Source organism: Phocoena phocoena, chromosome 2, assembly GCF_963924675.1.
Source record: "Phocoena phocoena chromosome 2, mPhoPho1.1, whole genome shotgun sequence".
Taxonomy (NCBI): Eukaryota; Metazoa; Chordata; class Mammalia; order Artiodactyla; family Phocoenidae; genus Phocoena; species Phocoena phocoena.
Window position 1 is genome coordinate 146,581,609 of NC_089220.1, and position 286,968 is coordinate 146,868,576.

The 286,968-nt window shown below is 47.5% G+C and overlaps 2 protein-coding genes and 1 pseudogene across 4 annotated transcripts; all 3 read left to right on the plus strand.

The window, feature by feature from the left end:
- Positions 1-6,449: 6,449 nt before the first annotated feature.
- PCSK6 (proprotein convertase subtilisin/kexin type 6) lies at positions 6,450-194,680 on the plus strand. Of its 3 annotated transcripts, XM_065901446.1 has the most exons (22): positions 6,450-6,752; positions 52,319-52,423; positions 67,103-67,213; positions 67,724-67,867; positions 69,465-69,541; positions 71,789-71,877; positions 114,432-114,604; positions 118,614-118,826; positions 122,146-122,246; positions 126,219-126,322; positions 128,088-128,205; positions 139,442-139,630; positions 143,350-143,486; positions 174,699-174,878; positions 175,024-175,062; positions 178,477-178,579; positions 179,516-179,712; positions 181,518-181,605; positions 184,566-184,669; positions 188,928-189,057; positions 193,081-193,193; positions 194,583-194,680. In XM_065901446.1, exons 1-22 carry the CDS (start codon positions 6,450-6,452, stop codon positions 194,678-194,680), a joined length of 2,916 nt encoding a protein of 971 aa, XP_065757518.1. The 3 variants fall into 3 exon arrangements, with proteins under 3 accessions (XP_065757518.1, XP_065757519.1, XP_065757520.1); XM_065901447.1 differs by lacking the exon at positions 175,024-175,062; XM_065901448.1 differs by lacking the exons at positions 126,219-126,322; positions 128,088-128,205.
- LOC136119572 (U2 spliceosomal RNA) lies at positions 141,868-142,026 on the plus strand (annotated as a pseudogene).
- An 8,926-nt stretch (positions 194,681-203,606) lies between the features above and the next one.
- Positions 203,607-216,677, plus strand: SNRPA1 (small nuclear ribonucleoprotein polypeptide A'). The gene is made up of 9 exons (XM_065871355.1): positions 203,607-203,739; positions 205,336-205,483; positions 206,490-206,568; positions 210,788-210,834; positions 211,123-211,225; positions 211,811-211,890; positions 212,300-212,375; positions 213,028-213,121; positions 216,260-216,677. Exons 1-9 carry the CDS (start codon positions 203,658-203,660, stop codon positions 216,316-216,318), a joined length of 768 nt encoding a protein of 255 aa, XP_065727427.1. The 5' UTR covers positions 203,607-203,657; the 3' UTR covers positions 216,319-216,677.
- Positions 216,678-286,968: the final 70,291 nt, after the last annotated feature.

The window sequence follows — 286,968 nt, forward strand, 5'->3', positions numbered from 1 at the left end:
AGAGAGAACTCAGCAGCTGGTGCAGGGACACCCTTGAAGAACCACGTGGCGGGGCAGGGTGGGGGGGTGGTGGGCGCAGGGGGGCGCCCAGGAAGGGAGTGGGTTCCTTGGCAGGAGCGGGGCCCCCTCGGGCAGCAGGGTTGGGAGACAGAGCCCACGGGTGCAGTGGGAGAGGACGGTTTCCCCTGAGAAGAAAGACGCGGGGCCTCGGGAGAGTGAGGGTGGGGACAGGGTGGGAGGTGGAGAAAGGAGCATGGGGATTTGCACGACTGTGGAGGTGTGGATGGCGCCTGTCAGGGAGACGGGTGGCTGGTTCTCCATCCGCCGTCGGCTGCGGTCGCAGGTGCCGACTCAACGGAGAGCCAGGCGCAGAGTGACCCTTAGGTGAAGAGCCAGGTGACCTTCTCCAGGGCCTGGGGTGGGGGGTGAGGGAGCCTGTTTAGGGTGGGGGGCGGGGCGCTGGGAAACCTGCAGATGAGGGGAAGGATCTGGGGGAGGAAGAGATGAGTGTGCGCAGTTGCCAGAGCCGGAGCCCACGGGGTGGGGGTGGGGGTGGGAGGGTTCCCTGAGGAACCAGGGAGGGGCAGCTTGGAGGGGGCCGGGGGACAGAGGAGTGACCGACCACGTTGCTGCCTCCGGCTGCAGCAGCCAGTTCCTCTGCTGCAGCCAGCCCGGCCCCTGAGATGCACGTTCCCCATTATCTCTTTATACACTCGGGTTCCCGAGACAATGGTTGTCTAGAAAGGACTGGATTTCGAGCTCTTCTCTCCAGCTTGTGCCTCGCTCAATTTGCAGAGAGTGTGGGGGGCGGAGCCCAAGTTCCTAATTTATTCTCACTTGGAAAGAGTACTCAGGCAACGAAGCCAAAACTCATCCTGGCATCAAAGGAATGATGTCCTTACCCAGGAATAAGATGCAGATCCCGCTGCCCGTCTGCTGGGCTCGGGTAAAATGCAGTGCGATCCTGGGGGTCTGCTTGGCATGGGGGGGGGGCTCTTCCTTCCCTCCCTTCTCCTTTCTGTTCTTCCTTTCAATAAATTTGCATTTGCAGTCTGAATCTATATGAAGGTGATGGAATAGAAAGGGAGGGGAGGAGATGGTAGGCCCAGCCAGCAGCCTTCCTGGACTGGCATCTTGCTAGCAGATCTCTGATTTTGCTCAGTCTGGGGTGGTGATGTTTCCCCAGGAGGAAAACCAAGACTGATGCAAACCAACGTGGGTGACCCCGCTTACTCTGTCAATGACTACCTGGGAGGGGGAGGGTTTGTGATCCAGTTCGGGTCAGTGGGGCCTGAGGTGAAATGGACTGGACATTGGGTGTGTTCCCCTAAGGAGATGAGACAGTCAGGAGAGGGAAGGTTGCTCCTGCCATTCCTTCCTTGGAGGCCATCTTGAGATGCCCCAGTGTGGGGCAGTTGTCTCTGTCCGTGAGGAGTAGGCCAGGCAAAGGACAGGAAGGCTATCTTGAGCCCTGCTATCACTGAGCTGCTGAATTAACAACCCTGGATTCAGCTCTCACCAAATTCCTGTTCATGGGATAGTGAGTCCTCTTTATTGTCCACGTGCCTTTTACTTGGATATTCCAGTACTTGTAATCAGAGGCATCCTAACTGCTGCGGCAAGGAGAAAGTAAACCATTGTGGTTTTCTATCACATGGGGCGCGGAGCCTCCTGGGAGCCAAGGCAAGAAGGGAAAACAGAGAAACGGCAAAGCTTTCATTCTTAGTTGGGAAGAGCTTCTGAGGGAGTTTCAGGTGTTTTGCTCCTAAATTCCTTGTTTGACACTAAATTTTTGCCTGGGAGTTTATGAAAGGAACACTGAGATACATAATTGCTAGATTCAGGATAATTGTTTTGCCAGAGAAGCAGTTTCCACAAGACTCTTAAGACAATGAAGATCTAGGTATAAAGGGAGAGTCTAACCAGAGAGGCAAAGAGTGGGTGGGAGTGGGGTGGGCAGAGAGCTGTTCCATGCACCCCCCAAGATGGTCAACCCCCCCCCTCGAAAGGAGTAAAGCCCAATATGAATCAGAGCCCACACTGAGGAGATGATGAGATAAACTGGCAATAACACAGAGTGGAAGGTGGAGCAAGACGGAAAGGGAAGACCCCTGACCCACCAGAGCGAGAAGGATTTGGGGTGAAAAGACTTGGAGTCATTTGGGGGACCCCTGGTTTGTAGAAGCCCTGGGCCTGGATGCTTTCTCGGGACCGGGGGTGGGGGGGTGAGGAGACGGGGTGTGTGTGGAAGGGGTGGAAGGAGGCAGTGGTCTACTCTTTTGCGGGCCCACTCTCATCACAGGCCCACTCACTATGTGGCGTCTGTGTCAGCATCTCCTGTCCCCCCAGGCTAGGGACCATGTGTGTTATCCAGGCTTGGTGGCAGGGCTGTCAGCTCTACAGAATGCGTCCCATCGGGCATCACACCTCTGAATGCTGTGTAGTCTAAACCATCCAGGTGTTCTCCTGAGAGAAGGGTAGAATTTGAAAATTCACACTAACCAGGCAATGGGAGACCTTTGCTTTGCCAAAGGAGTCAAAACAGATTTTCATTAAAAACACGGCACTTTCTGTACCTCTGCTGTAGAATGTTAATAGATGCTACAAAAAGAAACATCAAATACATTTGAGAGAGTCAAATAGGCGTCTTTACTGCAATATGTCTTAGAGGCATTAATGCCATATTCATCAAATCCAAGAGACACCCTTAAGTGGAAGATGCATCAGGATTTGACATATTACTGAGAAAGGAAAAGTGTCCAAGTTGGGAAGTGTCATGGGGACTCTTCCATGAAGCCGTGCCAGTGAAAGGCTGCACCGTTGGTGCAGGAGAAGATGAGAAATAAACCCACCACCAGAGAGGGACAGCAGGGAGCCCCCTAGCCTCTCCCCTGGCCATGGTGGAGGCAGGGAGAAACGCTTGTACTGATCATTTGAACCATAAGCTGGTTCTCAGCGGGGGGTCACACCACCCATGTGGTCCCCAAGGGGTCTCAGGAGCTGTGTCCCAGACCACTGGCGGGAGCAAACACAAATCCTCTCAGGAAGAAGTCAGTTTCGGTCCAGGCCAGTGGTGATCACAAGACACGGACTGTGAGATTTTCCCCGATTTCAGGGATGTTAAGATGTGAGGAAATGTGCAACTAGGCCTGGTGGAAGGACAGGACATTTATGTGCCCGTGAACCCCACAGAGGGACAGAGTGTGCAGCCTTGCCCATCTTACCCCACTGGAAGCTCCTGGTGCCCGGCGGCAGCAGTGGTCACCAGTGTCACCATTTGCTCAGCGTGTACTTGGTGCCAGGCTGGGCAAGGGGCTTGGCCCCTGTCAGCTTTGACTGGCTCCGCAGATCCCCTGCATCGGTACAGCATCGTTACTGCCATTTTGTTAGAGGATACTGGAATAACTTTGCCCGGGGTTGCACACAAATAGCAGGGAAGCTCTGCTGAGTGCGTGCTCTTCTCCCACATCCTGAAGGTGGTGCCCATCAGACATCCTTTGAGGGATGCCACCCCAACCTAAACCTACCGAACCTAGCACACTTCCGAAGTTTTAGAAAACTTCCCTTCAGAAGTTTAAGAAAATGCCAATACAAAGATGTGATATTTATGCTAGTGTCTTCCCAAATCAGACGAGGAGGTGGCATCACTGGGAAGATGTTACTGAATTACGTGTTCTCGTGCCCACCATTGATCCCTTCACAGCAAGTACAGGATTACACAGCTGGGGCCAAGGGGTGCCCAGTACTGCCTGGACCACTTGATAGCAGAAGACTTCACATAGCCACTTGGGGTGTGTTGAAACAGAATTTGATCCAGAAATTGCCTCCTTCCGAAGTGGTTAAGATTCCGCGCTTCCAGTGCAGGGTGTGTGGGTTCTATCCCTGGTCAGGGAACTAAGATCCCACATGCCGTGTAGTGTGACCAAAAAATAATTTTAAAAAATAATAAAATTTTTTTAAAAAGCCGAAAAATTTCCTGGCTCCAGTCACCTTTGTGGTCTATGTCCTGTCCATCTGCAGGCCTGCTGACCTCAGACTAGGGAAGCAGCAGGCCCCACCCCCCCCGTCCCTACAGAGCTGTGTGGCCCTCAAGGGCCATCTGGAGAGCTGGAGCTGGAGTGAGTGGTAAACCCTCTCCCTACAGGAGGACGAGGCAGGTCTTATTGCAGATCCAGTCACAGTGCAAAGGGCTGGTCCTTCTGGGATCAAGCTGTCCTGTCACCTTGTAAATCAATGCGCAACCCACAGCAGGTGCTTTAAGATGTTCATTTTGGGAAGCTGGGCTCCCGACAAAATTGAAGCCAAGATACTGTCTGGGCACATCCACAATAAATGGAAAGTTTAGCCCCAAATGAGCAGATTTATTAATAAAATAAATTCGGATCCCTCCAAATAAAAATTCAGGTGCATTTTAGTCTCCTCTCAATTCAGTGGGCTGAATCCCTTAATCTACTAAATTATTATGGAAAAGCCCTTATCTCTGTCAAAATCACTGCTGCTTTGGCAGTATCCTCTGGGGACACATGAGCCGCTTCATAATAACTTAGATTATGTGCAGTGTAGCCTTAGCTTGAAGAGGGTCACGTACTTGAAGGAGTACAACACAAGGTCCAGGACAGGGTCGAGGGACAGTCTGGCCAACAGGGGCCAGAAAGGTGACAAGTGTATTGCTGGTAAGTGACAGAGGGAGGCCTTTAATCCAGTGTCCCTCCTCTGTGGGCAGCCAGGGTGGCATTGGGAAGAGACAGGCTGTGGGTTCTGGGTACTGTTTCTGCCCTGCCAGGGCAGTGCGATTTCCCGCAGGGCAGCCCAGCCTGTGCTAGGGCCTCTGTCTCTCACGTGGGCAGGGTGAGGCCATCTGCAGGAGGGAAACTCAGGGCCTGCATTCTGCATGGTGGGCTGAGCCCACTTGGCCAGGGGAGGAAAGGGAGGACAAACTGCTTTAGTGCAGAAAAGGGAAGAAAGTGTGGGAATTCAGTCCCCAAGTTCCAGAGGGGCCCCTGGCAGGAGCACTTGTGAACAAGAATTTGGCTGGTCCCTGTTCTCCCACCTCCACTGGGGTGACTCATGCCAGCAGAAAGGATGAATCATGTGGGTTACGAAACCGAAGGGCTCCTGAGAGTGAGGCTGGAAAGGACCCGGGGAAGCCATCGGCATGGGTCCTGCTCTGTCCCCACCTGCTCCTGCCCCTCGTCACCGACCTTTCCACCTGCCACGCCACAGTCTCGCACAGTGAGCTCTCTACAGCAGCCCGAAGGCAAGGGGCTGCTCCTAGAGACAGACCATCAGGACGCGATTCCCTTCCCACCTCAAGGCCTTGCTGGCCTAGTTTTTGTTTCTTCACCAGCCGGTAGTAATTAGGGTAATAAAGGCTTGCTTTCCACATGTGGCCAGTTGGGACCAACACCCCTTGGGAGGAATGGGAGAAGAGATCCTGCCATTCACCTGTTGCAGGTGTGAACATTTCTACAGCTCTCCAGGTGCACCAAATAAGTCTCTGTTGGATTCTAGGCTGCTCCAGGCAGCAGGGGCCAAGATGATTCCACTTACTTTCCCACTGACTGGTCCCAGGTCAGCGGGAGCTTTTAAGAGTCTACACAGCTAGTGATCACCTACCATGCGGCAGGCCCTGCGCTCATATAAACATTTATCAACATCCGATTGCAAGGCCAGCGCTCATGTCATGCCCTAAACAGCCCCACGGGGTAGATAACTACTGTCACCCGCAATCACAGGTGGAGCCCTGTGCTCAGAAAGGACAGCAACTTGCCCAGGATCACACAGCTAGGAACTGGACAGCTCGGGAGCCACAGCACCGTCTACCCCCCAGTGGGCTGCAACCTGGGGGCTGTCCCCCGAGGTTCCTCCCGAAGCCAGCTAATCTGCCAAACGTCTTTGCCCCCCTCACCAAGCCCCTTGCATCAGGCCTAGCTCTGAACGGGCCCTGACCTGTCTTTCCTCGTGGCTTCTTCCCCCAGAATCCAGGACCTAGGGCGAGCCGCTTGTCTCACGCAGGGACGAGCAAGAGCAAGGCCTCGCACGCAGGTCAAAACACCATCAGGCAAATGAAGCCCCCAGGCTGCCAGGCTGCCCTACCGGAGGGGGGCGCCGGCCCCCAGCCCGCCAGGCTGGGAACGGGACTCACCTGAGACGACCCGGGCCCTCCCGGACGCCAGTGGAACGCGTGTCCCGAGGGCCCTTGAAGTCTGCGGGAAGTTCCAGGCGGGAGCTTCGCCCCGGGCTCGCGAAGGTGGGGTGCGGGCCGCTGAGCGCGGGCCAGGGCGCCGCCGGGCCGCGCGGGCGGGAACGCGCGGCGGCCGTCCCCTCCTCCCTCGCTCCCGCCCGCAGCGGCGGCGGCGGCGCTTCTCCGGCGCGGAGCGGCTTTAAAAGGCGGCACCCCACCCCCTGGCGCACTCGCCGCTCGGGCGCCGAGCGAGCCTGCCGTTGCCATGCCTCCGCGCGCGCCGCCCGCGCCAGGGCCCCGGCCGCCGCCCCGGGCCCCCGCCGCCGCCGCCGCCGCCGCCTGGGACGCGGACACCGACACGGACACGGCGGGCGCCGGCGGGCCCGGGCTCCGGCCGCTCGCGCCGCGCCCCTGGCGCTGGCTGCTGCTGCTCGCGCTGCCCGCCGCCTGCTCCGCGCCGCCGCCGCCGCGCCCCGTCTACACCAACCACTGGGCGGTGCAAGTGCTGGGCGGCCCGGGCGCCGCGGACCGCGTGGCCGCGGCGCACGGCTACCTCAACTTGGGCCAGGTGAGTGCGACCGGCCCGCGCGCCCGAAACTTTCCCGGCCTCCGGCGGGCGCGGCGCGAGGGGCCGCCCTGCAGGGAGTCGCCTGGGAGCGCGGCGCGCGGGGTCCTCGGCGGGGACGCCGGGTATGGGGTCAGCGCCCTGGGCGCGGGCACCTGCCCAGCCGCGCGGGAGGGGAGCCCGTGGCGGGAGCCGTCCTCCGTGTCCCCCGAGCTTGTCCCGCCTCCGACCCCGGCCTCTCCGCGCCGGGCCCTCTGACCTCGACGGGCCGCGCGGGGCTCAGGAACCTGTGCGCGGGGCTCAGGAACTTGTGCGCGCGCCGGAGGGGCAGGCGGCTGCGGGGGTGACGTGCGCTCCCTAGGTGTCCGCGACTCCCGGAGGGAGGGCGGCCGGTGCCTGCGCCCGGGAGGCGCGGGACCGGGCAGTCGCGCCGAGGGTCGGAGGCTGCGGTCCCGCGTTTGAAACCTCTCCAGGCTTCTGGCGGCGACGGCGGGGGTGGAGGGAGTTGGCTTTGTTTCTGGGCCTCCGCGCGGGGTTCTGATGGTAGTTTTTTGCGGACCAGATGTATGACCTTAGGCAAGTCACTTCCTGTCTTCTCCATCTGTCCGGACAGTGACAGTGCGTACGTACGCAGTGGTTGCGACGATCCTGTGTTTTCTGGCCGCAGGGCACCTGCCGGGCCTGACCCTGGCCGGGGAGCCAGGCGTCCTCCCGTGGCCTCGCCCTCAGGACTGCTGTCAGTTAGCAAGAGGGGACAAACTCCGGGCATAGAGGCTGCATAACTCCAAAGGACCTCGGTGGCAGGTCCCTTTTTCCAGCTCCAACCCTGCAGGGTGGCAGTGGGGCAGGTTGATCCTGATTTATGGCGGGGGGAGGGGCCGCAGCAGTCTCAAATGTGCGGTCCTACCAGTGGACCTCTCTGTTCAGTGAACAAGTTTCCTACAAACTCCACACTTAGAGGATCAAATGGAGTGACAGGGACGCGCGCGCTCATAACTCAGGCCCTACTGCCAAGTGGCGTTAAATTTAGTTTCATCGATATCCGTGACAGAAGCCAGCAAAGTGTGGTGCGGCCCTAATGTAAATGACATCTCTTTGCATCCTGAGTCTAGTCCAGATGCTGCTAATGTGAGATGTGCCACCTTTGGGAAAAGTGGATTCTACCTGTTTCAGCTGTACTTCACACCGCAGGTTAGAGTGTGTCTGAAAGAACCCATCACATCCTTTGTATATCTTTTTTTGTTGTATTTTGACCACTCAAGTCTGTCCAAACATCCTGTGATTTAAGATTTGCCTTTGGGTAGCACTGGCTTCAATTCTCCTTGTGGTTCCTAAGTCTCCCTGGTTCATGGTCCAGACTGAAGAAGGGGCTCCTCAGGGTCCATCCGGCGCCTTGCTTGCCCTGTTGGCTTAGGGCCCCAGCTCCTGCTAAACTTGGCTGCTCTGCCCAGATGGTCCAGCAATTTGTCTTCCGCTAAAAGTGACTCTTAAATGGCGTGGTAAATTACAAATTACAAAGTGCCTGGGTTTCTGGCTCTTATAATTAAATGAGCAGAGGGGAACTGAAGTTGAGTGGAGAGCTCCTGGACATTGCAGGAGAGAGGCATGGTGACTCCCCCTCATGACTCCTGTCCTTGGGGATCAGAAATGCCAGTCCCCTGGCCACACCCGATCTTTGAAACAACTTCTGTCTGACTCACTGAGTTGCTTGTGCATGAAGTCCGCTGTCCTCACTTTGCCTGTGGGAGAGAAGTTTGCTCAAGGTGTGCACCCCTCCACCCGGGACCTTCTGGGGGAGCATTTCAGGGTCTCCCCACTTGGTCCAGGGCAGCCAGGGTGGACTGAAGACAACGTGGTCGCTCAGCCTGGTGGGCGTGCTTCTGGGGCTGCTGCTGGAGGCACTCTCAAACGGAGGGGCTGGTTGGTTTGGGATACGAGCTGTGTCAGGCGAGTGTGTGTGTGTGTGTGTGTGTGTGTGTGTGTGTGTGCGTGCGCGCACGCGCGCTTGCAGTTACTCAAGGAGGGCCTGTTATTCTTTATTCCCAAACCCGCTTTCCTGCCCACCTCCCCCAAGTGCATTGCTAATGTGGAAAAGGCCTGGAGCACTCCACCTTCTACCTATTCACTAAGAACTCTTTAAAAACCTTATTCCCCTTTTTCAGCCAGGAGAATTTGTGACTCATAAATAAGATGTAGATATTATTAGCTTTGATTTATGGGTGAGTGAACTGCGGTGAAGCGCGGGCTGGAAGCTGTGTTCACACGATAAGAGTGTGTCACCTCCAACAGTTGTGATTCGTCCACTTCGTCTCCTGCTACGTTCTCTGGTCCCAGGTCTCCTTTGGGTGACTCTTTCCCCAAACCCTTCATGGGCAGTTAGTGTTATGCCCGGTACCTGTCCTGACTCTTTCTCTCCTGAGTCTTTGCTGCGCTCAAGTTCTGGCTTCATTGCTTTACTTTCTTTCTTTCATACAATTGATAACCCGATTCTGTTTATTTTATGTGGTGCAAAGGTAAATTAGACCAGTGGTTTTTCACCTTTCTTGAATCGTGGGTCCTTTTCAGAGTCTGATAAAGGCTTTGGATCGCTCCATTTAAAAATATGCATCATCAGGAACAGGACAAATGAGCCTCTTTTGGCCCTGGGGACCCCAGATAATGCAACACAATTTACAAAAAAAGGAATAAAAATTGGGAAGATTCAAATGTCACTCTTGACAGATGACAAAATTAGCCACAAGGATAATCCGAGAGAACCTGGAGACCAACTAATGAGAGAGTTGAGTGGGTGCTTGATCAGCAGGAGCTGCCCGACAGTGGCCACAGCTGCAGAGATGAGAGGAATTATAATTCCCTGCAGCATAGGCACTGTTCGAGACTTAGGAATAAATCTTAGAGTAGCGCGAGACTTTCGTGGAGAAGATTACAAAACATTTAAAGAAGGATTGGGAGAAAGAAGGCCTGAATGATGGAGAGACAGATTATGTTCTTGATGGGAGGGCTGACTGTCACAGGTCCCCTGAATTAACATGTAAATTCAGTGTCGTCTAGTTGTGGTACCGATAGGTTTTTTTTTTTTTTTTTTAAGCCAGGTATGAGCTATTTATTTATTTTTGATTTTGACAGTTGGGGAATTTTTATCTTTTAATAGTGGAATTTGACATATTGGCATTTACTGTTCAAACCATGTGGTACTACTTCATTTTTTTTAACAAAGTATTTTTTTAATTAAAAAAATTATTTTAACATCTTTATTGGAGTATAATTGCTTTACAATGGTGTGTTAGTTTCTGCTTTGTAACAGAGTGAATCAGCTATACATATACATATATCCCCATATCTTCCCCCTCTTGTGTCTCCCTGCCATCCTCCCTATCCCACCCCTCTAGGTGGTCACAAAGCACCGAACTGATCTCCCTGTGCTATGCGGCTGCTTCCCACTAGCTATCTGTTTTACATTTGGTAGTGTATATATGTCCATGCCACTCTCTCACTTCGTCCCAGCTTACCCTTCCTCCTCCCCGTGTCCTCAAGTCCATTTTCTATGTCTGCATCTTTGTTCCTGTCCTGTCCCTAGGTTCTTCAGAACCATCTTCTGTTTTAGATTCCACATATATGTGTTAGCATCCGGTATTTGTTTTTCTCTTTCTGACTTATTTCACTATGTATGACAGATTCTAGGTCCATCCACCTCACTACAAATAACTCAATTTCATTTCTTTTTATGGCTGAGTAATATTCCATTGTATATATGTGCCACATGTTCTTTATCCATTCATCTGAAGATATATAGATTGCCAACAAACACATGAAAGGATGCTCAACATCACTAATCATTAGAGAAATGCAAATCAAAACTGCAATGAGGTATCACCTCACACCAGTCAGAAGGCCATCATCAAAAAATCTGCAAACAATAAATACTGGAGAGGATGTGGAGGAAAGGGAACCCTCTTGCACTGTTGCTGGGAATGTAAATTGATACAGCCACTATGGAGAACAGTATGGAGGCTCCTTAAAAAACTAAAAATAGAACTACCGTATGACCCAGCAATCCCACTACTGGGCATATACCCTGAGAAAACCATAATTCAAAAAGAGTCATGTACCACAATGTTCACTGCAGCTCTGTTTCCAATAGCCAGGACATGGAAGCAACCTAAGTGCTGATAGGTTTTGATATGGAGTATGAAATCACACAAAGGAAGAGTAGGGTCTTGGAATACCAGAGACGACTCTGAGAAGGGAGATGGGCAGCGTCTCTGCCACCATAAGCCTTGGTGATCACAGCAGCTCCACCTTGGCCCAGTGATGGTCTGGTCCATCGGTGGGTGGAGTTGACTCCAACCCAGGCATATGTGGGAGCTTGTATGTAAGCAGAAGAGGCTCACGTGGATGGGAAGTCTGGGCAGTTCAGTAAACGGCGCTGAGAGGGCCGACTCTCTGCAGGGAAGGGCAGCCAGACCCTCACCTCACACTCCATAACAACAAACTCCAGATGGAATGAGAGCCTGAATGTGTAACTGCCATGGAAGGCCTTTATGACATAGGAAAGGAAAGGATTCCTTTTTTTAAAAAAATGTATTTTACTGAATTATAGTTGATTTTCAGTGTTGTGTTAATTTCTGCTCTACAGCAGAGTGATTCACTTATATATACATTCCTTTTCATATTCTTTTTCCTTATGGTTTATCCCAGGAGATTGGTTATAGTTCACTGTGCTATACAGCAAGACCTTGTCGTTTATCCATCCTATGTATAATAGTTTGCATCTGCTAACCCCAAACTCCCAATCCATCCCTCCCCCACCTCCCGCCTCCTTGGCAACTACCAGTCTGTTTTCTATGTCTGTGAGTCTGTTTCTGTTTCGTAGATAAGTTCATTTGTGTCATATTTTAGATTCTACATATAAGTGATATTGTATGGTATTTGTCTTTCTCTTTCTGACTTACTTAGTATGATAATCTCTAGGTCCATCCCTGTTGCTGCAAATGGCATTACTTCATTCTTGTTTTATGGCTGAGTAATATTCTATTGTATATATGTACCACATCTTCTTTATCCATTCTTTTGTTGATGGACATTTAGGTTGTTTCTGTGTCTTGGCTATTGTGAATAGTGCTGCTACGAATATAGGGGTGCATGTATCTTTTTGAATTAGAGTTTTGTCCAGATGAATGCCCAGGAGTGGGATTGCTGGATCATATGGTAGTTCTATTTTTAGTTTTTTGAGGAACCTTCATACTGTTCTCCATACTGACTGTACCAATTTACATTCCCACCAACAGTGTAGGAGGGTTGAGAAAGGAAAAGATTTCTTAAACAAGATGCAAAAAGATCAAATAAAAAAGGGAAGAGATTGATCCATTAAAAGTTCTGTATAATAAAGGCTTCATAACAGTTGAAAAGCAAATAAGAGAGTAGGAAAAGTATTTATAACATATAACAGATTAATGCGTAGATTATTTAAAAAGTTATAAATCAATAAGAAAAAGGATAAATGCCAGGTAGAAAAATGGAGAGGCATATGAATAGGGAATTGAATGAAAAAGAAACCCGGATGAGAAAAGATGCCTAGCCTCCCCGGGAGCTGTTGGGGCAATGCAGCTTCAGGCAATAATCCCATTTCACACCTATCTGATTGGCAGACTAGGAACGTGTTAGTATGAAGTGTTGCCAAGGCTGTAGAGGAGCTGGAACTTTCAGATGCTGCTGACAGAGTGGAAATGGGGACAACTACTTGGAGAGTAATCTGGGGTCAGGTCACATCAGCAAGTCCACATCTCAGCTTTGTCATAAGAAACTCTTGCACAGGTGCACCGGGAGACTTGTACCAGAATGAACACAGGGGCATTTTTAAACGAAGGGAAACATAACCTCAATATCCATCAGCAGAAGAATGGAGAGACATATCGAAATAGCCACACCATGGGGTACTCAGCAATACTTAGAAATGAGTGAGCTAGGCATGTATCTACACAGATAAATGTCAGAAATAATGTTGAGTGAAAGAGGCAAGTTGCCGATGTACAATGTAATAGTATTTATGTAAACTTAAAAAAACACTGAGCCATTCTGTAATATTTATGAATGTTTACACATGTAGTAAAAGTATAGAAGCTTGGGCTGGAAGGATCCACAGCAAATTCTAGTTAGTAGTAGAATTTCAAACTTCATCTGCAGTGTTCTAATTCTTAATGCACTTTGTAGACATATATGTGATATATGCACTTGTAGGGACTTCCCTGGTGGCACAGTGGTTAAAAATCTGTCTGCCAACGTGAGGGACAAGGGTTGGAGCCCTGGTCTGGGGGGAATCCCACGTGCCGCGGAGCAGCTGGGCCTGAGGGTCATAGCTGCTGAGCCTGTGCTCTGGAGCCCGCAAGCCACAACTACTGAGCCCATGTTCCACAACTGCTGGGGCCCGCGTGCCTGGAGCCTGGGCTCCGTAACAGGAGAGACCACTGTGGAGAGAGGTCCACACACTGCAGCAAGGAGTGGACCCCGCTCGCTGCAACTGGGGAGGGCCCGCACATAGCAAAGAAGACCCAGCGCAGCCATAATAAATAAATAAATAAATATAGACACACACTTGTATACAGACGTCCATATGTACATGCATATACACATGTGCATATTTATACGGGTATACACGTACACCTACACATGTGCACATACACAGAGATACACATGAAATGTTAAAGGGGGGAAAAAGAAAAGAAAAATGCACATCATACACACATACCACTGTGTTCCTGGGCCACCTGTGGGCATACGGGTAGCTGTGGGCCCAGTATGAGAAGCCCGTGCTTTACACTCCCCAGGCTGGGCTATCCACTTGTCAAGGAAATGGTGACCTAGGGAAACAATGCCTGGCTGCAGCTCATGGGGCTGTTGGGAAAGAGCTGGACCCAGAGCCCAGGAACCCTGCTGCTGGCCACTGCCTTCTCCCTCTGCCAGGCTTCTTTCTCCCTCAGGTCAGTTTGTGGCAGAGGTGGCCTCACTCCAACCTACATTGTTACCTTTGACATTAATGACTGAGAAGAGACAAGTTGTTTATTCACGTGAAGAGAAAGGCAACAAGCCATTTGCACAAACCACATCACAGCAGCTCAACGTCTGCAGCTCTTAGAAGTGATGTTTACCTTTAAGGTGGCACTGAGGCACCATGCTTGCCCTTACGTTTCTGCTTTGCCTAGGGAATTGAGCTAATTTGTTGGTTCTGAGTCTGAACATAAAACGGTAGGCTGGCTGTCAGGGCCCTAAAAGATCTAAGAGCCTTCAATGATGTTGAACTTGCCTTAAATAGTTTTACTTAAAATAGCTGCTGAGTGGAGCATACCTGGCTCAGAATTTCAGGTGGGCCTTTGTTATTCACTTGTCAACAGGGGAAAATTGTCATGCTGCGGACTGCTTGTTCCTACAACTGAAAACAAGCTGAAGCTTTAGCCGGGTGTTAAAATAATGAGCCAGAACTTGTTCCAGGGAGTGTTGGGGGCTTGGAAGGGGCAAGGGGAAGTCCTGCAGCTTCCCCAGTCACCTGCAGCATAGTTCTCTGGTATTGATTTTCGGCTGGAGGCTGTCTTTTATGCTCTGAACCAGGAGCCATGCTGGTGGCTGGCCTGCAAATGGCAAGGGAGAGGTTCTGGTGTGAGCTGGGGCCGGGGGTACAAACAAAATTGGGATTGTGAAGCTTGTGTAGTATCACACCTTCCCATTTGCTATCTTTATTCGGATGGTAATGGATCAAAGTGGACAGGGTTTTATTTGATGGGGGCGGCGGTGGAGAGATGTGTGCCAGGCTGAGTTGCAGCACATGGAGCCGGGAGAGCTCCCAAGGGCAGCGTCCGAGGGGGACTCAGAACCAGGCCGGGGTGGCTGGCTTGGCTGTCTGGTCCCTTGGGAGGGTTTGAGCTTCTCTAGGCAGAAACCAAGGGTGCAAATGAGAAACACAGCTGCTGATGGGGTGAGGGAGCCTGAGGACTGTCTGGGGCCCCCTCCCTGGTCTTGGGCTTTGCAGGACTGTCCACATCCTGGGGAATACTCCGGGATCCTCCGGGTCTCTGAGTCTCTGCACAGATCTTGCCTCTAAAACGTAGTTTCTCCGGTCTAACCCAGCCCAGCCAGGCGCTGACACCCTCCCCCTGCTCCTCCCATCACCCTGCCCAGGGAGGCCTTCTGACTGCGCTTGTGGGCACCATCTCCTTTCCAGCTTGGACTGTGGCATGGCCTCGCACTGACTGGAGGCCCTGGCGTGTGCTTGCGCCTGGCGGGCAATTCCCTGGGAGTGCTGTCGCCCACGGAGCCTCATACCAACCTGCAGGCAGGTGTCACAGGGCCTGTTTTACTGTGAAGAGTAAAATTACCTCAGGTCCGGTTAAGTGTGACTTGCTGCAGGTTATTAACCGGTGACTCACAGGCCAGGGCCCAAAGCCCTCCCGTTCGGCTCGCCTGCCCCGTCCTCCCCTCTGGCAGAGGAACCTCACCTCTCTCTGTGTCTCAAACAAGGGTGAGCAGCGGACAGACCCGCCAGCCGCTGTCCCTCCTTCCTGCCACCTGCTTATGTGCACACAGGGTGCTGGAGGTGACGTGTTCCATCCTGAGTAGCCTGCGCTGGCTCCTTCTCATCAGCACTGAGACTCACAGTTCTCCACATGGAGGGAAAAAAACCAACCCCTCCCTAGGATACCACACGCAGTCCCTCAAAGTCTGCACATTCTCCACGGGACTGATCCTCCTTTGCTGCGAACCTCCTCCTCTCTGTGTGTCCCCGTCCACAGGGGGGACCACCGTCCACCGGAAGCTCAAGGCCTGGAAGTCACCACTGCTCCCCTGCTCCCACGCCTCCTGTCCTGTCCATAACCAAGCTTGTCTCTTTGGCCTCCTGGATGGCTCTTAGGTCCCCCCTGGCTTCTCCCCACCACTGCCCGGCACAGGCCTGGGCCTCTCACCCGTCCATGCCATGCAGGCCCAGTCCACTGCCTTCTGCTTCGGCCCCGCTGATCCCCTCACTTTGTGCACTTGCTTCCCTTTCAGCTTCCTTGTGCTGTTCTTTCTGCCTAGGATGGCTTTCCCCTGCCCACCTGGTCAGCGCCTCATCCTTCCTGGCTGTCTGTGGCCGGACCTGACTTCCCCAGCTCTGCAGATGTGCCCTCTGGGCTCCCAAGCCTCCATCATCCTGACCCTGTCTGCTGGCTTGTGTGTTTCTGCCACTGGGCTCTGGACTTTGTGGTGCCTCAGTCCACATCGGCTCTCTGGTTGCCCTCTGAGATGAGGTCCGATTCTGCCGCTTCTCTGATGGCAGAGCCATCTTCCCACGGCAGCCTGGGCCCAGCAGACACGCCCTCATTTATTCAGCCAGTGTTTGTTATGTGCGCGTGTGCGGGTGCTGGGCCCTCAGAGATAAGGAAAACGTGGCCCCTGCCCTGTGAGAGCCTTTCAGTGGAGGGCAGGATGTGAGCATTGTGACCAAGCAAGGTCAGGCTCCTCTCGGTGTCTGGACCGAACCATCTCCACCCACACCTTTTATCTTAATCCCTTGCTTCTCAGAGTCACGCTCAGCAGGCAGCTCCCGGCTCTGCACGGATGCGTGGGGAGGAGCCGGCCCGTGATGCTCTAGTTTGCTCCTAGGTCTGGTCGGCTACACACTGTGGCCCAGCCGTGCCCTGGTGCCCACCGTAGATTCTTCAGATGTCCTGGGTCTTCCTGAGGTCCGGTGCCTCTGCTCTAGGAGATTTTGAAGACCCGGCAGCAGGCACAAGGCCCTGGGTCCAGTGCTGCGCAGAACGGGGATGAATAGCCGTCAGCTGTCGGGAGGGAGCCTCACGCTCCACAGGATGGGATGGGATCAGCAGCTCGAGTTCCCATGGTAACCAGCCCATCAATGCCCTCAGTGTCAAGTCGGTGGCACCGTAGAGAGGAAGAAACAGTCTCATTGTCTCCCCCTTGGCTGCTTGGGCACAAACCAGCCGCGCTCCACAGGGCTGGACAGCCATGGGCCACCGTGGGGCACGATCCAGCCAGAAAGGGGCCGTGGGCTTCAGCTTCCTAACCCTTCCTGGGGCCTCATAAATTCCTACCACTGGCCAGCATCTGTCACTTACAGAGTCCTTGTTGGGTGACTGTCTTCTCAGTGGGAAGAAACGGCCCATCCACCATGGGGGTGGATAAACTGTGTCCAGTGTCTCGGTCGGGTGCTCGAAAGGGACCTCGATGTCCAGACCTCCCCTTTTTGTTTGTGCAACGGTTCTCAGAGATGACCTCCTGTGTTTACTTGACCAGAACCTCGTTGCCCCCTAAAGGCCCCAGCCCAACCCGGGGTCTTTGTCAGACTCCCCGGGGTGGACAGTCTGGGCAGGAGGGGGCGAGGGGGAGGGCAGGCTGGCCCGCTCATCAGATAAGGGCCTGGAGTCCCCTGGCCTGGAGGAGGCGAGGCTGTTCCTCTCCTCACCCACCCTCACCCTGTCCTCCAAGCCAGAAACCAGGGCATCGCTGAGTTTCCCTCCTCCGCTGGTGCCCGTCTGCTGGCTGCAACTCCTTCTCTCTGCCTCCTGGTCTCGCCTGCAGCCCTTTTCCTGTCTCTGACAGTGCCTGGGTTACTGCCTCACTGCTCTCTAGGCCATTCCCCACCTCGTGCTGTTGTTTCCCTGCTTTGAAACCCACAGAGGCTCCTCCACAGCAAAGCCTGACCGGCTCAGCCCTTGGGGAGCGAGCTGTCCCCCTGTCCCTGCCTCTCCATCCTCCACCCAGAACCCCTCACAGTTGCCAGATGCTCCAGCCGGTCCAGACCTCTGCTAATGCTGGAAATGTTCCGTATGCCTTTTCTTTCTTTTGCACCTGCTATTTGGGGGCAGCTTTTTTAACCAGGGTGCCCGTTCCCATGTGGTCCACCTGGAGAACCTGCTCTTCTTCAGGATTAGCTGAAGTGCTGTTTCCTGACCTGTCTGCTGCCCAGCAGGGCTGAGCTCTGGCTCCCAGGCTCCAGGGCCATAGCCTGTGAGGGTGTCTGTCTCCCCACCAGACCGCAGCCTCTTGTGGTCAGCGTCTTTGTTCTTTTTGTTTGCTCAGGCCCCGGCCCCGCCCTCAGCTCCCACACCACCTCCCAGAAGCACCTGGTGACTGTGTTTTCATTAGAAGGGGGTCACTTGGCCACTGGGTTCCAGGACCCCCATCACCACTGCCGCCGGCCAGCCCCTGCGCTGTTCTTACTGTTCACCAGGCACTGCTCTGATCATCACCCCAGAGCCCTATTAACCCCGTTACACAGAGGAGCAGACTGAGGCACCGAGCAGCTGAGTAACTCGCTAAGGCTCAGTCCAGGTCAGAGCAAGGCTTTCCACAGGGGCGCCTTCGATTACAGTGTCCACGTCAGGAAAGGCTGCAGAGAGCAGGTGGCAGCGGGGCTGGCCGGGAGCTGGAGTCGGGGTCTTGTAACTGGTAAGGCAGAGGGTGCAGTCCAGGCAGAGGGAAGGCTGAGACACAGGGGTGCCCTGGGAAGGTACCTGCACTCTCCCAGCAAGGCAGAGGGCTCGGCTGTACCTTTGGACCCTCCCTTCTTATCAGGCCTCTGGCCCGGGGCTTCACTTCAAAGGCTTATCTATGCAGCAATGAAGGCAGCCAGAAGCTTTGGAGTCTAAGAGCCTCAGGAGTGGGGAGCTTTCCTTGGACGCCTCACGCAGCCTACCGGAGACGGAGGAGAGTAGAAAACTGTCAAGCAGACACCCAGGGAAAAAACCAGAACTGGAGAGAAGGGGCTTCATGACCCAGGGTTGCACAGAGAGTGGCACAGCCTGGAGGTGAAATGGTCATTACTTGATTTTTCTTTGTATAGTACAGAAAGAATACACTATATAGAAAGTTTGGAAAATATGGAAAAGAACAAAGAAAACTTAAAATATCATTTATAGTTCTTCCACCCAAAGATAATCACCGTTAACGTTTTGGACCGTGTCTTTTCATTTTTTTTTTTTTTGTAAACTGTGTGAGTGTGTGTTTGTGTGCGCGCATATATCTGTATATATATATCTGTATATATGGATGCACACACTCACAAATGTCTTAGGCAAATAGGGCTGTACAGTTTTGCAGCTGTACTTCCCAGGTCTATAACTGTTCTGTGGTGCAATTTTTAAAAAATATTTATTTATTTATTTAGGCTGCGCCAGGTCTTGGTTGTGGCGTGCAGGATCTTTAGTTGTGGCCATGTGAACTCTTAGTCACAGCATGCATGCGGGATCTAGTTCCCTGACCAGGGGTCGAACCCGGGCCCCCTGCATTGGGAGTGCAGAGTCTTACCCACTGGACCACCAGGAAAGTCCCTGTGGTGCAATTTTTAATGACTGCTCAGTGCATCATTTAGTGGCTGGCCCGTAACTTACCTAATCTTTCCCCTGACATTTAGGTCAGTGGATTCTTTGTGAGTCCTCAGGAAGGTGGATATTGCTGCTGGTCTGGAATGCCAGCACCGGGTAAGGAGGTGGATGGGTTCCGTCCCTGCCCGGCTGCCTGCTGCCAGGCCTCACAGCCCTGGTTCCCACGCCCGTCACTTTCCCCGTCTCCCCACCCTGATAACCTGTGCTTAGTTCAACTCATAAGGATTGTATGCAGTACTTTTTCCTTATTTTAGAAAGTTACACATGTATTATAAATATTCACCCGTCATAAAGATTCAAATGGTGCAGATGTATAAAGAGGAAAAACCCCAAATCTCCTTCCTCCCCTCATCCCATCCTCAACTTAACCTTCCCCCCAGACGCCACCACTGTCCACACGTTAGTATCCGTGTGTCCTGTTTCACAAACACATCGGCACACTTACATGGAGAGTTTAGGGGGTTATTTTTCACGTAAATGGGATTGTGCCAAACATGTTTTTCTGCACCTAGCTTTTCTTAGCCTAACAATACATCTGGGAAAGCTTTCTACGCAAGTACACAGAGATCTACCTCATTCTTTTGAAACAGTTTAAAGCTATTGTATTGAAGCAACATATTTGGTTTACAGCATTGACTTAATGTTATTTGATTTGCCTCCAGGTTTTTGGGGATTTTCTGGGGGATATTATAAACAACATTGCAGTGATCATCTTTATTCGTCCTCTCTGTGCACATGAGAATTTCTGTAGGATACATAATAGCAAAAACAAGTAGTAGTTATAGTAGTGAATAATGATTACAGACACCTACTGGCCCTTATGTGCTTTCCTGGAATTGACTCATTTAATCTTCTTAGAAACCCTGTGAAGTAAGTACTGTCATTATCCCCATTTTGCAGATGAGGAAACCAAGGCACAGAAAGGTTAAGTAACTTGCCCATGGTTGCAGAGCTTGTAAGTGCCAGAGCCACGATTTGAACTGATATGGTCTGGCTCCAGAGACTGGGGAACTGCTGAGGCAAAGCTGTTTTCAGCATGGGGGCGGGGCGTCGGTCCAGGCAGGTGGCTCCAAGTGGCACTGCCCCCGGAAGTGTGTGGAGGCCAGGCCCTCAGCGGTCCTGTGGGGAGGTCATCAATGCTCGAATTTCTAGTTCTTACAGGTGAAAATGAGCTCTCGTGGTTGTTTTGCCTTTTTCTGATTACTGTTAAATACCTCTTCATAAAGTTATTAATCACTTTAATTCTTCTCTGAGTGTCTTATCTTCTTTGCCCATTTTTCAGTTGGGTTATTTCCCTTTTCTCCTGATGATCCGTTGGTGCCGTCGCTATATTGTGGATATGAATCTCCTGTTTGTAAATAGACTCTCCCGTCTGTCACTTTTCTTTGAACGTGTTCAGAGGGTGTTTGCTGCTTGTTTTCGGAAGTAAAATCCGCAGTTCCCTTTGTTTGCAGGGCTTTGGGCTGGTCACTTGATGTAACTCAGAGTGAACAAGACAGGGTCCCTACCCACAGCAGAAAAGAACTTAAGTAACCGTTGCAAGAGGAATACTGGAAATAATACAGGGGTGAAGTCCACATGCCTTAGGATGATAGGAGAGCGGGGCTGATTTTCACCTGGGAGGTTCAAGGGAGGCTTTGTGACCAGTGGCCTTTGAACCAGACCTGGAAGGGTCCACGGGTTGTCATAGGCAAAGGAGAAGCGGGGAGCAGGTGGGCCATGCGCTGGAGCATTAATCTGTGTCCCGTTGGGAAGCAACCCAGCTCAACGGCTCAGGCAGAGGCACATTTACAGCGGGGCTGCTTCTAGACGTGTGAGCGGGGTGACAGAAACCAACCAAGGCTGTTGGCCAGCACGGAGGGGGAGCTGCTCCCCACCTCGGGCTGAGGGGACAAAGGGAGGAAACAGGGCCAGCAGAGCCTGTGAAACCTGGGGTGGTGAGGATGCAGCCTCCTGGTACCTCCCACTGGCTCAGCCCTCAGGGGGTGTGTTGTCAGGAGGGGTGCAGGGCAGGGCGGAGAGGAGAATACCAAGAGAGGGAGAAAAGCCCTGGGTACGATGTCATCAGAGGGCAGAGGAATTCACTTGCTGCTGCTTTTATTCAGCAGGCATTTTATCGGGTGCTGGCGCGAAGCCTGGCACCATGCAAAGGACTGAGTGGATAAAGGTGTATCCGGCTGGCGTTGCCCCTGGGGACGGGGCCTCGAGTGTCCTCTTGGCGGGTACGGCAGAGGTATGTGGTCGCAGCCCTGCTAGACCCCACGTACCTGGATCTATGCCTCCTTGTTCCAGTCGGGGTTTATTTAGGTATGTCTGGCTGAAGACAGATTTTAACACGGAAAAATAAGTCCATTTGTGGCCACTAGGCACTCGGTCTAACACACGTCTTGACCTTCTGCTGTTTTCCTAAACGTAAACAAACAAAAATATCCCTATTTGGGCTCCTCTTGATAAAGCCCAATTTCTGTGAAAAGAAAAGAAACCTTATTTCTGTTCTGCTATCAAAGTAGCCGTTCATGGACTTCCTTGGCGGTGCAGTGGTTAAGAATCCACCTGCCTATGCAGGGGACACGGGTTTGAGTCCTGGTCCGGGAAGATCCCACATGGCGCGGAGCAACTAAGCCCCTGTGCACAACTACTGAGCCCACGTGCCACAACGGCTGAAGCCCGGGCACTTAGAGCCTATGCTCTTCAACAAGAGAAGCCACTGCAGTGAGAAGCCTGTGTGCCGCAATGAAGAGTAGCCCCCGCGCGCCACAACTAGAGAAAGCCTGCTCGCAGCAACGAAGACCCAACGCAGCCATAAATAAATAGATAGATAGTAGTCGTTCGTGCCTGAGATCTTAGGCACGTCTCAATTTCTCTTTTGCAGGGATATGAAATTATTAGCTGCAGACAAGCAGCGGGATTTGTTTCAGTAGCTTAAACAAATTTATATACCACAACTTTGTCAATTCTATGCCCTCACACCCCTCCATTCAAGTTCAAGATGCAAAAACCCATTTGTAGGAAAGGAAGCTTTCTGTTCCCAGAGTTTTGTGTCCTTGTATAAAATGAACTTTCTGGTACTTTCTAGGTCTTTTTTTTTTTTTTTGGTTTGCTTTCTCAAGGAATATGGTTTTCTACCTTCCTGTGATATATGGCCACAGCAGGAACATCCTAAAACCAAATTGTTACTTCTCACACCGAGTAGCCTTGAGATCCAAACAGACCCCAGAGGTAGAGGTGGGTTCGCAAAGTCAGGAAGACCATCTCTGAGGCTCGTGGCCAGGGGCCAGGACTGACCACCCCATGTAATGATAAGCTGTGTCATCCTTACTCCAGCTGAGGAAGTGCATTTCCAAAACCTAACCAGGAGCATCTTTCCACTTTCCAACTTGACTTTTACTTGCAAAGAGCCCTGGATATGTTTCTGTTTTCTTCTTGTGTCAGAAGTTCGATTGCTACATAGAACCATTAGAAAAGCCTCTCTTCAAGCCAGTTGGTTTGTCTCACTAAAAGTTGGTTTTACTTTGCAGCAGTTGGTTCCTTTCCTGAAGTTTGTCACTTGCGGTGCATTGAGCTGTGCCGACGGCTGTGCCAGCCTGGCCTTGTCTTGGGGCCAGGCAGCCACTCAGCCTCCTCCCCGGGGTCTCCCCAGCACACTCACCTCCTCGGGGGAGTCCTGAAATGACTCAGCACCTCCACTGGGACCCCTTTTCTCCCAGCAAAGCCAAGGAAACTTGTTTGCGTGCTCACCACTGCTTTTCTCCCCTTGGTATTTGTGTTTCATTTGAATCGTGTGGTCAGGCTGCATGGATTAGACTCCAAGTCTCCAGGCAGGGCTGTGTTCCTGCATGCACCCTGGGCGCGGAAGAGATGCTCAAAGATTGTTATAGACAATGGATGCAGCCAGGAGGGAATAGCCATCTTGCCAGAACTGCCCAGTTTGTTCTAAATGACCGCCTTTGTCCTGAGGTCTTTTGGGGGAGTTTTGTTAGCATTGAGCCCAGTTTGATTTCTGCATCAGCCTTTCATAGCAGAAGATGACATGTTGGCCGCTGTGACTAGCTTTCCTGTGGCCAGCAGGAGCGGGTGCCATGGTTTCCCCAGCAGGTCGTGGTGCTTTGCTGAGAGAATCAGACGGACACATGTTTCCATCCGTCAGAGCAAGACACCAGCCTGCCTGTCCCCCTGCTGGTTTCTCAGCAATCTGGGGGCAAACTCTGTTTGACTTTTTTCCCCCAGAGGCTTATGGAGTTTCCTCGGTTGTTGAGCTTGTTTATCACAATTCCTTAAGTTTCTGAGGTCCACCAACAGGAGAATGGATAAACCAATGTGATGTATTCCTTCGATGGGCATCTTTATTCAGCAATAAAGAGGAATAGGCAACTGCTTTGTAACAGCGTGGATGAATCTCAGGCTTTGTACAGAGTGAAAGAAGCCTCACACAAGAGAGCCATCTGATTCCATTTCTAGAACAGGCAAAACCAATCTGTGGTGGAATAAAAAGTAATCTATGGGGTGGGGATTGACTGGGAAGGTGCATAGGGAGACTTTCTGGGGGTGATGGCTATGCTCTCTATCTTGATAGGGGCTTGGGGCTATACAGGTACACACGGTTATGAAAACTTAACAGATGTATAACTAACAGTTACTCATTTCCCCGTGTGTAAATTTTACTTCAAAAGAAAAACTCTGTAAGCAAGTATTGAACCCCCCGTTATGATGTGTATATTGAAGTATTTAGGGGATGTGTACCGATACTGCAGTCTACTTCGGAATGCACTGGAAATAAGATGGATTGACAGATGGATAGAGGCATGGATAGATGGAGAGGAATGTGATAGAGTCACTGTAGCGAATGTCAGTGGTGGAGTCAGGGCAGTGGGTATTTGGGTGTTGGCTGTACAGTTCTTTCAACTTTGCTGTTTGTTGAAAATTTTCACAATAAAATGTTGGGAGAAAAAGATCTTTAGGGTTGTGGTGGGGATAGGACAGATTTGGAAGACATCCCCTGCTGTCCTTGGAGACATATCATAAATCTGTGTGTAGAGATAAGGATGAGAAGCCTAGGGATTTCCTGGGGCCAGTGAGGTCATCAGAGAAAGCCCCATGGAATCTGGGTTTGGGGGACGTTTGCTTTGGTAAGGTGTGTTCTGGGGTCACGCCTGCATCTGGAAGGATTACTGTGGCTCCCTGAGCCCTTAACTTGCTTGTTTCCCAGGAACAGAGCTTCAGCCTGGGGAGAAGCACCCAGTCCACGTAAAGGAGCAGAGTCCTGCTGTTGAAGGACCTTCCTGCAGGTAGATAAGCCTGCAACAGACACCCCTGGCACGGTGGTGCTGGTCTGGGTTGCTGGCCTGCTACTTACCTCCTTGGGCCTGTTCTGCAGTGCTTTTCTAGTTCCAGGATTTGAATTATTGACTTTGTACAGAACTTTCAGCCCCTCTTGAGTCATCGGATTGGAGAGCTGGACTAGCAGCCATCCTGCACGGAGTCCTAACGGAGGGCTGTCCGAAGCTGGGATCCTGCCCCTGCCTTGCTCCAGGCTGCCCCAGGCCAGACGCACCAGAGATCCTGCCCTCAGGCTCCTTGTCAGAGAATCTCTGCCTGAGAGAGGAAGCTCCCTGTCTGCTGGTAAATTTAGGGCATGTGTGAGAAGGCGGGGTAGGGAGAGTGGAGAAGAATGAAAGCATTATTCTAGGAAGCTTCTTTTATTTATAGATTCTCCTAATTCTATTAAAATGAATGCCGGAGGGTTGTAAAACTTGGAACACGTAACATAATAGCCATGAAAGGACATTAAGTGAAAATAGGGAACAATGATAAAGTAAGAAGAGTCTTAGTACTGAGAGGAAGATGTGACATTTTTCGGAAGTAAAATTGTCTTAGAGCACACTGTACAGGGAAAGTGAATTAAAATAAGGACTTGGGGGCTTCCCACTTGGTGCAGTGGTTAAGAATCCGCCTGCCAATGCAGGGGACACGGGTTCGAGCCCTGGTCCGGAAAGATCCCACATGCCGCAGAACAACAAAGGCCATGCACCACAACTACTGAGCCTGTGCTCTAGAGCCCGCGAGACACAACTACTGAAGCCCGTGCACCTAGAGCCCATGCTCCAAAACAAAGAGAAGCCACCACAATGAGAAGCCCGTGCACCACAACTAGAGAAAGCCCACACGCAGCAACGAAGACCCAATGCAGCCAAAAATAAAATAAATAAATTTATTTTTTAAAAAAAGAAAAGAAAAGAAGGACTTGGTTAGGATAGAACTTGGAAGGAAACAGAAAATATTTCATAATGAAAAAGAGACAGTGTTAACTGACATTACACTAATAACATTATAGCGACAAATAAAATGTCATCGTTCTAAAAGGAAATAAAACTAATTAAATACTTAATGTGTTTTAAGAGGAGTTGGCAAAATAAAATGTGTTAAATATGAAAAATATGTAAACAGCCATAAGTTGCCCGCTTTGTTCTGGCGGCCGGGACAGTGCCTTATCTCCCACATGTAAAACAAGGGATCTTTGATTCCTGACATAACCTATTAATGGGACAAAAAACTAAGTAGCCCCTTGTATTAGAAAAGCTGGAATCAAACAAATGCTTTTAAATGGTTGAATTGATGAATGCATAAAGAGTTTAAAAATACACACTCAAAAGGGAAAACGACAGAACTACCTTCTAAGATAAAAACCTAATGAATGAAGGCATGAAAGAAGGCGCTTCTCTTTACCGCCAGTAACTTAACCTCTTTGTGCTTTTTCTACTGGAGAACGGAAGTTATTGGTGCCCCTGACAGGTGCTTGGAAAAAGCCAGGCCCAAAGTGGACACTTATGCATGTTAATACTAATAATATTATCATCACGGTGATGACTGTTAATACCAAAAGAGGGGAATGGCATGTCCTTTCAATGTCAGGCATTGGAGTCAGACTAGGAAGGCACCGTCTGTTTTTAAAGTTGGACTTCAGAGCTAGCAAAAGGTGTCATGGAGAAGATTTCAGACACACTGCTTCTTTTACCTTTCATCTTCTCTTTGGGAAAAGATGAGCTGATGTGAAAAGTTTAGGGTGGGAAAGATAGAAGTTAAGCCAGACGAAGAAAGAGCCAGTGAGCCATGGTTTGGGAAGCCAGGACACCCCAGCCGCAGAGCCTGCCCACCGGCTCCCAGGGAGGCACCTGGCCAGTGGCCGTTCCAGCCAGCCCCACGTGGGATGCGCCCTCCTCAGCCGTCCCCCTGCCTGGCAAGCTCAGCCAGACTCACGTCCACCGCCACGGATGCAAAAGAGGACACTCCTGCTTGGAATTAATTGGTTAATGATCCTCTCTGGAGGATGAGAGAAAATTTTAGATTAAGTAAAACTTATTATCAGTTAGCCTGTGTGGGTACCTGGGAGCCAACGCAGAAGCTCAGGAAGGAATAGTTTGTTACCTGGACCCGGCAACCTGGGGCCTGGAGCAGCTCTGTACAACGTGCGTTTGCCTGTTGATTACAACCGACAGGTCTACTTTTACTCCTGACGGAGAAGAGTGTGCCTGGGGATGCTGGATTTTATCCTTTTCCCAAACTGTTTTTAGTCTTGACATCACTCAGGAGGGATTGCACAGAGCACTGACTCTCCTAATTCAATGAGCAAGAGTAGTAATCGGACTTCAGGAACAGGAGGGCAAGAGGTGGGTTGTTTTCTCTTCTGCTGCCCTTCTTGTAAGAGCCAAATCTCCCCACAATGGCTGTTTTTCATTTTATCAGGCAATTTTGATCTGGTAGCTCTTGCAGTCAGAGCCAGTGGCCAAAACACAGACTGTAGGATCAGAAGAGCCGGGTTCTAATCCCAGCACTTTGTCTGCAAATTGGTCAGCAGTTGACGAGCCTGTTGACGTCTCTGGGTGTCAAGTCATGCATTGATCTATAACGTATGATTGTAATAATCACTTTCTAAATAGCGTTCTCATCTGGCTGTTGTGAGTATCACGGTGTGGACCTCAACATCAGCATGACTGAAAAGGGATGGTGGTTATTAGTGCAGCCGTGAGTGAGCCCACTGGACCAACAGATGCTCTGTGCAGGCCTCCCGCATGGACACTGTGACCACCAGCCCAGGGCCCACTCCCATTTACCAGCGCCTGCTGTAGCTTCTCCCCCACATCTTGCCTGGGTTGGTTCCATATTGATTTTGAAGGAGCTGTGGAATGCCGGGTGTTTGTGGCATCCTGGGGTCACAGTCCATCTTGGGGTGTGAGAGCTGAAATATGAAATGAGCAGATTGCTACAATTTAAGCGGTAATCTAAAAGCTCCCCTGCTGAGAGCGGAGAGTGTTCATTTCTGCTGAGGGATAAGGCAACGTGCCGCCAATTTCAGAGCATCGTGGGACAGTAGCTCGGGATGTGTTCAGCTGCTAAACAAGAAGGTGGTGCCTGAAACAAAGGCTCACACAGCAGGTCCGGAGATGGGCCCTCCAGAGTTGGCGCGGGACCTGTCGGTGTCTCCCTCCCCTTCAGGCCTCACGTCCAAGTTCCAGGCAGGAGACAGGGCTGGGGGCAAAAGGTGGAAGGGTGAAGTCTTTCCCTTTTTATTCAGGAAAGTTCACCTTCCCCAGGGACTTGTGCTGACAGCTCATGGGATAGAACTATGTCCTTGGCTGGCTATGCTGGCTACAAGGGAGTCTGAGAAATCAGGATTTTAGATTCTACAACCTCTACAGAAGAGGCGGGTAGAAGAGAAAGTGTTGGAAATTGAGGTAGTGTCTGCCAGCCATGCATCACAGTGGCTGTAGTACGCTTCTAGTGTCTTATGGACAATCAGGAAGGAGGGGGTCTTGTAACAAGAGAGAAACCACCTCTTAAAGTTGCTCAAAGTGAGCAGCAGTTCAGGAAGGGGCAGGCTCTGACTTAGCTGCTGTGGGAACACAGAGAGCACCAAGGAGGCACGCTGGTCTCGGACTTGCTCTCCAGCCAGGGAGACACCTGCACCAATAACCAACCAGTAGAATATGGTAAGTTGGCTGGGAGGAGTGGAAGTGATACGGGAGGACCGGGCAGTGGGGGATCACTTGTACGTTCCAAAGGAAAATACTGAGGAAGACGATGATGATGATGATAAGGGTAATGATGGTGAGGATGACGATGGTGATAAGGATGATGACGGTGACAATGACAAGGACGGTAAACGCTTATTGGGCCAGAAACCGCTCTACATGCTTGATCTCATTTACTCCTTACAGCCACCTCCTTACCACTGTTAAAAGATAAACCAAGGCATATTGAAAATTTTAAGAATTTATTTGAGCAAAAATCGATTTGAATCAGGCAGTGCCAACAGGAAGTGGTTATTAACGCTGTACAGACAGGAGCAGGACTTTTATAGGGGAGACACAGAAGCAAAGCAAGGGAGTGATTTGATAGGCTGTAGCTGCAGCAGTTGCCTTATTTGGGAAAGCCTAGTTAGCTCTTCCTGATTGGCTCTCCTTAGGTTTTGATTTCTTAACCTTGAGGCATTTACAAGCTTGGGTTTGGCTGCTTGTAAATGCAGGCTGCTAAGGCCTTAGAGCCACCTCAGCCTAATGGCCTCCTCGCGTGATTAATTTAACCCCACCCTGTCCCCACCTCTCCAGCCCCACAGGGTAACCGCTGTCCAAACAGTGCATGTACCACAGGTGAAGAAGACATGCTTAGACAGTACCTTGCTTAGTTTTGCTTTTGAGCTCTCTAAAAATGATATACTGTGTGGTGTTCTGGGACCTCCCCCCACCCCCGGCCCCTTTTACATGTTTCTAAGGCACAGCCACATTGTAGCCACAGCCCCAGCTTAGCTGTGGTTCATTTATTTTCACTGCTATACAGTATTCATTGGCCAACAAATCATGATGTATCTGTCCTTCTCCTGGCAATGCATGTTTGTGATTTTTACTAAGAACATTGTTGCTAAGAACAGCCTTGTGTGTGACCTGTGGTGACCTGTGGTGCGCATATGCCAGAGTTTTTCTTGGGCACATGCCTAGAATTGGGATGACGGGGTTTATGTGTACTGGATACCAGTGCTTTATCAGTTAAAAGTGAGGGAAATAGTATTTCCCAGTTTGTGAATTTTTTAAAAACTTGTGTACGTGTCTTCTGATTAAATAGGAGAATTAACTTTTACGTAATTGTATGTATCAATCTTTCCTCTTTTTTTATAGCCGTTTTATTAAGATATAATTCATGTGCCGTGTGATTTACCTATTTAAAGTATACAATTCAGTGTTTTTAGTATATTCACAGGGTGTGCTACCATCAGTGCAGTCAGGTCTAGAGCATTTCATCACCCCAGGAAGAAACCCCACACCCACTGGCTGCTGCTCCTCATCCCGTCCCCACTCCCCCAGCCCTAAGCCACAACTCATCTGCTTTCTGTCTATAGCTTTGCCTGCTCTGGACATTTCATATAATGGAATCATACAGTATGTGGTCTTCTTTGTGTCTGGCTTCTTTCCCTTAGCGTGTTTTCAAGATGATTTTGTAATATGTACCAGTACTTTATTCTTTTTATTTCCAAGTATTCCACTGTATGGATATACCAATATATGGATATTTTATTTGTCTATCAATTGATGGACATTGAGGCTGTTTCTACTTTTTTGGCTCTTATGAGTAACGCTGCTGTGAGCATTTGCATGGAGGAAGTTTTTGTGTGGGTGTGTGCTTTCACTCCTCTAGGATAATATTGAGAAGTGGAGTTGCTGGGTCACTTGGTAACCCTATGTTTGACCTATTGAGAAACTAGCAGATTGCTTTCTAAAGTGGCTCCACCATTTTACAATCTCTCCAGCAGTGTATGAGTATTCTAGTTCCTCCACATTGTCACCAACACTCGTTATTATCTGTCTTTTGGACCCATCCTAGTGCTGTTCTGGTTTTGGTTTGTGTTTCCCTGATGGCTGATGATGTTGAGCATCTTTTCATGTGTTTCTTGGCCTTTTGCATGTCTTCTGTAGAGACATGTCTGTTCCAATCTTTTGCCCATGTATTGTTTTGTCTTTTATTATTACATACTTTAGATGCAAGTCCATACCAGATAGGTGATTTCCAAATACTTTCTCCCATTTTGTGGGTTCTCTTTGCACTTTCTTGGTGGTGCCCTTTGCAGCACAAAAGTTTTTTTTTTTTTTTCATCCATTCTTTCTCTGGCTTTTAGTTGGTATGTTTAGGCCATTCACATTTAAAGTGATTGCTGGTATCATTGGCTTAATATCTACCATGTTTTTAATTGTTTTCGGTTATATTTGTTCTCCTTCCTGCTTTTTCTACATTCTCTGATTATAATGGAGCCTCTTAGATAATTCTGTCTCCTCACTTAGCATATCAATTATAGTTCTTTAAAAATTTTTTAAGAGATTTCCTTGGAGTTCACAGTATGCACCATTAACTAATTTAAGTCCACCTTCAGATAGCCCTGTGCCACTTCATGGGTAGCGCAGGTGCCTTGTAACAGAGTATTCCCAATTTTCCCACCCCTTGCCCCTGGTGATGCCAGTCTCTTCCTCTGTGGATAGCGCTTCCTCTGCTCTCGTTGAAGAAGCCCTTCCTTACCTGAGGTCAGAAGGCTCGCCCGGGGTATCACTCAGCATCGCAGAAGGAACAGACAGCACCACGGCCCTTTCTTTATAATAGCCCCAGCCCCCCACCCCAGAGCCATAGTGGGGCCATGGCCATTCCCTGGCGTGCCTGCCAGGCTCTGTGTTCTGGAGCTGGGAAATGACCCAGCAGGGGCCCTCGGGGGCACTGGACACAGCGTCAGGCAGACCTGGTCCATGAACAAAATAAAACAATGCAAGGAGCGTTTACATCAGTCAGAGAGAGGACCCGTGGGCCACGGTGGCATTTCAGGGATGTGGGATCAGTGCAAGTTCAGAGCTCAAGTCTCATAGCTGCCAGGAGGTCTGGATGCCCCTCCCCCAGTGCACCGCCACCGGGAGGGGGCTGCGGGAGCCTGGGGAGGTGTGAGGAAGGGCTCTCCCCTAAAGGCACCCAGTCTTTCTGTGCTTGTTGCGGAGCTCTGGGTCTGGGCACTGAGATACTGGGAATCCCCACTGCAGGGCTCTGCAGCAGCTGAGTAGGCTTCGGCTTCTCCGTGTCACGAGGCTGCCCCTCTTTTCCTGCGTCTCACTCCATCTCTTTGCTCAGGGTCATCATCGCACCTACCTCCTGGCCTCCATCGGCTGTGCCCACCGCTGGCGTCTGCCTCTCAGAATCCCGTGGTTCCCACTGAGAGGCGCTGGAGCGACCCTTGGTCACCTGCCTGACAGAGAGGATGGCCACCTGGAACCCTTGAAGGGTGCTGCCCTGCCTCCCCCAGGCACCTTCTTAACTCCTAGGTGAGGGGTGGCTGAGCAGGTTTCAGAGAACAGATCCCTCCAACATTCCTGTTTCCTGGGGTCCCCACTGACCACCCACAGCAGCATGTTGGACCCTGCAAGAGATACAGTTGCTTGGACCCCACTATGGCCCTGCTGGATGAAAACCTCTGTGGGTAGGCCCAGCCATCGGGTGTGACGAGCCCCTGAGGACCCAGCGCCCTCGAGTCTGGAGAGCCACTGCCTCCCGGGCGTCGGTAGTTCCAGCATCCTGACCTCACCAGCCATCAGATCTGGTTCACTCTCTATGTTGATCGGCCAATCTTACCAACTGTAAACACACCCTGCGTATCTGAGTTACACATTACACACCCCGTTTGTGGGGAAAGCACCCGTATCTGCGAGTCTGGCTCTGTCTGGACCATTTACATCCCATCCGCCTGCTCTCGCGTGGTCCAGGCTCCTGCTGGTACATACTGGCTCTCTCCTCCCAGGGTAGCTCCTGGATCCCCGGGACGCAACTCATTCTGTGGGTGTAGGCGGCGAGGGGTGTGGACTGGGTCCCGAGGAGAGAGGCCCCCCCCGCCTGCCGTGAGGCAGTAGCTTTTCTTGCAGAGGTGAGCCTTTCCCCTCATAGCTGGTGGGAGGGTTGTTTCTGTAGGTCGGGCAGGTCAGTTCTCTGTTGCAGCCAGTGTCTGCCTGGCTCTGATGGGCCCTCTTCTTCCCACCTTTCCCAACTGTTACTTACCTAGGAGTGTTGTGCATTTCAATTTTTTTTTTTTTTTGGACTCTGGAACCTTAAAATCACACTCTGGGGCTGCCATGGGGGCCTTCTGGTTCTCCACATGTGTTCTTAGTTACTGATTCTTAGCTTTTAATTTCTCTTTTCCCCCATGTGTGCTCTGTAGGGTCATAAGCAGAATCGACCCAATTTTACAAGCTTTGCAATCACATTTGCCACGGCCCCTGTTCTCCCAAGGCCCCACCTCCTCCTGCACTTCATCCCAGTATTATTATGCATAATCACGGATGCTCTGGATTTGCGTGTAATCCAGTGCTGTGGATTACCCTGAGTCACACATGCACACACACGTCCCCAGCAAGGTGATTATCTCAGTGCTCTGGAAATGTATGCACAACCCAACCCCAGTATCCCATTTTGAGGGTCTATTTTAGGATCACTTCCAGTAACAATTACTTTATCAGTCAGGATCTCAGCAGGAAAGATTAGGCTACTGTGAGGAGGGTAAATAGATAGACTCACCTTTTCCAGAGATGTGGGTGGACTGTTAACAGCAGAGTTGCCTTTATCCCATGGCCCTGAAGGAATAGGGAGGGAAAAGTGGTGGAGCCTGGGAGGAGAGATGTCTTCGACCAGGTGCCTTGAGAAGAGCAGTGACTTTCAGGGAGACACGGCAGCCTGAAGAGACCCCACAGGGAGCGTCAGGGGAGTAAATAGGACAACTTCACTCTCTCCGTCCTCCCTCTGCTACCTTCCCAAGGTTTTCCAGGGCCAAACCCATCCTCAGCCAGAGAGCTCGCTGGTGCAGTCCTTGTTATTGGGGCTGAGAGCCAGGGGGAGGAAAGTATTCAATAGATTTAGGGAGTTAATTAGAAGCTATCTGGCCCATTCCCGTGTAAGTTCTAAAAGCTTTAGTTAGACTTCTCACACTTAAGTACTTAATCTGACTCCAGTTTGTTTTTGTATTTGATGTGAAGAAGGGATTTAACTCCCCCCTACCCCATGAATTTCCCAGCATCATCATTTGATAAGTCCCTCATTTTAATTGATGTTTCCTGATAAATCAAGTTCTGTGTTTGCATGAGTTTTTCTCTTTTCTGTTCTGTGAGTTTATCAGTCCTTGACCCAGTGCATCACAAACTTTCATACTGTAGCCTTATAATAAGGCTTGATATTTTGTAGGACAAGTCTTATTCTTTTTCAGGAATATCTAGGCTATTCTTGGCCCTTTGTTCTAACATGTTAACTTTGAATCAATTTGACAAGTTTCACAAAACAAACAAACAAAAACCCTGTTTGAAATTTGACTGAAATTTTATTTAATATATAAACCTGTTTGATGTATTTGTTATATCTTTATGATATGGGGTCTTCCTGTCCATGAACATGGTATGTCTATTTATTTACGTCTCCCTTAATGTCTATTAGCAAAGTTTTATAACTCTCTCTATATAGGACTTACACATCTTTTGTTAAGTATATAGGTACCTTAAGCTTTCTAACATTTGTTGCTAGTATGTAGAAATGCAATTTATTTTTAAAAAATACTGTTCTTATATCCAGCCACCTTGCTACAAACTCCCTTATTCTTTCTAATAATTTGTCTATAAATTTGTTATGGTTTCCTAAGTACATAGTCATATCACCAGTGAATGATGGTAGTTTTGTTTCTTCCTGATCAATATTTAAGCTATTTACTTACATATTGTTGGGGATGCTGGACCTTCAGTGTAATGATAAATAAAACATTGGTTATTTGGACATTCTTACCTTGCTCTTGATTTTAAAGGGAATACTTTCAGTATTTTCCTGTTAAGATTGATATTTGCTAGTTTTTATAGATAACTTTTTAACAGGTTAAGAAAGTTCCCTTTTCTTTCTAACTTGCTAAGAGCTTTTTATCATGGGTTTTGCATTTTAGCAAAAGTTCTCCTGCATCTCCTTTAATCTATTCATGTAATGAATTACATTTATTGATTTTCTAATGTTAAAATACCCTTGCATTTCTGGGATAAACCAAACTTGGTCCTGGTGGACTACCCGTAAAACTTACAGGCCTGTTTGTGTGATAGAAAAGATGTTTAACTACTGCTTAAGTTTCTTTAATGGAAAGCCTGATGTCTTGTATTTCTTTCTTTGTTAGTTTTTATAATTTTCCAGGGACTTGTTCGTGTTGTCTAAGTTTTCAAATTTGTTAGCTTACCATCGTTGATAGTGTTTCCTTATTATTTTTAAATTCTCTGCTTTATCTGTGGTTATATCTCTCCTTTCATTCTCTTCTTCCTAGGTTTTGGCCTTGTTTATTCTCTTTATTATAAATTTATTTTCTATTTTTGCAGAATTCTCCTAAATTTATCTCCTTTCTTCACTGGTTTATCTATTTTTTAAAATTTTTAGTAAGACACTTAATCTCGTGAATTTTCAGTGTGTTCACTTCTAATTGGAGCACCTAAGGTTATACATTTTTCCCTTCCACTGTCATGTTCACTGATGCTCATAAGTTGTTGTATGTAGTATTTTCATTCATTCCGTTCTACGTATTTTAAAATTCCCATTATGGTGTTTTCTTTGACCTATGAGTCATATAAACATGTTTGTTAATTTCCAAGTGTGTGGGATTTTTGAATCCCTCTTTACGTTACTGACATCCAGCTTAATTACACCGCCATCAGAGACAGTGTTGTCTGGGAGATCAGTTCTTTGATGCTATAGCAGACTTGCTTTTAGCCCTGGTCGTGGGTCAGTTTTTGAAAATGTCCTGTGTGTCTGGAAAAGAGTGCTGTCCTCTGTGGTTGGGTGCAGAGTTCTGAGCCCTCTTGAACACGCCTCTGGATAGAGCTGCTCAGACCCTCTGCATCTCCGTTGACCTTTTGTCCACACGCCTCTCTGCTCTCCGGGGATATCTCTGTGCCTTACGGCTTCTGGAGTTGGGGCTCATTAAGGAGAAACAGGTTTGGGCTGACAGTGGAGGATGAGGAGGATTCTGTCTGATGGGGGCGCGGCTGGACGAGAGCAGCATGAATACTGGTGGGAGGAGGGCCAGAGAGAAGGGACAGTTTGGGGCAAGGACGAGAGGCCCTGGGAAAAGCCTGTTTTAAGAAGAGAGGCAGGAGAGAGTTGTCGGAGGGCTAAAAGAAGGGGACCCACAGGAGGGAGAAAGCCGAGGGGCTTTGAGCTGAGTGGGCCTGTGCTGTGGTGGAGGGTGTCCTCTGGTCACTGAGAAGCCCGGCAGTGCTGAGGGTCTAATGTCATGACAGCTTGACCGGGTGGGAAGAATGCCCTTAGCCGTGCTGGAGACTGGAAAAGCAGGATGGCTGAAGGTGGGAGAGACAGGCAGTGTAGGGTTCTAAGGACAACGTGGTTGAAACAGTGGCCCCAAAGGACCAGGCTGGGTTAGATGGATGGGGCAGGATGGACCAGTGATCGGGAGCATCCAGGTCATGATGGACAGGAGGGGAGAGTCGTGGCGAGCGAGGGGTTTGGGTGTGGGGGCCTGGCTGGGAACGTGCTCACAGTTGCTGGAATGGGCGGGGGTGGTCTGGAAGAGAATGAGGGGAGTGTTGAGGCCAGGGTGTCAGGAGGGTTGTTTACCAGGTTGTCAGAGTCATGTGTCAGTGGCAAAATGGTGATGAGAGGAGGGTGAGCCCCTTGACGGTGGCATGTGGGGTGTAGCCAGGAACACGTGGTGGTGGGTGGTATGGACTCAGGGAGAGGAAACTAGGGTCGGCCTGCAGGCGTTCTTTCCTGGGAGAGGCCCACGATCACGTTTCTGAGAGTGAGGAAAGCCGTGAATAATCAGGTCAGACACCAGGACTGAGAAAACCAGGACACACACGGTATACTGGGGCGTCCCAGGCAACTGGGGTCTTTCAGCTAAGACGAGGCTGTGTACGGAAATACCAGACTGGTAGAGGGATGTTTGTTTGAGGCTTTTTTTTATAAGTTTGTTTTGTTTTATAAATTTATTTATTTGTTTTTGGCTGCGTTGGGTCTTCATTGCTGCGTGCCGGCTTTCTCTAGTTGCGGCGAGCAGGGGCTACTCTTTGTTGCGGTGTGCCGGCTTCTCATTGCGGTGGCTTCTCTTGTTGCGGAGCACGGGCTCTAGGCCTGCGGGCTTCAGTAGTTGTGGCTCACGGGCTTAGTTGCTCTGCAGCATGTGGGATCTTCCCTGACCAGGGCTCGAACCCCTGTCCCCTGCATTGGCAGGCGGATTCTTAACCACTGCGCCACCAGGAAAGTCCCTGAGGCTTTTTTAAAAAGTGGTCAACTGTGGTAAAATATGTGTAACATAAAATGTACTATTTTCACCATTTTTTCAGTGGACATTTCAATGGCATTGGGTACATTGACATTGCAGTTGCAGCCGTCACTACTGTCCATCTCCAGAGCTCCTTGTCTTGCAAAACTGAAAATTTCTATCTAGTAAACACTAACTTCCCACTCCCCTCCCCCTTCACCCCTGGCAACCACCATTTTATTTTCTGTCTCTATGAATTTGGTGACTCCCAAGTGCTTCATAGGAGTGGAATCTTACAATATTTATCTTTTTGTGACTGGCTTATTTCACACAGCATAATGTCCTCAAGATTCATCTGTATTGTAGCAGGTCTCAGGATTTCCTTCCTTTTCAAGGTTGAATAATATTCCGTTGTGTGGATAGAGCACATTTTGGTTATCCATTCATCTCTCAGTGAGCACCTTTGGCTACTGTGACTAGTGCTCCTATGAACACTGGCTTACAAAGATCTCTTTGAGATCCTCTGTTTCTAATTCTTTTGGGGCATATACTCAGAAGTGGAGTTGCCAGATCATATGGTAATTTTATATTTACCTTTTAGAGGAACCACAATGCTGTACCATTTTACATTCTCACCAGCAGTGTACAGGGGTTCAAATTCCTGCACATCCTTGACAACACTTGTTATTTTCTGCTTCTTGGGTTGTTTTTTTTTTTATAGTAGCCATCCTAACTGGTGTGAAATAGTATTCCATTATGCTTTTGGTTTGCATTTCCCTAATGATTAGTGATGCTGAGCATCTTTTGACGTGCTTATTGGCCATTTGAATATCTTCTTTGGGGAAATGTCTATTCAAGTCCTTTGCTCATTTTTAATCTGGGTTTTATTATTGTTGAGTTGTAGGAGTTCTTTATACATTCTGGATATTAGCCCCTTTTCAGATATATGACTTGCAAATATTTTTTCCTATTCCATTTTTTGTTTTATTTTTAAAATTTAAAAAAAAAATTTTTTTTTGACTGCATCACGAGGCTTGTGGGATCTTAGTTCCCCGACCAGGGATTGAACCTGGGCCCTCGGCAATGGGAGCACAGAGTGCTAACCACTGGACTGCCAGGGAATTCCCCTATTTTTTAAAAATAATAGGGATTCCCAAGGGTTCAGTGAGAGGAGTTAGGAGCAGGGCTGGGTGAGGACATTCAGGGGGTAGGGGTGGGGAGAGGGGACCTGGAGGGGGCTTGGGGGTGTGGAGTGCGTGAGCAGTTGGTGTCTGAAGCTGGGGCGATTCACCCATGTGGGTGCCCAGAATGAGGGACGTTGGGCTGTCACATTACATGGCAGTGGATACGGCTGGCGGTGGATCAGGGGGTCCACACGCGCGGCATCCCCCGGCACACAGGTGTGATTCACAAGCCCTTCCAAACTCTGGGATCTCCAGGTGCCCGGAGCAAGGTGGTGAAGGCTTCTTTGACTTGGGGGCAGGATAGCCTGTCAAAACAAGTTGCGTTTTAGTTTCTTTTTCTGATCTTTTCTTCTTTCCCAAAGCCTCTCTCCCTTGGCTGAGAAAAGCCACACGTACAGCCATTCTGGTTGATGAGGCCTGCAGAACCACAGCAGAACTGCTGGCAGTAAATAACTAGGCGCAGAAAAGAATTCTCGAGGAAAGTTCCATGGCAGGTAGGGGTCATCAAATGAAGCTGCTTCAGCTTCTCTTGAAAAACGGAAGAGCAGGTCCCTTCCTCACAGGGAGACAATGAGGGAAAGTGACCCCAGAGCACCTGTGTCCTGTTGGGTCTCAGGACAGATACTCCCTTTGCCACAACTTGGCTCTCCCTTCCCCTTTGCCTATCATCCTCTGGGAGGGGGGCAGGTCCTCACTGCTGACCCAGCTCTGGAAGAGAAACCGCTGGGCCCTGGGAGCGCAGGTGTGTGGCCGCGACATTGTGGGTCACCCGGAAAACCCTGGACCCCGTTCCCCTCGGAGGAGACGTGTCATCTGTGTCTGCTGATGCGGGTGTGGAAGTGCCAGTTCTAGGCTCCAGTGAGTGGTGATCATAAATCAGACAGAACTTCACAGAACCCAGTGAGCGAGTCACTCGGAGTTTGTCTTTACAGACTTGTGAACGTGAATGATGACAGAAGCATGAATTCATTTGACAGAACTGAAAAAAATGGCTCAGCCTGGGATTGATCGTCTATTGCAACCTCATTTTATACGAGTGGATGAAAATGAGAGGGACAAGAAGTTAAGTCGTAAGTCCATCTCAGGGACATGAAACATCCCGAGGATGCCCGGACAGGGTGGGCAGCGTGGCGCATGCATGGAGGCCCCCAACCCTGCGGGTTCCCATGTGCCCCCCGCGCGGACCTGGCCAGTCGCGGATGGGGAGTGTTCACACTGGCCTTTTTGGCTCTGTCTAGGTGGGATTATTTTCCCTACAGGGACCACTAATAAAGAGGTGTATGTTTATGGTTTTTTAAAAAATATTTATTTATTTGGCTGCACTGGGTCTTAGTTGCGGCCTGCAGGATCTTTTAGTTGCAGCATGCATGTGGGATCTAGTTCCCTGACCCGGGATCGAACCGGGCCCCCTGCATTGGGAGCGCGGAGTCTTAACCACTGGACCACCAGGGAATGTATATATATGTTTTTAATTGAAATCAAAGGGCAAATGGGATTTGTTACCTAACTAACTTTGCAACTGGCTTTGTTGCAAACCATTTTTTCCCTCCCAAAGTGGGATGTATATTATTTCTTACAGAAATAATATGAAAAAAGCTACTTGAATAACAGCCTGCCATGCGTCAGGCCAGGCCCCATTTACATGCGTCGTGCCTCATCCTCCCAGCAGCCATGGGGGGGTGGGGTGGAGGTGTACTGTTATCCCATTGCCTGGAAAGGGAAATGGAGGCAAAGAAAAATTAAGGAACTTGACTGGAGTCTCTTTTCAGTTAAATGGAGGAGCTGGAATTTAGATCCGGGCGGCCTGGCTCCAAGGCCACAGTCTCAACTTGGAGTCCCCCTGCTTCCCCCGTCCCAAGTCCATGTAAGGTGGTGATCAGGGTCCCTTTGCTGTCACCTCCCTGCCCTGGCCCCATCTTTCCTTGAAAGCCCGGTAGAGAAGAGGTTCTCTCCACTAGTAGGACGCCAGCCTCTCCAAATGTGGGTCCCCGTTTCTGTCTTAGGGAGCATTTGGGTAGCTTGTTGCTCAGATATGAGATCTGAGTGCCAGCCGGGCAGGAGGGCTTCCTTTGGGGCCCTCCTCGCCCTGCTCTGCGGCGCTCACTTCTGGGGGCCTATCCCCAGAGGCAGGTCCTGAGTCGCGTGAGCCCTGCAGGACCCCAGAGCCTGGAATAGCGCCCAGCTTGAGAGCTGCTCAGAGCCTTGTGGGGAGAGTGGAGGCGTGAGCGGGCAGTCGTGTGGGTGTGTCCGGGGCAGTAAACACAGGAAGGTGGCTGAAGGGCAGCGCCCCGTGGGGGAGGCCTTCATCCAGCCGTCAGTCAGTCAGTCGTGTGCATCGTCTTAGTGAATCGTGGGCAGAGGTGAGAGGGCAGACAGAGAACAGGGTAATCTGTTTTGTCCTGCTTTCCTTTCACACAGTGACTTCTCACCTACAAATTAGTGCTTTTGAAGTTTTACTTTGAATATGAAAGTTCTGTTGAAATTTTTTATGGCCAAATATTCCATAAACCATAATGTTAACATGAAAGGGACAGAGAGAGAAGCTGATCCCGTTCCTCCCGAGACAGAGCAGAAATGGAGGCTGGCAGCCACCGCGGTCCCCTGAGCCCTTAATGCAGCAGCTGCGTGAAAAGTCCCAAATGCCACAGTAAAAGGGCCCAGATGGAAATAGTTGCACGAAGCTGTTTTAGTTTATAAACCAAGATGTGCTTTGCAACCAGGTAAGGGTGTCCCGCGAGTTGGGTGTGGGTGAAATCATGACAGCTGACTCCGCAGCAGCTTCTTCACTTGGAACTACTGGCGGGGGGTTGAGTCACAGAAGCCAAAGGACAGTGCGTGCTTCTCTTTCCATCTGTTCTTAATGGGCATTATTGAGTTTGGGCACTGATGTGCTTGGACTGAAGGTTTCCGTGAAATCTAAACCTCCTGTCTCAGCAGGGCCAGCCCCTAAGAGGCCAGCTTCCAGGGTGGGTCATGGGGCCCCTGGTCAGCAGACCTTCAAGGCTGTCACTTGGGATGGGTGTCAGGATATAAGGAAGCTGGGGTGATGGGCTCAGGTCCCTCCCTGGTGTCTCTTTTCCCTTTAGGGGAAACCACATAACTCAGAGGGACATAGGATGGGGCTGAGCTGACTGGAGCCCAGAGTAGTTAGTAATCACAGCCGAGCAGCGTCACTGGGCTCTGTTTCTGTCCTGGGCTCTTTGGGGCTGATGGCACCTCCCCATCTCAGGCCTCCACATGCCACTGTCATGGGAGCTGAGGTCCCCAACACCCAGAGTGACACCAGAGAGGAGTCAGTTTTAGGAAAGGGGGGCAAGAATGTAGAGGAGATATATTTTTTTAATTGTGGTAGAATATACGTAATAAAGTTTACCATCTTCACCATTTTTAAGTGTCCAGTTCAGTGACACAAGCACATTGCTGTGCAGCCATCACCACCGTCTCCAGAGCGTCCGCATCTTCCAAGAGTGAAACTCCGTCCCTCTCAGACACTAACCACCGCCCCCAAGTCCTCACCATCTGCTTTCTGTCTCTGTGAATGTGACTGGTGCCTCAGATAAATGGAATCAAACAGGATTTGTCCTTCTGTGTCTGGCTTATCTCACGTCCTCAAGGTTCATCCGTGTCGTAGCAGGTGTCAGACTGTCCTTCCTTTTTTAAGGCTGAATGATAGTCCCTTGTATGCAAAGAAGACACTTTGTTTATCCATTCATCCATCGATGGGCCCTGGGGTTGCTCCAGCTATTGTGAATCATGCTGCTGTGAACATGGGTGTACAAATATCTGTCCGAGTCTCTGCTTTCAATTTTTTTTTTTTTTTTTTTTGCGGTACACGGGCCTCTCACTGCTGTGGCCTCTCCCGTTGCAGAGCACAGGCTCCGGACGCGCAGGCTCAGCGGCCATGGCTCACGGGCCCAGCTGCTCCGCGGCATGTGGGATCCTCCCGGACCGGGGCACGAACCCGTGTCCCCTGCATCGGCAGGCGGACTCTCAACCACTGCGCCACCAGGGAAGCCCCTCTGCTTTCACTTTTTTTGGGTATGAGAGCTATTTATTTTTAAAGAGAAAAATTTTGAAGATTAATTTCTCTAAAACACTTTTTAATTTCCCTTAGCATAACTCCTCTCAAATGAGAGTTTTTGATATTAAAGTTTGAATTTTAAACATTTTTTTTCATAAGGACAAAAATCTTTTTTTTAGCCGTGCCATGCAGCATGTGGGATCTTAGTTCCCCAACCAGGGATTGAACCTGTGCCCCCTGCAGTGAAAATGTGGAGCCCTAACCACTGGACCACCAGGGGAGTCCCTAAAAATCTTTTTTTTTTTTCTTTTTCCTTACCTTGTAGCCTCCTGACCTGCCTTAGTCAAGTTGCCCCAAATTGCAGTCCAGCACTGGCCCTTCTTTCTGGGGAGCCTGGGAGGGGGCTGGTAGGACCCAGATGGGCCCTCCCCAGTTTCCTTGGGTGCTCAGGGGATCCCCAGCATTGCTGGCCCCCCAGAGTGTGCTATGCATGGCCATTGTGCTGAAGGTCATGGACATCTTTTACTCCACTCACAAGCTGAGATGCTCTTCGCTAAGAGCAAATCTGGGCACGTCTGTCCCAGACTGTCTCTTCCCTGGCTAATTTTCCAGATGAGAGTTTCTGAAGATAAGGCTCTCCCCCTATGTCTTCCATACTCAGCAAGAAAAAAGTCAGCAGCAGGCCTCCTAGAGTGGGGAAAGTCCAGACCAAATGTCTAGATCCCCTGTCACAAGGACCACGGGCTGCTTGCAGCCCACAGGTTTGTTTTAGGCGGGCCGCACAGGGGTGTTAACATTTTAGAATTAGTGCCAATGTAATATTAACAACTTGCAAGAGCTCATGTAGGATCTGAATGTTGGCTTCTCTGGAAGATTTCCAGAGATCCAGCAGTACTGAGTTCCTGACTCTTTATCCACCCATCACCTCCCGGTTGTGGGGTCCCTGCCTGGGCCCTGTGGGTGTCGAGGGTACCTCTCCCCACTGGAGACCAAACATTGCAGAGCGGTTAGCAGGCAGTGGGGACACACGGGGTGAACCCACCCTCACCATCAAATCAGCCACGTGGGTGATGGCTTAGAAATCTGGCAAAACGACTAATTCCGGACAGCCATAAAGAAACCTTTAACCAGTAAATGGCTTGAAATGAAGAGCTTCAAAAAGGTTGTAGAGTTTTTCAGATGTCTGTTTGTGAATATTAAAGGTATAGGTTGAGGCCAGATGTATACGTTAACTGTCCTCACTGAAGCTAGACAATTTGGCTTGGTGACTTCAGGGAAGAGAAAATGCAGTCCGCTAAGTAAAAATTAATGATTTTTCAGGAATTGGTAGGAAGTTGGGCAGCTTAATTGCACTCTTTGGGTGGATACATGTTGAAGAAAGCAGTCTGAGGAGACTAGGAAATTGTGTAATAGCCTTAACTTGGGTCAGAATTGTAATTACTGTAGTAACAGAATGTTGCTGTGTGTATCTGTGACCGAAATGGGAAGCAGGATTTTTTTAAAATGCTTTTGAAAGTAACAACAAAATGTCCATTCTCCTTCTCTGGACTTCCTTAATTATAAATACCATAAATACCAAGTAACTCACTGCTGACTAAATATAGGTTCAGTGGCCATCTATATTTATAACTTTCTAAAGGTGGAAGTCACCAGCGCCAGGCTGAATTAATTTGGTGTGTAGGTTTTTATAGGCTCTAATTAGTTATGTTTTTCTTAAGCAGACCCACTGGGATGAATAACATTATATAACTGAACTCTGTTTGAAAGTGACGCCTGTCACTTTCAAACATAGACTCTCCTCCAAGAGCCAGAGCCCTTTAAGACACAGGCCCTGCAGACCAGGAGCTCCGGAAGCTGGCCCACTGCAGCTGTGAGCAGCGGGGCTCAGGACATCTGTCTCCACCCAGGGGCAGGCTATGGGAGTGATAAAGTGAATGCTTTCCTGCAAAGTCAGAAGCCTCGTCTGCAGCCCACTGGCTTCTGAGGCCTTGAATTGGGACACTTTGTGACTTACCAGCTGTTTCCCTGAGGCAGATGCCACTGTGCTGGCCTGGGGAGGTGGGTGGCATCCCCATGGACTGACCAAAGTATGTGCTTGGCCATCCCCCCCCACCACCACCAAAAGCCAGCTTGCTGACTCGAGGGCTTACAGCATTGCACCTGCATCTGAGGCCACGTCCATTGGAGGCCTGAGTGGGCGGGTGGACCTTTGGAACCATCAGATGTCATTTGGGGTGGATCCGGCATGCTCATCGGTGACTTTGCTGCAAAGCAAACGTGATAAATTAGATGAGGTTCTGCTCCTCTGTTCCCGAGGCTCTGCAAAAAACACCAAGTCATCTTCTTTTCCTCCAGGAAGGCAGGGTGCGCCCCAGCTGGCAGCACCCACGGATCCCTCCTACCTCTCACCTGCCCTGTGTAAGCAGGGAGGTGATCTGAAGCTGGCTGTACTCACATTGACAGGAAAAAACAGGACAAGAGAGGCTCTTTCTGTAAACACCCCCAGCCCAGGCCTCTCCCCCATCACACTTGGCTTTTGCCCCTTCCTTGCTGGGCTCTGCAAGCTGTTTACGCTCCTCCCCACCTGTGGTCGCTGAGATGCTTCCTCTCCACAGCCGGCCACTTGGAGGGAGTGCAGAGCCCTGCACCGCCGGCCTCGCTCAGCCCCGTGTCCCCGTGACTGGATGTCAGAGGGGCCGGCTCGGGTTCCGCCCGGGCCACACAGCTGATGGGTGGTCGGCCTGCCTCCACAGCCTCAGGACTGTCCTGGGAGGGGGCTAGAGAGAGCCCAAAGGCAAAACAGCTGGGAGGCCTGGGGTCTTGGTCACAGCCGAACTGGACAACCCTATGTAGGTGGACAGGGGAAGACATGTGTCCTTCCAGTGTCACTCAAGTTCTGTTCATTTCACCAAACATTTCTTGAGCTCCTGCTGTGCCCTAGACGCTGCCAGGGCCTGAGGATTATACAGATGACAGTTTCTGCCTTTGAGGAGCTTAGTGTGGAGGGAGGGAGGGAGGATAGGCTGTGATGGGTACATGTAGGCAGACCTGGGCCTGGGAGATCCACGAGGGCTTCCTGGAGGCAGTGACAGCTGAGGTGATGGTTCACATCAGAGTCGGAGGTGGACTTGTTGGTGTGAGGTGTCCAGCATGCCCAGGCTCAGGGGTGTGAAAGAGCGTGCGAGGGTCCCTCAAACACCGCAGCGTCTCTGGAGAACAGAAGGTGAGGCAGGTGAGGCCAGGCCTATGCTGGAGAGCTGGCCTGGCCTGGTTGTGGAGCATTCCTGTGCCCCGTGAAGGGCTCGGGCTTCATGCCCCTAGAGGGGGCAGAGCTGGCATGGCAATGGCAGTGTGATGGAGTCTAGGAGGCCAGCAGTGCCCTGCCCTGGTCCAGGCAGGGCGGTGGTGCTGCCTGCCCTGGAGCGGGGTCAGTGGGGAGCAGCCAGGCTTGAGAACCATTCAGGAGGTCGCTTTCAGAGGGTTTGATGGCTGGATGCGCGCGGAGGATGGTGGTGTCTTCACCAAGATGAGGGATTCCTCGGGAGGAGGAACGGATCTGTGTGGAGGTGAGGGCAGCGAGATGGTGTTGATCTAAGGATGGATGCTCTGGTTGTGGCTGGGGTCGTCTCACCCCAGGTGGTCTGCTGAGAACAGGGAGGACTCAGCCCTTCCAGCACACCGTGCTCAGGGCCCCAGGCAGGACCAGTGGGGAAGTGCCAGGCAGGAAGGGGAGGAGGGTAGGGGCCTTCTCCTGGAAAGGGCTGTCCTCGGGATTTGACACGATCCGTGGCTGCAGCTCAGCGTCTCCTGGGGATGGGTTTCAGAATCCACATGCCCAGTTGTGTTCCAGTCCTCTAGAACCAGAACCTCCATCTGGGGGCAGGTCTGGCCCACAACAGGTTTGCTCCAAGCCTCAGATGCAGAGGTTCTGAATTAGGGTGACCTGCAGTGGCCCTGGAGGCCCACTTGGATGTGAGGGCTGTGGGAAAACCAAAGACTTGCCTGGTTGCATCTCAGGGCCATTTATGTATGAATCTTGCATAAACACACACAACTATATACACACAAACATAAATATACACACAAATGTGAATACACAACTTATGTGTATATATACACACACACATCTGTGTACACACACATGCAGTCATACATCTATATACATACATACATACATAAATACACAGACACACGCATTTCCATGCCCATCCATCCACACACACACTCACACACAGACACAGTGCAACAGATGTGTGCGTGGACCGTAATAGTGTCTGTCCTGATTCCTGCACTGGAAGGAAGGAACGTGAGCCCCGTGAGGCACTGGGCTGTGTGTGACCAAACTGCTGCTGGGGACCAGACTGAGACGAGTGGGATCCCCATGGCAGTGACGCTGCACGTGTGTCTAGAGGCAGAGGGGCGATGGCTAAGGGTGTGAACTCTGATTCACCTCCTGACTGTGCTGCGTGGTGGTGGGGGGGGGCCTTGAGCGAGTCACTTAACCACTCTGTTAAGTGGTGCCTCTGTTTCCCTGTCTGCAAGATGAGGGCGCTCCTGGCACCTACCTCATAGGGTTGTTGCAAGAATCAAGTTAATGCATCTAGACTCTCAGCTTGTGGCCTGGGTGCTGTTCTTGTTATGAACCAGGAGTCCCCAGCAAAAGTCGGGGTCCTTAGTGGCTGTGAAAAGGAGGAGGGGGACTTGCTGTTCCCTATAACTCTATACCCTGTTTACCGTCCAGATTTTATACCGAGTGCATATATGACTAGGGTTTTTTTTTATTCTTTTCATTTATTTATTTATAATATTTATTTATTTATTTGGTTGCAATGGGTCTTAGTTGTGACAGGTGGGCTCCTTAGTTGTGGCATGCATGTGGTATCTGGTTCCCTGACCAGGGATTGAACCTGGGCCCCCTGCATTGGGAGCTTGGAGTCCTATCCACTGCGCCAGCAGGGAAGTCCCGGTTTTTTTAAAAGTGTCTAAAAGAGCAGAGATCCCCAACCTTTCTGGCACCGGGGACCTGTTTCATGGAAGACAACTTTTCCACGGACGGGGGCGGGGGTTGATTCAGGCGGTAGTGCGAGCGATGGGGAGCGGCAGAGGAAGCTTCGATCACTCTCCTGCCGCTCACCTCCTGCTGTGCGGCCCGGCTCCTAACAGGCCTGGGGGTTGGGGACCCCTGTAACAGAGGAATCTGTTAGAGAGAAACCACATCCAGCTCTCCTCACTGTGGGTTCTTTGATCTCATTTCTTCCAATGTCCTGGCTGAGAACTCTTAGCAAGGTTTTTAATGATGTTCTAATGATGTTACCAGTTTTATCAACTAATGTGTATAATTACATATCGGTATCGAGTGAAGAGATGGGAGCATCACAGACTCAGCGGATTGTTCATTTTCTGTGGTGGCAGGCTGAGAGAATGACTCTAATTAACGCATTGTGAAAATATGAAGGATACGAAAGAGAAAAGGCATTTATGGAAATTTTATGTTGTGACCGACACTCCCCTCCCACCCACCCCCGAAAAACACAACAAAAAACACCTCGCAGACCGGAGACCAGATTCATTGAGGAAGAACAGATTGAGGTTCTGGGGGTTCAGGACTGGTAGGCAGCCTGGGAGGACGGAGAAGAGCTACTATTCTGTGCTCCGGAGGAGGAAGAGGAGGCTGCCAGGGCCCTCGGGCAGCAGGGCTCTGTTGCAACCGCCGCCCCCGTGTTGACGGAGCAGGTTGCTTAGGCGCTGGCTGTGGAAGTGGTGCCCAGAGCATGGGCATGGTGGCCAGGGGAGCACAGCAAGGCCAGGCCAAGGGACAGCATCCAGGATGGCCAGGGCTGCCGAGCCAGGACGAGCGCCTACTTTAATGTCAATACAGATGCCAAGTAAAAATAAGAATGTTTTCTTTTTTAAACATCTTTCTTGGAATATAATTGCTTTACAATGGTGTGTTAGTTTAGAATGTTTTCTTTCTTTAGGGGATTACCCTGAATTTAAGACGTCTTTGTGCCAACCCCACCTTTTTGTCTGTTCTTCTGCTTCCAACTCTTGTCAGTTTGACCCTCAAGCAGCACCAAAAGTGCAGCAGTAGTCCTAAGCCCTAACTTGTGTAGCTGTTTGTCATTCTGTGTAAGATGTCATCACCTGTTTGTCTGTGGGCACAATGGGGAGAGTTGGCTCAGGAATTGGGAGACCCTGAGGGTAACGTTGGGCTTAACCCCCCTGGGCCTCAGTCTTCCCATCTTTAAAATGGGGTCATCTCCGTGGTTCCTCCCCCCACCCCTGTCTGTGAGGCCAGAGGACAGTCAGCTGTCCCTCGTGTTTAACCAGGCCAGTGTCCACGTCCCCAGAGTGATCTGCCCTCCTGTCCTCTTATCTTACGAAGGTACCCGGAGAGCTCAAGGGGCAGTTCCCAAGTGGGAAGGGCATAACTGGGGTTGACACGCCTGTGGTGGGGGAGGTGACAGGGTGGGCAAGGGGGACGGGGCAGGAAATGGCTATGTCGTAAATGCCACGTCATCCAAGCTGGGCTGTGTCCCACTTGCAGTCAGGGCACCCGCCTCCTGCTGTGCCATCCCTTGATCCTTTCCAACCTTCTGCCCGTCTCGGAAACCTCATATTCCTGACCCAGGCCTGATGCCAGGGGACGAGCTGGGCAGAGGGCAGTGCAGCGTGAGTCAGACAGACAGGAGTGACCTGGGGGGCATCAGACAAGGATGGTGCTTGGAGAAAGGGCAGCTCAGTGACTAGGTAAGATGCCGAAGGCGCTGGCCTTGCAGCTGCACTTGTGTTTTTAAACAGAGCCCCTCGGTGTGTGGACTGGTGGTCCCCAGCCCTTAGAGAAACCATGTCCAACCTCAGAGACTTTGGTGGACTCCCTAGACACACTCAGCAGCAAATGCTATAAGTCGCAGGTTGGCAGACATTTTCTGTAAAGTCCACACGTGACACGTCCTAGGCGTGGGGGCCGGAGGGTCTCTGTAGCCACCACTCAACTCTGGCGTCGCAGTATGAGAGCAGTTGTGGGCAGAAGGTAAGTGAACGCTGGTGGCTGTGCCCCAGTAAAGCTTTATTGATAAACACAGGAGTTGTGTGTATGTCCAAAAGAATGGAATGCAGGGTCATAGACTGATACTTGCCTACGTGCTCAGAGCAGCGTGATTCACAGTAGTCAGAAGGTAGAGGCAACCGAAGTGCCCATCAGTGGATGAACAGATGAACGACCTGTGACTTGTACACACAATGGAATATGATTCAGCCTGAGAAAGGAAGGAAATTCTGACACCTGCTACAGCATGGGTGAACCTCGAGGACATCATGTTAAGGGAAACAAGCCAGTCACAAAAGGGCAAATGATCCTGCTGAGACAACTAGAGTTGTCAGATTCCCAGAAACAAGAAGCAGATGGTGGGCGCCCGGGGCTGGGAGAGGGGGGAGGGGAGCTCGTGTTTAACGGGGACAGAGTTTCAGTTTGGGAAGATGAAAAGATTCCGGAGGTGAAGGTGGTGACGGTTACATGACAGAGCGAACGTGCCCAGTGCCCCTGAACTATACGCTTAAACATTGTTACAATCATCAGTGTTATGTCTATTTTACCACAATTTTAAAACTTAGTAAAAAACCAGAACGTAGACCAGATTTGGCCCATAGGCCATCGTCTGCCCGCCACTGCTCTGAATGAGTTAGTACTTGTTAACCACACAGTGTAGCCACAGGCTTCGGGCTATTATGTTCATCCAAGCTGCAGAGGGTGCCCAGGCCTCTCACAGTATCTGGATTCCCTCCTGAGCACCTGGGCCCTGTCTTCCTCCTTCCTTCCTTTTCCTACCCTTGCAGTCATTCCAGCGTCAGGCAGCCCTTTCGGTCCCGTGCCCTGTCAGGCCTATGTTTGCCTGACATTCAAATCTTTGGTTTCAGGGAAGGAAGGTGTCTCTCCCCATGCTCTCACACTGGCTTCTGGAGGGGCAGAGGGTGGATGGAGGTGCACAAAATCTCAGGGGGATCTGGATGGCCGCTTCCAGATTCCTGAATAACCAGTGACCCAACTCCCTCCCCTTTTTTCCTGAGTCAGATTCCAGCTTTTCCTGCAGCTGGGCAGGAGGGGGGCCTTGGCTGGCGTCCCCTTCTGCCCTGCACCTAACCCTAACCCAGACCCTTACCCTCCCCAGATCCTAACCCTAACCCAGACCCTCAGCCTCCATGCTGGGCTGGATATAAACTTCCAAACAGTTGTGGCATTGGCCGTTGCTGCCCTCAGGGGCAGTTGGCTGGGTCAGGACTGTGAGAACCATCTGTTCTTCCCTTGAATTATTCAAAGAGAGTGACTCCCGTCAGCTCAGACCCTCTGAGCCATTGCTCGGGATGTGGCTGGATAGGGGCAGAGGCAGGGGCCTGAATGGCCTTGGGACTGGCCTTTGAAGAGAAGCTTGGCTGCTCTGAGGCTAGGTGTTGCCCTGAATGGCTTCCAGGGCTACCCTGACATGGGTCTGCTTAGGGTAAGCAGCTCTTCAATTAATCCATCCCCTTGCCAGCAAATTTGATTCAACTCTTAGTTTCTCCATGTCCCTCAGTGGAAATTGACTTGAATACCTGGAGTTAAAAGACCAAAAGTTGTGAAACATCTCCCAGGGAAGGTAGCAGCTTATAAGCAAACATGCTGATTAAACATTGCTGTAAGTTAAGACTCCATTATTGCTAAATAACAGCTCTGGCTTGTTCTAGGAGGAGCCCTTTGACATACATAACAATTAACTTTGTTGAAGAAGTGAGCAGTTAACTGTAGGAGGAGGGAAAAAAGTGCTTTTGTGCAAAATAGGGCAGAAATAATGAGGTTTATGATGGTAGAGCAGTGTCTTGAGGTAGAAGATGAACTGAGAATCATAATTGCAGAAAACTGTGTATAGAGCACTTACTGCCTGCTGGGCACTCAGCTGGCTCTTTATATATGAAGAGCTGTACCTGACTCTGTACATATATATAGAGAGAGAGTCTTGAAGCAGCCCTTAAAAGTAGTAGTTTTCTCACAAGGAAACTAAGACTCATGGAGGGTCTGAAGCTCAGGTCACCCAGCAGGAATGGTTGAGTTGAGGTCTGTCCTAGACCCAGTGAAGGATTGAAGGAGCCTTGGAGAAGAGCCAGAGAGAGAATCCCAGCTCTCGATACAGCCAGGATTTCTCGAACACCCACTAGGTTCAAGGCACTAAACTAGGCACTGTACAGATGATACCTGCTTACCCTCATGACCATCACGGTATTCACTGTTCTGTGCTTGTAAGCGACAGAAACACCCTGGAGCAAGCTTAAGTGAACAAGGACGTTCTTTATTTCAAGGACAAGTGGGTGTCTCTAGAAGCTCAAGAACAGGATGCATCCAGACTGCCAGGCTTTCTGGCACTGAGCGCTGAAGGCTATAGTAAAGTGAGCTCTCTCTGTAGATACTTGCTTGATCTTCTTGTGGAAAGATGTGGAAATGGCCACTCAGAATCTCCACGTCCCTCCAGGTCTCTGCCTGGGCCGGTCCACTCTGCTGGGGATATCTTGTAGCAGATGCAATGTCTGTGAGTAGAAGGTCTTGGTGAATTGGGTGGACGTTAGTCCTACTTAAACAACTGCATGGGGTAAGTAGTTTTATCCTCATTTTACACGTGAGGAGTTGAGATTTGCAGGAGGTGAATCTTGCCTGAGATCACACGATCATTGGCGGTGAAGGGAGTGGGCAGGGCTTGGATTAGGTCTATCTGACTGGAAACCTAGGCTCATCATCACATCTAACTGCTCTAGAGGACAATTCACCCTAAATTCACTCTTTAATCAGACGCTGGAAAAGAAACTAGGATGGTTTAGCCTGAGAAGGGCAGCGTGAGAGTCTATATAGTATTCGGTCAGAAAGCTCTCCTCTTCAGTTAGAAAGCTCTGCTGTCAAGGATGGTGACCAACCAGCTTTTTTCAACAACCAGTGGAAGTTAGAACGAGAAGCAGGTCTTCTGAGAACAGTGTCCTTATGCTCCAGGGTCGTGAGATACAAGAGCAAGTCGGTGCTGCGGGGAGTGGCCAGCGGGAGCAGCCCATCAGAGGGCCACATTCACCGCCCCTCCACGTCCCCTCCAGGCCTCAGGCTGAAATCTGTCCTGACAAACCACTGCTGGCAGAAAACTGGGACACCCTGGGGGCTTGGATGTTCTCAGCTGACCTTTCCGCAATCCCCAAGCAGATGAGGCCGAGTGTTTGCCTTGGCTCCCTTGTCGCACTTGAGAGTGAATGTTCATTCTTAGATATTTTAGTTTACCCATGGGGTGGAAAGGATGGAGTTTGTTTATAAATGAATATTTTGGTATAGACCTGACTTGACACTAACTTAGCTACTTCAGGCATGCTTGACCCTAAATGAACATTAATTCATGTCTAAAAAACTTGGCCAAGATAATACAAACTTTAAATGATATGACCTCATCGCAAGATTTGGGGAGTGTGTGCTTCATTGGAAAATACTACCTAGTGTTGTTTATCCAAAAGGAGTCTCTGAATCGGCCTTCGTGTTCACAGACGCTGAGTCTGCCAGAGACTTGAGTGGGGAAGTGTAACGAAGGGTATGTTTCCTTTGGGAGCAGGACGAGCCTCTCAGAGGAAGATGTTTGTGGGATGCAGAATTTTGAAAGACTGTATTGACTGGTGATATCCTGCTTCTTGTTTTGCAGATCGGAAACCTGGAAGATTACTACCACTTTTATCATAGCAAAACCTTTAAAAGATCAACCTTGAGTAGCAGAGGCCCTCACACCTTCCTCAGGATGGACCCCCAGGTACAAATCTCTGCTCCCTGTGCAGGATGCTTTTTGAGGGCCTAGAGTATTGTTTGCTTATTGTTTGGGTCTGTGGTTCTGAAAATGCCTGAGTCTGGATTTTAATGGGATTCTAGATAGCCTTTAGTTTTCCATATCCACTTGGAATAAAACAAGAAAGATGTGCAGCTACATATCAGACCATCTAAAGGCTCCAAATATTCGGGTTCCTTGGGAGACTTGGGAATTTAAATTCTTGACTTCAGTTTGAAGTAACAATCAAATGACTATAGATCTAATATTTTAAATCTTTAAAAATCAACAAAATACACAGAAGTCAGAGGAGATAAATATGTGAATCTTACCCATAAAGGCTATGCATTTCAAGCTAGCGTTTTAATAATGAAATTAGAATTTGGACAAGTGGATGTTTTTGTGATTGTCATACACATATCTTAATGGTTACCGTGAACTTAAAAACCTGGGAAGTAAATACAACTCTTTTTTCCTTAAAAATTCCTGTGATCTCTGAGATGAAAACAAATGTAATTTGAAAAGAGGCTGACATTTTCAGTATAGTTCATATTTATTGGGTGGTTAATTATACTTTCTTTCTGCATAGATTTTAGATTAATATTTGACAAATATCAATCAACACTTGGTAAGATGAAAAATGTCAGATGGTCAAGTGAGCCTTTGATGACTTCATTCATTCACCAGGTGACTTTGGAATACCTGCGATGTGTCACGCTGTGTCCACAGCAGGGCTGTCAGAGTGGATGGTGGGGCTGACAGTCTATAGAAGAACATGTGATATGTCACAGGGCATTGAGCACTGTGAGGGACAGTGAAGTTCAAGTGAGAAGCAGTAGCAGCCCCAACAAAGAAATGAGGCCATTGGTAAATCGTAGTTTTAGAACATGGAAATCACCTTCTCTTAAAAGCAATGTGTGAAATGTTCACTTGGGCTCCAAAGCTGGCACGTGTCACTCCTTCAGTGATCCCCAGAGAACGTGGATAATAAAGTTTCCTTGGGAAAATTGGCCTTGGTGTTGTCCTAAGCCACCCCACTGATAATCGTGGATACTTTTGTGTTGGCGGAGCTGGGGGTAGTGGGAGCGATGGTGTATCCCTGAGAACTGTACCTAAAACATTTCTCCAGGACATGACCTTGTGGTGGTCTGGTTTTCAGAACATGAGGAAGTGGTCCCTGTGAAACTAATTCGTGCAGTTGGACTCTGACAAGGTAGACATGTAGTGTATGGTTCTGAATTCATTTTATAGGTGGGTAGAAGGATGGATGGATGGAAGTGTGGGTGGGTAGACAGACTGAGGGAGATAGATAGCAAATATTGTGCTAATCCCATTCTTCCTTCATAGCAGGGAAAGGAATTTAATGTTTTTGTTTTGTTTGTTTGTTTGTTTATTTATGCATGCATGCATGCTGCGTCAGGTCTTAGTTGTGGCATGCTGGATCTTTTAGTTGCAGCACGTGGACTTCTTATTTGCAGCATGCGACTCTTACTTGCGGCATGCAAACTCTTAGTTTAGGCACGCATGCAGGATCTAGTTCCCTGACCAGGGATCGAACCCGGGCCCCCTGCATTGGGAGCACGGAGTCTTACCCACTGGACCACCAGGGAAGTCCCAGGAATTTAATGTTTATGAAGGGATTAGTATGTGCTCAGGCAGCTTACATGCATCCTCCCACCTGACCGTTTGGGGCTGTGTTTATACCCGTGTGTGTTCATGCCATGGAGCTTGAGGGAATGCTTTTCAAAGGGGCTGGTGTATTTTTTTTTCCTCTCAGAAGCAAAGCCAGGTGGTAGTAGCTCATTCCCACAGGATGGGGTCACTGGAGAAGGGCCAGCAGACCCGAATCACCGTAGAGCTGAGTGCAGAGTGCCTAGCCCGTCACCAAAGACATGTGGGTTCTATGCGGCTGCGGGGTCGGGGGAGGCGGGGTGGGGGGCTGAGGTTCGCAGTGACCAGTCACCTGTCAGAGTGCAGAGACGTTTCTAAGCTAGGAAGGGAGTTGCTGCAGTGCCCTGCACAATTTCTCTTAAGCAAGCAGTGGTCTGTCTTGTGAGGACGGCATACTTGTTCTCTGTCCAAAGTCTTCGGAGTTATCATTCCCACAGAGGGAGTCACAGTGAGGTGCGCTCTGTTTGCATGGGGGAGCCCCTGCCCGCCCCCAGCCCTGTAGAGATGTGCAATGAGAAGAGGATGGGACAGTGGGTTTCTTGGTCCCCTTTCTGTCACTGACGAGGGTTCTTAGCCTCCTAATCAAAAGAAATTGATAAAAGGCCAGACAAGAAGTTCAGGCAAGGCTTTATTGGGGCCCCCGCTGCAGCAGAGGGGAGTGGGAACGAACAACAGGTGCCCTTGCTAGCTCCCTGATGGGGGCTGAGCCTGTTCCTTATATGGGGCAAGGGTAGGGGGTGTGTCCAGAATTCGGGCCAGAGGGGTGGCTTAGGTGGTGGTGAGTGCAGGGGGCACGCATAGTACCCTGCGTTTGCTCCTGATCCCTGCTTTTGCTCCCCGCTCTTCAGAAGTGGCAGTTGGGTTTTCGGTCTTTTTGTATCTTGCTGTCCCTAAATTGCCCCAACTGTGCACGCATGCAGTTACTTTTTTAGTCCCTCATAGTTTCTTTGTATTTTGTTGCTTGAGGAGATGTCTGTCCAGGTGCAAGCACTGCGGCAAAGGGTCCCAGGTCCCAGGTCCCAGCCTGTCTCATTTCCTGAGGGATTTTGGAGAATGAAGCAGCTTCTCAATTGTTAGAACTATTTCTGTTAGTTAGAAGTAATCTGTGTTTTAGGGCCCCCCCACTCTTTTTTTAGTGACTAAATTTTAAAACCCTTAAAGGTATTCAGCTCAACTCCTCCATCCTTCCTTCCAAAAATATTAATTATACACCTGCTGGGTGTGAGGCCCTGTGCCCCAGGGGATGCAGAGATGCCCGCCCAGCGGGTCTCCGCTCTGTCAGCACCAGCGGAGCAGGACACTGCAGCCCGAGCGTCCGGCTGAGGAGAATTCCGGGCGGGCCCCAGCCAGCCTCCTCCAAGGCATCTGAGATGATGGGCTTGGGCATTGTGGGTGGGTTCAAAGTATGGCATTCAGTCTGGGTCTGAGGGCAGGGTATTCCGGTCATCAGCTGTGTCCTTGAAGGAAAGAGCAGGAAGGAAAGACTTCCAAAGGCTATGGCAGTTAAGTTTTTCAAATAAGAATCCCTTTTGTACAGCGCTTCTTAATAAGCTCCTGGCAGGGCCGCTATCAGACCATCCTGCCAATAAAGAGGAAGGAGAGAAAAGGTAAACAGCCCTCAGATTCCAGCAACGCCTGCAACTCCCACGTGATTGGCTGATTGTTTCCTACAGTTCTAATTAAATGCTTAGCCTCAGGGAACGCACATAGACATCGGAACCCAATTCCGAATACAAATTCAGAATTGTAACTGAAATGCCTCTGTTTAAATCGGTCTGGTTTTAATGCAAACCAAATCAATTAGCTGTCACTCTAATATTTACTCTACCTGGTCGTTCCAGTGAAATATTGGGTAAAATTAGCTATTTTACAAAAGTGTTTAGTGTTACCTTGTCCTGCAGCACCAGGACATTTTCCCACATGAGCAAATCATTTTTGTGTCACCCTCTCGATTGGAGAGTTGTGTAATTAATATTATTGAGAAAGGGAAAGATGATTTAATATTATTCAGAGTCATCGGAATGCAGTTGCCGTCGTGTTTGAATGACCAAACTGGAGATGAATGTTATAGGGTTTAGGATAAAGCTCAATCGAATGCAGATGGTATTTTATTTTAATTAGCTCCAGTCCCTATTGTATAAAATTGCTTTGATAAGTGATGGAATTTACAATCCACCCCTACTTCGTGTGAAAGCTGATAGAGTGTACACTTGTGGAACGAAATGGAAACAACACACGATCGGGAGGGAAGATTTAAGACTTCAGCCACACGTGCACACACATTTATTAAGCATCTCTTTGCTCCGATCTCGTACCAGCATCGTGCGGTTGTTTTCCTTCCATTCTTAATCACCTTTACTTGATGTTTTTCACCACCTTTGGAAAGGGCCATTTTGCTCGAAGAGGTTTGTGGACCAGCCCTCTCCTTCGGAGAACAGCCCAACTGTTCTCAGGGTGCAGTATCAGTCACTGGGTTTTTCCAAGGGCTGTCATTTAAGCCAACTGAGGGCATTTGTTTTTAACTTGTTCTTTTGCCAAAAGTCGGGAGAAGGGTGGATGTTACTGAAGCACCAGCCAATAGCTGTAAGGGCTCCCAAATTTTTTAAAAATTACTTGTTCTGATTACGTTCCAAGCTGGCTTATAGTTCGACATTGCTGCTGCATCTTCCAGCCCTTACATTTTAGAATGGTGACTCTGGTTCAGCCCTTCCCTTGCGTGCTCAGCCAGACAGATGACGGAAATGGGAGGATAAAGATGTTATTAGGGGGGCCCTCGGTGGCTCCTTCCGGGCTGGTGGGAGGCTTCGGGTTGACGCTTTGTTTCAGTCCTTCAATGCTCAGGAGCTGGAAACTGATTTCCAGGGCTGGAGTGGGCATTCTGTTTTGTAGGATGGGACTTTGCCCCAGAGTGTAATCAGAGCTCAGGTTTTTTTTTTCCAGCAGTGATGCAACGTTTAAGCAGATCTTTCCATTAACCACAGAGGGAATTTCATCTGACAGTCTTGTGTGCTAGAGCCATTTGGAGTGCAAACAAACAAAAAGTTCTTGGCAAATACCAGCACGTAGACAGGAAGTGACCACATTGATCTGGGGGTTGATGAACTGCAAGATGGGCTGGGGGGAGGGTGGGCTGCCACACGGGGCCCGACAGGTTCGCCCGCGTGGGGACAGCAGGGCTTCAGCCGTCTCTTCACATTTCAGCACAGCCCTGCTGGGTCTAGTGAACTGGACGCTACCAGTTGGTAAGCAGTTAGAATTTTCAAATAGGCTTTAAAAGATGGTGCTTTATGATTTCACCGGCAGGCTTGAGGCTTCCACTTAGATGCCTCCAAGATGTCTCACAGTCACCACATCCCAAAGCTGAGTGACCATCCCTGACCGCACCTCTGTCTCACAGAGAAGCCGCCCCCTCCCCCATGCCCGTTCCCCCACCCTCCGTCCACCACCCATGCAGCCCGTGCCCCAGGCCTGTCCTCTGGCACCTGGACGCTGCACGGCCCCTCTCACTGGCCAGCTGTGGGCATCCTTGCCCTACACCAGTCTGCTCTCCACTGTCCCGAGGGAGCCTATGAAACACGCCTGTCATGGTGCCACCGCCCCTGGGAATGCCCTGCCCAGGTCCCCCTTGGTCTGGCCTCCCTGTGGCCCCTGGACCCCCGCCACGCTGGCCTTTAAGATCCTCGTCGGATGACATTTGCCCTTTCCCCCTGCGCAGCCTTTGCACATACTGGCTACCCCTGTGTCTCTCTCTGGTCTCGGCCTGTGCATCCCCGCCACCGGGAGCTGGCTCAGCGGCTGCTCCTAGCAGTTGGGTGTCAGCGCTCTGGGTCTGTGAGGTGCCCTCAGCATCTGCCTTCCCCAGGGACTCCAGGAGCGGAGGGGTCATGGTTGTTCAGATCTTGTCCCAGCACGGAAGTGACAGGGCCAGAGTGCGTCTGGCGTGTTCGCAGCTGCCCGCTGCTGCAGGGGACGTACCATCTTAAAGGGTTTAGTGGTCACTTGGGCGTCCCCCTCCCTGAGGTTCCCAGCGCCTTGAGGGTGGTAAGGAGCCCATCCATCGGCTCTCGGGCCCCCACTTTGTTCCTGTAACGTCTGTTTCCTGGCCGCCTTGGAGACAGTGCCAGGACCGCAGGTCCAGATGGGAGCGAGGGGGGGTTTCATTTGCTGGGGATCCAGTAATGACAGGGACCAGGGACGCGGCTGGTGGGAGCTGTAGGTGGTTCCAGGAGGCCTGCAGCGCGAGGCCGGGCAGAAGCCGTGAGAGGCAGGGGGATAGGGGGCGGGGGGAGCTCGGGATGAGATGCACACAGCCCGCCTTGTGCCGGGGGGTGTCACGTTCTCCAGGGCCAGGGCTGCCCTCACTTGCTTTCACTCCAGGTCCGGCAGGCTACCCAGTAAATAGCAGACGGACCCTTAGTCAGTGTTTATTGGAACAGATCTGAGTTTTCAGGGAGTAGGTTCACGTAGCAAGTTGTATCTGTTACCATTTGCTCATCAACTTCTTTTTACCTAAAGGACTTTAGAAGTATCTTGTGGCCTTGGTTAAATCGTGACAGAAGCCTTGAAGAGGGCTTGAATTCATCAGGCTGCAGAATGACGGACGTGGGGCCAGCCGGGCAGTGTGCTGACCAGCGTCTGGCTGGTGACCGTGGAGAGCAGGGCTCCTTCGGCCGCCTGTCTGTCCTGTGTGAGTGGAGGCAGGTGATTCTCGGGGATGCGGTGCTTCCCGTCAGAGCCCTGATTTCCCGAAGTCCATTCATGTTTCCCAGTATTAGCAGGAGGAGTGGTGCCGGCTCTCACCAGCTGTAAGTGGTCACCTTTTGGCCCGTGTAGTTCAGCTTGGGTGGAACGAATTCGAGAAGTGGCCTGTTGAGGAAGGGGGGACAGGCCTGGGTCCCCCCGCTTGCCTCTGTGATGTGGGAGGAGGAGGGGGAGGTCTTCTAGGCTGAGTTAGATCAGCTTTTATATTTTTGGTTCGTCTTCCTTCTCCTCTGCCTCTTCTACTGCCCTGACTCACGGATTTCCGTAGCAACCCGGCATCTCCTCCCCACCCCAGGTGGTACCCTCAGGAGGGCTCAAGCGTCTCCCTGAGACATGATCTAACGAGGCTGTTTAACCATCACTCACTTGTGGGGCTGGTGCCCTCTGCCCCAGGAAGGTAAGCGTGGGAGTATCAATCCTCGTATGGAGTCGGACCCCAGTCCACTTGCCACCTCTACGAGCACGGCTGAGTCCTATGCTTCTTACCCATGTCGGAATCACAGGCCCCTCTGCAAAGCTGATGGAAGTTGTGGACATTCTCTCTCTCCAGAGGAGAAAAGAAGTCATGTGCTCATGTCCACGCTGCTCTGCATACAGCTTCTGGGGGTTCCTGGGACGTAAGCCTGCCCTTCCATCCTCTAGGATCTCTGGGCCCCAGGCGGGAAGTCCCCAGGTGGCTACCACTCAGCTCCTACGTGCCTGAACCATTGCCTGTCCTGAGAGAAGGACCACCTTGCAAACTGTAAGGTGACGCGCACTTGTCAGGGAGGATTATTTTCCTTTCTTTGAATCCTCACTTGGCGAGTTAACTTCTCAGTGCTCTTCAGCTGGTGGAGAAAGTTGACCCAACACGTGTTGGGACAGTTGTTGAGAGCAGTCGGTGTTGACGGGACTTGAGATGTAAGGGTCCAGGCTGCTGAGTGCAGGGGTCACAGAAATGGGCTGGTTCGGCCCCTCCCTCAGCTGGAGGCTGAGGCACAGAGGACGGGGTCAAAGGTTGACCGTCCCCCATGCTCCCGCTGCACTGTTCTCTCCTGGAAGAGGCCTGAGGATCTGGGGGCCCCTGGACACTTGGGGGTCTGGCCTCTGACATCTTCCAAGGATTTGCCCTGATCTGCAGGCAGGGCTGCCTCTGTCACAGCAAACGGTGGAGGGAATCCCTGTCCTAACACAGTGACAGAATGAAATGTCCTTTGATGAAGATAAGGAGAAAAGAAAAGGGGAAGCTGGCCAGAGCTGTCTCCCTTGCCCTGGACACAGCTGTGCATGAACACGAACCCTAAATAGAACGCACTGCTCTTCCCCTCGCACCGGTGGAGATCTGGAGGGTATGGGGACGAGGATCTCGGAGAACAGCCTTTGTTGCCTTAGCTCCCTCTCAGAGTAAAGCCCCTGGAGCCCCTTCTAGGACCTCCCAGCTCCTAAAGGTGCCCTGGGGCTTCCCGAGCCTGGTGGAGCCCGTTAGAGGTCGACGGCTTTAGGGCAGAGCGTAGGCGTGTGGTGGCTTTGGGTGGAATGCAGGGGTCATTCATGCTCTCTCTGGTGGCCTTGGCTCGTAGGAGGAAACTTGAAAATAACGTGACAGCAACCCCCTTTTGCGCTTGTTGAACCCAGGACTGATGTGCCAGGCTGCCTTCTGTTCTGGCAGCGTGCCCGTGGCCCCGGGAAGAGGATGCGGCTGGGGCTGCCCAAGGCGCGCCTGCCTAGACGACGCTCGGACAGCTGTACGACCGGCAGTGCTGATTGGGATCCTGCTCGTTTACATGACTTCTTTCTAAGAATCTTTTTATTTTTTTTAAAACATAAAGTTTTTTAAGGGAATAGTTTATTAACATTCTTTTTTTAAAAAAATATTTATTTATTTATTTGGTTGCACCAGGTCTTAGTTGCGGCAAGTGGGCTCCTTAGTTGAGGCTCCAGGACTCCTTAGTTGTGGCATGCAAATGGGATCCAGTTCCCTGGTCAGGGATTGAACCTGGGCCCCCTGCATTGGGAGCGCAGTCTTATCCACTGCACCACCAGGGAAGCCCCTCTAGCATCTTTTAAGTTTACTTCCTCTTATCTACAGAGCGACATTCAACAGATACCGAATTTTAATTTGACTTCTCAAGAAGAAAGCTGGAGGAAACATTGCCTCCAAAAGAAAGCATTGCTCTTCATCTCATCATGAGAAGATGATAAAGTCTTCGTGACAAGAATGTTTAACGGGAAACATACAGAAAATGGATAAAAGGAAGAGGGTCAGAGTGAAGTCCCACCTTCAAAATATGACTTTGAAGAGGTCAAGACACTTTATACAGGTTTATAGAGGTTTGCCCAGGAGAGAGACTCTGTGTTGAGCTGGGGTTGCAGGTGACAAACTTGCTCTTGTCCAGAATCACTGATCTTCCACAAAAAGTCCACCGAGGTCACCTGGGGGTCATGAAAACCCAGTCGCACTGTCTACTCCAAAGTGTTTCTGAAAGTCTGACTGTGGTTATAACATATTTTATATCTGAAGTGTATTCATTTAACTTCATTCCTTCGTTCAGGGAGCATTTAGTGAACTCCTCTGTATACTGTGCATCTCCTGGCACACAGAAGTATAGTGGTGCGTGAAACACAGTCCACGTTGTCCGCACAGGCCAGTGGGGAGCAGAGGGTAGTCACACCGACCCTGAACACATCCGACCACGGCTGCGGTCCGTGCCGGACAAGTCAGGTCAGGGAAGCCCCTCACCCCTGGCAGAGACACACCTAACTTTGCAGCGTCAGCTTTCAATTTGCCTTTTCAGGAAGAAGGAGGACAGGACTTTAGTCCAGCAGATCTTTGCCGAGCAGGTCCCTGTTACAGGCAGGTGTTGGCTGAGAGCTGGAGAAACAAGCGTGACTGAGACGCATCCCTCCCTCTGGGGGAAAATGGGCTTCTGAACAGATGGTGTCCATGTCCTGGGGTGGAGGCAGCGTCACCACGCACACACCTGTGGGGGCACGGGAGCCCGGGGGGCCACCCTGGCCTCCCTGGGTGTCAGGGAAAGATGCCAGGGTGGGGAGGGTTAAAGTGGAACACAAGTAAGCTGGCCCAGTGAAGGGGCACCGTGAGAGTCAGGCCTGCGGGTGGGGGGTGCCAGGGGGATGAGAGGCGGGGCTGGAGGAGGCCCTGGTTGGGGGTCAGACCGCATCATGCATCGGTCATGGGGCAGGGACACCCCAAGAGTCACGTGACTATCCAAATGCCAGGAGATCGTTGCCATGGTGAATCTTGGGGATGGGATCCTGACCCCTTGAGGAGATGGAATGTGTGACACTCGTGTTGGAGAGGATCCCAGCTTTGTTCTGACTTGGGGGACAGGTGGGCTTTAGTGCTGATGAGTTAGGAGAATCAGGAGGGTGAGAGGGACCTGGGTATAGGGGGCAGGACCCACTTTGGGCCAGCTTTAGTTTCAGAGAACGGCGGGCAGAGGTGTCCAGGGCCCTGAGATGTGCAGGGGAGAGCCGTTAGGGTGGGGGCTGCAGGCTTGTGTGGGTGAGGCTGCCAGCCAGAGCTGGGTACACTGGGACGGCCATTCTGTTCTGGTTTTTCAGATACTGGGGGACTTCCCTGGTGGTCCAGTGGCTAAGACTACACGTTCCCAATGCAGGGGGCCCAGGTTCGATCCCTGGCCAGGGAACTAGATCCCACATGCCGCAACTAAGAGTTTGCATGCCGCAACTGAAAAGATCCCACATGTCACAGCAAAGATCCTGCATGAAATTAAAAGAAATAAAATTTTGGGTAAGAGCTGCTGCCTTGAGTCCCACCCCCGCTCCAGTGCTTTTCCTGCAGCCTCAGCCCATCCTCTGGGGGCCTCTGGATCCTCCGTTTAGCAGGACAGCCTCATGGATTCTCAAACATTTAAAATCTTAACCCTGATCAAGGCTGTGATTTAAACCTGTATCAGTCTCCCAGGGCGGCTGTAACAAATGACCAACAACTGGGTGGCTTAAAACAACAGAGATGCATTATCTCACAGTCTGGAGTCCACAAGTCTGAAGCTAAGGTGTCGGCAGGGCAGTGGTCCCTCTGAGGGCTCTCAGGGAGCGTCCTTCCTTGCCTCTTCCAGCTCCTGGCTCCAGTTGCTCCTCAGCTTGTGGAATCTGTTTTCACAAGGCCTCCTCCTCCTGTGTCTCAATCTCCCTTTGCCTGTCCTTTGTAAGGACACTTGTCATTGGATTTAGGGCACAGCATGACCACATCGCCAGAGCTTTAACTTAATTACATGTTCAAAGACCCTTTTCCCAAGGGAGGCCACATTCACTGGTTCTGGGTGAATGTACCTTTTGGGAGGCCACCAGTCAACTCTCTACAAAACCTAAAGAGAGTGATGTGGAATGAGCAGGGCCTTTCTTCTCAGCGATATTTTCCCTTCCTTCACTCCAGTGATCTGAAGGCTTTGCAGAGTGATTGGTTCTCTTCCTAAAAAGACTTCCTAAGAAGCTCAGCTCTTACCACGCACACTTAGTCGCAATGTGTATTTTAACGTGCCCCAGGCCCACTCATTTGCAGGCTTACCCGGGTTTAGGACTTACCTTCCAAGTATATTCCTATGGCCTTGAAAGACAGACAGTGTGTACCGCTGTCTGCCCCCTGCCTTTTTCACCAAGAGAAGGTCTGAACACCTCCTCAAGGAGTTCTGAGGGATCTGATGAGCAGAGCATGAACGAAGCTACAGTGTAAAGTGACAGCCGGGCAGGCTGCCAGCAAAATATGACGACTTTCCTCTTGCACGAGCCCTCTCAGGGGAGGAAGCGTACTGCCAGTTCTCCTGAGCATCTCAGGTTGCTTCTCCTCATAGAGGTAATCACAGGAAGAACATCACAGTCTGGCCCCCTCCCAGCCTGACTCTCCCCATCACCACCAGCTCACCGCTTGTATTCCTTCCTCTGCAGTTTTTTGGAATAGCTTCGGAAGGATAGGTGTTAACTCTTCTCTAAATGATAGAATTCGCCTGTGAAGCCATCTGGTCCTCGGCTTTTGTTAGTTGGAAGTTTTTAAATCACAGTTTCAATTTCAGTACTTGTGATTGGTCAGTTCCAGCTCACCGTCTGTTTGTGAGCTCTGCAGAAGAATGAATTCCACGAGTGAGACGTCCTTAGGGATCCTGAACTGTGTGTTCCTTTGTCACAAAGAGCATCACTGTTCATGATGAGGGTGCCCTTTGGGAAAGCTAAAGTTTCAGGCACTTGGATTTGGGTCATCGGCACCCCTGACCTTCCCGGAGAGGCCAGCTGGCTCTGAGTTCCAACCTGAGGGGCCCCTGAAGCAGAGCTCTGGGTCTGAGCTGGAGGGTAGGACAGGGGCCTTGGTCCTGGATGGGAACCGGTGGTATTTGCACTCATACTCATATTCCTAGAACCTAGCGCCGGACACACAGCGAGACTCAGTGCAGCTTTGGTGAGCGAATAAGGGACCACGGGGGCCGTGCTCTCCAGAGACATCAGGGCAAATCTGGAAAAGGCCAGGATGATGGGATCCAGGAGCCCCCGCCCATTCCTGGAGTTGGGTGAGAAGCAAGGCAGTGGCTGGAGCCTGGAGAGAGGAGACGGGGAGCAGACTCTGACCAAGTGACCACTGGCTGAGTCAGCCTCTGTGACTGGGAGGTCACCTGTGAATCTATCTCCACAGACCTGGCGAGTAATTTGTTATATCCAGTTCCATTGGCCTACAGTGCCTGGCTGTCTCTCAGAGTCTTACAATGACCTGTCTCAGGGGAGAGGGCTGCCCCGGGACCACGCCACAAGGAGAGCCTCCAACTCTGCCGTGGGCCCTGGGCCATCACAGCCAACCCTCAGAACTGTGTGTTAAGTTGGGTTCTTACCCAGAGCCCAGGAGCAACTGGAGACCAGGTGCCCTCACTCTTTTATCCCACTAGGGGATTGTTTTGTGACTTCTGGCAACATGCTTCCCCATGTCACCTGCCTGATTCGGGGGAGTCACCTACTCAGGCTTGGAAGAGGAGGGTTCACCTCCTCTGGGACAGGAAGTAAAGCCTGGTGGGCACCATAGTTGGAAGGCACTGGTGCCGGTAAAATGGGTAGTGAGTCAGCCAGGCAAGGTGGACGGGAGCATCCTGGGAGCTTGGAGCTGTCAGTGGCTTGCCTACCACTGTACTTTACAACAGGTTGCCTAGCAGGTTAGGAAATACAGTCTTAGGTTTTTGATACTGGGTAAAAGCTTTCTGGTTCAGGCAGTAATATATGAGGACGTTGCAAAATGCCATCAGAGGGTGTTATGAGCAAAATATCTCACTGTACAGTTTTATTTTCCATGGAAGTATCTGTCAGTAGCAACTATAAATGATCCAGGACTTGGGCCTGGACTTGTTTTAGTGCCTAATCCAAATTGTTTTTGAGCTCTTTGCGGCATTTCTCAGGAAGCTGATCTACTGGTGTTTTGTAGACAAGTCACATTGGTGGCGGGACAGGCTGTGATATTTCTTTCTAAGCATTTTGTCCTGGTGACCAAAAATGCCTTGAGATCAGTCGTCACTCTTAGATGTGAATGAGGCTGTCTTCTCCTCCCTCAGGACCATGTGGGGAGGTCGAGGCTGAGCGGTCTGAGGGGAGCAGCTTGACCCTCGGACTTTGTGCCTTCATTCCCCTGGGGTCACCGGCCTTGGCCTGGCCTCCAGGTCAGCCAGGGTCCCCCATCATCACCCTCCCGGAGGCTCCATCCTCCTTCTCCCCTTCACCTTCTCTGCCCTGGGCCACCTGTTGCCTTCTTGGAGCCTGCATCACACCCTGTGCTGTGTGGTGGGAGCCCCTGACTGGAGCACAAACTTCTGAGAGCAGGGTCTGGTGCCCCCATCCTGCCCATCTCAGCCCCCTGTGCAGAGCTGAGCCCCAGCGGGAGGTGTACTGAATCAGGGGGCCCATAGCAGCAGGACCAAGAAAATGTTTTGGTTCAGGGCACAGGGATTCAGGTCCCACATCTTTTAAAAGTGAAAAAGCTCAGACTTCCCTGGTGGCGCAGTGGTTAAGAATCTGCCTGCCAACACAGGGGACAGAGGTTTGAGCCCTGGTCTGGGAAGACCCCACATGCCGTGGAGCAACTAAGCCCGTGCACCACAACTACTGAGCCTGTGCTCTAGAGCCCGTGAGCCACAACTACTGAGCCCACGTGCCACAACTACTGAAGCCCGCACGCCTAGAGCCCGTGCTCCGCAAAAAGAGAAACCACCGCAATGAGAAGCACGTGCACCACAACGAAGAGTAGCCCCCGCTCGCTGCAACTAGAGAAAGCCCGAGCGCAGCAACAAAGACCCAACACAGCCAATAAATAAATAAATAAATTTTAAAATAAATAGGTAAATAAATAAAAGTGAAAAAACTCTTCCACCTTGAAAAACTCTTACACACACACATACACACATGTGAGGATAATACAGCCATGTGCCAAGCAGTGATGTGCATGCTTTATATGCCAGTTTATATGCCAGTGCTCCCTCATGACAAGCCACAATGATGCCCATCATACAGGTGAGGCCAGGGAGGCTAACCGACTGAGTCACACAGCTGGTGAGTGTGGGGCTGGCTTTTGAATCCAGGCAGCCAGCCTCCTGGATTCCTGCTCTTAAATAATATTTATCCTGCCTCTCAAGCTTTTTTCCTTGGTTGTGAAGGCAGATCATGCCGATTGAAAGAAGTTTATAAAACCCTTAAAATAATTTTAAATTTTAAATGAATAATAGTGTCACCATCAAGGAATTGCTGCTGTTAATAGTTTGCTGTAACCCTTTTTAGGTTTTCTGTACATGCTTTGGTACCATGTTTGCAGAAGCTGCTAAAAATGCCAATATATGGATTATCATAATTAACCGTATCCTCCCTGTAAAACATTTTACTTCCAACTCCTGATCACCATTTGACCGGTTTCTCCCCTCTCTTCACTCTTTTCATACCCTTGCATGTATTTCCTTTTAATTAGGGACAAGGGTCACCAGAGAATCTGTTGGCAACTTCACAAGGTCTTTTTTTTTTTTTTTTTAGTAGAATCATTTCAAACTCTATGAGAGGGGTCCTATTCCCTCCCCTACAGACCCAGACTAGTTCTTATCTTTCAAATATGATCACTTGAAGTGAAAACATCTACCCTCCAAGACATCTAATAGACACAGATGTTCATGGAAAAGGACAGCTGGAGCACCTACGAGGAGGCCACGTGAAACCAGGAGATCGTTTTTAAAACAAAAAGTAACTGCGTTTCTCCCCTGGTAGGTGAAATGGCTCCAACAACAAGAAGTTAAACGCAGGGTGAAGAGACAGGTGCGAAGTGACCCTCAGGCCCTTTATTTCAATGACCCCATTTGGTCCAACATGTGGTACATGGTGAGTAGGGCGTGGGCCTCTCTGTCTCTGGAGCATTTGCAGTGCTGTGTTTCTGAGATGGGTCAATTTCCCCCAACAAAGCTATCATGACAGCTCCAAACAGACACACTTCATCTGAGTGTAAAACTCCTGTTTTAATGCTGTGAGGTGCAAGCTTTCTTGTGAAGTTTTTTTAATTATGTGAAAGTCCAAGGGGAGGGGCTCTTTGAGCAGGGGAGCGATTGGCTGCACGGTGTATGAGTCACTACATGGTGAGTAGTGAACAGAGCCCCTGAAGGGCGGTGGGTGTCCTGGGAAAGTGATGGACAGATTGCCGGGGCAGAAAAAGCAGTAGACCCTCCACGTGGACCGTTCCCAGAAATGGGTGGTAGAAAGAGGGTTCTGGTCTATCAGGCACGGGAAGGCATTTTCTCCGTATTCCCTTATGAGCATAGGAGCACCTCTGCTGGGTTTGCAGGTCTGTGTCAGGTGTGTCTGTGTCGGGGGGCTTTGTGTCTTCTGTGCCTGCAGCATTGTGGCGACAAGAACAGTCGCTGCCGATCAGAAATGAATGTCCAGGCGGCGTGGAAGCGGGGCTACACGGGAAAAAACGTGGTGGTCACCATCCTGGATGATGGCATAGAGCGGAATCACCCCGACCTGGCCCCAAACTATGTAAGTCAAGCCTTAAAACTGGCAACTGGCATGCAGAGACATTCAACTGCGTGGGTCATTAAACAAGGACACATTTATAAAACGATAAGGTGCCTACCCCTCCCTATATCAGACAGTACAGAAAACTGAGCTGGGTGGGCTGGTGAACCCAGCTCCCCTGCTACCCGGAGCCAGGGGTTCGCAGAGGGATTCGTTCACATGTTAGAGGATTCACATGTACTTCTGGGAACGGGTCCTAAGAAACTCAGAGACGTTTGCATGGAGGTCGCCATCAGATCAACATCAGCGACGTGAGAAATGGCAGGGTTAAGACGTGGGCTTAGGACCCAAACTGCTGGGGCTCCTGTCCTGGCTCTGCGGCTTATTAACTCTGAGACCCCGGGCAATTTACTTGACTTCTCTGTGCCTCGGTGTCACGTTCTGTAAAGTGGGGTTAGTAACAGGACTACTACCTCCTTGGGTAATTGTGAGGATTAAATGGCTTCATAAATGTAAAGAAGAGAGCCCAGCACATAGTAAATGTGAGAAAGCTATTTAGTATTCTGAGGTACCTGGGGTTGTCTTAATTTCTGCTGTACAGCAAATATGCATATATATATTTTTTTCATGTTCTTTTCCATTATGGTTTATCACAGGATATTGAATATAGTTCCCTGTGCTATACAGTAGGACCTTGTTGCTTATCCATCCTATATATACTAGTTTGCAAAAGATGACAGTTTTTTTTTTTTTTTTTTTTTAGTTTCTGGTTTTCAGCTTTATTAAAGTGTAATTGACAAATACAGATTGTATATATTTAAAGTATACAACGTGATGTTTTGATATATATATGTATATATATACAATGGGAGATGATTACCACAATCAAGTTAATTAACACATCCATCACGAGATGACAGTTTTGAAGTCAACAATCTGGAGAGCTTTTATAATGTGTTTTAAAAGGATGTTGGGATATTACACGAATACTATGATTATAAGTATATACACAAAAACATACATATTAAAAATATAAGATGAAGGAAATTCTGACACTTGCTACCGCGTGGATGAACCTTTATCTGATGCATGCTACCACATGGATCAGCCACATCGATGAAGACATTATCTAGGTCACAAAAGGACAAACACTGTATGCTTTCACTTACGTAAGGTCCCTAGAGGAGTCGAATTCGTAGAGACAGAAAGTAGATGCTGGGTGCCAGGGGCTGGGGAGGGGGATGGAGAGTTAGTGTTTCATGGGGACAGAGTTGCAGTTTTGCAAGATGAAAAGCGTTCTGTGGATGGATGGTGGTGATGGCTGCCCAGCAGTGTGAATATACTTAAAGCCATTGAACTGTGCACTTAAAAATGGTTAGGGTGGTAAATTTTGTTATGTGTATTTCCCACCATAATATATATACATACATACATATATATATATATATAATTATATATATATATATATATATATATATATATATATATATAAAGTTATAGTAAGGGAGTACCAAGCGTGCATTTTTCTCTGTTTCCAGTTGAGGCATAAAAACAATTTAAAGCAGGGCTGTGATATGCCAGGCCATTTCTCTTCGGTCACGAGGCTTTCATTTCTTAGGATTCCTATGCGAGCTATGACGTCAACGGAAACGATTACGACCCGTCTCCGCGATATGATGCCAGCAATGAGAACAAGTATGTCACTTGGTCACTTGGCCGGCCCCTCCTTGCTTCCCTTTCCGTCTCCCTGCAGTCACTGTTGAGCTGGCCCACGGTCGGGATCCTGGAACTGTGACAGGTCAGAGGCACCTCTCCGGCTGCCTGGCTGGGTCTGGGGCTGAGCCAGGAGCCAGCCCCGCGCAGCCCTTCAGGCACAAGGCAGCCTTGGTGGATTCAGTCCCTTCCTAAGGGGTGTCACCCCTGCTGGTCAGCTAGCAATGGATGTTGGACCAGCATTGTTCCTGTTCGAAACACTGTTGGATTTGAAAAGAGTAACCCTTAAATCTTGCAGTCTCCACAGCCGGCCGTGTTCAGACCACAGTGCATGGGTCAGTATCCGAGCCTTTTTGAGTCTGTCTGTGACCTCACGAGGGAGGTGGCAGAAGAGTGAATGATGCTGGGTAAATCGGGGCCCAGATCCTGGGCCTGGCTGTGTGCCTCTGTGCAGGCTGGGTGATGTCTCGTGGCCTGAGGCTCCCCATGCCCCAGGGCTGTGGGTGGGAGTCGGGTGATGGGTGAGGGACACACATGGAGGGTGTTCAGTCAGTGACACTTGTGATCGTCACTTTGCAAATGAAGATGGGAGGTCTGGAGAGATCAGGTGACTCGGCTCCATCGGTGGCAGCCCTGGGGGTGATGTCCACTTTCCCCAGCCCAGCCCTAGAGCTCGTTTGCTGTGTCCTGCCTGTCGTTTCTCCGTCAGCATGCCCCATGCCCCAAGCTCTTCCCATTCTTCCAAAAATATTTAGAGAAGAACAGAAGCCATTTCTTTCTTCTCCACTGTTTTTTTGGTTTTGTTTTGTTTTGTTTTTAATTGTATTTTATTTGTTTTAGTTGTGCCGGGTCTTAGCTGCAGCTCACCAGTTCCTTTAGTTGTGGCATGTGTGCTCCTTAGTTGTGGCTGGCGGGCTCCTCAGTTGTGGCATGTGAACTCTTAGTTGTGGCATGCATGTGGGATCTTAGTTCCCTGATCAGGGATCGAACCCATGTCCCCTGCATTGGAAGGTGGATTCTTAACCACTGCGCCGCCAGGGAAGTCCATTTCTTCTCCACTGTTGACACGACGCTTGCCAAGGTGTGTCTTCGTCCATAATATTTTAGGTTGTGGTTGATTTGATTCTGGGGTTCACATCCTGGTGCCCACAGGGTGCTGTGCAGGGAGTCTCGGCCGGCAGACACGGTCAGCATGACGGACCACGGCGCTCCAGGGAGCCTGCAAAGGCCCCAACCTCATGTCCCCAGGTGCCCTTCCCACTCAGCCACCAGCACGCCAGTGGTGCAGGGCGCCTGGTCTCCCAGCCCCAAGTGCAGGGAGCCAGGAGGGATAATCCAGACACTGCACAGTGATCCATGAAGGGCAGGATTGAATGCTGAGTGGGGCGGTGGGCTGTGTGACTTGGGAGCAGCCCTGGCTGTGGGTGCACGAGGTCCGGAGGACAGAGGGCTGCCTCCCCAGGGCTAATGCATGAGCCCTGGACTAGTTTCAAAGGTGGTTTTAAAGTTGACTCAGTGATTCTGATCCCCTGTGGACTCTTCTCAAAGATGTGCTCCTTAAACTTGCCGGTATTTTTTGGCTTCTGCTGGAGGAACTGACCCGATGCAGCATGTTGCAGAACGGGGTCATTACCCGAGGGGAGCGATCTGTTTTTCAGGTGGCCTCTTCCCAGTCTGTCCACCGCCGCTGAGTGTTCCATTTCGAGCTTTCTTCCTCGGCTCCTGCTGCAATGGCCGTGGAAAGGGTTGGGGGGCTGCCCGAGGTGAGCATAGGCTGGGAGGAGGGGGACACAAGAGGACACAGGATCTAGGTTCTCGTTTGTTCTTACTTCAGCTCGGCAGCCAGGCAGGCGTCTACGCTGTGTTGTCAGTCGCGGGGACGCAGAGCTTGGGAGGAGGGATGCTTGGGCCCCTCGCGCCGGAGCAGGAGACTCAGCCTGATGCGGGAGCATCGTGTCTGCAGGGCGGCGGGAAGGCCTTGCCAGCCTACGGGGTGCGGGGCAGGGGTGGGGAACAGGACGGTCCAGGCCAGTGCAAAAGCCCACTTGATGCCCCTCCCGGAGCAGCCATCAGAGGGCGGGGGGCAATGGGAAGGGATGTGGGGAGAAGGCTTCAGCATCCTCCCTGGGCTTAGGGATAATGACTCTTCTTGCAGGAGAGCTGAGCAGGGCACTGAACCCACTGCAAGGTGCTGGCGGAGTCCTAACTTCGTTTTTTCCTTTGCCTCAGACACGGTACTCGCTGTGCGGGAGAGGTCGCCGCTTCAGCCAACAACTCTTACTGCATCGTGGGCATCGCGTACAATGCAAAAATCGGAGGTAAGGCCCAGGAGTGTGCTGCCCGGGGGCTCGGGCCTGGGGCAGGGGTACTGGACGTGTCCCTCCGAGTCTCAGCAGTGGCACTTCCGTTGGCCTCGGTGGCCGAGTCGGACCCTGGGCCTGACCTCACGCTGCCAGAGGCCTGGAGGCAGAGGGTGTTGCTCACTGGTTTGCCTGAAAAGCCTCCGCGGGTCCTGTGGGTCCGGCTGCTGACTCACCGCTGTCAAGCAGACCAGTCCTAATAGGCCGCGTGGGTCCCCTCCTGCTGCCCATCCTGCCCTCCCTCTGACTCTCCCAGCAGGGTTTCCGGTTTTCACCTGGGACGAAGGCCTTTCCTTGGCCCCAACTCCCGCTCGAGCATCCTGGCCCACTGCTCCTGCCCTGTCCCTCGGCTTTAGCCAGAGGACATTTGTCATAGTGTCCCCCAGAGATGCCCGGTCTCCCCTGTTTATGACGAGCTGGTAACATTTGCCTCACCCCAAAAACCTCTCCCCGCTGCTCTGTTCTGCTCAGTCCACCCATGACTTACGGCCTCTCACGCCCTCTCTGCTCCACGGAGTGCTCCCCAAATCCAGGTGTCCCCCCTCGTCTTGTTTACTGAGGGAGGTCAGCCTTCCAGGTCCCTTTAAGGAGCATGCCTGACCCTGGGTGTCTCTGGCTCTGTTGTTTGGTTTCTCCATTTGTGAGTCAAGCTTCTTTTGTTAGGATGGGGCTTTAGAGCAAAGAGTCACACGTCTTCAATGCCCCCCGCCCCTGCCCCTGCCCCCTGAGCCTGGCAGATTGACAACTCAGACTGGCAGACAGTAAGTCAGTAAGTCCTCTGCAGTGCCTGGTAGGTGCGCATCACTGAGCTGGCACTGAGCAGGTGTGACCGGGGCAATGAATTGTCCTCGACCGTCCACTTGGCCTTGAGGCTCTGGCTCTCGGTTTGGAGGTGCTCACACGCATGCTGATGGCCATGCTGGGATGCCTTCCTGGGGTGTGGCCTTCTCTGCTGCTTTGCCTTTGTGGAGGTGCTTTAGCTCCCTCAGCTCTACTACGAGCAGCACAAGGTGGAGAACTCTGGGTCACGAGTCTTTGGGGAATTTCTTGAGTTTTGAAAATAGGGTCCCCAGCTTTCACTTATTTAGGACCCTCTGCCTGCTGTTTCCCTTGGAAACCTTTGAAGTGGCTGGGATTTAACCAGCCATCATTAACCACCAAGGGCGTGTCCTGCAGAACAGATCAGGAGACTGTCACCTGGCCTCACTCCTTCGTGGATAGTTCTTTTACGTTGAGATGTGTAAGTTCTCCTTGGAGCTCTTGATGAGTGAAGAGCCACGAGAAGTCTCCCTGGCTGACCTGGGTACCAGTTCCATTCCCACCACCCACTGGCTCTGTGTCCTTGGACAACGGGTATAAACTGTCTAACACGGGGTTGGGTTTGCAATGGAGACATAGTGTGGGCTTGAGGTTGGCATTGACCCAGGGAACCTGTAACAGCCACGTCTCCAAGGCTGCTGCATACAGCTGTAGCCTCTCAATACAGGCAGCTGCACCTCTTCCTGCCCCTCCCTCCAAGCCCACCCCTGGACAGGGCAGCCTTCAGGCACCTCTAACACAGCTTCTCTCTCTACATGTTGACACAGCAGGGAATTTCTCTGAGATGCCCCTGGTGTGACCATGATCTCTACTTTTTTATACCTTTTTTATTTTTAAAGTTGTTGTTCAAGAGATTAAAATGGATATCCTAATTTATTCCAATCTGTGTGGAATTAATATTATACCACTTCATGTATAGTATATAAACCTAAAACATTATTTGAGTTCACACTCACTGTAGTTCTTTATGCCGTTGTTTTTGTGTTTTACTTCATATATTATAAACCCAATGTTTATTCTTATTTAAACAGTTGGCTTTAAAATACTTATGGAAAGAAATATACTTACCTACATGTTTATCAGTCCCAGTGCTCTTCCTTATTTTCTGGCTTCATATTTCTTCTGACTGGCTTCAATTTTTCTTCAGCCTAAGAATTTCTTTTAGTATTTTAGTATTTCTTTACATGTAGGTATGCTGGCGAGAAGTCATCTCAGCTTTTAGGTGAAATTTATCTAAATTTCATCTTCATTTTTGAAAACAATTTTACTGAACATAGAATTCTAGGCTGACATGTTTTTCTTTCAGCCCTTTAAAGATGCTATTCCATTGTCTCTGGCATCCACTGTTTCTGATGATGAGTCAGTTGTCATACTTATCTTATTGTTGTTCCCCTTTATGTAACGTGATTTGTTCCTCTGGCAACTTTCGTTTTTTTTTTTTTCTATCTGTGCTTTGTCTGCGACTATAACGTCCCTTGGTGTAATTTCTTTCATATTGATCCAGCTTGGGGTTAGCTGTGCTTCCTCCTGGGTTATTATTCTTATTACTTCTTTTCTAAATCAAATTTGGAAAAATTTCTGTCAGTACTTCTTGCAATCCTGTTTCCTCTCTTTTCTCTTTGGGCACCAATTATACTTGTTAGATTGCTTGATATACCTCACAGGTTGAGGCTGTGTTCATTTTTTAAAATCTTTTTTTATCTGTGTGCTTCAAATTTGATAATTTCTTTTGCACTGTCTTCTTCAGGTTCACTAATCCTTTCTTTTGTTGTGTCCAATCTGTTGTTGATTCCACCAAATGAATTTTTTTTTCTTTTCTACTCAGATATTGTGCTTTTCTGTTCTGTGATGTCCATTTGGCTTTTTTTTTTTAATATTTCCAAATCTTTTCTTACATTTCACTTCTCTTCACCCATTATACCTATATATTACTTTGGACTCTTTAACATACTTATGAGTTACTTTACAGTCTTTTATACTAATTCCAATACCTAAGTCATTTGTGGGTATGTTTCTTTTTTTTCTTTTTCCTGTGGAATGCCTTCTTCACTTTTTTCTTTTTTAATGTCTGTGTTGGAATATAATTGCTTTACAGTGTTGTGTTAGTTTCTGCTGTATAACAGAGTGAATCAGCTACATGCATATGTATATTCCCATATCCCCTCCCTCTTGTGTCTCCCTCCCACCCTCCTTATCCCACCCCTCTAGGTGGTCACAAAGCACCAAGCTGATCTCCCTGTGCAGGGCAGCTGCTTCCCACTAGCTATCTGTTGTATATTTGGTAGTGTATATATGTCAGTGCTACTCTCTCACTTCATCCCAACTTACCCTTCCCCATCCCCGCATCCTAAAGTCGATTTTTATGTCTGTGTCTTTATTCCTCTCCTGCCCCTAGGTTCATCAGAACCATTTTTTTTAAGATTCCATATATATCTGTTAGCATATGGTATTTGTTTTTCTCTTTCTGACTTACTTCATTCTGTATGACAGACTCTAGGTCCATCCACCTCCCTACATGTAACTCAATTTCGTTTCTTTTCATGGCTGAGTAATATTCCATTGTATACATGTGCCACATCTTTATCCATTCATCTGTCGATGGACACTTAGGTTGCTTCCATGTCCTGACTGTTGTAAATAGTGCTGCAGTGACCATTCTGAATTATGGTTTTCTCAAGGTATATGCCCAGTGGTGGGATTGCTGTATTGTATGGTAGTTCAATTTTTAGTTTTTAAGGAACCTCCATACTGTTCTCCATAGTGGCTTTATCAATTTACATTCCCACCAACAGTGCAAGAGGTTCCCTTTTCTCTGCACTCTCACCAACATTTATTGTTTGTAGATTTTTTGATGATGGCCATTCTGACCGGTGTGAGGTGATACCTCATTGTAGTTTTGATTTGCATTTCTCTAATGATTAGTGATGTTGAGCATCTTTTCATGTGTTTGTTGGCAGTCTGTATATCTTCTTTGGAGAAATGTCTGTTTAGGCCTTCTGCCCATTTTTGGATTGGGTTGTTTGTATTTTTGATATTGAGCTGCATGAGCTGCTTGTATATTTTGGAGATTAATCTTTTGTCAGTTGCTTCATTTGCAAATATTTTCTCCCATTCTGAGGGTTGTCTTTTCGTCTTGTTTATGTTTTCCTTTGCTGTGCAAAAGCTTCTAAGTTTCACTAGGTCCCATTTGTTTATTTTTGTTTTTATTTCATTTCTGTAGGAGGTGGGTCAAAAAGGATCTTGCTGTGATTTATGTCATAGAGTGTTCTGCCTATGTTTTGCTCTAAGAGTTTTATACTGTCTGGCCTTACATTTAGGTCTCTAATCCATTTTGAATTTATTTTTGTGTATGGTGTTAGGAAGTGTTCTAATTTCATTCTTTTACATGTAGCTGTCCAGTTTTCCCAGCACCACTTATTGAAGAGGCTGTCTTTTCTCCTTTGTATACTCTTGCCCCCTTTATCAAAGATAAGGTGACCACATGTGCATGGGATTATCCCTGGGCTTTCTATCCTGTTCCATTGATCTATATTTCTTCTTTTGTGCCAGTACCATACTGTCTTGATTATTGTAGCTTTGTAGTATAGTCTGAAGTCTGGGAGCCTGATTTCTCCAGCTCCGTTTTTCTTTCTCAAGATTGTTTTGGCTATTCGGGGTCTTTTGTGTTTCCATACAAGTCGTGAAATTTTCTGTTCTAGTTCTGTGGAAAATGCCATTGTTAGTTTGATAGGGATTGCACTGAATCTGTAGATTGCTGTGGGTAGTATAGTCATTTTCACAATATTGATTCTTCCAATCCAAGAACATGATATATCTCTCCATCTGTCTCTGTCATCTTTAATTTCTTTCATCCGTGTCTTATAGTTTTCTGCATACAGGTCTTTTGTCTCCTTAGGTAGGTTTATTCCTAGGTATTTTATTCTTTTTGTTGCAATGGTAAATGGGAGTGTTTCCTTATTTCTCTTTCAGATTTTTCATCATTAGTGTATAGGAATGCAAGAGATTTCTGTGCATTAATTTTGTATCCTGCTACTTTACCAAATTCATTGATCAGCTCTAGTAGTTTTCTGGTAGCATATTTAGGATTCTCTATGTATACTATCATGTCATCTGCAACAGGGACAGTTTTACTTCTTCTTTTCTGATTTGGATTCCTTTTATTTCTATTTATTCTCTGATTACTGTGGCTAAAACTTCCAAAACTATGTTGAATAACAGTGGTGAGAGTGGACAACCTTGTCTTATTCCTGATCTTAGAATAAATGGTTTCAGTTTTTCACCATTGAGAATGATGTTGGCTGTGGGTTTGTAATATATGGCCTTTATTATGTTGAGGTAGGTTCCCTCTCTGCCTACTTTCTGGAGAGTTTTTATCATAAATGGGTGTTGAATTTTATCAAAAGCTTTTTCTGCATCTATTGAGATGATCATAGAAATGATCATCATTTCTCCTTCAGTTTGTTAATATGATATATCACATTGATTGATTTGCGTATATTGAATAATCCTTTCATTCCTGAGATAAACCCCACTTGATCATGGTGTATGATCCTTTTAATGTGCTGTTGGATTCTGTTTGCTAGTGTTTTGTTGAGGATTTTTGCATCTATGTTCATCAGTGATACTGGCCTGTAGTTTCCTTTCTATGTGACATCCTTGTCTGGTTTTGGTATCAGGGTGAGGGTGGCCTCATAGAATGAGTTTGGGAGTGTTCCTTCCTCTGCTATATTTTGGAAGAGTTTGAGAAGGATAGGTGTTTGCTCTTCTCTAAATGTTTGATAGAATTTGCCTGTGAAGCTTTGGTTTGTTGGAAGATTTTTAATCACAATTTCAATTTCAGTGCTTGTGATTGGTCTGTTTATATTTTCTATTTCTTCCTGGTTCACTCTGGAAGGCTGTGCTTTTTTAAGAATTTGTCCATTTCTTCCAGGTTGTCCATTTTATTGGCATATAGTTGCTTCTAGTAATCCCTCATGATCCTTCGTACTTCTGCAGTGTCAGTTGTTACTTCTCCTTTTTCATTTCTAATTCTGCTGATTTGAGTCTTCTCCCTTTTTTTCTTGATGAGTCTGGCTAATGGTTTATCAATTTTGTTTATCTTCTCAAAGAACCAGCTTTTAGTTTTATTGATGTTTGCTATTGTTTCCTCCATTTCTTTTTCATTTATTTCTGATCTAATCTTTATGATTTCTTTCCTTCTGCTAACTTTGGGGGTTTTTTTGTTCCTCTTTCTCTAATTGCTTTAGGTGTAAGGTTAGGTGGTTTATTTGAGATGTTTCTTGTTTCTTGAGGTAGGATTGTATTGCTACAAACTTCCATCTTAGAACTGTTTTGCTGCATCCCATAAGTTTTGGGTCGTTGTGTTTTTATTGTCATTTGTTTCTAGGTATTTTTTGATTTCCTCTTTGATTTCTTCAGTGATCTCTTAGTTATTTAGTAGTGTATTGTTTAGCTTCCATGTGTTTGTATTTTTTACAGATTTTTTCCTGTAATTGGTATCTAGTCTCATAGCACTGTGGTTGGAAAAGATACTTGATACGATTTCAGTTTTCTTACATTTACCAAGGCTTGATTTGTGACCCAAAATATGATCTATCCTGGAGAATGTTCCATGAGCACTTGAGAAGAAAATGCATTCTGTTGTTTTTGGATGGAAAGTCCTATAAATATCATTTAAGTCCATCTTGTTTAATGTATCATTTAAGCTTGTGTTTCTTATTTATTTTCATTTTGGTTCATCTGTCCATGGGTGAAAGCGGGGTGTTAAAGTCCCCTACTATGATTGTGTTACTGTTGGTTTCCCCTTTTATGGCTGTTAGCATTTGCCTTATGTATTGAGGTGCTCCTATGTTGGGTGCATAAATATTTACAATTGTTATATCTTCTTCTTGGATTGATCATTTTGTAGTGTCCTTCTGTGTCTCTTTTAATAGTCTTTATTTTAAAGTCTTTCTTGTCTAATATGAGAATTGCTACTCCAGCTTTCTTTTGATTTCCATTTGCATGGAATATCTTTTTTCATCCCCTCACTTTCAGTCTGTATGTGTCCCTAGGTCTGAAGTGGGTCTGTTGTAGACAACATATATATGGGTCTTGTTTTTGTATTTATTCAGCCAGTGTATGTCTTTTGGTTGGAGCATTTAATAATTACCTTACGTTTAAGGTAATTATTGATATGTGTGTTCCTATTACCATTTTCTTAATTGTTTTGGGTTTGTTTTTGTAGGTATTTTCCTTCTCTTGTGTTTCCTGCCTAGAGAAGTTCCTTTAGCATTTGTTGTAAAGCTGGTTTGGTGGTGCTGAATTCTCTTGACTTTTGCATATCTGTAAAGGTTTCAATTTCTCCATCGAATGTGAATCAGATCCTTGCTGGGTAGAGTAATCTTGGTTGTTGGTTTTTCCCTTTCATCACTTTAAACGTGTCCTGCCACTCCCTTGTGGCTTGCAGAGTTTCTGCTGAAAGATCAGCTGTTAACCTTATGGAGATTCCCTTGTATGTTATTTTTCCCTTGCTGCTTTTAATATTTTTTCTTTGAATTTAATTTTTGATAGTTTGATTAATATGTATCTTGGCATGTTTGTCTTTGGGTTTACCCTGTATGGTACTCTCTGTGCTTTCTGGACTTGACTATTTCCCATGTTAGGGAAGTTTTCAGCTATAATCTCTTCAAATATTTTCTCAGCCCCTTTCTTTTTCTCTTCTTCTGGAACCCCTATAATTCGAATATTGGTGCATTTACTGTTGTCCCAGAGGTCTCTGAGACTGTCCTCAAGTCTTTTCATCCTTTTTTCTTTATTCTGCTCCCTAGCAGTTATTTTCAGCATTTTATCTTCCAGCTCACTTATCCGTTCTTTTGCCTCAGTTATTCTGTTACTGTTTCCTTCTAGAGTATTTTTAATTTCAGTAATTGTGTTGTTCATCATTGTTTGTTTGCTCTTTAGTTCTTCCTGATCCTTGTTAAGTGTTTCTTGTATTTTCTCCATTCTGTTTCCGAGATTTTGGATCATCTTTACTATTAATCCTCTGAATTCTTTTTCAGGTAGGTTGCCTATTTCCTCTTCACTTATTTGGTCTTGTAGGTTTTTACCTTGCTCCTTCATCTGTAACATATTTTTTTGTCGCTTCATTTTTTTTTTTTTTTTGATGGATGGTGCTGTATTCCTGTCTTACTGGTTGTTTGGCCTGAGACGTCCAGCACTGGAGTTTGCAGGCAGTTAGATAGAGCTGGGTCTTGGTACTGAGATGAGGACCTTCGGGAGGCTGCACTACAATTGATATTCCCTGGGGTCTGAGGTTCTCTGTTAGTCCAGTGGTTTGGACTCAGAGCTCCCACCACAGGAGTTCGGGCCCAACTTCCGGCCTGGGAACCAAGATCTGGCAAGCTTCATGGCACGTTAAAAAAAAAAAAAAAAAAGGAAGAAAGAAAGGAGCAGTACAATATCAACAATAAAAAACAGTGGCACAGTGGTTGAGAGTCCACCTGCTGATGCAGGGGACACGGGTTCGTGCCCCGGTCCGGGAGGATCCCACATGCCATGGAGCGGCTAGGCCCACGAGCCACGGCCACTGAGCCTGCGTGTCCGGAGCCTGTACTCCGCAACGGGAGAGGCCACAATAGTGAGAGGCCCGCGTACCGCAAAAAAAAAATAAAAAAATAAAAAATAAAATTAGGATAAAAAATATATTAGGAAAAATAAAACTATAATTGAAACAGCTGCAACAAAGTAAAATAAAACCACAGCAGAAAAAAGAAAAAAAAGGGTGGGTGGGGGCAAAAAGCCAAAAGGAGAGATCACTAACAAAGTATAAAGAGTAAAATAAAATTAGAAGAATAAAAGCTTTATTAGGAAAAATAAAAATATAAAAGAATCAACAACAGTGAATCAACAAGGTAAAACAGAATCCCAGTGTAAAAGAGGAAAAAAGAAAAAAAAAAAGCCTTGGCTCTGGGGGTGTTTAGGCTGGGGGAGGGGGTGGAACTTAGGCAGGGGTGGGGTTTAGGATGGGGCAGGACCTAGGCGGGTGGGAGGGGTGATGATTGAGCGTGGGGCGGGGCCTCTGCTTAGGACCTGAGTGAAAGGGGAGAGGCAGCAAGTCGAAAGGAGGGCCTCTGGAGTGTGGGATTCCAGAGTTTGGAGGTAGGGCCCTGAGTGAGGGTTTGTGGGTGGAGTTTAGGCCCAGCACGTTGGAGGGGGTCTCAGAGGGCCTCTCCAAGTGTAGAGGTAGGGGCCTGGGTAGGGGTGTAGGGACGTGGCTTGGACTCTGCATGGCAGGAGGGAGGCTCTGAGCACAGAGGATTAGGCCCGGGAGCCCAGCAGGCTTCCCAGTGCCTAAGTGGACAGAGAAAGCATTGGCCGCGTTCCCTTCCGTTCCTTCACGCCCCTCCCCCACCATCTCCCCCAGGGTCTGCCCCCTCTCCGTGGGACCCCTAACCATGGATGGGTCCCGCTGGGTGTAGGAACTCTTCCCCTCTCCCAGCCACTGCTCAGGGGTGCCAGTCCCGGAGGTCTGGCCTTTACTCTTCTTTTCCCTTCCCTCCCTCCCACTCCCTCAGGACCCACGTGGCTGGAGGGGGCCTAGGTGGGCAGAGGATCAGGCCCAGGATTTCAGCAGGCTCCCGGGAGCCCAAGTGGGCAGGGGAAACCTGGCCACGCTCTCTTTTGTTCCTCTGTCCTCCCAGTGGTTCCCTAATTTCCCCCTTCGGGCGTGGGATCTCTTCCCCTCCCCCAGGCACCCCTCAGGGGCACCAGTCCCGTCCTGCCTCCACTTCACCTCCCCCTTCACTGCCCTCACGTCCCATGTCCTACCCGGTCGCTGGGGGTTCTTCCTGTCCCCTTAGGTGTCCGTGGTCCCCCATGGGTGCCTGGTAGGTGCCCTAGTTGTGCGGAGCCACTAATTCCACATCCTTCTAGTACGCCATCTTCACTCCGCCCCGTTTCTTTTTTAAAAAATTGAAGTATAGTTGGTTTTCAGGTGTACAGCAAAGTGATTCATATGTGTGTGTATTTATACACACACATATACATACATATCTTTTTCAGATTATTTTCCATTATAGGTTATTACAAAATATTGAATATAGTTCCCTGTGCTATACAGTAGGTCTTTGTTGTTTATCTATTTTATATATAGTGTGTATCTGTTAATCCCAAATTTCCAATTTTAAGTCAAAGACAAATATATGATATCACTTATATGTGGAATTTTAAAAAATATGATAAAAATGAACTTATTATCAAAACAGAAATATACTCACAGACATAGAAAACAAACTTATGGATACCAAAGGTGCGGGGAGGGATAAATAGGGAATGTGGGTATGTTTTCAGTCATTGATATTTCTTTTTACAACGTGCACATTTGCACATGTCAAGTAATTTTTTATTGTACACCGGACATTGTTATGCTACATTGTGCGGACTCTTGATCCTATTATCCTTGAATACTGTTGAGTTTTGTTCTTGCAGTCAGTTCAGTTTGAACTTATGGAGGCTTGATTTTTCGTTTTTTTTAGGATTGATCTCTAATTTGTCCTTAGCCTTAGATAAAATCCTTTAGCCCAAGCACATAATCTTTACTCTTAGGTAGTGTGACCCTTTTGGTATTTCAGCGGAAAGACTGAAGTGTTTAGCCAACACCTCTAACTTGGCAAGACTCAAACTCCAAATTGACTGCCCTGCAATGGGCAGCAGCTGGAACATCTGCTCACTCACTCATTCATCCTCCAGCTCTTCCTTTCCTCCTGGACTTCTTAGAGAGTTGCCCAAACGTGTTTAGACCAGCGGTTAGCTGAGTGTTTGAGGGAAGTTTCAGTATGTCCTCTTCCGTGGCTCTCTCCTTTCTAGGATTTCTCTCAATTTCCAGCTGCTCTAACAATCCCAGACTCCATCCCATGACTCCCCAGGAGAATAAGATTGCATTTTCCTGATGGAGTTCTAGCTTCTCTGCATCAAGAGAAATGGGGAGTTCCCTCAGGAGAAGTATAAACTCGCATCATACCCAGTATTGTTGCTCTTTTAAGAACTGAATTGCCTGCCTCTGCCTTCTTATGGTAGCGTTCCAATGCCCTTAAAAAGGTGGTGTTTTCTTAAATAAGTATTTAGTCCAGGGTTTATAGTTATTACTTTTAGAAGAGTTAGTGTGATAGAAGCTACTCTGCCATTATTGACTCTAAAACATGGTTTCTATTTCTTTACCGGATAGATGGTGTATTATCTATTGCTGCATGACAGTTACTCAAACAAACATTTGTTATCTAGCACAGAAGGTGGCTTAAATGAGTGATTCTGGCTGAGGGTCACTCATGAGTTTGGCTGTGACTGTAGTCTGAAGGCTTGGCTGGGACTGGAGTATCCACTTCCAAGATGGGTCACTTCTTTGTTGTTGGCTAAAGTCCTCAGTTCCTTGTTGGCTGTTGGCAGGAGGCCTTGTTTCCTCAACATGTGTATCTCTTCATGGAGTTCTTAGAGTGTCCCCATGGCATGTAGCCAGCTTCCTTTATTGCAGGTGATTCAAAGAGAGAACCAGGAGGAAGCAGCAATGTTTTTCTTACGACTTAGTCTTACAAGTAACATACTGTCACTTAGGTCATACTCTATTCTTTAGAAATGAATTCTACATACACTCAAGGGGAGAGAAATTAGGCTGTACCTTTTGAATGGAAAAGTGTCAAAGACGTGGTTATGGTTTAAAATCACCACAGATGGGCTCCTAAAAGTTTGACTCTATATTTATACAAATGGAGTAATTTTTTCTACCAGATTTCTTTGTAGAATTGCATGTTTCTTACATGTTTTATCACATAAAAATAAATCGAATGAAATTAGTAGAACTGTCCAAATTATATATTTAAAATAATATGCTTGCTAGAACACTACTAATAAGTCCAGATAACTCCAAAATATATATAATGCTGTATCAAAGTGCAGAAGAGCACAAGGAAGGTAAAATATCATCTGGATCCTGGTGAAAGCAGGAATAACCAGTACTTACTGAGCTCTTGCTAGATCACAAGCACTGATCCAAGGTCTCTGTATGTATTGTCTTATGTAATCTTTACAAAACACTATGTCATTGATGCTACTTTTATCCCCATTTCACAGGTAAGGGCCAGAAAGGTTATGTAACTTTTGCCAAAGATCAAACCAAGCTGACTTCAGGCCCCAGCTCTTAGTTTCTACTCTTCAACAAAAATCTTTAAACCGTATATACGAAGTGTGGATGGATGGGTGGATGGATAGATGGATGGACAATATTATTTCTTTAACATTTGATCATACTGTACTGATGGTTCCTGATATATGATGGTTTGACTTATGATTTTTCAACTTTACTATGGTGTGAAAGTGATACACATTCAGTAGAAACCCTACTTTGCATTTTGAATTTTGCTGCTTTCTTGAGCTATTGATATGCAGTACAATACTCTCTCATGATGCTCGGCGGTGGCAGCCACAGCTTCTGGTCAGCCACACAATCACAAGGGCAAACAACTGATAAACCATTCTGTTTTCACTTTCAGTATAGTATTCAATAAATTACATGAGATATTCAACATTTTGTTATAAAATAGGCTTTGTTTTAGATGATTTTGCCCAACTGTAGGCTAACGTAAGTGTTCTGAGCATGTTTAAGGTAGGCTGCGCTAATATTTTCAACTTATGATTCATTTACCAGGATGTAACCCTATCATAAGTCGAGGAAGATCTGTACTTGTTTTCAGTAAAATATACTAAGTTTAATTTTATGCAAACTTAACACAAGAGAAAGTAAGTCAAACTGAATATTGCCGAACTTCAGATTTAATTCTATGTTTAATTGTATTTGTTTACTGTTTAACTTTATGCTTAATTTATTTGGCTTATGTGAATTTAACAGAAGAAAAAGAAACAAGTTTAAAGGGAAGGAATTGCTGAACTTCACATAAATACTTCCTTATAAAGAGATATTTTTTCAAGTATCCCTCTTTTATTGAAAAAACCAAAGCCCCAAGGTTTGTGACAGTCTTTAAGAGGCCAGAGTTACATTTTTTTGTTGTTGTTACATATTTCCCATATTGAGTAAGTAGCATTTACTTCAGTTTGTTCTCACTTCTTCACCCTACACCTCAATATTAGTTCTTTTTTTAAAATTTTCTTTTATTATTTTTGGCTGTGTCAGATCTTAGTTGCGGCATGCGGTCTCTTCATTGTGGTGATCAGCCTTCTCTCTGGTTCCAGCACTCGGGCTTCTCTCTAGTTGTGTTGTGTAAATTTTCTCCTCTCTAGTTGTAGTGTGCAGGCTCCAGAGCACGTGGGCTCTGTAGTTTGCAGCACGTGGGCTCTCATGTTGAGGCGTGGGAGCTCAGTAGTTGCAGCTCGCGGGCTTAGTTGCCCCACGGCGTATGGGATCTTAGTTCCCTGACCAGGGATCAAACCCGCATCCCCTGCATTTTTTTTCTTGCTTCTTTTTTTTTTTTAATTGGGGTATAGTTGTTTTATAATGTTGTGTTAGTTACTAATGTACGGCGAAGTGGAGTTCCCTGTGCTGTACAGCAGCTTCTCATTAGTTACCTATTTTATACATATTAGTTTATATATGTCAATCCCAATCCCCTGCATTGGAAGGCGGATTCTTTACCACTGGACCACAAGGGAAGTCCCTAGGGTTTTTGTTTATTTTCTTTGATGTTGTTTTTGCATTGTCGGGGTTCAGTGTTAACCGTCTGTCACTATGATTCTCACAGTTTTTTAGTCTTGGTCACCACCATCATTTTCAGCACAGTTTTTCCATTCCTGAGTAATTTATTTTGATTCATTTCTTAATTCCCTGGACTTTGCCACCCAGTAACGTTTTCAAGAAGGGCCAACAGGTGTTGTTTTCTTTCATCTTTGAGAAGTTCTCAAGGTTGCCTTTATACCTGAATTATATCTTTTATATATTACAGCCTTACAGAACTTGGTAAACATCACCTCTTTGTCTTCTGGATTCATTGTTGCTTGGAAGAGTTTGAAGCCAGCCCAACTTCTTCCCCCTGTAGGTGACGACTTTTTGGCTTGGATAGGATTCTTCCTTTATCCTTGAAGTCCAGTAGCTTTGCTGGGCCACCTCTGGCTGAGGATTATTCTATAGCAGCTGTTCTTGGGATTCAATATCCTTAAAAAGATCTGGGTATTTTAAAATTTTAGGCAAATTTTCTTGTCATGATTTTTGAATATTTTTAGCTATATATGTTCAGTTCTATGCTCCCTGTGTACCACTTATACATATATTGGACCTCTATTTCCTGAATTCTATATCTCTTTCTAAACATATTTAACATTTCTTTTCTATTTTATTTTTCCTCAGGCTTGTCCTCTGTGTCTCTGACAGTTTCCCCAGTGCCTTTTTCTCCCTAGAGAAAACTCTAATATGGCTTTCATTTCTAAAAGTCTTTAATTTTTTCCATCTGTTTCTTTCCTGAGGACGAACACACTTTGGGCCTCTTGCTTTTGTCTTGTTATTTCTTCATGGAATCCTTGTATCTCTTTGAGCTCTTGCTTCATAGAGAAATCATTTTTTCTTTAAATTTTGGATATTATGGAGAAATGTTTGTTTATAGTTTTCATCATTTTCTTGCACTTGTTATGCCCCCTTTTTCCTTATTTTTTGCAGCATTGTTGCAGAGGTGTCATGCTAGTCACTTTCTGGTTATGATTAGTGACTGGCTGGAGAGGATTGAGGTCTTTCTTTCTAGACCAGTAAGATGCTAAAATGTGGGAAGGAAGAGAAGGGGGAGTGAGCTAGGCTGTAGGCACTGTGAACCCAGATCCTTCTCGTCTGCCAGTCCAGTATCTCTGAGAGATCCCCTCCCCTCACCAGTGAATTAGCATTGATTCATTATATGCAGACACAGCAGGGACAGGGGCATACCTGACTGCCACTTTTTCTCCTCCAACAAATCATGCCACAGAAACTGCCTGTTCTTGGAAAGATGATGTGTTTGTGTGATTCCTGGTCAGACATCACTGTTTCTAAAATAATGGGCATTTGGGTGGCTTTTAATTTTTGCTATAAAAGCAATACAGTGTGGCAAAGAAACAAACTCCCCTAGCCACCCATGCCCCAGTCATATGGACCTGAGGTGCATCACTACTTTGTGGAGAAATTATATGCCCTTGGGAATCACAGAGGCATGTGTCATCTTTATTGTTTTCAGAGAGGAGAGTGGATCACTCCTACATGTTTAACTGGAAGTCCCGAAGTTTCATTTCAGAGAAATTTCAATTTTTAAAAAGTTGTAGAGCTGTACGTTGATGATTTTTGCCCTTTTTTCTATATGTAATATTTCAATAAAAATCTGTTTAAAATTTTTATGATGTCACATTTGTTAGTCTTCCTTTATGACTCTTGGGTTTTGGATCTTGCTTAGAAAAGCCCAAGATAATAAATCTGTTTTATATTTCATCTAAAAACTTAGCTTTAGAAGAATAGTTCATCTTGAAACCTTCATGGTTTTGCCTTTTCTGTTAAGCTTTTTAATCTGTGTAGAATTTATTTCTGTGAATGTTGTGAAGGGGAAATCTAACTTTATTTTTCTGCAGAATTAATATTTAGTGATCTCTGCATGCCACCTTTATTATATACTAAATTCCCCTATGTGTACCGGATCCTCCATTATGTTTCGTTAGTCTTTTAATCCCTAAATAATACTTCATTTTAAGTTATCATGGTTTAAGAAGATTTTTTTGATAACTGATAGGATAAATTTTCTCTTAAGGTTCTTTTTCAAAAATTTCTTGGCTATTCTTGCACATTTTCTCTTTCAGGTGAACTTGAGAATCTACTTATCAAGTTCCATAAAAAATCCTGTTGGGATTTTGATTGGGATTACATGGAAATTATAGATTAATTGGGGGAGAATTGACATCTTTACAGTATTGAGTCTTCCCACCCAGGAACATGGTATGTTTTTATTTATTCAGGTCTTCTTTGACATCATTTAAAATAGTTTTATCACTGTCTTCATATTGATCTTACGCATTTCTTGTTAGGTTTATATCTAGGTTGATTTTTTAAAAATTATATTGCTAATTATTATTGAAATGGATATAGAAAAACTTGATTTTTGTGTGTCGTTTTTTTGTACCTAGCCACCTTAATGAACTTTATTGGTGCTATTATTTTTTATTCTCTTGGATTTTCTAGACAGGTGTAAATAAAAGCTGTCTGTAAATGGTGGCTTTTATCCCTTTAATATTAATTACTGTCATTTCTTTTTCATGTCTTATTTCAATGTATAGGAACTCCTGATGAATAATTAATAGTGGTTGTCTGTAGGTGTTGTTTTGTTTCTGATGTATACAGGAATGATCCTGTGTTATACCATTTGTAGGTGTCTTCTGTAGGTTTCCTGAAGTTACTCTTTATTAAATTAAGGAATTTTTTATATTCCTAGATTTCTAAGAGTTTTGATCAGGAATGAATGTTGAATTTTATTACATGCTTTTAAAAAAAGCATTTATTGAGGTGATTTTATTGTTTTTCAACTTTACTATTTAATCTGTTTAAATGTAGTAAACTTCAGTAATTGATTTCCTAGCACTGGAAGTCTCACCCTTCCGTTCTTGGAATGAGTTGTATGTGATTATGAGTATTGTTCTTTTAATACAGTGCTGCATCCAATTGTTAATATTTTATGCATGGATTTTCCATCTTTATTCATAAGATAGATTGAGCTACAGTTGCTCTTTTTTTGGTGATGTCCCTCACGAGTCTGGGTATCAAAATCAAGCTGGTTTTGTAGAATGAGTTAGGAAGCTTTCTAGCGTTTATTGTGTTCTGAAGTAGTTTATATACTGTGGACATTGCCTGGTTTTTGAAATGTTGGTAGAACTTATTAATCAGTCTGACCAGACATGGTGACTCTTTAAAGAGCTAGGTCTGTTCAGACTTTACATTTCTCCTTGAAGGAATTTTAGTAGTTAAATTTTCCTAGAAAATCATCCATTTCTTCAGATTTTCAAATATATGACATACAAATTTTATATCATATTTTCATAATTAAAAAATATATTCTCCATGTTTATAGCTATAATTGTTCCTAATCTTATTCGTGGCATCTCTCCTTTTTCCCTTGATCAGACTAGTGAAAATTTTGCTATTTCCTATAACATAGGTTTTTCAGAGAACTAGATTTCTTAAATTTAAATACAATTGACATACAACATTATACTGTTTCAGGTGTACAACATAATGATTCGATATTTGTATACATTGTGAAATGATCTCAATAAGTCTAGTTACCATCTGTCACCCCACAGTGTTATGAACTATTTTTTCTTGTCATTTTAAGATTCATTTTCTTAGCAGTTTCAAATTTGCAGTACAGTATTATTGACTATATTCACCATGCAGTACGTTATATCCCCGTGACTTATTTACTTTATAACTGGAAGTTTGTACCTCTTGATCCCCTTCACCCATTTCCCCCCCACCCCAAACCCCCTTCCCTCTGGCAACAACTAGTCTGTTCTCTGTACAGTAGTGCCCCCTTAACCATGGTTTCGCTTTCTGTGGTTTCAATTACACGCAGTCAACTGTGGCCTGAAATACAAAGTGGAAAATTCCAGAAATAAACAATTCATAAGTTTTAAATTGCATGCCCATCAGAGTAGCATGATGAAATCTTGCACCAACCCGCTCAGCCCTGCCTGGGACATGAATCATTTCTTTGTCTAGTATATCCCTCCGTTAGGCACTTAGTAGTCATCTCAGTTATCAGATGGATGTCGCAGTGACACGGTGCTTGTGTTCAAGTAACCCTTATTTTACTTAATAATGGCCCCAAAGCCCAAGGAATAGTGATGCTGGCAATTCGGATATGCCAAAGAGAAGCTGTAAAGTGCTTCCTTTAAGTGAAAAGGTGAAAGTTCTCGATTTAATAAGGAAACAAAAAAATCATATGCTGAGGTTACTAAGATCTACGGTAAGAACAAATCTTCTATCCATGTAATTGTGAAGAAGGAAAAGAAATTTGTGCTAGTTTTGCTGTTGAACCTCAAACTGCAAAAGTTATGGCCACAGTGCATGATGAGTGCTTAGTTAAGATGGAAAAGGCATTAAATATGTACAATAAGATATTTTGAGAGAGAGCGAGAAAGAGACAGACTGCATTCACATAACTTTTTTTTTTTTTTTTTTTTTTTGTGGTACGCGGGCCTCTCACTGTTGTGGCCTCTCCCGTTGCGGAGCACAGGCTCCGGACGCGCAGGCTCAGCGGCCATGGCTCACTGGCCCAGCCGCTCCGCGGCATGTGGGATCTTCCTGGACCGGGGCATGAACCCGTGTCCCCTGCATCGGCAGGCGGACTCTCAACCACTGCGCCACCAGGGAAGCCCTTCACATAACTTTTATTACAGTATATTGTTGTAATTGTTCTATTTTATTCTTAATGTTGTTAACCTCTTCCTGTGCCTAATTTATAAGTTAAATTTTGTTGTAGCTATAGGTATGCATGTATAGGAAAATACATAGTATATATAGGGTTCAGTACTATCCATGGTATCAGGCATTCACTTCAAGTCTTGGAATGTATTCCGCATGGGTAAGGGGGGACTGTAGTATCTGAGAGTTTTGTTTTGGTTTTTAGATTCAACATATAAGTGAAATCATACAGTATTTTTGTTTCTCTATCTGGCTCATTTCACTTACATTCAAGGTCCATCCCTGTTGTTGCAAATGGCAAGATTTCATTCTTTTTTTTGAGGTACGCGGGCCTCTCACTGCTATGGCCTCTCCCGTTGCAGAGCACAGGCTCTGGACGCGCAGGCTCAGCGGCCATGGCTCATGGGCCCAGCCGCTCCACGGCATGTGGAATCTTCCTGGACCGGGGCACGAACCCGTGTCCCCTGCATGGGCAGGCAGACTCTCAACCACTGCGCCACCAGGGAAGCCCAGATTTCATTCTTTTTAATGGCTGGTTATATGCCGTTGTATATGTGTCTCAGATCTTCTTTATCCATTCATCCATCAGTGGACTCTTAAGTTGTTTCTATATCTTGGCTACTGTAAATAATGCTGCAATGAACATGGGGTGCATGTATCTTTTTGAATTAGGGTTTTTATTTTCTTCGGATAAATATCCAGAATTGGGATTGCTGGATCATATGGTAGTTCTATTCTTAATTTTTTGAGGAGTTTCTGTACTCTTTCCCATAGTGGCTGCACCAATTTACATTCCCACTGACAGTACACAAGGGATCCTTTTTCTCCACATCCTCACTAACATTTGTTACTTCTTGTCCTTTGCATAATAGCCATTCTGACAGGTGTGAGGTGATAATAGCTCACTGTGGTTTTGATTTGCATTTCCCTGATGATTAGTGATGTAGAGCATCTTTTCATGTGCCTGTTGCCCATCTGTATGTCTTTTTTGGAAAAACGTCTATTCAGATCCTCTTCCCATTTTTTAATCAGATTGTGGTTTTTTGTTATTGAGCTGAATGAGTTCTTTAGGATATTAACACCTTATCAGACAGATGATTTGCAAATATCTTCTCCAATTCAGGAGGTTGCCTTTTTATTTTGTTGATGGTTTCCTTCACTGAGCAGAAGCTTTTTAGTTTGATGTGGTCCCATTTGTTTATTTTTACTTTTGTAGCCATTGCCTTTGGAGTCACATCCAAAAAAATATTGCCAAAGAGTGATGGTAAGGAGCTTACCACCTATGTTTTCTTCTTGGAGTTTTATAATTTCAGGTCTTTACATTCATGTTTTTAATCCATTTTGAGTTAATTTTGTGTACGGTGTAAGATATTTGTCCAGTTTTGTTCTTCTGCATATGGCTGTCCAGTTTTCCCAATACCATTTATTGAAGAGATTGTCCTTTCCCCATTGTATATTCTTGCCTCCTTTGTTGTAAATTGACCATATATGATTGGATGTATTTCTGGGCTCTCTATTCTGCTCCACTGATGTATGTTTCTGTTTTTATGGCAATACCGTACTATATTGATTGCTATAGCTTTGTAATATAGTTTCAAATCAGGGAGCATGATGCCTCCAGCTTTATTCTTCTTTGTTACGATTGCTTTGGCTTTTATGGTTTCATACAGATTTTAGGATTATTTGTTCTAGTTCTGTGAAAAATGTCATTGGAATTTTGATAGGGATTACATTGGAACTGTAGATTGAGTAATATGGACATTTTTTACAATATTAATTATTCCAATCCATGAACATGAAATATCTTTCTGTTTATTTGTGTCATCTTCAGTTTCTTTCTTCAGTGTCTTATAGTTTTCAATGTACAGGTCTTTCACCTCCTTGGTTAAATTTATTCCTAGATGTGTTATTCTTTTTGATGCAATTGTAAATGGTATTAATTCTTAATTTCTCTTCTGATAGTTTGTTGGTAGTGTATAAAATGCAACAGATTTTTGTATATTAATTTTGTATCCTGAAACTTTACTTAATTTATTGGTTCTAACAATTATTTTTTTGTGGAGTGTTTAGGGTTTTCTATATATAAAATCATATCATCCAGCAATAGTGGTAGTTTTACTTCTTCCTTTCAAATTTATATGCCTTTTATTTCTATTTCCTGCCAATCACTCTGGCTAGGACTTCCAATACTATGTTGAACAAAAGTGGCCAGAGTGGGCATCCTTGTCTTATTCCTGATCTTAAGGGAAAAGCTTTCAGCTTTTCACTGTTGAGTGTGGTTAGCTGTTGGGCCTGTCATATACGGCCTTTATTATGTTGAGGCATGTTCCCTCTGTATGCACTTGGTTGAGAGTTTTTATCATAAATGGATGTTGAATTTTGTCAAATGTTTTTTCTGCATCCATTGAGATGGTCATATGATTTTTATCTTCATGTTGTGTATCATGCTGATTGAGTTGCAGATGTTGAGCCATCCTTGTATCCCTGGAATAAATCCCACTTGATCATGATGTATGATCCTTTTAATATATTACTGAATTTGATTTGCTAATACTTTGTTGAGGAATTTTACATCTATGTTTATCAGGGATGTTGGCCTGTGTACTTTTCTTTTTTTTTTTGATGTCCTTGTCTGGTTTTGGTATTAGGGTAGTGCTGGCCTCATAACATGAGTTTGGAAGCATTCCCTCCTTTTTAATTTTTTTGGAAGAGTTTGAGAAGAGTAGGTATTAAATCTTCTTCAGATGTTTGGTAGAATTAACCAGTGAAGCCATCTGGTTCTGGGCTTTCGTTTGTTGGGAGTTTTTTAATTACTGATTCAATCTCCCTACTAGTAATTGGTCTATTCGAGTTTTCTATTGCTTCATGATTCTGTCTTAGAAGAGTGTATGTTTCTAGGAATTTATCCATTTCTTCTCAGTTGGCCAATTTGTTCATGTATAAATGTTCATAGTAGTCTCATGATCTTTTGTATTTCTTTGATATCAGTTGTAATGCCTCCTCTTTCATTTATGAGTTTATTTAAGCCCTCTCTTTTTTCTTAGTGAGTCTAGCTAAAGATCTGTCAATTTTGTTTATGTTTTCAAGGAACCAGTTTTATTGACCTTTTCTATTGTCTTTTTAGGCTCTATTTATTTCCACTCTGGTCCTTATTATTTCTCCCCTTCTACTAACTTTGGGCTTCATTTCTTATTTTTTCAGTTTCTTTAGTTATAAAGTTAGATTGCTTATTAGAAATTTTTCTTGTTTCTTGAGGTAGGCCTGAATTGCTATAAACTTCTTTCTTAGAACTGTCTGTGCTGCATCCCATAGATTTTGTTATGTTGTATTTTCATTTTCATTTGTTTCAAGGTATTTTTTTTATTTCTCCTTTTATTTCTTCATTGATCCATTGGTGGTTCAGTAGCATGTTGTTTAATTTCTACATACTTGTGATTTTTCCAGTTTTCTTCTTGTAATTGAGTTCTGGTTTCATACCATTACTTGATATGATTTCAGTCTTCTTAAATTTATTTAGATTTGTTTTGTGGCCTAACGTATGATCTATCCTGGGGAATGCTCCATGTGCACTTGAGAAGATTATATATTCTGCTGTTTTAGGATGGAAAGTTCTGTATTTATTAGGTCCATCTTTTAAACATCATTTAAGTTTGATGTTTCCTTATTAATTTTCTGTCTGGATGATCTATCCATTGATGTAAGTGGGGTATTAAAGCACCCTACTGTTATTGTATTGCTGTCCAATTTCTCCCTTTAGGTCTGTTAATATTTGCTATATATATTTAGGTGTTCCTATGTTGGATACATAAATATTTATAAATGTTATATCTTATTATTGGGTTGACTCCTTTATCATTATTTAATGCCCATCTTTGTCTTTTATTACAGACTTTGTTTTAAAGTCTGTTTTGTCTGATACCAGTATAGTTACCCCAGCTTTCTTCTGGTTTCCCTTTGTATGAAACACCTTTTTCCACCCCTTCACTTTCAGTCTGTATTTGTTCTTACATCTGAAGTGAGTCTCTTCAGGGCAGCATATAGTTGAGTCTTGTTGTTTTTGTTGTTTATCCAATCAACTATGGATAAACATTGGAGAATTTAGTCCATTTACATTTAAAGTAATATTGATAGGAATGTATCAATACTTACTGCCATTTTGTTAATTGTTTTCTGTTTTGTAGTTTTTCTGTTTCTTTCTTGTTATCGTACTTTCTTCCCTGTGTTTTGATGACTTTCTGTATTGTTACGCTTAGATTCCTTTCTTATTATCTTTTGTGTATCTACTGTAGGTTTTTGCTTTGTGGGTACCATGGGACTCACATACAACAGCCTATATATACAACAATCTATTTTATGTTGATAGTAAGTTAAATTTGGGTGCATTCTAAAACCACATTTTCACTACCCCCCACCACACTCTATGGTTTTTGTTTGTTTGTTTGTTTGTTTTTTACGGTACGTGGGCCTCTCACTGCTGTGGCCTCTCCTGTTGTGGAGCCCAGGCTCCGGACACGCAGGCTCAGTGGCCGTGGCTCACGGGCGCAGCCACTCTGTGGCATGTGGGATCTTCCTGGACTGGGGCACGAACCCGTGTCCCCTGCATCGGCAGGCGGACTGTCAACCACTGCGCCACAAGGGAAGCCCCACACTCTCTGTTTCTGATGTCACTTTTTACATCTTGTTATTTTATGTATCCCTTAACTAATTATTACAGTTATTTTTACTACTTTTTTCGTGTCATCTTTTTTTTTTTTTTTTTTTTTTTTTGCGGTATGCGGGCCTCTCACTGTTGTGGCCTCTCCCGTGGTGGAACACAGGCTCTGGACGCGCAGGCCCAGCGGCCATGGCTCACGGGCCCAGCCGCTCTGCGGCACGTGGGATCTTCCCAGACCGGGGCACGAACCCGTGTCCCCTGCATCGGCAGGCGGACTCCCAACCACTGCGCCACCAGGGAAGCCCTCCTGTCATCTTTATACTAGCTTTATAAGTGATTAACCCACTTCCTTTCCTGTATATTTACCTTATTTACCTTACCAGTGATACTTTCACTTTCAGTTATTTTCTTGTTACCAATTAGTTCCATTTCTTTTCAGCTTAAGCATGTCTCTTTAGCATTTCTTGTAGGGCCAGTTTAGTGGTGATTAACTCCTTTAGCTTTTGCTTGTCTGGAAAACTCTTTATCTCTCCTTCAATTTTGAATGATAACCTTGCCCAGTAGAGTATTCTTGGTTGGAAGTTTTTTTCCCTAGCACTTTGAATATATCATGTCACTCCCTTCTGGCCTGCAAAGGTTCTGCTGAGAAATCTGCTGATAGTCTCATGGGGGTTCCCTTGTATATAACAAATTGGTTTTCTCTTGCTGTTTTTAAGATTTTATCTTTAGCTTTTGACATTTTAATTATAGTGTGTCTTGGTGTGGGTGTCTTTGGGTTCATCTTGTTTGGAACTCTCTGAGATTCCTGGATCTGGATGTCTGCTTCCTCCTCAGGGTAAGGGAGTTTTCAGACATTATTTCTTCAAATAAATATTCTTCCCCTTTCTCTCTCTTTTCTCTTTCTGCATTCCCTATAATTCGAATGTTATTGTGTTTGATGTTGTCCCATAGGTCCCTTAAGCTATCTTTGCTTTTATAAAAAAATTCTTTTTTCTTTTTGCTTCTCTGTTTGGGTGAGTTCCACTGCCCTGTCTTCTGCTCACGGATCCTTTCTTTGCCTCATCTGGTCTGCTGTTGAACTCCTCCAGTGTATTTTTCAGTTAGGTTATTGTGTTTTTCAGCTTTGTGACTTCTGCCTGGTACCTTCTTATATTTTCTGTCTGTCAAAATTCTCACTGTGTTCATCCATTCTTCTCCCAAGTTTGTTGAGCATTTTTATGACCATTATTTTGAACTTGTAGTTGGGTAAATTATCTCTGTTTCATTAAGGTTTTTTTCTGGGATTTTTATCTTGTTCTTTCGTTTGGAGCTAATTCCTCTGTTTCCTCATTTTGCTTGACTCTCTGTGTGTGTCTCTGTGTTAGGAGAAACAGCTCTCTCTCCCAGTCTTGATAGGGTGGCCCTGTGTAGGTGATGAACTTTGTTGTTTAAACTTGCCCTCATTCTTGATTGTCTCTTGAACTACCTCTTTGATTGTTTCAGACCTGTTAGCCCCAGAAACACAATCCTCTCTGGCCACCAGAGCCTGGCACACAAGGGCATCCCATGTGTGGGCTGCATGCACCCACTGGCTTTGGGGGATCGTGGGGGGCTGCGGCACTTGCCTGCTGCCTCTGATGGGGTTACAGCAGCAGTGCAGGGGGGGCAGGGAGGACAGGTGCTAACAGGTTAGAGTCAGAGGGCAGAAATGGCACCTGACAGCCTCATTCCCTGAAGAGACTCCCAACAGGCTTTTGCTCCTTTGGCAGATGTTTTAGGATTTTCAAATGAATCTTTTTCACATAAGGAAGGTCAAGGCTCTTTTCAAGCTTCTGCTTTTGTGCTGGGTCCTGGGGCGAGTGAATCTGCATGGGAGCCCTTTAAGGGCAGAATCTCCATTCCCTACAGCCCTATGGTCTCCTGGACATAAGCCCCATTGGTTTTCTTTCTTTCTTTTTTTTCCATATAAAGATATTTAGTCTTCAGTTTTATTGAAAATGTATTTTCAGGTGCAAAAGTAAATTACCTCACCCCCAAACTCCTTAATGGCTAAAACTAACCCCCTTAATTATTTTTTTTTCACTTTCCCCAAAATGAAACATTTTTATTGACTACAAGTTGTATGTGGGTGGATGGGAATTGTTTATCAATTTTCAAGGTACTGTTAATTACCCACTGATTTTTATTCCCTTTAAGTGGAGTCTTTATGGTAGGGAACACTTCTTGCTCCCCTTCCCATTTCCTTCTTTTTCTTTAATTATTATTTTTTATTTTTAAATTTTTATTGGAGTATAGTTACTTTACAATGTTGTGTTAGTTTCTGCTGTACAGCAAAGTGAATCAGTGTTTTATATATATATATATATATATATATATATATATATATATATATATATATATCCCCTCTTGTTTAGATTTCCTTCCCATTCAGGTCACCACAGAGCATTGAGTAGAGTTCCCTGTGCTATACAGTAGGTTCTCATTAGTTATCTATCTTATACATAATAGTGTATATATGTCACTCCCAATCTCCCAATTCATTCCATCCCTCCATTCCCCCTTGGTATCCATATGTTTGTTCTCTATATCTCTGTCTCTATTTCTGCTTTGCAAATAGGACTTTGCACTTCCACTGCAGGGGGCACGGGTTCAATCCCTGGTCAAGGAACTAAGATCCTGCATGCTGCGGCACAGCCAAAAAGTAAAAAAAACCCTGTTGGTTTTCGAAGCTAGACATATGGGGGGCTTGTCTCTCTATGGCAGATCCCCAAGGTTGGGGTACCTGACATGGGACAACAACCCTCTGGCTCCTCAGGGAGAAGTTATGTATTTGTGAGATCCCTCCAGACTGTGGGTCTCTATGCTGGCAGTGAAGGGTGGGGTGGGTTTGGTGAGACCATGTCTCTGCCTCTCCTACCCACCTTGATGTGGCCCTTTTATCCTTTGTTGTGGAGTAGCTGTAGCTACTTCTCAGGTTCTGTTCAGAAGAAATATTTCCATATGTTGCTGTAGATTTTTGTGTGTCCGTGAGAGGAGGTGAGTTCAGGATCTTCCTATGCCAGCATCTTGAACCAGCTCCTTCCTTCTCCTTCTGCCAGTCTCCTCCATACCTCACTGAGCATCCCCTGCCACCCCCTCTGGCTTCCAGGTGTTTAATTGGTCCCCCTGATTCCTCCCTGAAGAGCTCGGCTTTTTGCCCTGTCCCTCTGGAGAGCAGGCGGAGGCAGTGGAATGCACAGCCGTTTTGGAGCCATCACTACTCCTGGCAGTCCAGAGCAATCTGCCTCTTTCTTTGCGCTCTCCTTGCCCTCCCTGAATGGGGCCAGTTTCAGATTTCAGCCCGGGAACTACGGGGTCGCCAGCCAACACAGCTTCAGCCTGAGTCCCAGCTCCACCCTCTCAACCCCTGGAAGCCACCTCATCTCCCTCCCACAGCTCAGACCGATTTTTATTTTTTGATTTGAGTTCTTTTATTTTCTAACTCATGAATTGCTATTTTTGTTTGTTTATTAATTCTTCCAGCTTTTAAATTTGTATTATTTTTTTCCTAACTCCTTTGAATAGAATGTTTTGTTCTTTACTTTCAGGCTTTGATGTGCTTTAATAAGTAATAAACGTTTTTTTTCCTCTCATTACCTATCTCTGGCTTGATTATACAGTGCTCTTATTGGTATTCATTTCTGAATAATTTTTAATTTCGGCTTTGATTTTTTTCTCTATAACTCAAAAGTTATTTATAAGGGATTTAAGTTTTTTTCCAACTGCATAGACTTTTTTGGTGCTCCTTTTGTTGCTGATTTTTAACTTTATTGGGATCAGAGACTGCTCTCTGTATAATTTCTGCCTTTCTGAATTTGTTAAAAAATTCTTTATGTGGTTCAGTACATGTTCAGTTTTTGTCAACATTCCAATGAGTATTTTAGGAGTAGTTTTATTCTGTGCTTATTGAGTACAAAAGTCTATGTAAATTAGATCAGAGGTTGCCACCAGGAGCCCACAGGCTGCCTTGGCCTGCAGATATGTTTTGTACAACCCACATAAGTTTTTTTGTTGTTGTTGTTTTCTTTTGCGGTATGCAGGCCTCTCACTGTTGTGGCCTCTCCCGTTGCAGAGCACAGGCTCTGTATGCGCAGGCTCAGCGGCCATGGCTTATGGGCCCAGCCGCTCCACGGCATGTGGGATCTTCCCGGACCGGGGCACAAACCCGTGTCCCCTGCATCGGCAGGCGGACTCTCAACCACTGTGCCACCAGGGAAGCCCTTGTTTTTTTTTTTTTTAACTCGAGGAAACACTTACAAATCAAGAGATTTTATGTAGAAAATAGGGATTTGGGGTTTCTCTTGAAAAAAATCAGAAGTTCTGGCTCTGCTGGACCCTCATTCCTTCATGGCGACACTTAGCTGGGGCTGCACAGTGGCTACCCTTCCAAAGGATGGTTTAACCATCCCTCTCACCTGTCCACATCAGCCATTCATCCTGCCTGCCTGGTGCCTGTAGGGGCCACATTTGTCACCTGTGGCTGCAAGAAGCTCATTCAGGTGTTTGGGCGTCTTGTGTTTTGTCTACCTGGTCTGTTTCTGAGAAGGGATGTTAGTCTCCATATCAATTGTGGATTTGTCGATTTCTCTCAGATTTTGGTGTATGCATTTCATAGTTATAAGATGTACAAAAGTTATCATCTCATATTGATGTCATGAGCCTTTCTTTAATCAATGTAAAAATCCCCTCTTTGTCTTATTCTCTTTTTGCCTTTAATCATTTTTTGGATGATAGTAATATCACCACACCTGTTAAATTATTTTTATCGTCACTTTCTTCATATGTTTTTCATCCCTCTATTTTTAACCTTAGTTTTGCAATCAGCATGTATCTGGCTTCATTTTTTTTTTTTTTTGATACCATCTAAGAGTTTTTTGTTTTTTTCTTTTTAATTTGTCTATTTTTGGCTGCATTTGGTCTTTGTTGCTGTGTGCGGGCTTTCTCTAGCTCCGGCGAGCTGGGGCTACTCTTCGTTGCAGGGCGCGGGCTTCTCATGCGGTGGCTTCTCTTGTCGCGGAGCACGGGCCCTAGGCATGTGGGCTTCAGTAGTTGTGGCATGTGGGCTCAGTAGTTGTGGTGCACAGGTTTAGTTGCTCTGCGGCACGTGGGATCTTCCTGGACCAGGGCTCGAACCTGTGTCCCCTGCATTAGCAGGCAGATTCTTAGCCACTGTGCCACCAGGGAAGTCCCTCTTTGGTCACCTTTTTTTCTTTAATCTTCTTTATTTTATGCTAAGTTTTTTAGTTTACAAGATCTTTTTCTCTACTAAGCCATTCATTCTTTCGAAAGATATTTTTGAATGCTTGCCGTATATATGGATGGCTGTCTAGGTAGTAAACTTTCTGAGTTCTTGAAGTCTTTATTTTCTTCCAACAAATTAGGCTGAGTTTAAATTTTAAGTTCAAAATAACTTTCACTGAGAATTTCAAAAACCTTGTACCCTGGTTTTTTGGCTGCAGTGTTTCTGGTGAGGCATCTGGTGCCAATATTAATTTTTGTTCCTTTTCAGATCACTTTCTTCTTCTTCCAGAACCTTTCAGGATTCTTTTATCTTTTCTTGTTCTGGGATTTGACCTGTGTGTGTGTTGATGTGAATTTGTTTTCCTTTTCCTGCCTATCCCTCAGTGAGTTATTAACCATTTTTCATTATACTCCAACAATTATGTGAACTTAACTGTAAAGGTGGGCCAGTTTCTTTGGTCACCGTTGTTTAGATTTGAGATTGAAATTCAAAGACTTCTGTGCTTGGCTTCAGGAAATTCTTCTGTTATTTATTTGACTCTTTTGCTTTATTTTTCCTCATTCCATCCTCCTAAAACTCTTATTAGACAAATACTAGATGTTGGCCTCTTCAGACTTTCTATCCCTTTGACCCTTTGTCTTAGGTCTTGAGAGAATCCCTAAGCTCAGTTGACCAGCTCTCTGACACACCCTATCTTTGCAGTTTTTACGTTTTGAAAAGAAGTTACCTTCTAGGATTTCTAGTTGATGTTTTCAACTAAATGTGTATTTGAAATAATTATAGATTCACATGCAATTGTAAGCAACAATACACGGAAATCTAGTGTATCCTTTACCCAGTTTTCCATCATGGTGATCTCTTGTTGAAACTACAACTACATCTCTTGTTGAAACCAGGATACTGACGCCGATACAGTCAAGATACAGAACAGGGTCACAAAAGGGTCCTTCATGGTGCCTCTTTATTACCACAACCACTCTTGCCCCAGTCCCTTCCTTAACCTCTGGCAACCACTCTTTATCCTCCATTTCCATAATTTTCTCATTTCAAAAATGATGTTAAATGGAACCATAATTTGGGAACCAGGAATGTTCTGGGAATGTCTTCCTCTTGGAAAAGTGAATTAACTCTAAGGACCAGTTAGTGACCAGCATTAAGAAATCACTCTGTTTCCTATTACAGAGTACCCAACCACACTGGCCAACAGAGTTTGTTAAATACTCTGTGGTAGGATTAAATCATGGTATTGATAAATAGAAATACGCCAATTACAATGTATACATAAAGATGCTCCATTAATATCAGCATTATAGATGCCAGAGAGTTAAATGTAAACTTTCCCCCATCATACTTCCTGAGACGGAATTAGAGAGATTAAAATTTAAACAAAAATCCAAAATTTTTGAGTCCAAAAGAATTGACTGAAAAATCTCTTTTTCTTTTATTTTTAAACTTGTGGAGAAATGAAGTTCAAGATTCTTCCTCCCCAGATGTCTTACTCACTTTTAGCTAGAGGTTGCAATCAGTGCCTGGCTAGCATATATTGATTTTTAAATCAATAGAAATATTATTAACTTTTTTATGTTCAAATCTTTTTTTCTCCAGTTTGTTAATAATTGTTATTTAATATTGACGTTAAAATTTTTATTTTTATGCGGTCAGAATAACTTTTTTTTTACATCTTTATTGGAGTATAATTGCTTTACAATGGTGTGTTAGTTTCTGCTTTATAACAAAGTGAATCAGTTATACATATACATATGTTCCCATATCTCTTCCCTCTTGCATCTCCCTCCCTCCAGAATAACTTTTTATCTTTAATTTCTGACCTTAGTTTTGTGATTATTATTGTCTAATTGATTTGTAATAAATCTCAATAAAACCTGAAAAAAAAAGGAGATGCGTTCCCAACCCCCACCCCAAGTCCGCATCAGAGGTGACTCTAGTCGTTGGGTCTGCTCTGCGGGCCACATGCTGTGCTTCTACCTCCGGCTCCTTCATAGCTGCCCCAGCTCAGGGCCAGGGCCACATGGCGAGTGAGGCCAGCCTGGGGAAGGCGGCGCTGCCCAGGGACCCTGGGTGATCCTAGGTGTGGGAGGGGGTCCTCAGAAGCAGGGGCCCGCAGTTCCCCAGATGCGGTGGGGGACCGCGGGTGCTAGCTGGTGGGTCGGGCAAGGAGGGCCACCATCTTCAGGGTAGAGGTCGTGCAGCAAGGCACGGCTCTGGAGGAGCGTGCCTCCAGAGTGTGCCTCCCTCCCACCCCAGGGAGGAAGGCTCCACTGGGACAGACCCAGAGATGAAGACACTGGGGGAAGCATCAGAGTTTGGCCAAATAGCACAAGAGGCAGGAGGCGTCTACAGATACGGGAGATGGGTGGACGTATCTACCTATGCGGTTCTTGTGCCCAGGGGAGAAATGAGGAAAGGATGGCCAGTGAAGGTTCCAGAGAGCGGGGCCCCACGTGCCAGGAATGATGCCCAGAGAGACATAAGCTAACAAGTGGAAAAAAAAAAAAAAAAAAGGAACCATATACCATGTAACCTTTGGGATTGGTGCTTCTCACTCAGCATGGTTCTTCAAAGATTCATCCAGGTTGTTGTGTATATCTGTAGCTTATTGATAAGTAGTATTCCATAGTATGGATGTGACACAGTTTGTCTAACCATTCACCCATTAGGGGACATCTGGGTTGTTTCTAGTTTTTGGATATTACAGGTAAAGCACCTAAAAACATTGTTGTATAGGTTTCTGTGTGAGCATTGTCTTCATTTTGGGGGGATAAACATCCAGGAGTGCAGTTGCCAGGTTGTATAATAGTACATGTTTATTCTTTTAAGAAACTGGGAAATTGTTTTTCAGAGAAGTTCTACCATTTGACCTCTAACAATGTATGAATGATCCAGTTTCTCTACATACTTGCCAATGTTTGGTATTGTCACTGTTTTTTTGTATTAGACATTGTGATAGGTATATCATAATATCTCATTAATTTGCATTTCTCTAAGGCTAGTGATGTGGGGTATCTTTTTATGTGCTCATTTGCCATCCATCTATCCTCTCCAGTGAAATGTCTCTTCATGTCTTTTTCTCATTTTCTAATTTTTAACTATTGAGTGTTGAGAGATCTTTATATATTCTAGCTACTTACGCTTTGATGATTATGTTGTTTGTGAATATTTTCTCGCATTTTGTAAGATGTCTTTTCATCCTCTTGAACCAGGTCTTTTCCAGAGTAAAATTTTAAAATTTTGATAAAATCCAGTTTATTAACTTTTCCTTTTAGGGTCATGTTTTTTGGTATCAATCTTAGAACTCTTTGCCTTATCTTAGATTCTAAAGATATTCTCTGTTTGTGTTTTTCCTAAAAGTTTTATATTCTGAGTTTCATTTTGAGAGATCCAATTTGAGTTAATGTTGTATAAGTTATCAGACTTAGGTCAAGGGGTTTTTTTGTTTGTTTTTTGTTTTGTTTGCCTATGGTCATCCAGTTACTCCAGCACCATGTGTTGAAATGCCTGTCTTTCTTCCACTGAGTTGCTTTGCACTTTTGTCAAGAGTCATTTGGGCATATTTGTGTGAGTTTATTTCTGAGTTGTCTGTCTGTTCCATTGATCTATGTGTCTGTCCCTCTCCCAGTGCAGCAGAGTCTTGATTATTATAGCCACAAAAAGTTGTGAAATGGGGTAGACTGATTGCTCCCACTTTAGTTTTCTTTTTTAAACTTATATGAACTTTCCTAGTTCTTTTGCCTTTCCATACAAGTTTTATTATTATCTTGTCAATATCTACGAAAAATATCTTGCTGGGGTTTTCGTAGGGATTATGTTAGACCTGTACATCAATTGGGAGAATTGACATCTTTACTATGTTCAGTCTTCACAAACACAATATCTGTCTTCATTTTTTTAGATCTTCTTTGATTTCTTTCATCGGCACTATGAAGCTTTCACTCTGCAAGTCCTATACATGTTTGGTTAGATTTATACCTAAGTATTTCATTTTATTTAAGCAATGATAAAAGGCATTGTATTTCTTTCTTTCTTTCTTCGTTGCTGTGCACAGGCTTTCTCTAGTTGCCACGAAGCAGGAGCTACTCTTCATTGCGGAACACGGGCTCTAGGTATGTGGGCTTCAGTAGTTGTGGCACGCGGACTCAGTAGTTGTGGCTTTCGGGCTCTAGAATGCAGGCTCGGTAGTTGTGGCGCACAGGCTTAGTTGCTCCACAGCATGTGGTATATTCCCGGACCAGGGGTCGAACCCGTGTCCCCTGCATTGGCAGGTGGATTCTTAACCACTGTGCCACCAGGGAAGTCCCAGGCATTGTATTTTTAATTTTGATGTTCATGTGTTCATTGTTAACATACAGAAATATAACTGCTTTTGCATGTTAATCTTATCTCCTGCAACCTTTCTGAACTTGTTTATTAGTTCTAGGAGTAGATTCTTTAAGATTTTATACTTGATAATGTCATCTACAAATAAGGGCAGGTTTATTTCTTCTTTTTGATCCTTATGCCTTTTATTTCCTTTTCTTGTTTTGTTGCCGTGACTAGAACTTCCAACCTAGGGCAGACATCTTTGCCTTGTTCCTGACTTTAGGGGAAAGCATTCAGACTTTCACCATTAAGTACAATGTTACTTGTAGGCTTTTTTTGTAAATACTGTTTAGCAAGTTGGTGATGTTCCCTTCTAGTCGTAGTTAGGGAGGGTTTTTTTTTCTTTTTTAAATGAATAGGTATTGAATTTTGTCACTGCTTTTTCCTCATTGAGTGACATGATTATGTGATTTTTCAAAATTGTCAATATGGTAGGTTATACTGGTTGATTTCTGAATATTGATCCAGTACTGAATCTGACCAAGCCCCACTTGGTCATGGTGTCTCCTTTTTTATATATATATTACTGAAACCTGTTTGCTAATATTTTGTTAAGGATTTTTGTGTCTGTGTTCATGAGGTTTCTTGGTCTGTAATTTTATTTTTCTTTCTCTCTCTTGCTCATTTTTTTGTTTTTTTTGGTATTGTCTTTGTACTATCAGGGTGATCCTAGCTTCAGTAAATGAATTGGGAAGTGTTCCCGCCTCTTTTATGTTCTGGAAGTGATTGTGTTGAATGGTGTTAATTCTTTAAACTATTCGTAAAATCTTCCAGTGAAACCATATCTCTTTGGCGGGGACATTTTTTAAAAATTACAAACTAAATTTCTTATAGGGTTGTTCAAATTATCCTTTTCATATTGGGGTGAGTTGTAGTAGTTTGTGTGTTCTGAGGAAGTGGTGCATTTCATCTAATTTATGAAGTTTATTTGTGTAGAGTTGTTTGTAATATTCCCTTATTACACTTTTGATGTTGGTAGCATCTGTGGATATAGTCTTTGTTTCTTTCCTGATATTGGTAATTTGTGTCTTTTTTTTTTTTTTTTTTTTGCTTAGTCATTCTTAACTGGAAGTTTATCAGTTTTATTGATCTTTTCACAAAATTAGCTCTTTGTTACACTTATTTTCTCTAGTGTTTTTCTGTTTTCAATTTCACTGTTTTCTGCTCTTTATTATTTCCTTCCTTCCTCTTGCTTTGGACTTATTTTAAAGATTTTCTAGGATCTTGAAGTGGGTGCTTCGGTTACTGATTTGAGACTTTTCTTCTTTTCTGATGTAAATAATGGTGCCATAAATCTTCCTCTTAGCAATAGTGTAGCCGTGTCTCACAGATTTTGGTATGTTGTATTTTCGTTTTCATTCAGTTCAATGTTTTGTTTCGTTTTTCCCTTGAGACTTCCTCTTGGACCTGTGGATTTTTTTAAAGTGTGTTGTTTTGTTTCCAGCTGCTTGGAGATTTTTCTGTTTTCCGTCCCTCGTCAGTTACTGGTTGGATTCCATTGTGGTTGCAGAACACATTCTGTAGGAGTTCAGTTCTCTTAAATTCATTGAGGTCAGGGTCTAATCTATCTTGGAATATGTTCTGTGGGCCCTTGAGAATAATGTGTATTCTGTTGTTGAGGAGAATGTTCTAAAAATGTTTCTGAGAACCTGTTGGTTGATGGTGTTGAGTTCTTCCTCATCCTTTCTAATTTTCTGTCTGGCTGTTCTGTCGAGTGTTGAGAGATGTTCAAGTCTGGCAGGGTGGTGGTGGCCTCCCCATCCCCGGGCTCTGTCCTGCCTCTCGGCCTCTGAATGAAGCCTGCCGCTGCCCACGCCCAGCCTGGGTGCCCCTGCCCTGCTCTTCTGGCACTGCTCTCCCCTCGGCAGCAGCCTCCTCGCCCAGGCCCTGCTTCCTCCTGCAGCCTCATCCCATCTACTTGCTGTCTTCCCACAGTTCCTTGGACATCTCATCTGCCAGTCTTGTTTCCAGGGCTATTACAGTTTTATTCGTTTTCTTCTCTTTTTCCTGTTATTTCTAGGGATTCGGGCCCGTAGTAGAGGTGGACCGCGGGCTTGGTTTTCCTTCGTGGTCCGAGCTCCTTAGTATTTTTACTGTGATGGTGCTGAGTGCTATCACTGGTTGCTGTTACTTACCAGATGCTTCACCAGACATGTATACTCGTCTGTGCACCTCAGAATGATCCTGCAAGTTGGATATTATCATGGCCACTTCACACCCGGCGAAAGTGACAGCCAGAGAAGTTGCCTGCCGTGTCCAGGTCCACACAGCTGCTGAGGCAGAGCCGGGATGTGAACTCAGGCCTGCTGACCTGGAGCCCGGTTTGTCCCTTTGTGGCTGCGGGTCTCTGATGCTGGACACAGTGGTGGCCGGATGAGGACAGCTGTCATCAAGCCCTGTGAGCAGGAACAGAAGCAGGAAGGAAGGGTCCGTGGTGTGCACGTGTATTCTTTTCCTTGTTTGCATTCACATTCCTTCCAAAGATATTTCAGCCTTGCTTTCTCTCTCAGCCTCAAATGTACTAAGCTGTGTGCTCTGTCCTTCCTCCAATAATGGGGCAACGTGGGAGGTGGAGGGAAAGGATGGTGGGCCTCACCCCGTCCTCTCTCCTCACTTAACCTCTCTTTACTCTCTCACTCTGTTAACCTTTTTTATTTTTTTTTTAATTTCAACCCTATGTTTGATTTTCCCCTTCTCACTCCCTGTAATGCTCCTTCCCTCTTTCCCCATCTGCTTCTGGTCAGCATTGGTGGTGGGTGGGCTCAGACTTGCCTGCACCTACCAGCCTTCAGCTCATCATCATCATCATCATCTCCATCATCTCACCTGCCAGGTGAGCTCCATAGGCAGGGCCCTCCCTGCCGGTGCCTTGAGAGGCCCCTGGGTGTGAGCCCGGCCGCTGCATCACATCCTCCTGGCTTCATGGCCTCGCCCAGCACCCTGTGAGACAGGCTTTCTGGGCAGCCAGCTGTCCACCCCACCCCGGCCTGAGCAGAACTTGCTCTGTCAGGGAACCTGCAAGGCAGGCAGTGAAGCCCTCACCCCTTTAACTCTAAAGGGCATCAGTCTTTTGGGGAGTTGCTCCCCTGAACTGATGCTTAACAAGATTCAGACACTTCCCTGGGTCAGGACGGTGTCAACTGGAGCACAGCCTGTCCTGCGTCCAGCTTGGAGAAGCACCCCTGGCCCAAGGGACAGATCCCAAAGCTGCTAGGGAGCAGGGCCATGGGCGGCTGCCAGGAGCCCCTCCCGGGCCTGGCAGATGCCCTGAAACTGGAAAACTCTCTGCTCAGGCTGCATGAAGGACGTGCATCTTTTCAGTCTGTTGACTGTTTCTGGGAAGGAAAAATGAAACAGCAGCAGGCCAGTTCCTGTTGGTGTTTTTGTTCTGTTTTGACTGGGGAACTGAATCATGCCTTTCTTTTCACACACGTGAGACTATTAGGTACATAACGGCTAAATTAATCCTTGCCCATGTATTAGTTATTATGTTAATTCAGACTTACAGAATTCAGCCTCATTAGCGTTTCCATTAAGCAGTTTAGGCTTATGAGTGTTTTAAGAGGACAGTTTAAGCTACAATTTTTTTTTTTTTTGTGGTACGCGGGCCTCTCACTGCTGTGGCCTCTCCCGTTGCGGAGCACGGGCTCCAGACGCGCAGGCTCAGCGGCCATGGCTCACGGGCCCAGCCACTCTGCGGCATGTGGGATCTTCCCGGACCGGGGCACGAACCCGCGTCCCCTGCATCGGCAGGCGGACTCTCAACCACTGCGCCACCAGGGAAGCCCTAAGCTACAATTTAATCTTCAAAGGCTCCAAGTGCATTTTCCACTGCAGGAAGATTCTAAATGCCTTGCGAGGTTTGGGGGGATTTAGTGACCATGGGCAACTACAGCCCCACATTCTCATCAGAGACTCCCCGCCTGCTGGGTGTGGTACCCCGAGGCTAAGAGGAGCCTTGGGAAGGAGGAGAGGGACAAACGTGGCCACAGCTCCTGCACCGTGTCCCCCTGGTGGCCATGCCCCCGCCACGCTGCCCTGCAGCCCCCCGCCCCAAGGACAGGTGAGCCGGTTCTAGGCTGCGTGCTGGGCTTCCTGAGGTTGTCCTCACAGACACTGAGCGGGAAGCAGCTCTGCTTCTAGGGGTGTGTGAGGAAGGCTGGGGAGAGCACAGGGAGCACATCCAAGCCTACGTGACAAGCCGGTGGCCTCTGTTCTGGGTGGTGTGACTGTCTTATCACCACCGTGTTCTGGTCTCTGTCAAAGGCCAGCTCAGGGCATGTGCTCACGTCTTTGTCACAGGTGCACATCCGCTAGGGCTCCTCGTGTCCCCACTTGCAGGATGGATACTCAGGTCCCCATCATGCTCTTCTGTCCCCTGTCCCAAGCTGCCAGCTCTCACTGAATCGCCTTGTTCTCTGGCCCCTGCTCCCTGGTGGAGGGACCACGAAAGTCAGTCTGTGTTTCAAATCTCTAGAGCATTGCTGAGGTTCTTCTACTCTTTTATAGTTCTCTGAAAAATCAGCAGAACCTGATTATGAAAGAGTGACCTGTTTTAAAATAGAGATTTCATTACTATTTAGGTATGACAAGGCCCATAGATCAGGAGACAATGGCCATTGAACAGAGTTTGTTACTCACAGTTCCCAAGAGGATGGGTTATGCCTGGCGTGGAGGACACGCGGAAAAGCACCAGGGTTGGTCAGGGGGCAGAGGGAGCGAGGGGACCTGTGGGCTTCAGCCTTTATTGTGGTTTCTGCAGGAAAGAATGGGCGAGGTGGGGTGAGCAGGCTTAGGATGGGCTAGTTTGAATCATTTCAGGGCTTAGGAGCTGCCCCTGGTTGTATGGTATCTGGCCCTGGGGTGATTAGGGCAGGTGGAGAGTAACCCCAAGTGTAAAAGCCCCATAAAGGGGGGTGCTTGGGGGTGTGAGCTCTGGATTGGTTGGTTTGCATAGGAAAGATGTGCTCCTGGGGTAGTTCTGGACCATATCCAGGAACTGGCCAGCCCTGGGGCATGGGGGTGTCGGTCCCTGCAGGGTCAGCAAGGCCCCAAGATGTCAAAGCATCAGAATACAGAAGATAAGAGACCCGGTTCAAGACCTACCTAGGAGGGGCCCAGGGCTCCATGGCAGGACAGGCCCGTGAGTTCCCTGGGGCACCGCTGGCTCTAGCTGTGTTTCCACTACAGAGGGAGATTGGGAAACTAGCAGAAGGCCAGGGGAAACTTGGCTTGGCCATCAGCCGCGGGTCTCCAGGCACTTCGTGTGACAATGGCAAGTGCAGATGTGGCTCACAACCCAGCCGACCATGCCCCCCGCCCCGGGTCCTAGGAGGAGGCTGTCACGTGTGGGTGTATTTAGAGATCTGAGAGCCCTGTTTGTCTTAGGCCATAATGAGAGTTAACAGAAACCTTTTAGGTTTTTAACATTTCTAAACAACTGTTGCAACCTCACTTGGCCCAGAATGACTGTTGGTAGAACAGAATGTACTGTAGTTTTAGTGGGGGGAGGAAAAAAAAAAAACAAAAACCAATTCTCTGTGGATTTATGAAAATAAACTCAGAATTAATGAGCAAAATTTGTTGGGGAGGCCTATTTGTCACACTCAGGAAGCTAACAATCTCATTTTACTTGCCGCTATTGCTCTAGCATTGCCATTCGTTTGCTGAAGGCAAAATACATTACTTGTAAATAAACAAAAGTGGCCCCCGTGTCCTGCTCCCCTGCCTTCCTGCAAACATTAATAACCGGCTGACTTCTTGTGTGTGTGTGTGTGTGTGTTCTTCCTGTTACCTTTTTTGGGGCTTACCAACAGAAATGTATTTTCTCTTGGTTATGGAGGCTGTGAGTCCAAGATCAAGGTGTTGGAAGATCTGGTTTCTTCTGAGGCCTCTCTCTAGACCAGCACATACGGCTGCTTTTCGCTGTGTCTTCTCGTGGTTATCCCTTAGTCTGTGTTGTCCGTGTCAGAATTTCCTCTTCTTAAAAGGACACAAGTCATGTTGGATGGGTGCCCACCCGTGTGACCTCATTTCAGCTTAATTACCCCTTTAAAGACCCCGTCTCCAAAACCAGCACACTCTGATCTTCCTGTTTACTTTTTAAAAATTGTTTATTTATTTATTTTATATCGAAGTACAGTTGAGTTACATTGTTGTGTTAGTTTCAGCTGTATAGCACAGTGATTACGTTTTATATATATTTTATATATAAATATTCTTTTTCAGATTCTTTTCCCATATAGGTTATTACAGAGTATTGAGTAGAGTTCCCTGTGCTATACAGTAGGTCCTTGTTGGTTATCCATTTTATATTTAGTAGTGTGTGTATGTTAATCCGAAACTCCTAATTTATCCCCCACCCTTTTCTCCTTTGGGAAAAGACAAATATCATATGATGTCGCCTATATGCGGAATCTAAAAAAAAAATACAAATAAATTTATTTACAAAACAGGAAGAGACTCACAGACATAGAAGACAAATCCATTGCCTTTGAACATGGAACTTCTTCAGGACGTTTTCAGGGGAAATGCTGTGTCCCGGGCTGCTTCACGTGGGCGTCTGCATGTCCACGGGTTTGCCTTGCCTTATACAGGCCTGTGGTTTGCAAAGTCCCACCATAAGTTAGGAGCAGGAAAAGGGAGGAAGGACGGGTCACTATGAAAAAAAATGTGTTTTGGTTTTTTAAAAAATAAATTTATTTACTTATATTTATTTTTGGCTGTGTTGGGTCTTCGTTGCTGCATGCAGGCTTCCTCTAGTTACAGCGAGCAGGGGCTACTCTTCGTTGTGGTGTGCAGGCTTCTCATTGCGGTGGCTTCTCTTGTTGCGGAACACAGGCTCGAGGCGCCTGGGCTTCAGTAGTTGTGGCACACGGGCTCAGTAGTTGTGGCTCGTGGGCTCTAGAGCACAGGCTCAGTAGTTGTGGCGCACGGGCTGAGTTGCTCTGTGGCATGTGGGATCTTCCCGGACCAGGGCTCAAACCCGTGTCCCCTGCATTAGCAGGCGGATTCTTAACCACTGCGCCACCAGGGAAGTCCCAGTTGGTTTTTTTTAACTTCATCAAGAGTCTTGTAAAATCATTGCTTTCATCAGGTTCTCCTGGGGCCTTGAAACTATTGTTGGGTGCAGGCCAGTTTATGGAAAGTTTATTGTTTCCTGCGAGCCAGGCTGTGTGATTCTTCCCTGGGGGGCTGAGCCCTGGCAGCACTAGGAGGTGTCCACCCAAACACAAACCTTTCGGGCCCTGCAAAGCCCCGCTCTCCTCCTCCTCACACTCCTCCCACCTGGTGCCGCAGACAGGCCCTTGGAGTGGATGGCTCAGGCCTGCTCATCCTCCCCTGGGAGCCCTGAACCCAGCCCACTGCTGAGTCGTGAGCACGCTAACAACTATGAGTGGATCTGCCATCCAAATGATTTGTCCACATTATTTTTGTACCTGACAGTTTATGGGAAATGGGTCTTTATTTTTTCATTGGAGAAATGACTGTTTTCTTCAGTTTGGCGTTTCCAGAGAGCCGTTCGCATTTAAAGCTAATATTGGAACAGCAGGTTTCCACTGAAAATATTTACCTTTTCCTCGTTGGCAACTTGTCAGTGTTGGGGAAAATAGATGCTTCATTAAAATCTAAATACATTATGCTTTCTTTCTCACATGTCAGTCACTCTTCCTCCAAGTTGAGGAGCACTGTGAGAAGTGTTGGGAAAGCATTCTGGTCTTATGTTTTTACTTATTTTAGATGTCATCTGGCATCTTGTTCTTGTTCAAAAAGAGGCATCCCAACACCTATCACTGGCATGGAGAAGTCCTAGGATAGCAGGTTAAAAGTCACCCCTAGGACATCGGAATTGATTGTGGCTACAGTGTGACCGGCGGGGTCTCTTGCCCTGGAAAATCCATTGCCAAATAGAAGGGCATAAAGAAAGCAGCTGCCATTTCTCAAAAAGCACAGGGCCCCAGGGCCTTAACAAATATTTGATTCCCCCGACTACCCTGGCAGGTAAGTTTTGTGGAAAACAAGGGCTCAGACAGTTTGAGACCCTGGGCCAAGGTCACACGCAGCCGAGATGAGATTCCACCCCAGGACTGTCTGACCCCTGCTCTCTTCCCCCAGCTGTGAGCTGCTCTTTATTTTGCCTGGGGCCCCACTTCTGCCACATCACACGGCCAATGTCCTGTACTGGTTATGGCCTCTCTTTGGGGTTTGTGGCTCCAAGAGCCTCTGGGCCCAGTGTCTCTGATGCAGCCAAAGAGACGAAGGCCCTGGGCACATAGACTAGCAACTGAGAAGGATGGTACTTGGGGCTACTCTGAGTCTCCTCGTCCACCCAGAAATCTGAGAAAGGAGAAAGTGCGATGAGCTGATGCAGCAGAAGTGGCCCCACCCCACGACAGATGCCCCCAAACCCAGAAAAGATTTGGCCCTCGTTATAACCCCCTTGACCTTCAAAGGGAAATTGGCTCCCACGTCCTTGAAATTAAGAACCTCTCTTTATCAAAAGACACCATAACAAGTGAGAAGACAAGGCATCAACTGGGAGATGTTTACAACATACGTAACCAAGAAAGGGTGAATGCCCAGTACAAGCAAAGCAGCATATCATGCACACAGTTGTGTTAAAACACCCGTTTCTAAAGGCAATGGAAGGACTGGTCCAAAATTCTGAGCAGTTTCCTCCGTGAGGGGCAGGACTTGGGTTGAGGCCACAGTGGCTCAAGTTCATATTTTCCCTAGATGAATGTTCATGTGTGTCTGTTATTTTATTAGGCTTTATAACTAACATGTTTGTGCCAGGCAGTCCTTCATACATGTCAAATAGTAAATGTTTTAAAAATAAAGGTAAAAAGTAGTTATTAACAACCCCCGGAGGTAGGTTTCACTATCCCCGTTTCTACAGATGGAGTCAGACTAGCTGCTGACACACACTGGGTACTTACTGCACTCCAGGCACTTTATATGAACCGTCTTTTTTAGTGTTTATGGCACCTCTATAGATACAATCATTTTCATCATCACAGTTCATAGAAAACAGAAGCTTAGTGAGACAAGGTAGCTCTTGCAGTCACTAGCTGGTCACGACTGGTGGTCAACGCAGGGCTTCCCCCGTGACCTGCCCCATGTCCCTCTCGTGGGTGAGGGGGTGACAAGGCGTCTACCCCCACTTGTCCTGTGCTGCAGTCTCCATGTCTGAACGATGGTGGCATCCCCACGCTGTGTACTGCCAGGCACCTGAGGTTCTGAATCACTCAGGTGGTCATAGACCGGGAGGCCCAAATCACAGACAGTTACGTCCCACAGTTCTGGAGGCTATAAGTCCAAGATCAAGGTGCTGGCCCACTGGTTCCCCATGAGGCCCACGTGGTGGCTGTCCTCACACGGTGGAGGGGACAGGAAGCCAGTGAAGGGTGCTAATCCTGCCCTGGGGCCACCCTCCTGACCTCACCTAAACCTAGTTACCTCCTAAAGTCCCACCTCCAGATGCCCTCACCTCGGGGGTTAGGGCTGTAGCGTATGAATCTGGAGGGACACAAGCATTCAATCCATGGTAGGCAGGGATGAGGGGAAGGGAAATAGATGGAGAGCTGGCAGGTAAAGCGGATGGTGTTGAAATCTATCTCTGCTGGTCCCTTTTAAGGCCGTCCAGCTATAAGGAGCTGGTTCTCTGATGACCTCAGCCCCTTCCTCGGTCAGCACCCATGTGGCTGTGAGTACTTTCGTTGAGTTTTTGATGTCACCCGGGCCTAATCTCACTCTTGTTTTGCCGTGACTGTCTCTGACATTGTGTTTGAGTACACTTTCGAAGTTCTAAGAGCAGGAGTTTCCAGTAGCTTGGTGTCCCAGCTAAGCATGGGGCCCGGATGCTGTGCCCAGCTCCCCGGACAGCTGTGCAGGGACCACGGTCCACACGGGGACCAGTGGCCGTGCGGGACCAACATCCGCATGGAACCCCCCACCCACCCACCTTTCATGCGACTGTCATGGGCCTGTGCTTCCAGGCATCCGCATGCTGGACGGAGACGTGACCGACGTGGTGGAGGCCAAGTCCCTGGGCATCAGACCCAACTACATCGACATTTACAGTGCGAGCTGGGGGCCGGATGACGACGGGAAGACGGTGGACGGGCCCGGCCGACTGGCCAGACAGGCCTTCGAGTACGGCATTAAAAAGGTGTGAGTAACCCAGAGCTGCGAGGTAGCCTCAGGGATGGGGGGAATAGTGAAAATATTTAACAGCGAGAAATCAGAAGGAATAAAGCCAAAAAGAATATTAAAAAGACTCTCAGTCCGACAAACCCAAAGATGATCTTTCAAATGCTCTTTTAACTCTTCTATGCATATGGAAGGAACTGGGTTCACTCACCTTTTTTAGAAACAAATACGGGACCATCTTCATGCTGTTTCGCAGTATGTCTTATCAAACAACCAACATGTCATATAGGTAAGAAGAAATCTTGTCACATAGGTAACAATAAATAAACTTGAGGGACTTCCCTGGCGGTCCAGTGGTTAAGACTCCGTGCTTCCACTGCAGGGGGCGTGGGTTCCATCCCTGGTCGGGGAACTAGATCCCACATGCCGTGCAGTGTGGCCCCAAAATAAATAAATAAATTCGAGCAGCATACACACAAAATTAGAGTGGCACAGGGGAGAGCCCCAAAGCAGGACGGCGATGGTGCCAGGACCAGAGCGAGGGAGAAGTCATTTGGGGGCTCAGGGAAGTGGCCATCCACCAATGAGAGCAGAAGGACATCGCCTCATTACAGAGTAGCTGTTCCGGAAAGTACCAGCTGGTCACTCACCAGCCCCCTGGCTCTGAGCCTTGGAGCCTGACTGCCCCCAGCTGAGGGGTGTATGCAGGTGGGTGGTGGGGATCCTAGACTAACCACCTGGCCTGTTAACTGGGACAGTACAGGTGGAAGGGGTGTCTGGGCCTCGGCCCACCTGCTCACACGAACCCCGAGCCGTGGAGCTGTCTGCGTCCATCACGGAGAGTGTGCTCACCCAGCACCCCCGAAGCAGCAGGTCTTGGCCATGTTCCCTCCCTGCCAGCTCGCAGCCCAGTGTGTTTGGGGTGGACCCCACTGGGGGCTACACCGAGCAAACATCTGACCATGGGCCCTCCACCCACCGGCTGAGGGGGAGCAGAGGAGGCTGGCAGGCTCCTCTCAGGAGGTCCAGCCCAGTCACTCTGTGGTCATCAGTTCTGGGTCCTTGTGAGTCAGAAAAGCCTGGAGATGTCCCAGCTCTTACAAGCACGGTGGCAAGGCAGATTTATGGGCGAGGACAACTTCTTGGAGCAGACACAGAGCTGTGGTCAGCGTCCGGATGGCCCTGGGAGGCCCGGCGATGCTGGCAGGGTTAGGTCAGGAGGTCCAGGCATCCCCAAGGCAGGGTTTATACCTCTGACTTCTACAGGAAACAGGACGGGGGGCCAGGTCAAGCCCATTTTATTATCTATATTTTTTAAACATTTTTTTAAAGTTCTTACCTTATTGTAAACCATGCATGATTAAAATGTGGTTAATAAATAAAATAGTACCCGAGGATTCTAGTGAAAGCAGCCCTTATCGCCCTCTGCCCATCCCCCCGTGGTGCCCCACAGAGGAGCAATCCTGAATTCTGAGCAACACCGGCTTCATCCAGCCCTCAGGGGAGTGTGGAAGGTGCGGAGAGAACCATGTGGTTCTTGTCACAGTTTCTTGAAATACTGAAGTCACTTCTTTTTTTTTTTTTAGTCATTCTGAATAAAATATGCCACGTAGGGAGCCTTAGATCGCAGCTGTCTGAAGTTGTCACTGAAAATCCTCCTAGAGGTTTGATGATCTCAGACCGGACCACATTCTCCCATCTGTTTTTCCTCCTCGATGCCCTGTTTGTCACCTATATCCTTTTTCTCTAAAATCTGACTTCATCTTTGGTAGATGGTGTGGGTTGGTGGTAGGAGACATCAGACCCTGTACTTTGGCATAAAGATGTGTTTGATGTTGGTCCTCGTGTGGCTTGTCACCCAGAAGGGGAGAGTCAGTGTCACTGTGGCTAAAAGCACTGGCTTTGTCTAGATGCCGGGCATTTGCTAGCCCTCTGAGTCCATGGATGAGGTCTCCGCTTCCCAGGCAAGATGCTCAAATACGTTCCGATGGTGTTGAGGTGTGGTGGCTTCCTGAACAGAAGTGCAAGTTCATAGCCAGGATTGAAACGTCCCCTGGAGCCTCTGTCCTGTGGCTTCCATAGGAACAGAAGACCCGGAAAGCGAAAATGCAGTCCTCAGAGATGGCCCAGACCTGGGTATTTCCTCTGCCTCGTTCCCACGTTCCCTTTCCAGGAAACTGTTTTCAGAAGGGAAAGAGGCTTTGGACGCCTTGATGCCTGTGAGAACTCATGGGTCTAGTGGTACCTGCAAAGTGTAAGGTGAAGAGATGCAAGTCTTTGGCATTTAGGCCTCTGTTATTCAAAGTGGGGTCCCAAGCAGCAGAGCTGGCATCACCTGGGAGCCTGTCAGAAGTGCAGAATCTTGGGCTCACCTGCACCAGCTGAGCCCAAGTCTGCGATGTAGCGAGACCCCCAGGGATTCTCCTCACAAGTGTGAGAAGTGCTTTTTGAGGCCATTCTCCATGCTGCTGGAGCAGTAAGGTCGCTTGCTCTGCTTTGCAAAATGACAGCCTTTGATAAACAATTTGGAGTGAGGTGGGGAGTTGGAGGTGAAATAAAGACAGGCTCTGATGGGTTCAACACCCTTTCATTCCAATTTTCGTTGATTTGAACGAGCTTCTGATTAATCTCTTCCTACAGGTAGTTATGGGCACAGACACACGCATGTCCTTAGTCCTTTGTGCCTTTTTTTTCCAGAAGGTTGCCATTTTTGCTAACTGTAAGTAACCTTTCTGTCGAGCTGTTGGCCGTTTGGGCAGGTCTACCTTCGAGATGTGGAAAACGGAGTGGATGAGGCAGTTTTGAGCCCTGGGACTGGGCTGTCCCTGGAGCCTCAGGTTGGAACTGGTGCAGATGTGGGAGTGAAGACAAATAGGCACAAAAGGGTGGGGACCTGTGGTCTACTTGGTCCAAAAGTGGGGTGTCCTGGTGCTTCTGGAGCAGGTGGGTGCCCTCAGTCCGCGTGGACTTGAGCTCCAAGGGTGTGTCAGGCATCCTGTCAGAAGCAGGGCTTCAGTTGGGCTACGGGGAATTGTAGGATTTTGTTGAAAATTTTCTTTAAATTGGCCAGTTGTTGGGCCTGAGTGTCAGTTTCCTCCTGTATGTTTGGACAGGAGTATCCTTGGCAAGGATGCCGGAGCCACCAGCCCACGTGGAGATGGGTATTGGCACCTCTCTCTGGGGCTGGCTGTGCCCACCAACGGTCCAGCCTTTCAGACCGAACGGGTCGGTTCCGTCTTGGAACTGGTGTTCTTCTTTAGCTGGTGTTTGTGGCTGGGATGAGTGTTGGTTGGATCCCATGGGTGTGGGTTGGAGAGGCTGCAGGAGCTCCCCTGACCTGCTACTGTCTTACAGAGACTTGCTGTCACGTGTGTGTCCTTAAATGTGAAAACCTACACACAGGTGAAGCCGCTGGCCTTGGTTGCGCTAGCAGTGTGGCCGCTTCAACACTGACCCATGAGGAAGCCCTGGGGCACTCTCCTAGGATGGCCCCGGGGTGTTCTGGCCCTTGGCCCTTGTTCCTGCAAATCCTGGGCCCACCGCTTTTCAAGGAGCTCTTCTCCAGGAACGATGCTTCTGCAGCTGGGTTTTCAGGAACTTTTGCCCTCTTCCTCCGCCAGAAAAATTAATGTCATAAATTCAGCCGTCAGCTTTCATCTCAGTGTACTTGGGGGCGCTGCTTGGTCTTTCTGATCGTGGATCATTGCAGTGGAAATTACTGGTGTTGCTCTGGGACAGAGCAGCTTGTGTGAGGGCCTTGATTTTCCCGTGAAGAACAGGGAGGACTTTCTGGGCCAGCTTCTCAGTATGACGTTGTGATTCTATGGTGTCATGGCTGTTGCCGCCAACACTATGAAAATTGGAACGCCAGAGCCCATCAGCCCACAGACCACACACTGGGCGGCCTCTGTCTGGTCTGAGTGCATCTTCCTCGGCCCCCTCCCTCTTCAGGAGCGGAGGGGGACACTGGACAGGGGTGAGACCAGCTGGGGGTCCACGTGGGCTGACGCCTGTCCTCTCCCCTCCAGGGCCGGCAGGGCCTGGGCTCCATTTTCGTCTGGGCGTCGGGGAACGGCGGCCGAGAGGGGGACCACTGCTCCTGCGACGGCTACACCAATAGCATCTACACCATCTCCGTGAGCAGCACCACGGAGAACGGCTACAAGCCCTGGTACCTAGAGGAGTGTGCGTCCACCCTGGCCACCACCTACAGCAGCGGGGCCTTCTACGAGCGCAAAATCGTGAGTCCTCGGCGGAACCCCGGGGGATGAGCTCCTCGTCCCATTCTCAGGAGGATGGGCCAGTCAGGGCAGTGTGTACCTGGCCCCGGGCCCAGCCTTGCCGTCAGGGAACTAGTTGTGCCTCAAGGTAAACCCCAGGCCCTTGGCAACCTTCCTCAGACCCTGCCTTTCTAATTTTGGCACAGAATACCAATTAAAACCCTCTCTGTCTCTAGGGATCTAAAAATAGCCTTTAAGAAAGGGGTGTATTCTCAGCATGGTGTCTTTTTTTAGCTTTCTGTGTTCTGTGGTCACATTGCTTGGGATCCAACTGGCCAGTTCAGTTTCAACGTGCAAAACAGAGTGAGAAAGTCTTGCTTCTATACGGAAACAGTTTAGAAATCCGGGTGTCCTAGGTGTTCCCTTCCTCACAAAAGGACTTTTCCAGACACTTCAGGTTGAGAGTGGTTCTGTCGGTTACGCTCACTTCAATGAACATAAGTGCGGTTTATCTTTTAGAAAGTAACTTTTAGTTTAGTGATGGGTGAAGTTTGTGCTTGTTCCTTCCCTACGTGCTTTCCTACTTTGAAAAAATGTAAGAGGGGAGGGTTTCAAGTTGAAATCAATGCAGAATTCAAATGCACAGTCGTTAAGATGGTTTTTAGACCTTTAAAAAAAGGAGACCGTGGAGCTGGCCAACTGGTTTAACCTGAAAGCTCACTGGCGTCTTTTCATTTCTCCTGTTGCCTGGCCACATCTTTAGACATTACTTGCAGGCATATTTTTACATTTTTCTGCGGGAGCGTGCAGGCTTCCCGTTCCCTGATTTGCTCTGCACCAGTGGGAAGGTCAGCCGCTATCCTCCCACCGCCAGCCTGGCAGCAGCCCGGGCTGTTTCACGAAGGTATTAATTTATTTTCCTTTTCTACTGGACTGTGCACCCCTGGGATGGGGTTGAGATTCTGAATGGTGTCCTGTTCATTTAGGAATGTAGCTCATTTGAACACGGACTTGCTGGAGTCTCATTAAGCAGAACCTGACAGAGGCCTTGGCTAGAGGGGGCAGGGAGGTGCTGTGTGCCGGGGACTCTGTGCTGGGTGGATGCCATTCCCCATCCCTGGGAGCAGGGCTTGCAGCTTTATTTGCTTAATTAATCACACGGCATCTGCAAGCGTGTACGTGTGCATGCGTGGGCACATGCCTTAGCTACAAAATGCCTTAATTTCTTTTTCTTTTTAAAAAAAAACATTCTCTGAGCCCTAATGTATGGTAAGAAGAAGGGTGTCGCTGGGCAGAGGGTGAAAGAGAAAATCATGCTCCATTGCAGATGCTGTCCGGGTGCTTGTCCCTGGGAGTATGGGTGGCAAGTGGTTTTGGTTTTGGTTTTGGTTTTTTCCCCCAACTCAACAAGGCCGGGTGTTTGCTCTGAGTCCCTTAGTCCCTTAGAGACCCTGCCAGGGGGTGAGCCCCTTCCCTGGATGGTGGGCAGCTCGCGTCTGCACGTTCAGGCAGGTGTCCATGGAAATTGGAGCTCGGGCCCCTCGTCCTCTTCCGTTGCTACAATCCAGCGAGTGCCGACCTGCGAGGGATTGCCCGGTGCTGAGACAGGGCTTGTGATCAAATAAGTTGCGCCTAAAGCGGCATCTCTCCCTCATTCATTCACTCAGTGAACACAGCCAAGTACCAAGCAGGATGTAGAGTTTCAGGAAGGGGCTTCCCACCTTGGTTCAGCCGTCCCCTCCCTGTGGGGAGGCCCCTCTGCTCATGCCCCTTTCTCTGAGGCTGGAGAGCCAGCCACGGGCCTTACCTGCTCTTGGCAGCTTGGTGTCCTGCCCACACAATCTCACTTTCCCTCACTGGCCACCTTTGACTGAGTACGAGTATGTGCCAGGTGCCAGCTGTGCTTTCGCAGAAGCCCCGTGGCATTAAGCCCCTTTGCAGATGAAGATCCTGGGGTCAGAGAGGTTGCATCCTCAACCCTGCTCCCTTGCCCTCCCCAATGTCAAGGTCCTGCTGAACTAGGTGGGGGGAGGAGGCTGGTCTCCACCAGCATCCCTGTCAAATCTTCCTCTGTGTGTGTGACACGGGCTGGATCCCTCTCACTGGTGACGGTCAGCCCAGCTGAATCATGAGGAAGGAAAATGCTGTGTTTGGAAGAGGATCTGGACTGTTACCACGGGGGAAATTTGTTCTCGAGGGTTTTGCAGATGGGTTGCTGGAGGCTTACAGTTGGTGGGTATATTAGTCTCCTATTGCTGTCATAACAAATTGTCCCAAACTTCGCAGCTGGAAACAGCACAGCCGTGTCATCTCACAGCTCTGTGGGCCAGAAGTGCTGCAGCCTCCACTGGGTCTCACGAGGCTGATGTCCAGGTGTTGGCCGGGCTGCGTTCCTTTCCAGAGGCTGGAGGGAGAATCCATTCATTGTTCATCCAGGGTGTTCACAGAACTTAGTTCCTGGTGGTTATAAGACTGAGCTCCTGTTTCCGTGTGGGCTGGCTGCCGAGGGCTGTTCCCAGCTTCTGCGGGCCACCCATGTTCCTGGCTTTTGTCCCCCCAGCACCCTCTTCAAAGCCAGCAGGGAGGGTCAGGTCCCTCCTAAGCCTCATCTCTCTGACAGACTTTTAAGGGCCCTGTAATTACGTCCCCGATTTAAGTTCAGCTGGTTAGTAGCCCTAGTTCCACCTGCAAAATGCATGGGAGTCACACTAAGGCCAGTGTCCCGTCCAGCACAACAGGCGTCTCCCAGCTGTACCCACGCGTGCTTCTCCGTTTCAGTTCAAAGGGAAGGTGCAGTCAGGCTGGACTGTGGTGAGGCCCAGAATCAGTGTCCACCCCGATCACCGAGGGGCACAGGTGTAGCTCCTGCTGCAGACAGCACTGGGTGCTCTGGGACACTGTCAGCTACCTGGGAGGACGTCCTGGTGGAGAGAGTGCTCTGTGACCTTCTCTGACCAATGGCCGATCTCTGGCTCACGGCAGAGATGCTCTCTGGGCCAGACGACACCAGCACGTGTTTCCCTGCTCTGAAGTCTGGAGTGACTTGGGGGTTGTTGATGGGGGCCCTGGCAGGGGGTCTTGCCGTGGAGGCCCCTCTGTTTCATTCTGTCTCTCTGTTGAGTCTCGGGCTGCATCTGCAGTGGTGGGGGGCTGTGGCCTTGACCCCCTGTTCCTACCCCGCCATCACCGTGTTGCTGCAGGGGGTGCCAGACACGCAGAAACCTCCGTTGCCGAGGTGTGTCTGCATAGCACCTCTTCCATCCCTGGGGCCAAGGTCACGCCTGCCCAGGGGCAGTGTCCTGAGCAGCCTCTGACCCGGCTGCTTGCTGCCCCCGCCCAGGTGACCACGGATCTGCGCCAGCGCTGCACCGATGGCCACACCGGGACCTCTGTTTCAGCCCCCATGGTGGCCGGCATCATCGCCTTGGCGCTGGAAGCAAAGTAAGTTCCCACCTACCTTCCCTCCTTTTCCTTTTTTTAAAAAAGTTTTTATTGTGGTAAAATACACATAACGTAAAATTTATGTTTTACACACCATTTTAAGGGTGACGCTCGTTAAGCACATTCACTGTTAGTGACCGTTGCCGCCAGCCATCTGCCCAGATGGAAGCCCTGTACCCATCAGATAGCTTCCTGTGTGGTCTGCTGGGGCTTAAACAACAGAAACGTACGATCTCACAGTTCTGGAGGCTAGAGGTCTAAGATCGCGGTGTCGGCAAGGCTGTTTCCCTCTGAGGCCTCTCTCCTTGACGTGTCAGTGGTCACCTTCTCCCCGTGTCCTCACGTGGCCTCTGTGTGTGTGTGTTTAGATCCTTCTATAAGGACACCAGTCATGTTGGATCAGGGCCCACCCTAATGACCCCATTTCACCTTAATTACAGATGCCCATCTCCAAATGCAGTCACGCCTGAGGTCCTGGGGATCAGGGCCTCAACGTGTGATTTTGGGGAAGGGACGCACAATGCAGCCCATAACACTCCCCATTTCCCCCTCACCCAGCTCCTGCCAACCACCGTTCTAGTTTCTGTCTTTATGAACCTGACTCCTCTCGGACTTCAAATCTGTGGGATCACACAGTGTCTGTCCTTCTGTGTCTGGCTCACTTCACTCAGAATAGTGTCCTCCAGGTTCACGTCAGGATTTCTCCTTAACGGGCATGAGTGGCTTCTTCCCTTCTCTCCCGTTTTCAAGCTCACAGTCTCCTGCCCTTCATAGGAGCACAGGGAGCCGGCGGGGGGGGGGGGGCGGGGGGGGCGTGCCCCAAGCCTGCACCGCACCCCCAGACCACACTTTAGGCTGATACAGCTGTCCTTTGTCAACTTTAGTTCATAAGCTGACAATACGGTGGTGATGATTTATCTGCTTTAAGCTGAATAAAAACCCTAGAGTTGTCAATGGGTGGATGGTTCAGAAAAAGAGAGCCTACGACACATACAGTCATGGGATCAAAAACAGATTTTAGTTTAAATATCAAAACTGGCTCAGAACAACCCAGCCCTTTGAAGGAGTCATTTGCCACAGGTGAGATTTTAAATGATTCAGCAGTTATATTTGGGTTGCTGCAATCCTTCTCATTATGTATGTTTGCTCGTTGATTTGCATCAGGCGAAAGAGCGTAAAACTCAAATGCTACCCATTTCACAAAGAAAGAGCTAAATATCTTTGATTTTCAGGCCAAAATGATAGCTTCTGTGTCCTGAGGCTCATTTAAAAAATGCTAAATAGTTGCTTGGGTGGGAAGTCGCTTTCACATACTTGGTGATTGGTTGTTTTATATTTTCTTTCCTTCCTTATTGGAAACATGGAAGGAGTTTTGTTAGTTGAAACTAAATAGAAAACAAACCCCGCTTTGAGCCGGATTGTCCCATTAAACTTGGCCTGTGGACTCATGAATTCCCCGATCACTGCCTCATCATTTTAGCTCATCCTCAGAATTTCACAGGTGGTAGGTCAAACACACGTCATTGGAAACAGCGTCCACTTAGAGCATGTAAACACATAGGGTTGGTCCAGGAAGGAACTTGGTGTAACCAGGGGCACTGCCGGCCTCAGCTGAGGGGCTTTGGAGGCCGGGGTAGTATCTGGACAGCTGCTCACGTGTGCAGCAATCTTGCTGTGGAAGGAGGCCGGGCAAAGCCAGGTCACCTGAGGGGAGAAGCTCTCGGGGGTGCAGGAGGCCTGCGGGCAGCATGTGACAAGGATGAAGGAAGAGCCTTATGTGTGAGAACCGCCCCCAAGGCCTAGCAATCCCTTCTTCATTTAAAAAAACATTTTAAACACCATATACAACTATATATGTGATTTCATTACTATCATCAAAAATGAAATGGAGTTTCTCCTAGTAAGATGGTTTCTCACATCCTCCCTTTCTAAACCCTTTCTGTGTCAGCTCTGAAACCCAGGCTTCCTGGCATCTGTGCTGAGCTCCCGGGGGGCTGGCTTTCTCCATCCTGAGTGGACCCTGCGGATGTGAGAGGTGACGAGCCCGGCCAAGCAGGGGAAAGGGCAGCAGGCACATCTGCCGTCTGGAATCCAAAGCCTGTGCGTGCACCTCTCCACCAGAGGGCAAGGCCGTGGGCCACTCGGGGCCTCAGATCCTCCTCTAACAGTGAGGCTGGCTGTGGTCCTCAGGAGGGCAGTGGATAAGGGGAGGATAGCAAGTCAGCTTGTGCCAAGAAAAGGTCTGGAAACTGTACTGATGGGAACAGTTGGGATAGGCAGCCAGGAGGCCACTGACTGGCCGGGGACCAGCACAGTGTCAAAAACGTGGTGGAGAAATCACGGGAAGCCAGGGCTAGAGCCCGGAGAGCCGGTGACCCCAGGGAGGAGGAGTACACAGGCCCCCCAGGACTCAAGCCACAGGTGAGCTTCTAGTACTAAAGCAGGCAAAGCATTTGTTGGGAAAGTAAAATAGTCAGCTGCTGTGAAAAACAATGTGATGGTTCCTCAAAAGATGAAACAAAGAATTACCATATAATTGAACAATTCCACTTGTGAGCGTGCACCCAAAAGGACTGAGAGCAGAGACTCGAAGAGATATTTATACAGCCACGTTCACAGCAGCATGACTCACAATAGCAGAAGGTGGAAGCAGCCCAGATGTCCATCGATAGATGAATGTGGTCTATGGGACGTCATCCGGCCTTGAGAAGGAAGGAGCTTCTGACCCCTGCCGCAACGTGGACGAACCTGGAGGACGTTATGCTGAGTGAACTAAGCCAGTCACAGAAGGACAGATACCTTGGGACTCCACTTCTGTGAGGCACCTGGAGTCATCGAATCCATAGAGACAGAAAGTAGGATGGCCTGGCCAGGGGCCTCGGGGAGGGATGGGGAGTGAGTGAGTGACGGGGGCAGAGGTTCAGTGGGTTAAGATGATCACGTCCTGGAGACGCACGGTGGTGACGGCTGCATAGCGCGGTGAATGTGTTTAATGGCGCTGAGCTGTACGCTTAAAAACGGTTGAGATGGCACATTTTATGTTACATGTATTTGCAGACGCACACACAAAGAGTGGGCAGTTGGAAGGATGCCTGTGAGAACTAGCCAGGAAAGGCGCTCTTTAAGAAGAGGTGGCAAAGGCCACGTCCAGGGAGCTCCCACTCTTTTTTTTTTTTGGCTGTGCGGTGTGGCTTGCAGGATCTTAGTTCCCCAGCCAAGGATCGAACCCATGCCCCCTGCAGTGGAAGCACGGAGTCTTAACCACTGGACCGCCAGGGAAGTCCCCAGGGAGCTCCCATTCCTGTCTGTGATGCGGTCCTAGCGCCGTGGACAGAGCAGGGTTCTGAGAGCATCGTTGTCAGGTGGATCCTGTTTTGAGGAGTGTTGAAAAGGCAAGCAAATGTATCTTAGTGTCCAAGATATCTCATCTCTGCATTTTTAATCGTGGGCAAGTGTTCTTTTAATGAAATGTTTCTACTCTGCACCAAAATGAATATATTGTTAACGTAGAATTACTAAAATCTCAAATTCTAGTGTGTGGGCAGTGGTCCTGGACATGGGGTCTGAGTAGGTGATGGCTGGGCATGCCCCGGCCCACGGAATGCTCACTCACGTGGTAAAGACTAGTCCAGATTCTCCCAACACGTGCTGATACGTAAGGCTGTCCTCTCCCCGGGGCCGGAGTTTGCCATAGAGCCTCGTACAGACTCGGGTGGATCGTGGTAGCAAGGCTGGGCTTTAACACTGTGGGTTTTTGGTCGCCCATTGTACTATCTTATCTCAGGGTTTGATGACTAGAAACCGTTCTTTACAAGGAGGTTGTGACGTTGACCCTTGACAAGGAGGGGAGCCCTGCGGAGCCTTCCTCAAGTCCAGGCTCGAGGCTGGCTCCCAACGCCCCACCTCTGATGGGCCTTGTGGCCACCTTACAGACCCACATGAGTAGAGCCGTCTGTCCTTGTGTCATTGCAGCAGCCAGCTGACCTGGAGGGACGTCCAGCACCTGCTGGTGAAGACGTCCAGGCCGGCCCACCTCAAAGCAAACGACTGGAAGGTGAACGGTGCTGGTCATAAAGGTGCGGCCAAGACTCTGGGGCTGGGTGGGTCCTGACCTCCTGGAGCCTGTATGGGCGGGGACATGCATTTCTCAAAAAGAACCCCCAAATAACATTAATTATGTGTCACGAGAATGAAAAGTAGAAATCCAGTAGTTAAATAAGGTCACTCAAGTTCTGGGCTTGCTAAGCTTCACGACTTCTGCCACGTCAGGGGCCACCTGTACCAGTATTGAGCTCATGGTTCTCTTTAAATGGGCTTGCCTATTTTTTTTTTTTTTTACACGAAGTATATTTTAAAAGGAAACTCTATTACATCTAGTTAATCATGTGTTTGATGTGTAGTTATGTTTTTTCTAATGCACATTAAAACAAATCCATAATTATTAAGATAAATGATGTTTGCTTACGTGCCACCTAAGGACAACTTGCATTCTTAGCCCTGGGTAGCTCTACAATTTTGAAACTATCCCTCAGTTTCCTCACCTGTACAAGGAGGACATTGAGATAGTTATATAAGTTACTTTCCAACTACAAAACTTCTGTCAGCAAGCCCTTGTGTTTTAAAAGGGCTGTATCCGCATTATAGCCTGGGACAGACCCAGGTACCGTGAAATCAACCCACAGTCCAGGCTTGTAACCCAGATATTTGGAGCCTCTTGAGCAGGTTATTATAGGACTGTGCCACTGGCTTTGTTTGTCTTGCTTCTTACCAGAGATACTTGAAAAAGATTTACATTCAGCCATGGTATGTTAGGGAGGACGTTTTTTCCTTTTCTTTAGCTCAGGTCCAGCTATTTCGACACCAAGCCTGATACTACTCTTTGAAAAATGCAGGTCAAGCATTGTTGCCCTAAGTTCCGAGGGACCTTCCTTTTAATAAGGAGGCCATTGATTAGGCCTGATGCATCCTTGTCTTGCAGGAATGTTTGTGGTAGTGGTGTGCTACAACAAGAGCTGACCTACGTTTCAATTTTGGCCTAATTAAACAGGAAAAGAGATTGTATCTAGTTCTTGACCTTGCCTCTTAAATTCAACTCTGAAACTCTCCTGCGTTGGCCAAATTAAACACCAGCTTGGGCCAGCCTGTGTGCTGGGTGATGCTGCTCTCCCTGAATGCCCTAGAAATTCAGCAGGGAGAGCAAATGGCAGAAGAGATGAGCAGAGCCTTGTTTCATTGTGCTTACTGCACGTCGTGGTTGCGTGAACTAAGGTGTCGCATGTTTTGCTTTTCATGTCCGGTTCAAAATTCGGGGAGCGCAGATGCCAGGAAGTCCCTTTTTTTTTTTTTCTTTTTTTTGCGGTAGGCGGGCCTCTCCCTGCTGTGGCCTCTCCCGCTGCGGAGCACAGGCTCCGGATGCGCAGGCTCAGCGGCCATGGCTCACGGGCCCAGCCGCTCCGCGGCATGTGGGATCCTCCCGGACCGGGGCACGAACCCATGTCCCCTGCATCGGCAGGCGGACTCCCAACCACTGCACCACCAGGGAAGCCCAGGAAGTCCCTTTAATATAAAGAAACTTGCCCTCATCTTACAAAAAGAAAGTACTAAGCCCCCTCTACACTTCCTTTATTTTGCACCAAAATGGGACGTATTTTCTGGCCCTCACTCCTGACCTGAAAGAGTTGGGAGAGTAAAGCAGCTGGGAGTGTCCTCAGAAGGACGGGTGCTGTGGCCCGGGGCTCTCAGGCACTGGCAGGGGCCCTGCAGCCCTGGAGGGACACAGGTGGCCTGTCCCCGGACGGTGGTGGCAGTGGGGAGCTGGGTCTGAAGGCCCTGTCTTTTCAGTTAGCCACCTCTATGGATTTGGCTTGGTAGACGCGGACGCCCTCGTCATGGAGGCCAAGAAGTGGACTGCGGTGCCCCTGCAGCACAGCTGTGTCGCTGTCACAGACAAGAGGCCCAGGTGAGCTCGGTTCTTCCGGTGTGTCCTTTGGACTCTGCTGGAAGATATTTCGGGGATGGGGGAGATAGGTGTTCACACACGCATTCCTGTGCACATCGGTGAGGACGTGCGTGTGTGGGTGCGTGCAGTGCGTCTGTAAACATGTCTGCATTTTTTCTTGTGGATTGTGAAGCAGGGAAAAGAATCGATTCTTAATCCAGTACTGTTTTGAGGCCTTTTGCTGTCATTGTAGTTTCCCCTTTTGTCAATTGCTCCATTCTGAGGCGTCCATCCCTCAGCCTGAACCCCAGCCTAGGATTGGAACTTCTTAGCCGTAAGGTTTAGCAGAGCCACCCAGACCTGGGAGCTGCCCTGCTGGCTGGGGGCGATGGGCAGCAGCACCAAGCGGCCTCCTAGAGGCTGGAGCTGTAGCTCTGGCAGCTCCACCGGCCCCGAGAGTCCGCAGTGAGACCCCATTGGTCCTGGACCAGGGTGGCAGCCCCGGCTTCTTCTCTGTGGCAGGAGAGGGTTTAGTATCCAGAGTGCACAGCAGCACGGTGTCGCTTTTATCTGGACTCAGATAAGCTTAAGGTGTAAACACTGGGATTTTTTTTTAACATCTTTATTGGAGTATAATTGCTTTACAATGTTGTGTTAGTTTCTGCTGTAGAGCAAAGTGAATCAGCTATATGTATACATATATCCCCCTACCCTCCCTCTTGCATCTCCCTCCCACCTTCCCTATCCCACCCCTCTAGGTGGTCACAAAGCACCGAGCTGATCTCCCTGTGCTATGCGGCTGCTTCCCACTAGCTATCTGTTTTATATTTGGTAGTGCATATATGTCCATGCTACTCTCTCACTTCATCCCAGCTTACCCTTCCCCCTCCCTGTGTCCTCAAGTTCATTCTTTGCCTCTCACTGTTGTGGCCTTTCCCGTTACGGGGCACAGGCTCCGGACGTGCAGACTCAGCGGCCATGGCTCACGGGCCCAGCCGCTCCACAGCATGTGGGATCTTCCCGGACCGGGGCACGAACCCACGTCCCCTGCATCGGCAGGCGGACTCTCAACCACTGCGCCACCAGGGCAGCCCTCAAGTCCATTCTCTATGTCTGTGTCTTTATTCCTGTCCTGCCCCTAGGTTCATCAGAACCTTTTTTTTTTGGCGGGGTTGGGGGGGATCCATATATATGTGTTAGCATATAGTATTTGTTTTTCTCTTTCTAACTTACTTCACTCTGTATGACAGACTTTAGGTCCATCCCTCTCACTACCGATAATTCGATTTCATTTCTTTTTATGGCTGAGTAATATTCCATTGTATATATGTGCCATGTCTTCTTTATCCATTCATCTGTCAATGGACACTTAGGCTGTTTCCATGTCCTGGCTACTGTAAATAGTGCTACAGTGAGCATTGTGGTACATGAGTCTTTTTGAATTATGGTTTTCTCAGGGTATATGCCCAGTAGTGGGATTGCTGGGTCGTATGGTAGTTTTAAAAAGAAAATCTGGGGCTTCCCTGGTGGCGCAGTGGTTGAGAGTCCGCCTGCCGATGCAGGGGACACGGGTTCGTGCCCCGGTCCGGGAAGATCCCACATGCCGCGGAGCGGCTGGGCCCGTGAGCCATGGCCGCTGAGTCTGCGTGTCCGGAGACTGTGCTCCACAATGGGAGAGGACACATCAGTGAGAGGCCCGCGTACGGCAAAAAAAAAAAAAAAATCTGTACGGAATTCCCTGGCAGTCCAGTGGTTAGGACTCCGCGCTTCCACTGCAGGGGGCACAAGTTCAATCCCTGGTTGGGGAATTAACATGCCGCATGCTGCGTCGCATGGCCAAAAAAATCAACTGTAAAGTATATCAAATAGCAAGAATCCTATTCCGTTAGGAGAGGAGATCGGATTACTCTCCTGAATTCTGCTGTTGCCGCTGTCCATTGTATCCTTTTCAGGATGGTGTTACTCTAGGCTTTAAAATCTGATGAAGAATGGAATGCATTTCTTTCTCTCTATAACTGTTTATTACCTTTGGAAAATGTGTGTTTGAGAAAAAAAAGAAATGATGGGGTGATTAAAAGGGATTCTTGCTTTATCAACAAAGATAGATCATTCTCTTTGAGATCGCCCCTTCCTTAAAGGCATCTACCTCTTATAATATGCCCTTCTGCTATAAAATGTTGAGGAAAGTGTTTCTTGCTGATGCCTTGCATACAGTAGGAATTCAGAAAGTACTTGTTGGATGAATAGCCACAGAAGGATCTTTTGAAAAATTGCATTTCCCTCCTGCTGCTAATTGTGAAGACTGACTGCCGGGTTATCCCTCCAAGGCCTGAGGAGCTGGTAGGCCAGCAGGCGAGTCTCAGCCTTGACATTTGAAAGCATCGCTTTCTCTGGGGAGCCTTAGACTGTCAAACTCAGGAGAAAGTGGAAGGTTTTCTGAGATTAAGAGGACTTTTGCATTCTTTTGCTTGGTTGTTTGGAAGACCCCTGGCACACAGGCACTCAAGCTCCAGGTTAGGTGGTGCTGGACTCGGGGGCTGGGTCCTACCCGCGAGGCTGCCCTCTGCCCTGCCGCGTCGTCCAGGCTGCAGCCCTTCCTTTCCACTGGCCTCCCCGTTGGGGCAGCTCCTGAATGAAGCATTCTTCTACTGCCAGAAATAGTTTTAAGATGGGAGAGTGGTGCCTAGGTGGCGAAGGGTTGTTTTTATTTTTATTTTATTTTGTTTTTTAAGTGCTGGTACACGGAGTCTAGACAGCATGGGTTGAGGGGCGCAGCCATACTACACAGTGTGACATTGTTCCTGTCCTTTGAGGAAAGGTCCCTGCAAATTCCAGCAGACGGGAAGAATCGCACTGCTGTTTCTAAGGGAAAATCATCTTTACGTTTAGCAGTTTCAGACTCTCTGGAATATTCAGCCAATCTGCTGTCCCAAACCTCAACTGCACATTCAGTTGTTCCCAAGGACATAAGGGCCGAGAGAGAGACAGACAGCCAAGTGCTCCCACGTGGAAGGCAGATACGTGTTTAGCCCTGAGAGCCTCATCTCCCGGCGCTGCCAGGGTCGCTTGAGCCAGAACTGCTGAGCACCCCCAGTGCTATGGCTGGTTTCTTTCATCAGGGTTGTTGTGTAGCTTTGCCTAACCTGCTGGGACCATTTAGCTTAAAGATGAAAAGGAAGTCGTCCCACACGCCTGCTTCTCCCTCTGCCTCTCCCTGCTCCCTCTCTGCAGATGTTTCTTGATCTGGGGGTCCCCGAAGACGGCTGTCCACTGTCTTGGCCTCTTTCTGGTTTTTCCTTCTCATTGTGGAATCTTAGGATGCCGTGAATGTCCCAGACCTGGCTTCAGTGCTTCCTGTGGAGAAGAGCACAGAGAGAGGGAGGGAGGAAGGCGGGAGGGGGCCTCTTTGGCCGCCCTGTGCGGACCCATGTACCCATGGGACACGTTTCCCTGTCTTCCCTCCTGAGTATAAGGACCAGGCCACCCTACTGTGACCTTCAGAGAACAGTGTTCCTTGCTATTAAGTGCAGGCGTCCTGGCAAGGACTGTGGCCACACCTGCCAGTTCTGTGGTGACGTCTGAGCCAGGGGGCCTGGGTGTCCATGGTCACGTGCAGGGCAGGAATGAAGAGCACTGACATCCTTCTTAGCTCCTTTGAGCCTCAGTTTCTTCGTCTATGACGTGGGGATGTAAAACAGCTCCCAAGCCTCACACCCTGGTTGGGGGTTTTGAATGAGCGAATATACACGGAGTGCTCAGAACGATGCCCGGCTCACAGTAAGGGCCTGATAATTGCCATCCATCACATTCACCTACGTATTTACAAGCAGCGTTGTTATAAAATGACATCACATGCAGTCTGGTTTAATGAAATACCAGAAAAGTAAACAGCATGTGGTTAGTGCACAGTTAATTCTTGAACATCTAGAAATAGATGGTCTGCTCTGTAGATAAACCTAAATATTCAGAGCTTTTAGTTTTGACGTATATTTTGTGCGGTGGGTGAGTTCTTTAATAAAAGACAAGCCACACTAAACCACGGGCTGTCAGGATGGTGATCTTCCAAACCTGCTGAAGCTGAAGACAAGTACGTAAGTCCTCTTTGCTTTAGAGGACTCTGGCTGTCTTTCCAGCGCGAAGTTAGGAGACATGGATGTCATAGACTGTTTCGCTGTAGCCTGGGTTTTTAAAGATGCAAGGGAAGTGCCGGCTAGAAAATCCTGCGAGTCAAATAAGATACTTAAAAGCTGGGCCTCGTTTTCATTCACGGGAATTATACTAAGCTTGATTTTCTTCTTCACTTTTTCAGAAAGGCTATAAAAGTGTTCATTTTATCCTTCTCTATCTGACACCCACAGACTTTCAAATAATTCTGCACAGGCAGATGGTACTGGTCATGATCCTATTTACCCTCCTGCAATTGACAAAAGTTCTGAGGAGATTTAAAACCGTCTGTGCCCAAGACCAGGCAAGAATGTCTTCCACGTGTGTTTGAATGTCACAACAGAGACTCGGGCTCAGCGCATATTTTCACGGGTGTCGTCTGTAAGGCCCGTAACAAGCCGTTCTCGATCGCAGAAGTGCCCGGCGAGTTAAAGGGATTTCCCCTCCTGCTGCACCGACACTCAGCACTCACTGAAAGCTGCATAGGCTGTGCTTTCCCCGTGGGTGCCTGAGAGGTGGGTCAGACACCACAGCCTGTTCCGTGGGGCGGGGGGCTGTTCCGGGGTGGGGTGGGTGACAGGCTGTAAAGAGACGGCCCAGGGAGATCTGGCAGCGCCTCGGAGTGGGGGGGGCTGGCCCCTCTCGTTCCTCGCCACACCCACCCCTGCAGGCCCGTCTCTCCTGGTGGCTCCCTGATCTTCTCCACGACCCCAGGGACTTCTTACTGTGTCTCAGGCGGGGGATCCCGACAGAGACGGGCTAAATCCCCCACCCCCAGTCCCTAGATGTACAGCATCCAGGGACACAGGGGTGTCCACATGGCCTTCCTTCAGAAGGGAATGAGCACAGCTTCCCCCGACGGGTCTGTGATGGCAGCCCCCAGCCCCCGCCCATCACAGCCTCTCTCCTGCTGTGCTGGCCTTTCTGCTCCTCTTGGCCTGAGCCTGACTCTAGGGTGGGGGGTGGTGCCGGACAGAGCAGGCCAGCTGAGGGACACCAGCAGGACCTGAGTGGTCCCCCCAGGGCACAGTGGGTGCCATGCTCATGTCTGAGCACAGGCTGGGTCCCGGGCAGGATCTGCAGAGAGGTTGGCCCTGTGACTCCTCGGGTCATGGCCGTGGGGACCGTCTCCCTGAACAGGATGTACCCCAGGGGAGGACAGCCCCGTTAGGGCCGAGGGGCGGGCGAGGGTAGAGGGGTGTCAGTACTCTTCGTTGTGACCACGGACACCCAGGCCCCTGGCTCAGAACCCACACGACCTCACACAGAACTGGCAGGTGTGGCCACAGTCCTCACCAGGACGCCTGCACTTAATGCCAATGAACACCGTTCTCTGAAGGTCACACTAAGGTGGCCTGGTCCTTCTACTCAGGAGGGAAGACAGGGAAACGAGTCCCTCTGGGCAGGAGCGCATCCCAGGAGCTCAGGCAGGATGGAACCACGTCCCCCAGGACACGTTCCCTCCATCCCTCTGCATCCCAGCTGCGGGGCACACTGGCTCTGAGACGGGAAGGCACCTTGGCCTTGGCTACCTGCAGGCTCCTGCAGTCTCAGTCAGCTGCCACCACCCAAGGGGCCGGGCCGTGGTGTCAGTCGTGCAGCAGGTCAGCTGGGCTGGCCCGGAGAACCTGTGTGGCTGGACCCATGCCGGCCCGACTCCAGGGCTCTGCAGGGGGGCTGTGGCACACAACTGGGGCTCACGGCTCTTCAGGCAGCTAGAAGCCCCTCTTTCCTGCTCTGTACTGTGCAGGTTCCCTGCCCTCCCAGCCCCTCTCCAGGGCATCTGATCCGTGCCCGCCGGCTACTGTCTGAGGCCGCTGCTCCTGGCTTCCTCCATCACGGCATCCTACATGGGCCTGGGTGCCTTGAGGAAACTCAAGGGGTACTCTGCAGTCCTGCGCTGGGGGTGACCGTACCGAGGCCCTCGACCTTTGTTCTGTCTCCTCATATCCCTTTTGTTAACTGTTTTCCTGCAGCCCTTGTCCTCCTTAGCTTTTTTTTTTTTTTAAGACTTTTTGATGTGGACCATTTTTTAAAAATCTTTATTGAGTTTGTTGCAATATTGCTTCTGTCTTATGTTTTGGTTTTTTGGCCGCAAGGCAGCTTAGCTCCCTGACCAGGGATGAAACCTGCACCCCTTGCGTTGGAAGGTGAAGTCTTAATCACTGGACCACCAGGGAAGTCCCCTTAGCTTATTTTTTGATGCAAACCTGTTTCCCCAGGCTTCCCTGGTGGCACAGTGTTTAAGAATCCACCTGCCAATGCAGGGGACACAGGTTCGAGCCCTGGTCCACGATGATCCCATGTGCCACGGAGCAACTCAGCCCGTGCGCCACAACTACTGAGCCTGCATGCCACAACTACTGAAGCCCACACGCCTAGAGCCTGCGCCCTGCAACAAGATTAGCCACCTCAATGATAAGTCCACGCACCGCAACAAAATGTAGCCCCTGCTCGCCACAACTAGAGAAAGCCCACGCACAACAACGAAGACCCAACGCAGCCAAAAATAAATAAATAATTAACCAAAAAAAAGAAAAAACCTGTTTCCCCCATATTGTGAGTGCTCCCTACTTCTAAGACAAGCAGTTGAAGTTGAATGACACCATGATTCTCATTGTTCACAGTAGTTGTGTTCTATGACGTCACTACAAACGCTGACTTCATGAATGCAGCACCGTTGTTCCTGGGAGCCTCTGGTCACGACACTCTTGTCAACCGGTCAATACAGAAACTTGTTTTATACGTGTTTCTGTCTAGAGACACTTTAAAGCACTGCAGCACTGTGCTGGGGCCATTGTAAACAGGGAAACCACCAACAGAAAGCACAGAAATGTGAAAAACGTGGCAGTCGGTAAACCAGAAGAAGGACATTCATTTATAGTATGAGCTTGTTTGACCTCAGCTGGGAACACACACACTGGGCAGTTCACATATTCTGCCTCTCTCTCTGCAAATGACCACAAACGCACCACAAGTATTGATTTGAAGTTATAAATAAATTTTAGTGAGTAGGTGAATTTGCAAATACGGACTCATGATAATGAGGATTGAGTGTAATTTCATTGTCTCCCCCCACCCCCATCAGATTGAACCTTAGAATTGGAAGGAATGTTTAAAGTCAGCTGATTTAGCCCCTTCATTTCGCATAGAAGAAATATGTGCCATAAATTTAAACATCGTGTGTTTAAAACACCTTATAGCCCAATTAATCACGGGCAGCCCTGTCTAAATTAATATACTGGATCAGCCTCTTTTTTTTTTAAGCTCAATTTTATTTGCAGCCTAAATGATCGTCTATGGTTTGATAATCAAAAGTAATTTCATCTAAGGAAAATCCCAAATGTGGACTAACCTGAGTAAGAAAGTCACAGAATCTCTGCCTCAGACTCTCATGACCCTCCTTCCCAAAACGGTCATCCTGGAACATAGACCCAGGAAGTGACTCAGAACCTCCTTGCTGTCCCCATACAGATGGCCCCAGGCCATCCCACAGGCCATGTTGCCTTCCTAAGTCTAATAAGTCTGTGCCAATTAACCCCTCTCCATCCAATCATGACCCTTTAGAAGGTCGGTGCAGGGATTTTCTGGTTGACCTTCATGGATGACCCTCCATTGTCATGGTCCTTGGCTCTGCAGCAGCCTCTTCTCCCCCAGACAGATACCAAATACCACAGGGGGAAGGACACTGCTGCTTTCTGGTTCTGCTGGGTCTCCAGCTCCACGTGACCTCAGGACTGTCGGGGGCGGAACTGAGCACTGCCCGCTTGGCCCCAGCCCTGCGCGTGGAAAGGTGGCGTCACCCTGGGGATGCTCGGGGCCAAGGCACAGGTCTGGCCTTGCAGCTGAGCTGGGAGAGGTCTTCAAGGTGGGAGTGAGGAATACAGGCAGACCTTGGAGATATTGTTGGTTCAGTACCAGACCACTGTAATAAAACAAGTCACATGAATTTTTTGGTTTCCCAGTGCATATAAAAGTTACGTTTCCAATGTGCCGTAGTCTGTTAAGTGTGCAACAGCATTATGTTTAAAAAGACAATGTACATACCTTAATAGAAGGTACCTGATCGCCAAAAAAGGCTCACCATGATCTGAGCCTTCCGTGAGTCATAATCTTTTTGCAATAGTAACATCAAAGATCACTCATCACAGACCACCAGAACTTTTAATAATACTACTGAAGTGTTTGAAGTATTGTGAGAATTACCAAAACGTGACAGTAAGTGAGCGAATGCTTTTGGAAAAGTGTCGCCGACAGACTTGCTTGTCGCAGGGTTGCTGTAGACCTTCAATTTGTACAGAACGCAATTAAGCGAAGTGCAGTGAAAGGAGGTCTGCCTGTGCTGACCTGTAGTGGCTTCCCAGCTTGAGCAGAAAGACGCAGGGAGGGAGAGAGCTTCTGCCCATGGCCCACCTTCTCCTGCTTTTCCCAGCCACTTGATTTACTAGAAAACGTTTCTGCCTCTGGCTCTGAATGTCACTGATGCCATAAGATTCTAAGCGTTGTGAGCGCCTTGAATTTAGTAAACTGCGAACTTGTTTCTATGCATTTTCAAGCAATTAGATGGTATTATGTACTAGAGAATACTGGAGGGAGGTACCGGGAAGTTAATATGAAGCCTGTGGGCTGGTAGCCCTCCCCCCTCAGGAGAAGGGAGCTGCTGAGGGCCCTTAGGATGAAGGAACATCTGGAAGGTCCATAATTAAGTCTGACGTGTGGCTCAGCAGGAAGTGCCACGTCTCTCTCCCCAGAGCCCTCTTCTAAGGAGGGCAGCCCCCAGAGCTTGAATATCACTGGGTCTGGAGGGAGGTCTTACAGGACTTTTTACTGCTCGGTTCCCCTAGGTCCTGGGAAGATGGCTTTGTGCACAGACAACAATTTCGGAGTTTAGTAGCAGAGGAACATTTTCGGTTATCTTGGGAGCTTTAAGATCTCTCTAAATCAGTTTTGGTGATTAAAGTACAACTTATCTGTGTTTGTGTTTCTGTGCATTGTTTAACCTAAACCCTGCAGCTTCTGTGCGTCAGACTGGCCAACCTTTGTGACCTCAGGGGCCTGGCAGCTGGGGTACCTGAGCCAGAGTAAAAACAGCAGATTGCAAGAGGCTTTGACAATCTTGTTGAAGATGTCACATGCCCTGAACTGTGCTTTCCTCTAGATGTCCACACCAGGGCTGGGCCCAGGGAGGCGGCTGTGAGGGGGGTCGGGCTGCCCCTTTTTTTCTCCTGCTCCTGTTCTCTGAATGCCTGAACCTCATCCCTAGGATTAAGGTTTCCTGGCTGGGATCCCATGTCTGTTTCTAGAGCAAGGTGATTGCTCCACATCCTAATTGGCAAATGGTTGGGAGTGGGGGTAGATACAGAGTTTAAAACTTCATTATGACTTTTTTTTTTTTTTTTTTTTGCGGTACGCGGGCCTTTCACTGTTGTGGCCTCTCCCGCTGCGGAGCACGGGCTCTGGACGTGCAGGCTTGGCGGCCATGGCTCACGGGCCCAGCCGCTCCACGGCATGTGGGATCTTCCCGGACTGGGGCACGAACCCGTGTCCCCTGCATCGGCAGGCGGACTCTCAACCACTGCGCCACCAGGGAAGCCCCATTATGACTTTTGTTTCTGTTTCACCCCCATCTTGCTCTTCAGCCCAGGAGAGCATGGGGTTGTTTAGTGAGTCTTCACATGGAGGGGTCCCCTCCCCCCAGCACCCACGCTGCCTTCTTAGTGCAAGAGGGCCGGGAATAGTTTACCTGGAGATACATGAGTGCCCGGTGGGGCTGGAACTCTCCAGAGCTTTCTTTTCTGCTCTGAGTCTCCCGCAGCGGGGGGCCCACTGACCTGTAAACACAGACAGTGAAACTTGGGAGAAGGCAATGGAAGAAATCAGCATCTCTAAATCAATTTAGGATGTATGCAAATCATGTTTTCAAATATTTAGAGAGTCTCTGAGGGAATTACATCACTGTTTATAAGTGTTTTGATTGTTTTTTATGACTCGGGCCCAGTCGAACCAAGCGACATAATTCCTGAGATAGTGAGCCCACGCTGCCCCAGAGGGAAGTCAGGCATAATGGGAAAAGCGCTCCCCATAATAAACAGAGCGCTGGCCAAGCGGTGGGGAATTATTCCTGTGCTGCTGGGTGGAGGGTGGCCTTTGTTCAGTTTATAGACCATTAGGGTGAGCCGCGGTGGTGCGGACTCCGAGGGTGGCCTGGCGGGGGCTCTGCAGCAGCATCATGTACGGGCTTGTCTGCTCCATCTGGGGAGCACGTGAGAAAGTCCTGGTGGAACTGAGTCCTCAATGACTGGGGCTTGGTGTCTGTCCTCAGATTCCACCCCAGATGATAAAGCTCCCCTGACTTTGTACAGAGAACTGTCATCCACTCCCTTCACGGGGCGGGGGAGGAAGGGGCCCCCAGCCTTCAAGCAGACGGTCCTGAGCAGACCATCTCCTGTCCAGCCACTGTGGCCTCGACCAGTGCATTCAGCACAAGAGGCCAGGTCTGGCCCTGGGTCCCTTGTCTGTCTCCTCTTTCCTAGTTTCTTGAACACGAGTGTGGGTCCACACAAGCTGGGCACCTCTGGGGACTCAGAGCCTCAACCCCAGCTCTGCCTCTCAGTAGCTCTGTGACCTTGGGCTCGGTCCTCGATCTCTCTCTGGATCAAAAGGGTCGGTCCTTGTGAATTCTCACAACAGGGGCTGGTGTCTGGCACGCAGCCAACTCCAGAAATGTTTGCTGTTATCATCATTCAGCATCACGACTTCTATCTTCAAGGCCAGTCTTTGAGACAGAAGTGCTGGGGTTTTAAAGCCTTGCAGACGCCAGGCGTTGAGGAGATGAGCTGGCCAAAGGGTTAGAGCACCGAGGGGGCGGATCCATGGGTACGTTAGCTGAGTCTGCACAAGAAGACATTCTTTAAATGTCTGTCTCTAAGCAAATTCCAGAATGATAAACCTCTTCTGGGCAGGTGCTGTCACCCCGACAGGCACTTCTGAGTGTGAGACCAAGGGGCTGCGGCTGGGAGGCCTGGATCCGTCCCCCTCGTGCGCGACTGCGGGCTTCAGGTGCCAAGTACTAAGCTCCTCCCTCCTCCACCAGGAGCATCCCCGTGGTGCAGACGCTGAGGACCAGCGCCCTGACCACCGCCTGTGCCGACCACTCGGACCAGCGTGTGAGCTACCTGGAGCACGTGGTGGCCCGCATCACCATCTCCCACCCACGCCGAGGAGACCTGCAGATCCACTTGATTTCTCCCTCAGGGACCAAGTCTCAGCTTTTGGCGAAGAGGTAAATCTAGGCTGGCCTGGGGGGCCGGGGCGGGAGCCGGGCTCACCTCAAGGTCACATGGCCCTGTAAGGCACCTGGCACATTGGGAGTCTAGCTGTTTCTGCCTCTTGAAGACACACGTAGACCCAACAAACCTGAAAAAATAGCCTTCTGCAACCTGCCCTTCAAAGCTGCCCTGGGAAACTCTCCATTTCAGGCAGTAAGTAGTGACAAAGGTTTGTGGTTGTTTCATTGCTTAGTGGAGAAATGCGTGGAATTCTGGCTCTGGCTTCATTGCTGAGGTCATTGGAGATCATTTTTATTGTATTCATTCTGCATTTTAAGTGAGAACGTGTGTCAGAGGAGCACTGTTTTGTGTCCTGGGGTAGAGCCTGCACGGGCAGGAGGCTCTGAGGGAGACAGACGCACAGGTGTTGGGAGGCTTCTCTCTGCAGAGGTCTTGCCCATGCACTAGGATGGTCCCTGTGGAGCAGATGCTCTGAGAGGGAGGCTCTGAACTCTTGGAGCCCGGTGCATAGTTTGTGGTGCCCGGTTTGTGCAAGGCTGTGGAGTCATTTCTTCGACAGACTTTGAGACAAGAAGAAGCACTTTGCTGCGTTTATGTGACTTGCGGGTCATCGGAGTGAAGGGGTATCGGGAGCTCGGGGGAGGCTAGAGGGTCCTGGGCCTCCTTTTCCGGCTCCTTCCAGCTACGAGGCAGAGGGAGAAAAAAGGTTTCACGGGCAAATCAGCATTTCCCGCTTCTCTTGAAAAACGGAACTGGCAGTCGTGCCCAGTACCCCTCAGGATGCACCCTGAGACTGCCCTGCCCGCTGGACCGCAGCCCCTGCTGCCTGCGTGCTGCATCTGGGCCCCCTGGCCTCATTTGGGTCCCCTGCCCAGGACTGCAGCCCTTTCTTGGGGCTGTAGGATTCAGAAATAGGGGTGAGTGACAGCCTCCAGACAGGACCAGGCAGGAGAGGGGCCCTTTTTCTTGATGCCCCTCTGTCCCCAGCTGCTCTGCATGACACAGAGAGAGGCAGTTGGCCTCCATCAGAGAGAGGGGAGTATGCTGTGTCCTCCTGGGCACGCCCCCTGCCTCCCCAGCAGCCCGGTCTCTCTGTGGCAGGAGACTGTGGGCCCAGCCGTGGGCTTGTCCTCAGTGCGCTGGACACACCCAGGGACCAGACCCTGGCTTCATCAGCTCCCAGGGCTTGGGCACCAAGCTTGGCCCCTGCTGGGCTCCCCCCTCATAGCACAAGAGTGACAGGTGGCATCTCCCCTCTGAAGGTAGGCCCAGGCCACCCTCTGCACGTGGGATACCACCATGGGCATGAGTATTTTGAGGGTGCCGGCTGGCAAGCTACAGCTTTGTAATATTTTGCAACCAGAGTTGTTGTTATTAATCAGAACTTCTAGAGATTGCCTTTAAAAGTCCAAGTTTCTAGTGTTTCTTGAAAAATTGGAAGCTGTCCAATACTGGGCTCACGTTCCAGGGCAAATACTCACTAGAGCACCGCAGGGCCCTGTCCTTGCACCAGCACTGAGGCCAGGTATGGGCCACTCGTGCCCAGGCTATCATGAGGTCACCTCGCTGGACCCCCGTTTGCTCCAGGCCAGAATGCCTAGAGGCATCCAAGTTAACAACCCTTGAGTCTGAGGCAGGAGCTGGGTGCAGACTCCAAATGGTGGCCTGCATTGACCTTGAGCACGGGGAGGCTTGGGGTGGGGGCCGCAGTGACCAGGAAGGGCTGGCGTGGGCTCTGGAGCCCAGAGGCCTGAGCTCACAACCTGCTCCTTCACCTCCCAGCGGGGCACCTGGGAGCTGGCCACCACTCCTCAACTCTGGAAACGTCCTATGACCCCTCCCTCACAGTTAAGAGTATTACAAGAAATGGATGTGATAATACAGGTGGAAATGCTGGCCTGGTCCCTGGCTCAGGGGCTGGCTGTGCTCCCATCCTGCTTACACCTGCCTACCCGTCAGCAGAAACCTTCCAGCACCTGGCTCTGTGTTCATCCCTTCCTAACTTCCATTCCTCTGCTCAGGCCCAGGGTTGGAGCCCCTGGGATGAGAGAGTGGGCGCTGCTGAGCTCACCTGGTTCACAGCTGCCCACTCCCCGGGTCACGCTGAGCCAGCGCCATCAAGCATGCTCAACCCGTCCGCAGCCACTGGGCCGTCATCTGAGTCTTGGGAATTTGGTTTTTTCCAAGGCAGTTTGTGTGATTATACCAAGAATTTGTGTTTTAGGATCCAGTCGCTTCTTGGCCTTTTGGCTAAGATCAAGTGTAGGATCGATTACCTTCTACTTTATTTCACATCTTGCTTAATTCAGAAGCTTTTTTCGGGTTTCCAGGTGTTTTTTGCTCCGAGTAAGCTGACATCTTAAGTACCTCAGCCCTTGAAAGAGCTTGTCTTTGTTCTGTCCCCAGTGCCCTAGATTCAGTCTGGCATCGTGTGTGAAGGTCAGCCTTGACCTTTGTGGTTTCTTAGAAGAAAGTAGAGGTTTTCCCCTCCCCGCACTGTTCTCCACGCGAAGCACATTTCCTTGATGAACATTTTTGTACAATAGCTGTTTGGAGAACCCCCAATTGGGAATTGAATCTGACATCACACAAAACATATATCTGAATTTCTGATGAACAGTAAAGAGCCTCTACATTAAAAAATTGTTATTCCAAAATAGAGATAGAAAATTAGGCTGTGAAGGAAGAGTCCAGAATTGTTCCTTCTACAGAGACTGAGGGGCCCTGGGTGCTGGAGAGGGAGGGTGTCCATGAGTTGCTCCCTGTTTCTACCTGAACCAAGCGTGAGAAAATGGACCGGGGCCGAAGGTCCAACAGGAAGGACCTTCTTCCAGTCTGGAAGGACCAAGGGGGCTCTTGCACCTGCAGGGGACACAGGCCATGGGAGGAGCGCCCAGGGGTGCCTCCTGCCCACAGTGGAAAACCACCAGGCCTGTTGTGTTCTCTCCCTCAAATGCAGCTGTGGAAACCTGCTAAGCCCTGGAGATTAAGGGACAACATCTTTCTCACAAGTTTGAGTAGTTGTTCATTTTTTCTTACTTGTATCTTCTGGAGAAGAACCACAAGAGCTGGCTCTCAGACAAATGTGAAAGATTCCTTTGTTCCATAAACCAGCATTTTAGAAAGGCCTCCTTTGTGATGACCTTGCGGCTTTGGGGGAAGGATGGTGTGGCCCAGCCTCCATCCAGGAACTGGGGGTCACAGGCTCTGTGGGATCCCTCCTGGGGTGGAACATGGGGGCATTCGTTGGTGATGGAGAGAACCCAGGACAGGAGTCAAAATGCCCTTGAGGGCATTCCATCTCAGCCAGTCACTGGAGGGGGGACCTGCAGTAGATCCCTACTCCCGGGGCCTCTCGTCTGCGAATTAGGGTGGGGGGAGGAGCCCACCGCTGACCCAGACCCTGCCTTATGCTGGCACCACCTGTGCAGCCTGACTGCCTTCCTTTCAGAGTGTTTGGAGACCCAGTGAGGTCACGGAGGTGAAGGTGCCGTGCAGGGCTGTGCTACACAGCCAGGGCCTGAAGGCATCAGCGTCTCCTGCACCTTCACGCCAGCCACGGGCCAGGCCCCTTCTGCCCTGGGAGGCACGTCAGCCAGCTGTGCAGTCACCTGGGCATAATTCCCAGGCAGGAGAGCCCTCGGTGGGCTGGTCACCCCGGCCACCATCCCTTTGGGGACCCTGTGTTCTGACCCCACGTTTCCGATTGCAGGTTGCTGGATCATTCCAACGAAGGCTTTACAAACTGGGAGTTCATGACCGTGCATTGCTGGGGAGAGAAGGCCGAGGGGGAATGGACCCTGGAAATCCAGGACATGCCATCCCAGGTCCGGAACCCAGAGAAACAAGGTCAGTGGGTCTTGGGAAAGTCCCAGCAACTTTTGTATTTTAATCCTTTTGTTAACTCTAGACTTTTATTCAGCTACAGTACCTGGACCATTCTTTGCTGTTGTTTTTTCTTGGAGGTAAAATTTACATGATATAAATGTCACTGCTTAAATTGTTGTTAAGTGTACAATTCCATGGCTTTCAGTGCCTTCACAGTGCTGTGCAGCCGTCACCACGATCTAATTCCAGAACTTTGTCATCACGCCAGAGGGAAATCCCAGTACCCATTACATAGTCGCCCCCGTTCCCCCACCCCTCCCAGCCCTTAGCAACTCCTCACCTATTTTCTGTTGCTGGATTTGCCTCTTCTGGACGTTTCACATGAATGGAATCATACAACACGTGACCTTTTGTGACTGGCTTCTTTCATTTAGCTTGATGTTTTCAAGGTTCGTCCGTACTGTAGCAGGTGTCAGTGCTTCTTTCCTTTATATGACTAAATACTCTCCCACATCTTGTTTATTCATTCATCAGTTGGTGGACAGCTGGGTTGTTTCTACTTAATAGCTATTATGAACATCCATGCACAAGTTTCTGTGTGGACATGTGTTTTCAGTTCTTTTGGCTGTATACCTAGGAGTGTAATTGTTAGGTCACATGGTAACTGTGTTTAACTTTTTGAGGAACTGCCGAACTGTTTCACAGTGGCCAGACCCTTTTACATTTCTGTCAGCAAGACGTGAGGATTTTAATTTCTCTACCAGCACTTTTTAAAAATTATAACCATCCTACTGGATGAGAAGTGGTATCTCATTGTGGTTTTGATTTTCATTTCCCTTATGATTAGTGATGTTGACCATCTTTTCATGTGCTTCTTGGCCATTTTATATCTTCTTTGGAGACATGTCTATTCAAGTCTTTTGCCCACTTTTAAATTAGATTGTCTTTTATTATTGAGTTATAATCATACAACAAGAGTTGAGTAAGCATTCTTTAAATATTCTGGATACTAGACCCTTATCCGTTAATATGATTCGCAAATTTTTTCTCTCATTATGTGGGTTTTTCTTTCACTTTATTGATAGTACCCTTTGGTGCACAAAAGTTTGGTTTTTTTGCGGTATGCGGGCCTCTCACTGTCGTGGCCTCTCCTGTAGCGGAGCACAGGCTCCGGACGCACAGGCTCAGCGGCCATGGCTCACGGGCCCAGCCACTCCGCGGCATGTGGGATCCTCCCGGACCGGGGCACGAGCCCACGTCCCCTGCATCAGCAGGCGGACTCTCAACCACTGCGCCACCAGGGAAGCCCTGTTTTGTTTTTTTTTTAATTATTTTATTTATTTATTTTTGGCTGCATTGGGTCTTCGTTGGTGCGCACAGGCTTTCTCTTGTTGCGGAGAGTGGGGGCTACTCTTTGTTGTGGTGTGTGGGCTTCTCATTGCAGTGGCTTCTTTTGTTGCGGAGCATAGGCTCTAGGCACTCCAGCATCCGTAGTTGTGGCACATGGGTTTAGTTACTCCGCAGCATGGGGGATCTTCCCGGACCAGGGCTCGAACCTGTGTCCCCTGCATTGGCAGGTGGATTCCTAACCTCTGCACCACCAGGGAAGTCCTGAAACCTATGTTTTCTTCTAAGAGTTTTATAGTTTTAGCTCTATACGTTTAGGACTTGGATCCATTTTTAATTACTTTTTGTATGTAGCGTGAGGTAAGAGTCCAAATTCATTCATTTGCATGTGGCTATCCAGTTGTCCCAGCACCATTTGTTGCAAAGACTATTCTTTCCCCAGTGAATGGTTTTGACACATTGTCTAAAATCAATTGGCCATAAATGTATAAGCTTGTTTCTGGACTCCCAACTCTATTCCACTGGTCCATAGGTCTCTCCCTATGTCAGTAACACACTGTTTTGATTACTGAAGGTTTGTAGTAAGTTTTTTTGTTTGTTTGTGTTTTTTTGTGGTATGCGGGCCTCTCACTGCTCCCATTGCGGAGCACAGGCTCCGGACGCACATGCTCAGCGGCCATGGCTCACGGGCCCAGCCGCTCCGTGGCATGTGGGATCTTCCCGGACCGGGGCACGAACCCGTGTCCCCTGCATTGGCAGGTGGACTCTCAACCACTGCACCACCAGGGAAGTCCTGTAGTAAGTTTTGAAATCAGGGATATGTGGGTCCTCTGACTTTTTCTTTTTCAAAATTGGTTTGGCTATTCAGGGTCCCTTGCAATTCCATATGAATTATAGGATCAGCTTGTTAATTTCTGGAAAAAGGGTAGTTGGAATTTTGACAGAGATTTTGCTGAATCTGTGGGTCAACTTGGAGAGTATCGCTGTCTTAACATCATGGAGTTTTCCCATCCGTGGACACAGATGTCTTTCCATTTATTTAGGGCTTCTTTCAGCAGTATTTTGTAGTTTTCAGTCTACTTCCTTGGTTATATTTGTTCCTAAGTGGTTTATTCTTTTTGATGCTATGGTAAATGGAATGGTTTTTTCAATGTTTTCAGATTGTTTACTTCTCTGGTAATTTTTGCTCCCTTTCATAACTCTTAGCTAATAATCGTCTGTTTAACCCATCTTTATTAAATGCCTGCTACTGGCTAGGCATTGATCTAGGTGACAGGGTACATACACCAGGAAGGAAAAGCAGGTAACTGTGATGTCTTGTCCTGTAGTCACCACCGAGGTGCTGAGCTCTACCAAAGTCCCTCTGTCGGGTTCCTGGTGGAGTGCAGGGACTGTGCTCCAGTCTGGCTTGTCTGTGGACCAATTTTACCCAAGGTTTGTTTTCTCTGATCAGCTGTTACCTGTGGCCTTCTCTGCAGACATGCTCTTCTTTTTGATGACCCTAAACCCTTCCTCTGCCCTGGTTCCTTTCTGATTCTCTGTAAAACAGTTTCACTGATTTTTTTTTTTTAATCAGGGAGAAGAGAGGAGCATTCACTTGCTTTATGCAAAAAAATTGACTTTAAGTGATCAAGTCGTCTCCGAGGTCCCCCTACCCGCCCCCCAAATCACTTTCTTTCTGCCTTTAAAATAATAACTATTATGCAATATGTTAGTGGAACAAATTCTGAAAATACAAAAACTTAGCATTTTAAATCACTTGAAATTGACGTCTTTTAAAACTAGACGCTCCTCAATTAGTCCTTTAAAAGCCCCAGAGTGCATCGGCCCTATTAAAGGTCCAGGGTCGGCTTGTCAGGCTGGCTGCGTCCCCTGCGCCACGGGCAGAGGCAGAGTTCCCGGGCCAGCCGGCACCACCCCGGCCACTCGTGCAGGGGAGCAGCGAAGGCCGTGCATCCACACGCCACAGCCAGCTTGCCTGTTGGAAGCGCGGGATTAGCCTGGTGGGTGTTCATGTTTCTCAGCACTTAGTAAGTCAGGGCTCCTCTCTGGACCTCAGCATCCTCGGCTGGGACGTGGAGCTGAGCTGGATGCTCTCCTGACTGTGGCCTGTGTGGTACGTCCACATCCTGGAAGGGGCCTTGCTGGCCTGGATGCTCCTCTGTGCTCTCTGGCCTGTCCGGACCCCACTCCTCTTGCAGACCCAGCTCCAGACAGCCTACTGTGGGGCTGGGTGGGCACAGAGCAGGCAGGCACCTAGGAGACCCTGGGCCTCCTCGTCTAGTGCTTCCACTGGGGTTTTGTCGACACGCAGGTGGTGATGCAGTGTGCCCGGTGGTGCCCGAGACGCGGCAAGGCCAGGTTGCGCCGGGCTTTGTGGATTGTCGTCAGGACTGATGTTGGTGGGACGCCCCGGAGGGATTCTGAGCAGAGGAGGGGCATGGTCTGAACCACCATGTGGACAGGGTCACTCTGACAGCTGGATCGGAGTGACTGAGTGTGGCTGGAGTGGGGAGAGGGCAGAGGCGGGGAGCGGGGCAGTTAGGAGGCCATCGCAGTGTGAGGTGAAGGTGACCCTGACTGGGGCGGGGGGGCGGCAGTGGAGGTATTGAAAGCAGCTGGTTCCTAAAGTAGAGTCAAGAGGACATGCTGACAGATCAGATGTAGGTGCTGAGAGGAGAGGGGGCCCTGAGGACTCCGGAGGTTTGTCCTGTGCGTCGGGAGAAGGGAGTGCAATTTCCTAGATCTGGGACATCGCGGGGGAGTGGGTGCTGGGGGGAGGGTCAGGAGCTCAGTTTGAAAGTGCCTGTGACATATCCAGGTAGAGAAGTGGACCTGGAGGCCGGGTGCACACATTTCAGTGCTGTGGGCAAATGGCGGGTCTTGAAAGCCACGCGTGTGGACGGGCTCCCCCAGGGGTGAGTGGGGTGACCCTCTGCCTGCAGGATGTGGGCGCCGGAAGGGAACCCGTTTCCGTAACGATTCCACACGGGTGCACATGCCGAGCTGGGGGCTGCTTCGGTGCAGTGCAGAAGTGCATGCCGTGCACCTCCCCACCACCCCATCCTGCCCATCTGCTCCCCGCCTCTGGCCTGCACCGCACGCGCTGGCTCTGCCCTTGTCCTGCTGACATTTGCTCTCTGGAGTCTGGTCCTCCGGCGGCTGCTGTGTCCCCAGTGCCTCCTGCTGCATGGCTGGTGATGGACACAGAAGATGTTTGGTGAACGAACGAGGACAGGTGTGATCAGCCCGTGACCGATGCTCTGCCTGCTGCAGAGGACACAGGCTTAGTGGAAGAGGGGGCAACCCCGAATTAAGTCCTGAGACAGGCCGTCTCCCTCCCTGAGTGTGGGTGGCATTTGGGCCTGGGCCGGTTGAGACCGGTGCAGAATACACACCCCCTGGTACCTTCTAGCTCTGACCTTCTGTAACCTGCTGGACTCTGGGGGGTGGGGACCCTTCCTTCAGTGTTGTCACAGAGGGTCTCCTCGCGCCTACAGTGGCCCCTGGGGTGGGTTCATTTGTCTGAGCTCCACCCTGTAGAAACACCATTCCTGAGGCCGCCTTATGGAAACAGGGGTGGCCAGTGGCTGTTGACAAACCACATGCCTGCTTCCCGGGCAGGACGAGGTCGGGCTCTCCGTCTCGGCCGCCCGTTCAGCCACCCGCTCAGCCGTTCAGGCGCTACCTAGCACCTCCTCCCCGAGCGCAGCCAAAGTCTGCGTGGGCTCCATCGGCATCTCTGCACATAGATGGGGGCGGGAGGGAGAGAGTAAGGACTGTGACAGCCAGACCCTGAACCATGTAGGTCAGCCTGGCGGGACCTCAGCCTGTGAAGGTGACACAGAAGACCAGGGTTTCCCCCTGACACAGACCCCGAAGCCCAGTAGAAGTGCAGGCCTTCGAGATGCTGTTGGTGCGGAGGCTGTGATGGGTCCCAGCGGGCATGTCGTTCCCTCCCTGGTTGTCAGCTCAAGGTGGCCTATAGGTACCGGGTCTCCGTTGGCCTCGGTGCCAGACATAAAGCAGCAACACACGGTCACTGCCCTCAGAAAGCACGGCCCCTGTCCTTCCTCTGCAGTGATTCCAAGAATGGGTCCTGGGGGTGTGGGGCTGCGTCTCTGTTCATTTCAGTCCCTCTCAAATCTCTGCATCGTAATTGCTTAAAAAAAAAAAAAAGCCAATTCAGTTCCAGTGGTATGCTGAGTGAGAGTGCTCTAAAATCTGAGATAAGACCCAGGGCTTGCTGAATAATTAAGTTGTCTGGATGACCCGCTCCCTCAATCAGTACTCACCTCCTGTCTCACTGAGCCTGGTTTATGTTGTTAGTTTTAAAACTCTTTTTTTTTTTTACAACTGAGGAGCAGATTACTCATTCGTTTTTCTCTTCAGTTCCTGGGCCAAGGAGAGGGTGTGTCTTCTCCTGGGATCACGCGCCTCTGGAGGCAAGTTAGGGGTGGGACTGAGTACAGATCCTGCTTCACAGCCAGGTTGCCTTTGCAAGTGGTGTTTCAATCATTCCCATCCACGTTCAGCGCACCTTTATTGAAATCTAAATCAGTCCCAACTTGGGGCTACTAGGACCTTGCCTTGCCGCTCGCTGGGGGAGCAGGGCTGGGCTCAGGTGTGGTGGGGAGGGCACCCCAGAGGCAGGTAGGCTGGCTGAACCCCCTCCCCCAGCACTTCCCCCACAGGCCACACCACCACCACATAGAGAGAGACCAGGCCCAGCACCGCAAGCCGCCGACGGCACCGTCAGAGCAGAGCAGGGGTCCCATCCTGCAGAACATCTCTCGGGGAAGAGTGGCTGCATTTTACAAAGTTTCCATCTCGAATGCGCTGGCTTTTCAGTTTGGGCACTGAATGCAGAAAGTTCCAATTCTCTGGGAAACGTGTGCTTCATTCTCCTGCATCTGCCTGGGGCAGGCCTGGGGTCGGCTTCTGGTGCCCCTGCTTTCCTGAATCGCTGTTGTCGTTGTTCGGGCTGCCATAGCAGAGTGTCATAGACTGGGGTGCTTATCAACAACAGGCATGTCTCTCTCACAGTCTGGAGGCTGGAAGCCCAAGATCAGGGGCCAGCGTGGTCGGGTTCCGGTGGGGGCCTCTTCCAGGTTGCAGACAGCCACCTTCTCCTTGTGTCCTCACAGGGCAGAGGGAGAGCTCGCTAGCGCTCTGGGATCTTTTTCGTGAGGGCACTAATCTCATTCCTGAGGAGCCCCCCTCATGACCTAATCACCTCCCAAGGGCTGGGGGTCGGATTTCAGCATATGAATTTGGGAGGGACGCAAACTCATACATAATGGCATCTGGCCCCAGTGCTGGGCCTCTTCTCCTTTAAGATGAGGATGGACAAACTTTCCTCCGGAGCTCACTCGGAGGTGATGACCGGGCCCAGTAATTGAGGGGTGGGACCTTCCCATCCGCCCTCCTCACCTTGAGCTCATGCTGGTGATCACACCTAGGGCACAAGGCAAAGCCTGTATGCCTGCTGGCATCAGGCCAGCCCCCCAGCCCAGGTGTGCACACTGCTCCGCGTCTGGGTGCAGGGAGGCCCCCAGCACCCCTGTGACCTGGGGCTCCTGCAGGCACCCCTGCACGTGTGTGAGGCTGTGGGTCCTCCCTGCTTGGCTGGGATCAGCCCAGCTTTGAGCAGCATTGGGATGTCCTCCCTTGGTCTTCTCACTCATTCACACACTTACCTGCTATGCGCTGAGTCCGCTGGGCAGGCACAGGGCTGAAACATGCTTCTTCCTCCCTCCCCTGTGCACCCCCGAGCCCTGCTCAGCACCCCACATGGAGACTTTGCTGGGGCCGTGGTTTCTCTCTGTGCGGGTCCCGCACTTGCCCTGCGAGGGGGAGTCAGGAGCCATCGATGTTTAAATGGAAAGCATAATCAAGCATCCTTCCAATCCTCTTTCTGTGATCAATAACAGATATCTTATTTAATGGCCCCAACAGGAGTTAGTCTTACGTACTTGGCATTCACATCGTAATAGACTTTCTGAGACGATTGATGGCATTTAAAATAATCCTGTTGTTCTCCTAAACTCAGGGAATTCACTTTTTCCCTCAATTAAAATTTCTCTTTTTTTCTCTAATCTTCCCTCTGTTTTCAAAAGAGCAGCAACCCACATGTGCCAGGTTTCTCTAAAATCTATGAAGGAATATGGCAGGGTCCCAGACTCTGTGTGTGCATGTGTGTAAGTGTGTATGTGCCTGCACATATGGGAGTGGGTATCATATGTGTGTATATGTGTGCCCGTAGGTAAGTTATCTGTGTGTACACATGTGGGTATGTACATACGTGTGTGTGCATTCACCTGTGTGTGTGCGCGTGCATGTGTGGGTGTGGTGGGTATGCACGTGTGCATGTGTGTTTGCTTGTCAGCACAGCCTAGCAGTTGAGCCCTGGAGCCGGCCTGCTCAGCAGACCCCTGTGCTGCGTCTCACCAGCAGTGGCCCTGGATGGGTCACTCCTCCCGCTGAGCCTCAGGGCCTGCTCTGCATAGGGTTGTCGGGAGGATTAAATGAAGCGGCACATGTGAGGTGCTCAGTGTTACGAAGCTTACTTCTCATGGCAATTACTGTGTGTTTTATCCTCCTTCTGTGGGAGAGAAAGCTGGTTCAAGCCCCACATAGAGCCTGACTGAGCTCACCTAGCGTAAGGGCGCAGCCTGGAGTCAGGTGTGCTTCTGCACAGACAGGCCCAGCCCACTCCATCCCTCCCGTTGGGTGAGTCCCCACGCACCCACCCAAGGTGCACCCAGCAGGCACCTTTCGTGGATGTTTTCCTCATTAGCCCTGTGGCCAGTGCTTTTCACGCATCCAGCTTTAGGATATTTGCAGTTGGGTTTTTTACTTTAAAGTGTTGCAATTAGAAGATAAAAATCAAATGAAGTAACAAAGGCTAACAGGTGCCTGGTACCAGGAGCATCTGCTGTGCATGAGGGTCAGGGCTCCTAGGAAGCCCTCCTCCTCAGAAGCTGCCCCACCTGGCCTGAGGCTCCAGGGAGCACTTGACTTCTGAGACCTCACTATGATTGATAGGTGTGGGCACGGTCCTTTATTTTTTTAACCCACCAGAGCTCTTGAAACACAATAGGCACTTAGGATAGATAGTTATTGATCTTTAAGGGTTTTTCCTATACACTCTGTGCCTGGCTTCAGTATCATTGATTAATCCATTCTTAGCAAATCTACCATTTTATAACACTCCCAGCAAATATCACCGTGAAATTAAGGGATGTGGGGAGCTCCCCTGAATGATGATAAAGTTCTCTGGAAGAGTGAGACTAGGGAGAGAAATTCTGAAAGAATTAAATGCAGATATTTAAACATATTTTTAAACTATAGTAACTGTTGATGCCAGAATAGACAGATGAGTCAAGGGGACCAGAATAGATAGTCCACAAATAGAGCCGTGTAGACACACTAAGTGTAACATTTCAATCTGGCGGGGAAAGAATAAAGCGTTGAATAAAATATATTGACAATTGGCTCACCATTTGGAAAGGAAATCATTATATTGGTAGATTTATACCCATAAAATTAGAAACTTCTGTTTGGCAAAAAATACCGTAACATTAAAATTAGAAAAATATTTATAAAAGATTTTGGACAAACTTGAGTCATTCGCAGATGGTCTTTTTCACTTCTCTGTAGCCCAAGGACTGCAAACTTTTCCTGTGAAGGGCTTTCTGGTCTCTGTGCCATTTTAGTGCAAAACAACCACAGAAAATATGTAAATGAAGAGCCTACTGTATTCTAACAGAGCTTTACAAAAACAGGCTGTGGCTGTAGCCTGTTTACATGTTGCAGTTGAACTGAGTACGTGCTCTGTTACTTGGTGATGAAGAGGCCTTTTTTTGTTTTTTATTGTTTTTTTTTTTTTTTTTTGGCTGTACGTGGGCCTCTCCTGTTGCGGAGCACAGACTCCGGACTTGCAGGCTCAGCGGCCATGGCTCACGGGCCCAGCCGCTCCACGGCATGTGGGATCTTCCCGGACTGGGGCATGAACCCGTGTCCCCTGCATTGGCAGGCGGACTCTCAACCACTGCGCCACCAGGGAAGCCCTATTTGGGTATTTTTTGAGGCATCCCATCCAGGCCCCATTTTCCCACACGTGGAACCATATTATCCCATGTGATGGTAAGGTTTTAACAACTTACCAGTGCTCTGGGGGGAAATTATGTATGTCTATATATCACATATGTTTATTATAAACTACTGACAGAAAGTACGTGTAGAACAAAATTTACAAATAAAAATAAAAGATGCACTCTTCATACTGTAAATTCCATGTAGCCCATCGATACTCAGAGAATGCTTTCATTAATTTTCACCAGGGACTTCCCTGGAAGTCCAGTGGTTAAGACTCTGTACTTCCACTGCAGGGGGCACGGGTTCAATCCCTGGTCAGGGAACTAAGATCCCACATGCCGTGAGGTGTGGCATGCATGCATCAATCAATCAATAAAATTTTCACCACACTCTCTTATCCATGGCCAACCTATGGATGTAGTTGATGAGCACCTGTCTTTCCGACATAAATATAGGTCTGAACTTCATTCGTCAACAACACAAGCAACTTCTTTGCTGAATTGGATAATAATTTTCAAAAACTGGAATATTTTCATAATTTTTTATGCTACTCCCAGTGTAATGACTATAAACACAATACACTTTTAAGTTTAATCTGCTACTAACATTTTCTCGTCACTTTCAATCTAGAAAATCAACAATAAATGAAGTCCTTATTTATTGCATTTGTCCATTTCCACGTATAAATTCTCCACCATGACCGATTTCAAGCTACCAAGGTGTTGACTCTGAAGATAGAGTTGGGAGGAGACGCACAGGCCACCAGTAGGGAGTATTTCCATCATGTAGACAGAATAGATGTAAATAACCCCCAGAGTATAGGAAATGACAAGATAAAGTAATTAGGAAGTGGTGATTTCTGAATATTTGTTACCTTTGTTCTCAATATAATTTAATTGTAATTTTATGTAGTTTAATTTTTAATAATGGTTATGTTAAGAACCCGCTCACAACATTCTTGAAAGTGTTAACAGTCAGCTGTATTAAGTCAATGTGAGCTGGCCCAGCACACCCCTGCATGTTAGGAATTGTATAGGTAGAGGACTTTCTTTCTTTTTTCTTTTTTTAAATTTATTTTATTAAAATATAGTTCATTTACAATGTTGTGTTAATTTCTGCTGTACAGCAAAGTGATTCAGACACCCACTCCATTCCTCCGTGACCCACTACCCCCTTGGCAACCACAAGTCTGTTCTCTATGTCTGTGAGTCTGTTTCTGTTTCGTAGATAAGTTCATTTGTGTCATATTTTAGATTCCACATATAAGTGAGATCATATGGTATTTGTCTGTCTTTCTGACTTACTCCATTTAGTGTGATAATCTCTAGGTCCATCCATGTTGCTGAAAATGGCATTATTTCATTCTTTTTTATAGCTGAGGAATATTCCATCATATATATGTATCACATCTTCTTTATCCATTCAAGCATCAAGGGACATTTAGGTTGTTTTCATGTCTTGGCTATTGTGAATAGTGCTGCTATGAACATAGGGGTGCATGTATCTTTTCGAATTACAGTTTTGTCTGGGTATATGCCCAGGAGTGGGATTGCTGGGTAATATGGTAGTTCTATTTTTAGTTTTTGAGGAACCTCCATACTGTTTTCCATAGTGGCTGCACCAATTTACATTCCCACTGACAGTGTAGGAGGGTTCCTTGTTCTCCACACCCTCTCCAGCATTTGTAGACTTTTTGATTATGGCCATTCTGACTGGTGTGAGGTGGTACCTCACTGTGGTTTTGATTTGCTTTTCTCTAATAATTAGTGATGTTGAGCATCTTTTCATGTGCTTGTTGGCCATCTGTATGTCTTCTTTGGAGAAATGTCTATTTAGGTCTTCTCCCCTTTTTTTTGATTGGGTTATTTGTTTTATCGTTATTGAGTTGTATGAGCTGCTTGTATATTTTGGAAATTAAGCCCTTGTCAGTTACGTCATTTGCAAATATTTTCTCCCAGTCTGTAGGTTTTTGTTTTGTTTATGGTTTCCTTTGCTGTGCAAAAGCATTGTAAGTTTGATTAGGTCCCATTTGTTTGTTTTTGCTTTCATTTCTAATGCCTTGGGAGACTGGCCTAAGAAAACATTGGTCCAATTTACGTCAGAGAATGTTTTGCCTGTGTTCTCTTCTAGGAGTTTTATGGTGTCATGTCTAATATTTAAGTCTTTAAGCGATTTTGAGTTTATTTTTGTGTATGGTGGGAGGGTGTGTTCTAACTTCATTGATTTGCATGCATCCAGCTTTCCCAACACCACTTGCTGAGGAGACTTTCTTTTCCCCATTGTATAATCTTGCCTCCTTTGTCAAAGATTAATTGACTGTAGTTGTGTGGGTTTATTTCTGGGCTCTCTATTCTGTTCTTTTGATCCATATTTCAGTTTTTGTGCCAATACCATGCAGTTTTTATTACTGTAGCTTTGTAGTATTGTCTGAAGTCTGGGAGAGTTGTTCCTCCTGCTTTGTTCTTCTTTCTCAGGATTGCTTTGGCAATTCTGGGTCTTTTATGGTTCCATATAAATTTTAGGATTATTTGTTCTAGTTCTGTGAGAAATGTCATGAATAATTTGATAAGGATCGCATTAACTCTGTAGATTGCTTTGGATAGTATGGCCATTTTAATATTGCTAATTCTTCCAGTCCAGGAACATGGGACATATTTCCATTTCTTTGAATCATCTTAAATTTCTTTTATTAATGTTTTATAGTTCTCAGCATATAATTCTTTCACCTCCTTGGTCAGGTTTATTCCCAAGTATTTTATTTTTTTGATGCAATTTTAAAAGGGATTTCTTATTTAATGTTCCCTCTCTATTTCATTGTTAGTGTAAAGAAACACAACTGATTTCTGTATGTTAATCTTGTATCCTGCTACCTTGCTGAATTCGTTTATCAGTTTTAGTAGTTTTGTGTGTAGTCTTTAGGGTTTTCTATATATAACATCATGTCATCTGCATATAATGACAATTTTACCTCTTTAGGTAAAGGCCTTTTTTTGGGATGAGTATACTTTAAGGTGGATACATTCAATTGTGACCCAGGCTCAAACCTTACCAAGTGCTCTGCCCCCAACCCCAAAACTCCTTTTTATCCCAATAGCCAGCCCCCCTGAGCAGAGCCTTGGTCCCTCCTCAAGGACCAGACAGCACAATCAGGAGCTCTTATTTCATTGGTTTATTTCTTTCCAAGACCCACTTGGAGGAGAAAGGTCTAATCGCCACTGGTTTAACTGCTTATTTACTAATTCAAACTACTTTTTTTTTTCTTTACTAAGTCTTGCTAATCAGTAAACAGTCATCATTTGAATTCTCAATATGCTAAAAAGTCATTTTTCCAAGGGGGATAATTAAAACAGTATTTGGTATAAAAAATTCCATACACAGGCAGACACCTCCTTCATCTCAAATCCCATGGTTAGATGATTGCAAACAGAGGTTTATACCGTTATAGCCTTAATATGTAAGGAATCACTAAGAAGTCTCACAGATCACTAAGAAATATGTGAAGCATCCCACTAGAAAAATAGGCAAAGAGCTTGAAAGAGCAATTCATGAAGAAAAATGACAACCAGTAAACAAAAGCTATTTAATCTTTGCAGTAATAGAAGAAAGTACAAATTAAAACAGAGACAGGAAGGTGAATATCAGGATAACAAGCAAATAAGCGGAAGTTCCGGGGATTACAAAACAAAACCGAGAATGTGCCTGGCATTCTGTAGGTAGGGCCTCAGCATGATCTGGTATAGAGAGCCTGAATATAGACGTAAAAAGGCCTGGGTCCCGGTTCCAGCTCCACCAGCTACTGCCTAGGAGACCTTGTGAGTGATAATAACTCCCTTGTGGGCATGTTTGGGCACCTGATGGGAATGAACATTTCCAGCATGACCTGGCATGGGATGGGTTGTCATGGAAGCTCAGTCCCTTTTCCCCCCGCTTCTCACATGTATAGGTTCTAACCGCAGCCTTTGGGAACTGGTCCATTTTCCCTCCGGGAAAGCTCCAGCCCAGAGGGAACAGGTAGAGACATGCCTCCACACCTTTGAAGAAGATTAAACTGGCTGTGATTCTGGAGAGCCCAGGAATTTGGAAACAACAGAATCCAGGGGTGCTGTGCTGAGGACATGCTGGGTTGCCATCCAGCCAGTTCTTTCAAGTTTGGAGCTCAGCAGGTCCATTTCTATCCTTTCTTCTTCTTAAGCAACATTTTTTCCAAACAAAAGCAAAAATTTGCTCACAGCTTGGTTTTGAAACTGCTGTGAGCAGATAATACACGGCAAACTGCCCTGGCCCTGAGTGGCTCTGTGTGCATGCAGTGAGCCCCGAGGCAGAGCCATGTAAGATGTTCCCACACGTCTTGGCTTTCTTTGGAGCTGGCCCAGAGCACCTGACTCCACCAGCTCCCTTCCGTGGAATCCCATCTTTGGGTTTCTCCTTCCCCCAAACCTGAAAGGTGAAGCCGGGGCAAGATCAAAGAGGTCCAGGCAGCATGTGGTGTGTTTGCCAAAACGTGCGAGTAAAGCTGCAGGGGCCCAGGTGAGTTACGAAGCTGGAACCTGCGCCCCATTCACGCTGACCTGACTGAGAGGAGGCAGAGTCTGTGAGAAGCGGGTGGCGAGAGGGAGACCAGGCTCCACAGAGCCCGGAGTCGGGCGCAGCATTCAGGCCTGGGGACCCTGCGTGGGGTGAGCCCAGAGCAGAGCCTGGCAGGTGTGATCTGAGTTCCTGCCAGGCCACTTTCTGGCCTGGTTCTGGAACCTCTCAGCCCCTCCCTTCCTGCACACGTGTGACGCGAATAATAGTATCTGCGTCACAGGCCTGGTGAGGTCCAAATGTAGATTTTATACGAACAGGTACTTGGTGAGGAATTTTGAGGTTTTAGGGTTACGAGCTGAAACATCTAAAGCACTGACTGATAAGTCTCAGTGTTATGCTCTCTCTTCTGTGTCACGTTTTGCATTCCTGCCTTAGCAAGCTGCGATGCTCCCTTGAATGGAAGGGAAGGGACCAAAGAAAGCCCAGGGAAGTCATTCTTTTCGAACTTCACTTGTGGTAGTTCATGCCTTCTGCATTGAATCCTGTGTGTTGATTACACTTTACTCCTTACATCTCACACCGCACCCGCCGTGTGCTCCCCAGGTTGCCTCGGCCCCGCTGCCTTGGGGCCTCGCCTCTCGACCAATGGAGAGGTCTGTCCCCACGTCAGCTCCCTCAGCCTCCACCGAGGTGAAGGCTCAGCTAGGGCACAGCTGCCTTGTTCCCACACAGGTAGGAGCTGCATTGGCCAGAGGGGGCCAATCCAACCCAAGAGGACGTGAGGAGGCTGTAACTTTTCTCTCCACTTCCAAGTGACATGTGAAATCCAGGCTTCCCGGTGTCGACTGAAAAAAAAATGCACAACCTAAAAGTTGAGAGTTATGTTTCATCTGGCTGGCAAAGCTGAGGACTTAAGCCCGGAACATCGCCTCGCGGATAGTTCTGAGGGACTGCTCCAAAGAGGCAAGGGGGAAGCCAGGAAGTACAGGAGTTTTTGCGACGAAGTAGGCAAAACATCAGAAGACTATTGTCAATTAAAGAAAGCCAGGGACTTCCCTGGCAGTCCAGTGGTTAAGACTTCGCCTTCCAATGCAGGGGGTGTAGGTTCGATCCCTGGCCAGGGAGCTAGGATCCCACATGCCTCAAGCCAAAACAACAAAACATAAAACAGAAGCAATATTGTAAAAAATTCAATAAAGACTTTTAAAATAGTCCACATCCAAAAAAAAAAAAATCTTTAAAAGGAAACCAGACATCTCAAGTTAAGGAATTTAGTGCTATTCTGTGTCTAGAAAGATGCAAGATTCTGGGCTCCCTGAAGTCATTCCTTTGGTATGCTCCTCAGCTATCTGGGGCCGGTATCCTGCTTTTCTCCATCCTGAGTCCCCTTAGGGTGCACCTTTGGGGGTGGCTGCAGTGGCCGAGGGTGGCAGTGGGCAGCCCCTTCGTCTCCATCTGAGTTTCCTCAGGGCTCACGTCAGGGTGGCTGTAATGTGATGGCTTGATGGCTGCAACATCCTTTGTTCACTGATACGGCAGGTGATATTTTAGTTCACACCAGCATCTAGCCACCTGGAGGGGCAGGTAGCACACCTGGGAGTGCACGGGAGGTTTGCCCAGGGAGAGCCGAGAGAGAGGCCTACGTCCTTCCCACATGCCCCACAAGGCCCATTCGGAAGACCTCCCCTGGCCTAGCAACCTGCTGCTTTGGTGTGAAGTTGCAGCCAGCTTGGTACTTGTTTCCCCCTTCCCGGCCGCCCCTCCTCCACACTCCTGTTGCCCCAGGACTGCACCTCCCCGTGAAGCCTCAGCCCCTGGGCTTTGCTGCAGTGCTTGCTCTCTAGAGAATGTTGCCTAAAGTGTGTGGTCAGTGGCAGACTAAGTGTGCGCTTCAGTAATCCCCGTGAACTACTGCGAGGGGTGGGTCATCACGGGCATCCCATTAGAACTGGTTGGGTGTGATTCTGCACTACAGGAAGTGCAGGACGTGGTCTCTCCTCTCTTCCCGGCGCTCAGCCCTTGGAACATGGCTATAATAAGCAGGTGTTGGATGGTGGAGTGAATGTAGGTACCCGCAGCCCTGAACCTTGTTTAAATCAAGAGCTCATATAATTTGAATCAACTGTTTTCAGCTATGCACACTCAGTAACCCGTTTAATAATCAGTTAAAAGAGGTAGAAATTAGTCTCTCCGGTGTGACTGTTCCTTCCCTTTTTTCGTCACAAAACGTGCCATGGTTTCTTGCGTTGACTTTAAAAAATGCAGAACGTGAGACCTGCGAGTTAAGTTGTATTGGGGGCAAAATGAGGACTGCAGCCCAGGAGACAGTGTTTCCGATAACTCTGAGAAACTGCTCTGACGGGGCGAGGGGGGAGCCAGGATATATAGGAATTTTGCAACAAAGAGCAGGTAATTGGGAAAGTCAAAAAATTATTGTTAAATAAAGAAAGCCAGATATCTCAAGTTAAGGAATTCAGTGCTTTTCTATGTATGGGAAGATGCAAGAGTCTGGGCTCACTGGAATCATTCCTTTGATGTGCGCCTCAGCTATCTGGGGCCAGTATCCTGTATTTTCATATCCTGAGTTTCCTTAGGGCTCACTGCAGGGAGTGGCTGCAGTCTGATGGCTGCTAGATGGCAAGTATTCTTTTCAGCCCTGCGTTTCCTCAGGGCTCACGACTCACGTTGGAGGGCTGCAGTCATTGATGACTATGACATCCTGTGTTTATTGATATGGCAGGAAATATTCCATTTATAAATATACCATTTATCCCTTGATTTCTGTTCAGTAGCTCTTTCATACACTGCCTCCTCCTGAGAGCATAGCTGTTCTCATTTTCTTGCTGGTGTTATTGACCACGGTTGAATTGACATCTGCTTTGAGCTAGACTTCACTTCCAAAAGAAGAATGGAGATTTTGCAATCTGTGTTTGATGGCTCAATTTATCTCGTACTGGCAGCTTAGATTTCAAGCATGTGCCTTCCGTGCTGGCTTCCAAGTTTGTCACTAAGCTCTCATTTCTGGAAAGTGTGATTATGGAGAATCGCTCCCACTTCCTGGAAAGAACTGAGGACTCCGGGAGGTTTCCAGGCACCATACACACGGTTGTCCAAAAGTTCCGTTTTTTACCCCATTTGCTTCGAAAGGACTCAGTTTCAGTTGGTCTCGTTGCCTCCCTTCTGGTCTTTCAGGGGACTGTTATAGTGGTGCTGTTGCCCGAAGTCTCCTAGTTCAGGAGAAAAGGAAGCGCGATACCCTTCTTGTTCAGTTGCACGTACGTGAGTCATGGCTTTGTTCATCACCCTATGTCTCGCCTGGTCGTGGATGTAACAAAGAGATGAGTTTCTTCTTTAATATTTCATTTTTGCAAATAAACTACAAAATGTTGATGAAGGTTTAAAATAAAATGTATGGGAAGAGGAAGAGCTCTCTTGAAACCCCTTCCTCAGGTTCTCCACTGTTGCATCAGGTACAAAGGTGCACCTGCACTGGTCAGCATTCTGGCAGCCAGATCCCCCCCACCCCCTGCGCCAAGAATATGTAAGTGCATTTAACCTTTGAGCGTTTGACTTCGTTATTTTCAGAAGCACATCATGTTCAATATGTCTATCTTTCCACTTGGTGTTTTTTCATCTTGACGTTTTACTGCGTCCTAACCGTGCTGCGTATATAACTTTGTATTTCTTCCTGTTACTTGCATATCAAGCACTTTTTCATGTCATTTTATATCCTTTGTGAGCAGCATTTTATGCATTTTTATAATACTTCACCAAGTAGAAATACCGTCATTTATTTAGGCATCCCTCTATCGTTGGGACGCATAGATTGTTTTCTGGGGGTTTTGCTATTATAAAGAGACAACTTAGCGCAGAAAGCTTTCTCCTAAATTTAAAATTATTTCCTTGGGATCGTTCACCGGAAGTAAAATTACTAGGACAAATAAGCGGTGGAAACCACAAATATACCTACGCTGGATACATTTTACTAATTTGCTTTTCAAAATGGTTGAACCAACATACAACTTCATCAGGCACAAGTAGGCACTCATTTGCCAGCTCTCGAGGAGATAAATGGTATCTTTCCTTAATTTGTGTTGTGATAATTACTAAGGAGGGTGAACACTTTTCCAAGTGTTTGTGTGCAAAGTGTGTGTGTGTGTGTTTTTTTTTTTTTTTTTTTTGCGGTACGCGGGCCTCTCACTGTTGTGGCCTCTCCCGTTGCAGAGCACAGGCTCCGGACGCGCAGGCTCAGCAGCCATGGCTCACGGGCCCAGCCGCTCCGCGGCACGTAGGATCCTCCCGGACCGGGGCACGAACCCGCATCCCCTGCATCGGCAGGCGGACTCTCAACCACTGCGCCACCAGGGAAGCCCTGTGTGTGTGTTTTTAATTGCCCTTTCTCCTTTTTTTCCAGAGGATAGTCAGTATTGTTATTAAGCTAATAGGTACTCCATGTAAAATACAAATGTAATAACCCTTTCTGGGTCATAGCTCCTATAAATATTTTTTCTGGTCTGTTATTTGATTTATATATATTTTTAAGATAATCTTAAATTTCTTCTCCAGAGTTTTGATAATTCTTTTTTTTATTCCCAGTTTGCTTGTGATTTGATTTTTTTCAGAATCTGTTTGATTTGGGTTTTCTTTTTTAGTATAAGGTAAATATTTTTCATAAATTGCTAACGAATTACCCCAAAACAAAGACAAAATCGAAATGTTAAGAGATGTTGTGGGCTTCTGCATCTGGCAACAGAAAGACCAAGAATAGGACAACTAGCAAAACAACTAAAATATACAAAACAAGTTGTGAAAATAAGTCCAGCCGTATTGATAGTTTGAATAAAGGTAAATAGATTGCCTCATTTAGAAGACAAAGATTGTCAGATTAGAGTTTTTACATGTGTTTGCTGTTGTGCCGGGCGTATTTGATTTACCTACCAGACCCCTGTCCACTCCTGTCTGCCCCACTCTGCCTGAGGCTGGTCTATCCACAGACTCTCTGCCTGTAGCTGGTGGTGGAGTTCAGCCAGGGGGAAACTCCAGCAGGAGAATGGAAGGAGGAAGGAGATGTTTCTTTCAGAGTTATTTATCCCTCCAGCATCCCTCGGGTTCACAGCCCCACCCTCCCCTTGCCGGTAGACTATTGTACACTAATGGGCTAAACACCCCTTCTGTTTCTAGCCCCGGGGAACTCCATCATCCCTTGTGGCTCTGTTTTGCTCTGCTGACACCTCTGTAAATAGTCTCTTTATTAAAGCCTTATTGGATTATCCTAGTTTAATTATGCTGTATTCTTCCTGCTAGGACAGACTGATGGAACTATATGTAAGAACAATATCTAAAATATAAGAAAACTGCAAAGTTAAAAATAATGTGGATGGGAAAAGATAGACCAAGCAAATGCTAACCAAAGAAAGCTGATGTAGTTACGTTAACATCAGACAAACAGAAATGTTATGGTGAATAGCAATCCCAAAGCTGAAGAGGGTCACGGCACGTTGATAAAAGATTTGGTTCAGGGGGCTTCCCTGGTGGCGCAGTGGTTGAGAGTCAGCCTGCGGATGCAGGGGACACGGGTTCGTGCCCCGGTCCGGGAAGATCCCACATGCCGCAGAGCGGCTGGGCCCGTGAGCCATGGCCGCTGGGCCTGCGCATCCAGGGCCTGTGCTCCGCGGCGGGAGAGGCCACAGCAGTGAGAGGCCTGCGTACCACAAAAAAAAAAAAAAAAAAAAAAGATTTGGTTCAATTCTAACGTGGCCTCGAAATATATAATGCAAAAATTTGTTAAAGCTCCAAAGAGAAAAAGACAGACTCACACACAAGGTGGGAGATTTAGCATACCTCAAATATATTTGATAGACAAAATAGCAAAAATCAGTAGGAAGAGAAGATTTGAACTTCACAGTTGACAATTTAGGTCTAACCAATGGACCTACACCCAACAACCAAAGAATACACTCGCCTTTCAATCACCGGTGGATTATTCTTGAAAATTGGCCATGTATTATACCATTTGGCAAACTTCAGAGTATTTCCAAGGATTGGTAGTATATAAGTCCTGTCCTCTGAGATTACAGGTGAGAAATCAAAATTTAAAAGATAACTAGAAAAAGCCCATACATTTGATAGTTGAAAAACACTTCTAAACAACTCATGTGTCAAAGGAAAATAATCATAATTTAATAGGGAGGGACTTCCCTGGTGGCGCAGTGGTTAAGAATCCACCTGCCAATGCAGGGGACACAGGTTCGAGCCCTGGTCTGGGAAGATCCCACATGCTGCGAGTGATTAAGCCCACGTGCTACAGCTACTGAGTCTGCACTCTAGAGCCTGTGATCCACAACTACTGAGCCCGTGTGCCACAACTACTGAAGCCCATGCGCCTAGAGCCTGTGCTCCACAACAAGAGAAGCCACCACAATGAGAAGCCCGCGCACCGCAATGAAGAGTATCCCCCGCCTGCTGAAACTACAGAAAGCCCGTGTGCAGCAACAAACACCCAATGCAGCCAAAAATAAATAAATAGATAAATTTATTTTACAAAAAGGATAATAATAATAATTTAATAGGGAATCTTTGGAACTGGATGATAATAAAAATACTGCATATCCAAACAGGTGATGCAGATGAAGTAGAGATGAGAGAGGAATGTACGTACCCAATTGCATGTGTTAGAAAAGAAGAAAGGCTAAAGATTGATGGTAGGTGCTTTGTGTCCACCTAGAGGGGTGGGATAGGGAGGGTGGGAGGGAGACGCAAGAGGGAGGAGTTATGGAGATGTATGTATATGTATAGCTGATTCACTTTGTTTTACAGCAGAAACTAACACGATATTGTAAAGCAATTATACTCCAATAAAGATGTTAAAAAAAAAAGGTTAGTGGTAGAAAATGACCAGCAACATAAACTCAAAGCAGAAAAAAGGAATTTTTAAACTAGCAGAAATCAATGGAATAGAAAACAAACGTACGTAGAGAGAATTGACAAAAGACCTAAGTTGGTCCTTTGAAGACACTAATAAAATTGATAAACCTCTGGGAAGACTGGTCAAGGAATAAACTGAGAATATAGTTGACCCTTGGACAACACAGGTTTGAACTGCACTGGCCCACTTAGATGCAGATTTTTTTTTTTTTTTTTCAGTAAATAAGAACTACAGTCCAACACAGTCTGTGGTTGGTTGAATCTGCAGATGCAGGGCTGGCTGTAAAGTTATAGATGAGGGTTGACACCCCAGACCCCTGTGTTGTTCAAGGGTCATCTGTATATAATTTCACGAATGAAAAAGTAGAATGTTATTATAGATCCTATATACATCAAAGTTATTATAAGAAGATATTATAAACAACTTTGTGACCGAAATGTTAAGTGAAATGACCAAAAATAATGTAACAGCAAAATTGACACAAGAAGAAACAAAAATTAAAATTGTGTTATTAAAGAAATTGATTCTATAATTTAAAAGAAAACTCAGGGCTGGATAGATGCACTGGCAGATTCTACTAAACATTTAAATGGAAGAAATGTAATGTCAATATTCCACAGACTCTTCCAGACAGTAGAAAAAGAGGGAAAAAGAGTCCCCAGTTAGTTTGATGAAGCCTGAGTATCCTTGATACCAACTCCCAACAGCCCACTATGAGAATGGAGACTTTTCAGCCAGTGTCACTTGGGAACGTAAATAGGAAAATCCCAAGTTCAATATTAACAAATTAAATCCAACAGTATTTTTTAAAAGTTCCTCTTTTCCTGTCTTTTTTGGATTAAATATTTTTGAATATTCCATCTTATTTCCTTTAGGATTTTTAGCCTATTTTGTGATTGTCGCTGTAGACTTGGAGTTAATAGTCCTCCCCACTTTCTGCTGTAGTTGTGTGCTATATGTAACTTCTGTACACATTACAAACTCCATCTTGCAGGGATATTTTTGCTTTAAAGACAGTCATTGTCTTTTAAAGAAATTAAGAGAGAGAAAAAAAGCTACTCTTTTATATTTACCTACATGATCACCATTTCTGGTACTCTGTTCTTTCCTGTAGATCCAGATTCTCATCTGTGACCATTTTCCTTCTATCTGAAGAACTTCCTTCACCATTTCTTACCATGCTGGTCTGCTGGCCATGAATTTGCTCTGCTTGGATTTATTCCAAAATATCTTTATTTCAACCCATCTTCAGTTTGTTTTTAAAAATAGGTTTATTTCTTGACACACTGATTTTGACTCTGCTTAGAGGAAGTCATTGTGATGGTGCTGTGACTCCACCCATTTTTTAAAATTAATTAATATATTTTTGGCTGTGTTGGGTCTTTGTTGCTGTGTGTGGGCTTTCTCAAGTTGTGGTGAGCAGGGGCTACTCTTTGTTGTGGTGCGCAGGCTTCTCATTGTGGTGGCTTCTCTTGTTGCAGAGCACAGGCTCTAGGCTCACGGGCTTCAGTAGTTGGGGCATACGGGCTCAGTATTTGTGGATGACGGGCTCTAGAGCGCAGGCTCAGTAGTTGTGGCACACGGGCTTAGTTGCTCCGCGGCATGTGGGATCTTCCCAGACCAGGGCTCAAACCCGTGTCCCCTGCATTGGCGGGTGGATTCTTAACCACTGTGCCACCAGAGAAGTCCTCCACCCATTTTTGAATGGCTATTTTCTCTAGATGTAGAATTCTAGGTTGGCAGTATTTTTTATTTGTTTATTTATTTTTGGCTGCATTGGGTCTTCGTTGCTGCATGCGGGCTTTCTCTAGTTGTGGCAGGTAGGGGCTACTCTTCGTTGTGGTGCATAGGTTTCTCATTGTGGTGGCTTCTCTTGTTGCAGAGCACGGGCTCTAGGCGCGCGGGCTTCAGTAGTTGTGGCTCGTGGGCTCTAGAGCGCAGGCTCAGTAGTTGTGGCGCACGGGCTTAGTTTGCTCCACGGCATGTGGGATCTTCCCGGACCAGGGCTCAAACCCGTGTCCCCTGCATTGGCAGGCAGATTCTTAACCACTGCACCACCAGAGAAGCCCTATTTTTTTTTTTTTTTCATTTCAGCACTTTAAAGATACTACCTTTTCTTTTTATCTCCATTGTTTCTGGTGAGAAGTGCTTGCATTTACTATGAAAACAAACGTTGTTTACATCTAAGCTATCTGGCGTGCAAGGATAACATTTCCTTTCTCATTTTGTTCAGGCTAGCAAGTTTGCCAAATACAAAATCAATAAACCAAAAGTGCGTTTTCACATTTCAGCATGCAGAGCTTCTAATCATTCTAAGTGCCTCACTGCTAAATATAGAAGGACCTCCACACATTCGAGAAGATTATGCAACATTAGAACAGACACAAACCCTGAAGAGAATAAACTTGGAGGTAAGAGGGAATTCAGGCAGGAAAAGCACAACACAGCAAAACTTCAAAAAAACTATAGTTGGTGTTCCAAGGTAGAAAACCAAGTAGGGAAAAGGCCAGTTCTTCCCTCCTGTGTTTCTCTCCTGTGTGTCTCCTTTATTGTTAACACAGAACTCTTCACTTCTGGTACTTCTAGTCACCAAACGTGTGGGGTTTTCCCCCCACAGCAAACAGTTCTCTGCAGCACCATCTGGGTGTCCTCCGATGCACCTCAATTCTGGCACCACCTACCCGGGGACAAGAGTCAGGCCCCACAGGCTAAGGGCTCAGTCCTACAAGACTGTCCCCCGCACACATACACACACTTCGGACACCAGTTGTAAGCCTGGGTTATCACCTGTGCTTTTGACCGACTGCCCTGTAGATCTAAAGACCCCCTCCTTGGGTTCAGTTAATTTGCTAGAGCTGCTCACAAAACTCAAGGAAACACTTGCTTAGGTTTACCAGTTTATTAAAGGCTGTGATAAAACGGTACAGATGAACAGCCAGAGGAAGAGATACGCAGGGTCTGTGAGGGTCCCTAGTGCAGGAGCCTCTGTCCTTGTGGAGTTGGGCTGCATCACCCTCCTGGGTGGATGTCTTCACCCACTAGCAGCTCCCTGAACCCCGTGCTATTGGGAATTGACAAGGGTTTTAGGAGCCCTGTGCCAGGAACCGGGGGTCGAGACCAATATATAATTTCTATTATCTCATAGGTATCCTCAGGGATGATAAAGTATTTCAGTGCTGAAATAAGAACAGGATGCTGCATTTTAAAAAGGAACATTAGGAGGACCAGATAAATGACTTGAAATTTTAAACTATGAGGCAAAAATTAGAAAGGCAAGAGATAGGTTGGAGGAGGAAACCTCCCAGAAAATGACGAGGGAGCGGGGTGGGCATGTGGAAGAGAGTGTAAGAGAAAGGATTCTCGATGTCCTGGGTAAGGAGGCATTGGACGATGGCTAGAATTCAGGAGCTTGGACAGAGCACGTGAGCATTTACCCTAGAAGGGCCCCCTCGGAGCCTGACAAGAGGCTGAGTCTCGGGCAGGACGCGGAAAGGTGGAGAGGGCGGCGGGAATGACCGCTGTCCCATTATAGCCTGTGTAGCAGACTTTGTCTTTTCAAACCGTTAATTTATTACTTTGAACTAACTGAAAAATGTTGAAAGCTGGTATTTTAGTGTTCTCTATCTCACCCTGTAGGTGCCATTAAGAAAAGTGCGGTTTTGTGTGTTGCCAGACTGTACAAGTAATTGTTCTTTACCTGATACATGTGTTTCCACACTTCACCCAAAGAAACACTGGTGCTTGGGATTCTGAGATACTCCTTCTGGCACTGAAAATACCATTTTGAAGGGTTTTTATGGCTACAAGATCATAGGGAAGATTCTCCCATCTGCCCGGCTTTACTTCCGGCTCTGGAGGTGTGCACGCATGTGTGTATGTGTGCATGTCCATAGGGGATACATACATGTGTGCACTCTTCTTTCTTTTCTAGGCCATTTCCTAAATTCTGTCTATCTTCCTACCTCTTGCTTGCCATAATGTGGACTTAAAGCACATTTATAACTATGTTAAATTCATCGAGTAAAGGTTGATATTTCTGAGAGTGTATAATAGTTCATATAACGGCTTTATTGAAATATAATTCACACAGCATAAAATTCACCCTTTTAAAGCATCCTTGTATACTTTTATAAACTGAAGGAGGAGAGCCTTTTTTATCCCTTTACCCAAACCTCTGCATTAAACTTTGTAAACAGGTTACCTGGACCTCAGAAGGAAAAGGCTTCCCCTGGAGTGTTATTTAGACTGAAACATATTTCTTGATTATAGGCTTCTCTTTCTTTACTGTGTTTCAACTAAAGAATTTCTCCCTGCATGTTGTAAATGTTGGGGGAGGGGAGAATTAATAAATTCTTTGTAGTTAATAGCTTCTCTTATGGCCAAAGAAAACCCAGGAATTCAAAAGTATTAGCTCAGAGTCCTTAATCTAACAAAACCTTTCCCCTGCTCCTAGCTGGTTTGTCTCCAATTGTAAATTCCCCTCTCAAGGATTTTTAATGCTTAATTCAAAATGCTGGAAGAGAAAAGCTTCATTAGTGCTGGTACTTTCTTATTGGCAAATTCAACCTCAGTCTTCCCTTAATTCTCGTTCTTTCTTTGAATAGGAATAATCTTGTTTGTTCATTACAAATTCAATTCATTGAGGGGGAAATGCATTGAAGATGGTGAATGATGATAAAGCCATTTATCGGCAGCCTCTGGGGCATTAGCTAGGATTATCCTCTGCCTCTCACAAGTAGTGCTGGCCCTGAGTGTTTAAGCAGGTGGATTTGCCGTTCTTTCTTCTAGGGGCTCAGGAATCTGATGGAGAGAAAGCCAGGGAATTTGGATTTGGGCATCTTTTCAGACCTCTTCCAGGAAACTAAGGAATGAATGGTACTAGTTGGGTTTTGTAAGGGTAAGCTTGAACAGGCATGCTGACGTCTTGACTAGTAACCAATACACTCTTGTTAAACGCTTTGTCCAAAGCAGACCAACATTCCAACGTCCTCCCACCTCTGGATGGCAGTTCTGTGGAGTGTGGAGTGGGTCTCTGGTCTGGTGTAGCCCTGGATCGTTCTTCTTCTGCTTCTTCCTTGGCTCTTCCCTCCAGGTGTCTCATCTCCTCAAAACGAGCGCAGGCTCTAGGCATGGTGAGCGTGGTGGGACCTGGTCCTCGCATGGGCTGGACCCTTGGGGTCGTGGATAAGTGTTGACTCAGCGAGAGGAGAGGACCACCCTAAAGCCTAGAGCCCAGAGATGCATGTTCCTGTGCGTCTCTGCCTTACTCTGTGATGCCAAGTCACTGGTGTCTGATCCTTCTGACTCGTCCCAGGTGGGACAGCGGGTTGGAGGTGGGCTGTATACCAGATGGGCTTCTTCCCAGGTGCGCTGTGGTCTCTCACCTGGCAGTTTCTGAATCAAGCCTCATGAGATGCCAGACTCCATGCAGGGGTTACTGGGCCCCTTAACATTATGTGTCAAGAGCCTTCACAGTGTTGTATTCTCTCCGGGGGATCTACCTGGGGGGAGCAATTCAGATGCAGCAAGTGGTATTTCCTGCAGATTCATGTATGAAAGCGAAAATGAAAAGGAAACGGAAACGCATGTTCTGTTATAACCTATTATGAGAGATTGGTTAAGAAAATGCTTATGTTCATACAGTGAAATAGTTTGCTGATATTTTAAGATATCAGTATATTAATTTAGCAAACATTTATTGAGCACACATCCCAGAAACTTGCCACACGCTGAGGCCAGTATGCCACGTAAGAAAGGCACATTCCTGCCCACATGACACCTCTGGTCTGATGAAGGGGAGAAGACAATAAACGGGTGCATAAATGATTTCTGGGTGTGAATTACATGATGCTGAGTTAGAGAAGAAAGAGACATTGCTGCTCTGCGTGATTTCAACTATGTGAAGAACAAACACGCATAGAAAACAGCCAAGAGGAGAATATGCCAGACAAGTTAGAGGTGATTTTTATTTTCTTATTTGTTTCAGTATTTAATAATCATCCCTCTTTTATAACTAAGAAAAAATAACTTAAAAAGAGAATTGCAGGGCTTCCCTGGTGGCGCAGTGGTTGAGAGTCCACCTGCCGATGCAGGGGACATGGGTTCGTGCCCCGGTCCGGGAAGATCCCACATGCCGCGGAGTGGCTGGGCCCGTGAGCCATGGCCGCTGAGCCTGCGCATCCGGAGCCTGTGCTCCGCAACAGGAGAGGCACAACAGTGAGAGGCCCGCATACCGCAAAAAAAAAGAAAGAGAGAGAGAGAATTGCACTTCAAATTATGCCATATACTGGAATACTTGTTTTCATGTCTTATGAAGGCAAAAAAAACAGAGACTCCCTTGGTAGAAGTAAAAAGAGCATGTTCACCTTTAAGTACAAAAAAAAAGGAAGAAAATGTCTCTAGAATCACCACTATCTAAACCTTACCCTCAGGTCAGGTTGTCTGCACAGAACCTTTTAGGACAGGGGAGGTCTCCCTCCCTCCTCCTGCCGTCTCCCTGCCTCTCTTTCTTCTGTGCTCCTAACTCACCAGCACGGCACCTGGGCCCTCAGAGGCTCTAGTGAATATCTCTTGCAGATGGAGAGAAGGAACAGAAATTTAAACCGAGTATGAGCAGCCATCTTCTTGGTCCACTTGTGAATCTTTGGTACAAATGTGGCAGAAGTGCACTTTTTTTTTTTTTTTTTTTTTTTTTGCGGTACGCGGGCCTCTCACTGTTGTGGCCTCTCCCGTTGCGGAGCACAGGCTCCGGACGCGCAGGCTCAGCGGCCACGGCTCACGGGCCTAGCCTCTCCGTGGCATGTGGGATCTTCCCGGACCGGGGCACGAACCCATGTCCCCTGCATCGGCAGGCGGACTCTCAACCACCGCGCCACCAGGGAAGCCCCAAAAGTACACTCTTAATGCATCTTCGAAGTTTCATCACTTGTCCCTGGCAAATATTTCTGGCAAATTTCTGAATTTATAAATTGCTTCCAATTTTATCAAATCAGAAAGGTGTCAAGCTCTTAATCATCTGAAAAGAAGCTCAGCTTCTTGTGTCAATAAGAGAAATGCAAAGTGAACTTCTCTGAATTGTCAGATTGTCCATCCAAAGCTGTGAGGAAGCAGGTATGTTGGTATATTCCTGGCAGGGGTGTGATATGACCAGACCCCATGGAGGGCAGTTTGGCAATGTCTGTCAAAATGACAAATTCACATCCTTTTTGATCCCTCCCCTCCCCCGCACCATTCTACTTTTACAAATGTAGACTACAGATACACTTACACGCATGTGAAATGATATGCTCCTTAGATTTTATTTAACAAACTCTGTGCAACAGCTCCCATATGACAGTCACTGTTCTAAATCTCTTACCATCATTAAAGTCATTTAATCCCCCAAGCTACTCTATGAGGTAGATATTATTATTATTATCCCCACTTTACAGATGAGGAAACTGAAGAACACAGAGATTAAGTACTTTGCCCAAGGCCACACAGCTAGTAGGTGGCAGAGCCAGGATTCAAACCCAGACTGTGCAGCTCCAGGGTCCTTGCTCTGCCAACCTCAACAGGTACCTCCTCGTGTGACCACAGTTATGGCACTGTTTGTAATTGCAAACATTTGGAAACAATTTACGTGCCTGTCAAGAGGGGATTGTTAAGTAAGTGATGCGATACCTCTCTGATGCAGTGATGGAAAGATGGCCAAGATGCATTTTAATGGAAAAAGCAAAGTGCAGAAGGTGCTCCCAGGTGTGTTGGTAAAGGGGACAGGGCAGAGTATGTGCTTGTATTTGCTTGGATAAGAATAAAATACCACCGGAAGGGTGCTCAAGAAACAGGGAACCGGTTGCCATGGAGAGAGATGGTGGAGAGAGATGGGGAAGCAGCTGGAGGGGGACTTCCACTGTGTTCCCTTTTATACTTGTAGATTTTGAGCCATTCACATTTGTTGATTATTTGGAAATGTAAATCAAAAGCCCTGAGTACCACAGCGTTTTCATGTTTTTTTTTTTCCTTGACCATATAACCAATTTGTTTCTAGATTTTTAAATTAAACTCAATTTTTAAAATTCGTGTGTGTGAAAGGTAATATAATATATGCCATGGTTTGCTTGTTTTTTTAATCAAACAATCCAGAAGAGAAAACAATAAAAATGAAGTCTCTCTTCCATTCCTGAACCCCAGCCTCCCATCCTAGGCCCCTCCTGCAAGACAGCTCCTACAGCTGGTTTCTTGGAATTTTTTTTTTCTTTTCAGCTTTATTGGGATATAATTGACATGTAGCACTGATACGTGTAAGGCATACAGCATAATGACTTACACATATTGGGAAATGATTGCCCCACTAAGTTTCATTAATATCCATCATCTCTTATAGAAAGAAAGAGGAAAAAAAACTAGGTTTTTTTCCTTGTGATGAGAACTCGTAGGATCTGCTCCCTGGTTTCTTGGAATTCATTCTGCTCTCCGCCCTCACCCAGGGCGTGTGCCGATCCCGAGCTTGGATCAGCCCCTCTTCTCTTGTTTGTCCTACCAAAACTGTATCCGAAAATAAGAATCTAATTTTAGTGATGAGGCCTTTGGTGGGTGTTTTTGGAGACATCATATAGGACTGAAATAAATCCCGATTCAAATTATAGCTCACGGAGCCCTTGTTCCCTGCCCTGTAGTTATTATGCTCCCCCTTAATGACAGTTCATCACTCAGCAGTTCAAATGTCCAGAGCCTTTGTGGTTTTGAAATGTAGCTTTAATTTGATCCCCGGGCGTTGAGAACGGATGATCGTTCATCTACAGGCCCTGTGTTTGCTGCACCTGCACCCGTGTGAAGTATCAATACTTCTCCTGTGAGTGTCGCTCACTGCGTTAGGGAAATGGCCACGGAAAGAGGCCGGCCCTTTGGAGACCATGTCCTGGGAGACAGCTCAGGACGGTTCTTTTTTTTTTTTTTTTTTTTTTTTTGCGGTACGCGGGCCTCTCACTGTTGTGGCCTCTCCTGTTGCGGAGCACAGGCTCCAGACGCGCAGGCTCAGCGGCCATGGCTCACGGGCCCAGCCGCTCCACGGCATGTGGGATCTTCCCGCACCGGGGCACGAACCCGTGTCCCCTGCATCGGCAGGCGGACTCTCAGCCACTGTGCCACCAGGGAAGCCCCAGGACGGTTCTTTTAAGTCGAAGGACCCACATCCTTCAATCCTGGCCAGGCCAGGAGAGGCCCAAGCAGTGCAGGGCCTGACTTGGGGGCTTTGGAGGCTGCAGGCTTTCAGGACCTGGGGCCTTAGTTGGCCAGGATGATGGTTAAAAAGAAATGGTGCTGCTCTGTGCCCCGTCGTGGGACAGAATCGATTCGTGTTGGGTTGATCCACTTCTCAATAAACCCTGAGGGGCTGGGGCAGCCGGAGCCCATTAGCACAAGCCATATGTCCTCCGGCAGGTCACACTGGCCTTCGGCCCCTCGCCTGAGTGACAGTGACAGCAGTGACCTCCCCGACATGGTCACACAGTGCCAAACACTGGGCACACCGTGGTGAGAAGGGAAGCTGGCCCATGGCCCATGGTCACGTCCAACCCGGCCCTTGTGTGCTTTATTGCATCAGGGATGCCGCCTGGACGTTGCAGGCCAGGTCTCCCCTTCTGTTCTCACCTGAGGATACTGAGCAGCATGGGCCTCGCTCCCTGGTGGAGGCGGCGGTTGGGGGGGGGGGGCCTGCTGCCCCCGCCCCATCCCTGTGCACAGCCGGGCTGCTCTCCCATGAGCCTCTGTCCTCCCCCCACACCCAGACCAGCGTGGGTGCCAGGCATCCTCCCGTTTCTGAGGAGGTCCTCCCCACACCCAGCCTCGGTGGACATTTGGGTTTGTGCCACCCGCCAAACTTGCCCACCTGCCCTGGACTAACTGGGATGGAAGGAGCCCAAGACGCAGGATGGAGCATCCAAAAAGCAGGACTCCTCAGCGTAACTCAGTTACCACATTTGGGGACAATGGGACAAGGCTGAGTGCCAGGCCCTGCCCCAGATCCACCCACTGGATGTTCCAAGATGGGGAGGGGGCTGCTGCCCATCATGGGGGTGTAGGCCAATGGGGGGAGGCTGTGCCGAGACCCAGGGGCAGAGACTGTGGCCTGGGCAGGAGGTGGGTTCCTGGTCCCCAGATGACGAGGAGGGGAAGATGCTGGGCTCAGAGCCCTGCTGTCGGGGGTTGGGGGGCTCGGGAGCCTGAGCTCGGCAGGGCCAGGCACTTCCGTGGGTGACAGAGGCCCCCGGCCAGACCAAGGGGCCAGAGCACATCAAGGGCTTCCCGAAGGAGGCTCTTGATCCTCGGGTGACTCTGGGTCTGGTGCCTTCCAGGGAAGTTGAAAGAGTGGAGCCTCATCCTGTACGGCACGGCCCAGCACCCCTATACCACCTTCAGCGCCCATCAGTCTCGCTCCCGGATGCTGGAGCTCTCGGCCCCAGAGCCAGAGCCACCCAAGGCCGCCCTGTCGCCGTCCCAGGCCGAGGTTCCCGAGGACGAAGAGGACTACACAGGTAATGAACCTGAGGCCAGAGTAGACGCTCATTTTTCCAGTGTAGCTCTTAAAACGCGGGCTGTTCCCGGCAGAAGGCGGGGCTCGGGTTGTAGGCCTTCCTCTTTCCTGGGAGTCGTAATAATGATGGTAATTTGCACTCACAGCTCCTCCCTCCCATGGCTCTCCTAATATTTTACAGACCAGTAAGTATGCTTCAAACCAGTAAGTACTCGCCAACCTTCCCAGGCCGGGAATAGAGGTTCCCTATGCCCAACCAGAACGGGGACTTGCCTCCTGGCTAGTGACACTCCTCTGGGGCGCCCCCTTTTCATCAGGGGCCCCCGTCTTCAGTCTCAGCCTCCTGACCCTCTCCCTAGTCCGTCCACTTTCAGTCCTTGTGACCAGAATGTGGGAAGGACCAGGGTGCTACTGGGAGCCCAGGACGGTTGGGCTGAGTGAGCACAGCCAGGAGTTGCTGGCAGTGGAGATCTTGACCCGCCCAGGGGCCTGGAAGAAGGACCCAGCACAGGGTCTCAGACCTGATGTCAGAGGACACTGATGCTGCAAGAAGCAGCTCAAGCCTCACACAGGAAGTAAAGATGCCTCGTTGCAAATCCTCTTCCTCCTGCTGCGCCCCTGCAGGGTGGCCCTGGGCTCTGGGCCTGCAGCGCTCCACGCTGCGAGCTGGGGCAGCATGCAGAGGACGTTCCCAGCTGCCGGGCTGGGCACAGTTTCGGTCAGCGAGCTAGGTGGCAAGCTCTTCCTTTCCCTCTGAACCATCCCAGTGATTTGTGAGAAACGGAGCCTTTCTGGTTGGGCATATTTTCCTTAGCTAAATGTTACAGCTACTTGATAAATGATGGGTGAGCTCTAAGAATATTGATGCTTTGAGTTATCTAATAGCTTCTGAAGAAAAAAAGTAACAAAATGGGAAACTCCACCAATACAGATCAAGCATAAATTATGGCCGATTCAATTTTAAACTTCTTCTACCGTGCCTTTAAAATGGAGCATTGAATTATGTATGGACTAATCTGCTCTGTTTCCCCCTGTGATTTATAAACTGTGGCAAGATTCAGTAATTATTAATAAAGGACTGATTTTTTTCCCCCCCTTAAAATCTGCTATGATTCTAACTTCACACTGTCCTGGAATCTCACTCTAACTGTTCTGCAACCCAGGCTGCTCAGTCCTTCCCAAGCCTGCCAGGTGGTTGAGGGGTCTCTGGGACTAAGGTGTGTTTCCGACACTTGGGGAAGTTCCGTGCAATCTCAGGGGCCAGTGGGGCGGGTGCACCAGTCACAGCAGGAAAGAGCGAGAGAGGGAGGGGGCAGGAGGGGTGTGGCGTGGAGGGAGAGGAGGAGAGGGCTTCAGGGGGAGGGGGAGCAGTGTGGAGGAGCATCTCGTTGGTGCCCTGGGGGAAGCCCTCCGAGTCACAGACAAACAAGCCCAGGTACAGAAGCCCAGGGAGAAAGAGAGGGTGCTGGGTAGGGGAGATTTTGAGGTGGGGCGATGATTCTCGAAGACTTTCTAAATATTTATTTATTTATTTTGGTTGTGTCTGGTCTTCGTTGCAGCAGGTGGGCTCCTTAGTTGCGGCACGTGGGCTCCTTAGTTGCCAGCAGGCGGGCTCCTTAGTTGTGGCATGCAAACTCTTAGTTGCGGCACGTATGTGGGATCTAGGTCCTTGACCAGGAATCGAACCCAGGCCCCCCCACATTGGGAGCGTGGATTCTTAACCACTGCGCCACCGGGGAAGTCCCTGTTGATGCTTTCTGTGGAGCTTCATGCACAGCTGAGGGGTGAGCTGGCAGGGGAGGCTGCATGCCTTTCAGAGGCGGAGCTGGTCATACAGACAGTGGGGGTAGGGGGCGCTGGGCCCCGCCCTCTGTCCGGCAGCGGGGGGCGCCAAGCAGCGCTGTGATGGGGGCACATAGGTGGAGGGCCAGCTCTCCCCGGGACAAGGAGTAAAGGGGAGGAAGTGAGTGAGGGCCGGAGAGGGGAGTCCAGCCGCCCATGGACAGTAAGGATCCCAGGACGGAAGGGGAGCGGGGCTCCTGGGGGGTCAGGGGTGTGACAGGTGCCTCACCAGAGCCATCTGGACAGCTGCCCTGTGAAGGGGTCAGCTGTGAGGTGGACATGAGTAGGGGACACTCTCAGCCACTGTCACCACAAGTGGATTGGGATGAGGCAAACAAGGACCAAGTCAAATGAGAATCGATCCCCAAATCGAGTGAGTCTGGGGCCTGGGAAGGGGTGGGGGCCCCTTGTGCTCCAGCACAACCCCAGCGCCCTCCCCGACCCAGACCACAAGGAGCGTCTAGTGCATCCCCAGGGATGCACGCGGCTCTGAAAGGGGTTCACGGGGGGACCCACAATGAGAACCTTGGAAATGTCAGCAGCGGTAAACCTTCAGGGAGGGAAGCCAAATACAGCTGAGTCTAACACTGGGAAGGTCTGGAGGCCCTTTAAAGAGGAATGAAGAGGGCTTTGTGCCCCTCAGCAAAGACCCATTGTGGGTGGCAGAGAATGGGGACTTTTGTCTTTCCCTCACGTCCCCAGGAAACTCTGGTGGCTGGCAAGACACCTCTTCTTTGCTTCTGAACTCACTCCCCACCCCCTCCAACAACTAAAACCTTGTAGAAGGTTGTTTTTTCTTCCAAGGACTCAAAAACTTTCATAACGCCCCGCCGGGCCCCTCCCTCCCCACATGGGGAGGCTTTCCAGAACCATCTCCCAGAGGAGGAAGAGCGTCGGGGGCCAAGGGAGGTGGGGGTCCCAGCACAGCACCGGCCCTGGCCCCCAGATGAGGAGGACACCTATGGAGGGGCCGCCCGGCCTGAGGGCAAGAGCCAGTCAAACTGGGCTCTCCCTCGAGGCGCAGGTGGAGGGGAGACCTAGGACAGGGCGCCTGATGGGGTCCCCCAGCTCCTGTGTTTTTCTCCGTCGCTTTGACAACACCACACAGGCTTCCAGAGTTAGAATTTGGGGATCGAGGGAAGACAGGATGCCCCCTCTGAGTGTGAGAGAGAGGGGAGCTGAAAAGGGCTCAGCTCCCGCCCACCCCAGACCCACCAGGGTCATGGAAACCCACCTGCCTCCTTCACCGCGTGTGAGGGACATGGCGCATTCTATTCCAGCCTCTCCCGCTTAATTTCCGTCGGATCTTCACTGCTTGGCCGCAGTTTCCTTAGCGCCTTCAAGCCCTCAACGCCCCGTATCGCGTTGCTCTTTCCTTCACGATGGAAATCAGAGTTGGTGGCTGGTCCAGCATTGTAACTCCGCTGCAGGGGAGGACGCTGCATGCGGCTGTCCCCTGCCCCTCCCGCCCCACCATGGCTGCTCCTCTAGAACCTCACAATGCCCGCCTTCACCTACCCGGGTCCTCACCCACCACCAGCTGTCCTGCTTGTCCTCGGGCCATCCCTGTCTCGAGTCATCAGACCCTCTGACACTGGAGCCCAGAGCCAGGCTTGGCTCCCAGCTGAGGCGGGTCCTTCAGGGGTGGGTGCTCTGGCCCAGCAGGGGCCTGTGAGACCCGGACATGGGGTCCTAGGAGACTGGACGTGATTGAGAAAGCATCTCTATGGGTGAAAGGAAATGCTTGTTTCTTTAAGGTGTGTGCCATCCGGAGTGTGGTGACAAAGGCTGTGATGGCCCTAATGCAGACCAGTGCTTGAACTGTGTCCACTTCAGCCTGGGGAGCGTCAAGACCAGCAGGTAAAGGGCTGGGCCTCCCCTGCGTGTCCTGGAGACGCCCAGCGTCCCGCTAAGGTGGCCAAGCTGTGTTCTCCACCCCCGCAGCCTGGCACCATACTTAGGAATTAACCAAACACCCTGGAAAGGAGATCACCCTGAGGGTCACTGCTGGGGAATTTTATGTTTTGGTAACCTTTTATTCTCATCGTATAAATAACTCGTGACCATGAGAACTCAGAGGCCGTGGCATTGTTTTGTCTGTGCTTATAAACTTTTTTCTCTCCATTTTGCTAAACAAAAATGGGTCGTATTGAGCATGACAACCACTTGGGAACTGCAGACAAATGTCATCTTAAGGGCCAGTACTGTTCTAAAAGTCAACACAGTCGGCCGTGAATGAGGAGCCCCCATCCCTGAGCGCCCGGGTAGGGGTGCAGCCCTCCTGGGGAGCACACACCCACCAGGGCTCTGGCAGGGGTGCAGCTGGGACTCTCACGGTGTCCCCGGGGCCCAGACACAGCCGCAACCTCCCTGCGCTGGGTGAAGACGTTTGTTCTGCTGGCTGGACACAGCCTGGAGACCTCTCACTGCCCGTGGGCACTGTCAGTGGGGTTTTGCCGGAGCTGAACGTTCCAAAAGTCAGCTACCATCGTGGTGTTGCCCAAGGAAGCCAAGCACAACCCGCGAGTGCCCCCGCCCACCTCGGGGAAACTTTGAAAGGGCAGGAGTCCCAGGTTCCCATGCAAGCCCTCAACCCTCTCCTGCATCAGGAACTTCTCAGGGGCATTAATGGTTTACCTGTGCCCTGGGGCCTTTGTTTCCTCAGAGTCTGCTGACAGGGAGGCAGCTAAGGCTTCCCTCCCAGCCAGCTGCCCTGCCTTGGCCTGACCCTCGTGCTGCCGGGTAGGCGTGGGGCTGGGGCCAGTAAGAAAGTCCTCTCCCGATCTGCTCCCACAGGAAGTGCGTGAGCGTGTGCCCCTTGGGCTACTTTGGGGACATGGCAGCCCGCCGCTGCCGCCGCTGCCACAAGGGATGCGAGACCTGCTCCGGCCGGGGCCCCACCCAGTGCCTGTCTTGCCGCCGCGGGTTCTACCACCATCAGGAGGTGAACACCTGTGTGACCTTCTGTCCCGCTGGATTTTATGCTGATGAAAGTAAGTGTGTGTCCCCGGGCCTAGAAATGAGGAGTCAGCCCCGCTCTGGGCTGGGGTCCCCTCTCCTGGGAGAATTTTCCCCACCCTCTGCTTCCTGTGTACTCTGTCCTGAGAAAGGACCCTTAACGGGAGGGAGGGAGAGAGGATGAAATCAAAGCCCTTGGACCCTGTTAGTGGATAGCAGTTCACACCCAAAACCTGGCCAGGGTGGTTCAAAGTGACTCAGAAATGGAGCCCCCGTAGTCTGGGGTTGTCACACTTCTGTAGGTCAGTGTCCATTATTCAGGATGGACAGGGAGGTAGCTTGAGCCAGTGGCTCTCAGGCTCAGACCGATTTCAGACATCCAAATAGAAAGGCTTCCGGGTAGGCCCTGCAGTCTCTCTTGGAGCAGTGGATGTGGGCGCTGGGCGGGGTGCGGGACCCAGCACCGGCTTGTGGCCTTGGTGGTTGAAACTGGGTGAAAGCCCCTCCCAGCAAGAGCCGCTAAGCTGAAACCGGGGTGTAAGGCCAGGGAGGTTTGCGGGTCTCCATGAATGAAGAGGGGCCTGCTGCCGGGCATAACTGGGCTCAGGAGGACAGGTTGTTCTTGGCTGTGCACTTTACATAGTGACCACACTCCCAAGAGGTGGGCGACGCTTTCCTCACCTTGCAGGTGGGGAAGTGAAGCCAAGCGAGGCCAAAGGGCCCACAGCTAGCAATGACCCAGTGAACTCAGAGCAGCACAGGCGTCCTGCCATCCTGCCTGTCCTGGGAAGTGGAGTGGTTGGGCTCTGGGGCCGGGACCTCACGCCAAGGTTTGAACACTCACCTCAGCCTGGAAGAGGCCAAAGAGAGGGCTTGGGTTAAATTGATGGAGGACAGTTTTCAGATGACGTGTTGGCCGTTGTGCAGGGAGGGGGCAGCGCTTCCCAGAGCTCGCCTCTGGCCCGCGTCCTGCAGGAGGGGTCCCATCACAGCGTTGCTCTCACTCCTCTGGGGAAGGAGCCAGGGATCCTTAAGGACATATAAAGCCATGGAATAACCACACTCTTTAGAGGGGACACAGAGTCATGCAAAACACGTTTCACAGGCTTTGCAAACACCTGCCCTGGGCTGCAACCAGACCTGTTTTCGGGGCAGAGGCTCCTCCATCCCTACCCCCCCACCCCACCCCTGGGCAAAAACCAGCCACCTCGGTCACCCCGAGAGTCACCCCCAGACGCCCTCGCTGAGCCCCTACAGCATGTGTGTGATGCCACCTGTGGGGCCCCGAGGAGGAGGCCCCGAGTACAGGGTGGTGCTGACTGGGTGCCAGGATGAGTGACCTGGGTAATCACCGAGACCCAGGGCTTCCTCAAGGTGTGGTGGGTGTCAGAGATTCATGTCTGTGGGGGGGACGGCCAACGTGTCAGTAAAGACCCCTGTGAGGGCCCTGGGTGGGTGGGGTCACTCAGGGGAACCCTCAGGCCCCACCGGTCACACTTAGGAAGACTGGCACCTCACTAAACTCTGCTCCGCTGGCTCCAGTCCCGGGGGAAGATGCAGGACTAGAGCACGTTTCCTCTGGAAAGGGCCCACCTCCAAGCCTCAAGGTCGTGTGAGGACTTCACTCCAGGAAAGAGGTGCAAGGCCTGTGATCTGACACCTGGGCACGCGGTCTCCACATGCCTCTGGCCGTCGGTCACTATGTCACCTGTCTAGCGACAACGCTGGTGACGGCTGTTCCATCCACCCCGTCTTGGAACACCCGAGTCTCGTTTGCCCGGATTTGATCCACATCCACTCTTCCCACCTCTTCTTTTTTCCTTCTCTTATTTTTCTCCAGATCAGAAAAACTGCCTTAAATGCCACCCAAGCTGTAAGAAGTGCATGGATGAACCAGAGAAATGTACTGTCTGTAAAGAAGGATTCAGGTAAGACCCTCCCTTCAGACCTGAGGCGCGGCCATGGATATATGCTGGTGTAAGTGTCTGTCATTGATTTACCAAATGTTTGCCTCCTTTTCCTAAAAGCTAAAATTTCAGAGGCCCAAAGCCTTTCAGGATACAGATTCCGAGTCAAAATCAGATTTCCACTTAGAGATTGGTGTTTATGATAGAAAGTCAGAGGATGGGGAAAATGTCTACATTTTATGCAACATTTGGAGAATTGGTAAGAGCGAGAGCGGATCCTCTCATAGAAAGTAGGGCTGGCGGCTGGAAGGGTGGGGAGTTCTAACAAAGCACAGCGCTCCCTTTCTTAGGCACCGAGCCCCACTCACTCCAGTTTCCTTCCCAGTCTGGATGACTGAGGGAAGGGCAGAGGGGGCTCGCTCCCTGGAGATACTCTGTAAATTCCTGGTTTGCCTGGCTCCAAGCTCAGCCCACGCCTCCTTTAAAAGCATCTGACCAAGCTAATGATTTTTTACTAGAATATTTTGGAATGTTGGTGTAGCCTGTTTACTGCCCCCAAATATACATTACTTCTTCCTTGAAGTTATCATCTAGAAGCTTAGAAATCATTCTGTGCAAAATTGTGCTGTGGACCCTCCCGCGATCCAGTCTTGAACCAGGGCCTGCACTTTAAGGAAGAAGGGACAGGTCAGCAAGGGCAGTGAGCAGGGGCGGGGCCGGGGGGCATCACTGGGCTCTTGTTAAAATGCAGGTGCTGGGCTTCCCTGATGGTGCAGTGGTTGGGAGTCTGCCTGCTGACGCAGGGGACGCGGGTTCGTGCCCCAGTCTGGGAAGATCCCACATGCCGCGGAATGGCTGGGCCTGTGAGCCATGGCTGCTGAGCCTGTGCGTCCGGAGCCTGTGCTCCGCAACGGGAGAGGCCGCAGCAGTGAGAGGCCCGCGTACCGCAAAAAAAAAAAAAAAAAAAAAAAAATGCAGGTGCTGACCCGGCAGCTCTGTGACTCTGCGTTTCTACCTGGCCCCCAGGGGACAAGGATGCTGCCGTTCCTGCAGCTTCCCCTCCCCTCAAATTCAACCCCCCAGGGTTGAATTCTTTTGCAGTAAGGAGTGAAGGAAGAAAACCAGCATTTTACTCCAGCTGCTCTCACCAACACTGCCTCATTTAATCTTCACAGCAACCTATGACGTATGTGACATATATGGCATTTTTCTTCACATTTTACTAACGGGGAGAGGTACAGTTTCCAGGAGCAGCATGACTAAGGTTCCCCAAGCCCGCCCCACCCCCTCCAGATCAGGGGATTGGAGAGAAGAGGGTCCACTACCCCACGCTCCTGGGAGTCGGAGGAGGGAAGGGGGACAGGACCCCAGAGTCACACGTCATGCCCGTTCTCTGACCCAGGGAGCTGGACGAGACAGGATGAGGAGTGGAGGGGTGACATGTGGAGGAAGGGGAGCCTCAGAAGGGAAAGGCGGAGAGGTTCAGCTGGCCGCCACTGGGGCCTGGGAGCTCGGCTGTGGGGACCCTCCCGCAGGGCCCCCCACCCAGGCCGGAGACTCAGGGTGTCAGGGGGAGGCACTGTGTTTCCAGCTCCCTGGAGCCTGTTTCCCAGTGGGGATGTGCTGGAGGGGGCGGTTCATCCCTGCTCCTGTGGGTCAGGTGAGGGAGAGGAGGTCAGATGCTCAGGCCAGGAGCTGTGTCCTGGGGAGAAAATGCCTCTCAGGCAGCAGCCCCCCAGGTGGAGGCAGCGGTGCAGCCGTGATGAGCAGTCAGAGAGGACTGCGGACACTGAAACATCATCAGCCGTAATCCACAGAAAGCTTCCTTTTATTGCCCAATATCCTCTTTAGCTGTGGCTTCAAATCATCGGTCCCACTGAAGCAGTGAGGGCGGCCAAGCCGTGCGTCCATCTCTTTAGGCTGGGAACATCTATTAGTAAAGACTTGACTGAACAGCTGGTGCAGTGGCCTGGGGGCTGGGACGAGAGGGAGCCCTGGGGTCGGCTTCCGCCTTGATACAGAGGTGCTTTCAGCCCCACCGACCTCCCTCCCCACCAAGTGCAGGAGCCTCTGGATCTCACAGACCCTGGGGCACGTGTCTGACGTGTCAGGCAGCAGATCCATCTACAAATGTGCAGCAGTGAGCTTGGGAACTGAAGCAGCCGTGGCAGCCAACACCCATTCACACTGCTGGGTGCCCGACACCTGCCAGGGTTCTGTCCTCAAAGTAACCTGACCACGCAGCAGCCTTGGTGGACAGCTGAGGGGACGGAGGGGCAGGAAGCTTGGCTGGCCTGCCCGGGCTCGGGGCTGCACGGCTGGGAAGGGGCAGAGGGTCTGCTCCAGAAGCCGTGCACTCACTGCCTGGCCGAGCGAGGTGAGGGAGGAAGGCCAGAGCCACAGCCGGCAGGGCTGCTAGGTCCCAGGAGTGGATTTTCTCTCAGGTTCATTGTGAAGCACAGACGGTTTCCAGCAAGGGCGAGGCAGGGACTCAGGGTCAGTCTTGCTGCCAACCCCACTCACGCATCACAGATGCCAAGGCTTCACCCAAGGCTGTGCCCAGTGAGACCGAGCCAGTGGGGTGACCCACCCGTGCTTGAGTTCTCCTCGTGGGCCTTGGGTTCTAGCGTGATTGGTGTCAGTGAAGAGAAAGTGTCACAGAGCAGAAGAGCACAGAAGGCATGGAGGGCATAGCCTCCTGCACAAGGACTGAGGCCACGGGGCTTTGGGAAGGAGCTTCGGGACCACCGGCCACAAGAAGGCAGAGACTCTGCTTCCAGGCCCGGGTGTCCCTTCCAGCCGGCCTCGAGATGCTGCAGGACACTTTTGCCGCTTTCATTAGTTCAGAACCTTAAGTGACTCGGAGAGCTGTGCTTTAGCAACTTTCAGTTCCTCTCATGAAAGACATTTGAGGGCAAATCATAATTGAATTAGAGCTTTGGAAAGGATATAAAAGACTGCCTTTTTTTTCTTTTCAACAGCCTTGCACGGGGCAGCTGCATTCCAGACTGTGAGCCAGGCACCTACTTTGACTCTGAGCTGATCAGGTGCGGGGAATGCCATCCCACCTGCCAGACCTGCGTGGGTGAGTTCACGGCCTGCGGGGGCCACATTTGGAGCCCAAGTTCCCCAGGCCGGTGGGCTGACTACCTGGAAACCCAGAAAGCCCTAGGACTTGCAGGCTTCCGTGGGCGTTGCAGCATTAAATCCCAGAAGCCCTACCAGGGGCTGGGAGGGGGAAAGGGGAATAGTGATTAATGGGTACAGAGGTTCAGCTTGGGAAGATAAAAAATATCTGGGGATGGATGGATGGTGGTGATGCTTGCATAGCAATATGAATGCACTTAATGCCACTGAACTGTGTGCTTAAATGGTTCGTATGGTCAGTTGTATGTTACGTACATTTTACCACAATTTTTAAAATTAAAAAAAAAAAAAGAAAAACCACAAGGGCCCACTTGGAGCAGCCTGGGTTTCCTGGTGTCAGGAGCCCAGCCAGGTAGGGGATGCTTTCAGGCCGGGAAGGGATGCTAACTGCTAGTGAGCTCTTGCGTGGAGCCCAGCCCTCACCTCAGGGTAGCAGTGCCGGAGTTTCACGATTCATGGATTCTTGGGGGAGAGGCTGGGCAAGTTCCTGTGGTGAAGGAAGAAGGCTTTTTAAAACATAGCCTTAGTTCCTTGTACTTGTCTTCCCTATTTTGAACATTTTACTCAAAGAGGAAAAGATCTCTGTAAGCAATTTTATGTGTATTGTAATTTCCCACAGAGATGATAGCATAGCTGCCTTCCAGGCGCAGTTTTTACGCAGAATCGCAGAGAATGATTGTCTTGTTGGGTTTCGTGCTGCAGACTTGTTGGCACCGGGATATTGTAGCACATTCTGAGCTTGTGGACTCATACGTATTTCTGATGGAATCTTCTCCTCTTGATCCTCCTTCCTGACCCAGCGCTTTGGTCCTTGTTCTAAGAAACCCGCATCAGGTTGAGTTTTTGCTGCAGTAACGCTGTAAGAATTAGGTCTCTGCTGACTCACTGATGCCGTAACATGGGTCCCGGGATGCATGGCAGGACGGGGCAGCCGTCCCAGTGTGGCCACGTGAGCCCATGTCAAGGGGCCCTTGACCCGAAGTGGACATGCCATGGCAAAGACCAGCACTCTCAAGGCCTTTGGAAGATGTGCCTTCCTGGGGCCCCCTCCTGGGACAACCCCCCCGAAAGGCAGGGGCCCAGCAGCCTTTCCTAGCGTTTGCCTCGTGGCCTGTCATTTTCATTGTTTTTCTTTGACTCATTGTTTAGCCCAGGTTGAAAGAGCATTGCCGATGTTACTTATTTAAATTTCAAAGGCACTTGAATCCATAAAAGTCAGGCGTGTAGCTTTAGATTTCATTTATTCAGTGTGGTTTCCTTTGTCTGCATCCCCACACTGCCTGTTGGCAAACAGTCTCTCACTCAGTCCAGAGACCTCTTTGTCACTTGAGGGGTCAGGCTGTCCAGGGGTCTCCCCTGCTCCCCACACCCGCCTGCCCGGGTTCCCTCTATGCTCTGGGATGTGTGCATCCACCCCGGACACTGCTAGGACAGGGACCCCACCCACTTCCAGCGCTGAAGGCTTCTCGCTGCCTATCACGGTCCCTGTCGGGAGCCCCTGGCCACCCGGCCCTCCCCTCCCAGCTCCCACTCCGTGACCACTGCTGCTCCCCGCCTGTGAGGGGCCTGGGTGCAGTGTGGGGAGAGTCGTGGTTAGACACGAGTACAGCATGGAGCACGGTGGCATCTGTCCCCACCCCAGGCCAGCAGTACCTTGGGACACTCAGTGGTGACTCAGTAGGAATAAGCCTCTTCCCATCCTGGTCCAAGTACCCAGAGCCTCTGGCACAGATGATGTGATCCCTTGGGGAACCCATCTGCCTTGGGTGGGTGCAGGGGACCCAGCAGGGCATGGCGCGTGGGTCAGCGGCTAGCGGCCAGTGGGGCACATGTGTGTGGAGTTGAGGGGCATGAGGGCCGGGCCTCACCCAGGGGAGCACGACATGAAATAGCAGATGAAAACCACCATGACAGGTCAAGAGAGAGATGGCAGAAGAAAGGAACGCGTTTTGTATCTTAGCACCCTTCATAGCACGTTTTTCCTGCCTTTTGAATAAGGGCCCTGCGTTTTCACTTTGTCCTGGGCCCCACAAATGATGCAGTGGATCCTGCCTAAGCCTCACCCGTTTTGCTACGATTTTTATGATCTGTGTCTGCTTTTCGAGTGTCTGACGCCTGGAAAGCCTTGTGACTAAATGGAATCCCTGAGAGACTTTGAATTACAAAGTTCACAATGTTTAGTAGTAGTGAAAGTAGTTGCTCTAGGAGATTTGTGTTGACTCCGCTTTTGTCATCGTGGTAAAAGATCCGGGACATAAAACCTACCACTTTGAAGTGCGTGCCTCAGCAGCACTGAGCACCTTCACGTTGTCACGGGGCCGTCGCCTCCGCCCGTCCCAGGGCTTTCTCTTCTTCTAACCCCAGCTGAACGGGTTTCATCCGCTTTTTTTTTTTTTTGCGGTACACAGGCCTCTCACTGCTGTGGCCTCTCCCCTCCCAGAGCACAGGCTCCGGGCGCGCAGGCTCAGTGGCCATGGCTCACGGGCCCAGCCGCTCTGCGGCATGTGGGATCTTCCCGGACTGGGAAGGCGGCGGCATCGGCAGGCGGACTCTCAACCACTGCGCCACCAGGGAAGCCCCATCCGCTTTTAAGTTTAGCAAATTGAGCATTAAACTAGGAGCAAACAAGAATGAGTGTTCTTTCTCATTGCAGAAGCTCCTCAGGCACTGGGGACCCTGGCGGCCCGGGCAGTAGGACATGGGTGGTGGGGTTTGTGGAGGGCACCAACGCCAGATGCTCCCTGCAGATAAGTGATGGGGGCTGGGGCACAAGAGCAGCCGTCCATCCAGACGGACATAAACCAGACGCATCTGTGGGGCGGCTCTCCCACTGCGTTGCTGCAACAGAGGGAGGACACCCCCGTGGAGACCCCAGGCAGGTGGGCAGCTACTCCTCATGAAGGCCCTGGAACCCCAAGGGCTCCCGCTTCTGCCTCACGCTCAGTCCTGGGCGAGCTCAGAATCCCCTTCCAAGCTGGAAGCTATGGTTCTGAGAGCAGAAACCAGCTGCCAGAGCACCAAGCCTCGGGGCTGGCAGAGCCGCCCTGCGGACCTCCGTCTGCCAAGGGGTCCTCCCGTGACACAGCCCAGAGGCCCCCCGTAGGTCCAGAATTCACTCCACCTCTGCCTCAGCTGTCAGGCCTCAAGCCGAGACAGGACCACAGTTGGGGGAGGTCTAAGGAGGGGCTGTGGTCTCCGTGAGCATCTGAGATGGTTTCTCCCTGAGTTCGACCCTCCAAGCCATCAGCCAGTGGCCACCTCACTGCCTCTCTGATGCTCCTTGGGGACTCTGACACGGAAGTGCACACCCAGCACTGACGTGTCGTTGGCCTGAATGAATGAACAGATGGGCAGACAGACAGATGGACAGCACGGTTTCTTCACTCTGGACCACTGCCTGCCCAGGCTGGTGAGTCCTCCTGACTGGGCTGCAGATTTTCCTTCACGACTCTTGACCCTTTGTTCAGAGCTCTTGCCTTTTCTGGTCCCCACGCCTTACCCCATAAGCCCTTAGCTGTTTTTTCTCTGTTGAAAGAGTCCTGATCCTTCACACCAAATACCTGTCAACCCCAGGCCCCCAAACCTCTTCTTTCCCTTTTCCCACATATTCTTACACCAAGTTCTGTCCACTAGAAATACGATGTGAGCTACTGATGCAGCTTTAAGTTCCCTCAAGAAACAGGTGAAAATAATTATAACATCTTATTTAATCCCATGTATCTAAATGCTATCATTTCTACATGTAATCAATATTTTAAAAATCAACAAGCTATTTCACTTTTTTTTTTTTTAAACTGTGTCTCTGAAATCCAGTGTGTAAGTGTGTTTGGCCAGGCCACATTTTGAGAACTCAGAGCTACCTGTGGCTGCCCTAGCCGAAATCGGGCCCAGGCCTGTTGGGAAAGGAAGCACCTGGAATCGGGGCCGATGAATGCGGCCCGGGCAGCGGGAGGTGTGCTGAGCTTGGTGCAGCCTCCGTGTCCCCATCCGTGAGGTGTGGGCATGAGGCCCACCTCCGAGGAGTGGCGAGGCGGGCCCAGTGCAAATGCACAGCGGCACCTGGGTGAATCTAGCTGTGTGGTGGCCTTGGGGTGTCTGAATAGGACCTGGATCTTACAGGTGCTGCCGCAGGTCTTGGACACGTGATGGGCAGGTGGGCGGTCCCTGACCTCTGCTGCTCTTCCCGTACCCCTCAGGGCCCAGCAGAGAAGAATGTATTCACTGTGCCCCAAACTTCCACTTCCAAGACTGGAAATGTGTGCCAGCCTGTGGCGAGGGCTTCTACCCAGAGCAGATGCCAGGCTTGCCCCACAAAGTGTGCCGAAGGTATGTGCGCCTTCCAGGCAGTCCTCCTGACTTAGCCCGAGATGGCCGGGGAAGGGCGGTCAGCGGTGCCTGTGGAGGAGTGGCAGGAGGGCTGGGTCTGTTGGCCCCTGTTCCAGGGGCTGGGGGCAGGGTGTGCCATGTTCCACAACAGCAGTGGGTGCAGTGGGCAGACAGGAACCCGTTTACAGAGGAGGGGACCCTGCAGGTGGTGATGGCCAAGGTCACAGTCAGGCGGCGGCCCTCATGCCTTTGTTCACGTCTTGAGTATCTGTGGAGACCTACTGTGTATCAGGCGCTGTGTGGCTGGGAAGGCAGGACGTGGAGGACGGGGCCCTGACTGGAGGAGCCACCACCCCGGGGCAGACACCAGGGACCCTACCTGCACCCCGGACCAGAGTGTGTTCACAGCATGTCATTAAGGAAACCATGTGCAGGATTTGTTTAAAATTTACATTGGATAATTTAGAGAAAATACAAGATCCCGACAACTTCCTCATTCTAAAGCCGCTTCCAGCCGGTGCAGAGATGTTATAACCCTGCTCCTTCTCCTTTTCCGCTCCCTCCCGTGTGTCCGCCAGGCGCGCCATCCTTTTCTGGGGCTCTGAGCAGTGTTCTCTCTTGTCACGGGATGCGGGCAGTGAAAGGAGAAGCCGTCTGCCTGGTGTCCTCTTGTCCTGCTGAATCTTGCCTCATGTCAGGCCTCATCACCTGGAGCCCAGGAACAGGGCAGGGCAGTCTGTCTCGTCCAGGCTGAGAGTGACAATGAGGAGTCTGCAGGTGACCTTGAAGATCACGATGGTGGGAGTGGGGAAGGGACCGTCCCTCTGACGTAGACTCAAAGAGGGAGCCTCAGGCGCCCACTTCAGAGCAGTGCAGGGAGACCATGCCCATCTGGCAGCTCACAGCTGGAGACCCACAGTGAGGATCTTTGAGATCCTCTCAGGCTGTGTTTCAGAACTCTTGTGGATTGTAACCTATTCTTTAAAACAAACAAACAAACAAAAACCAACAACCTACGTGAGCAAATGAGAGACCACCTGCTCCTTGCGCTTGTGGGACCCACTCAAAGAGGGTTAGGGTTTCAGCCCCACTACCCAGCCACCTTCACCCAGCCTTGCTGAGTCCCATGAAGGACCCTCGGCACCGGTGTCTGAAGTAAAGTTTCATTTTAACCAGCCAGCTGGTTCCAGGGTGATTACCCTAAGTATGGCAGCCAGGGACAATGCGCATTACACAGTGATAATCAGATTCGTTTGTCAGACACCCTGGCTCTCAGAGGATGCTAGGAATTCCCATGAGTATGGCAGACAGCCCCGCAGGGCACCCAGAAGCTATGGGGTCCCCAGTGCCAGGAGGCAGGGGGCAGGCAGCCCCTGTGAGCCCCTCCTTGGCTGAGGAGGACAGGAGCTCCCTGGGTGCTCACCTCCACGCGTGGCAAAGCTTTCAGTCTTGGAGGGTTGCTGGGGCTGACACAGCAGGCCTCAGAGATATACCCCCAGGAAGCGCCCTGCACGGGACGCCTAGGTGGTGAATCGCTAGCACTTCAGAGAATTCCCGTCTCCCGAGTCCCAGGGCTCTGGAGACCCCTCAGTGTGGATGCCCCTGGAAGGACAAATGGCCTTGGGCTTCTCCCCACCGAGGCAGCAGCAGCGTTCAGAGAGCCTGGCTTCCCGAAGGCCCCAGAATGCTGAGTGCCGGCCAGGGCAGCCTTGAGGGAGCGAGCAGCTAGGCAGGGCTCATGGGGAAAAGCCGGGCCGGGCCGCAGGCCTGCCAGGTCGGCAGCCTGGATGCCGAGTCGAGACCCGTTATGCTGAGGCCCACGGACGAGATCAGTCCATGATAAGTATCTCAAAAGAGGCGCCGGCCACCCCAAGACTTAGGAAGAGGACCTAGAAGAGGGAGCAAGGACCTCTTTGAAGACAGAGCAACTCGGTGGGGTGTCTGCCCCCCACCCTCCTACCACCCTCACTCCCCCAGCCCCTCCTGGGTATGTTGAGGCAGGGCAAGACTCAGGCAGGCCTTCTGCTCTGTTCTGTGTCCAGTGTGACGAGATATCTGCCATCTGACTGTCACCTGGAACAGCCTAAAGACGGGAGGCGGGGAAGTGGCCCCGGCAGCAGGGCAGGGAGAGGACTGCATTGGGCGCCGCCCTGCAGAGTTTGGCAGGCCAGTCGCTGTGGTGTTTGGGGGTGAGGTCAGAACCAGAGGCGTCTTGAAAGCCCCCTGCCCAAGAGGACCACCTGGCAGCCACGGTAACCTTGACGGAGGAGCCAAGAGGGTCTCTCGGAGAAACAGGGGCCCCCGAGGCAGTTGGGGGAGTGGCCCGGTGCCGGATTTTTCCCCAAGCCGGGGCCTCCAGATCCGAGCCCAGGCTGGCCGACACCTGACCGAGGCCTTGTGAGGCCCTGAGAGAGAGCCCATCCGAGGCTGCCCGGGCTTCTGCTTGCGGAACTGGGAGATGCTGAAAAGTGGTGGATTAAGCTGCTGCGTTATGGTCATTTGTTACATGGCCGAAGAAAACCGACACAGCTCCGGGGATGGCCATGGAGATCCTGAGGCTCTGTGAGGCTGAATCTGGAGAAGAAAGAGAGCTGTGTGCAGCTGGGTCTCCACTGTAGCCGCCCCCTTACTGTTTATAGCAAAGCAACCCTCAGCCAGGGCCTTCGAGACAGCTGACCACCAATTACACGGCTTGGCTCGGCCCTAGCTCCTATGTCACTAGCAGACATCATCTGTAAGAGAAGCGGGAGTTGGGGGGCGTGGTCCCCCCGTGCAGTGGCATGAGGCGCCTGTGGCCCGGCCAGAGCAGTGCAGCAGGACAGGGGCCAGGCCCTGGGATCTTCCCCAGAGTGCGCAGTAAGCGTCTGCACGTCGGGCCCGTCCTCCCGCTCCAGGGTCTGTGAGGGGGGAGGGCCGGCTCTTGCTGCAGGAGGAGGAAGTCGGAGGGGCTCCTGGATGCGGTTTGCCTGTGGGTTTACACGTTTATAAACATAAACTATGGGCCCGAACTCCAGTTTGGGGGTGACCCCAGGAGAACAAAAGCCACCTCTCATCCAGGCTGAGGGCCTGCTATCCCGGAGGCCCTGTGCAGGCAGAATCCATGATGGCACCTGACCCCGGCACAGGCCCACTCAGGAAGGAGGCCTACAGTGAGCCTTGCTGTTGACGTCTGGTCGCTGCCTGGGAGGTGGCATCTGTCCCAAGCACTGCCTACCCGATGCCCCACCCACCCTGTCCGAGCCCTGCTCCCGGGCCTGCAGCTGACAGGGAGCTGGGAGGTGGGTCTAGGGAGACCCAGTCCCTGGAGCTGGACACGGAGAAGGCAGCAGGTACAGCCCAGGTCCCTTCATGGCCCAGAGCAGGAAGGGGCGTCGGCAGGCTCTTCTGTGAAGGGCCCGATGGTGAGTCGTTTAGGCTTTGCTGGCCGTACAGTCACCAGAGCAGCCGCTCAGCTCCAGTGCCACAGACGCAGCCACAGACAGACCCAGATAAACGCACGAGACAGTGGAGTGCGCTGACCCTCCCACCCCCAAGGTCACGGCACTCTGTCAGCAATAGTCCTGGGTCCTGTCTCCGGGACAGGTCGAAAGGGCATCCCCACCCTCTGTCCCCAGGGGGGAGGCTGACGTCACCACAAAGGAGGCTCAGCCCCGGCTAGCCCCAGGGTCATGTCCGTCACATTCAGGGGAGCCTGGCCCCAAGCCCCAAGAGTCAATGCTGACATCCTCAGGGAGCCACCTGTGGCCACCTGTGCCCAGGAGGGCGTCCAGGTGAGCCACGGGGAGGTTCAGAGACCTGGGCCCATCCTCAGCTCCGGGCATCCTCCTGCCAACTGGCCGTGACCGTCTCCGCGCTCCCAGGGCAATAGAGGAGATACATGCAGATGCTTGGCCAGGGTCTCGGGCCGTCGTGGGGGGCACCGTTACAGCCAGGGGGTGCAGGGAGGGAGGGCGGGAGGGCTCTGGGAAGGGGCCTGGAGTGACTGTGTCTCTTTCCCATCTGGGAACCCGTGTTCCCCTGCAGGTGTGACGAGAGCTGCTTGAGCTGTGAAGGCTCCAGCAGGAACTGCAGCCGGTGTAAGACAGGCTTCACACAGCTGGGAACATCGTGCATCACCAACCACACGTGCAGCAATGGTGAGCGTGGGCGGGTGACCGCCCTGAGCTACCTCAGGGCTGCCCCGGGCAGAAGAGAAAGGAAAAGAAGATGCAGGGACCTCAGTCCCCTGGACAGCCCTGTGGCCCCTCCTCTCAGTGACCACTTGGCTCTCCCCTGGGCCTCCTCCCTTCCCTTTAGGCCTCTCACATTGACCAGACAGGCATCTCCACTACCAGCACAGCTAGTGCGGGTCGGTCCGTTGAGTAACTCTTACAAATGATTCTGTTCTCGCACCGTTCCCACTCTCCTGCCATAAGCCCAAGGTGGCCTGGGTGTGGTGACATGTGTTAGGAGAGGCCAGACCTTGGAGGTCAAAGTCAGGAGGCCTGAAGGCTCTCAGCCTCCCTGCACATGTGTCAAGGCCCGCATGTCCATGGGAAGGACCTGCCTCTGTGCTGTGGGAGAGCCCTGGTGCTTTAAGCCGACAGGGAGAGGCAAGGATGGACTGTGAAAACAGGATCTCAGAGGAGACCAATTTGGGGATTCCGGGCAAGAGAAAGCTTGGCAGGGGACTCTGGCCTGGAGACCCAGTGCAGGGGCCGTGGGCAGACGTGCCATGGCGAGAAGGAGCCTCCATGCTCAGCAAGCCTAGGGAGGAGCAGTCTGGGGCTGGCTCTGGGCACTGTGAGCTGGCAGGCGTGCAGGAGAGGGTAACCGCCAGTGCCATGTTGTCCGTGGGCACGGAGCTGGCACCGGCCCCGGCCTGGCAGAGCGTGAAGCCTGCAGAGAGCACCCTGGGCACGCCCTGTGGACCACAAGGTGGTTTTCTTGGCTTGCAGAATTATGTCCCTTCAAAGACCAGGAAGCTCCTGATTTAGGAAGCCACCTCCTTGGGTTATGTATCCAGCCCGAGAAAGTGAGGCTATCCCCGGGGTGGGGGGGGTCTCCCGGTTCCCATGAATGGCAACATCCTCAAAAGCCAGCTGCCGAGGGGAGGGGCCAGCCTCCATGGCTCTTCCCTTCCCCCTCATCCTTTCCCTCTTGGTGACCCCCTTCCTCCCCCATTTGGGGTGTCCCCGGGATCACGGCATATCCTCCATCCTGCCCCTGCCAGGCCTGACCCCATCTTCCTCCCAAGTCCCCCAGCACAGCTGTCCAGGAAGAGGAACACAGGGACCACGAGGGCTCCCTGGCACAGCCCAGGTGTCCCCAGGCCCCGCCCGCTCCCCTGCCACCCCGAGTCTGCTTTTGTCTCCCAGACTCAGCTCTGGCCTCTGCCGCGCCAGGCCCACCACACATCACGGGGGTGACTGGGAGGGCTGCCGCCCCCGCTCCCACTATGTCCCCAGCAGAATGGGGTGATGGGAACAATCCTATCTGGCCCCCAAATCTCACATGTCCCTCCTTTCTCCTTCCCGGGGGCCCAGCCGATGAGACCTTCTGCGAGATGGTCAAGTCCAACCGGCTCTGCGAACGCAAGCTCTTCATCCAGTTCTGCTGCCGCACCTGCCTCCTGGCTGGGTAGGGACGCCCGGCCGCCCGCACAGGGCAGGGCCCCTCCTGTCTGTCCGTCCACCTTCCTCCAGGCTGTCGGCCAGAGTCTGTTTCAGGAGTGGTACCCTGCATCTGACAGCTTTATCTCCCCAGGAGCGAGGTCCTTCCGCGGCATCTCTGGGCGCCCAGGCCAGGGGGGTGAGGGCTTCGAGGAGGTGTCGGCGATGTCCTCTCACACCCTGCTTGCTGGCTCCATTCTTCTGGCTAACTCACAACGGGAACAGAACCAATTCCAGGAATCCACAGCTCCAGCTTCAGAGCAGCTTCTGGGACCATAAGTTTACTGAATCTTCGAGACCAAAGCAGAAAGGCAGGATGCTTGGTGCATTGCTCTTCTCCCCATGCTTTTGGGCAGCCCGCAGACCCCTGGGCTGTGCCCCTGCGTGATGGAGGGCTAAGGGGCATACCTGCTCATCTGCCTGCCACAGTCTGGGGGATGGTCTGATCAGACTGTAAATAAAACAGATTTCGGGGCAAACGTGTGACCACTGGGGATGGAGCATCTATTTCTCCATAATCAGCGACTTCTGAAACTGCAGCCATGGCTTAGAAAGTCTAATCCCAAACGGATGGGTTGGAGGGACCCTCCTTCCTCTGCTGCCCTTTCCTCTGAGGGAGCTGAAGGTCCCTGGTCTCTGCATCCTGTCTGTGTCTCTGGGAGTCTCATGGCCCAGATGAATGGTCACCTCTGCCTAACACAGGAGGCGTCCTGGGGGCTGGCCAAAAGGTGCCCCAACGACCAAGCAATTCTTCCTACCAAAATGTAAACCCAGCCTGTGAACTGTTAATTGTCTGTCGTGTCCCATTTTGTGGAATTGCTTTGAAAATACATTGGCCCTGCTTTTCAGGAGACTTGTTCTCAAGGTGGGCGCCCCTGTGTCTGTGTGTGCTATGAGCCTAACGACATGGCTGGATTTATTTTTGCCAAACCTGTGTGGGTATTTTATAAGCTACGTGTTCTAATTTTTACCAATGTTAATTATTTTGACAAATATTTCATATATTTTCATTGATATGCACAGATCTGCTTGATCAAGTCCCTTTAATATGGGAGTAACATTTGCCTTAAATTTTTTCGAGCTCGTTCTCCATTTCGTCCTGCTCCCCTCTTTGACTGTAACACATTTGACGAGTCCCCTGTCAGCTGAGGGGGGAGCCCAGCTGTTGTTTGTTGAATCCACAACTCCGAAAATGAAATCCACAAAGCAAATACAGTGTTAACCCTAAATTAATAAAAGAGTTAATATTTCACGGCAAAGGAGCCTGTGTTTCTTCCCAAGGCACAACGTTGAAACGTGGGTACTGGCCAGTGTGTGAAATGGCTTTACGTGTGCTTTTATTTCAAGGTCTTTGAGCTTTAGCGAATAATGCTGTCGCAAAGTCGTGGGAGAATCCCGAAGTTCCAGCTCCAGGGCGTCCTTTGGCAAACAGACCCTCTTCGGGCCACAAAAGCCCAGACTGCAAGCCTCTTCACCTAGCCGCGAGTGTGATATCATTAGGTTACAGCTTGTCTTCCGCACAGTGGCTGAAATCCCCGCACCTGTGGGCTCCGCGCTACATGGGATTTTTACCCTGGCCTCTCTGTGAGGTCGGAGTTATACTTACTAGGAGTCCTTTGTCTGCAAATATAGGAAATGCACTGACTAGAACTGACTTGGGAAAAGACAAAAGTCGGGGAGGGCCGTTGTTTTGGGATTCCAGGGTTGTTTCGGAATTTCAGGAAAGGTGTAGCCGGGGCTTGGGAGCCCTGGGACCAGCATTGTCACCTGGACCCTCACTGCAGCAGTGCCTCCTCTCTGTCCACTTGATGGGACAAATGACAAGACCACTCAGAGCTCGCGAGAAACATTGGTGCCCATCCAGCCCTCTAAAGATTTCTGAATCTGCTTCGGGCCCGGGTTCGTCTGCCTTGCATCCGTGTTTGCCCGGTTCCACCAGTTCTGGCCACAGGGACACGTGGCCCCGGAGCCCTTCCAGTGACCACGTGGCCGGAGGTGGGGAGCAGCGTGCAGCTCTCGGAAAGCGGGGGAGGCTATGCGACCCACGAGCTAGCTGCCGCCACGAGCAGGACTTGGCCCGAGTTGTCAAAGGTGACGCAATGAAGGACTGAGTGAGTGTGTTTGGGAGACAGTAGCCAGGACTGGGCAGAATATCAGTAAGAATTCAACCTCCACCAGGAGCCTGATTGAATTAAAACCAGCAACTTGCTAAGCACCTCTGGTGCAGGGCACCATTTTAGCCCCTAGAGCTTTTTGTCCACTGAGAATTCATGGTTTAACATGTTTGCAACTGAACCAGAAATCAAGTCCTGTTATTACCAAAGGACACCACCTACAAGAAGGCCAGCGGGCAGCACATACCCGCCCGGCAGTGGCTGGGTCAGCCTGTGGCGAGTGCAGTGCGGAGTTGAGAAGGTGTTCACAAAGGCCTAAGAACCAGTCACCCCCTTGTTAAAAGGGACTGACCACATAAAATGCCAGTTTGCAAATGGTCCGACCTTAAGATTATCTGGACTCTGTTGGGGCAGGACACGTCTATGGATTTTGTTTTGCCTGATGGACTCGTGTCCTCTAAACCCCTCATTTCACAGACCGAGGCTCGTAGAGCTGAAGTGACTTGTCTGGGGCCGCCCACTGGCGAGGGTGTTCCATCGTGTGCCCCGGGAGGGAGGCTGGCTCTTGGCAGGAGGGATGGTCACTTCTGCAGCTGGCCAAACATTTTAAGCTGTCTTCATTGCCAGGGGATGACATTTTTCTGACCTTGTCCCCAAAGTCTTTGGCACCTCACAGTGGTCCCCAGATGCACGTCCCCATCCCTCCCAGGCCACTGCTGATTTTATACGTTGTACCTCTTCAAAGGGCTGGGGAGAATTGCACTTTTTACAGGAGATGCACTTACAGTGGGAAGGAGGGGGGTGAATGGAGCTTTAAGTACAAAACGGCGGGGCGGGGGGAGGGGGGCAACATAGTCTAAATGTGGCCAATGGTGCAGTTCCCTTGAACTTGGGGGACTGCCCTTCATTGCATTTAAATCATTGATAATGTGGCTGGAGGAGCCTTAAGCCTGCAATCTTGGGGCACACTGGGGCCCCTGGGAGCAGGTGAGGGGTGGAGGTTTAGATCATAGGACGCAAAGGGGAAGGAGGTGGAGAAGTGAAGTAAAAGGAAGGTTATTTTAATAAGAACAAGCAAGGGTGATGGAAAGTAATACACCATAGTCATTCTCTGGCATTGTAAGGTTCTGCCCAGCCGGCTGAGAGGCAGCTAGGGGCCGACTGTCATGAGAAAGGAGTTTGCATCCTGTCCCAGACTTCTCGGCTGCTTTCCTTCATGAGCCAAGGCATTATCCGTCCTGCTGGTTGTCTCAGGCTGTCCTGACGCCCTAGGCTCTGCGGCTTGTCCATGCACGGAACAGCACCCCCTACATGGCACAGCAGCTCCTACCACCCAAAGCTGCCCCCCCCGGGCACCCCCCACTCTGTATCAGCTACACTAAGGGTGGTCCTGTTGAGCAGATGGGCACCAGCGTGCCCAGAGCAGAGCATATCTCATTGCAAAGACAGTGGTTCTCACCCAGGGGGTGATTTTTGTCTCCCTGGAGACGTCTGTACTGACATCTAGTGGGTAGAGGCCAGGGATGCTGCTAAACATCGTGCAATGCACAAGACGTCCCCACAGCAAAGAATTACCCAGCCCCCAAAGGTCAACGGTGCCGAGGAGGCTGAGAAACCCTAGCCAAGAGAAATGAAATCAAAAAAGAAAACCTGTTCTCAACTTCCTAGAGATACCCTAAAATGAATAAAACCAGCTATAGCTTATGTCCCTGTTTGCGAGCTGAAGCAAGGGAAACCCGTACTACTTTCCTTTTTTAAAGTAAAGAAATAAACCTTCTGTTTTGTTTTGTTTTTGTTTTTTAACATCTTTATTGGAGTATAATTGCTTACCCTTTTGTTTTTAATTGAATAAGAGAAGGGCTTGTCAAATCAGCTCTCTGGTCTAAGGACTCCACCTGGTGGTTCTCTCGGGAATGAAGTGAAGTTTGGATTGTTTTCTTTATTTTGAAACAATCAATCGCAAGGCAAAATTACAGAAAAGTTGCAAGTACAGTACAAAGAAATGTTTTCCTGAACAATCTGAAAGTAAATTACCGATGTAATATCCTACCACCTCCTAAATACTTTAAATTATTTCCCATAAACAAGAATCTTCTACATAACCATGGGGATCAGGAAATTGGTATATTCCTACCATCAATCCTCTGACTGGATTCAAGTCTTGCCAGCTGTCCTGATAATGCCCTTAGCAAAAGGGTCCAATTTAGATCACACTCTGCATGTACTCATCAGGGCTGTAGCCTTCAATCTAGAACAGTTCCTTGGTTCTTTGACTTTCATGACCTTGAACCTTTTAAAGACGACCAGCCAGTTATTTGTAGGCTGCCCCTCAATGTGTGCTTGTCTGAGGTTTCCTCATATTTCCATTCAGGTCAAGCATCTTTGACATGAATCTCTCCGAAGCCATGCTGTGTTCTTGTCATTGCATCCTAGTAGGTGATACAAGACTTTGACTTGTTCCATTATTGGTGGTGTTAACTTTGATCAGGTGATGAGGGTTCTGTCCCCTATGCACCCCCGCCCCTGGGCTATGAAGTGATGCCTGCTAAAGGATGTCCACTATCCAACATTGTGCTGATGATCCCAGCCAAAGCAAGAGGGCAAAACATAAAGAACTGGTATAAGAATTGGAAAAGCAGAAATAAAACGTTCTTTATTCTCAAAGAGCAGGGTTAGGCAAGTAGAAAATCCAAAAGAACAGTTATAGATTAATGATTAGAATTAGTAAATGACTTCAGCAAGACTGCTGGATACAATGCCCGTATCAATTGTATTTCCACTGTAAATCAACTGTATTTCAATATACCAGCACTCAATGATTAGAAAATGGAATTTTTAAAATAGAAGATACTGTTTACAACAGCATCAGAAACTATTCAATAACTAGAATAAATCTAGTAAAAGAGGTATAGGACCTCTACACAAAAACTATAAAACACTAAGAGAAACCAAAGAAGATCTAAATAAATGTTTATGGATTGGAATACTCAATATTGTAAAGATAAGAATTCCCTTCAGGGACTTCCCTGCTTGCACAGTGGTTGAGAATCCGCCCGCCAATGCAGGGGACACGGGTTCGATCCCTGGTACAGGAAGATCCCACATGCCACGGAGCAACTAAGCCCATGTGCTGCAACTACTGGATCCTGCGCTCTAGAGCCCGTGAGCCACAACTACTGAGCCCACGTGCTGCAACTCCCAAAGCCCGTGTGCCTAGAGCTCATGCTCCACAACAACAGAAGCCACCGCAAAGAGAAGCCCATGCACCACAACGAAGAGTAGTCCCTGCTCACCACGACTAGAGAAAGCCCGCACGCAGCAACGAAGACCCAACGCAGCAAAAAAAAAAAAAAAAAAAAAAATTCCCTTCATCCAAAGATCCAATACAATATAAATCAAAGTATGGGTTCATTTTTAAATACAAGATTTATCTAAAATTTCTATTAAAATGCAAAGGGCAATAATAACCAAGACAATGTTGAAAAACAAAGTGGCTCTTTTTTTGAGGTGAATATCAAGTTTTAAAATAGAGCTTAGGGCTTCCCTGTTGGCGCAGTGGTTGAGAGTCTGCCTGCCGATGCAGGAGATATGGGTTCGTGCCCCGGTCCTGGAAGATCCCACATGCCACGGAGCGGCTGGGCCCATGAGCCATGGCCGCTGAACCTGTGCGTCCAGAGCCTGTGCTCCGCAACAGGAGAGGCCGCAACAGTGAGAGGCCCGCGTACCGCAAAAAAAAATAGAGTAAAATAGATCTTATTATTATAAAGACAGTAAGATGGTATGCAAAAATAGGTGACTAAACCCATGGAACAGAATAGCTAGTCCAGAAGTAAATCCTCACATATTTAGACATTTGATTTATGAAAAAGGAGGTAGCACTGTGGCACAATGGTGAAAGGATGGGCTTTTCAATAAATGGTGCTGGATCAACTGAATACCCAGATGAGGAAAAAATATATCTTGATCCCTACCTCAGAGTATGTATGAAAATCTATTCCAGACAGATTGCAAATCCAAATGTGAAAGGGGAAACAATAAAGCTTTTAGAAGAAAAGATTTATAATTTTGGCATAGGCAAAGATTTCTTAATGAGGACTCAAAAAACATTAACCGTATAGGGAAAAGTTTGTATATTAGACTATGTTAAAATTAAGAACTTCTGTTCACCAAAAGACAGCATTAACAGAGTGAAAAGGCCACAGAGAGAGGGAAGATAGTTACTGTACTTTTATCTCACAAGGACTTCTATCCAAAAAAAAGGACCTACAAATCAGTAAAAAAGGACAGCCCAATAGAAAACCAGACAAAACACCTAAACAAACACTTCACAAAAGCTAATTAAATGAACAATAAATATATATATTTTAAAGTTCTCAACTGTGTTAGTAATCAGAGAAATAGAATGAAAACCACAATGGGATACCACTACCAACCCACCAGAATGGCTAAACTTAAAAAGACAGGCGATACCAAACGTCAGTAAGGAGTATAAACTGGTACAACCACTTTGGAAAATTAGTAGTATCTACTTAAGCTGAAAGTAAGTAAACCCTATGGCCCAACAATTCTATTTCCAAGTATATATCAGTATATGTGTTCACTTAAAGATATTTATTATAATGTTAGTAGGTGCACTATTTATAATAGCTCCAAACTGAAAATTACCCATGCTCATCAACAGCAGAATAGACAAACTGTGGAATATTCACACAGTGAGAAACTATATAACGAGAATAAATGAACTACATCTACACACAAACAGGTTAAGCAGGAGATGCATAAGGTACAATTGCATTTTGCATAAATACAAAACTAGGCAAAGCCAATCTACGCAAGATGTTAGATTAGTGGTTACCATTGGGGTAAGGGTGTGGCTGGAAGAGTGCAAGAGGTGTGCCTCTGGAATGTGCAATCTCCTGTTCTTGATCTGGATGTCAGTTGCTTGGGTGTGTGTAGTTTGCAGTCTGCTGCATGTATATCATGCTTCAATAGAAAGTTCAAAAGGAATCAATTCCAGGGGAATTGGAGAGCTAAATGTGAAGGATAAAACAACTGAGCCTCTAGTAGATGACACAGAAAAACATTTTGGAGATGAGGGAAGATTTCTCAAGACACACACATGAATACACATACACATAAACTGAACTATGTAAAAATTAGAAACTTCTGGTCATTAAACAACACCTTTTCATTAGCGGTGAAAAGGTCAGTTAGCAGAAAACCCTTTCTGGGTCCCAGACCTACATGACCATAGTAAAAGTGTCCTCCCCAAGATAGGACAAAAGACACTGTCAATGGGCAGGGCTTCCTGAGCTAAGAAGTTCTTCTGATGTCTATTCTTGAATCAGACCCTTTGAAAGCTTGTTTCTTTTTCAAAATGGGAGAGGCAGTCACATTTCTTATCCTTTTGATTCAATTTACAGCTCAGATCATGATTTGGTGATTTGGGGAATAAGATGTTTTCCTAGACCAAAATGGATTATAATGAGGATGTATATGAGGACAGTATTTCCACTCCCTGTGAGGTCTTTGGTATTTAAGCAGTTTTAACCAAAAAAAAAAAAAAAAAAAAAAAGTGAAAGGTAAACCACAGAGTATACTCATATCCAGAATATATAAAGAAATCCCATAATTAATAAAAGGCAGACAACCCAATAGAAAAAGATGGGCAAAGACTTGAATGGGCACTTTGCAAAAGATATCAAGAGTGGACAACATATACAGAAGATCCTCAATTTTATTAGTTATTAGAGAAAAGCAAAGCGTTAGTGCCATACCACTACACACCCCAGAATCGCTAAAGTTATAAAGACTGACAGTGCCAATGAGGCTGACGTTGGAAGTGATGGAAACCCTAACACACCACTAGAGACTGTGGAAATTATTTCAGCCTCTTGGCAGTGATCGTCAGGCATTATCTATCGATGATACCACGTCCTATGTCCCATTAGTTCCACTCCTGGAGAAATTAAGATGCACGCGCATCAGATCCACGCACATGAAAATTTATAGCAGCATTATGCAGAACAGCCCCAAACTGGAAACTCTAATGTCCATGAACAGCAAAATGGATAAGTTATGGTGTGAGAGACACAGTGGAATTCTATACAACAGCAAGGAAATAAACCTTTGCTGCCTGCAACCTGGATAGATTCCAGGCACGACACAGAGCCGAAGAAACCAGGCACAAAACCAGATTGCATGAGTCTATATCAAAAGCGAGCAAAACTAATCTATGGTGTTGGATTCGCAGTTACACTTGGGGAGGGGTAAGGGGGGCAGATTTTCCGAATAGTGTTTGTTTAGGAGGCCGGCGGCGGCCACGCGGGTGTGCTCACTCTGCTGCAGATTTCTGATCTGCGCGCTTTCCTGTGTACCAGGCTTCAACATGAATATCTAATTGTCTGTAGAGCACAGGCCTAACCACAAATTCGACCGGGGCGGGCGACCCAGCCCGTCCTTATCTGGTACGCCGGGGGCCAAAATCCGGGACCCATCACTGGACCCACGGGTGGAGTGAGGACAGTCACAGCCTCCCTTTCACCTCACGGTGCACGGATGCACGAGAAAGTTCCCCTTGGGGGCTTTCACATTTTGTTAACTTGCGGACACAGCTGTCTGGACTCGGGGGCCCTGCAGACCGCAGCGATGCCAGAGGAACAGAGCCAGAACCAGAGCGGAGCCCGAGCCCAGGGGCGTGGCTCCTCGATTGCTTCGGCCTGGACGCCGCTCAGCCCGCGCACGCCGGCGGCGATTGGTGCTGCCTGGCGCGGGGCATGCCGGGACGTCGGTGCGGCGAGAGGAGCGGGCGGCGCGGCGGGCGGGAGGTGGCAGGATGGTGAAACTGACGGCGGAGCTGATAGAGCAGGCGGCGCAGTACACCAACGCCGTGCGGGACCGCGAGCTGGACCTGCGGGGTGAGTCGGACGGGGGCGGGCGGTCCGGCCTCCCCGCCCGCCAGGCGGCCCGGCCTAGCCGCGTGCGCCAGGGCCGGAGCGTGGCCGGCGGCCTGCGTCCCGGGCTCCGAGCCGGGCTGGGTCCCGCTGTCGTCGGCGAAAAGCCGTCCCTGGGCCCTTCCGAGGCGCCCCTCACCCCAGCTCCTCCCCGCACACACCCGGCCGCCGCGATGCTCCGGTAGGACCGCGGGCCTGTGCTGGGCCAGCCGGGCGAGCTTCGCGGCCTGAGCCGCTGCGGGGCCGGGAAATACACGATCTAGCGGTTGCGACCCTCGTGCGGAGCGAGACGCGTTAACTTGCTGTCGTGAGAGTGTAGACAGGGTAAGGGAGCGAGGAGACGAAGTACGGGACAAAAGCGATTGTCTTCCCCATATTTGCCCCTCATTGGCTTCAGTCGTCTTTTCCCCTTTTACCAGAACATTGCAAAGAGCGGACTGTGGGAGCGAGGCTGGCGCTGTCCGGTGCCTGCGGAAGGGTCGCGGAAGCCCCCGAACTGTTAGGTTCCTGTAGTGATTTCCGCCTCGGCGTGCAGCTCGTCAGCATTTTAAGGGGCGGCTTCTCCGGGGATAAGATAATTAGTCTTGGCGTGAGATTCGCTCCCACGGGGAAAGCGCGGTCGCCAGAGCAGCACGGCTGCGGGCTCTGCTTTCTGCTTGCTTTTTTGTTTGCTGACAAAACCCAGTACTTTCGTTTTGTTGAAACTAAGTTTCTTAGAGAAAGGTTCAACTCAAGCGTAACCGACCGCTTTCACAGTCTTGGCACAGGTGATCCCTGCCTTCTCTCTGAGTCTGAAGTGCACCCCAACGTTGAGGAGTCTTGCTTTGGTGCAGCACTTACTTTGATGTAGCCCTTACAGCTCTGCACTGTGTACTTTCACCTTGGCTCGTTTAACTTCTTTTTTTCTCCGAGCACTTAGCACAATAATTATGCCCGTGTTAGACAAATCAGGGAGTATTTGAGTTGTCCACAGGGTGATTTTACCATTGTGTGTGAACTATTGACTTTCACCTCTGGGTTTGAGCTGGGGGAGGTGAAGTAAGGGGGAACTGTCGTGATATCATGAAGACATCCCAATGAGTTCTAGGAATCGGGCCTGTGGGATGCAAAAGAGGTTGAGGGCTGTTGTCCACCATGTGTGAACAACGTTTGGACGCTGACAGTGAAGCAGCTCACAGCATAAAGTCCTCTTGGGCCACTTCACTAGCTCTGGGGCCTTGCTTAGAGCAGCATGAGGCACCTTGTAAATATTCTTGAAAACTGTTAGGTACTGGTTACTGCTAGTAAGTATTCTCATCATTACTGCCCTTGTCACCATCGCCATCCTCATGTCCACTGCTAGACTATAAGCTTCATGGCAGCTGGGACTTGTGACTGTCTTGTTCCTTGTTCTATGTGCCAGTACCCTGGCAGTGTCTGGCAACGGCATAGGTGCTAGGTAAACACTTTTGGAAGGAACATTAGCTGTGAGTCCAATTACGTGAAATGCTGCTAATGTTTTAGGTGCCTTTTAATTATATTAATACTTGTGTGGGTGTTTTTTTTTCCTCCTTTTTGCAGGGTATAAAATTCCTGTCATTGAAAATCTAGGCGCTACCTTAGACCAGTTTGATGCCATTGATTTTTCTGACAATGAAATCAGGAAACTGGATGGTTTTCCTTTGTTGAGAAGACTGAAAACATTATTAGTGAACAACAACAGAATATGGTAATTGTCTACTAGTGGAAAGTAGCTTTTTCCCCCTAGAGTAAATGTTGCAGAGTTCCCTGAAGAAGTTGCAGTATATACTGCCAGTTAAACCTACATATTTCTTTTTTTTTCTTTTTAACCTACATATTTCTTAAATGGAAAATGAGCTGCACTTGTCTCATACAGATCCAGAGATTAATTTGTCATTGGTCTAGTCTTATTTGCATTTATTCAGAAATCTTGTGTGTGTGTATATATATATATGTTCATGGTAAGTTTCTAATTTAAGTTAAAAACATGCTGCTTTGTACATACTTTGGTTGATTTCTAAAATAATAATTAAAATTACCAGAGGGGTCATATTAAAGAGATAACATAAAATTCAACAATTATATTTTGACTGAACATCTCATTCTACCTCAAATCCTCTGCTATTTGTTTTTCTTTAACTGCAGCTGATTTTTAGAATATTGCTTATTGAAATTAAGATTTTTTTTTTGACCCACGTTCATCATCTCTGTAAATTTTGTTGGAGAAAAGTTATTAAAGGTCTATAGACAATGTCATTAAGAAGTTCTGGGTGTTGAGTTGCGGTTTTTTAATAGGTGTATTTCTCATGAGTTAACTATTCCGTTGTGGTTTGGTTGGTGTATCTTGTGCTTGAGCTGTGAATGCAGAACCACTTGTATTTCTGTGCTACCTGCATACAAGTCCTGAGATGAGCAAAGTAAGTCTATTTACACAGGACTTTCTCTTTGTCTTAGGTCTCATTAGATAGTGTAGCAGTGGAAAGAGCCCTCGGCAGCTTTCAGGAGGCATTTCAGGAGGCATGGGTTTTAAAATCATCCCACTTCTGTGACCTCAGACAAGTTTCCTCTTTGTGCCTCATTTTCCATCTGTTAGAGTGTTGGAAGAAAGATCTCTTAGGTTCTTCCCACTTTGAAGTCCTCTGGGCAAAGGCTTAGATGAAGTTGTTAGCTTACTTAATTTTTACTTTCATTAAGATTTTTTCTTTTTATTTTAGCCGTATAGGTGAGGGACTTGATCAGGCTCTGCCCTGTCTGACAGAACTCATTCTCACCAACAACAGTCTTGTGGAATTGGTAAGTTGAACAGGGGAAAAAGGTATTTGCAGGGAGGAGTTAAAGGTACTACATGCCTTTTATAGAAAACTTGGAAAATTCAGAAAATTATCTCATCATCCTTTTTCTTTTCTTAATTAATTCAGGAAATGGGCTTTTTTTGGTTATGTGTTGCAAATATCTTCCCACTCTCTAGCTCACCTTTTGACTCTCTTAGGGTCTTGATAGAGAAGTTCCTAATTCAAGCATAATCCATTTCATCAGTCTGTTGTTATTAGTACTTTTGAGTTCTGTTAAGCTTCCCCTACCCCAGGGTCATAAAGAAACTCACATATTCTGTTTTCTAGAATCACAGTGTCCATCCAGTATGGTAGCTATTAGCCACAAGTGGCTACTTTGAATTAAGATATACTAGAATATAAAATACACTACAGATTCTAGAGAGTTAGTACAAAAAAAAAGAATATAAACTATCAAATTTTTTAAACTGACATTAAAATGGTAATATTTTGGAAAATAGGTAAAACAATGTATTATTAAAATTAGTTTCTCCTGTTTTAATGTCACTACTAGAAAATTACATATGTGACATACATTAAATTTTGTTGGAGAGTTTTATTCAAGAAATTACTGTTTTATTCCACATTTAGATCAACGATCCATTTGAAATCTGTTTTTTTTTTTAAAAATATTATACTTTGTTTCTTTATAAATTTATTTATTTTATTATTTTTGGCTGCGTTGGGTCTTCGTTGCTGCGTGTGGTCCTTCTCTAGTTGTGGCGAGCGGGCTTCGCACTGCGGTGGCTTCTCTTGTTGTGGAGCATGGGCTCCAGGTGCACGGGCTTCAGTAGTTGCGGCTCACGGGCTTAGTTGCCCCTCAGCATGTGGAATCTTCCCGGACCAGGGCTCGAAGCTGTGTCCCCTGCATTGGCAGGTGGATTCTTAACCACTGTGCCACCAAGGAAGCCCCTGAAATCCAGTTTCTTATAAGATAGGGGGCAAGTTTCATTTTCTCTATTTGGATATGATTACTTTTATGCTTTTTAAATTTCTGCTCTGTGTATAATTTTTAACAAAATTGAGCTTATAGTATACATTGTTTTGCAACCTAAATTTCTCACTTAAATACTGGATGTTTAAGTTCATATGATATAACTTGATTTAAGGTTATTATGCCCTTAACCCCTCCCTTCCCTATTTCCCTGATTGTTCCTTTCCTGGTGGACGGGGTCTATAAGCTTCTTTCAGATTCCCAAAGGAGTACTTGACTCCAAAAGTAAGAAAGCACTGATCTGAGGGCATGTCCTTTCTAAACTATATGAGGTATGTGCGTTCATAGGGAACTTGTGGCATGATGGGGGCAGTGTATTCTGTGTGTTGTAATTGTGTTTAAAGCTGTTTGCAAAGATGAAGGCTGTTTGTCCGATCAGTCACCGAAAGAGGTGTATTAAAATCCTGCATGAGGGCTCCCCCGGTGGCGCAGTGGTTGAGAGTCCGCCTGCCGATGCAGGGGACGCGGGTTCGTGCCCCGGTCTGGGGGGATCCCGCGTGCCGCGGAGCGGCTGGGCCCGTGAGCCATGGCCGCTGAGCCTGCGCGTCCGGAGCCTGTGCTCCGCAGCGGGAGAGGCCACAACAGTGAGAGGCCCGCGTACCGCAAAAAAAAAAAAAAAAAAAAAAAAAAAAAAAAAAAATCCTGCATGATAGTGGATTTGACTGTTTCCATGGAGTTCTGTCAATTTTAGTTTTATATATTTTTAGGTTATTTTATTTGATATATCCAAATTTTATGTATCTTACTGATGAAATAAACCTTTTATGTGTGGTGACCCTCTTTACATCTTATTAGTGCTGTTTTACCCTGGTTGTCTGTTTTATCTTCTGCAGTATACCAAAACAAGCTTTCTTTCAATTAGTATTTGCATAATCATTTTTTTCATTCTAACTTTACATTGTTTTTCTGTACTTATAGATTTGTCTCTTGAAAACAGCATATGATAGGATTCTTTTTTTAAAGCCAGTCTGAAGTCTGACTTTTAAATGAAATAGTCTGTTTATGTTTAATGTAATTACTGGTATATTTGAGTTTATCTTCTTTCTTTTCTAGAATTTTTTATTTGTTCCATCTATCTGCAATTTTTTTTCTCTCCTGTATTGCTCTCTCTCTCTTTTTTTGGCATTCCACTTCTCCTGATAGTTTAGAGATTAACTAATTATTAAATAGACTCTGTTTCTATTCTTAGCATCCTAGGAATTAGCACACCCATATTTATCCAAGTGTAAAGCAGTTAACCAGCACCTCTACCTCCTGAATAATGTGGCACCTTAACCATCTCACTGCCCCCCACCCCCCCGTGAAGACGTCACTGTGTTTTGCACAGTCCGTATGTGTGTCTGTGTGTGACTAAATTTACCGTTTTTCCTTTCTTTTGGTTTTTGCAGCTTTATTGAAGTATGATGAACAGATGAAAATTATATGTTTAAGGTGTACAATGTGAAATTTGATATATGTATACATTGTGAAATGATACCACAGACTAACATATTCACCACTTCACCTAGTTACCTTTTTGTGTGTGCAGTGAGAATACTTGAGATCTACTTTTTTATCATATTGAGTACACCATATGTTATTTCTACTATAGTCGCAATGTTGTACCTGAAATCTCTAGAACTTATGTATCTTCTAACTGAAAGTTTGTGCTCTTTAATCAATAGCTCATCTCCCCTTTCCTCCACCCCCCAGCCTCTGGTAACCACCATTCAACTCTGTTGCTGTGGGTTGGACTTTTCTTGAGATTCCACATAAAAGTGAGGTCAGACAATATTTGTCTTCCTTTGATCCTTTTTGGTTTGTTCTTTAGATTTCCTTTAGTGATGGTGTGCCAGTAGCAAGCTTTAGAGCTCCCTCCCATGCTGTTGTGAGGTATTTAAAAGTGGCAGCTTTCTGAGCACCTGGCTGTATTGCCCTCCCCTGCTTTTACTTGTACTTTTTTCCTTATTGTCCCTCTTGGCCCTGTCCCACTTAGTTCAGATCTGTTCTAGCAGTTTCTCCTCCATGTGGGGCTTTGTTCTGGAAAGGGCACAGTTTCTGGTGGAGTGAAGTCTCAGATTGCTCGAGCCCTTCAGGCGTCATCACATACTTAATGTGTTCATTATTGGGACATGCCTATCCTTTGCCTGTCCTTTCTCAAACTGGGTACCTGTCAGTTGCTTTGGAGTTCTCAGGTCTCTTGGACGCCTCTCTGCCTTTCCTCTCTTCTTCCTGTATGGATGTTGTCACCAGGCAAGTCATGTAGCTCTCACAGTAGTTTGTCCTCACTGGCTTCTGTGTTAGGTTCTTGCCAGAGTACCTTTTCATCTAGTTTGCTTGTAGTTGACCGTACATTTTGGTTTTCCTATCCTTGTGGCACTGTGTTTTATGACATAACTTGGGAAGATTCAAAAGCTAACCTGCCTTCTTCCCATATACGGGTTTTTTTTTTGGTTTTTTTTTTTTTTTGCGGTACGCGGGCTTCTCACTGTTGTGGCCTCTCCTGTTGCGGAGCACAGGCTCTGGACGTGCAGGCTCAGCGGCCATGGCTTACAGGCCCAGCTGCTCCGCGGCATGTGGGATCTTCCCAGACTGGGGTACGAACCCGCATCCCCTGCATCGGCAGGCGGACTCTCAACCACTTCACCACCAGGGAAGCCCAATATATATGTTATTTTTTAAGTGTACTCCTTGTCCTTGAAAATTTTATTTGAAGAGGTTTGGGGGCGCCTAGAATAAAGCTGCCTTCCCTCAAAGATGACATACCCGTGTTGCTCCCAGGCACCAACAGGAAAAACCACCTTACACCAAGATCACGGTTTGAGGTTCCCTATGTGAACAACTTGCTCAAAAGTTACAGCAGTTTTCACATTGCTTTCTTTTCTCAATCACTGCTTTAAGCTCAGTAGTCCTTTTGAACTTGCTACAGGAAATGATTTTTTTTTTTTTTTTTTTTGGTCTCTTCTGCTGTTGAGACAGTAACTGTTGTGGCCAAGATATTAAGTTTAAGAAGCTCAAATTTATGAACCAGGGTATTCAGTAGAAATGTACCAAGCATCTGTGATGTGCTAGTGTTGTGCGGTTCTCGGGCAGGAAAAACAAATGCATAAAAGACAAGATCAGTCCTTGCTCCAAAGGCATCCACCATTTCACAGTATCAAAATGGGGTGTGGTATTCGTGTTCTTACCTGTGGCTGTTATTTTACAGGGTGATCTGGACCCTTTGGCATCTCTCAAATCATTGACTTATCTAAGGTATGGAAATTATTTGTGGTAGTGACAATAAAGTCTTTTAAAATAACACCATTACCAGCCTTGATCTTAAAGTCATCAGTTAGTAAAAAGTACCTTAAAAAACAAATACTGAAAGTATTTCCTTTGGGCTATGTTAAAATTTCCCTAGTGTTAAGTTCTTATGACATTGAAATGTGAGGAATAGTGAACTTTGCCTTACTTCATGGACTTCTTAGGTTTTATTAAAATGGACCTCTTGAATGCTGTGCTGCGAACAACATTGGCACTGTATTGTTCCTTTTCTTGTAGTATTCTAAGGAATCCTGTAACAAATAAGAAGCATTACAGACTATATGTGATTTATAAAGTTCCACAAGTCAGAGTACTGGATTTCCAGAAGGTGAAACTAAAAGTAAGTATTACTGTGTTGTAAGTCATTATAGATTGGTGTGTTTTTCTTTATACTTTCGTTACTGACTTTTTAAATGGCCCAGTGATTTTTATCATTGGTTTATAATGAGAATGGGGAGGGGGTGCTGAGTTAATTTTCGCACGCGGTGTTTATGGTGGGACTTTGAGTTCCGGTTGTCTTGTGTGGGGCTGGCCTTTCTAGAGGTGGCACAGCCTCAGAGCCACTGTGGGCACTGTCACAGCAGACGGCCTGCTTAGATGCACTCCCTGTGGGGAGTGTAATGTAATCCACATTTCAGTACCTTTAATTGTTAGAATGATTTTCCCTTTATTGGGGGATTTTTTTTTTTTTTAACCTTCTTAGTTCCTTGAGAGCCCCTCCTTGAAACTCGGAGGGGGAACTTTCTTCAAGGACCTTCACCAGAAAGGCGACCACTGTGTCTCCTTTTAATGTGAAATTGGCTTCGTGGTATTTTCACCAGCCCAGAGTATTCCAGGAGAGTTTTCTTCCATGTTTTCTGAGGAATGCATCTAAATGCATGTGGTATTCCTATTTCCATTAACTATGTGTGTGGTGTCGCTGTAGGAGCGTCAGGAAGCAGAGAAAATGTTCAAGGGCAAACGGGGTGCACAGCTTGCAAAGGATATTGCCAGGAGAAGCAAAACGTAAGATCCGGATATCCAACTTCACTCCACTTCACCTTCAGAAACATTATCTGTCTGGCATTTTGCCTCCTGCAAAATGAAATGAAACACCTGTGACTAATACAGTACTAAATTTGCGTGATGCTGATCCATGACCATCAGTGGTCCATGTGTCACATGAGATTTCTGCCAGGGTAGCAGAGCAAATATTTCAGTATTCAGTCTTAGTGTGATATTATATACGTCCTCCTTTCTCTGTAGGAAGATGAACTGGGTGGTGTTTCTGAAGGAGAGAGTTTCTTGTATCAGTTTGTTAACAAAGATAAGATACTACACTGGTTGAATTACTTTCAAAAGCTTTTGAAAGTAAAAGAGAAGCAATTTCTATTGGTCTGGATTTGACAGTTTTGTACTTCCCTCCCCTCCCAAGTTTCAATCCAGGTGCTGGTTTGCCAACTGACAAAAAGAAAGGTGGGCCATCTCCAGGGGATGTGGAAGCAATCAAGGTAATCGTGTGTTAGGATTCTTGGACTGGAGTGAGCTGTTACGGGTTTAGGACACAAAATTATGTAATAACCCAAGTAATAAATCAAACACTGCAAATTTTCCCCACAGTTGTTAGAATCCAGCTGTATTTTTGTGTAAGGAAAAACTAGCTTAAAGATATCATATGACCAGACTTTGACTTGAATTAATTATATGAGCCAGTCAAAGTGGAGGCAACGCTGGTCTCTCTCATTTTCCCAGGATGTGTTTTATTTGAACAGTTAGTTACCTTTGCATGCTGTCTTAATTTTTACTTTGAAAGATTTGCTACCTGAAAGATCCTGCTTGATGAGGAATCCTAATTTTATAATACTGCCTCCTAAATTATCCAGTAGCATAATTCCAAATAGGTACTTGAATTAGCTAAGATTTTAGGACACGAGCAGCGATTATTTGCTCTCTTATAATAGGGTCTACAGCTGTTTACCAGTTTTGGAAATTTATGATTTGGTTTTGGGCTTGATTTCACTGTGCCAGTAAAATTCTTCCCCCAACAAAGAACTATTTAATATTCCAACTCAAAAAGACGGTGTGAATTCCTGTGAGTGTTTTCTGGGTGGTGGAGGCTTAGATGAAAGTAACTGTCCATCTCCATTGTCTCCTGGCATCCAGAATGCTATAGCAAACGCATCAACTTTGGCTGAAGTGGAGCGGCTGAAGGGCTTGCTTCAGTCCGGTCAGATACCTGGCAGAGAACGCAGATCAGGTAACAATGTTCTGTCTTTGTTTCCAAATTAATGGTACACTTGGAGTGATTGCAAAACAGTTTAGATGCTACGACCCAAGAATGCTACAATAGTGCCTCATTACCATCTAATCTAATCCACACAAAATGCCTTTAAATGCTCTTTGAAGAGAAATCATTTGTTAAATAATGTTATGTTCTAGGACTCTGGGGTTCTTGTAAAAGTTGAGACAAACATTATTTCATAGCCATGGAATGAAAGCAAACAGTAGAGGTGACCGTGTTGCCTTCGACCCCTGTCCATGTAGGCTAGCTTAGCAGATGAGGACACAGGCTCCAGAGCCAGACAGGCTGAGGGTCGGAGCTTAGCTTCACCGGCTCAGTCCTTGGGTAAATTTCTTAATCTCCACTTACTCTTAAATCTGTGTCCTTATCTTTAAATCTGAGATAGTGATAATGGTAACCTCAAAAGGTTGTTGGGAGGACTAAGTAAGATACTTCGTAGGTAGCACTGAGCATAGGGTGTGAGCCCTTCTGATAGTAAATGCCAGCTTTGTGTCAGGCAAACTGGTGGACACTTGGGTATAAAGTGAAAACTACCCCAGACTGTGCATATTACAAGTTTGATATGAATGTAACTGAGACCTCTGTCTAGACTGGCAGCTCAGGGAAAGTTTCCTTGGGGAAATAATGCTGGAACTGAAGCTAAAAATGAGTAAGACATTAATTAGACCAGTGATTCTCATCCGTGTGGTCCTTGGGGCCCTGGGGCACACATTTTTGGTTTCCTGGGTGACGATGGAATGGGGGTGCATAAAGCACCTCTGCCTACATGGGTGGTTGGCTCCCTGCGCTTGTGCTGGCTCAGGTGAGAGGCAGGCAGCTTCACCAACGTGAAGTGAGCTTGCCACTTCAAGGAGAGCAGCTAGTATTTGTTACCAATGATAATCAAATTTTCAAGGAGAAATTAAAAGCTGGGAAAATTTTTTTCCACAATTGTAACCTTGACAGTTTCCCAGTACTTCCAGACTTCTCTGCGGAAATTGTTGCTATTAATGAATGTGATTTTTTATATAACATATAAAGAAATGGGTCAACATTTGGAAGACCTGTATAACTCAGTGAACAACGTTTTCCAAATGATGTTACAGAGTCATGCATCCATTCAGAGTACAGAGTAAACTGGTGGATTTTCAAATCAGAGAGTATGAAAAGTTCATTGATAAGGTTTCAGACTCCACACTGCAATCTAACCTTTAAGAAACTACCACTTTCAGGACTTCCCTGGCAGTCCAATGGTTAAGACTTGGTTTTTACTGCTGTGGGCCTGGGTTCGGTCCCTGGTCGGGGAACTAAAATCCCACAAGCCAAGTGGCGTGGCCAAAAAAAAAAAAAAACAACTACCACTTCTGTCAAGTTTGGGCATAGTATCAGAAAAGAATATCCACAACTGCCTGCAAAGACTTAAAATACGCCTCCCTTGTCTAATGCATGTCTGTGTGAGGCTGATTTTCTTCATACCCTTCAATCAAAACAACATACTGTAGCAAGTGGAATGATGAAGTCAGTACAAGGGTCCAGCTGCTCTTTGGCAGACATTACAGAGACGGGCAAAACTAGAAAATAATGCCGACTTTCTCACTAAATATTTTTGTTTTAGAAATTGTTGGTATTGTTATATTTTGTAAAAATATAAACATTGTTACTATATAATAGATTTATTCTTTTAATGAATTACTGTTTATTAAAGTACTTTTAATTTTCTAACATACTATCGATAAACATAATCTACTTAAACAAAAGCACTTTGGGTCCTAAAATTAAAGTATTTGAGAACCCCTGAACTAGACAAAGGCAGAACGGCATTCTCGGGGCAAGGAACTGCACTGGCAGAAAACCTGTGGTACGAGAGCCTTGCACACTTGGACTGAAGGAGGACAGTGTGAGCCAAGGTCAAGGGATGGGGGGGAATGTGGTGAGACAGGCAGCAGAGTGAGCTCTCAAGTCCAGCCCCTCCGGGGACTGCAGGCCTGCATTCCCCATGCCGGAGGAGGTCTGCGGTCCTGAGAACAATACAGGTCTGTCAAAGGCTTTCAAGACTCCCTGGTAACAGCTTGGGGGAGGAAGCTGTGTCTAATTGCTTATTGGGACTGCAGTATAACAAAATTACTGAATTAATTTGCTTCCCCTAAAGTGCTTTATTTGGGCCTTAGGCTAGCTTTGGATTTTTCAGTGTCATCTAAACATGCGGGCACATTGAGGACGGGAAGATGGAGATTGTTCCTGGTTCTGTCAATTTCAGTGGGCCCAGGCTTCTGAGTAGCACTTCCTGTATCTAGAAATGTAATGTTTGGGTCTAACTAGGAACAAACATGAGAAATTTTCCCTAACATTGACAGGGTTAAAACATTTCCTTTATCAGAATACATTGACTAAAATATCTGCAGTAAATTGTTGACAAATAACAACTGTTTCATTGTTGTTGCCATATTTTTCTTAATTTAGAGACATAGTCACTAACTGACTATCCCCAGCATGTGGTAGGTATTCCCCCCCCCCGCCCCTTTTTAAAATTTTTTTTACCTTTTTGAGTGTTCCCAGTTTCTTTGCCCATAGTAGTGGCAAGAACAAAACACAAAGTATAAGCTTCTTATGTTTATAAAAAATGAGTTATCAGGCTTCCCTGGTGGCACAGTGGTTGAGGGTCCACCTGCCGATGCAGGGGACACAGGTTCGTGCCCCGGTCCGGGAGGATCCCACATGCCGTGGATCGGCTAGGCCCGTGAGCCATGGCCGCTGAGCCTGAGTGTCTGGAGCTTGTGCTCCGCAACGGGAGAGGCCACGGCAGTGAGAGGCCCGTGTACCGCAAAAAAAAAAAAAAAAAAAAAAGTTATCAGGTTGACTAGAATGGCAGGCAAAGAGTTTGACTTTCATAAAACACCTTTGTGACCCTTCCCCTTAGGAACTGACAGTCCTTTCCAATACCTGCCAAAGATAGATGGTCTCCAGTCCCTAAACTCCTCAAGGCAGAGGCCGCTGTTGGGCTTTTGTACCTTGCCCAGGGCCTGGCACACAGCAGCTTCACGGATGGGTGCTCACACACTGAGCAAGCACGTTCTCTAACATTGATATTACTTCCGGCTTTGTGTTTTTCTCTAGGCCCCACTGATGATGGTGAAGAGGAGATGGAAGAAGACACAGTCACAAATGGGTCCTGAGCAGGGTGGCCTCTAAGGATCTCAGGACATACAATAGTCTACTTCAGACAGGTCCTGCTTTTTGAATAGCCTTGTTTGTGTCAGCAAAGTAGAGTTCATAAGCATTGTTGAAATGCTTAAGACTGCTGGTAATTTTGTAATAAAAATTTTGAAATCTAAATGCCAGTTTTCTATCAATAGTGCAAATAAAGGACACGCTGTGCTGCGGATTGCACATCATTGGGGTGTGTGTGTGGTGAGGCCTGGACGTGTGGGAGTTGGATATGCAGGAGAGCGGATCTTGTGGGTAGGCTTCCCAGTCCTCATGAAATGTTTAGGTTTTTAAATTCATAATAAAACTTACGATTATCTGTGTGCTGCCACTGATTGTCAGAATTTGCGATCTTGGGTGCATTTTTTTCTGCATGAAGAATAACAAGAGCTTTGTTAAAGGCAGCCAGGCTCTAGGGCTTTACAGAAGTCAACGTCCTTTAAAGTTTTTATTTAACCCTATGTACAAACATGCAAACGATGGACTGCTGGTTGGGGCAGTTAGAGGAGATGTGATGTCTGCCTGTCAGTCGGTGGGATTTGTGCAGAGCAGCAGCACGTCCCAGCGCTGAGGACGCAGTGGAGGAGTCGGGGCTGCCCAGCAGCCCACTAAGGCGTGGTGTCCAGCTCCTGGGTGCCCATTACAGTCCTAACACCCTGCTGTGGCCAGTTTGGGCTAATGTAAAAATCAAGGTGGGGCTTCCTTGGTGGCGCAGTGGTTAAGAATCCTCCTGCCAATGCAGGGGACACGGGTTCGAGCCCTGGTCCGGGAGGATCCCACATGCCGCGGAGCAGCTAAGCCCGTGCACCACAACTACTGAGCCTGCGCTCTAGAGCCCGTGAGCCACAACTACTGAGCCCACGTGCCACAACTACTGAGTCCACGTGCCACAAGTACTGAAGCCCGTGCACCTAGAGCCGGTGCTCCGCAACAAGAGAAGCCACCGCAGTGAGAAGCTCACGCTCCGCAACGAAGAGTAGCTCCCGCTCGCCGCAACTAGAGAAAGCCCGTGCGCAGCAACGAAGACCCGGTGTAGCCAAAAATAAATAAATAAAATAAATTTATAAATAATAAATTTTTTAATAAATAAAAATCAAGGTGGTGGAGGGGAGTGCCTTCGCCAGCCATCTTTTCTCATCTGCTGGTGTTTGTGGTGGTGTTTTTTAAACTCCCTGGATGATTTCTAAATGTGAGAAGCACTCCTCTAAATAGGCCCTGAAACAGTTTGGGGTGATTGCTGATGGACTAGTTGCTGTTCGTGTAAGGCATATACAGGATGCCTGGGACACGAAGAAACTCCTGCTTGGAGGAGCTGACAGTCTAACTGGGGAGACAGAACCTCACAGTAGTGGGGCTAAACCTCAGTGCGGTAGCAACGAAGAGAAAAGAATGGGTAGAGCCTTCAGAAAGCTTCAGAAAGGAGATGGAGCTTGGGCATCAGGAGGACCTGGCCTTTAGATTTCCTTAGTACAACCCTAGACCAGTGCCTCTCCAACTCCAGTGCACTGTGAACCCTGGGGGTCTTGCCAGAATGCAGGGTCTTTTGTGGGGCCTGAGGCTCTGTACTTCTAGCAGGTTCCCAGGAGCTGTCCATCGGAGGACAGCACTCAGGATTTCTAGCCTTACTGCTCACCCCTTCCTTACACCTTCAACTCCTTCAGGGGCCGTCCCCTATGATCTGTTTACTGATTCATTACAAAAAGCACTTCTCTTTCTCTTTGGAGGTAAAGTGTGGTCTTACCTGCCTCCTCTTTAGCAAATCATTTTTCTGGATGATTGTGCCATGTCAGGAAGGGCCTGTGCTGTCAGGAACCAGGATTTATACTCAGCCCCTGGCGGCACTGAAAAGGCCTCCCTGGCAGAGGCCAGCCTACTGGGTGTCTGAGTGACACTTGCAGCTTCTGACGGAGGGGATAATGTTTAAAAAGCCAGGTGGTAACACTTTAGCTCTTGACAGTGGAGTAGGTACTTGGTGTGAGCTCAGAGTTGGGTCTGGTTTTCACTCAGGTTGGATTTCAATATTTTGATTGCTAGTGCTGTGTCCGTCATCAGTTTGTGGGCATTTCCCTGATGGACCTCCCTACACCCTCCCCAGTCATGATTCATCTTTCAAAGCTCCCAACGGGAAAGGTTTACAATCCCATGACATGACCAAAGCACAAGACTGCAGAAAAGTCACAGCAATTCCAGAGGGCTACAGGCCCCTAAGCTGCCCCCTCCCCTGCCAGCTGGCTGATTCCCCACCCCCACCAACAACCGAGGAGGGAGGGAGGAGAGGGGAAGGGAAGGAGAGAGGAAGAAAAGTATCTCCTGAGAACCCTGCCCCACTCCAGGGACCGCTCACCCCAGCCTGGCCTTGCTCCACACTTCCCTGCCTGAGCTCTCCAAAGAAGTAAAACTGTTTGCAGATGACATGACGCTATATGTAGAAAATCCTAAAGATGCTACCAGAAAACTACTAGAGCTCATCAACGAACTCAGTAAAGTTGCTGGATACAAAATTAATACATAGAAATCTGTTGCATTTCAATACACTACCAATGAAATATCTGAAAGAAATTAAGGAAACAATTCCATTTACCATTGCATCAAAAAGAATAAAATACCTAGGAATAAGCCTACTAAGGAGGCAAAAGACCTGTACTCCAAAATCTGTAAGATGCTGATGAAAGAAACTGAAAACCATACAAACAGATGGAAAGAATGGAGGTGGAGGAATCATGCTCCTGGTCTTCAGACTATACTACAAAGCTACAATAATCGAAACAGTATGGTACTGGCACAAAAATATATGGATCGATGGAACAGGTTAGAAAGCCGAGAAATAAACCCATTTGTGGTCAATTAATCTACAACAAAGGAGGCAAGAATGTACAGTGGAGAAAAAAATCTCTTCAGTAAGTGTTGCTGGGAAAAGTGGACAGCTACATGTAAAAGAATGAAATTAGAAAACCTCACACTATATACAAAAATAAACTCAAAATGGATTAAAGACCTAAATGTAAGACTGGATACTATAAAACTCCTAGAGGAGAACAGGCAGAACACTGACATAAATCGCAGCAATATCTTTTTGGATCCATCTCCTAGAGTAATGGAAATAAAAATAAATGGGACCTAATTAAACTTAAAAGCTTTTGCAAAGGAAACCATAAACAAAACGAAAGGACAACCTACAGACTGGGAGAAAATATTTGCAAATGATGTGACCGACAAGAGATTAATTTCCAAAATATACAAACAGCTCATACAGCTTAATATCAAAAATTAAATCAAAGAACCCCAATCCAAGAAAGTCATGGCTTCTTTATCTGAATGACCAAGATGTTCTTTCACACTTCTTATAACCCAAATTAAAACATAAGTCCATCAGATAAATGGAAGCAATTTTAAAAATAAAAAGAGGGATAGAAATTTCATTTGTATATACATGGGGGAAAAGTGTTATATTTTTTTAAAGATCAGAATTTTGCAAATTTTATGGATGGTAAAAACTGTTCCATTTTCCATGTACTCCCTTAGGTTTACCAAATCAAACTCTCTACAATGAGTATGTCTAACACTGAGCTGTTTTAAATTCTTATTTTCCTGTCGTCAATGGCCAAGTGCAGAGGTCATCAGGAGGTCAACTCTAATCCACCCATGGACATGGCAGCCTTGACTACTGATGTTCAAGCTAGACACCATCAGCAGAACCACATCTCCTCACATGGGTGAATTTCTACTAGTAATCATGGATGGGAACAGGGAAATCAAAGGATATTCTCTATTGAGAATCAAAGTTGTAGATCCCTATCATGGGTTCATTACTTTGAATGTTTGATCCAAAACACATACATCTATTACACCATGTCCAATTCTACTATCTTTATAAGATGCAGCCTTACAGTGAGAGAAACAGGTGCAACAGCAATATCTCATCCTCTCTGAAGCCCCTAGACTCAGAAGTTTTAAAGGCAAAAGAAAATCATACTTTTCCTGAACAAAAAGAGTAGAGGCATTTAAATTTAAATTTAAATTTGGACTCTGTCCCATCCCTTAACTGTCACGTACACTCTCTTTCCACATAAGCCTGAGTTTAGGATGTGTTGTTCAGAGATTGTATTGTGATGAATGAAGTATTTTTTTATTCTTTAAAAAATATTACTAATTTGTTAAAAAGTGATGGAGTGAGGATAATACTAAATTTCATGACTTTTTTTTACCAGAATACTGAGATGGACCACCTTGAAGTCCAGTTTTTTTCATGAGAGTCTTTATTCAGTGACAGCATTAACTTCCCTATAAAGCAAATAATCCCCACAAAAGAAATGTTAAAAATATGACTCATGCTCGCTGACTTAAAAGAAAGCAAGGCAAACCGAGCAGTTAGATATCAGTGTAATAAATTATATACATGAATCTTACTGCAGCATTGTTTATAATAGTGAAACGATGTCATCAAATATCAAAGAAGGAATAATGAGATAAATCATGGTTTAAAAAATAATTAGGAATTAAGAATGAACGGAAGAAAGACTTATCAATAACAATTGAATAAAGCAAAGCTTTCACAGGGAAATAAAGGAACAAAAAACAATTCAGACTTAATTTCTGGTTCAGCATGTGAAGAATTTGGAAGCTGCCATTCTAACAACAAGTAAAAAACTAAACAAACTGAAAATCAGTAAATTTTGTTAGATCTGTCAAAGAATTGAGGTCACAGGCAAATTGCTGGCCCCCAAATCAGAGAGACAGGTAGGTACAAAGAATCTCATTTACTGAAGCAGAAATGTGCAAGCAGAAACCTCCATGGACGCCAGGGAGGAAACCTGAACTGCGATTGACAAATTGCTGGAGGCTCAGTGCAGCAAGTGTGAAAGTTACAAACTCCAGGGGGGCCCAGTGTTAGGGAGGGTCTCAGAACCTCACCCACTTTTGTGAGTCTTAGCTTCAGAATTCCTACCAGGTTCTTACTCTGAAAAATTGGAGACAGTGTGCTGCATGTCCAGCAGGGGAACAAGAAACTGTTTTGAAATAAGCCCACATTTTATTCTTCTTAATGAAGCCTGCCCTCAAGAGAATCTATTTTACCAGACCCTAAACAACTTGGGATTTAACAGAACATAACTGACCTGAAGGAAGAGAAATACCAAAATCCAGCCCTCTCTAGAGAAACTATATGAATGTAATACATGTAAGAAATACATGTGGCTAGAGAGCCATGTAATACATGTGGCTAGAGAGCAAACCTTCATCCAGACGAAAGAACTCATGCTATGTGCTCACGAGGCTCTGCTCCATGTCATCTTCCCTCTGGACTCGGGTTGATGGAGCAGTCTCTATCTGGATACTGCCTTTGCCAGGGAAAGAGGAAAATCACGCACTGGTTCTTAAGCGTGTGCTCACATCTCTTTCCCTGTTCATCAACCCCTTTGCTGTGACTGGAGAAACAAAGGGCAGGGCTGTATAATCCTCCAGTGAGAGGAGAGCGACAGCAAAGTGCATTGAATGTGGGCGAATCGTAATCCAGTTCCACACCAGGCTTAAGATTTTTTGTTTTTGCAGTACGCAGGCCTCTTACTGTTGTGGCCTCTCCCATTGCAGAGCACAGGCTCCGGACGCGCAGGCTCAGTGGCCATGGCTCACGGGCCTAGCCATTCCACAGCATGTGGGATTTCCCAGACCAGGGCACGAACCCGTGTCCCCTGCATCGGCAGGCGGACTCTCAACAACTGCGCCACCAGGGAAGCCCCCAGGCTTAATATTTTAATGTTTATCTTAGGAGCAGTGGAAAACCACTGAGTACATTTTCCATTTTTAATAAATCACCCTGGCTGTAGTGAGAACAGCAGAGTGGATGTGGGGAGAAACATTAGGAGGTCATTTTAGTTTTCCCGGGACAAAGGATAGTACTTTAGACCAGGGCCCTGGCAGTGGAACTGGAGAGAAACCAATAGACTTAAAGACAGGAGGACCTAGTGCTGTGCAAATGGAAGCAGAGGTGAGTGACCATCTGGCCCCAGGAGGGTGGAAGAAACACAGCAGACCTGGTGTCTCATGTCTCACCAGCTGCAGCTCCAGTCTTCTGGAAAGACAGCTAATCCATTCTCTGTTCTTAGGTTCCCTGTTTTCTCATAAATCACCCTTCTTGCTTAAAAAAAAAAAAGAGCATGATCTAAATAAAGGAGGGAACAAATGGATTGATTAATAGGGTGACCTGACAGTAAGTGACAGAATGACCAGGGGTATTAATTGACGTCCCCAAATGTTCACAGTGAAGAGAAACTAGACTCGTCCAGAAGAAAACAGTCTCCCCGCTGAGCCTGCCTCACAGGGATCCCTCCCTTCCCCACCAACACATCAGGGGTCTCTGTTCTTCCAGGGAGCCATGACCAATTTCATCTGTGACAGAGAAAGGGAAGCAGAGAGGGAGGTGGATGATGGATGGACTCCGTGGAACCTCCACACCATCCTCTCCTCCCCTCCATGTGGCCTCCCTCTATTTCCCTTTGAGAGCCCCAAACTTGACTTCAAGTGGGAGAACTTGGGAATCACAAATGCCCCAAAAGATTTTCTGGGGCAGCAGCAGCATTGGGCAAGCTCATAGGGACCTAGAGCTGGGGGTCTTCACAGGCACGGAAAGAGCTGATCCTCCTCTGCCCTGGGTGCTCTCAGCAGCCACGAAGGGGAAGGATTTAGATGCACAGCTGTGTGATTGTGGACTCAACTCAGCCCAGCTCTGCCATGGGAGAGTTGTGGCTATTTTCCACAGTGCTCATCGGCTGACTCAGCTGGAGAGACATGTTCTAAGACCCAACCACAGCATGTCAGAGCTGAGGGGGCTCCAGGACCTCATTTTCCCCAGTGCCTCTTCAGATGAGAAAGCAGAAGCCCAGAGAGGAGGAGGAATTCCTCAGGGCCACACGGTGGGTGGCAGAGCGGGACTGGAAGCTCACCTCCAGATGCTTCATCACACAAAACTTGTTCCCTTTTGGAGGCTCCTGGGTGATACCCACTACTCAGAACAATTAACAGTCCTGAGAACCCATAGCAGCATGTAGTAGGTGCTCAGTGGATGTTTGTTGACTGAATAAATGATTGTAACAGGACACAAAAACCAAGCCTTGAGGCTGGAAGGGGATCCCCAATCCTCCCTTTTTTATTATTATTATTTTTTAATAAACTTATTTATTTTTGGCTGCTGTTGGGTGTTCATTGATGCGCACAGGCTTTCTCTAGTTGGGGCGAGCGGGGGCTACTCTTCGTTGCAGTGCGCTGGCTTCTCATTGCGGTAGCTTCTCTTGTTGCGGAGTACGGGCTCTAGGTGCGCAGGTGTCAGTCGTTGCGGCACGCGGGCTCCAGAGCGCAGGCGTCAGTAGTTGTGGCTCGCGGGCTCTAGAGCGCAGGCTCAGTAGCGCACGGGCTTAATTGCTCCGCGGCATATGGGATCTTTCCGGCAGGGCTCCAACCCGTGTCCCATGCATTGGCAGGCGGATTCTTAACTACTGCGCCACCAGGGAAGTCTTGTTCATTTTTGGTGTTGGTGGGTGAAACGGGGCTTGGGAAGAGAAGAAATGCATCATGAATTATTTTGTAAACAGAGGACAGAGGGGTGTGGGAGGAGGATGTGAGCAGGTACCTCCCAGGAAACTGAGCAGAGAGGACGCAACAGCTGGTCCCTCACCCCTGCTCGCTCCCTATCACCCTGTCTCCCACCCCACACAAAGTGTGAACAGCTTGCAAGTTTCCCGGAGACGATGGTTACATGACCTCGACCTAGCCAATCAGCATGTTTCATCCTCCCTGGCCACCGTGATTGGCTCAGGGGTGGGCTAGTGACCAATCAGGGCCCAGGGTGGGGCCTTGTGCTGGAATCCTGGGGAAGAGAAGCTGTGTTTCCCTTGCCCAGCCCGCGGTAGCTGGAGGGGGCGCGAAGTCAGCCCGCGGCGGCTGGTGGGGACGCGAGGTCAGTCCGCGGCAGTTGGAGGGGACTTGACCTCAGCCTGTGGCAGTTGGTGGCCGTCTTGCCCCCATCAAGGTAGAGCCGCCTGCGTGAGGATGACACCAGTAAGCAGAACCCAGAGGCGGGGAGAGACCGTTTCTGCTGACGTCCGTGAGCTCCAGGTGCAGCCCTGCCATAAGCCGTCCACCTGTGGACTTAGTTACGTAAGTCATTCTCTCCTGCTTGTTTGTTAGCCTATTTGAGCCACTTTGGGTTTTCTGTCCAGCTGGCTAAGTGGAGACCCTGGAACCGCAACTGTGTGGGTTTCGTCTAGCTTCACGGAAGAACTTCCAGATAACACTGGAGACTCCAGTTTAATCTGGAGATCCGAATGGATTCAAGCGGTGTCTGTTGGGGCCAGCTATAAACTCTAGGATCACCCAAATTAGTCCTCACAGCATTAGTCCCATTAAGGTAGCAATCCATGTCCCCGTTTAGAGGACAAGACTGGGGCTCAGAGAAGGGAGGTAACTGGGCTACAGTGAGGAAATGTGGAGCCAGACAGAACCCCCAGATCCCGCTGCTTGAACTCTGGGGAAGCCACATGGTATGGCTTGTTCTTTAGACGGGGCTAAGGTACCCAGCAGTGCTTGGGCCAAAGTGACTCCACAGGCATTTTGATGGTTGGAGGCTTCTGGCCATGGTCGGGGTGGGGTGAGGTCCCTGAGGCTCTGAAGGCCCACGGTGTGCAGGCTCAGGGGGCACAGAGAGGAGAAGGCAGAGGCCTGCCCCGGAGGTGTTCACAGACCAAATATGGACGGGCCAGACAGGCAGACAGGGTACCATAGCGCCTGAGCTGCTTTCACAGGTGAAGGGTGGGGGGCTTTTATTTCTCTATGGGACAAAGCTCTTAGCTTCACATTGAGTCCCATGAGGGACATAAATAGTGTCCCTTTCATGTCCCTTCAGTATAAAAGGCCACCCCAAAACTTCCCCTCCCTTTCCCTTGTCAAGGCCTCCACACAGGCGAGCAGGGCTCCTTTAATGCAGTTCTGCAGATTTTTTGAGCTAAGGATTTAGAATAACGAGGCACGGAGGGCCCTGCCCCATAGGAGGGCAGGGTGGGCAGGTGGTGATGAGTAACCTGTACAACCTCAGCCGGCTGAAGTGTCAGCAGCAGCAGGAGAGCGGCAGCCAAGCACTGAGTGGGTACAGAATAAGTGGATTAAATGTGTTCACCCAGCAGCCTCTGGGGTGGTGGGCCCTGGAGCACAACTCTAAGTGTGGACGAGGGAGGGTCCCCAGTGCCTGGACCCCCACCTAGAAATCTGGGTTGAGATGTGACTTTGAAATCACAACGCGGGTTCAAAGCTGGCTCCAACACTTGGGCCTCCGTTTTCTCATCTGTAAAATGGGAATATTGAAGTCTCTCCCTCTTAGGGTAGGGAGGGGATTAAATGGGATGACAGGTAGAGCACAGGGGCTGGCTGGGCTGAGCGTGCACCCAGGCACGCTGTTGTTGCTGCTAAACCACTGTCTTCCGGGCCAGGGTCGGCACACTTTTCCCAAAAATTATTTCCCAAACCTCTGCTGTTGTAGAGCAGACGCAGCTTCGGCAACAGGTTGTCCACGCTCTCACCCCTGATTGCTGAGATATAGATATTGGGTATGATTGTCACATAACACTGTTAGTTTTAGGCGTCCAGCATCATGATTTGATATATGTACATATTATGAAATGATCACCACAGTAAGTTTAGTTACCATCACCACCACACACAGCTACAGATTATTTTTCTTGTGATGAGAACTTTGAAGATCTTCTCTCTTTGCAACTTTCACATACACAGCACAGGGATGTTGACCACAGTCACTTCGCTGTACATACATCCCCAGGGCTTGTGTATCTTACAGCTGGAAGTTTGTGCCTTTTGACCCTCCTCGCCCATTTCACCAGCTGCCTCAACACCCAGCCTCTGGTAATCACCATCCTGTTCTCTGTTTCTATGAGTTTGGTTTATTTTTTCAACTCTGTGAGTGAGGTTGTAAGTATCTTTCTCTGTCTGACTTATTTCACTTAGCATAATGCCCTCAAGGTCCATCCTTGTTGCAAATGGCAAGATTTCCTTCTTTTTTATGGCTGAGTAAGATTCCATTATATATGTATTTATATATATATATATGTCACATTTTCTTCACCCATTCATGTGTGGATGGACACCTAAGTTGTTTCCATGTTACTGAACACAAGTCCATGTGCCCGATGCACAGTGGAGCCAAACAAACACCAGAGTGTGAAGCAGAGAAAGGTTTATTGTAGGGCCAGCAAGGACAGGAGTGGCTCATGCCCCCAAATTCCCGAACTCCCCAAAGGGTTTCAGCAAAGCATTTTTTTTTTTTTTTTTTTTTTGTGGTGTGCAGGCCTCTCACTGTTGTGGCCTCTCACTGTTGTGGCCTCTCCCGTTGCGGAGCACAGGCTCCGGACGCGCAGGCTCAGCGGCCATGGCTCACGGGCCCAGCCGCTCCACGGCATGTGGGATCTTCCCGGACCGGGGCACGAACCCGCGTCCCCTGCATCGGCAGGCGGACTCTCAACCACTGCGCCACCAGGGAAGCCCAGCAAAGCATTTTTAAAGGCCAGGTGCGGGGGGGGGGGGGGTCACAGGGTGTGTGATCAGCTTGTACACGATTCTCTGATTGCTCGATGCTGAGGTGTCACAGGGGTTAACTTAATCCGTCCTTAGGCGCCAGTAGGTCTGGGGGCTCATGGTCATCAAGTAGTTAATTTTTTCCACTTGGTGGGGGTTTTTAGCATCTGAAAAACTCAGGAAACATGCATGAGATACTATTATCTGGCTACTTCAGAGAGGAGCTACAGCAGAGAATATGGGGGAGGGGTCTGTCCCGGGAAGGCCCCATAGGGTCCTGCTCGGCTACATCCATATCTTGGTTATTGTAAATAATGCTGCAGTGAACTGCCTTCCACGTCCACTCCAGGCCTGCAGCCCTGCTGGCAGCATAAAGCCGGCCGTGAAGGACACAGGCAGTGGGGCCTGGGTGATAGCAGGGCTTCCCTGCTCCTTCTATGCGCCTCAGTGTCCTTGGCTGTAACAGAGTACTAGTAACAGGGCCTCCAGGAAAGCTCACTAAGGCCCTGCTCTGTGACCTTGGGTGGCCTCTGCCCTCTCTGTGCCTCAGTGTCCTCATCTAGAATAGAGAACTTGTAACAGGGCCCCAGGAGGGCTCACTGAGAGCTGCTCTCATCAGCTGCCCCATCATTACAGAGGAAGGGGGAAGGAGGCCTGCTACAGGTACAGGATTCCATCCCTCTACTCCCCACACCTTCTGAGCCATTGTGCATGCAGTTCCACCAAGCACACCTGTCCCCTGTTCCCCCAGATCACATGGTGGTGATGCTCCAAGGCCACCCCAGTCACCTGACCTCCCCTCCCCATCAGATGTATTCTCCTTCCTCCTTGAAGCCCTTGGCATCACTGCCTTCTCATCTGGTTTATTTGGTCCCTTGTGGTCAGATGCCCAGGCTCCCCCCATGCCCCAAGCTCCCATGCCAAGACCAAGTACACAGCAGGTGCTCCGTACAGGTTCAGGGCTGCAGGGAAGGCTCACTCACTCTCCTGCACAAGGATGCTCCTCTGGGGGAGGTCAGCTCCAGCTCTTCAGCACGAAGGGCAAGCCTAGTCTGGTGGGTAGAGGGCTGGATCAGTGTGTGTGTGCGTGCGCGCGCATGTGTGTGCACGCGCGTGTGTGCGCGCGAGCGCGAGTGGTCTCAAAGCTCCAGCTGCCGAAGATCTGCTGAAGGAAAGGGCAATCCCAGAAGAGCCCTGTTCCCTCCATACCCTGACCTGGGGGCTGCTTCCTGGGGATGAAGCTGTCCCCTGAACATCCGTGAGGAGGCACTGGGCAGGGGTGGGGCGTGGGCACAGAGGCTGTGCAGTGACAGGGCATCCAGCCTGGACCCTGCCTCAGGGTGGCTGCCCAGCCCACCCTTGGTCTTAAACCAAGGGCCTCGAACTAGGGCTCAGGGGCAAGTCTAGATTTTTAAAATTAATTCTAACATTTAAAAACTAGAAGATTTCAGGCAAAAGCCCAGGCTTCTAGCTTTGTTAGTTTGTTAGTTTTGATACGAAATGAGAAGTTCTGGCCTCCTGGGTGACGTTCCTTCTGGGCAAAGCTCTTCTGGGGCTGAGTGGGAGCCCTCTCTGGACGGAGCTTGTGTCCCCAGCTCATCACAGTCCCCACCACCCCCTAAGATTCCCCCGGGCCCAGGCCCTCCCTGAGCCTCTCCTTGCCTGGCCCCTGGAGACATCTGAGTTTGCAGTCCTCCCTCCAGCCCTCACTGCTTCACAAGGCACATGAGGACCACAGTCATGTGGAGCCTGCCCTGAACACCGGGCGGACGGGATAAATGGGCTGAGAGTGTAGCCTTCAAAAGAGGGGTTCCTCGCATGTCCTCTGAAGGCAGCCAGGAAGGGATGGGAGTGGGAGAGGCCCAGGGCCATGGGCTCTGGAAAGTGTCCCTTGGATGCCCTGTCTTCTGGCTCCAAAGCTGCCCCCTAACCTCTGCCCTTCTCCCACCCCCTCATGCATCGCTGCACCCAGGCTTTCTGCAAACCCTGGCCATGCCGAGGCCCGCTTCCTGGGTCAGCCCTGAAGGTCACAGCCACAGGCCCCCAGCCCTGCTTCTCCTCTGGCAGGTCCAGCAGCTGACTGTCTCTGTGGGGTGGCCACTGCCAGACCCCTTTACAGTGAGAGACGGAGCCTCCCAGGGGATAAGGGATTTGCCCAGGGTCACGCAAACTTAGAGCTTATAACCGAGGTCTGCTGGTCTCTCAGCTGGTCCTGAGAAGCAGACCATGTCCCGGGGCGTCAGGGCATCCTTAGGCCGTGACAACCAGGAGAGGTGAATGCAGAACGGGTGAGTGGGTCACAGTGGGACAGGTGCCCCGGGAAGGCAGGGTCAGGGACAAGCCCTCAGAAGAGCAGGGTCTTGAAGGGTGAGGGTGTTGCTGCTGGTGAGTAGAGGAGAGGGGCTCCTGCTGGAGGCCCAGTCATGTGAGGGCCTGCAGGTGTGATGCAGCATGGGATTCAGGCTCCCGTGTTGAGGCGGGAGCAGCAGGAAGTGACAGGAGGTGACCCTGAGAGCCCCTGGACTCACCTCCTCCTGCCGTGACCTCCTCCTCTCTCTCCCTGCCTCCCCTCTGCCTGCCCCGAGGCCCAGCCCCTGAGCCGTCTCCTCCGAGTCCTATGTTTCCATCCTGTCCAGTCTCAGCTCAGGCACGACAAGAGGATCCCACTGCTGAAGTGGTGACTGAGTTTCTCACTACTGAGGGGCACCCTCGTGACATGGCTTCCAAGTTAAAAAAATATTAAAATTGAAGGAGGTGGGGGAGGAAGGTGCAACTGAGGTCAGCGCGGGAGCTTGAGACCCAGATGAAGGGGGGCAGGGGGGCAGCAGACCGGGACTGAGGGCGTCTGGATGTTCACTAACTGGGGTCTTCAGGGCAGAGACAGTCATGCTCACTACACAGCCGCCTGGTGCCTGACACAGCTGGGCCCAGGGAGGCCAGTCAGTAAACACGCGCTGACTTGACCCGGATTCACACGTTTCCACTTTATTTTTTTTTTGAATTTTTTTTTAACATCTTTATTGGAGTATAATTGCTTTACAATGGTGTGTTAGTTTCTGCTTTATAACAAAGTGAATCAGTTATACATATACATATGTTCCCATATGTCTTCCCTCTTGCGTCTCCCTCCCTCCCACCCTCCCTATCCCACCCCTCTAGGTAGTCACAAAGCACCGAGCTGATCTCCCTGTGCTATGTGGCTGCTTCCCACTAGCTATCTACCTTACGTTTGTTAGTGTATATATGTCCATGCCTCTCTCTCGCCCTGTCACAGCTCACCCTTCCCACTCCCCATATCCTCAAGTCCATTCTCTAGTAGGTCTGTGTCTTTATTCCTGTCGTACCCCTAGGTTCTTCATGACATTTTTTTCCCTTAAATTCCATATATATGTGTTAGCATACGGCATTTGGCTTTTTCTTTTTGACTTACTTCACTCATGACAGACTCTAGGTCCATCCACCTCATTACAAATAGCTCAATTTCATTTCTTTTCATGGCTGAGTAATATGCCATTGTATATACATGCCACATCTTTTTATCCGTTCATCCGATGATGGACACTTAGGTTGTTTCCATCTCCGGGCTATTGTAAATAGAGCTGCAATGGACATTTTGGTACATGACTCTTTTTGAATTATGGTTTTCTCAGGGTATATGCCCAGTAGTGGGATTGCTGGGTCATATGGTAGTTCTATTTGTAGTTTTTTAAGGAACCTCCATACTGTTCTCCATAGTGGCTGTACCAAGTCACATTCCCACCAGCAGTGCAAGAGTGTTCCCTTTTCTCCACACCCTCTCCAGCATTTATTGTTTCTAGAATTTTTGATGATGGCCATTCTGACTGGTGTGAGATGATATCTTATTATAGTTTTGATTTGCATTTCTCTAATGATTAATGATGTTGAGCATTCTTTCATGTGTTTGTTGGCAGTCTGTATATCTTCTTTGGAGAAATGTCTGTTTAGGTCTTCTGCCCATTTTTGGATTGGGTTGTTTGTTTTTTTGTTATTGAGCTGCAGGAGCTGCTTATAAATTTTGGAGGTTCATCCTTTGTCAGTTGCTTCATTTGCAAATATTTTCTCCCATGCTGAGGGTTGTCTTTTGGTCTTGTTTATGGTTTCCTTTGCTGTGCAAAAGCTTTGAAGTTTCATTAGGTTCCATTTGTTTATTTTTGTTTTTATTTCCATTCCTCTAGGAGGTGGGTCAAAAAGGCTCTTGCTGTGATTTATGTCATAGAGTGTTCTGCCTATGTTTTCCTCTAAGAGTTTTATAGTGTCTGGCCCTATATTTAGGTCTTTAATCCATTTTAAGCTTATTTTTGTGTGTGGTGTTAGGGAGTGATCTAATCTTCTATTTTTGCATGTACCTGTCCAGTTTTCCCAGCACCACTTATTGAAGAGGCTGTCTTTTCTCCATTGTATATCCTTGCCTCCTTTATAAAAGATAAGGTGACCATATGTGCGTTGGTTTATTTCTGGGCTTTCTATCCTGTACCATTGATCTATATTTCTGTTTTTGTGCCAGTACCATACTGTCTTGATTACTGTAGCTTTGTACTATAGTCTGAAGTCAGGGAGCCTGATTCCTCCAACTCTATTTTTCGTTCTCAAGATTGCTTTGGCTATTCGGGGTCTTTTGTGTTTCCATACAAATTGTGAAATTTTTTGTTCTAGTTCTGTGAAAAATGCCAGTGGTAGTTTGATAGGGATTGCATTGAATCTGTACATTGCTTTGGGTAGTAGAGTTATTTTCACAATGTTGATTCTTCCAATCCAAGAATGTGGTATATCTCTCCATCTATTTGTATCATCTTTAATTTCTTTCATCAGTGTCTTATAATTTTCTGCATACAGGTCTTTTGTCTCCTTAGGTAGGTTTATTCCTAGATATTTTATTCTTTTTGTTGCAATGGTAAATGGGAGTGTTTTCTTGATTTCACTTTCAGATTTTTCATCATTAGTGTATAGGAATGCAAGAGATTTCTGTGCATTAATTTTGTATCCTGCTACTTTACCAAATTCATTGATTAAATCTAGTAGTTTTCTGGTAGCATCTTTAGGATTCTCTATGTAGAGTATCATGTCATCTGCAAACAGTGACAGCTTTACTTCTTCTTTTCCGATATGGATTCCTTTTATTTCCTTTTCTTCTCTGATTGCTGTGGCTAAAACTTCCAAAACTATGTTGAATAAGAGTGGTGAGAGTGGACAACCTTGTCTAGTTGCTGATCTTAGTGGAAATGCTTTCAGTTTTTCACCATTGAGGATGATGTTGGCTGTGGGTTTGTCATATATGGCCTTTATTATGTTGAGGAAAGTTCCCTCTATGCCTACTTTCTGCAGGGTTTTTATCATAAATCGGTGTTGAATTTTGTTGAAAGCTTTCTCTGCATCTATTGAGATGATCATATGGTTTTTCTCCTTCGATTTGTTAATATGGTGTATCACGTTGACTGATTTGTGTATATTGAAGAATCCTTGCATTCCTGGAATAAACCCCACTTGATCATGGTGTATGATCCTTTTACTGTGCTGTTGGATTCTGTTTGCTAATATTTTGTTGAGGATTTTTGTATCTATGTTCATCAGTGATATTGGCCTGTAGTTTTCTTTCTTTGTGACATCCTTGTCTGGTTTTGGTATCAAGGTGATGGTGGCCTCGTAGAATGAGTTTGGGAGTGTTCCTTGCTCTGATATATTTTGGAAGAGTTTGAGAAGGATAGGTGTTAGCTCTTCTCTAAATGTTTGATAGAATTCGCCTGTGAAGCCATCTGGTCCTGGGCTTTTGTTTGTTGGAAGATTTTTAATCACAGTTTCAATTTCAGTGCTTGTGATTGGTCTGTTCATATTTTCTATTTCTTCCTGATTCAGTCTTGGAAGGATATGCATTTCTAAGAATTTGTCCATTTCTTCCAGGTGTCCATTTTATTGGCATAGAGTTGCTTGTAGTAATCTCTCATGATCTTTTGTATTTCTGCAGTGACAGTTGTTACTTCTCCTTTTTCATTTCTAATTCTATTGATTTGAGTCTTCTCCCTTTTTTTCTTGATGAGTCTGGCTAATGGTTTATCAATTTTGTTTATCTTCTCAAAGAACCAGCTTTTAGTTTTATTGATCTTTGCTATCATTTCCTTCATTTCTTTCTGATCTGATCTTTATGATTTCTTTCCTTCTGCTAACTTTGGGTTTTTTTGTTCTTCTTTCTCTAATTGCTTTAGGTGCAAGGTTAGGTTGTTTATTCGAGATGTTTCCTGTTTCTTAAGGTAGGATTGTATTGCTATAAACTTCCCTCTTAGAACTGCTTTTGCTGCATCCCATAGGTTTTGGGTCGTCGTGTCTCCATTGTCATTTGTTTCTAGGTATTCTTTTGATTTCCTCTTTGATTTCTTCAGTGACCACTTCGTTATTAAGTAGTGTATTGTTTAGCCTCCATGTGTTTGTATTTTTTACAGATCTTTTCCTGTAATTAATATCTAGTCTCATAGCGTTGTGGTTTGAAAAGATACTTGATACAATTTCAATTTTCTTAAGTTTACCAAGAAACTTAATCATACCTTCTGACACAAGGTATGATCTATCCTGGAGAATGTTCTATGAGAACTTGAGAAAAATGTGTATTCTGTTGTTTTTGGATGGAATGTCCTAGAGATACCAATTAAGTCCATCTTGTTTAATGTGTCATTTAAAGCTTGTTTCCTTATTTATTTTCATTTTGGATGATCTCTCCATTGGTGAAAGTGGGCTGTTAAAGTCCCCTACTATGAATGTGTTACTGTCACTTTCCCCTTTTATGGCTGTTAGTATTTGCCTTATGTATTGAGGTGCTCCTATGTTGGGTGCATAAATATTTACAATTGTTATATCTTCTTCTTGGATAGATCCCTTGATCATTATGTAGTGTCCTTCTTTGTCTCTTGTAATAGTCTTTATTTTAAAGTCTATTTTGTCTGATATGAGAATTGCTACTCCAGCTTTCTTTTGGTTTCGATTTGCATGGAATATCTTTTTCCATCCCCTTACTTTCAGTCTGTATGTGTCTCTAGGTCTGAAGTGGGTCTCTTGTAGACAGCATATATGTGGGTCTTGTTTTTGTATCCACTCAGCCAATCTGTCTCTTTTGGTGGGAGCATTTAATCCATTTACATTTAAGGTAATTATTGATATGTATTTTCCTATTCCCATTTTCTTAATTGTTTTGGGCTCATTATTGTAGGTCTTTTCCTTCTCTTGTGCTTCTGCCTAGAGAAGTTCCTTTAGCATTTTTTGTAAAGCTGGTTTGGTGGTGCTGAACTCTCTCAGCTTTTGCTTGTCTGTAAAGGTTTTAATTGCTCCATCAAATCTGAATGAGATCCTTGCTGGGTAGAGTAATCTTGGTTGCAGGTTTTTCTCCTTCATCACTTTAAATATGTCCTGCTAGTCCCTTCTGGCTTGCAGAGTTTCTGCTGAAAGATCAGCTGTAACCTTATGGGGAATACCTTGTGTGTTATCTGTTGTTTTTCTCTTGCTGCTTTTAATATGTTTTCTTTGTATTTAATTTTTGACAGTTTGATTAATATGTGTCTTGGCATATTTCTCCTTGGATTTATCCTGTATGGAACTCTGTGCTTCCTGGACTTGATTAACTATTTCCTTTCCCATATTAGGGAAGTTTTCAACTATAATCTCTTCAAATATTTTCTCAGTCCCTTTCTTTTTCTCTTCTTCTTCTGGAACCCCTATAATTCGAATGTTAGTGCGTTTAATGTTGTCCCAGAGGTCTCTGAGACTGTCCTCAGTTCTTTTCATTCTTTTTTCTTTATTGTGCTCTGCAGTAGTTATTTCCACTATTTTATCCTGCAGGTCACTTATGTGTTCTTCTGCCTCACTTATTCTGCTATTGATCCCATCTAGAGTATTTTTAATATCATTTATTGTGTTGTTCATCGTTGCTTGTTTAATCTTTAGTTCTTCTAGGTCCTTGTTAAATATTTCTTGCATTTTGTCTATTCTGTTTCCAAGATTTTGGATCATCTTTACTCTCATTATTCTGAATTATTTTTCAGGGAGACTGCCTATTTCCTCTTCATTTGTTAGGTCTGGTGGGTTTTTATCTTGCTCCTTCATCTGCTGTGTGTTTTCCTGTCTTCTCATTTTGCTTATCTTACTGTGTTTGGGGTCTCCTTTTTGCAGGCTGCAGGTTCGTAGTTCCTGTTGTTTTTGGTGTCTGTCCCCAGTGGCTAAAGTTGGTTCAGTGGGTTGTGTAGGCTTCCTGGTGGAGGGGACTAGTGCCTGTGTTCTGGTGGATGGGGCTGGATCTTGTCTTTCTAGTGGGCAGGTCCATGTCTGGTGGTGTATTTTGGGGTTTCTGTGGACTTATTATGATTTTAGGCAGCCTCTCTGCTAATGGGTGGAGTTGTATTCCTGTCTTGCTAGTTGTTTGGCATAGGGTGTCCAGCACTGTAGCTTGCTGGTCATTGAGTGAAGCTGGCTGCTGGTGTTGAGATGAAGATCTCTGGGAGATTTTCACTGTTTGATATTACGTGGAGCTGAGAGGTCTCTTGTGGAGCAGTGTCCTGAAGTTGCCTCTCCCACCTCAGAGGCACAGCACTGACTCCTGGCTGCAGCACCAAGAGCCTTTCATCCACATGGCTCAGAATAAAGGGGAGAAGAAGTAGAAAGAAAGAATTAGTAGAAAGAAAGAAAGGAGGGATTGAGGGAGGAAGGAAGGAAGGAAGGAGGGAAGGAAGGAAAAAAGGAAGAAAGAAGATAAAGTAAAATAAAATAATTAAAGTGAAAAATAATTATTAAGAAACAAAAAAAACGGATGGATAGAACCCTAGGACAAATGGTGGAAGCAAAGCTATACAGACAAAATCTCACACAGAAGCATACACATACACACTCACAAAAAGAGGAAAAGGGGATAAAATCATAAATCTTGCTCTCAAAGTCCACCTCCTCAATTTGGGATGATTCGTTGTCTATTCAGGTATTCCACAGATGCAGGGTATATCAAGTTGATTGTGGAGCTTTAATCCGCTGCTCCTGAAGCTGCTGGGAGGGATTTCCCTTTCTCTTTGTTCGCACAGCTCCCGGGGCTCAGCTTTGGATTTGGCCCCGCCTCTGCGTGTAGGTCGCAGGAGGGCGTCTGTTCTTCGCTCAGACAGGACGGGGTTAAAGGAGCAGCTGCTTCGGGGACTCTGGCTTACTCAGGCTGGGGCGGGGTGGGGGGGGGGGAAGGGAGGGGCACGGAGTGCGGGGCGGGCCTGCGGCAGCAGAGGCCAACATGACGTTGCATCAGCCTGAGGCGCGCCGTGCGTTCTCCCGGGTAAGTTGTCCCTGGATCCGGGGACCCTGGCAGTGGCGGGCTGCACAGGCTCCCCGGAAGCAGGGTGTGGATAGTGACCTGTGCTCGCACACAGGCTTCTTGGTGGCGGCAGCAGCAGCCTTAGCGTCTCATGCTCGTCTCTGGGGTCCGCGGTTTTAGCCGCGGCTCGCGCCTGTCTCTGGAGCTCCTTTAAGCAGCGCCCTTAATCCCCTCTCCTCGCGCACCAGGAAACAATTAGGGAAGAAAAAGTCTCTTGCCTCTTCGGCAGGTCCAGACTTTTCCCTAGACTCCCTCCCGGCTAGCCGTGGTGTTCTAACCCCCTTCAGGCTGTGTTCACGCCGCCAAACCCATTCCTCTCCCTGCGCTCCGACCGAAACCCGAGCCTCAACTCCCTGCCCCGCCCGCCCCGGCGGGTGAGCAGACAAGCCTCTCCGGCTGGTGAGTGCTGGTCGGCCCTGATACTCTGTGCGGGATCTCTCTGCTTTGCCCTCCGCAGCCCTGTTGCTGCGCTCTCCTCCGTGGCTCCGAAGCTTTCCCCCTCCGCCACCCGCAGTCTCCGCCAGTGAAGGGGCTTCCTAGTGTGTGGAAACCTTTCCTCCTTCACAACTCCCTCCCACTGGTGCAGGTCCCGTCCCTATTCTTTTGTCTCTGTTTTTTCTTTTTTTTTTTTGCCCTACCCAGGTACGTGGGGGGTTTCTTGCCATTTGGGAGGTCTGAGGTCTTCTGCCAGCATTCAGTAGGTGTTCTGTAGGAGTTGTTCCACATGTATGTATTTCTGGTGTATCTGTGGGGTGGAAGGTGATCTCTGTGTCTTACTCTTCTGCCATCTTCCCCTCGTCCTCCACCCGTTTCCACTTTAAATCACTGGGATAGAATTTGCCAAACTCAACAGATGGTGACCCAGACTCAGGTTAATTAGGAAGAAAGGTGAAACCAAGGATTATAAATAAAAGCCCCATACAGACTGGAGAGAAAACTAAGAATCCATACGGATAACTAAGACTCTGGATCTGCAGCCCACTGTGGCCTCAGGGCCCTTGAACTGGCCATAGCCTCAGCTGGGAACTCTCTCCCTCTGCATCACTTACTCCCTAAACACCTCCAGGACTTCACTCCAACGTCCTGCCTTTGTTTTTCTCCATGGAACATCTCACTGCCTGACTTTGCCTGTATTTTACTTATTTTTCTCTGTCTCATGCCCCCAGGCTGTCTGCTGCATGAGAATGGAGACCAGGTGTCTGGAGCCTGCCCAGCAGACAGTAAGGCCTCAGTGAACGTGCGCTGGGTGTGTGGACGCTGAGGCCACGGACGAGAACGTTGCAGGCAGTGATGGTGAGAGCCGTTGATTCCCTGCTTGCTGAGCCCCCTGTGTGCCCGCACTGACCTGGGCAGCGGGCCCGGCACTGACGGAAGCACACAGTGAGCACACGGCCTGTTAGAAGGCCACGTGCTGTGGGGACATGCAGGACTCGGGGCAGTCAGGAGGGCAGGGTGGGGGCAAGAGAGATGGGAGACCAGGTTGTGCGGGGCCCGTGGCCCCTGCGAGGGCCCTTCTTCTGCGTGCGCAGCCGGGGGCCAGCCCTGAGCACTGTGCAGGAATGAAGTGGCCGAGGGCTGGGGAGGCTGTCCGTGTAGACTGTGCAGGCAGGGACGGCTCCTCTGAGGAGGTGACATTTGAGCTGAGCCTGAACAGACCGTGTTTCTACCTTCTGTAAACTTGGTGCTTTGTTTTTGCAGGATACCCCCTGTTCTGTGTCACCTCGGCTTGGCCTCCTGCCCCCCTTGTCAGCCCCTGCCCACCCGCAGGAGGAGTCCTTTTAGGGCCCAGTCTTTTTGGGGGTTTTTTTTGGCTGCATCTCGCGGCTTGCAGGATCTTAGTTCCCCAACCAGGGATCAAACCCAGGCCCTCGGCAGTTAGAGCGCCAAGTCCTAACCACTGGACCGCCAGGGAAGTCCCCCAGCACCCACTTTTCAAATACAAACCAAGCACCTCCTGTGTTGGACTCATGCTCTGAGCCACTGTCCACCTGCCCTGCTCCCCCAGGGTCAGGTTCCAGGCCGCTGGGGGCCCCTACAGCCCAGAGCCCATGAAGTTGCTCAGTGTGGCCGGTCCTCAGCTTGTTCACCCTGCTTGTCGTTCCCTCCGCAGAAGCTGCGATGAAGGCTCCTGTCTGTCTGTCTGTCCGTCCACGGCTCCGGGCTCCTCCGCCTCCTGCCCTCCCCATGCTCCCTGCGTGGTGCGTCCTCCCCCTCCTCCAGGACTGTGAGTAGAAACTCTCTTTTCAGTGGCAGGTGTCTCCTGACCTGCTGACCTTACTGAACCTCAAATTTTCTACTAAACATTCTATTTTAAACCAGCCTACGAGACAGTTTGCAGACAGAGTAAACAAAAGAAGGATAAGTGAACTGTACACCTTTTTACAATATCGTCAAGTTTAATAATTTAATTTTTAGAACTCATTTTCCCATAAAATCACAGGCTCCATCAGGGTGGCGAGTGTATAAAAATCACGTGGACAGGACCAGACACCTGTGAGGTCCGAACTATCTGTCTCCCCAGACTGAGGGCTCAGGCCCAGGCTTGACCAAGTCCCAGTCTTTGCCTTTGCACCGTGAGTGGAATTGGGTTTGTTTTCAAATTAAGCTTTTACGCTTGTCAGCTTAGCAGGGAAATTGTCGGTTCTAAACTCAGCTTTCCAGCAATAATCAAGTCACATGGGGTGGGAGAAATGGGGAGAGGTTGGTCAAAGGGTAAAAGTTACAGCTCTGCCCGCCGAGTGAGTCTAGAGATGCAGTGCACGGCAGGATGGGTGCAGTTAACGACACCGCACTGTGTCGGGGAGACTCGCCAGGGGAGCAGACTTGAGGTGCTCAGACCACAACCAAAAAGTGATGGTTGACTGAGCAGGTGGACATGTTAGTTAGCTCGCCTGGAGCTCCACTGTGTACACAGACACCAAAACGTCATGTTGTACACCTGAAATTCATACAATTTTTATCAAAAATGAGCTTTGTGACGTGAGTGGCCAGCAGCTGTACCCGGACGCTGTGACTTCAACAATGGCAGAAATGACACTCCTGCCAGGATCAGGCCCTGCAAAGGGACGGGCGGCGTTTGCTTCCTCGCTCTTGGAAACCAGCCCCCAGGCTGTAAAGAAGCCCGGCAGCCACATGGAGGAGGACGAGGCCAGCCACCAGCCCAGCTGAGCCCTGGGTGGCAGCCGCTGTGAGGGAGGCCTCAGCTGAGGTCACACGCGGCAGAGATGAGCCCAAAGCGTGAAGTCCTGCAGGAGTAAATGATGACCGTTTTAAACCACTGCGTTTAGGGGTGTTGGTTTCACAGCAGCAGGTCCTGAAACGCTGCTGCCCCTCGCCCTCCCCCCATGCCTGCTCCAGGTCTTCCACTTCCTCTCACCACTGTTACAGACAGAATGTTCCTGTCCCCCCCAATTCATACGTTGGGGTCCCAGCCCCCCGGCATGGCCGTGCTTGGAGACGGGGCCTGTAAGGAGGCACAGAGATTGAACGTGGTCCTAAGGGTGGGGCGTAAATCAGTAGGGCCGAGGTCCTGACATAGGGGGAAGGGGCTCCAGGGCTCCCTCCACCACGTGAGGACCCCGTGAGGAGGAGAGTCCACACCAGACACCCACCCGCCAGACTGTGATCTGGGACTCCCGGCCTCCAGAGCTGTGGGAAGACACACTTCAGGCTGTCGTGGCAGCCTCTGCACGTTCATCGTGCACACCCTCCCGCCTGCCTGGATGCTTCCCGCGCTCACACCTGCTGGCTAGGGCCGCCTTCCGCAGCTGTGTAAGTCGGGGAGCAGGGGGGAGGCGGGGGGCATCAGCCAGGCCTCCCCGCTGTTCACCCCTCTCAGAGCAGCCGCTCCCTCCACCGCCCAGCACGGGTCAGTCTGCAGCTTCCATTTCTTTGAATCATGGTTTGATGGATGCTCCTCCTCCTCCCGGGTCTGCACGGGGCCTGGCACACATATCGCCATTTTTAGAAAAGACGCTGGCCTTGACCGGGAAGGCAAGGGCACCCTTTGACCCAGATGTTCTGCTTCTGGGTGTAAATGCCAGTGGAACGTGGGGCATGGCTGGGCGGTGTGTCCCCGGGGCCCGGGCTAGAACGGGCCTCGCGTGTCTCATCAGAATGGGTGCATGTGGCCCGTCCACACGAGGGACACTGAGTGGCTATGGGAATGCTGGAGCCAGGCCACCCCGGGCAGCAAGGAGAGTCTCCCAGGCAGCCAGTCTCCAAAGAGGGCACGTGTCACAGTCCATGTGAATGAAGTAACACAGGCCAACCCAGCGCGTCGGCTGAGAGGTGCCCTCCTGGGAGTCAGACTATGAGGCCAAGCAGGGACAGGAGTGTCACAAATGTCAGGGCACCGTCACCCCAGGGAGAAGGCTGTTTGCAGGAGGGCCGCACTGGAAATGCCCGTTTACCGACTCGGGGGTCAACACCCGTGTCTGCACTGTAGTGGAGCTTTAAACTGTGTGCAGTGCACGCGCACACGTGTGTAGATAAGCTTTGTATGTCCCCTGTGTGTACATCAAGGTTTAATGGAAAAAATGAACAATTGTTCAGCAAAGTGGTGAGACGGGGCCCCCTAAAACTGGGTCCTATTTTTAAAAGGGGGACAGAGCCCCCAGATGCTCCTCAAACACCCAGGCCCCTTGTCACAGGTGGACAAACCTGGGCTCCCTGGCAGCACCCCGCACCCCGACCTCACTGGTAGCAAGTGAGTGACCAGCAGGTAGCCCCCAGTTGCCTGAGTGTAAACTCCTTTTTCAGAAGGACCCTGGACTCCCTGCCCAGCAGTTCCAGGTGGGCCTCAGTGCCCGGATGCTGGCAGGTGATACAAACCGGGGTGGCCCGCAGACCCTGTGCTCTCTGCCTGTCGCGGGCCAGCGACAAGGCCAGCCTGGCCCCCTGTCAGCTGGAGACTCTCCACAGCCGTCCTCAGGACAGTTCTCAGGACGGGGGACGCACGGTTCCTCCTCCAGCCTTCCCACCCCTCAGGGCCCTGGCAGCGACCTTGTCTTCGTCTGCTTACTGCTCTCTCTTTCTCCACGAGGACTAGGAGTGTGTTAGGCGCACCGCAGGGTCCCCAGTGCTAAGACTGGCAGAGGCTCCCAGCTAAACGGCTGAGGGGCAATGACGCAGCAGTGCCAGGAGCCCCGTGTCCTGGGATGTCCCGTGTCTGAGCGGCCAGGACGCCCCAGGGAACAGGAAAGGACCCTGAGCAGACCTTCCTGGTCCCTGCCCAGTCCCTCCCCTTACTGCCTGCCAAGCGACCCCAGAACGTCACTCAGCCTCCAGGAGCCTCATCTGTGGATGAAGGATGACAGGGGAACAATTAGCCCCAAGAATGTGGAAGGAGTCAAGTCAGACACCCGGCCCGGAGGGGTTGATGGATAAAGCTGTTTCTCTCACCAGCTGCCTGAAGGTGTAACCGAGGATGTGAGCTCCCTGCCACTGGGCGGTGCTCGTGGGCAACTCTGCAGGGCTGGAGGTGACTTCTGTGGTGGGTGATGCAGGGCCTGGCACCGGGCAGGCTCCAGGGAAATGTTTGCTGTCTGCACCCACGACGGAGTTGGCCCAACCTCACATGCTAATAGCAGAGCCACATTTAAACAAAGGACGGCGCGTTCAGAGGACACCCTTGCTGGTCCTACAGCAGAAGAGTAACGCATGACGCAGAGAGGGGGTGGGCAGAACTCCAGTGGTGACACCTGTGTGGGCATGGGGCGGCATCAGTGTGGACAGGGCGGCAGGCGGAGGGAACATCCCGGATCCCTCTAGTTTCCTGCCCAGGAGGATGAGAACCAAAAACAAGATGACTTTCCAAACTGGTGTGAATGGATGCAAGGTCACAGAAGCAGCCTCATAGCCCTTAACCCACCCCCAGGGCCCTGTCCCCAGAAGGTCGTAAAGAATCAGGTTGGGGCTTTACATGTGCACGTGCTCAGGCCAGAGATGCCTTAGTTTGGGCTGCCCTAGCCACACCTGGAGATACAGATTCTGGCACAAGGAGTTTATTTGGAGGTGAAGGCAAGGGTGTAGGGAAGTGAGAAGAGGAAGAGAAGGTGACTAATTATGGCTGTTATCAAGCTACCTGCTGCTGTGGAGCCCCCACTAGAGGATCCCCCCACTGCAGGATCCCCCTACTGTGGGCAACAGGAATCGGCCCACTAGGGAGCCTGGGAGCCAGTGCAGAGAGGCGGCTGGGGTCCTGGCTGAGTCTGCTCCTTGGGACACTAAGCCTCCACACTGCAGCCTGCCCCAAGGAGGCCAGGGGGTCTCCAGCAGCAGAAGTCCCCAAGCAGAGAGGTGCTGGCATTTGGAAGTGAGAGGAGGCCAGGGCGAGGGGCTCTGGCAGCCAGCACTCCCTGGACTGAGAGAGGGCCTCCTGCTGTCCTTATCATAAGACCATGGATAACTGACCCACCGTGTGGACTTCAGAAGGTCAAGGGTACATGTGATCGTCTTGTCACCCTTGCCTTGCTTCTGTAGTGGATCCTGCAGACTGAGTCATTCAACCTGTGTGCCACCCCCTCCTTCCATGCCTTTTGTCTCTGGAAAACCTGAAACCTATATCTCCCAGACACCCGTGCAACTAGGGTTCTGCAGGTGGCCTCAGCTCCTCTGGACAGAAGCCTGCCTGCGATCTAAAAGGCAGAAGTGAGCAACACAGGGTGGTGGAGGGATGGGGCCTCTGGATGGCAGGGAACAGAGGGGTCTGGTTCTCACACAGCAGCAGCCCCAGTGTCTGGGCCTGAGCATCACAGACATTGGGGTTTCCATAGCAACAGTCTTAGGTGGAGTCAGGGGATTGTATAGGCTGTGTTGTACCTGGCTATGGGGCCTCCACTCTTGGTTCCCTGGTAGTCCTGGAATCTCAGTCTTAACACCCAGGAATAAGCCCCCTCTGCTCAAACCACAAAAAGTGGATTCTGTCATCTGTAACGGATCACTGTGACCGATACAAATTCAGATTCTGAAGTCACCTCCATTGTTCTTCCTGTGCGAAGAAATACAGGAAACTTAAGAAAAACAAGTAAAAATCATCTGTTATCCCACCATCTGGAGGTAATTGCTGTAATATTTTTGCATGTTTCCTATTTTTTTCTATAGGCAAAATGACACAGTTTGTATTATTCTCTGCCAGCTTTGCTCACTTAACGTGGATTATAAATGTGTCCCAGTAGCTTTGTCCATGTGGCCTTCAGCTCCCTAGACCAAATCAGGTTCTATTCACTTTTTTTAAACCACCATATTGATGTACAATTGACACACAAAAAGCTGTAACTATTTAATGTATACAACCCGATGACTTTGGAGATAAGCACGCATCTGTGAAACCATCACCAGTCTATGCCATAAATCCATCCATCAGGTCCAAGTTTCCTCCACCCTCGCTATTTATTATTGTGATAAGAACACTTAACGGGAGATCTACCCTCTTAGCCAAGCTCTAAGTATATAACATGGCATTAAGAACCACAGGCACTGTGCCGTGCCGATCTGTAGAACTTATTCATCTTGGGTACCTGACACTTTGTACCCTTTGACCATCACCTCCCCGTTTCCCCCCTCCCCAGCCCCGAGCAACCACCCTTCTACTCTCTTCTAAGGGTTTGGCCGTCTTAGATTCCTCATATAAGTGGTACTATGTAGTATTTGTCCTTCTGTGTCTGGCTTCTCTTAGCATAATGTCCTCCATGTTCATCCATATTGTTGCAAATGGCAGGATTTCCTTCTTTCTTTAAAGGCTGAATAATATCCCATTTTGTGTATATACCACATTTTCTTTAGCCGTTCATCAGGCAAGGCACGTTTAGGTTGCTTCCATGTTTTGGCTGTTGTGAACAATGCTGCAGTGAACACGGAGTGTGGATAGATACCTCTTTCAGATCCTGACTTCAATTCCTTTGTGTGTATACACAGAAGTGGGATTGCTGGGTCCTCTGGTAGCTCTGTTTCTAATTTTTTGTCTGGCCTTGGTGTCAGGGTAATGCTGGCTTCAGAAAATGAGTTTGGAAGTGTTCTTTCTTCCATTTTTGGAAGAGTTTAAGAAGGATTGGTATTAATGCTTCTTCAAATGTTGGGTAGAATTGCTTGTGAAGACCTGGCCCTGAGTTCTTCTTTGCTGAGAGGTGTTTGGTTACTGATTCAACCTCCTTATTTATTATTGGTCTGTTCAAGCTTTCAATTTCTTCACGGTTCCGTCTTGGTAAATTGTATGTTTCTAGGAATTTATCCATTTTTTCTCAGTTGTCCAATTTATTGGTATATAATTGTTCATAATAGTTTCTAATTTTTTTTTTATTTCTGTGACATCTGTTGTAATGTCTTCTGTATTATTTATGACTTTATTTATTTGAGTCTTGATTTCTTAATCTTGCTAAGGGTTTGTCGATATTGTTTTATCTTTTCAAAAACCACCTTAGTTTCATCTATTTTTTTCTGTTTTTCTATTTTCTAATTTTATTTATTTATGCTCTGACCTTCAGTTTTTTCTTTCCTTCTGCTAACTTGGATCTTAGTTTGCTCTTTTTCTAGTTCCTTGAGCCTATCTGACAACCAATAGCTTGTACCTCCCACTCTCCTACACCAATATTGCCCCTCCCCCCAACTGGTAACTACTAATTTGTTCTCTATATCTCTGAGCCTGCTTCTTTTTTGTTATATTCACTAGTTTGTTGTATTTTATAGATTCCACATATACGTGATTTCATACAGTATTTGTCTTTCTCTGTCTGACTTATTTCAGTTAGCATAATGCCCTGCAAGTTCATCCATGTTGCTGCAAATGGCAATATTTCATTCTTTTTTATGGCTGAGTAGTATTCCTGTGTGTGTGTGTGTGTGTGTGTGTGTGTGTGTGTGTGTGTGTGTATACACCACACCTTCTTTATCCATTTGTCTGTTGATGGACACTTAGATTGGTACTATATCTTGACAGTTGTAAATAATGCTGCTCTGAACATTGGGGTGCATGTATCTTTTTGAATTAGTGTTTTTGCTTTTTTTGGATATATACCCAGGAGTGGAACGGGTACATAGATAGTTGTTATGTCTTCCTGTTGAGTAAACCTTTTTATCATCATATAATCATCTCCTTTATCTTGTGTAGCAGTTTTTGATTCGAAGTCTATTTTGTCTCATATAAGTATAGCCATTCCTGCTTTCTTTTGGTTACCATTTGTACGTAATATCTTTTTCTATCCCTTTACTTTCCACCTTTGAGCGTTCTTAAAGCTATAGTGAGTCTCTTGAACACAGCATATAGTTGTAGCTTGTCACTTTTCATTAGTGAGTATAATCCATTTAAATTCAAAGTAATCATTGATTATTATAGTTATAGTTATTCTTAATACTTTGTCTTTTAACTTTTCAACTAGGGTTAAAAGTGATTTGTGCACCACCATTACAGTATTGCACTGTTCTTTATTTGTCTATATATTTACCAGTAAAATATATACTTGCTTATGCTTTTGTGTGGTTGTTTAGTGGCCTTTTGTTTCAACTTAACAAACTCCCTTTAGCACTTCTTGTAAGGTAGGTCTAGTGGTAACAAACTCCCTCAATTTTTGTTTGTCTAGGAAAGTCTATCTCTCCTTCATTTTTTTTTTTTTATATATATAGTGCTATATATAGCACAGGCTCCGGACGCGCAGGCTCGGCGGCCATGGCTCATGGGCCCAGCCGCTCTGCAGCATGTGAGACCTTCCCGGACCAGGGCACGAACCCGTGTCCCCTGCATCGGCAGGCGGACTCTCAACCACTGCGCCACCAGGGAAGCCCATCTCCTTCATTTTTAAAGGGCAGTTTTGCCAGGCATAGTATTCTTGGTTGGCAGATTTGTTTTTCCAGCACTTTGAGTATATCATCCTACTCTCCCCTGGCCTTCAAGCTTTCTGCCAAAAATTCTGCTTATAATCTTAATGGAGTTTCATTTTATGTGATGAGACATTTTTCTTTTGCTGTTTTCAACATTCTCTCTTTAACTTTTGACTTTCATTTTAATGTGCCTCAGTGTAGACCTTTTTTAGGTTCAACCTATTTGGGGTCTTTTGGGCTTTATGAATCTAGAGGTCCTTTTCCTTTCCCAGATTTGGGAAAATTTTAGCCATTCTTTCTTTTTTTTTTGCAGTATTCAGGCCTCTCACTGTTGTGGCCTCTCCCGTTGTGGAGCAACAGGCTCCGGACGCGCAGGCTCAGCAGCCATGGCTCACGGGCGCAGCCACTGTGCGGCATGTGGGATCTTCCCGGACCAGGGCACGAACCCGTGTCCCCTGTATCGGCAGGCGGACTCTCAACCACTGCGCCACCAGGGAAGCCCTAGCCATTATTTCTTTAAATAAGCTTTCTTCTCCTGGAACTCCTATTATGTTATATTGTTTTTCTTGACTGTGTCCTGTGAGTCCTGTGGGCTTTATTCACTCTTTTTCATTCCCTTTTACTTTTGCTCCTCTGAGTAGGGCATTTCAAGTAACCTGTCTTCAAGTTCACTGATTCTTTCTTCTGCCTGATCAAGTCTGCTATTGAAGCTCTCTATTGAATTTTTCAGTGCAATCATTGTATTCTTTGCTCCAGAATTTATGTTTTGGTTCTTTTTTTATGGTTTCTATCTCTTTGTTGAACTTGTGATCATGTATTGCTTTTTCTGATTTTGTCTAGTTGTCTGTCTGCATTCTCTTATAGCTCAATGAGCTAAGATGATTATTTTGAATTCTCTGTCAGCAATTCATAGATCTCCATTTCTTTGAGGTCAGTTACTGGAGCTTTGTTTTGTTCCTTTGGTGATGTCACGTTTTCCTGATTCTTTGTGATCATTTTATCCTGTGTTGATGTCTGCACATTTGAAGGAGTAGTCACCCCTTCCAGTCCTTATGTACTGGCTTGGGAAGGGAAAGACCTTCACCTGGCTAGAGATTCTGGGAATCTTTTTAACCTTTTGTATAGGTGTGCCCACTCTACTCTTCTCATCCCTCCTTGGGGGGCTAGTTTTAGGATTGTGTGCCTTGTCCTGATACCATAGAGCTGTGTAAGGTGCTGAGAGCTGCCTATTCCTTTTCTCTAGGGTGTGCTCAGCTAGGCTAGGGCATGGGGTGCAAGCACCACTTCCATCCCTCCTTCTCAAAGGTATGTCTTAGAATTTTGTGCCTTTTCCCTACCCCACAGAGCCATGTCAAGTGCCAGGCATCACCCACCCATTCTCCATAGGGCAGTGCACTGAGTTGCTAGGACAAAGAGCTCAATCCCACTCTGTCCCTCCCTCCTGAAGGAGCAGTCTCAGGGTTGTGTACCTTCCCCCAATCCTGCAGAGTCAAGTTGGTTGCTGAGATCTTCACTGGCTGCTGAGGTTCATGTACCATCTGGGGACGTGTGTGGGGCACCATCTTTGGGGAATTGTTGCTTTGGGGGTGTATATGTTGGTTGCTATGAGCCTCTACCCTTTTCTTTGTTCTTAGCTGCTCCCCAACAATCCAGCCATGCCGATTTCTTCAGTATTCTGGATGCATCAAGATAAGCAGAGCTTTTAGACATTGCCCCCAAAGGCTGGGGAGTGAGACCCTCACCTCTTCTCTCTTTAACCTGTGGCAGAAGTCATGGGCTAGGAGATCTCTCTTGGTTCTGAGTTTTGTCAGCCTGGGGGAGAGGTGATGCAAGCAAAGCGACACTGCTCTTTCTACCCTTCCAGTGTGGCCGATCTTGCATTTTGTGGTCCACTGGGGTTCTGGAACCTCTCACCTGAACTCCAGAGCTCTCACAAAGGTATTTTTGCCTGTAGATGGTTGTCAAATCATCAGTGTTTATATGGGGGAATGAGGACTGGAACCTCCTAGTCTGCCATCTTACTGATATGACTCCCTCTCTCCATGTAGTCTTGTAACACTCGGCCCTTAGAACAAAACTCAAACTTCACTCACAGCCTACAAGGTCTGAGGGATCTGGCCCTACTCACTTCTCCACCTTCCTCAGCTTCCAGCTTCCTCTGGCTTATCCCGCTCCAGCCACACATCTTCCATTACTTCCCTCTCACAGCCAAGCTCCCTGACCCCAGCATCTTGGTAATTCCTGTTCCCCTTGCCTGGAAGATCTTTTCCTGGCTGTTTCTTTGGCTGGCTCCTTCTCAACTTTTGGATTTCATTTTAAATGCCAGCTCCTAGAGCAGGGTTTCCCTGTTTCCCCATCTAAGAAACCTCCCCAACCCTCCCATGGTTCTCTGCCACATTACCCCTTCTTCCTTCTGTATACTTGTCACATTTGTCCACTTGCTTATTGTCTGTCTTTCCCCATAGAATGTCAACTCCAAGAGTGCAGACACTGTATCTGTCTTGTTCATCACTATATTCCCTGCCCATTCCCTGTACACTTCTTTTAAAAGAATATTTCAAACGGCAACATAACAGTCAATGTATAAAGTGCCATACTTGACTTCACCCTTTTCTATTTGTGTATATGTAATAATTTCTGATTATAAATAATACTACAGTGGACATCTCCATGCATAATATTCTTTGTCCCTGCCTCTGGTGATTTTGTTCAGTAATGTCTCAGAAGTAGAAATATTGGCTTCATGATAGAGATGAGTATGTTTAAGGCTCCTTCATAAACATGGCCACACTGCACTCCAGGAAGTCTGACTGAAGACCTAACATAAGTCTCACCACCCCTGAATGTGGAAGCTATGAGACAAGAGACAAGTATTATGTATGTATGTATGTGTGTATGTATATATGTATTTATTTATTGCTGTGTTGGGTTTTTGTTGCTGTGTGTGGGCTTTCTCTAGTTGTGGCGAGCGGGGGCTACTCTTCATTGCAGTGCATGGGCTCATTGCGGTGGCTTCTCTTGTTGCGGAGCATAGCTCTAGGCACGCAGGCTTCAGTAGTTGTGACACGTGGGCTCAGTAGTTGTGGCTTGCAGGCTCTAGAGTGCAGGCTCAGTAGTTGTGGCTCACAGGCTTAGTTGCTCCGCGGCGCTTGGGATCTTCCTGGACCAGGGCTCGAACCTGTGTCCCCTGCATTGGCAGGCGGATTCTTAACCACTGCACCACCAGGGAAGTCCCAAGGGATGAGCAGTGCACATGGATCACCTGGGGATCTGATTAAAATTCAGATTCTGATACAGGAGATCTGGAGTGGGACCTGAGATGCTGCATTTCTAACAAGCTCCCTGGAGGATTCCCCCAGAGGTTCTCATCCTGCCTGCTCTTTCCTGTCAGTGTCTGGGCTCCATATTGACACAGCCCCTGGGCACCTGTGCAACTGCCCAGACCTCAGCCTGCCGGGCCAGCAGCCCCAGCAGGAAAGCCTGTGCTTGTTTCTGCTCTGCTTGCCTCAGGCCCTGTCTCCATTTGGCTGTCAGCTCCAGGCTCCATGACCCCTGATGTATGTGTGGTTCTTAGGGGTTCTTAGTTGTTTTCCACGAGGTGTGGGTTTAACTTAACCCTTCAGATTCCAGGATGCACCACTGCCCTGGGTGGGGTAGTGGACATCTGTGACTACCTTTCCTTCTAGTCCTCTGTTTCCTCATCCTATGGTAATAATATCTGTTTTTTCCTGAGAAGACCCCACCCCCACCCCCAGCCTTTCCTGGTCCATGTGGTTTGGGGGAAGTTAACCTTCTATAATACCAGAATCTAAAGGTGAGCCTATAACCTAGATCTGGCCAGTCAACAGATTTCATCTCCTTGCTTTCGGTAATCGGTTTGAGGGTGGACATGTGACCTGGTCCTAGGAAATCTGTGCCAGGACTTACAACAGAACAATTGTGAATGAGAAGCTCTCCCCACTCTGGGGGCTGCCAGGGCCACTACATAAGCTAAGTGACCAGAGAGTAAGGCCAACATGGAAACCAGAGATAAGGTAACTCCTGATGTCATAATTTGAGGCCCTGGATCAAGCTGGACCTGAAGCTGACTTGATTTTAATGGGCTTGGGCCATAGTGGAGCTAGGACCAAAGGCATCACAGCAAGACACCAGCTTGGGCACTGAGGCTTGTGTGTGTCCGTGTGTTCAGCACAAACTACGGAGGGCAAAGGGCTCCAGAAAGAAAAACCTCAAAAGTGTGCCTGCCCACACACACACATGTACCCACAGGCATGTGGGCACACACAGTCCAGGCCAGAATAGTGGGGATCATGGTGGAGGTGGGGGGACTGCCACCAACAGAGAGGAGGGCTGCTCCTGTCAGATGGGAGGTTTTCCCACGTTACTGGCGTCTTTGCATGATACACAGTGAGCTTTGAAACAAAAATAAGAGACAAATTGGATGGGTAAGAAGTAGCTTAATGTCAGTCAAAACAGCATTTAAATCTGGTATAGCCTCTAAACAACCTTGCGCCTTTCATCTCTCCCTGGAAAGGAAGTCCTGAATGCTGTCACTTTTTCTTATGCATGTACAGAGGCTTCAAAGGCACCATCGTGGGGGGATGTGGGGGGGGTAATGCAGAGAGGACAGGTGGCCGCGTCAAGGTCACACAGCCCATTGTGTCCAGTGCACCATCTGGGGGAGAGGTGACCAGTGCAAGGTCACACAGTCTACTGGGGCAGAGCGGACACGCGGGCAAAGTTTTTCTTACTAAAACCCCGGGTTTGACTCATCACCAGAGGCAGGTTTCTTGGGAAGCTATGGAGGCTGAAACTGCAGGGCCCTCACTTGTTCAGCCCCTTCTTAGATCCCAACATAATTCTGGGTTCTTTTTCTCAAAACTCACCACCCAAAACTACATAGATCCACAAGGTGTGGATCAGCCCCAGCCCCCAGCCGACCCAAGGCTGTTTCCCACTTCCTTCCCCATCACCTTTCAAGAACCCCAAACTCAAGGGCGTTGTCATAAACTTGAAATAGGTACTGAAAGGCCTTTGCTTCTAGGGTATCTCTGCTTGTCCTCGTGCAGTTTCTTCCCTATTTCTGATGATTTAGGCACTTGTTATGCAAACGACATCTACGGAGACCCATTCTGTGAAATGCTTACATGCCTCTTTCAAGGTCCTCTGCTTCATCTTAAACATAAAACCAAATCCTCTTGCTTCTCCCTGGCCAGTGCTCGGGGGTCCCGGCCTGCAAAAGGGGAGAAGCCTGTGAGAAGCTCCCTAGCCATCCACCCAGTGACCCACGAGAGCACCGCCCACCTCCTGGCCAGTCAGTGCCAGTCGAATGTGGACTGTGTTTCATAAGTAAAGTAGCTCCATTTCGCCACAGGTGCTTCTGTCTGTCGGTGTCTGTCACTTCACCGGAAGCATCCGCAAAGCCCAGCTTGCTGTCTGGTCCTGGGATGGGTGTTGACAAAACTCAGCAGGGGGCCACCGGCTCAGGGCTGGGTGTGCTTGAGGCTCCTGGAGGGAACACAGGTGGGGGCACGTGTCCCAGGGCAAAGGTTTAGGGGAGCCCCGAGAGAGGCTTCTGGGAGGAGACCTGCGGGCAACCACCTCCTGGAGGAGAGCACGAAACGTGTCTTCACTCCTCCAGAACCCGGGCAGGGATGCAGGCCCCACCCCACATTAGCTCACGTGCAGGATGCACTTTATAGAAGCCGCGTCTGTGGATAGGACAAATCCTTCCTGTCCAAATCACATTTTGCAAAAAATTAAAATAAAATAAAGTTGGGCACTTCCTTCTTCCCACCTTCTCTAGCCGAGTCCTCCAAGGACAGTGGGGACTCAGCCTCCAGCCTGCTGACCACTGGTAGGCAGGGCCGGGTCTGGGACTACTTGCAACAGTTTTGCTTCTCTGTGAAACTTTAGATCTCTCTATCAAATCTGAATGAGAGCCTTGCTGGGTAGAGTAAATTTGGTCATAGGATTTTCCCTTTATCACTTTAAATATACCATGCCATTACTTCTGGCCCGCAGAGTTTATCCTGAAAAGTCAGGTGATGACCGTATGCGAGTTCCCATGATGTAACTTACCGCTTTTCCTTTGTACCTTTTAATAGTCCTTAATTTTTTTGCCATTTTAATTACAGTGAGTCTTGGTGTGGTCCTCTTTGGTTTGATCCTGTTTGGGGCTTACCGTGTTTACTGGGCTTGGATGTCTGTTTTCTTTGCCAGGTTAGGGAAGTTTTCAGCTTTTATGTCTTTAAGTATGTTCTCTGCCCCTTTCTCTTTCCCTTTTCCTGCTGGGACTGTAAATGTTAGTGCACTTGATGTTGTTTCAGAGGTCTGTTAAACTGTCCTCATTTCTTTTTATCCTATTGTTTTCTGTTCGCCTTCAGTGATTTCCAGTACTCTGTCCTCCAGTTTTCTGATTTGTTCCTCTGTATCCTTTCATCTACAGTTGTTTCCTTTTAGTGTATTTTCATTTCAGTTATTGTGTTCCTCGTCTCTGTTTGGTTGTTCGTTAAAGATCATCTTTTCAAAAAAACTTCTAAGGGACTTCCCTGGTGGTCCAGTGGTTAAGACTTCACCTTCCAATGCAGGGAGTGAGGATTCGATCCCTGGTCAGGGAGCTAAGATCCCACATGCCTCGAGGACAAAAAAAACCAAAACATAAAACAGAAGCGGTATTGTAACAAATTCAATAAGAGACCTAAAAAACCCCAAACTTCTAACTTCTCCCTCTGGTTATCCTTTTCTCTCCTGAGTTCTTTGATTATCTTTACAATCATTACCTTGAGCTCTTTCTTGATTACATTGGCCATTTCCACGTCACTTAGATCTTCTTGTGGGTTTCCTTGGGTTATCTTGTTCCTTCCTTTGGATCGTATTTCTGTGTCACCTCATTTTTCTTTTTTTTTTTTAAATTTTCTTTTATTACTTTTTTATACAACAGGTTCTTATTAGTTATCTATTTTATACATATTAGTGTATATATGTCAATCCCAATCTCCCAATTCATCCCACCACCACCACCACCCCTGCCCTCACTTTTCCCCCTTGGTGTCCATACATCTCATTTTTCTTAACTTGCTGTTTTTATTGCTATGTATCTGGTAGGTTAGTTACATTTCCTGACCTTGGAGAAGTGGCCTTTTCCAAGAGATGTTCTATGTTTCCCAGCAGCCCGCTTTCCCCTGGTCACTAGAACTGTATGCTCTAGGTGTACCCCCTGTGTGGGCTGCTTGGGTCCTTCTGTTGTGGTGGGCTGACTACTGTGGGTGGTCTGGTAGGCTTGGCTGCCCCCAGTCTGGTTGTTTGCCAGGCTCTGCCTTGTATGGAGGCTGTCAGTGCTGCTTGGAGGGAGAGAATGATGAGGCAGCTGGCTGCACAACCATGGGTGACATCGACACTAGTGCTGGCTCACTTGGGGGTGGAGTTGGTGTCCAGGAGATATCAGAGCTGGTGCCCAACCACTGGTGTATAAAGCCAAGTCGTGGGGCTATGCTGGCTTACTGGCAGGCAGAGCCAGGCCCTGGGTTCTGGTTGCAGGGTCCAGGAGAACCAGAGCTGGTATCGCACCACTGTTCTGGACACAGCCAGCTGCAGGACCTGGGGTGTCCTGAATCTTGTGTTGGCATTCTGCTGTGCGGGGCAGGACCCAGCCGAGTCCATAGATGGTCCTTGCCTGCTCGTGTTTGGGCTGGGTCCGTAGGCTGCTGGGCTGTCCTAGGTAGTCCTAGGGCTGCTATCCGTCCACGGGTAGGTGGAGCTGGTTGTGAAGCTCGGGCAGCCTCAGTGGCAGTTGGCACCAGGGCCCAGCCAGTCTTAGGGCTGGTTCTGGCCTGCTAGTGAGTGGTCCGGTTCCACAGGCTGCTGGGCAGCCGGACTCGAGCCTGCCCGTGGCTTTGTGAGGCTGGTCCTGAGGCTAGAGCAGTCTCGCTTGTGGGAGGGGCCTGGGGTGCTGGTGCTGATGCCTGCCTACCTGTGGGTGGAGTTGGGAACCAGGGTCTCTGGCTGGAGGGTCCTACGGGGCCTTGGATCTAGTTCCTGTACACTGGCGCTTGGAGCCTGGTCCCGGGGCTTCTGGTGGTTGGGGTCCAAGTCCCGGGGCAGCTGTGGGCTTGAGAGGGTCTTAAGGGAGCCTGAGTGCTGGTGGATGGGGCTGTGTCCCTGCTCAGTTAGTTGCTTGGTCTGTGGCATTCTAGTACTTGGGCTAAGGGTACCTTTGGGTAGATTTCTAAGGGTGACCCCTTACACAAGCCTAAACCTACCTGCAATTTCCACCAAGCCAGCAGCATGTACCCTAGGCAACAACAAGGCCACACCTATTCCAGGAGGAACTCGGCCCCTAGGAATCAGGCCCAGGGAAGCTGCACTTCTGGAAGTTGTTACCCAAACCGTCACATCACTGAGCGGTCTCAGGCGTGCTGTGCCTGACATCTCCAGCTCAGTGCTGCTGAATACGGGTCTGAGGGAGGAGCATCTGCTTCAACAAAAACTTGTCAAAGATGTCATTTCACGAGCCCCACAGGGGGATCATAGCTTAGAGTGGGTCCTGATTCCCCCGCAAACTTGTACTCGCTTTAAAGCTTCAGAAGAAACATTTGCTACGTGGTTCCCATGCAGTTTCCCATTAGTATTACGTGATGAGTATTTAGAAATAACATCACCTGTGCCCTCCCCACAGAGTCTGTCTGTTGATCTGGGTGGGAGCGTCCGAGTTGCTTTAACTCCAGGTGATTCTAAGGTTAGGCCCGGTTTAAGCCCAAGCCCAAGGGCTACTGGTACCTAGTAACAGTTGTTTCCAGTCTTTAGTCCTTTTGCCTTTGGGGAGGCATCAGTGTCTGCTCTACATGGGATTGAAGGGGGCAGGGCAGTGTAGCCCACTTAACTCTGTGCTGTAGCAGAATTTTTGGCCATCTGTGTGAGGCGAGAGCATGTATAGACAGGAAAGAAAAAGCTCACAGCTTGTTCTCCATGCCAGAGTTCGTTGTTCCTGAATCTCTCTTTTTCAAAAGGTTGGCATTTGTATTTTTTTTTTAAGATTCCACATATAAGCGATATCATATTTGTCTTTCTCTGTCAGACTTCACTCAGTATGACAATCTCTGGGTCCTTCCATGTTGCTGCAAATGGCGTTATTTCATTCTTTTTTATGGCTGAGCAATGTTCCATTGTATATATGAACTATATCGTCTTTATCCATTCCTCTGTTGATGGACATTTAGGTTGCTTCCATGTCCTGGCTATTGTAAATAGTGCCACTATGAACTTTGGGGTGCATGTACTGTTTGGAATTATGGTTTTCTATGGTTACATGTCCAGGAGTGGGATTGCTGGATCATATGGCAGCTCTATTTTTAGTTTTCTAAAGAATCTTCGTACTGTTCTTCACAGTGGATGTACCACTTTACGTTCCCACCAACAATGCAGGTTAAAGTAAATTAGTAAGCAAAGCCATGGGAATATTCACCACCATGATTTACATGGGAAAAACTCCACAGAGTCCAAAAATCTCATCTCAGGACAGGGCACTGCTGAAATTTTGCAATGACAGAGTTGGGCCCTTTAGCCAAGTTCAAAAAATTCAGATACTTGCCACCAAAGTCTGATAAATACCGTAGCTTCCTATTTACACTATAGTCACTCAGTTACTTAAAATGGATTTAGATTGACAAACAACTTGACACGTCAGTTTGCTAAGTACCATTTGACATAGGACTCTAATACCATCATGAGACAGTGCAGGGCTTGCATGTGTGTGTTCCCAAGCGTGGTCTGGGTTTCCACCGTTGTGTCACCCACCAGAGGTGAAGGATCACTAATTTCCCAGGGACAGGCTGCCTCTTGTGACTTCCCCTCCTCACTTCAACAGCCTCCAAGTTACCTGAACCTGGAAGACAAGTCTTAGTTGCCATCAGTGTCTCCCTCTCACTCACTATCTTCAGAGGAGGAGGAAAGCTGAAGGTCATCATAGAGGACACTTCAGGGGCCAGAGCCACGGTGCTCCTCAGACTTCCTGCAGAGGGAGAGTTCTGACCAGGAGGGTTGGATTTCCACCACAGGATGGGAAGAGGGAGATGTCATGGACCTGCAGCTCCACCAGCCTTTGCTTAATCTTGTGAAGGCCATCCTGAGGGGCTGACCTGGAACATGGTTAATTGGTGGAGGATGGGGTCTAGTGCAGGCTTGAACAGTATCGGGGTGAGATCTGTTGAGTGGAGGTTGGAGGTCAATGCTTGGCACCAGGGCAGGTGTCCTCCTGGCCCTTGGGATGCCCTTGTTGGTCGATGTCCAGTTGTTCTGGGTGGAGGATGGAGATTCTGGAACACCCCCCACCCCGACCCAGATCTAGTCTCTGAGTCCTCTTCCGGGGAGTCTGGATGGGACTGAGTCTGGGTTTCTTTGCGGGGGGTTCAGTCAAGCTTGGATGGAGATCTGTCACTTGGTGCCTGGATGCTGCTTTTGGAGTCCTGGACCAAACTTCTCTCGATGGGAGACACTGAAGGCCGGGTGGATTTCAGGACATGTTTCCCGATAAGTGAGCTAACCGAGCGATCCGTTTCCAGGACAGATTTCCTCTTGGATGTCTGGAGGCGCATCAGCCTGCGTGGATGCAGTAGAAGAGCAAAACCCAGAAAGATGATACGTTAGAATTTTCACACCATCAGATAAAAGGTAAAATTAACTCAACGGCATCTCATAGCATTAAATTTAACAGCAGGAGATACGAGGAATCAATTTAAATAGGACGAGTTACTCAACCTCAGTGGTGGTCACGAAAAAAAAATTACCGTATTGCCTTGATACACTTATACATCAGAGAGAAAAAGAGACTGTAATAAATATCTCTTGTTCAACAAATGGAAATAAGCTTTTTCATACACACTTTTATGGATTGTACACAGTTTGGTGTCTTGCAGGCACTGTGATGGTGAAATAAGTTTGATAGACAATTTTGGAGGATATATCACTATTTAAAGATGCCTGGGGTTTCCCTGGTGGCGCAGTGGTTGAGAGTCCGCCTGCCGATGCAGGGGACGCAGGTTCGTGCCCCGGTCCGGGAAGATCCCACATGTCGCGGAGCGGCTGGGCCCGTGAGCCATGGCCGCTGAGCCTACGCGTCCGGAGCCTGTGCTCCGCAACGGGAGGGGCCACAGCAGTGAGAGGCCCGCGTACCGCAAAAAAAAAAAAAAAAAAAAAAAAGAAAAGAAAAAGATGCCTGTTCTAAATTAAAAGATTCTACTTATGGAATGCCTCTGATAAAATCACTTCTGTTTCCCCTACCACAGCATGTTCTTTCCAGACATGCAAGTAAGAATGCAAAATGAAAGAAGTCGAGGAAAATGGCATCTGAAAAGTACACGAAATGATCACTTTAGTCGGAACAGAATGGGAACAATTCTCTCACACAGAATGGGATTGGGGCCAATCGGGGTTAGCCAGAAGGGCAAAAGAGCAGGAACCAGGAGAGATTTACTCTCACACGGTTGCAGGATTCTGTCACTTTCTTCCAGTACTGCTGCTGCCTCCCTGTGGTCTCCCGGGAAATCTCTGGAGGAGCTTCCTCTGCTGCTATGATTTATTTAGTAGACTATCATCGAAAACATTGACATGAAAGCATCTGATTCATTTTGTTAAATCAAAGAACAGCACTTTGAACAGTGCTTACCTTCTTGGCATGGCATCTTGATGAACAGTCCTATTTTTTTCCAACTGAAGATCAGCCTCCAACTCGATACCCTTTGTGCTCTCAGGGTCCTGAACTATCTCTCGGAGTGCCTTTCTGAATGGGAACGTTTTCACCAGCATCATCGCCTGGAGACATCTTCAGCCTGTCCCCCCATCCCCCTCCTTTTTATTCTTTGTATTCTTCAGCTCTCCTTACACTGGTCTCTCGCACGGTAGCAGTGTTGTCCTAGGCACGCTCGGGTGTCTCCTGACCCCACCCAAGTGGACTTCCAGTGTCACCATTTTCGGTTTGTTAGCTGCACTTTCGTCGTTCTTGGGCAATTCTTTTTTTTTTTTTTCCATGGATAGGGGAGACCGGGGCACCGGGGGGCGGGGTAGGGGGCAACACAGTTGCACACTGTGTGTGACCCGGAAAACTGATACACACCAGGCAATCACCAACAGGCTCTGACGGAGGATCAATCACTAGACACGCTGCACGCAGGTTTGTAATTTGTGGGTTTATTGCAGACTGGACAGGCAGCAGCAAACTTTGATTAAAGGCTTAACTTTCATTTTTGGCTTTTTAATTGGCCACTCTGACAACTAGCAATTCAGCTCTCTCTCGCAGCTCAGTTGAGTTCTGGACACTGGCTTTCTATAATTAAACTTACTAGATTCAGGGAAATAAAAGACAAGTTTAAATATTCTGGCAGAGAAGTGGAACATACCTTTAAGAAGAACAAAGCAATTTTGGGGAAAAAAATGAAATAAAAATTCTAAAAATGAAAAGTACGTTACATGGTGACCTCAGTGGATGTGTTTGAAAGTGCTCACCTTAGAAACAGACAATAAAAAAATAGTGAACAGGGGTCTTCCCTGGTGGCGCAGTGGTTGAGAGTCCGCCTGCCGATGCAGGGGATACGGGTTCGTGCTCCGGTCCGGGAAGATCCCACATGCCGCGGAGCGGCTGGGCCCGTGAGCCATGGCCGCTGAGCCTGTGCGTCTGGAGCCTGTGCTCCGCAACGGGAGAGGCCACAACAGTGAGAGACCCGCGTACCGAAAGAAAAAAAAAAAAAAATAGTGAACAGGATAAGTACCAGAAAAGAAATTCAGAATAATAAAGCCTGAAGAGGCAGCATTTTGAAAAAGAGTCATACACAGAGGGAGAGATCATCACAGTACAATAAAAAAATTCTAAAATGCATTTAATTAGAATCACAGAAGTTAAAGAGAGAAATGAACAGAAGCAATATTTGAATTGAAATGACTGAGAACTTTAAAACCGATGAATGAATACTCCACAGACTCAATAAGCTCGTTAGATTACAAACACAGCCAAAAAAAAAAAAATCCACATCCACATTGATTACAATAAAATCACAAAAAATAAAGACAAAGACAAAGAAACAACCCGAAAACCATAAGCAGGGGATAAAAACAGGAAAGAAAGAAAAAAGCTTGCATAAAAGAAGAAAAAATTCAATGGGCATCTAATTTCTCAACTGGATCACAGTCGAAAGATAGCTTTCATGTATTGAAAGGTTATCATGACCAATCTAACAACTGTATACCATTCAAAGACATATTTTGGAAAAAAAAAGAGAAAATGAAAACATTTATAGAAATACAAAAACTGGGATTTTTCATTAACATCAAACGAAAGAATAATAATGAAAGATATTTATTAAAAACAAGGGTGGAAATACTGGATGACAGGATGGAGCAGTAGGAACAAATTAAGAGTAACAAAATTAATAAATGTGTGGGTAGCTCAAAATAAATAAAAATGTATAAAACATGGACAGTATGCGATAAGCTTTAAACTATTTATATTTTTAAACTTTATTACATATATATTCATAAATTACATATATATATTTCTTGTCTATGTGTAATTTGAGTACACAACAATAATAACCTACAGACAGGAAGAGGTACCCAGGGTTCTGGCTCTCCCCTAGAAGAGGATAGAAATACCAATTAACATTAGATTTATTAAAATAGGATAACCACAAAAATAATAGAAAAATATTGATCACCTCAAAACTAACAAAAGTTTTGAAAGATTTAATCAATTTAAAATGAGGAAACAAAAGGGATCAAGACACAGAAAATACAGAGTAGACAAAGATTTAGTCTCAGGTCAGTCATCACATCAATGAAAATGGGCTAAATGCTTCCATTCAAAAAAACAGTTTTATACAGCAGAAATAATACAACATTGTAAATCAACTATACTTCAGTTAAAGACAAAACCAAAACCAAAACAGTTTTATAAGAAATATACCTAAATGTTAAAATACAAGAATTAAAAGTAGAAGAATGGGGAAAGATAGAGTATATAAACTCTACCCCGATATAAACAGTTATAACTTTATTAATACCAAAGTAGATTCTAAGGTAAGAAGTATTCCTAAAGGTAAAAAGAAGACTTAATAAAGACAGAGGTTTAATTCAAAAGGAAAATATAGCAATTTAATATTACATATACCGAGTAAGTGACAGAATCCCAGGAAAATAGACAAAACTACAGTAACGGCATACAGTAAACAGTGGTGGGCACAAGCAGTGATAAAATATGTTAGTAAAATTTAATCCTCTACACATGTCAAAAACATTTCATTTAAGGATGAAATGGTACACGCTTTTCCTCTGTTATCAGCGACAAGAAAAGGTTGCTTACTGTCACCACGACTGTTCAACAGTCTACTGGATGTCTTAAGTAATGCAGAGAAAATTCTGTATCATCGCTATATCTATATAGAAAACCAAATTTACAAGATTTAAACCCCAGAAAAACACTACAGTTATTTATGGATGACGATTGTTATATTAAAAATCCAAATTAATTAATTATTAGATTAATTATTAGAATTAGAAAATTATTAGAATTAACAAATTAGTTTTTTTCATAATTGCTTGATTAAAGATCAATATATCCAAGTGAATTTTATCTCTATATACCAGCAAGAAACTGAAAGAGAAATTTTTAAAAATTTAATTTTAAAAGCATCAAAAATACCAAATATCAAGGGAGAAGTCCAACAAATGCAAGAGCTTTATATGGAAAACTATGAAATGTTACCAAGGGAAATGAAAGAATATTTGAATAAATAGATAAACATACCAAGTTCGTGCACCAAAAATAATTAATATTGTAATTTGTTAATTCTCCACAAAATGATGTATCGATTCAAGGAATCCTAACATAATTCCAATTGTTTTAGGGGATTTGTCAAGTAGATTCTATAATGTTTATGGATATTCAGAGGATGAAGAATATTAAAGACACTTAGAAAAAATAAGATAGCAGGACTTCATCTAGGTTACCAGTTCTCATGATAAAACTACAGTACAATAACCAAACTGTATGGTCTTTATGCAAGGATGGATCAATACACCAATGGAATAGAACATAATATGGAAATACACCACGTGCTTCTGAACACTTTCTCTGTGACACAGGATACTGCATAGGCATGGGGGAGTGGCAGTCTTTTTAATAAACAGTATTGGGACATTGGGTTTGCACAAAGGAAAAAAAATGGAGCTAACTCCTATCTCACACTGTTGACATGAACTTAATTCCAAATGTATTCTGAAACTGTAGGTGGAAAACAGATTTTTTCTTAGAGAATAATGTCCCCGTCTGAGCTCATTGACACCCTCCACATTTACTTCTCTGCCTACTTCCCTCACCACCATCCCTAAGAGGCTCTCCCGTGCAGTGACCAGCCACCTAATGGCCAAATCAAGGATTCCTTTCAGTCCCTTTCCTACTTAACCTTCTCCTCTTCACTATACTGTGAGCTCCTTGAGAATAGAAACCGTGTCTTCATCAGCGTTACGTATCCATTCCCTAGCAGAGAAAAGGCATGTAACGAGGGCTCAGTTTTGTCTTTTTACTGAGCTGGTCTGAAACACTCAGCTTCCATGACAGCTTTTCCCCCATCTTGGCTCCTTATCATTTTGCTCCATGAGTTTCCCATAATTTCCTTCCCCTTTAAAAGCTGTGGTCTTCATATGACATTTGCTTCATATTCTTATTATTCTCCACTTATTCTGGGTTATTTCAATAGAAGCCAGAGACTCAGTTACCACCTATATTGTTTAAAATGCCACAGATCCTTTTCTCTTTTGCAGACATCCATGGATGTCTGATCATTTCTGGACTTGATCTATATGCACAGGTACCATAGCACATAAATTCAGCATGTTTCGTACTAAATTCACCATAACCACACCACTCCCAAAACTTCCTCCATTTCCAGTATCCCCAGACTCAGTGATATCTCCCTCTACTTGGTTACTGAAGTGAGAACCACAGGGCATATATTTTCAGTAGGTCTCTTGATTTCATCTACATCATTTCCTTCCTGGAATATTGCAGCTGGTTTCCCTGTTTCTGGCCATGTTCTGTTCTTACCCATTGCCCTCACACCTTCTAAGATGCTCATTTCTCAGTGCAAGGCTAATTGGTTCACTGCTTTGTGTCAATTTCTCCTCATTGCCTGCAGACTCAATTGGGACCTTCTCAGCAAGGCATACCTGATCCTCTTCATGATCTCAGCCTGCTTGTTCCTCTAGCATAGTTCCTGGTCAGTTCCACAAATTCACCCTGTGAAAAAGCCTCACTAAACTATGTGCACTTCCCTCATGCAATGACGCAATACTTTGCCTGTTCTCTTGACTCATCCTTCAACTCAAGATGACGGTCATCACCTCCTCTGTGAATGTACCCCATGAGGCAGTTAGAAGCTCCATTTTTTCCCTTCGTATTATGTTACAGATATCCCTACATCATAGCAATTACTGCATTGTTTTATAACTATTTATACATCAACATCATCTGTATGACCTGTGATCTTTCAAGGAAAGCATGTTTAGCTTCCTATGTCTTTGTAGGAGAAGTAGTATGATACAGCTGAGCATCTTTTGAGGGAAACAGATGATAAGTTAGTTATCTGCTCTGCAAGTAGATCTGAACATTTGTATTAGATAGTTAATTTCTGCAACTGTCTGGTCTTTAAAAGAATGGGATAAAGCAAGATGGAGAATACTTGTGCAGTGTCTGGCACATAGAATGTTCTCAGTAAATGGTAGCTGCATCATTACTAGTATTGTCGTTATTGTTATTGTTAATTCCCCAGCACCAGTCTCAATGTCTGGTACCTATTAGGAATCCAGCTTGAGTGTCTGATGAATGATTTATATATGTATAAAATATATATGATGTGACGGTTTGGTTGACATTGACTCCACCTAATAAACATTGGACTACAAACATTTTTTGCATTATGCGGGACTCTCACTGTTGTGGCCTCTCCCGTTGCGGAGCACAGGCTCCGGACGCGCAGGCTCAGCGGCCATGGCTCACGGGCCCAGCCGCTCCGTGGCATGTGGGATCTTCCCGGACCGGGGCACGAACCCGTGTCCCCTGCATCGGCAGGCGGACTCTCAACCACTGCGCCACCAGGGAAGCCCTCCAAACAACTTTTAAAATGCTTCTTTTTAAATTGCAGATATTCATTAAATCTTTATTGAGTGGATTTTTCTGTGGCCTTTTGCTTCTTTCAAATCTGCCACTTACAAATTTATAGATAGTAATACATTTATAGAGTCTATGGATTCAACCAAAGATTTTATCTAACAGATTTTTGAGAAGAAGTTAAGGTTTAGGCTTTGAAAATAAGCCTGGTTTAATATACTCAATTCTCATGAGCAGTTTTTAAAGATATCGAGAAATAACATTAAAATATTACGTACTATGCACAGTCTAAGATTACAGTTTTCCTGTTTAATTCATGTCTGAATTATAAAACTTTCAGGATATATTAATAAAAAGTATCTGGAGTGTTTGTAGATCTAGTTTTTAAAAAGTTTTTTAAAAAGTCTTCCTCTAAAAATTAAAAAGTGTGTATGGAAACAAAAAAGACCCCGAATAACCTAAACAACCTTGAGAAAGAAGAATGGAGCTGGAGGAATCAGGCTCCCTGGCTTTGGACAATACTATAAAGCTACAGCAATCAAAACAATATGGTACTGACAGAAAAAAAGAAATATAAATCAATAGTACAGGATAGAAAGCCCAGAGATAAACCCATGCACATACGGCCAATTAATCTAGGACAAAGGAGGCAAGATTATATAATGGAGCAAAGATCGTCTCTTCAGTAAGTGGTTCTGAGAAAACTGAACAGCTACATGTAAAAGAATGAACTTAGGACATTCTCTAACACAGTATAGAAAAATAAACTCAAAATGGATTAAAGACCTAAAAATAAGACCAAATACTCTAAAAATCCTAGAGGAAAACATAGCCAGGGCTCTGTTTGACATAAATTTCAGGAATATTTTTTTGATCTGTCTCACAGACTAATGGAAATAAAACCAAAAATAAACAAATGGGACCTAATTAAACTTAAAAACTCTTGCACAGCAAAGGAAATCGTAACCAAAAGGAAAAGACATCCTATGGACCGGGAGAAAATATTTTTAAATGATACAATGAACAAGAGATTAATTGCCAAAATATACAAACAGCTCATACAGCTCAATAAAAAAAAAAAATCCAAAAATGTACAGAAGATTTAAATAGACATTTCTCCAAAGAAGATATAAAAATGGCCAACAGAGGGCTTCCCTGGTGGCGCAGTGGTTGAGGGTCCGCCTGACGATGCAGGGGACATGGGTTCGTGCCCAGGTTCGGGAGGATCCCGCATGCCGCGGAGCGGCTGTGCCCGTGGGCCATGGCCGCTGGGCCTGCGCGTCCGGAGCCTGTGCTCGGCAACGGGAGAGGCCACAGAAGTGAGAGGCCCGCGTACCGCAAAAAAAAAAAAAAAAAATGGTCAACAGGTACATAAAAAATGCTCAATATCATTAATTATTAGAAAAATGCAATTCAAATCTATATTGAGGAATCACCTCAAATCATTCAGAATGGCCATCATCAAAAAGGCTACAGATGATAAATTCCAGAGAGCGTGGGGGAAAAAGGAACCCTCCTACACTGTTGGTGGGAATGTAAATTTGCATGTGCTATTCTGTACTTGATATTTCTTTTCACTCAGTGAAGTAATCAACTCAAGTCTAACATGGCCCAACAGACTCCTTACTGTCTTTTTCCATACCTTCTCCTTTCACATCCCTCCCAATCTCAGGAAGTCACAGTGAAGTTCTAGGAGGTTCATTAAAACCTGCCTGTCCTTATGCCTCACCTTCACAGTAAGAGCAAAGTGCTACTGTTTCTGCCTCCAGGACATCCCCAAAGGTGTCCCCAGGGCCATTCAAGTGCAAGCCAGGATCCCCTGCCAGGAGTAGCAAAGGGTCTCTTGCTGGTGTCCTGCTTCCTTGTTAACTATCACAGAATGGTCCAGCAGCAACCAGGGGTACTGGGAAATACGCATCAAGCCACGTCACTCCCCTACTCACGAGATTTCATTGGTGCCCTATTAAGCCCCTACCTGGGTGGTCTCACCCCACCTCTCCAGCCTCCTTTTCCTGGTTTCCCCAAAGTTCAAGGTCATGCAGGTTCTCTCCTCTTCCTCTGGGACCCTGCACAGCAGCCAATACTAGACCCACAGTGCCCCCTGGTGGCTAGAGATGCAAGATGCCCCGGACAGCTAGGCAAGGGGTGAGGCCCGGAGGAAGCGAGGTGGGAGGACAGGACACTGGATTTGAAAAAGGTCTTGGAAGAGCAAAAGCTTAGGAGAAGACCAAGAGTGTTAGATTTATAGAGGAAAGTCTAATTGAGACCCCTCTGGGGTGGCCCTGCTCGCTGGGTTATGGAAATGGAGCTGGAACCAGAGAGCAGTTGGCCTCTGGATGGTAGCAGTTGGCCTCTAATAATTACTGATGTTGAGCATCTTTTCATATGCTTCTTGGCCATCTGTATGTCTTCTTTGGAGAAATGTTTATTTAGGTCTTCTGCCCATTATTTGATTGGGTTGTTTTTTTTTTTTTGATATTGAGCTGCATGAGCTGCGTCTGGTCCTGGACTTCTGTTTTTTGATATTGAGCTGTTTGTGTATTTTGGAGATTAATCTATTGTCCGTTGCTTCACTTGCAAATATTTTCTCCCATTCTGAGGGCTGTCTTTACGTCTTGTTTAGGGTTTCCTTTGCCGTGCAAAAGCTTTTAAGTTTAATTTGGTCCCGTTACTATTTTATTTTCATTACTCGAGGATGTGGGTCAAAAAAGATCTTGCTGCGATTATATGTCAAAGTGTGTTCTGCCTATGTTTTCCTTTAAGAGTTTATAGTGTCCGGCCTTACATTTAGGTCTTTAACCCATTTTGAGTTTATTTTTGTGTATCATGTTAGGAAGTGTTCTAATTTCATTCTTTTACATGTAGCTGTCCTGTTTTCCCAGCACCACTTATTGAAGAGGCTATCTTTTCTCAATTGTATATTCTTGCCTCCTTTGTCATAGATTAGGTGACTATAGGTGTGTGGGTTTATCTCTGGGCTTTCTATCCTGTACCATTGATCTATGTTTCTGTTTTGCTGCCAGTACCATATTGTCTTGATTATTGTAACTTAGTATTATAGTCTGAAGTCAGGGAGCCTGATTCCTCCAGCTCTGTTTTTCTTTCTCAAGGTTGCTTTAGCTATTCAGGGTCTTCTGTGTTTCCATACAAATTGTAAACTTTTTTGTTCTAATTTTGTGAAAAATGCCATTGGTAAGTCGATGGGGATTGCACTGAATCTGTAGATTGCTTTGGGTAGTGTAGTCATTTTCACAAGATTGATTTTTCCAATCCAATAACATGATATATTTCTCCATCTGTCTGTGTCATCTTCGATTTCTTTCATCAGTGTTTTATAGTTTTCTGAGTACATGTCTTTTGCCTCCTTAGGTAGGCTTATTCCTAGGTAGTTTATTCTTTTTGTTGTGGTGGTAAATGGGATTATTTCCTTAATTTCTCCTTCTGATCTTTCATTGTTAGTTTATAGGAATACAAGAGATTTCTGTGTAGTACTTTTGTGTATCCTGCAACTTTACCAAATTCATTGATTAGTTCCAGTAGTTTTCTGGTAGCATCTTTAGGATTTTCTATGTATAGTATCATGTCATCTGCAAACAGTGACAATTTTACTTCTTTCCAATTTGTAGTCCTTTTATTTTTCTTCTCTGATTGCCTTGGTTAGGACTTCCATAACTATGTTGAATAAGAGTGGTGAGATGGATATCGTTGTCTTGTGCCTGACCTTAGAGGAAATGCTTTCAGTTTTTCACCATTGAGAATGATGTTTGCTGGGGGTTTGTTGTATATGGCCCTTACTATGTTGAGGTGGGTTCCCTCTCTGCTTACTTTCTGGAGAATTTTTATCATAAGTGGGTGTTGAATTTTGTCAAAAGCTTTTTCTGCATCTATTTAGATGATCATATGGTTTTTATTCTTTAATTTGTTAATATGGTGTATCACACTGATTGACTTGCATATCCTGAAGAATCCTTGCATTCCTGGGATAAATCCCACTTGGTCATGGTGTATGATCCTTTTAACGTGTTGTTGGATTCTGTTTGCTAACATTTTGTTGAGGATTTTTGCATCTATGTTCATCAGAGAAATTGACCCGTAATTTTCTTTCTTTTATTTTTTTCTGATATCTTTGTATGGTTTTGGTATTGGGTGATAGTGGCCTCATAGAATGAGTTTGGGATTGTTCCATCCTCTGCATTTTTTTGGAAGAGTTTGAGAAGGATAGGTTTTAGCTCTTCTCTCAATGTTTGATAGAATTCATATGTGAAGCCATCTGGTCCTGGACTTCTGTTTGTTGGAAGATCTTTAATTTCAGTTTCAATTTCATTGCTTGTGATTGGTCTGTTTATATTTTCTAATTCTTCCTGTTTTAATCTTGGAAAGTTGTACCTTTCAAAGAATTTGTCCATTTCTTCAGGGTTGTCCATTTACTGACATATAGTTGGTTGTAGTAGTGTCTTATGAGCCTTTGTATTTCTGCAGTGTCAGTTGTAATTTCTCCTTTTTCACTTCAAATTTTATTCATTTGAGTCCTCTCCCTTTATTTCTTGATGAGTCTGGCTAAAGGTTTCTTAATTTTGTTTATCTTCTCAAAGAACCATCTTCAAGTTTTATTGATATTTGTTATTCTTTTCTTCATTTATTTCTGCTCTGATCCTTATGATTTCTGTCCTTCAACTAACTTTAGGTTTTCTTTGTTCTTCTTTCTCTAGTTGCTTTAGGTGTAAGCTTAGCTTGTTTGTTTGAGATTTTACTTGTTTCTGGACATGAGATTGAATTGTTATTAACTTCCCTCTTAGAACTGCTTTTGTGTCCCATAGGTTTTGGTTTATCGTGTTTTCATTGTCATTTGTTTCTATGTATATTTTTATGTCCTCTTTGATTTCTTCAGTGATCTCTTGGTTATTTAGCAGTGCACTGTTTAGCTTCCATGTATTTGTGTTTTTTACAGTTTTTTGCCCCCTGTAATTGATTTCCAATCTCATAGCATTGTGGTCAGAAAAGATGCCTGATACAATTTCAATTTTCTTAAATTTTCTGATGCTTGATTTGTGACCTAAGATGTGATCTATCCTGGAGAATGTTCCCTGTGCACTTGAGAAGAAAGTGTATTCTGCCGCTTTCGGGTGGAATATCCTGTAAATGTCAAGTAAATCTATCTAGTTTATTGGGTCATTTAAAGCTTGTGTTTCCTTATTTATTTTCTGTCTGGATGATCTGTCCATTAGTGTAAATGGGGTGTTAAAGTCCCCCACTATAATTGTGTTATTGCTGATTTCCCATTTTATGGCTGTTAGCCTTTGCCTTATGTATTGAGGTGCTCCTATGTGGGGTGCATAAATATCTATAACTGTTATATTTTCTCCTTGGATTGATTCCCTCATCATTATATAGTGTCCTTCCTTATCTCTTGTAACAGTCTTTATTTCAAAGTCTGTTTTATCTGATACGAGTATTGCTACTTCAGCTTTCTTGTGATTTACATTTGTATAGAATAACTTTTTCCAACCCCTCACTTCCAGTCTGTATGTGTCCCTAGGTCTGAAGTGGGTCTCTTGTAGACAGCATATATAAGGGTCTTGTTTTTGTATCCATTCAGCAAGTCTGTGTCTTTTGGTTGGAGCATTTAATCCATTTACATTCAAGGTAATTATCAACATGTATGTTCCTATTAACATCTTCTTAATTGTTTGGGCTTCTTTTTGTTGGTCTTTTTCTTCTCTTGTGTTTCCTGCCTAGAGAAGTTCCTTTAGCATTTGTTGTAAAGCTGGTTTGGTGGTGCTGAATTCTCTTAGCTTTTGCTTTTCTGTAAAGGTTTTAATTTCTCTGTCAAATCTGAAGGAGATCCTTGCTGGATAGAGTAATCTTGGTTGTCGGTTTTTCCCTTTCATCACTTTAAATATATCCTGCTACTCCCTTCTAGCTTGCAGAGTTTCTGTTGAAAAATCAGCTGATAACCTTATGGGGATTCCCTAGTATGTTATTTGCTGCTTTTAATATTTTTTCTTTGAATTTAATTTTTGTTGGTTTAATTAATATGTGTCTTGGCATGTTTCTCCTAGGGTTTATCCTATATGGGACTCTCTACGCTTCCTGGACTTGGGTGGCTATTTCCATTCCCATGTTAGGGAACTTTTGAAATATAACCTTTTCAAATATTTTCTCAGACCCTTTCTCTTTCTTTTCTTCTTCTGAGACCCCTATAATTCAAATGTTGGTGCATTTTATGTTGTCCCAGAGGTCTCTGAGACTGTCCTCAGTTCTTTTCATCCCTTTTTCTTTATTCTGCTCCATGGCAGTTATTTCCACCATTCTAACTTCCAGCTCACTTATTTGTTCTTCTGCCTCAGTTACTCTGCTATTGATTCCTTCTAGTGTATTTTTCATTTCAGTTATTGTGTTGCTCATCACTGTTTGCTCTTTAGTTCTCTTCTAGGTCTTTGTTAAACATTTTTTATATTATCACGATCCCTGACTCCATTCCATTTCTGAAAGTTTCTATCATCTTTACTATCATTGCTCTGAATTCTTTTTCAGGTAGGTTGCCTATTTCCTCTTCATTTATTTGATCTTGTAGGTTTTTACCTTGCTCCTTCATCTGTAACAATTTTTTTGGTCGTCTCATTTTTTTCTTTTTGATGGGTGAAGCTGTGTTCCTGTCTTCCTGGTTGTTTGCCCTGAGGCATCCAGCACTGGAGTTTGCAGGCAGTTGGATAGAGCCGAGTCTTGGTGCTGAGATGAGGATCTCTGGGAGACCTCACTCTGATGAATATTCCCTGTGGTTTGAGTTTCTCTGTTAGTCCAGTAGTTTGGACTTGGCACTCCCATCACATGAGTCAGACCTGACCCCCGGCCTGGGAACCAAGACCCCACGAACCACGTGGCACGTCAAAAGAAAAACAAAAGGAACAGTACAGTAACAAAGAATAATAAAATAAAATTAGAAAAATTAAAAATTCATTAGGAAAAATAAAAATATAAGTGAAACAACAAAAGAAAGGTAAAACAGCCAAAAAAAAAAAAAGGGCGCGGGGGACAAACCAAAACGAGCAGACCAATAACAAAGAATAAAAAATAAAAGTAGAAAAATTAAAAATTTATTAGAAAAAATTAAAATATAAATGAAACAACAATAACAATGAGGTAAAACAGAACCACAACCTCAAAAAAAAGAAAAAAAAGGGCCAGAAAAGTCCTTGGCTGTGGAGGGTGGGGCTTAGGTGGGGGTGGGGTTTAGGGTGGGGGCGAGGCCTAGGCTCAGGACCCACACAGCCTGGAAAAGGCAGCATGGCTGGAGACGGCCTCAGAGTGTGCAGTGCAGAGATAAGGCCCTAGGCGGGGATGCAGAGGTAGGGCTTAGGCCCAGCGCAGGTGGAGAGGGACTTGGAGGGCAGGGGATCTGGCCCAGGAGCTCAGCAGGCTCTTGGGGGCCCGAGTGGGCAGGGGAAATGCTGGCCTAGTTTCCCTTCTGATCCTCCAGTCCCCCAAGGGTTTCTCCCCATCCCTGCTGATCCCCTCATTGTGGGTGGGCCCCTCCTGAGCAAGGGAGTAGCTTCCTCTGCCGCTCTTCTTACCTGCAAAACAAAGCAGGTTAAGTTGCAGAACCCCAGTCTCCTTGTCAGAGTGCAGTTGTGATAGTGGAACAGTCACCTTGCCAAATTCCAGTTTCAGTGGGGAATGTCCCTGCCTCCCTGACTCATATAGGGCTTTAAGGTCACGTGATCTCCTTGAGTCTTTCACACCCAAGGAATATTCTCTCTCACCTTTTTTCACACCTTACATCAAAAGGTGTGACTGCAAGTTGTGCTGTAGTGTTTTCATGCATTTTAGGCTTATCTGGACATTTGTGTCTATTTTTAGCAGTATATTTATTTTTGGAAAGAACTAATTTTTCTTTTTTTAGTATGCCTATGTTTCTCTAAATTCCACAACGCTTATCATGGTAAAATATAGAGAACATAATATTTACTATTTAAATATCACTTGGAGTGTATTTCCTAGGGCCTCCCTTATCTTCGTATATTAGTGCAAACAGCAACATCACCGAAGTACTAAGCTCTAACGGCCACACATACTCTCCATAGAGAAGAGAAAATGAAATAGAATTTTTATTCAGTAAAATGGCAATCATACGAACATGGGATGCTTTCATTTAATACTTTCATACACGCATTTGAACATCAAAGCAAGTGTGCCTACTTCTGAAAAAATAGGCTTCCCATGACAAAAGATGAGTCTACCTTTGTTTATAGGTTTACCTGGGGAATCTTTTCTGATCTGGTAGACTGGTAGCTTCATAGCTGGGTATTTGAATTCTTTTCTTTTAGCTTTTATCTCGGTGTGGGGTTTCATTTTCTTTATCATACGGTCAAATGAAGAGGTTTCAGGTAGGAAGGAACGAATAATGATTTGGCCTATCCAAGCCTATGGAAAGATAGCTACCACTTTGCGTCACAGCACTTGGTTGGGATTTTATGAATCCCAGTGGTTATGTCCATGTCACTGCATGGCCATCTTCATGAAATATATAGCATGCAGAATGATTTATCAGTCGGTTTCAGAATTTCTTATAAAGGATCTCTCAATTGCAATCTGGCATGATAACCCAAACTAAACTCAAGAAGTGCCATGAGTGGAATACAGAATTAGAAATTTTACTATTTCTAGAGGAAAAGACAGGCTATAAAATGCTTCATATTATTCCTAATCTGTGAATCACTGGGTCATGAAGAATGGATAGAATGTGCAATTTCCCCCCCTTAAGACCTCAGATGTTATTTATCATTTCTATTCCCCATTCTTTGGGAGGCAGAGACTCATCTCTGAGCTAAGTTTCTTGCATTTCATAGGACCATGACCTTGGCATAAAAATGGGTGGAGGTGGGGAGAGAAATTGCTTTAGCATAACACATTGTAAAATATCCATCTAGTATCAGTCATCTTTGTATGAATATATGTATGTGAGTATGAATGTCTATCTTTGTATCTATACATCTCTCTACTGACCTACCAAATTTTTTTTTCTCATTCCCTACAATTCATGGGTTCTATTTCACTCCCCTTTAGAAGCCATAAGTTACAAATAAGTTTGTGATTCATTCAAACGGCGCCCCATCATTTTTGATAGTTTCTAAATATGTTGAAATTTCATTTTCCAGTATCTTTGTTCATTGGGCTGTTTGAAATATCATTTCAAAAAAGCAACCATACGCCAATAAAAATTAATTTAAAATATAGGTTAACCAATTTTTTCTTACTGTCTGGGAATTTTCTATCAAGTGTGAAGAAAGAGTTTCCTGATTTGCCCTGGGTAGATTAAACAAACAAACAAAAACTACCTTGCCTTAACTGACATCACTTGATTTCAGTGAGCCTCACATCAATGCTGAATTACTAAAACGTAACGTTCATGTGCCCTGGGACCATGCTCCCTGTGTTGGCAGCTCAAAGTTCTTGCACCCATCCCTTCATTCCAACCTCAAATGGCTTCTCTAACAGACGCCTATTCTTTACTTCAGTGAAGCTTAGAAGATTCTGGAAAGTAGAGTCAGTGCCTACTCAAACGCTATGCAATGATAGAAGGAAAGAGTAGAGCTATTTGTTTTTTGTGGGTTTTTTTACATCTTTATTGGAGTATAATTGCTTTACAATGGTGTTAGATTCTGCTTTATAACAAAGTGAATCAGTTATACATATGTTCCTATCTCTTCCTTCTTGCATCTCCCTCCCTCCCACCCTCCCCATCCCACCCCTCCAGGTGGTCACAAAGCACCAAACTGATCTCCCTGTGCTATGCGGCTGCTTCCCACTAGCTATCCACTTTACATTCGGTAATGTATATATGTCCATGCCACTCTCACTTTGTCACAGCTTACCCTTCCCCTCCCCATATCCTCAAGTCCATTCTCTAGTAGGTCTGTGTCTTTATTCCTGTCTTACCACTAGGTTCTTCATGACATTTTTCCCCCTAAAATTCCATATATGTGTTAGCATACAGTATTTGGCTTTCTCTTTCTGACTTACTTCACTCTGTATGACAGACTCTAGGCCCACCCACCTCATTACAAATAGCTCAATATCATTTCTTTCTATGGCTGAGTAATATTCCATTGTATATATGTGCCATGTCTTCTTTATCCATTCATCTGTCAATGGACACTTAGGCTGTTTCCATGTCCTGGCTACTGTAAATAGTGCTACAGTGAGCATTGTGGTACATGAGTCTTTTTGAATTATGGTTTTCTCAGGGTATATGCCCAGTAGTGGGATTGCTGGGTCATATGATAGTTCTATTTGTAGTTTTTTAAGGACCCTCCATACTGTTCTCCATAGTGGCTGTACCAATTCACATTCCCACCAGCAGTGCAGGAGTGTTCCCTTTTCTCCACACCCTCTCCAGCATTTATTGTTTCTAGATTTTTTGATGATGGCCATTCTGACTGCTGTGAGATGATATCTCATTATAGTTTCGATTTGCATTTCTCTAATGATTAATGATGTTGAGCATTCTTTCATGTGTTTGTTGGCAGTCTGTATATCTTCCTTAGAGAAATGTCTGTTTAGGTCTTCTGCCCATTTTGGGATTGGGTTGTTTTTTTGTTATTGAGGTGCATGACCTGCTTGTAAATTTTGGAGATTAATCCTTTGTCAGTTGCTTCATTTGCAAATATTTTCTCCCATTCTGAGGGTTGTTTTGGGTCTTGTTTATGGTTTCCTTTGCTGTGCAAAAGCTTTGAAGTTTCATTAGGTCCAAACTGTTTAATTTTGTTTTTATTTCCATTTCTCTAGGAGGTGGGTCAAAAAGGCTCTTGCTGTGATTTATGTCATAGAGTGTTCTGCCTGTGTTTTCCTCTAAGAGTTTGATAGTTTCTGGCCTTACATTTAGGTGTTTAATCCATTTTGAGCTTATTTTTATGTATGGTGTTAGGGAGTGATCTAATCTCATACTTTTACATGTACCTGTCCAGTTTTCCCAGCACCATTTATTGAAGAGTCTGTCTTTTCTCCATTGTATATCCTTGCCTCCTTTGTCATTAGTTGACCATAGGTGCATGGATTTATCTCTGGGCTTTCTATCCTGTTCCATTGATCTATATTTCTGTTTCTGTGCCAGTACCATACTGTCTTGATTACTGTAGCTTTGTAGTATCGTCTGAAGTCAGGGAGCCTGATTCCTCCAGCTCCGTTTTTCGTTCTCAAGGTTGCTTTGGCTATTCAGGGTCTTTTGTGTTTCCATACAAATTGTGAAATATTTTGTTCTACTTCTGTGAAAAATGCCAGTGGTAGTTTGATTGGGATTGCATTGAATCTGTACATTGCTTTGGGTAGTAGACTTATTTTCACAATGTTGATTCTTCCAATCCAAGAATGTGGTATATCTCTCCATCTATTTGTATCATCTTTAATTTCTTTCATCAGTGTCTTATAATTTTCTGCATACAGGTCTTTTGTCTCCTTAGGTAGGTTTATTCCTAGATATTTTATTCTTTTTGTTGCAATGGTAAATGGGAGTGTTTTCTTGATTTCACTTTCAGATTTTTCATCAATAGTGTATAGGAATGGCAGAGATTTCTGTGTATTAATTTTGTATCCTGCTACATTACCAAATTCATTGATTAGCTCTCGTAGTTTTCTGGTAGCATCTTTAGGATTCTCTATGTAGAGTATCATGTCATCCGCAAACAGTGACAGCTTTACTTCTCTTCCGATTTGGATTCCTTTTACTTCCTTTTCTTCTCTGATTGCTGTGGCTAAAACTTCCAAAACTATGTTGAATAAGACTGGCGAGAGTGGGCAACCTTGTCTTGTTCCTGATCTTAGTGGAAATGGTTTCAGTTTTTCACCATTGAGGACGATGTTGGCTGTGGGTTTGTCATATATGGCCTTTATTATGTTGAGGAAAGTTCCCTCTATGCCTACTTTCTGCAGGGTATTTATCATAAATAGGTGTTTAATTTTGTCGAAAGCTTTCTCTGCATCTATTGAGATGATCATATGGTTTTTCTCCTTCAATTTGTTAATATGGTTTATCACGTTGATTGATTTGCGTATATCGTAGAATCCTTGCATTCCTGGAATAAACCCCACTTGATCATGGTGTATGATCCTTTTAATGTGCTGTTGGATTGTGTTTGCTAGTATTTTGTTGAGGATTTTTGCATCTATGTTCATCAGTGATATTGGCCTGTAGTTTTCTTTCTTTGTGACATCCTTGTCTGGTTTTGGTATCAAGGTGATGGTGGCCTCGTAGAATGAGTTTAGGAGTGTTCCTTGCGCTGATATATTTTGGAAGAGTTTGAGAAGGATAGGTGTTAGCTCTTCTCTAAATGTTTGATAGAATTAGCCTGTGAAGCCATCTGGTCCTGGGCTTTTTGCTTGTTGGAAGATTTTTTTTTTTTGCGGTACGTGGGCCTCTTACTGCTGTGGTCTCTCCAGACGCACAGGCTCAGCAGCCATGGCTCACGGGCCCAGCCGCTCCGCGGCATGTGGGATCTTCCCGGACCGGGGCACGAACCCACGTCCCTTTCATTAGCAGGCAGACTCTCAATCACTGCGCCACCAGGGAAGCCCTTGTTGGAAGATTTTTAATCACAGTTTCAATTTCAGTGCTTGTGATTGGTCTGTTCATATTTTCTGTTTCTTCCTGATTCAGTCTTGGCAGGTTGTGCATTTCTAAGGATTTGTCCATTTCTTCCAGGTTGTCCATTTAATTGGCATAGAGTTGCTTGTAGTAATCTCTCATGATCTTTAGTATTTCTGCAGTGTCAGTTGTTACTTCTCCTTTTACATTTCTAATTCTATTGATTTGAGTCTTCTCCCTTTTTTTCTTGATGAGTCTGGCTAATGGTTTATCAATTTTGTTTATCTTCTCAAAGACCCAGCTTTTAGTTTTATTGATCTTTGCTATCGTTTCCTTCATTTTTCATTTATTTCTGATCTGATCTTTATGATTTCTTTCCTTCTGCTAACTTGGGGGTTCTTTTGTTCTTCTTTCTCTAATTGCTTTAGGTGCAAGGTTAGGTTGTTTATTCGAGATGATTCCTGTTTCTTAAGGTAGGATTGTATTGCTATAAACTTCCCTCTTAGAACTGCTTTTGCTGCATCCCATAGGTTTTGGGTCATCGTGTCTTCATTGTCATTTGTTTCTAGGTATTTTTTTGATTTCCTCTTTGATTTCTTCAGTGACCACTTCGTTATTAAGTAGTGTATTGTTTAGCCTCCATGTGTTTGTATTTTTTACAGATCTTTTCCTGTAATGGATATCTAGTCTCATAGCGTTGTGGTCAGAAAAGATACTTGAAACAATTTCAATTTTATTAAATTTATCAATTCTTGACTTGTGACCCAAGATTATGATCCGTCCTGGAGAATGTTCCATGAGCACTTGAGAAAAATGTGTATTTTGTTGGTTTTGGATGGAATGTCCTATAAATATCAATTAAATGAATCTTGTTTAATGTACCACTTAAAGCTTGTGTTCCCTTATTTATTTTCATTTTGGATGACCTCTCCATTGGTGAAAGTGGGCTGTTAAAGTCCCCTACTATGAATGTGTTACTGTCGATTTCCCCCTTTATGGCTGTTAGTATTTGCCTTATGTATTGAGGGGCTCCTATGTTGGGTGAATAAATATTTATAATTGTTATATCTTCTTCTTGGATAGATCCCTTAATCATTATGTAGTGTCCTTCTTTGTCTCTTGTAATAGTCTCTATTTTAAAGTCTGTTTTGTCTAATATGAGAATTGCTACTCCAGCTTTCATTTGGTTTCGACTTCCATGGAATATCTTTTTCTATCCCCTTACTTTCAGTCTGTATGTGTCTCTAGGTCTGAAGTGGGTCTCTTGTAGACAGCATATATATGGGTCTTGCTTTTGTATCCATTCAGCCAGTCTGTGTCTTTTGGTGGGAGCATTTAATCCATTTACATTCAAGGTAATTATCGATATGTATGTTCCTATTCCCATTTTCTAAATTGTTTTGGGTTCGTTATTGTAGGTCTTTTCCTTCTCTTGTGTTTCTTGCCTAGAGAAGTTCCTTTAGCATTTGTTGTAAAGCTGGTTTGGTGGTGTTGAACTCTCACCTTTTGCTTGTCTGTAAAAGTTTTAATTTCTCCATCAAAGCGGAATGAGATCCTTGCTGGGTAATCTTGGTTGTAGATTTTTCTCCTTCATGACTTTAAATATGTCCTGCCAGTCCCTTCTGGCGTGCAGTTTCTGCTGAAAGATCAGCTGTTAAGTTTCTGGGGATTCCCTTGTGTGATTTTGTTGTTTTCCCCTTGCTGCTTTTAATATGTTTTCTTTGTATTTAATTTTTGACAGTTTGATTAATATGTGTCTTGGCATATTTCTCCTTGGATTTATCCTGTATGGGACTCTCTGTGCTTCCTGGACTTGATTAACTATTTCCTTTCCCATAAGTAGGGAGGTTTTCAACTATAATCTCTTCAAATATTTTCTCAGTCCCTTTCTTTTTCTCTTCTCCTGGAACCCCTATAATTCGAATCTTGGTGCGTTTAATGTTGTCCCAGTGGTCTCTGAGACTGTCCTCAGTTCTTTTCATTCTTTTGTCTTTATTCTGCTCTGCAGTAGTTATTTCCACTATTTTATTTTCCAGGTCACTTATCCGTTCTTCTGCCTCAGTTATTCTGCTATTGATCCCATCTAGAGTATTTTTAGTTTCATTTATTGCGTTGTTCATCGTTGCTTGTTTCATCTTTAGTTCTTCTAGGTCCTTGTTAAATGTTTCTTGCATTTTCTCTATTCTATTTCCAAGATTTTGGATCATCTTTACTATCATTATTCTGAATTCTTTTTCAGGTAGACTGCCAATTTCCTCTTCATTTGTTAGGTCTGGTGGGTTTTTATCTTGCTCCTTCATCTGCTCTGTGTTTTTCTGTGTTCTCATTTTGCTTATCTTACTGTGTTTGGGGTCTCCTTTTTGCAGGCTGCAGGTTCGTAGTTCCCGTTGTTTTTGGTGTCTGTCCCCAGTGGCTAAAGTTGGTTCAGTGGGTTGTGTAGGCTTCCTGGTGGAGGGGACTAGTGCCTGTGTTCTGGTGGATGAGATTGGATCTTGTCTTTCTGGTGGGCAGGTCCATGTCTGGTGGTGTGTTTTGGGGTTTCTGTGGACTTAAGATTTTAGGCAGCCTCTCTGCTAATGGGTGGGGTTGTGTTCCTGTCTGTCTTGCTAGTTGTTTGGCATAGGGTGTCCAGCACTGTAGCTTGCTGGTCGTTGACTGAAGCTGGGTGCTGGTGTTGAGATGAAGATCTCTGGGAGATTTTCGCCATTTGAAATTATGTGGAGCTGGGAGGTCTCTTGTGGACCAGTGTCCTGAAGTTGGCTCTCCCACCTCAGAGGCACAGCACTGACTCCTGGCTGCAGCACCAAGTGCGTTTCATCCACATGGCTCAGAATAAAAGGGAGAAAAAGTAGAAAGAAAGAAAGAGAAAGGAAGGAAGAAAGGGAGGAAGGAAGGTAAAATAAAGTTATTAAAGTAAAAAATAATTATTAAGAAAAAAATTTTTTTCAAGAAAAAAAAAAATGACGGATAGAACCCTAGGAGAAATGGGGAAAGCAAAGCTATACAGACAAAATCTCACACAGAAGCATACACATACACACTCACAAAAAGAGGAAAAGGGGGAAAAAATAATCTATCTTGCTCTCAAAGTCCACCTCCTCAATTTGGGATGATTTGTTGCCTATTCATGTATTACACACATGCAGGGTACATCAAGTTGATTGTGGAGCTTTAATCCACTGCTTCTGAGGCTGCTGGGAGAGATTTCCCTTTCTCTTCTTTGTTCGCACAGCTCCTGGGGCTCAGCTTTGGATTTGGCCCTGCCTCTTTGTGTAGGTCGCTGGAGGGCGTCTGTTCTTTGCTCAGACAGGATGGGGTTAAAGGAGCAGCTGCTCGGGGGCTCTGGCTCACTCAGGCCAGTGGGAGGGACGGGTGCGGTTGTGGGACGAGCCTGCGGCGGCAGAGGTCATTGGGACGTTGCACCAGCCTGAGACGCGCCGTGCGTTCTCCAGGTGAAGTTGTCCCTGGATCCCGGGACCCTGGCAATGGCGGGCTGCAAAGCCTCCCTGGAAAGGAGGTGTGGATAGTGACTTGTGCTCGCACACAGGCTTCTTGGTGGCAGCAGCAGCAGCTTTAGTGTCTCATGCCTGTCTCTGGGGTCCGCACTGCTAGTTGCGGGTCGCGCCCATCTCTGGAACTCCTTTAAACAGCGCTCTTAATCCCTCTCCTCATGCACCTGGAAACAAAGAGGGAAGAAAAAGTCTCTTACCTCTTCGGGAGGTCCAGACTTTTCCCCATACTCCCTGCCGGCTAGCCGTGGTGCACTAACCCCGTGTAGGCTGTGTTCACGCCGCCAACCCCAGTCCTCTCCCTGTGCACCGACCGAAGCCTGAGCCTCAGCTCCTAGCCCCGCCCGCCCCGGTGGGTAAGCAGACAAGCCTCTCAGCCTGGTGAGTGCAGGTCGGCACCAATCCTCTGTGTGGGAATCCCTCCGCTTTGCCCTCTGCACCCGTTGCTGTGCTCTCCTCCGCGGCGCCAAAGCTTCCCCCCTCTGCCACCCGCAGTTTCCGCCCGTGAAGGGGCTTCCTAGAGTGTGGAAACCTTTCCTCCTTCACAGCTCCCTCCCACTGGTGCAGATCCCGTCCCTATTCTTATGTCTCTGTTTATTTTTTCTTTTGCACTACCCAGGTATGTGGGGAGTTTCTTGCCTTTTGGGAGGTCTGAGGTCTTCTGCCAGCGTTCAGTAGGTGTTCTGCAGGAGTTTTTCCGCATGTAGATATATTTCTGGTGTATCTGTGGGGAGGAAGGAGATCTCAACGTTTTACTCTTCCGCCATCTTCCTGCCTCTCTCCGCTACCTGGGCTTTGTCAGAGTCCATCATTCAGTGAAAGGCCGGATTTGGTCAGAAGACAAGGGAGGAAAAGGCATAAACTGTGACGTAGGTCACTGGCAATAGGTTCATATCCACAGTTGTAGCAGGCTCTGGGTGTAACCCAAAGGGGAGCCTATTTCCTACATATTTAAAAGACCTTTTGGTTTCCTCCAACCACAGTGGCTTTTCTGTCCTGGAGGTACAGAGTTCTGCAGAAGGAAGACGTACTCCCCAAACAGGTGTTCCCTAGGATGGAGGGAGCAGCCATTGGCTCCTCCCAGGAAGTTCCCTCTATAAAGCTACATAGTTTTCCTTGGTCCTAGTCAAACTGTGTCCTATGTTAGAAAAAGGAGATGACATGGGACTTAGGGGATATCCTGGCACACCACCTCCAGTGGTTCTCAAACGTTGCCGCCTAATCCACGCATCTGGAGAGCAGCTGAAATCCCAATACCCGGGCCTCAAAACATGGGATCCTTTGAAGTAAGACTGAGGCATATGTAGCTATTAAAATTCACCCTCAGCGTGGCATGTGGGCCTCAGTGAGAACAGGTCAGCTTACAGCGCTTATCACATTCTCCATGCCTGACACTGACAAGGGCACACCGTGTATGTGCGTGTACTGACCAGTGAGTGATCTTGAGGGCAGGGGTGCCTGAGAGTCTATATTTCTGAATAGCCTCAGTCCTACCAAGCTCCTCTGTCCTCCCAGTTCCATAAGCTTTGAGGATGAAAAGTGTCAAGGGGATCTTCAAGGCTGAAAAATAAAAACCATATATGTCATGACTTGTTTTGCCTAAAATTTTATGGGTCTTGAAAGAAAAATTTTATACAAAGCTTTAGAATAATGTTTACTAAGAAAATAATAATAATAAAGCCACAGGAGCAGTCCCCTGTATGATTTACATGGAAAGAAGTCCACAGAATCCACAAATCTCATCTTAACTCAGGGCCCTGCTGTCATTCTGTAAAGCAGCGTTAGGCCCTTTTAGTCAGCTGCAGTACTTTCAGACATTTGCCACCAATTCCAGATTCTCACCACAGCTTTCTATTTACACCACAGTTAAAACTTTCTCGTGGAATTGTCTCAAACTTGTCTACAAAGGATTGAGTTTGCAAAAGAACTGACATTCCAGTTTGATAAGCACCATTTCCATGTTGACTCTAATTCCATCAGGAGAAAATGCAGTGCTTTCCACATGTGTGTCCCTAAGCAAAACCTGGGTTTCCACTATTGTTTCACCCACCCACCCACCAGAGGTGAAGAATCACTGATTCACCAGGGACAGGCCACTCCTTGAGACTTCCCCTCCTCTGTTCCACAGTCACCTTCAGGGTACCTGGGGCTGAAGGACATGTGCTGGTGGTCATTGGTGTCTCCCTCTCACTCATTCTCTTCAGAGGAAGAAGAATTCTGAAGGTCATCATAGAGAACACTCCAGGGGCCTGGGGCACAGTGCTCCTCAGACTTCTTGCCCATGGGTGGGCTCTGAGCAGGAGGGGTTGGCTTCTCAGCAGGAAAGAAAGAGGGAGATGTCATGTATGTGCAGCTCCACCAGGCTTTGCCTACTCTCCTGAAGAGCATCCTGAGAGACTGGCCTGGAACACGTTTGATGGGTGGAGGCTGGACTCTGGTGTAGGCCTGGAGAGTATTCAGGTAAGATGTGTTGTGTGGAGGCTGGAGGTTAATGCTTTGCACCTAGGCAGGTGTCTTCCTGGTCACTTGGGGTGCCACGGTTGGCCCAGGCCTGGTGGTACTGGGTGGAGGCTGCAGATTCTGGAAAACCCCCGGATCTGGTCTCAGGGTGCTCTTCTTGGGAAATTGGATGGGACTCAGTCTGGGTTTCTTTGGTGGGTTCAGACAAGCCAGGGTGGAGATCTGGGCAGATCTCTTGCCTGGTGCCTGGATGCTGCTTATGGAGTCCTGGACCAAACTTCTCTTGATGGGACGCCCTGAGGGCCAGGTGGATTTCAGGTCATCGTTCCCAATCGGTGAGCTAATTGGGTGATCCATTTCCAGGACAGATTTCCTCTTGGATGCCTGGAGGAGCACTGGCCGTTGAGGAGGCTGTAGGAGAGCACCAAAAAGAGAAAGACAAAAATGTTAGAATTTCCTCATTGTCCCGTAAAAATTAAAATTAACCGAACAACATCTCCTATATTAAATTTCACAGTAAGAGACAGATGAGGAGTCAACTTAAATGTAATGAGTTACTCAACCTCTGGGGTGGTCACCAAAAACTAAACAGCCATATCCTGTTGATACATTTTAAACATCAGCTCGAAAAAGAGGAAGGTTGCAATCAGTGTCTGTTGTTTAACTAATGGAGACAAGGTGTTTATATACTCTTCTTGGGACTACACTGCTTAGTGTCTTGCAGGCCCTGTGATGGTGAAATGAGTTTTGATGGACAATTTTGGAGGATGCCTCGCAATTGAAAACTGGTTCTAACTTCAAGAATTCAGCTTATGGCATGGTATGGCTAAAATGACTTTCATTTCCCCTGCCAACATACTCTATTCTTCCCAGAGAAGCAAGGAAGAATGCAGAATGAAAGAAATGGAGGAAAATGGCATCTGAAAGCTCCACTAAATGACCCCATTGGTCAGAAGGGAATGGGAACAACTTCCTCACACAAAAGGGGATGGGGAGACCAATCAGGGTTACCCAGGAGGGAAAGAGTGTAGGAACCAGGAGGTACTCACCCTCACAGAGTTGCAGGATTCTGTCACTTCTTTTCATTGGCTGTTGCCCCCTTTGGGGTCTCCAGGGAAATCTCCACTCCTCCCCTCCCCCAGCTACCCCTCAGGGGCACTGGTGTCCCCCCACCATGCCCTCAGAACCCACGTGACCAGAGGGGACCTAGGAAGACAGAGGATAAGGCCCAGGACCTCAGCAGGCTCCCCAGGGCCCAAGTGGGTGGGGAACATGCTAGCTGCTTTCTTGCTCCGCTCACTGAGGGTGGGCCCCTCCAGGTATGGGTACCCCTCCCCTCCCCCAGCTTCCCTTCCTGAGTGCTGGTCCCATCCTGCCTCCACTTCTCCTTTCCCCTCCCTCCCCGACATGTCCTACCTGGTCACTCTGGGGTTCCTCCCATCCCGTTAGGTGTCTGTGGTTCCCCACCAGTGCTTGGTAGGTACCCTAATTGTTGTGAGACATGAACTCTGTGTCCTCCTACCCTGCCATCTTGACTCCGCTCCTATATCACATTGTTTTCATTCCTGTAGCTTTGTAGTAGTATCTGAAGTCTGGAAGGGTTTATGGTTCCTGCTTTGTTCTTTTTCCTCAGGTTGCTTTGTCAACTCTCAGTCTTTTATGGTTCTGTATAAATTTTAGAATTATTTGTTCTTGTTCTGTAAAAAATGTCACGGATAATTTGGTGGGGATCACATTATATCTGCAGGTTGCTTTGGGTATTATGACCATTTTAACAATATTAATTCTTCCAATCCAAGAGCATGGAATATCCCTTTCTTTGAATCATCTTTAATTTCCTTTATTAATATTTTGTAGTTCTCAGCATGTAAGTCTTTCAGCTACTTGGTGAGGTTTACTCCTAAGTATTTTATTTTTTGATGTGATTTTAAAAGGAATTGTTTGTTTACATTCCTTTTTTGATATTTCATTGTAAATACAAATGAAACCAATTTCTGTATGTTAATCTTGTATCCTGCTACCTTCCTGAATCTGTTTATCAGTTCTAGTAGTTTTTTAATGGAGTCTTTAGAGTTTTCTGTATATAGTACTATGTCATCTGCATATAATGAAAATTTTACCTCTTCTCTTCCAATCTGGATACCTTTTCTTTTTCTTGTCTTATTGCTGTCACCGGGACTATGTTGAACAGAAGTGGTGAGACTGGGCATCCTTGTCATGTTCCAGATTTTAGTGGTAAGGCTTTCTGCTTTTTACTATTGAGTAGTATATTGGCTGTGGGTTTGTCCTAAATAGCTTTTATTATGTTCGGATATGTTCCCTTCATGCCCACTTTTGCAAGGGTTTTTATCATGAATGGATGTTGAATTTTAGGAAATGCTTTTTCTGCATCTCTTTAGATGATCTTGTGGATCTTGTCTTTTTTTGTTGTTGATATGGTGTATCACATTGATTTGTGTATGTTGAATCGTCCTTTTAACCCTTAGATAAATCCAATGTGGTCATGGTATGTGACTTTTTATGTGTTATTTGATTCAGTTTGCTAATATTTTTTTGATAGTTTTTGCATCTATATTCATCAGAGATTGGCCAGTAATTTTTTTTTTTTTGGTAGCATCTTTGTCTGGTTTTGGGATCAGGGTGATGGTGGCTTCATAGAATGTCTTTATGAGTATTCCTTCCTGTTCAACCTTTTGGAAGAGGCTGAAAACAATTGGTATAAGTTCTTTTTTGTATGTTTGGTAGAATTTGCCTGTGAAGCCATCTGGTCCTGGACTTTTGTTGGTAGGGAACTTTTTAGTTTACAGATTCTATTTCACTTCTATTGATAGGTCTGTTCAAATTGTCTGTTTCTTCTTGATTCAGTTTTTTTTTTTTTTGCAGTACGCGGGCCTCTCACCGTTGTGGCCTCTCCCATTGCGGAGCACAGGCTCAGCGGCCATGGCTCATGCGCCCAGCTGCTCCATGGCATGTGGGATCTTTCCGGACCAGGGCATGAACCTGTGTCCCCTGCATGAGCAGGCGGACTCCCAACCACTGTGCCACCAGGGAAGCCTGGTCTGTACTTTTCTTAAGCTGAGCCTTTACTGAAACTAGAATTTTTGTCTCTGAGAGAAAGTTGTACTGATAACCAAAATGGAGGATATTGCCTTCATTTTACATGTTTTGTTTATTAAAAATTACTTGAAATGATATTTGGTTAGTTTCTTCATGATAATGAGATCCTCCCAATGTGTTATATTGTACAAATATCCTCACTTCCAATCATCTCTAATAAGGTTTTTTTCTTGTCACCAAGTTTTATTTACTTGAGTGTAAAACAGGACCTTAACAGTCTCAGTGTAGTCTCTGTCCCTAAATTGTGTTCAGATTTCAGTCTTTTAGGCATAACTCAGGCCTCCTGGTCAGAAAGTGCATTTTAACAGTATTTTCATGTGACTCACACGTGTTTTTTTTTTTTTTTTTTTTTTAACTAAGTAGGGCAGGTGTACTTATTCTAAATTTGATAGCATTTTGAATAAGCTGATGATCTTTTAAAAGTAATGATGCCCAGAAATACTAATTTACTGAATCCTTTTAAGTTCTGGACATGGGAATTTTTATATGTTTTCTAAGTAATAATGATGTAAAGCAAAGAGAACTCCTGGAGGTGAAGAAAAAGGGTAACAGCTCCCTGATTTCTTCTTGTCTTTTTACAGCATGGGAAGAAACTCTGACCTGGGTCAAGAAAGTGTGGGTGGTTTTATAGAGAGTGGGGTTCTATTAGGAGGGACAAAGGACCTAATCATTTTTCCATGTGAGAATCTATCACATGGAATTGTCTCTCTCTCTCTAGGACTTCTTCCCTTAATAAATGAAGAATGGGAGACTCCAGGTGGCCTCATGGTTGAGGTTTCAAGATGAGTGAAGAAAGATAAAAGCAAAGTAAAAGCTCAGGTTGAATTACTCACTTTGACTTGAATATACTTCTGTGAGGAGTTACATCAGCATTATGATTGAATAAGATGTGTTTCATCATACCTCCCTTTAATAACAACTTGGCTTCATTCACAGACTGAAGTGTCTTTGTGGGAGCTGTGGGGTCCAGCAAAATATGTCAAGGGGAACAGGAGGAGTCTCACCCACCTGTGCACAGGGTATTAGGCATAGAGACCTCAATCCCAGCTCTGGACATTGCAGTCATCTGTTAACTGGCTCCATACCCTCTTGGCTACAGCCTGGGGGTACCTGGAAAATCCTGTTTTAATCCATCACTTAAGAACGAAAGAGCTTTTGTGGATATTCAGATTTCTTATAGAGAAGTACTGGCATAATGTTGGGGCAAAAAAAAATATGTATGAGTTTGCATGAATTGAACAAAGTAAAAGGAATGGTTTCACAAACATCAAGCCTCCCCCAAGACTGAACAACTAAAGGCCAAGAGGTCTCTTCCTGGCCCATGATTTCCCCTGCAGGGGCAAGTGAGAGCATGTGAATTAACATGTAGCTTCTCCAACTATGTGGGATGTTGCCCAAAAAGCCCATTGATTTCTTGCCCCATTCAGAGTGCTGAATTATAAGATGAATGACTGGGGTGGGAAGAGGTAGCAGATAGGATTCTTAGAAGAAATTGATGTGGTGCAGATTCTACCTGCTGATTCTACCTGCTATATCAGAGACTCTATCAAGAAGCCCATCCATGAGCGAATAGGGATGCCTCACCCGTGGATCCTCCCAACTGGCCAGTGGGTACCCTCAGTGCTCTGAACACATTATACAAATATCCACACTGTGGCTAGTTTACCATGGGTGCTCACAACCAAGGCAGTGAGGGAAGGCTTTGGCTGACAGCTTGAGAACACACAAAGGAAGCTGGCTCACATCTGCAGGCCAGAGACAGACAGACCATAAATTTCTGCATTAGCACCACCCTCAGGAGAAGAAAAGGGGCTCTATCAGCCCCCAGCCTATTGTGTTGCTAGATAAAAATAGAGCATATTAGCTCAAGAATTCTGCCAAAAGATGAAATAAAAAGCATGAAACACTTTTATCCATAGAAGGTCTGAGAAAGCCTCTGAAACTCTAAGTCTAGAGGGCCAACAGAAGGTGTTTTTCTCCTGAAGACAATTAGCAAACACTGGAGTAGATGGCTGCTACTTCAAAAGTGAAGACAGAAACACAAAACGCCAGGAACATTTTTTTTTTCTAAAT

Coding starts and splice junctions, on each gene's coding strand:
- PCSK6 (XM_065901446.1), top strand. CDS start 6,450: ATGCCTCCGCGCGCGCCGCCCGCGCCAGGGCCCCGGCCGCCGCCCCGG. Junction 6,753..52,318: donor GCTACCTCAACTTGGGCCAG/GTGAGTGCGACC, acceptor CTTGTTTTGCAG/ATCGGAAACCTGGAAGATTA. Junction 122,247..126,218: donor GCCTTGGCGCTGGAAGCAAA/GTAAGTTCCCAC, acceptor GTGTCATTGCAG/CAGCCAGCTGACCTGGAGGG.
- SNRPA1 (XM_065871355.1), top strand. CDS start 203,658: ATGGTGAAACTGACGGCGGAGCTGATAGAGCAGGCGGCGCAGTACACC. Junction 211,226..211,810: donor TCCAGAAGGTGAAACTAAAA/GTAAGTATTACT, acceptor GTGTCGCTGTAG/GAGCGTCAGGAAGCAGAGAA. Junction 213,122..216,259: donor TGGCAGAGAACGCAGATCAG/GTAACAATGTTC, acceptor GTTTTTCTCTAG/GCCCCACTGATGATGGTGAA.